Raw genomic sequence first — 263,604 nt, 5'->3', positions numbered from 1 at the left:
AAGTCAAATATTATAACCAGGTTTTATAAAGATCGAAAATAAAACATGGCCTCTAGTGTGTTAACGATGCTTTTCTCTAACTTCACCTAATGACATTTATTTTTGATTCCAGATAATCTAGTTTCAAATTTGATGTAGATTTTATTAAGACAAATATTATGAGCAGGTCTGATATAGATCCAGTAGAAAAAAAGGTAATCTAGAGTGATAAAAGGTATTTTTTAGGATCTGACCAAGTCACAAAATGATCCATTGTCAAACTCTGTCGAATTTTCTACACAACATTCTGACTAAGTTTCATTACGATTGAACTAGAATTGCAACATCTACAGTGTTAACAGTGAAAATGTGAACGACGAATGACGACGGACTAAGAAGAACAACGAATACGGCGCTACAACAACAGCTCACTTTGTGCTCAGATGTGCTAAAATCTTAGGTGAGCACCCTTATTGTTGAATAACATTCTCACACAATTTCTTGACGGTCGTGATAGCTATGTGATGCCTATTCGGCGGAAAGGTCGGATGATGTTCGTTACCGTGGAAATGCTCCTTCAGTTCTTTCCATGGAAAATGTCCATTTCTATACTTCCTTCGCAAAGTGGAAGTGGTCCTTTTTCAGAATGACAGACTTTAATTTTTGAACATTCACTCTACGTTAGATGATCTAGATGCATTCGTACTTCAAGCCATAGTTTCATTTTGTCTACGAATGTGTAAGTACTTTTGTTGCAATGAATTTCCATATAAGACCGAGAAGAACATGGAATCGCCAAAGGTATATGTATGTTTTTGCTCAAGTTCTCTGTGCTATTGGTATTTACATTCAAACGTAACGTGCACATTATATTGTGTTCTAGAAAAAAAATAATGAAACCTCGATTTTGTAATAAAAACTGAAAATCCGAAATTCACAGTCATCAGGTTATCACGAACAAATAGAATAGGAGTTGACGAATCATTATACACAACGCAGCAACTCTAAATCTTTATTACAGCACTGTGACATTTTGATTCAGCAAAAGCCAGGGAACACCTCTAAACTTTGAAATGACGTTGATTTTTAGATATTTGTGCTTTGTAGTTTTTCTACACACAGTTAGCAGCGAAGTGGTTGATGATGTGGTGTTTGACCTTGTCTCGCGTCGGCTAGATCATATTTCTGTAACATTATCTAGAATTGCAAGGAAACAAAAAGTTCTAGAAACACGCATTAATGACAGTGCTGCTGTCAGAAATGATGACTGTTGCAAGGAATCGCAAAAGGAAGAAGTAACTGATTTAGATTTCATAAAAGGCTGGCTGGGGGATTAGCTCGCTGCCATTAAACGGGCAATTTCATCCGAAAAAGAGTATGTCCGAAATTTAGAAATGAAAATTGAGACTAACGCTGCTGGTCAGACCACACCAATCGGTCTTAAAAGTAGAGTGGAAGTAGTGGAGAAGGAAGTAACCAACAAGGCGATGTCCAGCGCGTTGAAAAGCAAAATAGAATCGGTGGAAAAGGGCTTGCATTCAGTTGAAACAATGCCAAGCAGCCTACAGAACAGAGTTGACTCGCTGGAAAAGAAACTAGGTTCAGTAGAAACAACTTCAGATGATATCGAAAGCAGAGTGGATTCTATGGAATCAAGCATCTCCTCTTTGGTACTGGCATCAGGTATGTTCTTAACATGTTTTCTTTATTCTGTACAAAATACTTTACATCATTATTCCCATTCTATTCATGTATATATTGTATATTTTGTACAGTAATATGTTTTAATGCATGTTTAGTTAATCAAAAATTATAATGTTACATTCCGATATCCATAATAACGTAAAATAAGTTGATGAAACTGGAAATGTTTGCACCGTCCTAAAGATTAAATATAATAGCAATAATATTGAAAGTAAAGATAAGTCATTTTGCTTTTTTTTGTCTTTATTAATTTGCCTTTTTACAAATTAAAACCCTGAAAATATTTTTCTTTGTCCATGTACCTATGTAATGAAACATGTCTGAATTAACATTTTAAGAAAGTTCCATTAGTTCTACCATGTAGATATCTTTCTATATTACCTCCCCACAGAAAGTATTTGCGGCGGGCGAGATAAGTTTAAATGATGACTCTAATTTTATTATGCAAACGTTAGTCATATTTACATTTAAAATGAATTTAACAATGGCAGGTTCTGCATTTTCTTTAGAGAAAAAACCTATTTGAATGCTCTATTATGCCGCGTGTTTTGGTACTTATATAAGAGTACAATGTATGCATAAAATGTGCACAATAACTTCTGTTAGTCAGTTAGGAATATCTATTCTAAAATCTAACAAAATTATCTCTGAATCTGCAAAACTTTGATCAAGTATGAAACATTCAGTTGGGGTATGAATGATTTCTATTTTCAGCCAGGAAGGTCAGTTTTTCTGCGCAATTAAGACCAGAAGGAGCAAATGCCGTAGTCTTGATGAAAGAAAGAATTATAACCTGCAACCACGTGTTTTACAATGACGGCTCAGGATATAATGAAACAAGGGGTGTATTCACCGTTCCTGTATCTGGTGTCTACCAGTTTATCTTCTTCGTCGAGGGTGCGCAGAACGACGATGACTTCAGTTGTTCGACAGCAGCCGATGCATTATATGTTGACGGTAAGGCACAAACGGCTGCCGTTGCTGAACCAATGCATGTACAGCAAAACACGCAAGCTGGCAACGCTTATATCAGTTATTTCAGAAAAGGACAGAAAGTGGTGATAGGGACGGGAAGCAGTTGTGACAAGTACACTATCTTTGCTTACAGAACAACATTTAGTGGTGTTCTGCTGAACTAAAGTCTTAGATTCGGCTTACTAGTAAATCCACATTCTCTGAAAACTGATGTTGTTCACAGTTTCATCTTGTAGTGTAAATATAATGACTGTTGTTCATTGAATAAAGTGGTTTGCGTTTTTGCTTTATGTTTCGTATAATGCATAAACTTTTGTAAATGTTTTTCTATGGATGTTTGGCCAAATAACAGGACATTTCGGCGTCATATCGTTGTTGTATCTTAAAGATGATACAAAACACGTAATTTTTAGAGATTATAATTCATGAGAAAATTCAACATTGTAAAGGACCACGTCTCAAAATTAATTCCATACTTAGAAAAGGTCTTCTATTGCATTTTGATGTTGTATCAACGTGAGAATATAGCCGTAATCCACTATACTCCAAAGATACTGATTTATTTATTGCCATTACTGTCGGATTAAAACGTTTTTATCTGGTTGTTTAAATCTAGAAGTATGCATCTTTTCACATTTATTCTGACTGACAAATTAAGCACTAACCAGATTATTTTACGGTTCTAATATTGAAAGAAGCATTGTTGAAAAAAAACCTACGCATCGATCGGTTTAGCACAGTCTTCGGGTAATAAGTAATGGAATGCCTGCCTAGAATTATTACAATAAATACCTGATATCGACAGTTTACGTCTTAGGGTTTTATTGGGGTTATTTTTCTATTGTTTTCATTAGAATATAAAAAAGGGACCTCGCATGTTTTTGTTCAGCTCTTCGATATTTGGACGCTGTACGTACTGTATTCCTCTTCGATTTTATTTGAGGGGACATGCGGATCACTCCATCCTGTTGTTAAAGCCAATTGGGACTAAACTGCTTTGATATTTGTCTTGTTTCGTCGGACGCTTAATCACTGAGTACAGGTTTACGTAGTTTATTGGTCCCCACTTGTCTACGTATTTACATGACCTTTTTGTGTTTCTCATATTGTTTCATCTGTGATCATTGTGCATACAAAGCTTCCTCTACATTAGTCTAATGTTCTTGAATGTATTTTTAAGATAAGCTAAAGTTATGACTCGAACATGGATTTTTGAGGCTACGTGACCGAGTGTTTAAGAGGTTGACTTAGAATCATTTGCCCCTCGGCGATGTTGGTTCGAGCCTCACTCGGGTTGTTCAATTCTTCACGTGAAGTAACAGTCAGCTGACTTACGAAAAGTCGGTGGCTCTACCCAGAAGCCCGTCCGTGATAAAACAAATTGCACGGATGCGCACCTGGGGACTACCTCCACCATCAAATCTGGAAAGACGCCATATGACCTATAAATGTGTCGGTGCGACGTCAAACCAAACAAAAAATGTTTATGTGACATCAAGGCATAAATTTAGAATGCATGCGTATGTACATAGTTGTGTAATTGTTTTATTTCCTTTTCTCTGCAGTTGATGTTCCAAGATTATCCAGATGGGAAATAAAATTCATGCTTATGCATGTGCGTGTGTACTGTATTGGATTTTCCTTTCCTTTACATTTACACGAAATCATGCCTTCTGTTATATTAACCCCTATAAAACCTCGTCTGCATTATTTCTGATGTATTTGAATAAAGAGTTGTCTAGCAGTTCGGAGAATGAACTTAGGGGTTTCCCCTACTTTCATGAATGGGAAAGCGGTTTGTAAATTGAATAAACCAGAATCCTTCAAAAGGTTGAACATGATGTCATTGAATGAAGAACTGTATGTGTATGCAATTGCATCGTCAGGAGTGACAAGATAAAAAAAATGATTTTGTCCGGGAAAACTTCTTGGACGTAACTTTGTCCGGCAAAAAACATCTGTAAATGTATACTAAATTTAACCTAACATAAATTTGGTTGTACACACAATTTTGTTTATTTTGTGTTTACATAGATACCGTATAGCAATTTTTCGTTTTTATGCCCCACTTCGTCAGTCCGTCGGGCGGTAGAGTAAACAACTTGAGAACCACTTGACAAAGAACCTTTAAACTTAGTAGCATGATTGGGCTTATAAAGTAGATGACCCCTATTGTTTTGGAGTCAATAGGTCAAAGGTCACAGAGGCCTGAACCTTGAAAATGGTTTCCACCCAAAAACTTGAGAACCGTTCGACCCAGAACCTTTAAACTTGAAGGCATGGCTAGGCTTATAAAGTAGATGACTCTTATGTTATTGTTTGCGGGTTCAATTAGTGAAAAGTCAAGGTCATAGGGACATGAACACTAAAAACGATTTCCCCTCATTAACTTGAGAACCATTCGATCCTGAACTCTCAAACGTGGTAGCAAGATTGGGCATATGAAGCAGATAACCCCTATTGTTTGTTGGGGTAAATAAGTCAAAGGTCAAGGTCGCAGGAACCTGAACATTGAAAACTATTTCTGCATGGTAAACTTAAGAAATCACATGACCAGGACGCTTCAAACTTGATAGCATGACTGGGCTTAATGAAGTAGAAGACCCCTAATGTTTTTGAGACCAGTAATTCAAAGGTCAAGGTCACAGTGGCCTGAACCCTCAAAATGGTTTCTACTCAATAACTTTAGAAACACTTAATTTAGAAAGCCTGATTTGGATTATGAAGTAGATGATCCCAAATGTTTGTGTGTTCAATAGGTGAAAGGCCAATATCAGAGTGATCATGGGACTGAAAATGAGGTGCGTGAAATTAGCCAGAGCAGCCAGAGTAGCCAGGGTAGCCAGAGTTCAGCCAGAGTTCGGCCAGAGTTCAGCCAGAGTAGCCAGAGTTCAGCCAGAGTTCGGCCAGAGTTCAGCCAGAGTAGCCAGAGTTCAGCCAGAGTTTAGCCAGAGTAGCCAGAGAAGTCAAAACTCTGGTTACTCTGGCTAGCCAGAGTAGCCAGAGTTCAGCCAGAGAAGTCATAACTGTGGTTACTCTGGCTGGCCAGAGTAGCCAGAGTAGTCAGAACTCTAGTTACTCTGGCTGGCCAGAGTAGCCAGAGTTCAGCCAGAGTAGCCAGAACTCTAGTTACCCTGGCTGGCCAGAGTAGCCAGAGTTCAGCAAGAAAAGCCAGAGTTTGTAGGATGTTAAAATGTTCTGGCTACTCTGGTCAGCCATAGTATCCAGAATAGCCCGAGTCACCTGGATTTTATTTGCTTTGGTTAGTCTGGCCAGAGTAGCCAGAGTTTCTAGGATTTAAAGAGCAGGCAGAGTAACCTGGTTCACAAAACATTTTCCGTCTTAGCTGAATTTGATTATGAAACTTAATATGTAATTTCTATCTAAATGGCATGTTTAAACTGAATTTCAAGTTAATTACTATTTTTAAGTGGCTATTTAGAGTAGCCAGAGTAGCTAGAACTCTGGTTAATCTAGAGTAGCCAGAGTAACCAGAACCCTTGTTACTCAGGCTGGCCAGAGTAGCCAGAGTTCAGCCAAAGTTCAGCCATAGTAGGAAGAGTTTCTAGGATTTTAACATGTTCTGACTACTCTGGTCAGCCAGAGTATCCAGAGTAGCCCGAGTCACCAGGATTCCTTTTGCTCTGGTTACTTTGGCTGGCCAGAGAAGCCAGAGTTTGTAAGATTTTAACATGTTTTTGCAAATCTGGTCAGCCAGAGTAGCCAGAGTAACCAGGTCCCATGTTCACAAAAGTTTTTCAGTCTTAGCTGGATTTGATTATGAAATTTAATAATTGAGCCGTGCCATAAGAAAACAAACATAGTGGCTTTGGGACCAGCATGGATCCAGACCAGGCATGCGCATACGTGCAGTTTTGTCAGCTTCCATGTTGTTCGCTTTTAAAGCGTATTGGACTTTGAGAAACTGTTAGCGAACAGTATGGATCCTGACATACAGGCTGGTCTGGATCCATTATGGTCTCAAACCCACTATGTTGGTTTTCTCATGGCACGACTCATATGTCATTTCTATCTAAATAGCATGTTCAGAACTGAATTTTAAGTTAATAACTATCTTCAAGTGGCTATTTAGAGTAGCCAGAATAGCCAGGACTCTTGTCACTATGGCTGGCCAGAGTTCAGCCAGAGTAGCCAGAGTTCAGCCAGAGTAGCCAGTCCTGGTTACTCTGGCTGGCCAGAATATCCAGAGTTCAGCCAGAGTAGCCAGAAACCTGGTTGCTCTGGCTGGCCAGAGTAGCCGAGTAACCAGGATGTCAATTGCTCTGGCTACTTTGGTTAGGCAGAACAGCCAGAATTTCCGAAATGTCCATTGGTTCTAGCTACCTAGGCTAGCTCGAATAGCCAGAGAAAATACTGTAATACCTATTGCGAAATGACCCTTTTGGTTCTCTCAGGTTTGATTTTTGAGTGTTTTATATATATCAAGTGATTCATAAAACGGACTTCAAAGAATTGTCTTATATTTTAGACTGCAGCCAGAGTAGCCAGACGTTCTAGGATTTTAATATGTTCTAGCTAGTCTGGTCAGCCAGAGTAGTCAGAGTGACCATGATTTCATTTGGTCTGGCTACTCTGGCTAGCCAGAACAGCCAGAATTTTCGAGATGGCCATTGGTACAAGCTACCCTGTTAATCAGAAATAGCCAAAGAAAATACAGTAAAACCTGTTGCCAGAGTAGCCAGATTAATCAGAACTCTGGTTACTGTTGCTGACCAGGACAGTCTGTTTAATAATTTTCACATAGTCTGGCTACTCTGGCTGGCCAGAGTAACCAGGAATAACTGAAATGCGCACGGGTTCTGGTTACTCTGGCTGGCCAGAAAAGCCAGAGAAAAAAAATTCAGTGAATTCCATATAACTTTGAGTGTAAAAATAAAGAATATTTATTTGAAGGCTTCTTGTTCTGTATTTATTTAACTTCAGTGTTTGCCTTGAATTTGTACCAAATAAATTAGCTTGAAGACATAACGATAATATAAAGAAATTGGAGAATAAATCTTTCATACATGTTGACAACAACCAATTCCTGAAATTTGCATATTAAAGTTGTGGAAGTCGACGAAATGTTGACACGTGAACACATACACTTAAAGCGGCTTAATAACGGTATTTCATCTAAACCCTTGGAAAAAGGTAGGTACCTGTGGCATGAAATCAAAACGCAAAATGCCATTCAAAAATTGATTGTGGTCACCTTATGCCATCAGACAATCAACATTCCATGTTGTATTAACTCGGTATCACTTGTGTATGTGTATGAAACGATACTCACTGTGTTCGGATTAAACAGTTATAGGACTGCTAAATGATAAGACTATTCTTTGAAGTCCGTTTGATGAAACACTTGATACATGAAACACTAAAAAACCCTGAGGGTACAAAAAAGGGTCATTTCGCAACATGTTAAAGCCCTAGAAACTCTGCTACTCTGGCTACTCTGGCAGAAGTCCGTTTTATGAATCACTTGATACATAAAACACAAAAAAACCAACCCTGAGAGAACCCAAATAGTCAACAATCTTCTCACACCTTTCCAATATAGCTTCCGTTCCAAACATAGCTGTGAGGCTCACCTATTATCCTTTAAACAAGAAACTTCTGACAATTTCCAATCTGGAAACAAACAGGTCTCATTGTAATGGATTTCTAGAAAACTTTCGACAAGATTCTCTATAAAATCGTGAAACTTTGTGTCGATAGAATCTCTCTATCCTGGATTCAATTTCCTTAGTAACCGTTCTCAATCTGTAGTAATTGAAGGCTCACACACTTTACCAGTTCTTTCAGGGGATTCCTCAAGGTTCAGTGTTGGGTCCTTGTCTCTTTCTTTATTTTATCAATGACCTTCCTGACTCTGTTAAAGGCAGAATACGCTTATTTGCTGATGACACTATCATATACCTCAACATAGACTCGTTAATAGACTCTTACAAGGTTCAAGATGATTTGACAAAATTAGAATAATGGGAACGTAACTGGTCTATGGAATTCAATCCTGATAAATGCGAAGTAATAGGAATCTCAAAAAGATCTTACCATATATATTACTTAATCAAGACCCAAAAACTACAGAAAATGCTTCATATCTTAGTGATGTCTTAACTTTGAAACACTTACTGAAATATTACATCTTCAAAAGCTAGTAACACTCTCAGATTTATACAAAAATATGTACAATTTTATTACAATAATATTAAAGAAACTGCCTAAAAACATACGTTCGCCCACAATTAGAATACTGTAACACCATATTGCATCCATTGCAGAAAAAACTTAGTATATGAGATTATTATCATTATTATTATTATTATTATTATTATTATTATTATTATAATTACTAATCCAAATTTGTTGAGCGCCCATTTAATATAAAATATACGTTCAAGAGCGCTTAACAATTAAACATGTGACATATCGCAGATATGTAGGTAAATCATAAAAACATGGCATGTGCAATATTAAAACTGAAAGTGAATGATTTGATTAATGGTTATTTGTATAACATTAATCGGGATGCATGTATTCTTCTATGTTCTAGTGTCTGCCATTAAGTTTCAAACATTGATGTTACGCTGCTTTGGTATGAGTAGCCAGAACATGTTAAAATCCTAATAAAGTCGTGTTACTCTGGCTGAACTCTGGTTACTCTGGCCAGCCAGAGTAATCAGACTTCTGGCTACTCTGGCTGAACTCTGCCTACTCTTGCCAGCCAGAGTAACCAGAGTTCTGGCTTCTCTGGCTACTATAAATAGCCAACTGAAAATAGTTATTAACTTGAAATTCAGTTTTAAACATGCTATTTAGAAAGAAATAACATACTAAGTTTCAAGATCGAATTCAGCTAAGACTGAAAATGTTTTGCGAACACGGGACCTGATTACTCTGGCTACTCTTGCTGACCAGAGTAGCCAGAACATGTTAAAACCCTAGAAACTCTGGCTACTCTGGCCAGCCAGAGTAACCAGAGCTACTTTAATTAACCACTTGAAAATAGTTATTAACTTGAAATTCAGTTTTGAATATGCTATTTAGATAGAAATGACATATTAAGTTTCATAATTAAACTTAGCTAAGACTGAAAATACATGGTACCTGGTTACTCTGGCTACACTGGCTAGTCTGGCTGATCAGAGTAGCCAGAACATGTTAAAATCCTAGAAACTCTAGCTTCTCTGGCTGAACTCTGGCTACTCTGTTAGAAACAGCCAGAGTGACCAGAGCAAATGATATCCTGGTGACTCGGGCTACTAATGCTACTTTGGCTGAACAGAGTAGCCAGAACATGTTAAAAGTCTAGAAACTCTGCCTACTCTGGTTGAATTATGGCTACTCTGGCCAGCCAGAGTAACCAGAGTTCTGGATACTGGATGAACTCTTGCTTAACTCTGGCTACTCTGGCCAGCCAGAGTAACTAACCAGAGTTCTGGCTACTCCTGCTGAACTCTGGCTACTCTGGCTAGCCAGAGTAACCAGAATTATGGCTACTCTGACTGAACTCTGACTACTCTGGCCAGCCAGAGTAACCAGAGTTATGACTTCTCTGGATGAACTCTGGCTACTCTGGCCAGCCAGAGTAACCAGAGTTTTGACTTCTCTGGCTACTCTGGCTAAACTCTGTCTGAACTCTGGCTGAACTCTGGCTACTCTGGCTGAACTCTGGCTGAACTCTGGCTACTCTGGCTGCTCTGGCTAATTTCACGCACATCTGAAAATGAGACAACCGATTATGGGGGCATACGTGTTTTACAAAAGCTCTTGTTTAAATATAACTTCAGTTAGAATCATTTAAAATTGACGACAGGGTTCAAATATATATGTCACACCGTTTACTTCCCGAATGGAACAGAGGAGTTATGCATCACAGCCAATCAAATTGCAGCATCGATGTGAGATTGTGCCTATAAAGCTTCCGGCACGAAATGAAAAAAAAACAAAACAACATAACAAAACACTTTGATTCAAGTACTTCAAGTGTTCAGTTTACATCTATAGAAAGTAGAACATTGACATGATATACTTTAACATTTTGCGCGTGACAGTTTTTTTTGTTGTTGTTGTTGTTGTTTTTGTTATACGTTTAAGTAGATTGCGTTTTTTCCCAAAACATGTTTTAAATATTAAACGTATGTACAAAAACATTTTTATTAGAGTTCGTGTGTTACTAGCTGTTTCAATACCAACGTAGACATGTTTGTTTGTTTGTTTTGGGTTTAACGCCGTTTTTCAAGAGTATTTCAGTCATGTAATGGCGGGCAGTTAACCTAACCAGTGTTCTTGCATTCTGTACCAGTACAAACCTGTTCTCCGCAAGTAACTGTCAACTTCCCAACCTGAATCAGAGATGGAGGACTAATGATTTCAGAAACAATGTCGTTTATCAAATAGTCACGGAGAACATACGCCCCGCCCGAGGATCGAACTCACGGCCCCGCGATCCGTGGACGTAGACATATCGACATAGACAGTGGTACTTAAAGATTTACGACAAAAAGTAAATGACATGTGAGGAAGAGTGCCTTTAAGGTTACAACACACTAAATAGCTGTCCCTCTTTATTCTACATAAATTTGATATATTTCCAATGGCCGCAGCACACACCAGGACCCATTTTAAATGTCTGTAACTTATAGTTTCTTGAAGAATATTGTCAGTGCTGAATAAAAATCAAAAGGAAAATTGGGGCCATTTTTGATGCAAGAAAAAAATTTCAGTCAAACACACAAACTGCAAAATAAGCTAAACAATGAGACCCCAAATTGTAGTGGTGGTGTATGATCTAAGTTTCCATGAAAAATTCTGTCATGTTGTTATTTCATAACAAAATTGCTACCTACATGTCAAGCATAGATCTTTCATGTGATTTTAGCAAAATATTGCAAAGAAAATAAGGAAAATAGCTCCACAGAGGAAAAAAACAACAACAAACTGAGAACTATTTGTACCACTTTCCTATTTAGTGTCTGTATGCCTATAAGACAAACCTTTTTCTCTGACATTGTGCCAGTTTCTTTTGAAATGTACAAGCAACATAAATGCATGACAAAATACCGTCAACGTAAAATGTTTCCTATTTAGTGCCTGTATGCCTTAAGATATTTTTCCAGTTTACCTGATTTACAGTCGACGTATTTAATCACACGGCTACCAGGGTAAATTACACAGTGGCTACCTATAGATTTTCCTTTGATCAAAAGGTTAATACAGCATCTTGTATTATCGTGGACACCGTGCTTTCTGAATCCGTACCACTTTAGTCTGTCGGTTTGACTATTACTGTTGATAGTGCGACGGGAACCTGACTAAAAATCCCAAGAAGAAATTAAATCATGTTGCTTTTGGACGAGAGCGATACGTAAAGTTGCACCACCGACAAAGAGTAATCAAAAGAACAGTATAATCTCGGTGCCTTGTGTTTCAATTGTGTATTAAGAAAAGTTAAATCTTGCATGAATTAAGCATCACTTTAAGCTAGATTTGCTGACTCTATCATGTGCATCATTTGTTGTGTTAAGGAGACTTTACTTTTACTTTCGATGAAAGCGGAAGTAGCGGAAGATTTCTCCTTATAATATGTATGATCACACTAGAGATACATTTAGGAAGAAAAATTGAATATTTTACCATAATTTGCTATTTTACCATAAGATTTAAAGAAGCATGTTCGGCAATATCCGCAGAGATCTATTAACAAATTCGTGATGTAACGTAGGTATTAAGCAGCAAAAAAAAACAGGAAACACTCAATGTCAAAACTCAGCTAGTATCATTGTTGTATTGCAAAGAAATTTCAGCTGACCCATTTGCCTTATTTATTTCCTAGGAAGAGGTTTTAGCTTTATCACACAGTTATGTGTTCTTATTTCTCAAATTGTAGTTTTATCTACGAAAGTAAATTTTTCCCATAAAGAAAAAACAAACATTTCAAATACTAGGCTATCAGAATGTTGGATACAAAACCTAAATTCTTGTGCAAGAATTATTTTGTTTTAGTTATTTTCTACTTGTGTACATTCAGCTTTTACTTTCGAATATGAGATAATTTTCTGTACTGCATACTGTGTTTCCATAAGATATACATTTGATTAAAATGGGACGTTAATATAATTTGTCAGAAGATACTTCCAAATTATCGTATGCAGCCATAGAAAACAATATCAGATCTGTTGATGAGAAGTAATGAAACATAATGTACAACCCCACTCACACCCCTAGTGTAGTTTTAAGTGGAACTACTTTGTGGAAATACATTGAATGAACTCCACGATGCCACAGAACAAGAAAATAAATTAACACGAAGTCCAAGTATAAGGGAAGATTTTGCAAGAATATCATTGTGAGAGCTAATAAAACCTGTAAAAAAGATCCTTTGGAAACATAGAACACAGGAAACTTAAAGCAGACTCGTTTTGGTAGAGGTAGTAAGATGTGGCACACCTCTTACGTCCTCTCGCATCGGTTTTAGCGGAACTCTATTACATACCATATTGGTACATTGAATGGACTCAATAAGGTTAAACTAAAGAAAATGTAGTTATACGGCCGATTTTTTTTAATACTGTTTATGTGATAGCAAATTCAAGAAAATATATTAAAATATGCTTTGGAAGCAAAGAGACCACAGGTAAGAAAAAAAGTAAGTCGTGTTTTGACAAGAGTAAAATATCGATTATTTATTATTAATTTAAGTTCCATTTTTCAAAAATTAATGAAGATACTGAGTCAGTGTTTATTAATCAATTGTTAAGAGACATACAAGACAGTTGCTTTAAATTCGATCGTGATCTTAGTTATATAAATACGTTTTTGTAACATCGTGCCATTAGAAATAGTTAAGACAGTGAGTTTTTCTAAACATTACAATGGAGCTGATGATGAAATATTTGTGCTGTACATAATTTTTACATGCAGTTAGCAGTGAACTGGATGGCGACGTCGTATTTGACCTTGTCTCACGTCGGCTGGATCATATTTCTCTCACATTATCTAGAATTGCACGGAAACAAAAATTGATAGAACAACGCCTTAATGACCAAACTGTTGAAGGAAATGAACCACAGAGAAATTTAGGAACTAGTTCAGATTTCACAAAAGACTGGCTGGAGGATGAACTAGCGGCCATGAAGAAGGCGATTTCTTCGGAGAAAGAATTTGTTCGGAATTTGGTAGGGTCTTTAGAAATGAAAATGGAAACAAAAGCAGATACCCAAGCAACGTCAAACAGCCTTGAAAGTAGAGTGGAAGCGCTTGAGAATACAATAGCAGAACAGACAATTCCTAGACATTTGCAAAGTAGAATGGAGTCAATGGAAAAGAATTTAGATATTGTACAGACATTATCCGACGGCCTTGAAGACAGAATTGAGTCAGTGGAAAGGAAATTAGATTCCGTAGAAACAAATTCAGGTGGTATTGAAAACAGAATGGATTCTGTGGAGTCAGGCGTCTCGTCTTTGATATTAGCGTCAGGTAGGTTCTTGATGTGTTTTTATTTAGACTGATGAACATATTCTGTGATCCATTTCGTGCTAATTTGTATTGCCTAGAATAGAATATGGACTGAATATTTCTCTCAGTTTATACTATGTTATAGATCGGATGACGTCACACTGAGTTAAGAGGATTGACAACAATATTTCGGGTCTCAGGTTTTAACTTAAAAGTAAATAGAATTACAGGAACGATTATATCAGCTTATGTTGATTACTTTCTCATTTGCCATACTATCAAAGTAAATTGTATGAAATCAGGCTTCAGGAAAAAAAGAAATAAACCTTATGTTAGATTACAGTTATTATATTATCAGAATTTATTTAGGGCCTATTTAAAATGATTTCAGTTCAATTCAAAACTATTCTATTCTATTGTACGTGTACATCACGATGACATGGTGGTGGCAAATAAACGCGACAGCGGGCACAATGGTCAAGCACAATGAGTCATGAGTTCGATTCCCGGCTACTCCAACTAAAATAACTAACATTTGGATAAGAGCCACGTGTCTGGGAGCTTTACACCTGAAACGCCGGCTAAAGGACCAGGGAAGCCTGTCTAAAGCGTCCTCTGTATCTTGTATTATCCCCCAAATGAAATTGCTTGCAATCGTCTAGGATTCGCTTGTTTGGGTTTACTGGTGGCGACAATACATAACTTACAAACTTTCTATTTAGGGCAAGAATCCGAGGGTTATGAATCATTTCTATTTTCAGGCAGGAAGGTCAGTTTCTCTGTGCAGTACAGACCACCAAGTGGAACTGACGCCACTCGTTTAAAAAAACAAAGAATCATACGATTCAACCACGTGTTTTACAATGACGGTTCAGGATACAATGAAACAACTGGAATATTCAAAATGCCTGTTTCTGGTGTCTACCAGTTCATCTTCTTCGTCGAAGGCTGGCAGCTGAAAGACGATTTCATTTGTCAGGCTGCTATTGTGGCCTTGTACGTTGACGGTAGTTCGGCTGGAACAGCGGCCGTCGCTGACCCACGGCATAAAACACAACATATGCAAGCTGGTAACGCATACATCAATTACTTTAGAAAAGGCCAAAAGGTGCTGGTAGCGACAGCAAGCACCTGTGATGAGTACATTATCTTCGGTTACAGAACAACATTTAACGGCGTACTTCTTTATTGATGAAACCTTCTATAGCTAGCTGCACTTTATCTTTGCCATTCTTTAGTTCCACTTTGATGAAAAAGTTAATTACCAAAGTGCAAATAAAGGCAGAACATTCACAGACCGAACGAATCAAATTATAGGAAGGTAAAATCCTAAAATAAAAAATTGTTTTACAAAATGATGCATTGTGTGTTTGTTTGTTTGTTTGTGTATGAAGTAATAACATAAGAAAAAATTGTACGATATATATGGCTTAACTGCATTAAACATATTTTCCTTGTTATCTGTGCGTCATCATAGTATATATAGTACTTTTGATTTTGTAGAATGTTGTTTTATTTTACGCGAAATCAAAATCCGAGACGTGTGATTATTGTCAGAAACTGTTTTGTACTGAAAGTAGCTAACAGATTTGCGAAACATAAGAAAATATAAAATGGACTTTTACACAAGAAGAAAAGCAAAGAAAATCGTAATATATACGAAGCATACGAGTAGTGTCATATAAGTCATGTACACTGAAAGAGGAACAAAATTTTTCCTAGCTCAGAAATCAGCTGCAAGCACATATAATTTGATATTAGTGTTTGTGATTTCTGAACGATATTTCTGAACGATATTATTACAATAATTGTGAAACAATTAAGCTGGTGCGGTGTCCGCCTATGCAAATTATATTATTATTTCTTGTCTTTGATTTTAAAGTATGTGTTTTGCAATATAGAAGACTACAAAGTCAAGTCGAAAAATCGCCGTTATGCAAGCAAGATAATTTGTTTATGCATACAATTACATGATGTTATACTTACTCTCTCTTGTTTGTATAATAAGAACACCTAGAAAATAAAACTTACATTCAATTATTAGCATGATAACATGTTACCATTTTGCTTTTGTGTTTATAATTTCAGTTCTTAAAATATATGTATAAGTTTGAGTTTCCTTTGTAAACTTAGAGTTCATGTTGTTATACATGTATTGTAGATGTAACACATAGATAGTACATTTTTGTAGTATAAAATAAACATGCGATTATATCTTGTTTGTTTCATTAACAGTATATAAATACCAATACCAAAATTTGTAATTGTTCATTTTTAAGTATCAATATTCATTTCAGATATACGTTTTAAACGTGTCTTCTACTAATTATTATTTCACGTTTGCTTTGCTTCATTACAAACACAATGCATGTCTTATGTTGACTTCCTAGCTATATTGGTAGAGGAAGACCAGGTATTATTTCAGGCACAAGCATGCGCCTAGGTAGAAACACCGACCTTCCGCAGGACAACTAGATAGCTTCATGTCAAAGACGATGTGAACAGGACTCCAATCCACAAAGATGAGGGCAAATGAAGTCAGCGACCCTAACCACTCGACCACGGATTTTAAAATACAATCAATAGAAGCATTGAGCAGAGCAAGCGCACCAGCGCCGCAAACCGCAAAAAAAAAGAAAAACTGTGGAACAGTTGCACATACTGTGAATAAAACGTTTTCCTTTTGACAACACGCTCGCATTTACCTTAAATGTAAGAACGAAAGGCCTAACGCAGCTGCCAATTTAAACAATCTTCTTCCGCATGCCAGTGAATATTACGCTATTTCTGTCATTCTGTCATGTGTTAAATCTACAGTCTAAATTATTTTCCAGCCCTGCACAGATAAGTATGTCCGCCGAGCCCTACTTACTTCAAACAAGCAGCTTTCTTGCACTGCACAAATTGTATAATTTTACTCTGTTAATCGTATCATAAACATAAATACATATTCGTAACAACTTGGTTTCCAACTTAAGATTTCGTTCTACATCAGTTTTATAAGAAGCATGTGTTATCTATCAATTTGTGAGTAAACAAGAAGTAAAAATGTACACAGGAGAAACAAACCTACCCTGTTTGCCTTTTGATAGAAAGTAGTTTGTGCACGTTATCTCATTATCTTACGTATTTGTGTCAAATTATTTGAAAACCCTTCTAGGGGTAAAAATATAAAGAGTGGTCAAAATAATTCTTTTGACCACAGATCTCATCGTGAGAAACATGAACAAAAATTGCTTTCCTTGTGTTGTATTATTTCTGGAATTTTTTTGAAAATTTTCACGGAGAAAAAGGTACAGAGCGGTCACCTGACAGAAAGGAGGACAAATATACATCCTGTAGAACAACTATATCTTCTCCAGCAACCCACGGCCCTCATCCCACTGACGACAGAAATTTGAGGAGACATAAAAAATGAAATAAAATATTGAATCGAATCTTAACAAAATGTTTACAAATAATAAAACACAAACAGTACGAAGAAAAAGCCACACTTTCCTTAATCGTGACTCAGCTACATTAGAAAAAAGTGCACTTTAGACACAAGCAATAGCCGAATGTCTCACCCTCTGAAGATGTTTGCATTATAGCCACTATCCAGAAGATCAGCGTTATTGTGGTATTCAATTCACTGATACTTGATAATTTATGTAGTATACGGAATACTTAAGTCGTAGACAAAAATCTGCAAACAATTTTATTTTATTTTAACACTGAATGGCAATCAAACCGTTCATGAGACAAATAAACATCAAATGGTTCAAACACAGTGTACTTTGGAACGTGTTGAAAATGAGTCAAATAAAATTACAAGGAATTATATTCCTTATTATACTGGATAACTTCTAATTCAAGTAAATAAAAAAAATCGTGTAGATGTAATTTTCATCCAGCAAAATATAATACACGTGTACAGCCAATTTATCATCAAGACCCTAAGTTTCGGCAAAGAAAACAGATTTGAAAACACATATATGCTTTATGCAACCCATTTAAGTAAACAATGTTCACCGTATATAATTTCAAAGAATCAAGTGAACCATTACAAGGTTTTTACAACTGGTCCCTATCATAGATCTATTTTTATCAATTTGCAAAAATTAAAGATGTTTAAATAAATTTATGCATCCAAGAAAAAAAATGTTTAAAGGTGAAAACAGTAAGAAAAAAAATCTAAAAAATGTGATCCTAGTTGGGTTTGATCTCAGAACATGAAAAAGATCTTAACCAAAGGAATAATACACAAATTTCGGCCCAACCGTTATTGTTGGTCACAAAAGGATAAAGGTAGTTTAAACATATGTTGGCACGGACCTGATCGAAAGTTATTTTCGTTACATGATTTAAAATCATATATTAATGTATATTTGAAATCTGTTTTGTACTGAATCAACCGATGAAATGATGCCTGAGTCGCTACAAAAATTGACCATCGGCGAGATGGTTTTTCCTAGCAACATAAATAAAGCCACTGCATGATTAGCTAGATAATTCGAAGAACAGTCCTAGCTATTCTACTCGTCTTGGTGTCGGCGTCGGCGTCACACCTTGGTTAAAGTTTCGCATGCAAATTATCTCCAGATCTAATGCAGATATTGATTTGAAACTTCACATGTGTCTTCTTGGTTTTAAAACTAGGTTTTATCATCAAGTCACATAACTCTGACATGCATTTTATCCAAATTATGCCTCCTTTTGGACTTAGAAAATCCTTCAGAGCCTTCGAATAGTCGAGCATTAATTTTGGAGATAGTGATTTGCAAATATAAACAGCAAGTTACTTGTGGAGTTTTTCAAAGTAGCACACATGACCCTTCATCCCTCTGTCAGATATATCCTGGACCACTTGTATAGACGTTGAATGTATGGTCATTATGTATACAGATCGTAGTGTAATATTGTTTGCACCCAAAGACCTTGCGATTATTTCCGAGAAGCTTGATCATGGCTGAAAGATATCAAGTTATCTCACCATTTAGGTAAGACTAAATCAATTTTATTATCAAATAATTGAGCCGTGCCATGAGAAAACCAACATAGTGGCTTTGCGACCAGCATGGATCCAGACCAGCCTGCGCATCCGCGCAGTCTAGTCAGGATCCATGCTGTTCGCTTTCAAAGCCTATTGGAATTAGAGAAACTGTTAGCGAACAGGCTGGTCTGGATCCATGCTGGTCGCAAAGCCACTATGTTGGTTTTCTCATGGCGCGGCTCATATATCATAATCGTTCAAAATCCTCCTAAAATAACTAGATTCATACTGAAATATTTTGGAAAGGAAACTCAGTACTTCTCGGTAGCAGCAGAAAGATGATGTTAAGTATCTGGGTTCTGAAAGCTACTGAGACTTACTCAAAACAATTTGAAATTTGATAATTGACACTTGAATTATATGTCTGTTTATAGCCTAGTCTTTATTCAAAATGAAAAATAACTGCCATATAGGCATTATACGTTACCGAAAAGGCAAGATGGTATATATACCTACTTTACGCCTTACGAAAAATTAAAGCAAAGGAAAGTAGCGTTTCAATCTAAATATGATATCAATCTAGATACTGATAGGCACTTAATTTCTGAAATATATTACATATTGAGAAATTGTACTATATTTGTACCCATATGAAACGTTACCATAAACATCCTTCAGCATCTAATACCCACGCAGACTGAATTAAATCATTGCAGTCGAAACGTTCTGAAATGCATTAGGAGTACTATTTAAAATTCTAACATCTTCAGAAAATATTATATGCAGTAAATGCCACTCTTTTAAAAAAGACTGCTACATAAAATCATAATAACCTCCTTTCAGATATTAATTAAACATGTACTCAATTTATCTAAAAAATAAGTTGTATCACCTTCTACAGAAGTGTTAATGTAACGTAAAATCTTTCTTTTTAATATGAAATAATAAATTTGATAAAATTTGATAAAATTTGATTGATGTTCAGTAATTAAGGAAAAACTATAGTCTGTTAAATGAATGCACTCAACGTAAATGCTTCATACAAATTATTTCAGCAAGATTTTAAGACTCATAAACAATATACGTCTAACCCACTCTAAATCATTTTGTGGAAAATACATTTAATTATGTTCAGTTTCATTAAAAATGATTAATAATGATTTTCTATAATGTTTGAAATAAGTTAAATGTTACTATTTAGAAGTATAGTGACATAGTAGCGTAAATCACAATGGGATTTATTGTTCAGCTGGATCGCTCAAAGTATGATAATATGAAGTCAGCAAACAAGAAGATTCAAGCAAACTTAATTCAATATTGAATTATCAAAAAGATAAATACTATTACGTACATATGGACTATCATATAGAACTGTTCTCTGTTTAATTTTTGCATTTCAAGGGTAATGTTATTTTAAATCTCATATTCAAGAATGGGGTAAGGCGCTTGCATAGAAATGACAGCTGTTTATATCTAACATATCACCTTACTCACAAAAAAGTCACAAGATATAAAGTTTACAGTTAAAGTCATTAGAAAGGATAAAATGTGTTCCATAAATTTTAAAGAAGAATTTTTATAAATAGTTGATGTTTACGTATTATATCCGTAAGACCAATGATCAAATTACAAAAATCAGGAATATGATCTTGTATAAAAACTGAGATTCAAAAATTCCCTATGAAAGAGGAGAGTTTGTCTCTCTGGCCAAAAGTCTAATAAGCATTGCCTCATTATTAACCTGAAGTAAAGGTGTTCACGCCTTTCCACTGACAAACTGTGCGAAACCTGTAGTCGAACTGATATATTTGTGCTGTTTCACAACTAATATTATTCTGTTTATGGCTATAATTACCTTTACACACATTCTAGCTGCGATTAATTGCGATCATTTTAGTCGCGGGGCGTAAGGGATTTTGGTCCAGTTGTGTTTCTCTTTGCGATATAAGCCTAGCAGTCGTACAATAATACCTGTTCCCGACTAGTCTTAGACTATTATTACCTCATAAACCCAAGTTCTCACTTCAAAATCAAAGAAAGCTATATCTTAGTTTTGGTTTCATAGGAATTTCGCTTTAACTCCTGCAGACAAAGCTTCAAATTATAATACTATTATGATATGACTTTATTACATTATAAAATGAATTGAATCATACGAAAACGTATCAGTTTTCGCCACAAGATGAGTAATATTGAACAAAAATCTTGCAGATCAGTGTATTGAAAGATCAATACCGTCAAAAACGGGTAGCTTCTTTACAAGCAAGCCCAAAGCTTTTCAATTATTGTCAATTTAAAAGTACATTCAGACATGAATATTATCTATCAATTGTAATGGAGAGACAGTATAGACGAGCTCTTTCAATTTTAAGAATTTCTGCCCATGATCTTGAAACTGAAACGGGTAGATATCGGGAAGCACGTATTCTTAAGTTATGTAAAAAGGACGTAAAATCTGAATATCATTTTGTATTAATCTGTCCAAATCTTTTAGCTCTGAGAGAAAATCATATTCCTAGGAAGTTTTATACAGACACAAATTTACATAAATTCAATGTTTTAATGAGTTCAACATCATATACTATTATTCTTAAGTTAGCAAAATATGCATACTTTGCAATGAAAGAAAGGAAAAATATGTTAAATGCGTAACCCTTGGTTTCATGCACAACTCAATTTTATATACTGTACACTAGATACTGTTATTATGTCATATTCTGCATACCTGTCTTGAATTGTAAGGTATGCCCCATAGGTTTGTTTTGTTCTAAAATTGTATTAAAAGTGAGTTATACATAAACATTTCACGGAAAACTTTGTGTAATTTTTGTACAGGTCACTGTAATTATACCATAATGTCTTTTTGTATTATACCACACTTGACTGTAGTTTGAACTGATAGTTACTGTAGTGGTTTATTTGTAATACTACATTCAAACCATTGTTGGGTACCAGTTTTGTATTCATATCATACTTGCTGTATTTGTTTGATATGGGCCGGTGGCCATTGTCAAATAAAATAATTGTCATTTTCATTGTCGTATTGAGTTTAATGTAAGACTTGACGACAATCAGTTGAAGCTCACTCCTCTTTGAATCTCTAAACTACACGAAAACCCTATAAAGCTTGATTCGTTGCTAATTCAATCTTATGCGCTTCTTGTGTAACTGCAATAAAAGCCCATGTGCAGAACAATTACTCAAAGGTATATGAGAATTCGGGGTTAATCTGTTTTAGTCCGTCAAGAATTCTGGAGTCCATCAAGAATTTTGGAGATGTTATCAAAAAGCTATAAAACAATCTAATGTATATTTTTTCCACTCTTTATACTAATTCTCCGCATAATCTGATAAAAGAAAATCTGTTACCTTTAACTTAGAACACATTTGCAAGAGATTTTTTTTGGCATATAATGAAACAAGAGTATTTTTCTAACAGTAAATTCAATAAATGCACCCTGTTGAGTTATGATCAAGTTTGTGAAGCGCTATTCTATTAGTAATTTAGCGCGGTTTCTGTTAGGTAATTTAGCAATAAAACTTATAGACAAGTATTTACCACCCCTATGTTGACTAAGTGCGCCCCACTCATTTTTCGGACAATTAAATTGTAAATAGTAAGTTATAAACAAAAATATATGATAAAAAATGATTTGAATTTTTAAATTGCAAACTCCCCCCACCTGAGATTAGAGGGCACACCATAAATGTCGCTATCAGTCGTCCCTGGGCGGTGCCACACTGTGATTTGTCCCTGGGTGGTGCCCCATTGTGTGTTTTCCTTGTTTGTCTGTTTATTTGTTGTGTGTGTGTGTGTGTGTGTGTGTGTGTGTGTGTGTGTGCGTGTGTGTGTGTTCGTGTGCGTGTGTGAGTGCGCATGTGCGTGTGCTTCCGGGAAATCTATTCTTATTTTTTATTATTTTATTGAAAAACAAAGAATAATATCAAACAGGGAATGCCACATAGCCTCCACAAAACGAAACCCACAGCACGCAGATGTGCACACCACTCACTCGCACACAGGACAAAACGAACAACCAGTGGGGCACCGCCTTGGAACGGTCAGTGGCAAAACCACCACTGGAGAGCTTAAACTGGTTTATGGTGCGCACCCAACCTCACTCTTACCCCTACCATGTTCCAAAAATATGGGACAGTGTAAATAAAAGTCAGGTGAATATGAATCTCTAATACACGTAATGGAAACAAAATGGCATGGAATGTAAAATACATAACTGCTCGTGTATAAATATATAAAAAGCAAACCTTAAAAACCAAAGACGTATATACTCAATGTCTTTTCAGAAGACAGAGCAACAAGAGAAACACCCTTAAGGGTCCGATGAAACAGGCCAGAGGACAGATATCAAAACAGTTAAGTCCTGGTAGAATTTAAGAACTGCCTATCATAGAGTCTTCCCCCTCTTCCGTCAGACACAATCAAAGAGGGAAGCGTAGTGTCCAACTGTGAACGGTTTGAACCCTTAACATGAGACTGATAGTACGATTAATGAATTTGCCGTGCGATCAAATAGCAAGACTAGTCATGAGCGTCGAACGGCTTTTATGCCTATCAATATGGAGCCAATCAGCTACTCATGTGTCATGTGAATAATCGTGCAGGCGCACGATAGGTCTTGTAAATAATCGTGCATAGCCGTGCGTATGTTGGGCTACTGGAGAATCACAAGACTGTTGAAGACCTGCCTAAGACCAGTTACAAACAGTTTTGTCGCAGACAGATTTTTTGAACATGAAAACTTCCTCACGATCCTAATCGGTCGTGCGCTACACAAGTTAAGACCATACAAGACCAACAACTACTTGTGGAAGGACATTTATACGGTTCATTTTAATTTGCACTCGTGGTCGATCGTAACTGTAAGAACTGAACACTGAAACACAGATGAGGACGGATCAAGTTTGTTCGGACTACTTCTCCTATATTACTGCAGGGATTTCAAGATGATAATAATAATAATCTGTACCAAACTCAGTTTTCGCATATATTATTGGTTTTACGCTAGTATGATATTTTGGCGGAAATATAGACCTTTCAAAAATAAACTAAATAAAATTGACCTGCCTACTTTTCTAATACTCTCTGAAGCTATTGGTTGGAGTTAATCAAACTTTGTAAGGTGGTTCAGTATTAAAGACAGTTTTGCATCTTTTCGACGTTTTCCCAATGAATGATTTTGCAGCGGTTTTGGCCCATTGAAGGTCATTCCAATAAAGACTGGACTAAAATAAAATTCTACACCATAGGACATGATTTAGTTCGTTATGGAGTTATCGTTCCTGTTATGGCAGGTTGAAAATTTGTTGTGGTGGCACAAAACTTAACTTTTACTAGGAGTTATTGAAAGTGTTATTCCTTAGGTTGGTGTTGACCAGGTTTATTATTTTTATTGGAATTTTGAGCATTTTTCAATTTCGAGACTTTATCTGTCATTTACCTGCGTCACGCTCTGATGAACTTTACCAGTAGCAAACAGTATATAGTCAGTGCATATCAACCCATCCACCCACGCTGAAAAACTTTCTTGGTATACTGTTCGTAACAACAAACGTCGCACTATGAATCAAAGAGGAAATTATCATTTCCTAACGAGCAGAGCGATCTTAAAATGTCTAATGCCGAATCTACCATGGCGCGCATTGATAAGCACATAGAAAAACGCCGAACACATGTCTGATCAACCTATAAACAAGATTGTTCTAGGTGAGTCTCACTTAGTCCAGATCAGCAGAATGCTTGACGAATCGTTCACTCACACCTATGACAACTGACTTAGTGTTCTTGTTGCGCCTGTTGTACAGGAAGACATGTCACTATCACACCCAAACTTGAAAAACTAGAGTCAGAAAACTTGGCACTCAGAGCCAGGGTTGCTTCCATAGAACTTAAAGCCGACGTGGTTGAGCAATACAGCCGGCGTAACTGTTGGAGGTTGTCTGGCCTTCTGAAGAGCCTAAAGAGAATGCTGACCAGAAGATCCTTAAACTTGCAAAGGATCTAGGAGCAAACCTGTCCATTGACGAGATCGATATGACCCATCAACTAGGTAGACCTATAACCTCGTCAGCAGATATTAGGAGCAACCCCTCGTGCCCCAGAGATATTATTTTCAAATTCGAAACATACTAGGCCTGCCAGAAGATTTTAACAATGCAAAGAAAAACTGCAGTCATCTGATAATCTGGTCTCTTTTTCAACGAAGACCTAACTCGCGAGAGAAGTGCCAATTCGTCAAAGCAACAGTGCTTGGACATTAAAGACAACGACATAAAAACGCATCGCATTGAATCTAACGACGCCCTAGTCAAGGTCTAGAAATCTATAGGTATTCACAACTAACTGTGTGCAGTATACAAATCTTTTGCAACGTGTGTTTTGAAAAGTCCTCTCGGATCAACGGATATATTGTGCAGTGACATTCATTCAGTTTACATATATAGCAAGATAATTTACTAGTTCGACCGTGCTGTATAATAATTGCATGTATCCATTTAAAACATTAATGTAATACACAACTTGCGTTGCCTTTTGAATTTATTATATATATGTATAAATCTACTTCACAGTACTTCACTGATATGTAACGATATAAATGTATTATGTAGAATATGGTGCATCTCTTACAAGGTAATTAGTAATGACCTGATGATATTTGTCCGTCTGTCTGTCTGGCCGCATGTTAGACTGACACATACATAAATCTATTTAGCATGGCTCGCTGCATTTCTGTTCGTATCGAGTGTATTTCATTGACAGGTAATATTCTGACGACGTCTGACCTACCGTCTGCTGCTTTATAAAATTATATTGATATGTTTTTGTTTCATTATTCAGTTTTTTTATCAATAGGTGAATATCTAATCGTATTTGATTTTATCTGAAACTTGTATGGTTTTAGATTACTTACAGCTTTAAAATATGGACTTAGCACGTTGTCTTGTATATGTATGGCATGTACTTATTGTTTGAAAAGGAATTTGATTCACTGATATGTAATGATCTGCTTACGCTTGTCCGTCTGTCTGCATGTCTTCTGTGACAATTACCTATGTGTTTTCATCGCATTCTATGTTGAATTTACTAGCCTATATCTAAACCTATTTTGTATTACTATGTTGACATGAACATTATGGCCTATTTGTTGTTTTATATTGTTGTTAAATGAATCTTTTCGTGTTGTCTGTCCGTCTGTTTTTACGTCGGACGACGTCCTATTTGACATTTATCCTGTCGCTTGCCCATTTTGCTAGTTTTGTACTTTGACATTTACTTATGTTGCTTTCATTGCATACTGTATTTGATGTATTTTATATGAACCTAATTCGGATTACAGATCCAATGTTACAGTACATGTTCATTATGAAGCAAAATAAAGCCTTTATATTTGTGGCAGTCCGTCCGTCCGGCAGTCCGCATATCTCCTGTGAAATCTATCCATTTTTTCACGAGATGAAACGATAGATTTACTATAGATAAAATTATTTAACAAAACTATGTTGACATATAACCTTGGTGTATATTAACATGTCTGATGGCATCCGCCGCCTGACAGCCATTATGTCCTCTGTACGTTCGTTGAATATTGCGCTTGACCTTATATATAAATTATATGTATATATACGTGTATATATAATATTTAAATATTACGCACTACTTTGTTGACAAGAAACTTCAATGTATATATACAATCTGCCGCACATATTGTTTAATAGTGACAGAGAAGCTGTTTCATGAATTTATCTGATGTTGTCTGTTCGTCCGTCTAACTGTCCGCATGTTATATTTGTTTAGTATGTAACGTCTATTTTTCTCTGTTTTGTGCACATGTATTGTATATGTACAATTTATATTTTTTTATATTCATTTTTTTATAACTGCGAAGCAGTGACTGATACTAACTGTCTATCCGTCTGTCAATATGTATGATGTTAAAGCTTTAGCCCTCTGTGACATGTACCCAAGCACTTTCATTGTATGTAATGTCCGATGACCATGCCGGTAGACTTGACGGAGGTGTCGCGATATATGTACGTTCTGGGCTCTGTGCTACTCGACGACTGGACGTAAAAGTTTCTGGTTTAGACGCTTTATGGATATAAATCATTACGTCACAAAAACATTTGGTTGGATGCTACTATCGACCTCTCTGTTCCAACAACGAATATTGGACTCTCCTAGAAAAGAGCATTGATAGAGCTCATAATCATTCTAACAATGTCGCCATCACAGGTGACTTTAACACTAATATATTAAACGACCAGTCAAACAAGATATTAAGACTTATGACATCAAATAGCTCTGTACAACTAATTTCTGAGCCAACACGTTTTACTGAAAACTCTCAGTCTCTTATCTATCTTGTATTTGTAAACAATCCGCAACATGTCACATCAAGTTTCACCGCAGATCCTTTTAAACCTGATCTCACAAGATTTCATTGACCAACCGTTGTAGTATTTAAATTTTAGAAACCCAAAATCACCTCATTTAGAAGAAAGCTGTGGAAACATGACCAAGATTACTTTGATAGTTATCAAGAAGAACTTGATCTAGTCGAGATACCCTTTTAGATACCGATGACTTAGATTCTGTAGCCGACGACTTAAGCAACACTATACTTAATGTTGTCTCTAAAACAATTCCTTCTAAAAGTGTCACGATTCGTCCGGCAGATAAACCATGCTTTCATTCCGGAATTTAAAAACTAATAAGACTAAGAAACAGATTTTCGGAAAGGCAAAGTTGTGTTAAAGCAATACGCCTGGAATAAGATCAAACAAAAACGAAACGAAACAATACGAGAACTAAGAAAAGCCAAAAACGACTTAAAAAATAAAGTCATTGACAAAATTATCAAGACAATTTTGATGCTATAACATGGTTAAAACTTTCTAAGAAAATTACCAATAAATACAAGTCAACTGTTTGACCTATATTGCCTTATAATGGTAGGACAGCGTCTGAGGACATAGACGAGGCCAATATTCTTAATTCCTATTTCTGTGAACAATCCAACATTAACGACAGCAACCATTCACTACCTGATAACCCGGAGCAACGATTACATATTCTCTCATTTATTCAAACTTCACAATAAGACGTGACAGATGCGATATCTTCTATTAATCCATCTAAATCCAATGGTCCGGACATGGTCAGTCCACGGCTGCTTAAGGAGGGCTCCTCCGTCCTAGCTGTACTTTCCCTAAGTCTGGAAGATAGCAAATGTTACTCCAATTTACAAATAGTCTAATCCATCCGACTCTCAAAACTACCGCCAATATCTCTTCTTAACTGTATTGGGAAGCTTATGGAACGATGTATACCCAGAAATGTTTTCAATTTTCTTACACAAAATAACATACTTAGCAGTTATCAAACAGGATTTAAATGGTGACAGTTAATCAGCTTGTGTATATCTACAACGACATTTGTAAGGCTATGGATGACGGTAAAGAAGTTTTTGCGACATCTCCAAAGCCTTTGACCGAGTATGGCCTGAAGGTCTTCTTTTTAAGTTGTCCACAATTGGTATCTGTGATAACTTACTTCAGTGGTTCAAATCGTATCTCACTCTTCGAAAGCGAAGAGTAGTATTTGCCAATTCATCGTACGACTGGTCATCCATCTGTTCAAATCATTAAGAATAATTACGGGCGGAACTAAATATTGTAACTAGGATAAACTTTTACAACGAATCTAGCAATGAGACCAGAATTAAATGTATGGGGGTGCCGGACGCCAACCGAATGTTTTATTGACGGATGGTGGGGTCTATCGGAAAGTCATAATTATGGATGGCGAGTTCCATCAGAAAATCATAATTATGGGTGGTTGTCCTCACAAAAATCGTCTTTATGGGTGGTGGGTTGGTTGTAAAAGTATTAAAACTATGGTGAGGGGTGTTTGAATACCTCTTTTAATTACTTACAGACATTTTCCTTTCTTTTTAACTACTAGTCGCTTCTTTACTGACCGTGATACACGTAAAGGTCTTTAAATGAATATACGGGCAGTTTACCTACACTATACCGACATTTTGAATGGAAAAACATCGCAAAAAAACCCAACAAAAACAACTAATTCTTAGGGGTTTCTATAGCATAATCTCTTTGACATTCGAACAATTCGTCTGATTGGTTCAAATAAAAATAGATTTGCAAAAATTAAAATAAGCAATACTGGAAATCCAAAATATACAGAAGACGAATGTGAATGGGTCATCCTCAGATCTTCGTTCAGAAGATCAAGTACTTTTAGTCAGATTGACAAGCATCTTTTGACGATTGTTTCGCCAGTAATCGAACAGGTTTTACGGGTGAGCTTATAATAAATCAGGTGTTTGGGTTATATACATTTTTCTATTCTAACGGCGAATTTTCGAAGCAGAATAAAATATTTTGGTGACTCTTCAACGTTTTTGAGATATAGAAAGGGAAAACTAAATACTACCGCCATCGGTTATAACAACTGACCTCTCAATGTTTCGATTTTTGTACATTTAATAAGTATAGTTGGTGTGGGTTAGTGGAAAATTCATAATTATGGGTTGTGTGGTTGGATGAAAATTAAAAATCATGGGAAGTGATGTTGGATGAAAATAAAAAATATGGGTGTTGGGTGTTTTCAAAAAGTGCCTTCCGACCCTCCTATACAATTAATTCTGGAACTGCCCTTAGTTAAGAGACGTAGAAAACATAAACTTCCCTCCCATTTAAAATGAAAATTAAACTAGTACCCAACTACTAATGCAATTTAATTCTTCCTCTGGTTTATGATAGGTTTGAATTTAGACACCTCAAAGGTTATCATTGATACCGTATTAAACGGACTTCTATAGAACATCATTCTTACCCACTACAATACGGGAATGGAACAGTTTACCAGCTTCTATGACAGGCCAAATGACCATCCATTCTTTCAAAAATGCTTTAAACGCAAGAAATAATCAAAAGTCCAACGTCTTATTTAAAATCGGTCAGCTTAGGCCAACTAATTGACCCTCCATTGTATAGTTGTGGCTTAATTGAAACAAGTAGTCATTTCTATTTATTCTGTCCCAACTACACCAAGCAAAGACAAAATCTTTTGACTAACCTCCCTTGTCCCACTACATTTCACAACCTTCTGTTTTGCAACGAGCATCTGTGTTTCGAACAAAATCAGCATGTTATATTCAAAGCTCAGCAATTCATAGCAGCGACAGGTCGTTTTGATCCGAGTCAAAACGGTTGATGGGTGGGAGTCCCCGACTAGCTAAATATATTTTAACATCTAATTTATTTCCTTCATTTCTTTTGTGTTGTATTTTTCATACGTCTACATTAGGCAGATGAAGAAATACTCAGTTCTGCATTGTTTTGATCATTCAACAGTGCATATCTTATCGCAGCGTGCTATAACAATAAAAACCTAATTGTATGTACACAAAATGCTTAGGAATGGATTTCAGATAAGTTACCTTGTAACTTTTTTGTCATTCTATCTGTATTTGTTACAATGCTGTTTATGTTATGTTTACTTGATTGAAATAAATACTGTTTAAACGAATCGATAAACTTTTTTATGAAATACTTCCTGTTTCACAAAATAATTCAAGTATAACTCTTCGACATATGACATATGCGTCTTAAACGCGCACTCTTTAATTACCAGTAGTAAAGTTGTACACGTTATTGTAACTGAGTGCTATTTTCAAAACAACCATTGAAATTTTGAAAACAAATACGGCAATGGAGTTCTCTATAAGACATTTGTGTTTATTGACTCTTTTTCAAGTAATTTGCGTCAAAGTTGACAACAGTAAAGTTTCTGATACTCACTCAAGGAGACTTGACTACATTTCTTCAACACTGGCTAGAATTGCAAGGAAACAAAAAACGGTAGAAACACGTCTTAATGACATAACTGATGACACAAATAAGTTTTGTCCCAAAGAAGACAACCGGGGAAAAACTCTTACAGATTTAATTAATAGTGAAATTAAGGAAGAAACTGACAGTAGTCAGAAGACAATTGCACCAGGAAAAGAATATCTATATCTACAAAATCTCTAGGACTATATAGATGGTAAGATTCTTGCTTCACAAACAATGTCTTGTGAACTTGAAAGCAGAATAGATTCAATAGAGGAATATATAGCTGAATGAAAGGCATCATTTAGTGACAAAATACAATCAGTGTTGACGAAAATAGCTGCGATGGAAGCAACGGTAGATTTTCTCGAAGGCAAAATTAAGAGAATGAATGATAATACTGCCGTGGCAGTAACAACATCAGACGCTGTCGAATTCAAAATGAAATCAATACTGAAGAATATGGATGAAGCAGCTATGGCTACTGATGACCTGAAAACCAGAGTAACCCATATGGAAGGTAAAGGGAGCATCAGATATTTATATGATTCTATTAATGTCCTATCTCATATACATAAGTAATATATTTTCTGCTACAGCGCAACTTTTAACTATATCTGAGCTAGTTTCATTTTAGGCTTAAAGTATAATTTCAAATTACATTTTGACAAATAATGGCAAAAACTATACAGATGCCATTTAACACTAGTTCTTTTAAGCGTATCTATTGAAAAAATGCCTCAGCATAAATTCAGGAACATATTGTTTAAGGAGAAGCCACAGAAAATAAATGAACGTTGATTATGATTATACTATATGTTCCTTATCATATTTGTCGATTTTGTGATTTTTCCATAGACTCCCGTACTGAAATATTTTAGAGGTCCAATTTTTGCAAATCAGTCTGGCGAAGAAATAAAACCAACGACAATTTCTTTTTGTTTGCCGAATTCTATAATTGTATTTTAAAGGTTTGAAAAATCGGGGTTATATCAAATTATACATTGTAGATAAAATGTTTTATCCACAAATGCAGAACTACCATCACTGTAATGTTGATCTATGTTAGTACACTATGAAAATGATTCTAAGCTTTATCCATAAGCTGACAAAATTGAGTAATGTCCTAATACAAGTTTCAAATGATATCTTCTAAAATTCTGATTAAAACGAAGCAAGTGTACGTCATAATACAAATAAACGAAATAATGGCTTTTAAAATGTGAAAAATCACAGATCCCTATAAGTCAAGCGAAAAAATGTACAAAAGCTGTTGCCATCCCAAATTGGATATATTGTCGTTTTTGTACGTAAACAATATATTCAGTTGCAAGTGCGCTTAAACCAAATGTGAATGTCAAATATAAAAAAAAAATACCTTGTACTATAGCCGCCGCCGCTAATCTGTATGGACGAATACTCTTGTCAAGCGTTAACAGTTTTGGTAGGAAGATAGTGTAATATATAGTTGACGCCTAAGTTCAAGAAGCTAACTTTGTTCATTAATGTGTCAGATCAAAAGCCTACTTGGAGGAGCTGGAAATCGAAAAATAATGTTTTGTTTAGTCCAATTTATTTGAACTGTTGATCGAAGATAAATATATAAGAGCATTGGCATTGAAATTAAATTTACATGTGGCAGTTTTAAAATGCACAATAGACATTGTAATTTGACTGTTGTAGTTGATCCTGTTTGTATGATATCAGATGTAAGAAATCGGATAGAAATTTGCTTCCTAATCACATTAAATCTTTATGATGAAATAAGATACCATTTGATTGGTTTTGAGCGAAGGAGGTCATTCGCTCTCATATCTCCTCATGCACGTGACCATGAAATTTACCGTATGTTTGATTATCACACCCTATAAACGACTGTATTTCCCCTCTTCCTCTTGCGAGTGATCAAAACAATAAACTGACATCTAAACGTTGAAAAACAGCATTTTAAAGTGACTGATTTGCTTTAAAGGTATATATATTTACATTTTATTAGAACCTGAACATGACTTGTTTCTGTATATAATGTGCTAGTCTGATGACATGTAGAATTATAGCAAAAAACTCGATTGATCACTGATTTTGTCGAGAAATTATACATTGTCAGCGTCAAAAGTACTTATTTTCTTGCTTGAAGAATGACCTATATGTAAATTCCACTGTTTCATGGATAAAGAAACAAAACTAGTTTGGTAAAAGGAAATAAAACCATTGATAAATACTCGAATTTGTTTATAACCGTAAAGGAAAGAAAATTCAATGCTATTTCCTGACTGTATGCATGCTTGCTTAATTTCTGTACAAGTGTTTGTGAGTTTGGTATAAAGACTGTATGCCTGTTTGTGAGTGACTTCTTTAAAAAAATATCGGCGTTTCCTATGCTCCTGTAGTTTTTCTTCATATTTAGAACCCGCAAACAATGTTTGAAGGAGGGTGGTATAAAGCAGTCACCATGCGGTCTGTCTGTTCGATCTGTTTGTATATGTGTCCTCATATATTTAGTCGTGCAATTTCTTCAGTGCTATTGCATCTACCTCTCTCAAAGTTTTCATGCAAACATCGGCCATATGTAGTTAATGTCCATCTTATTACTTTCCTTTTTCTTTTTAAAGTTACACTTAAAGGTGAAACATGGTCTGTGTTTCGTATCAGTGCCATAACGTCTTTATGCATTAAGTGATTTTGAAATAACTTGACACAAATGTTCACCATCATGAGACCGTAATGCGACAATGTGTCTCATACAAGACTATATTTTCTAGAATTTCAAACCAACTAATATATAATCGGAGAAGCAATTAATAACATGCGAGAATATGAACAGTAAATGGGGTGAAGCGGCGCGAGATTAAATCTACTAATCCTTTGTGGATCGCTTTCTTGACAGCGTCGCACAGTAATCAGCTTTATTTTAGTTTTGTCTTTGTATTTGCCATAAACACATGAACTTTAACATGAACCTTGTCTTATTTTACTGAAAATACATTCTGCGAATGAAATAAGTCCCCATTTTACAAGCAGAAGTGCCATTAGAGGAAAAAATGAGGGTCTATTACCTCACCTGAGCAAGAAGTGCTCTAGAAGAGCTTTTGTGACTATCCTGTGTCCGTCGTCTGTCGTTGTCGGGTATTTTTCCCGATATCTGGAGTAATGGTGTTATTTACCTTTGTACAAGAATAAGGGTAGCATTAATAACCCTGACAATTACAGGGGCATAACTATATTAAGCTGTTTTGGAAAGTTGTTCACATCTTTATAAAACACTAGGTTAAACACTTTTGAGGTCAATATCATATTGTGTGAAGAACAGGCTGGATTTAGAAAACATTATAGCCCTGTTGATCATATATTTTCTTTAAAATTGTTTATAGATATGTATTTTGTCAATAATAAAAAACTGTACTGTGCTTTTGTGGATTAACCAAATTCCCTCAACTCAATCAATCGTATTGCTATGTGGCGAAAGATTCTAAGTTAAAATATTGATGGTAAATGTTTTAAAATTATTCTTAACATGTATGATAAAGCGAAGTCTTGTGTAAGATCAAACAATACTCTGTCTGATTTTTTTTGTGATACAGGAGATAGACAAGGTGAAAATCTCTTTCCTATTCTATTTTCTTTATTCTGGTATGATTAATAGCTTTTTGTCTAGTAAATTTCATGGTCTTCAGTTATTTTCTGATAATGCTAGTCATATATTTAGTGATAACGATTTTGAAGTTTTCTTCTTCAAGTTATATTTGCTATTATATGCTGATGACACAGTCACATTAGCAGAGACCCCTAATGACCTCCAGTCAGCTCTTAATGCTATGTCAGAGTATTGCACCTCATAGGGGCTAAAGTTGTCATATTTTGGAAAAATAATAGAGGCATACGTAATGCTTAAGTATTTCAATTTGAGAGTGGTAATATTTTAGACATTGTTGACTACTTCTCATACCTAGGTATTCAATTTTCATTCAATGGCAAGTTCGGTAGAACTGAGGCTCATTTAGTTGATCAAGCACGCAAAGCTATGTTTGCAGTTATTAGTAAATTCAGGAAGTTGTTTTTAACTATTTATTTGCAGTTGCACCTTTTCGATACCACGGTTACTCCTATTGTCTTGTACGGCTCAGAGGTATGGGGGAGGGGTTGAAAATTTAGATATTGTTGATATATTTCAGTTGAAATATATAAAACTTATTTTAAATTTGAAGCAGAGTACCCCTAATAACATGTTGTATGGTGATCTTAGTATTTTACCACTTTCGAGCCGTATTAAATGTAGAGTGTTAACTTTTTGGAGTAAGTTAATAAACTCTAAGGAAAATAAAATTTGTAATATTTTGTACAGAACTTCTCTCACTGTCTCACAGACGAAACAAGAAATTTAACTGGTTATGTTATTTTAAAGAAATTCTTGATTCTCTTGGTATATCTAATTAGTCGTAAGATCAGAAGATTCGCTCTTGTAACTCCTTCAAAAATGTTGTTAACACTTGAATTAAAAATCAGTTTATACAAAACTGGAACTATTCAGTTAATAACCCAAGCATATGTTTAAATTATAGAATGTATAAACACGAATTTGTATTTGTAAAATATTTCAAGCTTTTACCTTTTGACCTTAGCATTTCACTTTGTAAATTCAGATGCATGAATCATGTTGCCAATTGAAAAAGGTAGATTTGAAAACAATGCAGGAGAACAAAGTACTTGTCATTTGTGTAACAGTAACATATTTAGGAGATGAATTTCCTTTTTATTACAAAGATATATTTCAATGTTGATAACAAATGTAATATATTTTTTCTATCAATATAATATTCATCTATATATTTAATATATAGATGAATATTATTTTAAATATCCAGATACTCTCAAATTTTCTGACCTTATGAACAATTACAATAAGAATACTTTGTTAAAACTGGCTGTTTCGTGTAAGAAAATTATGTCTGCTTTTAGATAAATAGTTAGTTTTCGTCCTCCACATCATCAGTTACTTCTGCAACGAGGTTTTACATGTCAATCTGATTTTGTTACTATGACTTGTTATTGTTACAATTGTTGTCAGAGGCCCTTATGAGCATTGACTTGATTAATAAATTGTAAGCAATGGAAACGATCAAATTCGCAAGGACATATTCCTGGCGTGTGTGCGTTATCACTATCAAATGCAAACTATTTCTAACATGAGAAATAGCGGTAAATCTTGACAGTCAGTAAACATGACGGCTGTATTTGTAACGATAACATGTTTATTTTATTATTGAGAAACGGGGTTAAACCATTAGGCCATTCAGCTATTTTGTGCTGCTTTTGAATCTTGTTGACTGATTCACCATGAAGTTAACTCTGAATTACTAATAAGGACTTAATCGACTTTTCCGATAATCGATAATATATTCGTTATCCTTTTCTATTTATACGTTCATCCGCAGGATACTTGCGGGTGAAATACTTTTGTTTGTTGTTTTTAAATCAGAGGATCATTTTCCTGCAGACGGACAGACAGACGGGGGTCAACCTATAGTCCTCTCCTGTCTTATCTCACTGATATTTTGAAATCGTAAGGTAACATTACTTCGTGTGATTTCCATAGGGAATCGACGATTAATTTTTTGCAAGACATGGTAGGGACCTTGTGTATACATTCAGTTTCTAATTCGTATTTCATAATAGTATATGTGTGTAAAGCCAACTCTGAACACTTGCATGTAAACGATGCTGAAGCATTCAATGAATTATTTAATTAAGTAGGATAGCGAGTCACAGACACTCGAATCCAACCACCCCCAATGGATTAGTATAAGTATCGCATGGGGGTGGGGGTGTTGGGTTCGACATTTAATGACATTATAAACATGACGACTGATCAGAAGAAACAATTTTGTATGCATACTTTTTATTTCATTTACGCATTTTAAGGACATAAATCGCCTTTTGTAATCGCAAGATGGAATACAGTATCACTCGCAAATACGAATTCAGATCAAATATCAAAATTGGCAAGCCGGCATACAGTAAATGTTTTTTCACCGACTAGAGAAAAATTAATTTCATTCAAAAACGCAACAGAAACAAAACATTTTATTTACATACATTTATGGAGTATGCATACTTATTACAGAAAACATGATGGATAATTGGATTACAAATCAATCTGGCGTGATATTCATCAATTTCGTGACTTGGTCGAGAGAATTTTCATGCAATGGGTGTGATCAGTCAACATTTTTAAACATTACCTGTCAGTAGCATTTATTATATCATCATATTCACATATTTATGTTAGACTTATCGTTTAACTTAAATACACATACAGTGTAAAGTCAAATAATGAATTTAATGACGATTCTTACCTTTTCCGTGTCATTTTATTGTTTTGATCACTCGCAAGAGGAAACGGGGGATACAGTCGTTTATAGGGTGTGATTATGCATAAACTAAAATAACTGAATACCACTTTCGTTTGGTTTTATTATGCTAAAGTGTATGATACTGTCAAATCGAAAAGACTATTTTGCAAAAAATCTCTTACGTTACTTAAAATTGTTTCCCTGTGTGGCATTAACTTGCTGTTTTTTTTTTGCCTTTATGTGCATTATGTGTTTGATAAAAAATATAATTAATTCGACATTTTTGTCTTAAATTTCCCAGGAAAAGGTGTATTTGGCAGCATTATGAATATTCATATTTACAATACTTTTCAATGCAAGCACTCTGATTGGTTTATACGTTTTCACGTTATCATTTATGTATTCAAGCGCGTATTTCAGCGTTATATCACTGCCAATGAGACGTCAGTAACATTCGAAAGACCGCGGTTACGTTCTTTTTTTTAACGAAACGTAAGTATAAGCACCAATTTTCAGAGTTGGATTATATAATGTTTGGGTGCAAAATGTCATCAAAGCTTGTACGTAATTGTTGGCGCCGAGAGCAAAATCATTGAAAAATTAAAAGTCGGTGCCGAAATAGTTTTCATTTAAATATAAGGATTACATTAGTTAATGCATGTATAAACCTGCCTTACATAGAAAATCTTTCAACTTACTTATGTCAAGATAATAGAAGTTAATTCCATTTAATGTCTACAAATACACAACGTTAACAACACTTGATATCAAGTATCATGCACTCAACTATTCACTTGATGTTTCCACAACTGGTATGTTAGTAATACACCGTTTAGTAAGTTTCTTTTGATATATTGAAAATCTTTTGAAATAGTTTATACCCCATTCATCACTAAAACAGTGTTTCTCCTCTCTGTCAACATATTTTGGCACCGTAGAGCTTTACTAAAAGTGACTTAAGCATTTAATAGACAGAAAATAAAGACTAGCTGATATTTAGAAAGAGATTATACACTATAATTAGAACATTTAAGAGCCTACAGGTCTTTCTAGCAGACCTCTATAGCATCTTTTTTATCAGTTCTTGGCCACAGGGTCATAGATATATGGCTGCTGCTTCCATTATAGACAACAACAAAAAGATAAAAGGTAGGGTTAGAAAAGATAAAAGGTAGAGGTAGATTTCCCAGGAGTACAGAGCATCCCCAAACACAGCTACAGCAACATATGGAAAAATGATGCAACTGTAAATAAGAGAAATCATAATCTTGCAAAGAAAATCGAATAAATGACTGTTAATCATCTCTAGATTATTTTTGCAGAACTTAGACCATGAAAGCTTAGATACATATTTAAGGAAACATTTTTGCTATTAAGAATGCCTCTTAAACTGCTCTTGGAAAAATATTTTTGTTAAGCCCAAAATACCATACTGAAACAGTTAAAAACTGAAATATAATAAAATACAAACAACAAAAAGGAGATGATTCAGTTCCAAGATGTGCCACTGTTTCAATTCTGATAACACATTGGTTTAATGTTGACATTTTTTCCCGACAAACTGAGTAACAAACGTAAATACAAACCTTGTATCTGCTTTTATTTACTTTTTAATACTTTCAAACAATTATTTTGGGCCGCAAGCTGTTTTATTGTTCAACTTTCAATGTTATACCTGTTTCCAATTAAGCTTTTTAGCAACTGAATCTAAAATTCTTATCCGATATAAATGTATTAACCCTTATCAATAGTCACATAAAAGGAGAAATAAAATCGACAAAAAGGCGTCCCGCAGACTCTCATCGCTTTAAGGAAAAGAGAAAAAGTTTCCAAATATAATGTTGAACATTGTAAGAGCAAAATATAACTTATGCCTGTCTTAAAGTATATATTTTAGTGTCATACCTCGGCTATTCTTTAACAATAACCACTCTGGTAATGTCAGTGCATGGTTTTCCTACAGTCTTGCTAAAATAACCATTCATTCAACAACCAACCTCCTTCTGTAAATGCTAATTCTAAGCAGACACCAAACACTGCATGTATCACTTGGGTCACACGTTATTACCTGTTAGAAATAATAATAATGCAAAATTTGATTACCCATACACCTTATACGTACTGCAAATATCAACTTTTTTGTCTAAATTCATGTAATATACCATTTTTTTTTTATCAAATCAGCTTACTGGTATGCTTTATTGGATCTTAAGGGTTTCCCTTTTCTCAACAAATCCAAAGCCGCGTTTCAATAAAAACATTTGACCTTTACGAAAAATCAATATGGATTATCTGTTGCCATGGCTATATTCCCTCAGGCATATATATACCATATTAGCACGGCACGTGATCACATTGATTTAAGGACTATATTAGCTAAATGCAACATCATCTTTGGAGTCATCCTTGCTTGTCATTGAATCGAACCAGCTAAATTCAGACCAGCCCTATATATATTTAAAGCTGTTTGTTCTACATCCATTGCGGGGAAAATTCTCACAACATATGTAAACTTTGGCCGACAACAGCTCCATGAATGCTTTTTTGGATCGCTGAACAGTACTACTCAAACACTAATGATGGATTTTGCGGTAAGCGGGACATTTTTGCTCTACCCGAACCACCACCACGTGGAGAGCAATGCTCTACGCTCTACCTCTTTACCTGTATTTGTTTTGATCACCGTACGTTATTGCGCCTGGGCTTAAAATATGTTATATTGATCCCCTAAGCAATATATTATTAAAGAGGGAACATATCTAAATATGAAACGCGTAGAAAGCTGGCGACCACTTCAGAAGTTTTAGTTATATCAGGATTTAAGAGGACATTGCAAAATACAGAATGATGTTCCAATTAAAGACGTACTGCAAATATCAACTTTTTTGTCTAAATTCATGTAATATACCATTTTTTTTTATCGAATCAGTTTACTGGTATGCTTTATTGGATCTTAAGGGTTTCCCTTTTCTCAACAAATCCAAAGCCGCGTTTCAATAAAAACATTTGACCTTTACGAAAAATCAATATGGATTATCTGTTGCCATGGCTATATTCCCTCAGGCATATATATACCATATTAGCACGGCACGTGATCACATTGATTTAAGGACTATATTAGCTAAATGCAACATCATCTTTGGAGTCATCCTTGCTTGTCATTGAATCGAAACAGCTAAATTCAGACCAGCCCTATATATATTTAAAGCTGTTTGTTCTACATCCATTGCGGGGAAAATTCTCACAACATATGTAAACTTTGGCCGACAACAGCTCCATGAATGCTTTTTTGGATCGCTGAACAGTACTACCTACTCAAACACTAATGATGGATTTTGCGGTAAGCGGGACATTTTTGCTCTACCCGAACCACCACCACGTGGAGTCCAATGCTCTACGCTCTACCTCTTTACCTGTATTTGTTTTGATCACCGTACGTTATTGCGCCTGGGCTTAAAATATGTTATATTGATCCCCTAAGCAATATATTATTAAAGAGGGAACATATCTAAATATGAAACGCGTAGAAAGCTGGCGACCACTTCAGAAGTTTTAGTTATATCAGGATTTAAGAGGACATTGCAAAATACAGAATGATGTTCCAATTAAAGACCCTCCTCCCTCTCCATAACATACACAGAACCTCGTGTCAAAGTCACAGAATGACTGCTACTAACTTTAGTTTGGTGAAAGGAGACCCAAACTCATGACTCCTTATTTCGAAGTCAGGCGTGCCACTCGGTCCGCTCTAATAACACGTTATGTGTATCTGTTTCCCGACCGGTAAGTCCAGAAGAAAGTTAGTAATTTTTAGTGGGAAACTAGTGCAAGATACAGAAGATGCTCCAATCACAGAAAACTCCCTGGTTCTTTAACGAGCCTGGTATGAAGAAGCTATGCACGGAACTCTTATCCAAATACAAATTCATCTAGCTGAAAGAGCCTGGGGCTTGAATTCACGTCCCAAGTTTCGTAGCCCGGCGTCTAGCCACTGAACACTGTGTCCACCATTTACGCGTTTTAGAGAGAAATATAGCGAATGACAATACACGACAAGAGTATACTCAATTAGAACCAACTTTCTATAAATTTTATAACAAAGATGAGGAGTAAAGGTACTATTTAGAAAACAGTATTTCTTGGCAACAACTTTGATTCACTAGTTAGAAAGTTGTCATAACTGTCAGTAGATATAAATGATATCATAAAAAAATGAATATCTTTTGAGAAATAAAAAGTGAAAAATAATGTTAAAGGTAGCGTATAAAGAATTAATTGTTTGGTAATGAGTGTATAAAAATAGAAATGTAAACAAAATAAATTGATGAGGAAGTTTCGACATAGTAAAGATGCTAATGATTTGACTTCTTACATAGAATGTAAAAACGTATTTACAAAGTTTGTAAAGCAAAGAAGCATGCTTATTACATACCTAAAATTATTTACATTGAGTTTCAATGGGCCGCGATCGTGCAATATTTTTCCATATTGACGTGGAACACTTTAATATCGGACGTAAAATGTTTTCTTAACGTTGTAATGGAAAGAATCGCGTGACGTCCATGGCGTCCACGCGCACGTTGCGACAACAAATTGAGGTCATCTTCGCGGAAGATATTAATGCGCGTCAGTTTGATTTGCATATTACTTTTTCAGAAAAATTCTTTTTTTGTACTTTTCCTATCTTTCGTTACAGAACGATAATTTGGACATAAACTAATTATTTGATAGTGGGTATGTAATAAAAAGGTACTCAAATTTGTACCTATCTATCTACCGTTGACGTCAACCCCCTTGCGGAAACGTAGACGTTTTGCGCGTCAAAATCAAAAAGAGAAAGAATATAGTGATAAAAATTTAGAATGGAAGAAACTAAAAATCAGTTTGGTGACATAAAAAGGTTAAAACTTGAGTTTGCAGGATAACTAGGGCGAGACATGTTCAAGACTGCAAACTGCAGCAACTGAACTGCTCTAGGGTAGGGAGACGGGTAACCCATGTTTGAGGGGAGGGTGGGGGGTTGGTTTCAATGGTACACTGGTCTCGGAAATTAAGAAAACATGTAATAGTCAGTGGTTGCAGTAATTAACCTATAACTTAGAGAATGGCCATAGCGGCAAAACGGGTTGGGGTCAGGTAATCTACGATTAGGATTGCATCCAGATCGTGATGAATCTTATAGAAGAGTGATAACCTAGAATCTATACGCCTTAAATCCAGCCAACGAATGTTAAGGGAATGTAGCATATCTGTTACACTGGAAGTACGGCCGTAGTCGGCCTTGATCCAACGGGCGGCTCTCCTTTCATTTTGGTCCATTTGAGTTTGGGTATGGGGCGACCATATCTTGGAGGCATATTCGAGCTGGGGTCGGACGGTTGGGGTTTGGCCTTAATGTTTCTTCGTAAGAACCCTAGGGTTTGGTTAGCTTTCTTGGTTTACCTGTTTATGTGATTGTCCCATGATAGGTAATTTGAGATATCCACGCCTAGGTATTTAGCTGAGCTGACCGATTCAAGTTAGATTACATGTAGGTAATACTGGGTAGGGATAGGATGTTTCCTTCTAGTGGCGTGGATCAATTATAACTTGGAGGGGTTGAGCTCCATATCCCACTCCAACTCCCACTTTTCTAGATGTTTTAGGTCATTTTGGAGAGTGACAGATTTGTCTGCAGATCACAGAATTAGATATATGGCCGTGTCCTCTGCAAACAGACGGACTTTGGAACTGACGTTTTTTGGGAGGTCATTTAAACTAGGAAGATGTAAGATAGATGATACTGGGATGGCATCAGAGGTAGTGCCATTTAGGACTGCTGATTGTATTCTATTATTTAAGAAGCCTTTAACGACACGATACGACAAAACGCCGACACGACGAAAGCTCGACAAAATACATCGACACAAACATCGACAAACATCGACAAAACATCGACACATAATTTATTTACACCTTTTCTTCATTTTCAGGGGTTAAATTATCTTGAAAATTTTACACATATCTGAAAGGTTCGGTCTAAATCTTCAGACAGTCAATATTAGGACTCGAACATTTACGGTTAATGTTCAGTTAATGGGTGGTGGTATTAAAATGTGCAGTTGAGAAAATTGTTGCCAGGTACTGACCAAACTTACACAGCTGACAAAAAATTTAATACCAGTTCGATTAAGTGCAACACTGGCATCTTTTATGTGACAACTCAATTTTGGTGACAAAGAGCTTAGTTTGGACATACTAGACATGTTTCGTGTCAAATATCATTATATGTCAAAGACAACAGCTCATTTCTGCATTTCTGTATGTTCATATTCGTAAGATAATATCTGTAATTTAGTCAAAAATGAAAAAAAAGTCAGCAATATGGTTTAAATTCATTCAAATTAATTGAAGTATGACAAAAAATGATATACATTCCCTTACTCTGCAAAATTAAAGACATTATTTCGTTAAGGTTTAAGATATTGGCAAAAGAACAAAACGTCTATTTAGTGGATTATATATGGCAGTATCGACTTAAGTTGTGCGAATTCCTTTGATCATAGCAAACTTTATATATAAATAAATTGGTTTTCATTGTACCGTTAAAACCGATGTATTTGTCATTCATAAGTTGTTGAACTGTATACATTTAGTAATTATGAACAAAAGCATAAAACAATAAAATAGAGATAATTTGACAACTCTGTATACAATACTATCGCTTTTAACTATTTGATCGTTTAGAAGGAAATATTAGCCTAAGAGTTATTGTTATAAATCAACGCCATAACCTTTTTTTTACGAGTTGTCAAAAAATAACCACCGAATACTTACTGTAGTTAAATTCTAGAATTTCACTAACGCCGCGCCACATTGTCTCAAACGTCGTTTATTTTGATCATCATATCGTGATAGATAGATAGCCTACAAGTAACTTATAAGAAATGTGGACCTTGTCATGGCGTTATAACACCTGTTTTTATCTCCCAGGAAGGTATTCATTTCATAATAATCGACATAGTCTTTTTTCAAGTGCTGAACAAGCTATCAAAGAACAATAAGGGAAGGCAAAAAAAACAAACAAAAAAACTAAAAAGGTATTATATAATATTGTTCTTTGATAGCTTGTTTAGCGCAAAGTTTGCAATGTTTTTATTTCAGTCCACGAACACGAATCTCACAGGTACAAACTTTTAGCAGATGTAATTCAGTTAGTATACTTACTAAAATATTATGTTTTCAGAAAAGATCGTCCATGTATTTTGATGTTTATGATCAATTTAATCCAAACATATATTATACACATTTAAAAAGCTAATATTCGCTCATGTTCGGTTATTTATGGTGGTACAGGCCTGAAACAGATCGCGTGTAAAAAATACAATAATAACGTGCTTATTGCCATTATGATTTACTTCCAGAGTAAGTTCTTGCTTTCTGTTTCAGTTTGTTTATTAGATATTGGTAATTCCTTAGGCCTCTTAAGATGGTGTAGCGTTTTGTTCCGACGGTTAAGTTTATTTCCGAAAATCTTCGTGAATCTCCGTAAATCTCCGAGAGCCTAATCTCGGACAGCGCTAAAATAAGGAAATAGCGGTCTCGCGAGAGCGCTAATTCACGTCCACGCATTTATTAGATATTTCACCAAAAATTGCGTTTGCACTAAATTTTTGCCGCGCTAATAAATGTACGCATACAGTAACTAAGATACCCATTTTATCTGTCTCCATATCCAGGCTACCTAATGCTGCCTATATGTATAGCCAGGTTTTCCCTAGATGTTTGTATGTATAATCGAGAAGGGCCAGTCTGTATACACAGGATACCCAGAGTGGCATGTCTGTATACTCTCTATACCAATAGTGGCATCAATATTTTGCCCGGATGGCGTGAACAAATGATACCAAAAATGGCCTGGCTATATATCATTTATACACAGTTTGCCTGTCTGTATCCTAAAAATATCCATAGTGGCCTGTATGAGAAGCCAAGTTTGCCTGCCGATATACCAAAGATATCGATAGTAGCCTTCTCTATACCTCTAGATAAAACCTTTTGTACATCTCCAGTATATCAGAAAAAATGAACATACTGACTTCTTGAAGGCCATTGTGAAAAGCGGCTTATTGGTTGTCTGGGATGGTTTCAGTCACAATACCATACTAAACTACATAAAACAATGCATGCAAAGAAACCTTGAAATATTGAACTTTTGCAGTCATTTGAAAAATGAGCGCCATATTGGTTATCTGAGGTTGTACATGGCGTATGGTCTTATCATCAGTTGTATTTATCAATTTTAATACTGCAGTAAATTACATTAAAACATAATTATGTAAACCCTCATATATATGCATACTTTTGATCATACTTACCTTTGGTTGTCATCTTGGTTGCAATTTTGAAAAAATGGCAGCTATGTTGGCTGTATGACGTAGGTTCACATTTTGAAATAGCCTTGTTTTGCAAATACAAATACATAATTGTGCTAAAGATAACTGTTGGTCAGATATCAACTCATTCCACCCATTTCAAGCAGTATCTACACATAAAACATGAAACAGATATGATGGCGATACAAACAGTTGCGTTTACCAATAGATAAGTATCCCATATATCATTTGTTACCTTTCTGTTTCTCAAATCATGGAAATTATAAATAAAACAATAAATATTGAACAGCTGTATATACATGCCAATTTTATCGTAATTTTGTATGATTTTGCCGCTTTCATTAATATCAATTAATATGCAAACCAGCTAATTTGCATATACTGATTTTATTTCATAGTAATGCATTGGCTTAAATCAGATACCATTTTTTTCTCTAATTTCATCAAATGGCGAAGATATTATGCAATATAAGTGAAATTTGTATCTGCACTTATGACCTTTGACCGATTTTCTTAACCTTTATTTTACCTTAGGATTGTGACTACCGGCATCATTTAACTTCACATATAACAAACATCTTCACGAAATGCCTATACGTATTATCCAGTCACATATATAAATATAATTGGTAAACTATATTACATGAGTGTCTTTTCATATTGATGTTATTAAACGATTTGAATAAAATAATTAAATGCGAGGCTCTGCCGAGCTTTTCTTTCAATTCTATTCAACGAGACACTAATGTAATACTAGTATTCTTTTCATCCCATGTAAGCTTTTCCAGATGAAACATCAAAATTTCTTTTATCTCTACCTATTACAGACCTAGTAAATTCGCCAAACGTATCCAATAAATAAACGACGTCAGCGTCAATGCTTTATTACACTAGGGCATTATCAAACTTATGTATAACATATAATAATATTATTATTCTATTTATCAGACTAGGAAGCGGGTTCTTATAAAATGAATTTTCCGAGTAAATATATATGATATACTGTAACTCTTTTTGAGTATTTTTATTTAAAATTTCCTGTTTCCACCCTATTCGTCACATTGATGGTCACTGAAAGTCTGTTTAAAGATCGGCATGCAAAATGCATGTCATCAAAATTTCAAAGCTGTCTCTTAAAAACAAGAAAGTAGGTCAGTAGGTCACAATCAAAGTCACTGAAAATCAGTTTTAAGATCGGAGTGCAAAACTGTACATGTCATCCAAATTTCAAGGCTGTATCTTAAAACACAAGAAAGTAGGTCAGTAGGTCACACACATGGTCATTTAAAGTCAGTTTTAAGGTTGGTGTGCAAAACTTTACATGCCATCCAAATTCCAAGGCTCTATCTTAAAACAAACAAGAAAGTAGGTCAGTAGGTCAAGGTTTCAGTCAAATGACCCTTAATTACTTAGAGTCATACGACAATTATAATTAAACAGTCTAGGAAATATAATCAGATAATTTTAAAGTATTTTTTCCTATATAACTCATATAAAAACTCTGTGGCCCTCGGGGCGGGGCCTATTTTCTCCCCATGGGAATTATTTGCACAATCTTGTTAGAAAGCCACTAGGCAATATTACATACTGAATATCTAAAACGTAGGCCTTGAACTTTCAGTCAAGAAGATTTTTAAATGTTTTTTTTTTTTTTATTTAAGTCTATGTTAAGCTTTAGACCCCAAGGAAAGGGCCTCTTTTTACCACAGAAGCATAATTTGAACAATCTTGGTAAAGAACCACTAGGCCATGCAACATACCAAACATCAAAAGCCTAGGCCTTGCAGTTTCAGACAAGAAGATTTTAAAAATATTTTCCTATATAAGTATATGTAAAACTTGGGACCCCCGGGGCTGGGCCTCTTTGTACTCCAGGGGCATAATTTGAACAGTCTTGGTAGAGAACCACAAGACAATGCTACATACCAAACATCAAAGGCCTAGCTCTTGTGGTTTCAGACAAGAAGATCTTTTTTCGGCATGCCGTATTAAGCACGATTTTATGACCTCGTATGACCTTATGCCGCCTGAATAATGTACCAATCGGATTGCTTGGTAAGGTATTATCGTTACTTTCAGCCGTAATAGTAGATTTTGTAAGAGTGGCGCTGATTGGAGGAAAGGCTGGAAATGCTTCACTCTGAGTCATGTGTGACACTGAGTGAAATGACAACGCGTTCGTCATCTATAACCTCTATAAATACAGCACCATCGGGTTGTATGCGTACCACTTGAACAGGTGTGCGTAACCAAATATTCATCTGCTCATCGGGACATATTTCTGTTTTGTTAAGTTTTCTTGTTAAGTTATTTCTGTTTTGTTAAGTTTCCTTTCCTTTAGTTTTGTTTTTACAAAAAGGTTATTTGTTTTATACAGTCATTAACTCTTACCCTGCATTACAGCAACAATTTCTAACCAGCGCAAATCATTAATAACCTGCAACAACATGTCCGATACTGTTAAATTTTAGACTCTAAATTTTAAATTAATCTTTCCGGTGAAAACAGTATTGTACATATTCTGAATGATAGACAAATTTGATAATAAGCTGAAGTAGGGTAAGGGTTCATGTTGCTTCCAACAATTCCAGAAATAAAGTATAGAACGTATTTCAATATTGTTTGCTTACTGTTACCATCTTTTAAGAACCAAATGCTCAAAGTGAGCTTTTGTTATTGTTCTGTGTCGGTCGTGTGTCCCTCCACAATTTCTAAACACAGTCTTCTTCAGAACTACTGTCCTCATTTATACAAACTTCACAGAGGCCCCTTTCAACATTGCCAAAATATTAAAATGCAGGTTTCTGCCCATGTATAACTTGTGCTTCAGTTACATCACGCCGACCATCTTTTTTAAAGATATTTCTTGTTTTCTATGTAAGTCTGTGTAAAACTTGAGACCCCCATGGGGGGGGGGGGGCTCTTTTCACCCCAGGGGCATAGATTGAATAATTTTGGTACGGAACCAAAAAGCAATGCTACATACCAAATATCAAAGGCCTAAGTCTTTTGCTTACAGACAAGAAGATTTTTTTTAGTTTTTTCCTATATAAGTCAATGTAAACCATGTGACCCCCAGGGCGGGGCCACATTTAACCCTAGGGGAATAATTTGAACAACCTTAGTAGCGAATCGTCAGATGATGCTACATACCAAATATAAAATCCCTAGGATCTGTGGTTTTGGACAAGAATTTTTTAAGTTTTTCGTTTCGGTTGCCATGGCAACCAGAGTTCTATATGGAATTCAATTTTTTGAATGATTTTCAAAGAAGACCGTCCAAGAAACACCCTATGAAGTTTCATCAAAATTGACCTGATGGTTAAGTAGGAAATGTTGTTTAAAGGAAAGTGTGGACGGACGCCGGACGGTGAGCGATCACAATAGCTCACCCTGAGCCTTTGGTTCAGATGAGCTAAAAATGCCAGCATATTCTGCATATTGTCCATATTGCCTTTTTCAAATATATAATCAAACAAAAGGACCTCCGTCTTATTCAGTGTACTTCAGCGATAAAATATTTCAATCAATATTTCTTTTTATCAAACACTAAATAACGCCATGACTTTTTGTGTCTTCTTTCATGAGAGAAAATACTTTACTACCCGTCCCCGTTTGACGCACTTTGAATAACTTCAAACAAAAACTTTGTGTGTTTTAATAATAATATTAATAATTATAATAATTATGATAATAATATCTTTTTAAAGAAAGTATAGATCATTACAAAGTACAAATGATACACCTTAATTTTAAATGTGGCCTTCTGAACAACAAAAACAACAACCAAATATAAATACAATTTACACATAACCTAATTGATATCACATTCATTCTTCGCATACCCTCTAAAATAGATATTGCCTTTAAGTATCCATGTATACAATTTCCATTTAGGCAATCAATTACTGACATAATGTATTATACATGCATAATTATGTTATAATGGCATAGTTACAATTCAGCTGATATAAACAAGGAGATTCATTAAGCAGTCAACTGTAAGATATACTTGTTGATCATAACATTATATATACTTCATCTATGTGTTGGTTTCTTATTTAAGATATTAAAATTTTCAGCATTTCTATTAAGGACGTAGGTTACCTTAATACTTGTATGTGCGCATGTCCAACCTGAAGCTTACGTGATGATTTACGGCGACATTTACGACAAACTAAATGTGTGTGTATATCGATTCTTCTGTAAACAAATCATGAACCTGTCACTGAACTTGTTTTATAATATATCCTTAATGAACCGCAAAATGTAAAGAATGTTTAAATAATATTTTGATATAATTAAATACTAAAATTAGTTTTGTTTACCTGAGTGATATAATATTCACTTACAAATACAATCATCCTAATACCTACTCACTAATTAGTCCTATCATAATCCCATTTGTGAAATTCAGAAAGCTATAAAAATTCTCCCAGACTTAAATCCCCTCCACTGATAAAATGTTGACAAAATTATACAATGTTCTATAAACTTTCAAGAAGTATGTATTGCAAACAGGTTAAAATGGACACTGTTGTGCGAGCCATACCATATTTGTTTGATATTGCTATCTTATCTTTTGCCATAGATGGTACTATGAGGAAATCACTGACAAAAGGTGTAATCCTTTGTAGATAAAGAATTTATTTATTACTCGAATACTTTTTCTATAATCTACATAGTCTACAAGTTTATTTCTTTCTGTCCTTAACAATAGCCGATGTAGATAAATTCTTCTTCTTTTTTCAAATAAAATAAATCTCCAAAATTTCTTTTCTAATTGTCTGTACTGCATGGGGGCTTGCCTGTAAATCAGATACTGCTGATAAAATATATAACATACAAAAGAGGGCAATTCGTGTTATAACAAAAAATCGTATCGCAGGTAGCGTGTTTAAAAATCTGAATCTGCTCACTTTTGAAAACAGATGCAATTATCACATGGCTGTACTGGTGTTTAAATGTGACCATAACCTTGTACCAAAATATATGTCTGAAATTATTATCTTTTGCTCATAACGATAGACATAATCTTCGTTCCTCGACTCGTAAAGATCTTTCTTTGTTGAAGCCCCGAACAAACTACTTGAAACAAACATTCTCATACAAAGCCAGGCATTTATGGAATTCCATTCCATCAAACATCAAACTGCAAGATAATCTATTAACGTTTAAACGAAAAATTAAGGATTATTTATTACAAGAACAACGTTACTAATACTGAGATTTTTTAAATTTATTTATTTATTCATTTATTTTTTCTCAAATTTCATCAATTATCATGCATTTTATGTCGCATAGGGTAGCTTTTAAATTTTATGATATTGATGGATGAATGTACATGTATACAAAATGAATCACACTGATTTATTCTCCTGGTAAAATCATTTCAAATCGAGTTTGTTTTTAAAGTGATTGTCGTTAAAATTGTGCTACTGATACTCTTATTGTTGTAGATACTGTGTTTTAACATTTATGTAGAAGGCCATATTGGAAATAAGTTGTATGTATACTATGTACCTTCTTAAAATAAAGTTATTATTATTATTATTATTATTATTATTATTATTATTGCTTTCAAAGTTAATTAACAATATTTTTGCATTAATGCCACACAGAAAATAATTGTCAAATTACACGTTCTTCTTTAAGAATTATCAGAGTGTCAAAGCAAAAACTTATTCCGTTCCTATCTATGTGTTTATATAACCACGGCGGTCGCTCGCCGGACACTGAAGAAAGGCTTCAAGATTTTCAAGACAAGATTGACAGGCACTAAAATAGCCTGTTCAATGATATACCTTTAAATATCAGGTGACCTTTTTACAGATCCCTCTATGGTGGAAACTTTAAGATTTCCTGACAAGTCCGTAGTGTTGGATACACCCTAAACTTCAGATATGAAACAGCATAGCAATGAACCTAGTTATTAAATGTCACATGATGGCCCTAAAGACATCCTCACTTCAAAATAAGTGGTTGAACATTTCATGAACTGATCAATTATCCACCTAGCCTTTAAGGTAAATAATAATTACAGTAAGAATTTTGTTGAACGTTTTGTAACTAGTATAAGGAGTGGAAAATTTTGACCATTTTACATGATTTATTTGAGGGTATTCCCATAAAGTCATCTGGGTGAAAATAAAAAATATGAAGCTTTTTAAAGATTTCCATTTAATTGTTTACTGAATGAGAAACTGGTTCTTTTTTACTTCAGAAAATGTGGTTTACAGTGGTTAATCGTTATTTCAAGTTTCGTCGCATTACGAATGTCCATTAAAAGATAATGCAGAAAAAAACCTTCAAAAATGTCCCAAGTGTACTGGATTTAGCATGACATTTAACTGAAATCATGTTTTGAACTTTAAATAACTTTGTAATCACCTTAAAAGCTTATATATTGAAAATGGGTTTCTTAATGCTGAAGTGTAATGTGTTGGATATTGATTTAGCAAAAGTTTAGATAATATTAATGAATAATTATTCTTCATGGCTTCTGAGAAATGAAAAGGTGTCGAGTTGCTCTGAAAATGGCCAATTGATACTTTTCTACTAGCAGTATTCAGTATGTTCTCATGAAAACTTCTATATCTTTGACAAATTTTGGTCTATTGTTATGCAACTTAGCACAATTCATGCCGAAGTATAATTAATGTAGAAATTTACCACTCGAAATGACACTGTAACTGAGCTTATCAAACTGCAAGTATTACAAGTGTAAAAAGCTGACCCTTAAAAGTGTAAAAAGTTTGATTTTGACACATGTTTTATATTACTTTGACTGTTGACCGTTTAAATGTTGTTTATATATTGTATTTATAAATCTATTGAATTAAAACAGCTTTAGACCTGTTATATTTTAATAGTTTTTTTTAAATCATAGTATGGTACCCATTTTACGAAAAGTTCAATAATTAAAAAAAAATCATTAGTTTGCTATTTCTTCTTGTTTTTAATGCACTTGCCTTTTTGATATATTTTACTAGAACCTTCTTGCTATCTAACTCAATGTACAACTTACTCCTAGCATATGGTTTAAAATTTCCCCTTATTCACACTCGGGCTTCATTTTTATATTTTCACCCATTTCATAAGATAAACATGCGCTACCAGCATGTGTTACAATTAAATTTGACGTTGTTATAGTTAAAATGAAGATAATGTATTAATAATACATGCTTTTATGTCACTCAGATTCAAGAATCTAAAGCATAACTATTATCTTATCGAAAGGCTTTAATCTATTTGTAGGTAGGCATGTCAGCTTCTCTGTGCAGTACAGACGGAATGGTAACACTGAAAGTCTTAAGAAAGAAACTACCCTAAAATTCAACCACGTGTATTTCAATGGTGGTTCAGGATACGATACAACCACGGGAATTTTCACCGTGCCGGTATCTGGTGTCTACTATTTCATCTTCTTCATCGAGGGGTTGCAGAAGAAAGACGATTGTGTGTTAGCAGATGTTCATTTGTACGTTGACAGTTGGGTTGTAACAGTGGTCTACACTGGCCAACACCAAAACTGTAAACTTATGCAAGCTAGTAACGCATATATCAATAACTTAAGTAAAGGCCAAGAGGTGAGACTGATGACAGGAACCAGTTGTGACGAGTACACCATCGTATCCTACAGTACATCATTCAGCGGTTTTCTGCTTGATTGATATTAGCTTTATATATATTTTATACATTACGAACTTTTAGTAACATCGGCCTAACGGAAAATTGATAGATTTGTCTAAAACTTAAATGGAAAATGGCCTATTTGGAAATTCAAAAACTGGTACCCCACAAATTGAAGTTTTTCTTTTCTGGATCTTATTGATATATTTTTTTTTCAAATATTTTAATGTTTCTTTGGTCCTTTTTGTCTTTAAATAGACCCAGCTCAGTTCATATAGACTCTGTAGGAAGCGGGACAAAAAATTGACCTCTTCAAATATAACAGTTAAAATATTTTTTCCGTAAATAATAAAAAACGGTTCCCCCCAAAAAAGTAGATAAATTATTCATTTTTCATTATTTGTTTTAAAGATAATAATGCTTTGCTTGGTCCTTTTTGCATTTTACTGAGTATAGTGATGATTTCTTCCAAAACTCTGGCTATTTCCGCGGTTACTCGTAAATACTCGGACTCTGTTACGGAAAATATTGTCGTCTGCTAGCATCTGGTTTGCATGGACTTTATCGATACAAATTGTTATATCTCAAAGTCTATGGATTGTAGGAAATTTCACATTTACAAAAAATGAGATTGCAATTAGACCAATTAAAATAATTTTGCGTAAAAGCGTAAAATTTTAATGGTTTCAACACGGATTGGTACATATAACTCCATATATACACAGAATATACATATATCTTGACGATAAAAATGGACATATGACTGCTTTAATTTATCAACACCGAGAAAAATATTGAGAGGAGGTTCGGAAAAAAGAAACAGAATTAATTGTTCTTCAAGGCTATGTGCTTTATGGAAGATCAAATTTGTTTTTGTTTAACTTAAATGTATCTTGAAGTAAAAATGTAATAGTCCTTGTCCCTTTGTCTGTTTATTTCGTCTTTATACCTGGTTTGACTATATTTTTTAATTGTTCGTTTGTAAAATACGTTATCTATTTATCTATTATTCATTTTAGTCCCATGATTGCACACAATTATAATGTTCCTTTTTTAAACAAAATATAATAATTTAATCGTATCAAATGTTTAGTCACTCTTTAAATTTCATTGTGTATTGCCGTGGGGTAAGCAGTATCCGGCCAGTGTTGTTTCAAGCTGGGTCATTAAAGGTTATTTTACCCAAAGTGCTATAAAAATAAATAGATCGGCAACTAGAAAGGCATATAGAGCAAATCTCGCTAACATTCCGTGACAACTGAATGAGATCTCGTTTGTTTGTTTTTACTAAGATAACGCCGATTCACGCTCTGACACGAGATCACGCGAGATTACAGCCAGTTGCCAATCTGTGTGTATTTTATACTTCTTTGTTTTACCCCGCTTATTACCAATGATAAGTGTTTTATGATTTTATGGTTATTGCATTGTAATATATTTCACATTCATCGTTCTTTATATCGTTCTTTTTCTTTCTCTTGGGGATTTAGTTTGTATTATTTTTACACTTATTACATTAATACTATACCAGTAGGAAGAATCAATAAAAACTATTACCGAGCTTTAGAATTAACAGTGATAAATTATTATCATGGACTTGGCTATCTATAAATTTAGATTATACTATGCCAAAACATAGCTATAGATAGATTAAACTGGACCACAGGGAATTTAACATTTTTCTAACAAGTTAAAATCTTAATATGTCTAGTTTTAGTATTATGTACAAATTAGCTCAGAGGTAAAGCATACTGACCATGTTAAGCAGATCTTTCGACGTGTGAGGGTTTCGAAACTCAGCATCGACATTTAATTTAATTTTCAGTTTTGCATAAAAAATAGATTCCTTCATGTGATCTGTGAAAATACGTCAGAGAAATATTTAAAGCCGATATGGCAGATGGGAAAGGTTTAGCATCAAATCAAAGATGATATTTATTAAATGCTTGCACTTAAGCGAATAATGAACATAATATTATGTTATATAAATACAAACCATCAAAGAAAGAAACGAAAATATTGGAACCAAAATGAAAGCGAAGAAAACAAACAAAAAAAATCTGAAAAAAATCGCATGAGGATTCAAACTCGCAAAACGATTTGCTAATATTCAATTGTCATCTGCATTTTACCTGACTGAGCTATGTTGCAATATACTAACTGGATATTTAAAGTGAAACAAATACCAATATCTACTTGTCAAGTAATGTGCAAGCGTTATGAATTGTTGTCTCATCAGTTATCGTAAAAAGAGCTCGTCCTTGCGTTTAGACGGGAATCACGTTATCATTGGGAATTAGTATCATTAAAAGTTAATAAAGTTGTTCAGTGAATATTTACCGAGTGAATAGCGAATACTAGGTCTCAAAGCCATTACATTTCTCCGTCATGACTCGTGTTTTGTGTAAAACATTATTTCAGTGGTACTGTATAATATTGTAATTCCTGTTTTTAATGTTTATTTACAGGCACTGTTTCTTGTGCGTAAACATTTCTTTTGTTTACATAGATATATGTTCAGGATTACGGTTCATGTTTTACTAACAAGTGTTAAATTGTGCCGACTATATAGACAGTCCGCTTTGTGTAGGCTAAGGAATTAACTTATTTTTATTATAGCGTTGATAAATCTAAGCTATCATAATCTATTTTAGTATTCAGTAATTGTAGTATTCTAACTTAAAGCAAAAAATTATAAATTAGATGCGTAATATGTAACGACTTTCTTAATATTTTAGTTAACATGTTCATATTCTTAAAAGTTATTTTTATTTGACAATAAATCATTTATTTATATATATTTTCGACATGCTTCGCTTTTCACTTAGTGATTAAAATTTGACTCAATTACATCCCGCTTGTATATATTTAAATATGTCCAGTCAGATAATGACCAGAGCTGTTTATCGATTTTGTCGTTGTTTTACTGCAACAACAACAACGGAAATCGACGAATCCGTCTGGTAGCAGCAATATTGGATAACTGGTTTTATTGAGTTTTGTGATAGGTAAAGCTGTCCCGCTTTATCGGTTATGCCTTGATCACAAAACCTTACGATGTCCGTACGGTTTTAAAAAATCGTACGAGTCCACCAATTTTAGATTCCTAAACGTTTCTGTCTGGTCACAGTATCTACGGATCACGTACGATCTTTAAAGGCTGCAATCGTAGGATATCCGGACGGACATGGCAAACAAGTATTGCGGAGCTCGCAAGGAGCCCGGTCGTACCGCATACTGTGCTTGTGGGTTCGTATGGCGCTCGCACGGCACTCGTACGTTGTCCGCTCGGTGTACGCGCGAGAAGAATAAATCAGTTCGGCGACCACGCAACCCTGGTCACAAGAACTTTACGAGCTCCGTACGAACAGGTTTTCAGTCGAATTTTGGCATACTCGAACGGCGTCCGTACGAGCATCGTACGGCTTCTTTTTAAAATGTTTCACCGAGTTTCCGAGTTCTCTACGAGATCGTCGAGATTTTCGAAGTCGAGAGCAGCTCGCAAGAGCACCATACGGGAACCGCACGGGCCCCGGAAGAGCTCGTATGGGCATCGCTCGTATTTCCGTGCGGATTTCGAAACCTGCGAGGCTTGCCAAGGTTCGCACGATTATCGCAGGGGACACTCACAGTCTACCTACGATGTAAAGGACGTGCGGTTTCCACAGGGCGCTCGCAGCGCGTACGACTTCCATGGTGATTCAAGGATGTATAAAAACAGGAATGAATTTTTAGTTCCATTAAGTACTGTCGATGCGTGGTCGCCGTATTGATTTATTCTTGTCGCAAGGACATCGTGCGGACACCGTACGAATGCGGTACGCGGTACGGCCGGGCTCCATGCGAGCTCCACAAGACTTGCCTTCGATGTCTATACGTATATCCTACAATTGCAGCCTTTAAAAATCGTACGGGATCCGTAGATACTGTGACCAAGCGCTACGATTGTACAGAAACCGTAAAAGTCTAAAATTGGTTGAAATCGTACGATTTATTTAAAGCTACAATCACACTGCTCTGGATCGGCTTGCGGATGAGTTCCGGATAGCGTCCGTAACGCATTCGTAGAACTCCTAACTCATTCGTAAGTCATCCGGTGTATCCGTTCAGAAATCGGGGGCATCCAGGTGGTGGATCCGTCTTCTACAATTACAAAAAGTTTCATTCTATTGTGATGATGGCCCTTGCGGATGCCGACTTTAAATTCCTTTGGGTGGATGGAACCTGGGGGAGCATTAGACAGACAGATATGGAATGCGTGTGAACTAAAGCAGTGTGTTGAAGATGGATTGATGGACACTCCCTGCAGCACACCTTTCCCCAAAATGACAGGCCAATGCCGTACTGGTTCATTGGTGACAATGCGTTTGGAATGAAGCCCTGGCTCCTTAAACCATTCGCCAAGCGGGGAAGAGAAGATTTAATTTTCAACTACCACCTCTCCCGAGACAGAAGTGTTGTAGAGAATTCTCTTGGCATTCTTGTTCGGAGATTTGGATGTTTGCGCACCACTCTCCCACAACACCCTGGCACAGTGACCAAAATTTCAAGGCGTGCGTCTGTCTCCGCAACCGCATGAGAATCCGGTATCCAAGACACATTAACTATCTACTTGATGACGAAAATAATGAGCACAACATCGTCCCTGGAGCCCGGAAAAATAATGTAGACATAGAAGACCTGCAGCCAATTGGCGGGAATCTGAACACAAAGGAGGCAAAAGAGGTGAAACTCTACCTCAAGCACTACTTGAATGGACCTGTGGGTAAAGTACCTTAACAAGACCGGACGGTTGTATCAACTTTGGAACTTCAAAAATAAACAGGTCCTTCAATTGGCCATCCACATACACACAGAAGAATCTTGCAACTTATGTTGCCTATTATTATAATTGTGAGTAAATTAGGGGTAGTTAGAACTAAAAATTAAAAAGAAGTTTTTCTTAACACATCTGACGTTATTTATTTATATATCTAGCTCATCTGAGCTAAAGGCTCATGATGAGTTCTTTTTAGGGGTGGGGGTCTTCGTTTGTCTGTCCGATCACATTTATTTTGTTTCAAATCGAGGAGTGCATTTCCTGACTATTACTAATACAATGCAAGAGGTAATGAGATCATTTTAGTTTTCGCTTTCCAAAATAATTGTGGGGTCTGTGCGGTTACTTGGAACCTTTTCTTGTAAAACTGAAATGGGGATAGAATGTTTTTAATATTTGTGATATTTATACCCCAGCAAACGACGTTTGGCGGTGGTGTATAGGAGTGAGCTTGTCGATCGGTCGGCCGATCCGTTGGTTTTCATGGTTTCCGGACAGTAACTCATGACAGACTTGACAGATTTAAATAAATTTACGTACAAGTTGTAAAATCATAAAATACAGGTCAAGTTCGACTTTGCCTAAAAACCACCATTTCTTTTGATGTAGTTATGACCCTTTTCCAACTTAAAATTTGCCAAATGCATGGTTTCCGGACAATAACTTATAAAAGGCTTGCCAGAATTAAATAATGTTTGATACACAGGTGTATTTTGGAAGACATCTGGCTGAATGATGATGGGTACTGGAAGCTCCAGCGTTTCAAGTGGGTAATGGCCTAAAATGTTCAGCTGACGTCAGTTAAGGATATCAGAAGAACGTAACACAATAGTAAGAAATCTGAAGAAATTGTAGCGACCCGTAAGGATCCGCAGCGCATTTTAATTAACATCCGGCAGACAATGGAAAATCGCAACTAATTCTCATCAAATCTGTAGCTACTAGTATTGCAATTGTTACGACTCACAGTGGACAGCAACAAATCCTTAGACCAGCGTATACAATTAGCCTCACACGTCTTCTCAACTCTGTCATCCGTATCAGATCCTAAATCATCCTCAACAGACCGTAACAAATTCGCAAAACCCATTTCTTTCTTACACATTCGCGGATCAATCCGGGGACGGGAATCCGGATCTCATCCGCAAACCCATCCCGGGCAGTGTGATTCAAGCTTAATAAGTGGAACAAAAACTATATTCTTGTTTTTATACAACTTTGAATCAACAAGGAAGTCGTACGGAACGCGTAAGGCGATCGTAACGCGCTGCGATGTCACTGCGGACACCGCACTAGTTCCACACGGTGTCTTTGATATCGTGCGATGCCCGTATGAGCTCTCCCGGGGCCCACACGGTGCTCTTGCGAGCTGCTCCCGACTTCGAAAATCTCTACGAGCTAGTAGAAACATTTTCACAGCGTTTCTGAGTCCTTTACGAGTTCAAAAAGTCCGTAAGACGCTCGTACAAGTCAACGATGTCCGTGCGGAAGCCGTATGAATATGCCAAAATTCGACTGAAAACATATTCGTACGGAGCTCGTAGCGTTCTTGTAACCAGGGTATTAAGGGATGTCACTAAAAGTTAGTGATGAGGAAGCAGAGGGAAAAATATACAGTACAGAGAAACTCTTTACAAAAATGTTTGAGAGCGATAGGAATGAAAAGATATTTTGATAGAAAAATTTGACTTATTATTTTGTAGAATAACAGAATGCATTTATAAATGATGTTAATATTCTGAAACTGGGTACTGTGCGATTTTCATATCCAAATGAAAATGTTCATATCCCACCTGCAGTTTTTCTAGTAATCAATTGTATCGTAATTTTCACACATAAAATAAACAAGAGAGCCAAGATGGCCCTAGGCCGCTCACCTGAGAAACACACCATAACGGTGTACACATGTTTGACCTAGTGATTTCATGAAAACAAATATTCTGACCAATTTTCATTAAGATTGGACAACAATGTGGTCTCTTGAATGTAAGCAAGTATTTTCTTTGATTTGACCTAGTGGCCTAGTTTTTGGCCCAACGTAACTTAGATTTTATCAAGGCAGCCATTCTGACCTAATCTAATGAATATCCAGTGTAAACCGCAGCCCCTATTGCGTACAAAATGTTTTTCTTTGATTTGACCAGGTGACCCAGACAAACATTCTGATCATTTTTTATGATGATTAGGTGTAAAATGCAGTCCCTATTGCATACACAAGGTTTTTACTTTGATTTGCCTTAGTGACCTAGTTTTTGACCCAAGATAACCAATAGTCAATCTTGGCTTAGATTTGATCAAGGCAATTATTCTGACCAAGTTTCATGAAGATCAATTGAAAAATACAGCCTGAATCACATACACAATGTTTTTTCTTTGATTTGACCTAGTTTTATATCCCAGATGACCCATTTCACACTTGACCTAGATTACATCAAGGAAATCATTCTGACCACTTTTTATGAATAAAATATATCCAGTGCAAATTGCAGCCCCTATTGCAAACACAAGGTTTTTCTTTAATTTAACCGAATGACCTAGTTTCTGACTTTAGATACCTTATACCTAAATTCAACTTGATCTAGATTTCATCCAGACAAACACTGTGAAAAAATGTCATAAAGACCTGGTGTAAAATACAGTCCCTTATGCGTACATAAGAATGTTCTTTGATTTGACCTAGTAACCTACTTTTTGACCACAGATAACCATTATTCGATCTTGATTTAGATTTGATCTAGGCAATTATTCTGCTTAAATTTCATGAAGAGCAATTGAAAAATACAGCCTCTATCGCATACACAAGCTTTTTGTTTGATTTGACCAAGTGACCTAGATTTTAATCCTAGATAACCCATATTCAAATTTGACCTAGATTTCATACACATCAACATTCTGATCAAAATTCATGAAAATTTGATGTAAAATACAGTCCCTATTGAATACACAAGGTTTTTCTTTGATATATCCTAATAACCCACTTTTTGACATCAGCTAACCCATATTCAAGCTAGGCCTAGATTTCATTAAGGCAATCATTCTGATCAACTGAATAGTACAGCCTCTATCGCATACGCAGGTTTTTCTTTGATCTGACCTTGTGAACTAGTTTTTGATTCCAGATGACCCATTTTCAAACTTGGCCTTGATTTCATCAAGGCAGTCATTCTGACCATTTCATGAAGATCAATTGAAAAAAAAACCCGCCTCTATCGCATACACAAGCTAAATGTTGACAGACGACAGACAGACGAAAGACGACGGACGCCGGATATCGCGTGATCACAATAACTCACATTGCTCAGGTGAGCTAAAAAGAATAAATTCGAGATACCTGCTATATTTCTATTTCCATTTGATAATTCTTTTTAAAACTCTTAGTGTCGGCAACATTTGCCATTTTTGTGCACATGCCTTTACACATTAAAGTAGTCTGAAGTGCCTGATATGTGCCATCTCGTAAGTTCGTTCTGTATACTAAATTCTGTTATTTTCAAAATATTTTCGAGATAAACGTGTTTTATAACATCGTTGAATAACCAATACGCCACATATCAGAAACTCGTATCTGTATTAAAAACTTCGTTGATGCACCTATATATAACTGGGTATCTATTTTGCACCGAATGTGCATACTTAAAAGGAGGCACACCAGTATTTTTTAAATCGGATAGACACATTGACCAAGTATCAACTTAGCACAGTCACCTTATGTACATTTGGAGCTAAACCCGTATGATTTTGAAAAAGTCTCTCTCTTTATCTTTTATTATAGTAAATTTGAGATATCTAAAACATTTGTTTTAAACTGCAATCTTGAATATGACACGCGAGCAAATAATTCTGACATGACCTTTAAATGGATTAACTCATCCGAACACAGCAATTCTAGTTCATATTGCGCATAACATACATGTACATGTATATACATATACAAATTTTGCAAATTGCCTTATTGCGTTACACGTGATATCTAAATTTTCGATGCGTGATTTCATCAGAAAATGTGTTTGTCTACAAATAAAAATGTACAATGAAACTGGCAGAATTAAAGGAGATAAATTTAAAGATGAACATGGACCTTTACATAAAAAGAAATACTATGTAAATCATGATAACATAGTCGTTTACATTGAACTTCCAAGTACATAAGTAAACTACACGTGCATGTAATTCGACCTTAGTATTTGTGATTGTGGAAGGATTTTTAGCTTAATTAAGTTATGAGCGAATAATCCGCCTAAAAGTATGTAAAATAGATCCGGAGTTATTGTCTTTAGGTTTAATATAAATTTGTTGATATTTTCTACGTTCCACAGATGCAAGTCAACAAAAGTTGTTATGCAGACTGGATGAGTGTGTGAATATTCAATTTTGCATAATATTTCTATAAAGGTGCTTGTTTGTTATGTTTGATTTGATTTATTGAATTAGAAGACATAGATATATTAATTTCCTTTAATCTCCTTATATCGAACACGAGTTGACGTGTATTTGTACTTTCAATTCTTAAATATTTGTGTAAGAAAAACAAGTTTGAGCTTTTGAACAATATCATTTTCAGTAGGTGGCGAAATGTTCCCCTATGCAAATTAGACTTTTAGTTTAATTCATATTTGCGATATTTTCTTTGGTTCCAAAATTCAAGTTAACATTAGATATAAAGTTATCTGAATAACTTGATACATATTTTGTTTTAAATATCACTATATCTAATCCTGTACGCCGATGATACAGTCATTTTGTCGGATTCTATTGAAGGCTCACACGCATCGATTAATAACCTACAGCGTTATTGAGAAAAGTGGAATTTAACTGTAAATGTTGAAAAAAACTAGTCACGGTCTTCAGAAAAGGGGGCCCTTTAGCTGCAAATGAAAAATGGTACTACTACAATGAAGAGATAGCAGTTTCAACTACTCGTGCTTAATCGCTACGATGACATTAGCGGGAAAAAGACTCAAAGCAATTGGGTCGCTACCCTCTTTAGTTAAAAACATATAAGTGCCAACTAATATTATGCTTTACCTTTTCGATTTGTTTGTTTGTTAGCTTAGTCCTTTCGTACGCAAGCGAAGTATGTGGACTATCGAGTGCAGAATGGATAGGGAAGGTACAAAGAAAATTTATAAAATGGACCTTTGGTGTTAAAATGTCTACTAGCAATGAATGAGTATATGGAGATTTCCATTGATAATTGACAGGAAAGTAAGAATTATTTAGTATTTTATAAAATTAAGTAACAGAAGGGACAACTGTATATTAAACTCGATATTTGACAAATTGATAAGATTAACAGGAAATGACCTCGACAATTGGCAGTTACATGCAAAAAATTATTGAGTGTGATAGGATTTGGAGAATTAGGGACTTTCCTATCGTCAGTTAGTATAATGAAAGTTTCACAGCTTTTCTAAAGCAGAGATTAAAGGATATGTACATTACAAACTGGCGCACAAGTATCAATGTGTATCCATCATTGTATCTATATAAGGAAATTAAACAGACTTTCGACATACCAGAGTATCTGTACTAGTGAATAATTTAAATTATAGACGTGCTGTTGCAAAAATACGTATGGGGTCACATGACTTAATGATAGAAAAAGCAGGACATTACGAAAATGAATTCCCAGGAGAATAATGCAAATTTGTTCTCTGTGATATGGATGACATTGAGAATGAATTTCATTTCGTTGCGAAATGCAAGTTATATACGATTATAAGGAAAATAGTATACAAGTAACTACTATTGTAAATATCCAAGTGTGTATTTATCCATTCAACGTTTAAATTCGACAAATAAAAACGCACTTATTAAATAAGCAGTGTATATCGCTGAGACAACCTTTTTTCAGAAACTTAACTTTATAAATATACCAAATGTAAACGCCATATACACTTTTGTAACATGTTTGTCTATTCTCGCCGTGTGATATCTATTATTTTGTTTCCTGATTTCTAATCTATATTTCATGTTTTTTATATATATTATTGTTGAGTAATTCAAATCTCACGTTGCGCGTTGTAACATAGCGTGGCCATTTAATACAACAAAACATAACCTTTTAATCAGTTTTATTTAACATAGCAACAGTCTTTTTTACTTTAGACATAGCATTTTTACGTAAATATTATCTAGTCAATGTGACCTTATCAGTCTAGCATTTCTACCCCTTCTCTCTAACTCTAGATAATTATGTTTCATCATATATATATCCAACAAGCAGTCTAGCCACTGTGTAAAATTACGCAATTCATCGTGCCTTTTTCCTTAAACATAATTGCTTTGATCCCGGTAGTATATGATATAAACAACTAAGTATACCTGTTTAACGCTTGGGCTGCATGTTTTGTGACAGGTTTGATAATTCAGCAAGCTTCCAATATTTTCAATTTATAGATCAGAAAAGAATAGAATATTCATTTAGATTCAAGCATTACGGCTTATCATCTTTCTTCATAACATATTAAACAATGATTTATAGAATATACAATATTTCGAACCTTTCAGTGTGCCAGATATGTGTATAAAAATTATGTCGATGAGCTGTAATATGCTTAAAACTAATAAAAGATATACTAATAAAATCCACTAAAGCTGGTTATTATGCATATATTTCTGTAATGGTGTTAGTTTACTATGGTTGAATTATTGAATAAACATAGAAATAGACATAATTTCCATTTAATTATCAGCGTGATGGCATATTATCGTGCCTGAGTGGAAGTCAACGTAGTCAATGCATTTGCATTGTTTATCACCTCTTTTACCACGGTCGGGAGTATAGATGTGTAAGAACTGAACCACGAAGGCCTCATCCTGCATGAGTAGAAAAATACCCCCAGCACCTGATGTATGAAGAGAGGTGAAGAAGAAGATAAACCTCAAATACGCCTTATTTTCATTTTAGCATGTTCAATGAAATATTATCATAAATATTATTTTGAAGTTCATACATCCGACTGTAATGAATAGGAACGTCACGTGGCAAATTAATGTCATAATTGATGCCATATTGTTCTCTAACCGGTCCGAGCGTCAAGTTGTTTTTGTCGTAGCATATCACAAAGCCCGATTTTTTCTTTTATACAAAGAAGACAAAATCCCTGTCTGTGCGTCATAGTCATTACTTCATTCATAGTGGCGCGCTGGAAAAGAAAACCACATAAATAAGGCAAACATTTGGCGGATGTCAGCAAGGATGTAGATTTTAATTCATCCTTGCTATCGAGTTGGAATCAAAATAATATATCTCAAACAGTGATTTTCTCTTGAACAAAATCATTGTTAATCGTTAAGATGCGTATAAATACATCATTCGGACTTACAACTCGTGATCTAGTTCCTCTTGAATGTTTTCATTTACAACAGTAACAAGGGTTCGAACCCATTTCCTGCCACATGACAAAAGATAAAACTAAAGCTATTTTAAACATATTTGAAGGTTTTGTTTTATTCTACACTGAGTTTAATGAATTCAATTCGGAAAAACACAGATGTATATTTTTCAGATGTGATCTTTTCCTGTCCTCGTGAAATTACGTTCGACGTATATATCCACTCATCATGTATAGTGTTAAAACATGGTTTTGCTATAAACTATTTCTTACTTAACTGCTAAAACTGATTTCATTATAAATGTACCTGGTAAGTCTCCAACCACTGCTGTTTCTGCTATAGCTATGCAATAGTGGTAACCATAGTAGTACCGTTGTCACTGCTACAACTTTTCAACAATAGCATCAGTTAAGTCTCAGCAGTAACACAGTATTACTGCTGTTACTGCTTTGACGGGTACTGCTGTGCTAATTTCAACATGTTCCAAAGACTTTGTACCTGCCTGGTGATTCACTTGTACACGCTGTTGCAAAAAAAAAAAAACCCGACTAAATGTGAACACAAAATACTCATGAACCAAACACGTATCTACTAAATGGCCTGGCAGAAGGCTAGGCAACAACAGAAAAATGAAAGGACACAATTCGGACACGACTTGGGTGAAAAGTGTAATCGCATTGAAACAACATGGAGTGTTTGGTTCATAATGCGTGCTGTGTTATGTTAACCTGATGCCCTGAAAAGCAGGCCTCAAGTAAGTCCAACTCGTGACGTAATACCCGTTTTCAATTAATTTCAGTCTGATATTGGACGGGCCGTCAGGAGAGGTATCTAGATTCACGGATTTGGACTAGCCTAAAGTAAGATGCAAATTATATGCCTTGATGTGGAAGATAAACTTGAATCTTGAAGCAAACTAGTATTTGAGACAAATTTGAATCGCTGCTTCATCCTTATGTATAACTTTTCATTCACTTCACCTTTAAGTGTTGATTGCTATAATTGTCTGCTATTGCTTTTGGATGCCAAGTGGTTCTGATATTAGCACTACAAACAAGTGTGCGCATATTTTATTATCTATATTTCAAGCGATTTCATGCCCATGAACACACATTTATTTTTGCAATTTGTAATTGAGACTTCCTAAGCTCTAAGTAAAACGCGTGACTGTCACTGGTTGAAATCACACATACTAGTTAGCAGAAAGAAGCCATGAAATCTATATGGTATAATAACGAAGCTATTCGTTGGACAGTTTATCCAATATAAAAATACATATTCCCTCACACATTTTAGTATCTCGAACCTGTACACAAATATTATATAATAAGAACTAGACGCACCTAATTAGTACAAATATTTATAACCAAAATGCGTTTCCTTGATGGTAAGATGGTAAATACATAAAGTTCTGTATCAAATAGGGAGCCCCTTGAAGCACTACGTTGCGATTTTGTAATTGAAGTGCTTCGTGAAAATGGTGCAGATACAGAAAACTAACCCAACATTACCAAAAGCAACTCTCATTCGTCAGTATGTCATAAAACAAAATGAAACTTACATTGTAACATGTATTTTTTCTTCTTTTAACAGAGGACTGAGTTTAACAAAAACAAATACAACCTTGAAGCTAGTCTAGCAGTCTTCACTGCGCTTTTCTAATTATTTTTGTTTTAGAAAATTCAAAACCAGATCCTTCAGACTTATATTTGAAGCTGCATAATCAACTAGGCAAAAGTTGATCTACCAAATTTCATAACCATTGAAAATGACTTTGACCTTAAAGCAAAGCCGTTTTTACATCTATGTATATGCATATAATACCAATCATTCTGAAGGTCAGTGCCATTAAATTAAACAGTGTGTGTTTGTGTGTGCGTGTGTGCGTGCGTGTGTGCGTGTTCAGGTTTAACGTCTTTTTCAACAATTTTAAGTCATATAAACGACGGTGTCTACTTGCAGCAGTGAGCACAATGCCCAACTTTATAGTGCTGCCTCACCGGAATATCACGCCGTAGACACGTGGCACGATACCCCACCCAGTCACATTATACTGACACCGGGCTGACCAGTCCTAACACTATCCCCTTAATGCTGAGCGCCAAGCGAGGAAGCTGCTAGTATCATTTTTTAGGTCTTTGGTATGACGCGAAGTGGACGCTCTACCACTAGGCTACGGAGGCGGTGACAGAAGTATGTAATATCTCTAAAAACAAGTAATAGTAATAACTGCTAAAATGTAAAATTTAAAGAAAGAAAAATTGTCTTAATTCGAAATATACATCAAAAGTCTATTTTATAAGTATAATTCAGCGTGTAGGGTAAAGAAAATATACCTCCAGTTATCATTTTCAGACAATTTAAAACATCAAATATGATGAAAAATATATATATTAGATCACGACTTATCATAATAATTTCCGAAACATCATAATAATACCACAGTTTTACAAATAAAGGCGTTGAATAAAAATATAGATACATTATTGCCACGATAGTGCTTTTATTCATGACGCCATTAAATTTTCCAGACGCGATCCTCAAATAGAGATACATGGGATTTTATATAATTATAACATACATTTTTATTTGGTATATATTAACTTAAGGAACAATTATGTTCGAGATGCATTTAGTTCCAGTATATACTAATACCATAAACTAAAAAAAAACTGGTTTGTAACAAAATAAACAAGAGCTGTCACAAGAGACAGTGCACTTGACTATTTCGATACTAGATAGTGAAACTGGGCACATCTGAGGAAGGTGGAGCTCTCACTGTAGTGTTTATTTACTTCAATGTGGATCCATTCAAATAGTTCTCCTCATTACAAGCCACATGGCATGACACAAGTGTCATGGTGCATTGATTTGAGGAGAACTATTTGAAGTTTAAATCAAATAAGTGAGATAGAGAAGAAGTGCATCACAACTTGAACCTGAAATTCTAGTAAAAAGGGGCATAACTCGTATCATTTTGGTGCCAGCATCATGAACATTGTGACATATGATGTGGGTGACCATGTGAAAAAAAACATTTTAAGTTTGAATAAAATCCATTTAATAAAAAAGAAAAAGTGAAAGTGCACCAAAATTAACCTGAAATTCGAAGTAAAAAAGTGGCATAATTCATGAAATATTGGTGCAAGAGTTTTGACCCTTGTTTCATATGATGTGGGTGATGAATAACTATTTTAATTTTGAATCAAATCCGTTTGGTAATCACAGATATAGAGTGAAAGTGCATCAAAACTTTAACCTGAAATTGTATGTAAAAAGGGGATATAATTCATGAAATATTGCTGCCAGAGTTATGACCCCTGTGTCATATGATGTGGATGATTTGAATCAAATTCCTTCTGATATAACAGAGGCTTAGTGAAAATGCATCAAAATTAACCTAAAATTCTAAGTGAAAAGGGGGCATGAAAAATTGGTGCCAGAGTGATGGATCGTGTGTCATATGATGTGGGTGATGATATGGTCAATTCCATTTAGCAACAACTGAGATAGAGTAAAAGTGCACCAAAACCTTAACCTGAAATTGGAAGTAAAGAGGGGGATAATTTACAAAATATTGGTGCAAGAGTTATGGCTCTTATGCCAGATGATGTGGGTGATAATGAGGGATAACTATTTCAGGTTTAAAACAAATCCATAAAGTAAATAAGGAGACAAAATGAAAAAAGAGAAAGTGCTTCAAAACTTTAACCAAGGTGTGGATGCGGAAGGACGCCGGCGCCGAGGCCAAGGTGAGTAAGATAGTTCTCCATATACTTCAAATAGTCGAGCTAAACATGTACAGAAAATATTTTAACTCACTTAAACACAAAAACTGACATAACATGATATAACTGTTAAGAGGTCAACAGATAATCTGATTGTAAAATCAAAATCATTGCTTCAAAGGGTAGATAATTGTTATCGTTATTTCGTATAAAATTTGCTGAGCTGTCATATTGCCGTGTCTTCACCACGTCATTTCGACAGAACGATACACCATAAATTTGTCGAGTTCTCGTGCTGTCGTATTTGGGGCAAGACATGACGATAACACTGCTTGTCAGATTATGCACAAACTTACGATGAATTAAGATCGACAACTCAACTGAGCAATCTTGTGCGCACCTATCTTCCGAACCCTTGCATACAATTTAATGAAACTTCACATAGGTAATCAGTACCAACCCTAGTTGTGCATGGTGCATGTTACGTTCTTTTAGATATATTTGGTTGGGTTTTCGCGAGGCAGGTATAAAATGCTGCTCTGACGCCTTTTGTTTGTCAAACTGTTGTGTTGGCAAGACCGGAGTGTGTTCGAAACGCCAACACGAACACACGGCAATGCGATAGCTCGACAGATTTTACACAAAACAATAACAATTAAAGGCCGCAAACTCCACAGGAATTTTTTGTAGAACTTCCGTGTGTCGGGTATAAAATGTTGTTCTGAGGCCCAGTATTTGTAAAGCTTTCGCATAGTCTTGTCTTCGCCCAGCCTCCACGACAGCATGACACTTCTTGCATTTATCCTGTTGTCATGTTATGCTATCCTGTTGTCGTGTCTTCATCCTGCCAAGACGACAGTCCGACTTGACATTAACCAGCCACCATAGTTTACGAATATGGAATAGAACTGTTTGTACGGAATGTTTTTTATATAACTGTCCTCTTGTGCATGGTGCATGTTAGGTTCTTCTAGAAAAACACATGCAGAGTTATGGGACTTTGATTTTTGTTATTATACTTTATACAAAGAGTCTGCATAGGCAATCTTGTGCGCGCCTAATCTCCTGAACCCATGCACACAATTTCATGAAACTTAATACAAGTGATCAGTAGTAACCCTAATTGTACATGGTGCATGTTAGGCTCTTTCAGAAAAACATTCTGCACAGTTATAGGACTTTGTGTTTTGTTAATATACTATAGACATACAATCTGCATATGCAATCTTGTGCGCGCCTAATCTTCCGAACACTTGCACACATGTTACGTTATTTTAGATAAATATTCTGCAGAATTATGGGACTTTGTTTTTGTTACTATATTATATACATAGAGTCATTATACATACAGTCGATATGATTATGCAATCTTCTGTGCGTCAAATTGTAATGTACTGTCTCAGTGAGTGCGGGGAACATTCATCATCTTTAGTGATAGCTCTAGTCTTAAGATTTGTAAACGCCTGTCTTAATTGTTTGGACAAACTCGTAAAAATGCAGAACAATTTCTTGTTCAAGTACTTCAATACTTTTCCTCGAAAAAGTAATGAAAATAACCCCACATGATTCATGTCCTTTCCTACTTGAACTACTTTAAGGTTTTATACAGCGATTTCAAAGGACACATTGGCATGATAAGGACCCTTGAGGACCTACATCTGGTGTTCGTGAGTGAAAGGTAATTTTACGTGTAAACAAACTTATTTTTACTTAATGTTTTTTTTCCTCTCAATAGTTTTAACTTACTTTATCCATTTTGTAGTTCCGCTAAAACTGAATTTGATAATTTTCACTGTTATTTTAGCTGGTATCTTTCAAAACTAATAGTGCAATATTTCACTGAAAAACATGAAACAACACTGTGTAATCATACGACGTCCGCCATTTGTTCACCAGTCAACGATTTCGAAAAGAAACATCTTAAATCCCCAGTCACACTGAGAGATACGACAAATTACGACACGTTACAACCGACTACGGCTGGAAATCACAAGGAATCGTATTACCAGGCTAGAGCATGGTTCCCGCACTTGTTCCTATAGTTACTGTCAGGTCTCAGGGACCGAGGGAAATGTTCCTTACAGTTTGATATGGAAGCTGCTTTGTACGAATTCTACATTGAACCTTAGAGTGAAGGCAGTCAGTTGAATTTAGGTTGGAACATCTTTATTTTAAACTTGTTGACTCTGACATCTATGTCAACCAGATTCGCAATATTTTGAGTACAATCTAGAATTTAGAATTTGACTTGAGGTGAAAGGATGTAGTCCCTCTAAACGAATAGTTGTCGCTGTACTTTTAATATAATGCCGCTCTCAATGTCGACAATACGGGAGGAAGCAGTCTCATGGTAGAAGCCTGAAGTTGCTGTGTTTGTTGTTGTTTTTTTTCAAGATATTACATCTGATCCATTTCTGCATTCTTCAAGAAGTTGGTCGAAACAAATATATTTGCCCGATGTTGATTAATTTATTAATAATCCTGAAGAACCTTAATTATTCTCACACAATCTCCAATAAAAGATTCTTATTGCAGATTTATGGCCTGATGTCAGTACGCAGTTTTCTGGAAGAGATGCAATTTTCTGGAAGAGATGACAAAAGATTTTTCTAGGCATAACCATAAAAATGAATTCAACAATCATTTATGTATTTCAAAGGAAGAACCTCGGCAAGATATGTTGTAACGCGTTGCCCTCAAATCATGACCCCATCTTGTTAAGCTTTACAGCGAAACCTCTTCAGATTCAAGTTGTGTTTATTATAAAATAAACAATGGTTTAATTGAGACAGGAGAATTCTAATTCTGCGTTTTTAAGGACCACTTGAGGTTGTTTCATCTTGATTAAAAAAAAAATTGTATATATATATAACTACGTTTAATTGCAGAATTAAAGAAGTATTTTCAGCAATATGCGCTTTTAAAATGTAAAGTATTTTTTCCAGAAATGGTGATGGATAATGTACAACATATGGACATTACCATATATGGTAAATCAGTGAATAACGACTAAGAGAAACTTATTTTGTAGGTCATAATAAAACATAAAGCATAGTAGAGTTTGTGATTAAAAAAGTGTATACCGAAACTTTAAGACTCAGTTTACTTGTATTTAACATAATTTTGCCACAAAATACTATATCTGGTTATGCTTATATAAGAAAAGAACGATAACGTCACTTTGTTCAAAATGGCCTCCCTTTCATTGATTTGTTAATATCTAAACTGTCATATATTTTTATCATATTTCTTTCGCCAGTTTATGTATTTCATTCAGTTCTTTCTAAGCATTTACTGCAAAAATTACTCCTTATCATTAATAAAATTACATAGAGGATAGTGTTTTGTTTCATATTAAGGGAATAATTTAAATTAATGTAATACACAAAAAGTGCATTTATTTATTTTACTCAGTTCTATTCAAGACATACATATCGAAACAAATGTATGCAGATGCTGAAGTACAAAGTCTCTCTCTCCAAAAGATGGTCCACAGTTCATAATGCTAAGTTTTGTATTACATTAAAATCGCAGTTGAATAAATTTTAAAACATGCTCCAGATTTATCATGTACCTTTTATAATATATCCTTTCATGAGCAAATACAGTAACTGTTCCAAAAACATTGTCAAGAATCTTTAATGGAACACAAAATTTAGCAAAATCTAGTAGGACCATATTTGTGAAAGATCTGACATTGTAGTCCAACAGTTGCATACATTTCAAATACCATACCTTACTTTAGCAACTAATGCATATACATGTATTACAAAGTGCATTGAAATGTGAGAAATATATAACACATCTCCTTTAGCGCATTCTCACTCGAAGCTTGATATAATTTATGAAGCAGTAACACTGAGCCATTTTACAAGAGCTCGGGACAGTTAACCGACCTTTGAAAAATTCATAAAAATGATACTGGTATGGAGGTATTTGTGCTTTATCATATTTTTGCAATCAGTGAGCTGCAACACAGACAATGATATCATATTAGACGTGATCTCCAGTAGGCTGGACCACATTTCTATATCATTAGCTAGAATCGCCAGGAAACAGCGAGTGATGGAAACACGCATTGATTCAATAACTGATAATATGAAGGGCCGCGATCTTACTGACGGAAAAAAGGAAGATGTTGTGTCGGATTATTCAGATGGAGCAGCGAAAGAAGAACTTTTAATTATGAAGAGAGCAATTTCCTCTGAAAAAGAGTATGTTCGAAATTTAGTGGAGTCTATATCTGTCGACATTAGCGGTAGAATCGCTGCTGTTAAAACACCTTCAGATGACCTCGATAGTAGAATCGCTGCTGTTGAAGCAACTTCAGATGACCTCGATAGTAGAATCACTGCTGTTGGAGATAAAATTGCTGCTGTTAAAGCAACTTCATCCAACCTCGGCAACAGAATACAATCGATGGAAAAGGGCATGAATACTGTAAAAGCAACTTCAGGTGGCCTAAGAACTAGAGTGGATTCTATGGAATCAAGCATTACTTCGTTAGTGTCAGCAGCAGGTACACTGGTTCTTGATTCGTTTTTGGTTTGTTCTATGGCAAATATAAAAAATATTTTTCGTTAGTTCACAATGATGTAATTGCCAACTTCTTTTTATTCGTGATATGTAGAATATCAAATAGTTTTCATCTATCCTTATTAGTAAGTCACGTCATAAAAAACTCCTCCATGTTTATGATAGATTAATTATACTTACCTTCAAACAAAGAGTGAAAATTTAATGTAGGGATAACGCATGTTTTCATGTTATAGCACGAAACAAACATATACCATAAAACCTGTATATTGTGTTTCAATTATGCGCGAAAGGGCTGAAATATGCATGCGCTTTTCCATGAATCGGGTGTTACCCCATGTTAACATACAAATACTCTGTTATTAAAGCATTTTAATAGCAGTTGTATGCTGAAACGCATAATTAGGTTACAACTCGGTTATAATCGAATCACAACTATTAAAAAAAACAGTTGAGAACCCATTTGAGACTTACTCAGATATGAAATGGACGTTACTTTATATTAACTCATTTATGTCATAATCCCCTCTGTGATTTTAACAGGGCTACCATAACCCACTTCATAAAAATAGCAGGGCTTTCTTAATCCCTTTCATTAACTTTTCAGGACTATCAAAATTTCTTTTTCTAATGAAAAAAATATGAATAATGTCTCAGTTTCCAGACAGAGATAATTAAAATTGGCTGCTAGAAGAGCATAATGATGCTTCTAGTTGGTGTTTACAAACAATTACAGTTTGACTTATTGTACTGAATGCTTTCAAACTCTTCATAAGGCTTCGGCATCGTAAAATGACCATTCTGAGCCAGATTTCATATCTTTCACTTAGAATTTAAATTAGTTTGCTTCTTTTTCAACATGGAAAATTGCTAAAACTTTTGTATGTTAGCTAATATTAGGCGCAAGGACTTCAAATAGACGAGCGTGCTGTCATTAGACATTTCTTGTTCTGATTTTATTTTCAGTTTATAAGTTCAGTCAGAACACTGGGTTTGTGGCGTTTGGGCTCGAATGTCATGGGTCAAATGGGTTTCTGATAATGAACTTACGACCATCATTATATTTTTAATTTGCGAATTCGTTTTAGCTAGGTTAAAATACGTGTTAGAATATTGCGGTATTTGATCGCTGGTTTACCTTCTCATATCCTTCAGGTCAGGTCAAGGCCGGAGTCATAAGGGTCTGACTGCGTAATATTTTGGATACAAAATTCTGATTTACAAGAATATTCATGTCAACATTGCATTTGGTATTTCTTATCAAATGTCCTCTTAAATTAAATATTAATATTATGGAGGTTAAAAACGATCCTAATTTATGCACTTTCTGGTTGCGTCTTTACTTCATTACTTTTATTTCAGCGTTATTCAAATTTTCCAGAAATATTTGTCACAACATTTAATGTTCAAGAGTTAAAATGGACACTGTTGTTCGAGCATACCACGTTGTTCTTTTGCCATAGATAGTTCTATGGTAATACCACTAGCAATATATCTATGCAGCTAGACAAAAAAAAACATTAGAATTTAGAATGTTTAATTTGGCGTTGTTTTAGTTATTGTGATGAAATACGTTTATAATCTATTAGAAGTATAACTAATTCTCTTATCAAAATGATTTTTTCTATTTATAGAAAGGCGTGTAAGCTTCTCTGTGCAGAACAGACCAAGAGGTAACTTGGCAATTCTTAAGGGAGAAACTACCGTAAAATTCAACCATGTGTTTTACAATGATGGTTCAGGATACGATAAAACAACGGGAATATTCACCGTGCCTGTATCTGGTGTCTACCAGTTCATCTTCTTCGTCGAGGGCTGGCAGAGTAAAGACGAGTTCATTTGTCAAGCTGCTATTCTGATGTTGTACGTTGACGGTAGTTCGGCTGAAACAGTGGCCATCGCTGACCCACGGCATAAAAATCAAATTATACAAGCTGGTAACACATACATCAATTACTTCAGTAAAGGCCAAGAAGTGAAGCTGAGTACAGCAGACTATTGTGACGAGTACAGCATCTTTGATTTCGGAACAACATTTAGCGGTGTTCTGCTTTATTGATATTAGCTTTGTATATTTGATAGGAAATCAGAATAGACAACATTCAGTACTGAGTAACTCTTTTAAAAAGAGTTTGGGAGGGATATAATTGGAAAAAGATATTTTGATGGAATTATTTGGCTTATTATTTTGTAGAATAACAGAGTGCATTTATAAATGATGTAATAATTCTGAAACGGTACTGTGTTATTATACTTTTCAGTTTTTCCAGTAATTATGGTATCGGATTTTTCACACATAAAATAAAAAAAGAAGAAAATCGAGTTATCCTGCTACATTTTTGTATCGAATTTAGTCCCTGCGGCAAAACGTAATTAAATCCTTACATCCTTGTGGAGATATGATGTTAAGGGCAATGCCGTTTTGAAATATATAAATCAGGTGGGTTAGTCGCTGTAAATTTAGTCCATTATGACAATACGTTAATCTAACTTTAATTAAAAAGTACGCTGTATCATCAGAGACATAAATGCGAAAAACTATGTTGATGTCTTTACAACATACATAATAAAGCTGAAATATTCGTGTATGTATGCTAAGCGTTACTTGATATTTCTCTAAAAACACATTACAACTACCCATGTGTCTACAAAATTTGCCATCTTTGTAAACATGCCTTTACACATTAAAGTAGTCCGAACTATTGGTTTGGTGTACAAGAAGTATGGTGCTTGATTTGTGCTATTTTGTTATTTCGTTCAGTCGCAGTAACAGAACGGCAAACGTCGTTAAGGCTCCCCGCCAAACGTCGCCCCGCCGAACGCCACCACGTCGAATGTCGCCCCTCCGAACGTCGCCCGCCAAATGTTGCCACGACAAACGTCGCTCCGCCGAACGTAGCCCTGCCAAACGTTGTTCTTTCGCTATTCGAAATGAAATGAAATGATAGTATTTATCAAATATGAGGATTCTTATAGTTATGATATATATTTGTTAGTCTCTAATGCAGTGTTATCAGAGGAAATTCCTCACTCTTGCACTGCCCCCATCCCCTCCACCCCTCCCCTCAATTTTCTTCAATCCATCAGTGACACGATGTATACCTTTTAAGTTACAAGATTATTTTCATGACATATAGATATATAGAGGAAAATGTCACAAATCAGCCACAATAGGAATTAAAAACAATTTCTGTACGAGTGTTCACTACGGAAGTAACTGCTTAATAAGAACTGACATGAGCCTCGCCCAACCCTCTCAGCAATGAGTGGCACTGACCTTTCAAATAGGGATCCGGTGTTTGCCCAAGACTATCCGGCATAGAGTATTTTCCCAATGTATGACAAAGTTATAATTTGGACAATAATTAGAAGGACGGTCCGGCGGGCGAGAGGACGGACGGACGGACGGACACACGCACGCACGCATATAGCCCTCAAGCTATCCATATTTGCTGAAAAAAAATCTTTTATCTTAAAGTTACACATCGAGTTACTGATGAATGCACTGTTGAACTGAAAGTCGAAGGGGAAAGGGAACGGAGGAATAGAGGTAAGACTGAGCAATTTCCTCTGGTAACACTTCATAAGGGACTAACAAATATATCATAACAATTAAAATCTTACTGCATTTTGTCTCAGACTTTATCAATATTACTAGTATCATGTCATTCCGGAAGACACAAAGACGACGTTTGGTGAGGCGATGTTTTGCGGGGCGACGTTCGGCGAGGCGACATTCGCCGCTTAAACAAATAATTGAAATATCAAAAATTAAATGTTAAAATTCATTAATTCGTAGTTCAACTTATAGCTACAGTGGACCCCTTAACAAACTTCCCTTTTTGCAAAATGCAACGCTATTCCGGTGAGGAGGTAACATAATTAAAGAAGAAAAAGTGAACACTCCACAGGTCTTGAAGTACTGAAGTATAGAACTTGTATTATTCATTGCAAGATATGTAATCTTATTCTTTTAGTTAATCCCGTATGGGTGTTTTACCAGGGGATATATGCATATGGATTTCGTCTGTCAGTCAGTTATTTAAAAGTACATGGTATAATTCCGTGAAACTTGGATCAAGGATAGAAGGCAATTGCATTAATATGCTATATGTACTAAAAAACCATAATCGATCAAGTAATGAGATTTAAACGGTTGATGGGTGCACACAAGTTCGAAACTGGTTACATGTGACTCTGGGTTAAAAATCACAGTAAAACTTTAAATTTGTCTACAGCTTTCTTGGTTTCTGAATGATTCTAAGAGTGTTTCAAGCTTACAAAATATGATAATAAATAATCGAATTTGTGTTAAGAAATGACAAATAGCCTAGTTGTTAACAGTTAGCATTCAATATGAAGTGTGAACAGTGCAGTTAAAAGCGTGCAAAAAGAGTACTATATCCGGTTATTTTCAACATATTTTGCGGGATAAATGAGCTCTGTAATAGCATTGATGACCAATAGGCTGTTTATCAGAAACTCGCAAATGTATTAAGAAGTTCGTCGATGCACCTGTACATAACTGGGTATATTTTGCACTGAATGCACATACAGTCAAACCTGTGTTAAAGACCACCTCTGAACAGAGACCACCTGGCTCTAAAGACCACATGTGCGGTTTCATATTTTAACATTTACAGTGTGTTTTAACCTGTGAATAAAGACCACCTCCCAATAAAGACCACATTTTGGCTCTCCAAAGGGTGGTCTTTATAGACAGGGTTGACTGTACTTACAACGAGGCACACATATTTTTTTTTTTAATCGGTTAGACACATTGACCAGGTTTCATCTTAGCACACCTTATGTATATACGGAGTTAACTCCCTATGATTTTGAAAAAGTCTCTTAATTTTTAATTATGGTAAATTGGAGTTTGTTTTAAACTGCAATCTTGAACATGACACGCGAGATGAGGCTTAATATAGAATGAGAATGATTTTATTGAAATTTCTCTGTGGCATTATGTGATTTGTGTAACGTTTAAAATACTGGCAAAAAGCAAAGCGATGCATGGAGTATATTAATATATAAGGGAAATCACACCTGTTTTTCATTCGTGTACAATTGGCTGTATTATCCTTCTTTGATATATAACTTAAATTAAACAGTATTCCTATTAGATAATTGAATGTCACTTGTTGTGTCTGTTGTTCATTCTGTGATAGAGTACTCTACATGTCATTCTAACCCTAACGCCTCTAAATTTCTATAATGAACTTGTCCGTCTTCCAAGTTGGAACTGTTAAAAGGGATGTTCACCAAAACGATACTGACTGAATGACGAACAGTGCAGATCTTGATCAGACTGCATGGATGTGCAGGCTGATCATGATCACGCTACACTGGTCGCAAAGGCAGAATCAATCCTGTCCAGCATGTAAAGGATTAAAGCATTCACTGTAGCAACGTAAATTACTTGTCCAGTTGCCGTGTTTCCGTCATTAGACATGCGCACAACTATTGTACATTACACTGAATTTACATGATTTATCGAACTTTTACAGATTTTAAACTGTGATAATCATTGCTAGACGTGTTTCTATTTCAAATATCTTGATATAATTATGATATAAAAAACTCAATCACAATATGAACCTGTTCAGTATATTCAAATTATTTTGGGAAATGAAGGATTGTGAATTTGGCTTGGCATTCTGCGAATCATAAAATGTATCATCATTTGCCAGTGATGAAAATATTTTTTTCTCATAATCAAGGGCTGAAAGACATTTTTATACTCGCCCCACGAAAACTCGACGAAAAGAGGTGGAGTTTGTGAGCTTTATTTGTCGTTATTTCGTGTAATTTCTGTTGAGCTGTCGTACTGCTACCCTACGATAAGGGTGTACAATGTATTAAGACATTTTGATGTAAAAGACTGATTTTTTTAAACGAATACATTTAGTTTAACCAAGCCTAATATAACCAAATTGTCACTGTGGTGCTCATACTTCAACGAGACCTAGGCTGCATTGCCCCTAAGGTGAAATGATGATTTCCATAGAAACAAACCTGAACTATTGATGGAAGTAATTCTCAGTAAACATCTCAAACTTGTATAGATGATACTTTGACATCTATGTCAACAATACTTTCAAACTTACCCGAGAATGCCGTTATAAGGTTGCTCAGTCAAATATTTAGAAAGATTTTAATTTGTTGACCAGTTCTTGGTTATATCTATTTTCGCTTATCTTTGAAAACACTGTTCATAATGTATAGTAATATTCTACACATACAATCTTAATCATCTAAATACTTTGAAATGAATATATAAATCTTTAATACAATCTAGAAATTGGCTTTGGCTCAAGGGGTATAACCTCTCTAAAGTACCAGTTATCCCTGTACTCGTAGTTCAGTGCGGCTCTACCACAATACATATGAGCCGTGCCATGAGAAAACCAACATAGTGGGTTTGCGACCAGCATGGATCCAGACCAGCATGCGCATCCGCGCAGTCTGGTCAGGATCCATGCTGTTCGCTTTTAAAGCCTATTGGAATTGGAGAAACTGTTAGCGAACAGCATGGATCCTGACCAGACTGCGCGGATGCGCAGGCTGGTCTGGATCCATGCTGGTCGCAAAGCCACTATGTTGGTTTTCTCATAGCACTGCTCATATGAAAACAGTCTCAAGGGAAGTGTTGGAAGTACATTTTTACAAAACAATCATCTGATCTTTTCCCAATATTTTTGTCTACTTTAACGAAGAGAGTTATTTGCCAGAGACTGATAAATTCATAATATAATCCCGAAAAAGCTTATCTTTTTTCACAGCTAAGTTGTTTACTGCAGCCTGTTGTCATTATGAAATTTTCGGACACTTTTGAGGAGTAAGATTCTCCAAAAGATTTGTCTTGGTATAAAAATACAAACAACAACAACAAAAAAAAAAAACAACAACGGAATATGAAACAACATTGTTCGATATTCAACTTAAATCCTAGATGGATCAACTTAAATCCTAGATGGATCAACTTAAATCCTAAATGGATTTCAAAAGAAGAACCTCGGCAAGATAAATTGTGTCTATGTCCCTGATCCATGTTCCCATCTTGTTAATATACAGCTTTTGCAGCGAAACCTCTTGAGTCTCAAGTTGTTTTTATTATGTATAAGTAATGGTTTAATTGAGAGTGGAGAATTCTTTTTCTGCCTCTTTAAGGACCACTTGAAGTTGTATATGTATAACTACAGTATTTGTAGAATTAAAGAAGTAGTTTTAGCAATATGCGCTCTTTTAAAAATGTGATGGAGAATGTGCAACACTTGGCAACATTTCTTATTAGAAAGATTTATAATGACAAAAACGTTATGAAAATCTTACTACAAACAAAAAAGTGAGCCCTTGAATAAAATATCTGCAAAGAAACGGCAGCTATTTTGGGCACAGTTTTCATCATTCTTTCCTTATATGTACATTACCAAATATTATAGATCAGTGCATTTAGCCATTTGAATTTAATATCTGTAATGTAACGGCAGCTACTTTGGTCTCAGTGATGTAATCATTCTTTCCTTATATGGACATTGCCAGCTATTTTGGGCAAAGTAATGTCATTATTCTTTCCTTATATGGACACTACCAAATATGGTAAATCAGTGAATAACCAGTACGGGAAACTTATTATGTAGGTCATGATATAATATGATCCATAGTAAAGTTGGCGTAAAAATATGTATACCGTAAAGGGTTTAAGACTAAGTTTGATTGTATTTAACATAATTTTGTCATAAATACCATACTTGAAAAAGCTTATTTAAGGAAAGAACGTTGACGTCAATGTGCAGATTCCCCTTTAAGTACAGAACAGTATTTATTGCAAAAATAAATAAAAGTGTTTTGTTTGCTTGTAAAGGAATAATTGAAATTAATGTAATACACAAAATGTACATTTATTGATTTTACTCGGTTCTTTTCAAGCTTAACATAACGAAACAAATGTATAGATATGTTGAAGTGCAAAGTCTCTCTCCATAACATGATCCACGGTTCATAATGTTAGATTTTGTGTTACTTAAAAATCGCAATTGAATAAATTTGAAAACCTGCATAAAATTTATCATGCACATTTAATAGTATATCCTTAACGAGCCAATACAGTTCCAAAACATCGCGAATTTTTATTGGAACACAAAATCTAGCATTGTAAAGAACTGAAGACCATTTTTGTGAGAGATCTGATTTTGTAGTCTAATATGTGCATACATTTCAAATACGATAACTTTCTCGAGCAAATAATGCATTTACATGTATTACAATGTGCATAGAAATGTGAGAAATATATAACACATCTCCTTTAGCGCACTCACACTTGAAGCCTAATTGATATGATTTATGTAGTAGTAAAGCTGAGATATTTTGCATGAGCTCGGGAAAGTTAACCGACCTTTGAAAAACTAAAAAAATGGAGCTGGTATTGAGATATTTGTGCTTAATTATACTGTTGCAATCAGTGACCTGTGAACTAGACAATGACATCATTTTAGATGTGATCTCCAGTAGGCTGGCCCACATTTCTATATCATTAGCTAGAATCGCCAGGAAACAGCGAGTGATGGAAACACGCCTTGATTCAATAACTGCTAATATGAAGGACCACGATCTTACAGACGGAAAACAGGAAGATGTCGAGTCAGATTATTCAGATGAAGAAGCGAAAGAAGAACTTTTAATTATGAAGAGGGCAATATCCTCTGAAAAAGAGTATGTTCGAAATTTAGTGGAGTCTATATCTGTTGACACTGGCGACAGAATCGCGTCTGTTAAAGCAACCTCAGATGACCTCGCCGGTAGAATCACTGCTGTTGAAGCAACTTCAGACAACCTCGGCGGAAGAGTCACTGCTGTTGAAGTAGCTTCAGATGACTTCGGCGGAAGAATCACTGCTGTTGAAGCCACTTCAGACGACCTCGGCAGAAGAATCGCTGCTGATAAAGCAACTTCAGATGACCTTGGCAAAAGAATCGCTGCTGTTGAAGCAACTGCAGACGATCTCAGTGGTAGAATCGCTGCTGTGAAAGGATCTTCAGTCGACCTCAGCCGCAGAATACAATCGATGGAAAAGGGCATGGCTATTGTAGAAGCAACTTCAGGCGGTCTCGGAACCAGAGTGGATTCTATGGAATCAAGCATTGCTTCTTTAGTGTCAGCAGCAGGTACATTGGCTCTTGATTCTTTTCTGTTTTGTTCTGTTTATGACAAATTTGAAATTTCCTTTTGTGTACGTCCGCAATTGCCAATTTTTTTATTAGTAATTTGTAGAATATCAAATTATGTTTAATTTCTTTGCTGGCGCAATTATCTTCATTAGGATCAATGTCTAAAAAAGTCACGTCGTAAAAACCCCTATGTTATTCTGAAAAGTTAATTATACTTACTTTAAAGCAATGAGTACAAATTTAATGTACGAATGTTATCATGTTATAACAGGAAACAAACATCCGTAAACGCTGTTGTACCATAAAATTTGTAAAACCTAAATTATGAATTTTGTTTTAATTATGCGTGATAGGGCCGAAATAGGCTCGCGCTTTGCCATGGATCGGGCATATATGAAAGTTGTGTTGTGTTAACACCTCCTTGTTAGTGCTATTGAAACTCTATGCTGAAAGGTATCATTAGGTTATATACTCAAAACTTGGTAATAATCGAATCACAATTGATTAAAAAAGCATATTGTCATGACGCACGTTTACAGTTTACTATTTAAGGTTCGAAGCTCCTGGTTCCTTAAGCCGGTGCATTATTTCTCATTAACAGACTTAATCCAACCGAATCTGCTATTTATTTGCTTGGTAGCATTCTTGGCTATCAGAAGATCTTCTTGAAGATGTAAGCAGCTCTCATGTGCCGTTCAGAAGGCACTAAATATCTTCCCAGAAGTTTTGAGTAGTATTAAGTATTTGATTTCTTAACAAATTTGGTTTTCATCCACTTGATATTGTTCACATTCTTGACAGCTTTTTGCAAATTCATAAGTTTAAATCTAAAGATTACTTAAATTAGCTATATATTCCATATTGTTTTTTAGTTCTTGTTCAGTGCCGCTTTTCAACAGTGAATATTGCATTAAAGAGAGCATAAGTATCTCACTATAATGCATGTTTTCCTGATATTCAAAAACAAACTGCTTTATTTCTCACGTAAATGACTGCATAGATACACTTCACGATCACACAAAACAAAGATAACTGATAAAATATCCATTAAGAAAACAAATGTTCATGAATGCAGCCCGAAATCGTAACCCTATATCAGTGTATGGATGTTTGCAGGGAATTTGTACATAATTAATATGATACAGAATATATACATAAAAATACATATTCGATGTAAAACGTAATTACTGACAACAATAATGAAACCATCAAATAAAAGAACAATATAAATAAGAAACTGATATTAGTATAAATTAAACTGATAGATACATTAGCTCAGAATGAAAAGGGAACATTGAATGTGGAATGAATGTTTCCGGTTATTTCTTGGTTGACAAAAGAAAAGAAAAAATACATTACGTACGTGTCGAATACATCGCAGTTTTAACTTTTGAGAAAACAAAATCGACACTGTGAAAGAATCAAACGCATTTTCCATGACACTTAGGAAAACACAGCACAGTTTTGTTTCATATATAGCCCCTTTTCAAGTCGCAAAATTGCACAGATTTATTGATACTAAAATGTTGACAATAGTATACTTCATTTAGCAACTGCAGGTTTGTCTTTTACGAGTTTTCTGCTACCTGGGATTTTTTTATCTCCGTTGTTCTTTTAGACAGAGATAATATTCCTGTATCTAAAGCACAGCTGAATAGTTTCACGTAAAGTTGCATTTAAGTAATGCATAAGCGGAATATGGAAAATTAAAATCATTTCAATTATTGTTTTTAGTATTTCACTGGCATGCTTATAGTTGAATTATATCAATAATCGCTTACTTTGACGACACCAGTGCGCACTTTTGCTAGCCTGTCATACGTCAGCTAGGTTAGGAAAATGCATAGAAATTCTATAAAATGTCATATTTCATATTTCGTTTTTCAGCAGGTTCTCTGACTTGGCCAAATACTTACAATCTCCATACATGTCTTTGGCACTCTAAGATAACCTCACAGGATCAGTTACATAAGTTTAGCGTTTATTGAGTCAAAAATCATACCCTTTTTAACATAGAATTTTATGTTAAAGTTATACATGTAAGCATGTTTCTCTGAAATAGCGAAGCCAAAGGCTTTCAAACTCTGTGATACATTTGATTTAAAGGTTTAATATGTAACTTATTCTTAAAACAAATACATGACTTTCTGTGTCATGCCGCCAATAACAGGGACCACAATGGAAATAAGGGGAACTTTTGTTTCTCTTTTTGTGTTATCCCTGGTATTGGTGTGCATTTCATGGTTTAGAATATATGTATGATTGTATTAGTCTGCTTGCCACCATATTGTTGTTATATATCATGCATCTGTTTTATTGCCATGTTTTATAATTGATATATGTACACTTTTACTAAATAAAATCAATCAATCAATCAATCAAACTCCACACAAATCTTTGACATTATAAGATGATCTCACAGGGGCAAGTTATATAACATTTTTATTGAAATTGTATCTCTCGTTAACATAGAAACTTTGTGTCTTGCATGTAAGCGTTTTTCTCAGAAACTACATGACCAGGACTGGTGTTTTCAAATTCTAAAATTCTACGCACATCTTTGGCACAATAAGATGATTTTAAAATTCTAGATTTCGTTTTGTCAAAACAATGCACCTTTTTCATATAGAAATTTTGGTGAATGTTTTGCATGTAAAGCTGGTATCTCAGGAATTATTGTATTGAATGCTTTTAAAATCTTCATAAGACTTCGGCATCATAAAATGACCATTCTGAGCCTGATTAGTTTGCTCCTTTCTCAACAGAGAAAAAAATGTTAAAGCTTTTGTATGTAAGCTAATATTAGGCACAAGGACTTCAAATAGACGAGCAAACTGTCATTAGACATTTTTTAGTTCTGATTTAATTTTCAGTTTAGAAGTTTCAGTCAAAACAGTCAAAACACTGGAACCCGCCCGCTTAGCTCAGTAGGTAGAGCGTCGGTCTACGGATCGCGGGGTCGTGAGTTCGATCCTCGGGCGGGGCGTATGTTCTCCGTGACTATTTGATAAACGACATTGTGTGTGAAATCATTAGTCCTCCACCTCTAATTCACTTGGGGAAGTTGGCAGTTACTTGCGGAGAACAGGTTTGTACTGGTACAGAATCCAGGAACACTGGTTAGGTTAACTGCCCGCCGTTACATGACTGAAATACTGTTGAAAAACGGCGTTAAACCCAAAACAAACAAACAAAACACTAGGTTTGTGGTGTTTGGACTCGAATGTCATTATGGGTCAAATGGGTTTCCGATAATGAACTTATGGACACTATTATATTTTTAATTTGCGAAGTCATTTTAGCTAGGCTAAAATACGTTATAATATTTTTGTGGTATTTGATCGCTAGGTTACCTACACATATCCTTAAGGTCAATAGATCATAATGGTCTGACTGAGTAATTCCTTTAATACCAGTATTCTGATTTGCAGGAATATTCATGTCTTTACTATATTACTTTCAATGCATTGTTTTTAAAACTTTCCAGAGGTATTTATGACGACATATAATGTTCAAGCGTCAAAATGGACACTGCTGCTCGAGCCATACCACTTTGTGTTTGGTATTGATATCTTATCTTTTGCCATAGATAGTTGTATGATGATATCACAGGCAATACATATATGCTGCTAGACCCCGAAATTTTAATTTGGCATTTTTCTAGTTATTTTAAAATAAAATATGTTTCTGATATATACTTTTATATCATCTCGAAGCATCAGTATTCTCTTATCGAAAAACTTTAATCTATTTATAGAAAGGCATGTCAGCTTCTCTGTGCAGTACAGACCAGAAGGTAACCATGCAATCCTTAAGAAAGGAACTACCATTAAATTCAACCACGTGTTTTACAATGATGGTTCAGGATACGATAAAACCACGGGAATATTCACCGTGCCTGTATCAGGTGTCTACCAATTCATCTTCTTCATCGAGGGCTGGCAGAAGAAAGACGAGTTCATTTGTCAGGCTGCTACTGTGGTATTGTACGTTGACGGTAGTGCGGCTGGGACAGCGGCTATCGCTGACCCACGGGATCACAATCAAATTGTGCAAGCTGGTAACGCATACATCAATTACTTAAGTAAAGGCCAAGTAGTGAAATTGAGAACAGGAACCAGCTGTGACGAGCATATCATCTATTCTCATAGAACAACATTTAGCGGTGTTCTACTTTATTGATATCAGCTTTGTATATATATTTTATAGGAAAACAGAAGGGAAACATTCAGTACAGAGTAAGTCTTTTTCAAAAGAGTTTGGATGCGATATAATTGGGAAAAATATTTCAATGGAAGTATTTGGCTTATTATTCTGTAGAATAACAGAATGCATTTGTAAGTGATGTAACAATTCTGAAACAGTACTGCGCGATTTTCGTGTCCAACCTCCAGTTTTTCCAGTAATCTATGGTATCGGATTTTTCACACATCAAATAAAAAAGAATAAATTCGAGTCATAGTACCTGCTATACTTTTTCTATTTCTATTTCCACATTTAAGTGATATGTGCCATTTCGTTATTTCGTTCTGGCGTAGTGTACTAAATTCGGTTATTTTCGACATTTTTTTCGGGATAAATGTTTACAATATCGTTGAATAACCGATGGACCGTATGTCAGAAACTCGTATATGTATTAAGAACTTTGTTGATGCACCTATACATAACTGGGTATCTATTTTGCACTGAATGCACATACTTACAACGAGGCACACATACATTTTTAAAAAAAAAATCGGTTAGACATATTGACCAGGTCCCAGCTTAGCACACCTTATATATATATATATATATATACGGAGTTCACCCCCTATGATTTTGAAAAAGTCTCTCAGTTTTTAATTATGGTAAACTGGATATATTTAAAACATTGGTTTTAAACTGCAATGTTGAATATGACACGCGAGCTAATTATTCTGACATGACGTTTTGCGAGTTGACCTTGTTAACGTCAAAATATTTCTTAATTGACAAGTATTTAAAAATCAAATTAACTTGTCTAGAAATTCAAAATGGAATGTAGGCTTACAATGAGTCCAAATATAAGATGGTTAAAATCCTTTTTATTGAATGTTCTATGTGACATTATGCGACTTGTGTAACGTTTAAAATACTGGCAAAAAGCTAACCTCATGAAATATATAAGGGAAAGCACACCTGCTTTTCATTCGTGTACAACTGACTGAATTATCCTTCTTTGATATATATATAGCTTAAATTAAACAGTATTCCAGCCAGAAAATCTTAGATAATTGAATGCCACTGTCTTTTGTGCCTGTTGTTCATTCTGACATGTCATTCTAACCCTAACGCTGCTAAATTTATATAATGGACTTGTCCATCTTCCAGTTTGGACAGTTTCAGTAACTGTTAAAAAGCAAAACAGTTACAGTATTATTATTAATAAACTGTTAAAAGGTTAAACTGCCAAAACGATACTGACTGGATGGCGAACAGTGCAGATCTTAATCAGACAGCACTGCACGGATGTGCAAGCTAACCATGGTCACGCTTGACTGGTCGCAAAAGCAGAATTAATCCTGTCCAGGATGTTAAGCGTTAAATCATCCACTCTGCACTGTAGCAATGCTAGCAGATCCGATTTAAATTGAACTGTTCGTGTGATATTATGAAAAGTACAAAATCCATCATATCCTCGGGTGCCGGCTTTGAAATGCATCTGTCAATATTTTGCCCGCCCGGGGGAGCGGCGGGCATACACGGGACTTTAGACAGAAGACCATTCCCGACAGGTGTCACACGACACTTGTAGGCTGATACTGTGATACTGAAAAAATCTACAAGACCAATGGGAGCATATAATGGAAAATAATAGCAGACTCGATTTGATGTGTAGTGAGATGTGCAACAACCCCATGCCTATTAACACCGGCTTTACCGGAAGTGTGATAGAAGAACATTGAATGAACTCCGTGATCCTCAGACCAGAAATAATGAACAAACCTAAGTCCAAGTAATGGGCGACTTTTCAAAGCCACCAATGTGCGACTTTCAAAGCCGCCATACGGCACTTAAAGAATGTTGTTGCAATGGTTAATCAAATCTGTCAGATCATCGAATGCAACCAAGCAATATTATAGCAGACTCGCTGTTCACGAGAGGTAATGAAAAATGTAACATCCCTAACGCCCACTAGATCCTGCTTAACCGGAAACCTTTCATAAAATAACACTTCCGTCTACTTTGGAGAAAATCGTGACAGCGTGTACTTGAAACAGGTGAGATTATTTAGCCCTTCATAGATTACAGAGGACGGGGGAATTTGGAACGTTTGACAAACACATTTTTATCAGTCAGTAATAAAGTCAGAAAATTGAGTTTGTTTCAGAACGCAACATCAACATTTGTCAATTTAGACTGTGCTTAAACAGCCAATCAAATGCTAAAGGTTAACGACTAGATTCAATTCTAAAATTTTTGGTTCCTCGTGAAAGTTATAGCTTCCTTAATTCTGTTTTTTTTTCTTGTGGTTGAAGAAATATCTCCTACATTTAACCATAGCTCAACTTACTTTTCGTACACCCTTCAAAGTGTTCCCCTTTCAGTTTGAGTGATGTGGAGCGGAACCATTTGAGGCATATACAAGTAAGACCTTTTTTTATCTACCCTTTGCTTGAAAACGCTTTATGCTATGACTCCACAGACATTTGAACTAATCTAAGAGAGGTTGATGCATGGAAGCTACGTTCTGTTAAGAAAGATTCACCAAACAGTTAACAAATTGCAGAGGAACTATTTGTATGACGTTTTAGAAAGGCACATGCAGGGGTGCGGCAGACCATCAAATATCTGGTTCAAACCTATTTGATGACTGGTTTCCGGATGTTTAAACAGTTCTTTCGCCTTTGTAACTAAGAGATTGTGCCGACAGCGGTCAAGTCCTCTCCCGTCGTGGTTCGAATGGGCCACAACTCCTTATATGGGCATGGTCTAACCTAAATACTCCAAAAAGCATTAGCCTTTGTTTACTGACCAGATATAAACATTCTATAAAGGGCGGCAACCAGTATGTCCAAGCGTTCTCTACCATTCATGTACATCCTGAAAACAGGCCACTGTGACCTTGAATTTTATCCTCTAAAATAAAAGGGGTCATAGACAATCGTGCTATAAAGTATGATAGTTCGAGGCCCAAACATTATCCGGCTATTAATGAAAATAATAGTCCAACTGTCACTTTGAACATGACTTTTACTTACTGATCCCCAAAACAGTAAGATATATCATTTGTCATTTTGTATGAATATTATAGGTGGCTCGGTGGTCTAATGGTAACACACAACTGACAAACCAGAGGTCCGGAGTTCGAACCCCGGTCCAAGCAGGGACATTTCGGAGATGCTCTTGAGTGTCTCCCACGCAACTGACCATATGCAGTCATCTTATGAAGCTTTAACTACTGTAGGGCAAAGCATGCTCTATTTATTGATCGAAAGCCAAAGTGTCCGACCGACCTGCAATGAGCCAAAATGGCAACAACGTCGAGCCCTTTCACTTGCTGAAATATTTCATCGACACTTTCATTTCTTTTGATTACAACAAAGTACTTGATGCAGTCAAACTTACAGACTAGAGAAAATCAGCCATGACCTTTGGACACCAAACGACGGTGCCTACTTGTTGCAGTGAGCGAAATGCCCAAATTTATAGTGCTACCTCACTAGAACATTACGCCGTATGCTATTTTGGCATAACCTTGAACTTGTAAATAGGGACCCAGGTCTAGTGCGTGTCACGATGTCACATTAATGCCAACAATTTCTTCCAAAGATTATCAAAAGATATGGCCTGTACAAGCTCTGATATACATTGAACCACAAGTGTGAGGTTGATCTCCGAGATAGGGACCTGGGTCTTGCACTTGTCTCAACGAGGCAAACATTTGTTGTTAAACAAGCATTCGCTACGATGGCCAATAGGAAGCATGTACTTTTCAATCTGAAATTTGCTTTGACCTTGACCTTTAATCTAATGACCCCAAAATTTATAGAAGACATCAGGTCCACTGACCACAGGCAATCATCGTGTGAAGATTGAAGGCCATATGCTTAAGTGCTTTCTTCCATTATTACCGATTGAAACTCCTTTTTGGGTTCTAATCCCCAAAACAAAAAGAGCTGGCAATCATCCTATGAAGTACTTTGGCAGCAAGTCCAAGAGCACTCCAGACATTGTATCGGAAAACAGTTTGTTTCTATTTTTAGCAAAGGCGACCTCTACAATGTAAGTGCGGTCAAGTGAAACCATTTGTAACAGAGGCAGCGCACTTGACTATTTCGATACTGGACAGTAAAATTGGGTATATCTGTGAAAACTAGAGTTATCTTTAGTCGTTAATACCCTAGCAGAGGCAACAAAACATTTCATTTGTGACATGTCTGAATTGACAACTGAATTTAATGCTCCAAATCATTGTCCGTGCAGGTGATGATGTTGAACTACCGTGTACAATTTTAAGTTTTAATAAAATACGTTCAGAAATAATCGAGAGAGAGAGAGAGTGAATTAACAAGAAAATTCAAGTATAAAAAGGTCATAATTAGCAGAAATTTTTCCTTGTGTCATATAATGTGAATGATGGTGTGGAACAACTATTTTAGGTCTGGAAAAATCCACTAAGTATTGTTTTGATTGGATAAAACGTGGTCACGTGGTGACCTCCTATATTTCTATGGAGGGTCAGTAGATTTTCATGTCATTCTAGGCTAAAAAATGTGGTTGTTAAAACAAATCAGTTATTGGGTTTGTCAGTGGCCCTCCATGGAAATATGTGGGGTCAGTATGATAAATAGGGGGACTCGGGCAACACCTTATACTAACCCCATATATCTCCATGCAGGGTCACTATCGAACTCAATAATTAATAATATCAGAGATAGGTTGAAAGTGCATCAAAACTTTAACCTGAAAATCTAGGTAAAAAGGGGCATAATTCGTGATATATCCAAAATGTATTGATTGGCAATACGGATATTCAATAGTGGGAAAAAAAGGATTTTTGTCCAGAACTAAATGCATAATAACACATTAATAAATACATAGTGACGTCCCTTGAAAAAAATCCAAAGAGTAATGTCCCTTATTACAACAAGAGATCACAGAGTGATCTTGGCGCCCACCAATGTGCCATTTTTGAGAATTCCAAAATTTTAAAACTTATTGACTAGCTCAAGGTCAAATTTCATTTCCGTACAAAACACTGTGCATGTGGTCAAAATTCGAAACCTGTAGCTTGAGAAATGTGAAAGTAGGTCACTATATCAAGTTCAAGGACGAAGTTCTTTGTACACAAAACTGTGCATGTGCATCAAGTTTGAAGGCTGTAATTTGAAAAATTAGGTCACTAGGTCAATCTTAAGGTCAAAGTTTATTTTGGTACACAAAACTATGCAAGTGGTCCAAATTTGAAGGCTGTAGCTTTAGAAATGTGAAAGTAGGTCACTAGGTCAAAATCAAGGTCAAATTACACTTCAGAATACAAATCTATACATGTGGTCCAGATTTAAAGCCTGTATATTCAAAAATGTGAAAGTAGGTCACTAGGTCAATGTCAAGGTCAAAGTTTGCTTCAGTACACAATCCTATGCATGTACATCTAAATTTGAAGCCTGTACCTACAGAAATGTGAAAGTAGGTCACTAGGTCAATCTTAAGGTCAAAGTTCATTTCGGTACAAAAACTATGCAAGAGGTCCAAATTTGATGGCTGTAGCTCGAGAAATGTGAAAGTAGGTAACTAGGTCAAAATCAAGGTCAAATTTTAGTTTGGAACACAGAACTATGCATGTGGTCCAAATTTGATGCCTGTACCTTCAATAATGTGAAAGTAGGTCACTAGGTCAATGTAAAGGTCAAAGTTTGTTTCGGTACTCAAAATTATGCATGTGGTCCAAATTTGAAGGCTGTAGCTTGAGAAATGTGAAAGTAGGTCACTAGGTCAAAATGAAGGTCAAATTTCATTTCGGAACACAAAACTATGCATGTGGTCCAAATTTGAAGGCTGTAGCTCGAGAAATGTGAAAGTAGGTCACTAGGTCAAATTTTATTTCGGAACACAGAACTATGCATGTGGTCCAAATTTGATGCCTGTACCTTCAATAATGTGAAAGTAGGTCACTAGGTCAATGTAAAGGTCAAAGTTTGTTTCGGTACTCAAAATTATGCATGTGGTCCAAATTTGAAGGCTGTAGCTTCAAAAATGTGAAAGTAGGTCACTAGGTCAATATCAAGGTCAAAGTTTTTTTCAGTGCACAAAACTATGCATGTGGTCCAAATTTGAAGGCTGTAGCTACAGAAATGTGAAAGTAGGTCACTAGGTCAAAATCAAGGTCAACTCATGTCAAGGTTCATCTTGCCACTCAAAACCATACAGGTGGTCCAAACTTGAATATTGTAGGTTATTGACAATAAGATTTTAAAAGCTTTTCCCTATATAAGTCTATATGAACCATGTGACCCCCAGGGCGGGGCCATAATTGACCCTAGGGGATAATTTGAACAAACTTGGTAGGGAACCACTAGATGATGCTACATTACAAATGCCAAAGCCCTAGGCTTTGTGGTTTGGACAAGAAGATTTTCAAAGTTTTTCCCTATATAAGTCTATGTAAACAATGTGACCCCCGGGGCGGGGCCATATTTGACCCTAGGGGAATAATTTGAACAATCTTAGTTGAAGACCACTAGATAATGTCGCATACAAAATATCAAAGCCCTAGGCCCTGTGTTTTTGAATAAGAGGTTTTTCAAAGTTTTTCCCTATATAAGTCTATATAAACCATGTGACCCCCGGGGTGGGGCCATATTAGACCCCAGGGAAAAAATTTGAATCATTTTGGTAGAGGACCACTAGATGATGCTTCATACCAAATATCAAAGCTCTAGGCTCTGTGGTTTTGGACAAGAAGATTTTCAAGTTTTTCCCTATATAAATCTATGTAAATTATAGAAATAAACAAAGGGCCATAACTCACTAAAGAATTGTTGAACCAGTCTGATTTTCAGGGGGACACAACTAGGGTACCAATACATCATTCTGACAAAGTTTGGTCAAAATCCCCCTGGTAGTTTCTGAGGAGATGCGATAACGAGAAATTGTTAACGGAAGGACGGACGTCGGACCACGGACGCAGAGTGATTTGAATAGCCCACCATCTGATGATGGTGGGCTAATAAAATGACGTCGTTTCCAAGTGACGTTACTAACGTCAACAGTACAGTATTACTCCTGAAGATCCCGTAAACGTGTGAAACCGGTTGAGTTACATTATTTTATACTACTTAATTGGAATAGAATTATTAAATACATGTATGTAAAAAATTAAAGGCATCTTGATTCATCTTTTTTTTCCGCTATATATAATTATGTCGAACAACTATTTTAAGTTCAGGTAATAAGACTTAGAGATAAAAGCAATGAGCATCAAAACTTTAACCAATATGTGGATTGGGACACAGGATTGAGTAGGACAGCTCCCCATACACTTTGTATAGTCAAGCAACAAATTTATGAAAGGTCCATAGAAGAACGTTTCTGACCAAAGTTGGTGAAAATCAATCATACAGTTCATGAGCAGTGGCTGTTTCAAGTGTTGATCTATTTGGTCAAAAAAAAAAAAACAACACTTGAACAAAACAGACCCTGTAAACCTTTGACCTCTCATGTGTGACCTTGACCTTGGAGCAAGGGGTCTAGGTCTTGCGCACGACACGTCATCTCATTATGGTGAGCATTTATGCCAAGTTATTCCAAAATCCCTATATCGATGACAGAGTTACAGCCCGGACAAGAATTTACACGATGCATGCACGGACGGACAGTGCGATTGTATGTCAACCTTTGGAGGCATAAAAAGACCATAATTCTGAAAAAGTGCAGGTTAGAGTTCTTGGTCTGCTTACTCATCTAATGATGATAAAAAAAGTGTGCAAAGTTGCAAAGCTGTAGCTCTTAGTGTTTGAAAAAAGGCGGACCTAAACAAAAATTTTAACCAAGAAAAAAATAATCAAATTTTCTAAGTACAAAAAGGGCCATAATTCTGACAAAATGCTAATTAGAGTTATGGTTCTTAGCCTACATAGTCATCTAATGATGATAAACAAGTGTGCAAAGTTTCAAAGCTGTAGCTCCAACAGTTTTTGAGAAAAGGTGAACCTAAACAAAACTTTTAACCAAGTCCGACACCGACAATCAAGCGACAATACCTTGTAGATTTTTTTCAACAAGAGGGCCATGATGGCCCTAGTTTCGCTCACCAGAGTAACACAACATAACAGACATATCTGACCTAGTGATGCAGTTCTTGAAACCACATGACACAGTTTCAAACTCGTCTGAGTTTTCAAGGAGATAAACATTCTGACCAAGTTTCATGAAGATTGGAGCAAAAATGTGGCCTCTAGTGTTTTTTTTCTTCGATTTGGCCTAATAACATAGTTTTTTACCCTACTGGAGCTAATTTTTAACCTGTCTGAAATTTCATGGAGACAAATATTCTGCCCAATTTTCATTAAGACTGGAGCAAAAAATGTGGCCACACAAAAGCATTTTCTTTCATTTGACTAGTGACCTAGTTTTTGACCCCACATGATTCAGATTAAAACTCGTTCATGATTTCACGAAAACAAACATTCTGACAAAGTTTCGTGAAGATTGGAGCAAAAAAAGTGGCCTCTAGAGTATAAACAAGCTTTTCCTTTGATTTTACCAAGTGACCTAGTTTTTGACCATACATGACCCAGAGTCGAAATCATACAAGCCTTCATCATACCAAACATTCTGAATAAGTTATGACGATTGAATCAAAAATGTGGCCCCTAGAGTGTTAACAAGCTTTTCCTTTGGTTTGACCGGGTGACCTAGTTTTTTTTACCCCATATGACCCAGATTCGAACTTAGCCTAGTGGTCATCAAGATAAACATTCTGACCAATTCTCATGAGTTTCAAACTTAAAATGTGGTCTTGAGTGTTTACAAGGTTTTCCTTTGATCTGGCCTAATGACCTAGTTTTTGACCTGACATGACCCAGATTCGAACTTGGCCTAAATATCATCAAGATAAACATACTGACCAAGTTTCATGACATTAGGGTAATAAATGTGATCTCTAGAGTATTAACAAGATTTTCCTTTGATCTGGCCTAGTGACCTTGTTTTTGACCCGACATGACCCAGATTCGAACTGCCTAGAGGTCATCAAGGCAAACATTCTAATTCTCATGAGTTTCAAACTTAAAATGTGGTCTCTAGAGTGTTAACAATATTTTCCTTTGATCTGACCTAGTGACCTAGTTTTTGAACCAACATGATCCAGATTCAAACTTGGTCTAGGAATCATCAAGATAAACACTGACCAAGTTTCATGAAGATAGGGTCATAAATGTGGCCTCTAGAGTGTTAACAAGACTTCCCTTTGATTTGACCTTGTGACCTAGCTTTTGACCAAACATGACCCAGATTCGAACTTGGCCTAGAGGTCATCAAGGTAAACATTCTGACTAAGTTTCACGAAGATAGGGTAAAAAATGTGGCCTCTCGAGTGTTAACAAGCTTTTCCTTTGAATTGACCTGGTGATCTAGTTTTTGATCCTAGATGACCCAATATTGAACTTGTCCAAGATTTTATTGAGGGTAACATTCTGACCAAGTTTCATTAAGATTGGGACAAAATTGTAACCTCTAGAGTGTTAAAAGTCAAATTGTTGACGATGATGGACAACGAACACAGGGCGATCATAAAAGCTCACCTTCAGCACTTTGTGCTCTGGTGAGCTAAAAATAAGAGGAGCTAATAAAAGCCAGAATTATGTATCTTGTCTCCGTGTGGTCATGCTAAGAGTATCATATATATAAATCAAAATATTGCATACAAGTTACAAGAATGAAATATCTGCCATAAATAGATGATGTGGAGTTTTTACTCTTGATTGATCATTCACACTGCCTTGACACAGGAAGCAAGTTCTAGATTCAAGGATTGTATGTCCACCTGTTTTAACAAAGTTTGATTCTTTGACGTTAATACCTAGGCAAGCATTTTTTCAAGCATTGCTTAAAGTCCATGCAAGTAAACAAACCAAGTATCTGAAAATATTCAAATCTGTTTAATATGAAACATTCATTTCATAATTCAAAACAGTGTATGAGAACATAATTAAATTGACAATAATATGACGAACATGTTGAAAGAGGAAACAAATAAAGAATAATGAATATTCATAGCACAAGTATGTAAATAGCTACCGTAAAAAATGGTTACAATACTATATGTGTCATTTCATATATTCTGTATGTCACATTCACTCCCATCTGCACCAAATATTCATGCATAAATACAGCAAAATCTGTTTGTTAAATATTTGTATTAAAATAAGTTGAGTGGGTTCCTATATTTGTTCCTTTGAACAAAAGAAAGCAATTAACATGGTTTTCAGAAGTAATTGTAGTAAAATTGAATTACATAATGCACAACATGTACATGTTAAACATTTTAATGAGAATGCTGAATTAGAATTTTTTTTTGGAGGGAGGGTGGGGGAAAAACTACTTCTGAAAACATATACAACATATATTTAGCTAGGTATTGTGATTTTGAACCTGTTCTCAGTTGTACTCTAATGTATTAAAGTCTTTTTCAGTCTACATCTACTTTTATCTGTACTGATTACAGATCAAAAATAAATTCTTCCTGTTATTTGATACCTGGGCCCAACAGAATTTCAAGTCTGAAATTAAGACTCAGATTTTAAAATGCTAGGGATGTAGCTGACAACAATCTGCGTAACGATTAAGATATATGTACAATATGGATACTTTTTCCTTTAAAAACAGCTCATCAGGTTAACAGTAAAACATCACTTGGTAAAGCACTGATGGCTCGCTAGCCCCAAGAACCGCAAACACTTAAAGGGATCCATGTAGTTTAGGGCCTCTTTTCTGATAATCTCTATGTTTGGATACCTCAAAACTCTGTACAAAATTTTGCCCACCCCACTGAGACTTTGCGTGTTAAATGTTTTAATGTATTACTGGATGTCTCCCAATCTAGTTATACCATACTAAATGGCTGTGGTCAGTCATATATATTTAACATGAATAAGAAGTACATGTATTCTGACAGCAATAGATATAAAATTCTGCACTAAGGATATCCAGTAATTATTTATTTTCTGGTTCAGTCCAGCATTTGTTCTAGTGTCAAAGTGTGAATCATTGTCTGGTAAATCATCATTAAATATTTCAAAATGGCATTATCATAGTTATATTGTTAATGTACTGATATTGTCAGAATCAATTACATCGCTATAATAGGCTAAAACTTGTTTTTGCTCTCTTATTTTTTTATTAGCACATATTTAGGCCAAAAAAAGTTCTGTTTCTGGTGGCATAGATTATAATAGCACTATATCGCTCACCTGACTCAAATGGGTACATGTTGCTTTTAGTCTAAATGGTGGTGTTGACATGTAATACAAGGAGGGAACATTCCGGAGTTCATGCATTCCAGGGTGTAACAGCATACAACAAAATTTAATGATCATATTTACTTTACCAATGTTGGGTGAAAATATTATAACATACATGTTATATGGTAGATATTTTACAGCTGGTAAGGAGAAGGGAAGTGAGAAAATAAAACTGCATAAAGCTAATTAAAACTTATAGAAATCTGAGAAAGTTATCACACAAATTGTACCAGTTTTTCATATATGAGCCGTGCCATGGGAAAACCAACATAGTGGCTTTGTGACCAGCATGGATCCAGACCAGCCTGCGCATCCGCGCAGTCTGGTCAGGATGCATACTTTTCGCTTTCAAAGCCTATAGCAATTAGAGAAACCGTTAGCGAACAGCATGGATCCTGACCAGACTGCGTGGATGCGCAGGCTGGTCTGGATCCATGCTGGTCGCAAAGCCACTGTGTTGGTTTTCCCATGGCATGGCTCATATAAACAAGTGATATCTCGTTTTATCATCGGCTTGTTAAAAGTTCTTCATAAGTAAGCTGACAAAAAATATGTAGCAGTTTTAAAAGGTAAAACAAACACATATGAATATATCCTAAACGTTTTTGTTGTCCAAAAAGTTAAAACCATTTTTCATTTTCCACTCAATTGTGCAAGGGAAGTAAACTTATAGATATATCTGCATGTAGGTACTGGACTAAGGCAAGAGTTGTCATTCTTTACAGATCACAACTTTTAATTAAATATCAAAACTTCTGTAATTGATATACTGTGAAATCATTTAATTTCGTGGGCATGAATTTTCGTGGTTTTGACCAAAATGGCTATTTCTTGTGGATGTGAATAAGATAAAATGAATGGGAATTTTATTTGCTCGTTGGGACTTAATTTCGTGGATTGACGCAACAACGAAATCCAAGAAAATTAGTCCCCCATGAAAATTAATGATTTCACAGTAATCAAAGCTATAATAAATTTCACATTTGTGAAAGCATTTTAGTTCTTTGAAGGACTTAAAAATCAATGTCTAGACTTTATCTAATGTATTTCTATCTTTGAAATATTAGGGTTTATCTCTAAATTATGATAGAGGACAACTACACAATGCTTCATGCAAGTTATCTAAACTCTAGGCCTTGAGATCTTTAAGATTTGAACAACTTAAGTTGAAGACTATCCAAGGAACTTACAGGCCAAGTTCCATCGATTTGCATCAAGCGCTTTCAGAAAAGATGTTGTTTGTAGAAAAGTGTGGACTGACGGACAGACGACGGACGGTGAGTAATCACGATAGCTTATCTCCTGAGCCCTTCAAGCTAAGGTGAGCTAAAAATATGGTCTATAGGTAAATTTTTGTTGTTGTTGAAAGTACACATCAGTAATTCAAACATTTCTGTAAATACATTATATGTGCTAATAACCTGAAAAGATTTAACACTGTACAATGAATAAGTGTCATAGGCCATCCATTGAAATTTTCAAAGAAAAGGTAAATGGTCAAAATATACAGTTGGTCGAGGCACCAGAAACATACCTATTTGTATTTTACGCATTATAATTGAACTTCTCACAACAGTTAATCTGTAGCTACAGATGGCTCAACAAAATTGAATCAGTATTGATAATAATGCTATAAACAGCTTTTAGACAGACTGAATCTACGCATTTTTAACTGAAAGTGTTCCTCTTAGTTTCAGACTTTAACCCATGAACACAGGCCTGGTAGTACAATTACATTTTCATGCCACTTCTTGGCAAAGACTTGTAATGTTTCTAATACATTTCCTCATATCTTTTTTTTCCATAAAAATATTTATGAAGAACTATCCTTTTCATTTAAACTTTGCTTAGAACTATCCTCTGCATCCTTTTCCAATAAGGGTACATCACCTGTGTCCATCTCAGACACAGAAACATCTTTACTATCCTTTGTTGAGGACACATCATTTTGGCCAGATTCGGATAAACTAAGAGATATCTCTTTTTTGGTAATTTTAGGTTCGGTCTGGATTTCTGCTGAGTCACAATCCATAACTGACACATTCTCGTTGCTATCTTTTGACAATTCCTTGCCAAGATTATTATCTGACATGGACCTAAAATCTGCATAACTATCAGACTGAATATTTTCATTAGTGATATCGCCAACACTGGACTGCTGTGTCGGAACAGGTACGTGATCACTGTCATTTGGTGATGACTGCTGCAACATTCTTATGTCAGCACTGTCATTCGTTGATGGCTGCTGCGACGACCCGGCTCTGTCAACACTGTCCTTTGTTAAAGAATGTTGCGACAAGACCGGTACATCTATGTCTTCCCCTGTTAACAACTGTTGCGACAAGACAGGTACATCAATGTGTTCACTTGCCGATGACTGCTGCGAGACGGATGAGCAAGAACAGCAACTATCCTCAGAGATCTGACTTAAATGACTTCCAAATACTGCTGGATGGCTACTTCTTAATGGTGTTGCATTTCCAACTTCTGACCACGGACTGTTTTGAACTGTGTCTGATTTGGTAAATACAATGATTGGACGACGGAAGCCTGAAAGAACAAATTACAATAAAATTATTAAAACAGGTAAAATTTGAGGACAATGTATACAGTATTATTTACAAGCTATATAAGAACCATGTTGGGGTAAATTACTGATCACTTGTTGAAGAGGACGTAGTCAAACCCCACCTCATTTTGCCAAATGTTCACTAAACAATGACTGTCTACCATATCATCTAAAGGACAATTATTTTATGCAAGAGAAAATCAGTGTGTAAGGAATAATATTTCAGTTCTAACATGGTACATGTATCAAGGCTTACTATGTTAAGACTTGACACCATCCACCAAATATTTGCCTGTCCTTGTGTGTTTTTTTTCCAGCATGCTGCTATGATGTCTGGCTTAATAACTGTGACATAAGAACAGTGATTTTGTTGAATAATAACCTCGGTTCCAATCGTCTAACAGGAAAACAGAACAGGCTGTGTTACAACGTTTGTTTCAAAAACGTTTACCCAGGAAATTTAATGATTTCACAGTATGTCTTACAATAGTAATGTATACAAGGCAGTCTGAAAGACAGCTAAATCCCCCGCCACTGCTATGGATAATGAAAGGGTAAACCTTTGACCTTTAGCTGTGACCTTGACCTTGAACTGACATGGCTGACTCATGAACTCTGCACAATGTCTTGATGAGGTGATCATTTGACCCAAGTTTCATAAATCCTTCAAGGGGTTTAGGAGATACAGAGCTCAAACCTTTGACCTTGAGTTGTGACCTTGACCTTGAGTTGACATGGCTGACTCATGAGTTCTTGATGAGGTGATCATTTGATCCAAGTTTGATGAAAATCCTTCAAGGGGTTTACGAGATACAGAGTGGACAAAAAATGGAAGGCTCAAACCTTTGACCCTAAGTTGTGACCTTGACCTTGAGCCAGCATGGCTTACTCATAAGTTCGGCATATCGTTTTGATGAGGTGATCAATCGACCTAAGTTTTATAAAATTCCTTCAAAGGGTTTAGGAGATACAGAGCGGACACAAAATGGAAGGCTCAAACCTTTGACCTTGAGTTGTGACCTTGACCTTGAGCCGGCATGGCTGACTCATGGGTTCTGCACATCGTCTTGATGAGGTGATCATTTGACCCAAGTTTCAAGATTATCCTTCAAGGGGTTTAGGAGATACTGAGCAGACAAAAATTGGAAGGCTCAAACCTTTGACCTTCAGTTGTGACCTTGACCTTGAACCGACATGGTTGACTCATGGGTTTTGCACATCGTCTTGATGAGGTGATCATTTGACCCAAGTTTCATGATCATCCTTCAAGGGGTTTAGGAGATATAGAGCGGACACAAAATGGAAGGCTCAAACCTTTCACCCTAAGTTGTGACCTTGACTTTGAGCTGGCATGGCTGACTCATGGGTTCTGCACATCGTCTTAATGAGGTGATCATTTGACCCAAGTTTTATAAAATTCCTTCAAGGGGTTAAGGAGATACAGAGCGGACACAAAATGGAAGGCTCAAACCTTTGACCTTAAGTTGTGACCTTGACCTTGAGCCGACAAGGCTGACTCATGGGTTCTGCACAATGTCTTGATGAGGTGATCATTTGACCCAAGTTTCATGAAAATCCTTCAAGGGGTTTAGGAGATATGGAGCGGACATGAAAGCATTACGGACAGACGGAAGGACGGGCGGACGGAGACCATTCCAATAACCTCCCACCATTTGTTTTTGCACATCGTCTTGATGAGATGATCATTTGACCCAAGTTTCATGATCATCCTTCAATGGGTTTAGGAGATATAGAGCGGACACAAAATGGAAGGGTTAAACCTTTCACCCTAAATTGTGACCTTGACCTTGAGCTGGCATGGCTGACTCATGGGTTCTGCACATCGTCTTAATGAGGTGATCATCTGACCCAAGTTTTATAAAATTCCTTCAAGGGGTTAAGGAGATACAGAGCGGACACAAAATGGAAGGCTCAAACCTTTGACCTTGAGTTGTGACCTTGACCATGAGCCGACAAGGCTGACTCATGGGTTCTGCACATCGTCTTGATGAGGTGATCATTTGACCCAAGTTTCATGAAAATCCTTCAAGGGGTTTAGGAGATATGGAGCGGACACGAAAGCGTTACGACGGACGGAAGGACGGAGACCATTCCTATAACCCCGCACCATTTGTGGCGGGGGATTAAACAAGAGCTGTCTGATGACAGCGCGCTTGACTATTCAAAGATTTGATTGAAGAATGGGGTCAAAATATTTCCACGGATATTCAGACAAAAAAAATAAATAGATTAGACAAACAATGTTCCTGTATTACTTTGATTTCGATAAGTCTTGCACTAAATGGCAATATATGAGCCAATTTCAAAGTCCAAAAAAGGGCCATAATTCAGTCAAAATAGTTATGTACTCTTGCCTACAGATAGAAATCATAATGATAAACAAGTGTTCAAAGTTTAAAAGCCATATGTCAAATAGTTTTGACAAAACATGGACTTGTATGAAAACAGAACCAATTTCAAAGTCCAAAAAGGACCATAATTCAGCCAAACTAGATGACAGAGTTATGTTCTCTTTCCTACAGATAGAGACTATTATACTAAACAAGTGATAAAAGTTTCAAAGCCATATGTCAAACACTTTACAAAAAATATGAACTGGTACGAAAAACTTAACCAAGATTTCTAAGTCAAAAGGGGCCATAATTCAGCCAAAATCCTTGATGGAGTTATGTACTCTTGCCTATAACTGGACATTGAGATGGTAAACAGGTGTTGAAAGTTTCAAAGCTTTATCTCAAAAGACTTTGTCAAAATATGAACTGGTACGAAAAACTTAACCATGATTTCTAAGTCAAAAGGGGCCATAATTCAGCCAAAATCCTTGATGGAGTTATGTGCTCTTGCCTATAACTGGCCATGATGATGGTAAACAAGTGTTGAAAGTTTCAAAGCTTTATCTCAAAAGACTTTGTCAAAAAATGAACTGGTACGAAAAACTTAACCATGATTTCTAAGTCAAAAGGGGCCATAATTCAGCCAAAATCCTTGATGGAGTTATGTGCTCTTGCCTATAACTGGCCATGATGATGGTAAACAAGTGTTGAAAGTTTCAAAGCTTTATCTCAAAAAACTTTGTCAAAATGTGGGCTGGTACGAACAACTTAACCCAAGGTGTGACGCCGACGCCAACGCCATGGTGAGTAGGATAGCTCTACTTATTCTTCGAATAGTAGAGCTAAAAACCAGCCTGGTCATGGACCTTCGATCTCTTGTCCCCACAAAGATTGGAGTCATCTAGTAACCACAGGAATGTAGAAGATGCTTTTGTAGAAAAGTGCATTACTTTAAACATTCTGCGCCTAGTGGTTCTCAAGTTATGAATTGTAAACGGTTTTCTGATGATCTTCAGGCTCCTGTGACCTTGACCTTTGATTGAGTTACCCTAAAATCAATAGGGGTCATCTACTGTGCATGTCCAGTCTATCCTATTAAGTTTAAACATTCTGGGTCAAGTGGTTCTCAAGTTATTGAATGGAAAGTTTTGTATGTTCAGCCCCGTGACCTTGAACTTTAAAGGAGTGACGTAAAAACAAAATGGGTCATCTACTTTGTAAGTCCTATCACCCTATGAAGTTTGAAGGTTCTAGGTCAAATGGTTCTCAAGTTATTGACCGGAAATGGATTTCCATGTTCTGTCTGCTGCGACCTTGACCTTAAATAGAGTGACCCCAAAACCAAAACGGGACATCTACTCTGCATGTCCAATCACCCTATGATGTTTCAACATTCTGGGTCAAGTGGTTCTCAAATTATTGAGTGGAAAGAGTTTTCCATGTTTAGGCCCCTGTGACCTTGACCTTTGATGGAGTGACCCCAAAAACAATAGGGGTCATCTACTTTGTAAGTACTATCACCCTATAAAGGTTAAAGGTTTTAGGTCAAATGGCTCTTAAGTTAAATAGGGGTCATTTACTCTGCATGACCAATCATCCTACGGAGTTTCAACATTCTGGGTCAATGGTTGTCAATTTACTAATTGGAAAGAGATTTCTATGTTCAGCCCCCTGTGACCTTGACCTTTGGTGGAGTGACCCCAAAAACAACAGGGGTCATCTACTCTGCATGTCCAATCATCCTACGAAGTTTCAACATTCTGGGTCAAGTGGTTCTCAAGTTACTGACCAGAAATGGTTTTCAATGTTCAGGCCCCTGTGACCTTCACCTTTAATAGAGTGACCCCAAAGTCAATAAAGGTCATCTACTCTGCATGTACAATCATCCTATGCAGTTTCAATATTCTGGGTCAAGTGGTTCTGAAGTTACTGATCAGAAATGGTTTTCCATGTTTAGGCCCCTATGACCTTGGTCGTTGATGTAGTGACCCCAAAAACTATAGGGGTCGTCTACTCCATAAGCCCTGCCACCCTGCGAAGTTTGAAGGTTCTAGGTCAAATGGTTCTCCAGTTATTGATCAAAATGAATTGTGACGGACGGACAGACAGGGCAAAAAAAATATGTCTCCCCCAGTGAGTTGGCAGGGGGGGGGGGGGGGGGGGCGCGCGGGGGGTGTGACGAAGTAATCATTACATGATATCTGATAGTCCTAGACCAAAGCACTCTCCAGCTGTTTTCAGTCTCAAGGTCACACCGACCTTTGACATGATAACCCCTGAAGCAATAGATCCAGTCGGAACTCTGCATCCCCAGCATTTACCAGTGTTGTTGATAGGAAACAGTTTTCAGTGTCGATGTCTCTGTGACCTTGACCTTTGACAACCAAAACAACAGGGGTCATCTAATAACCACTGGCAACCATCCCATGAAGTTTGAATAGTTACTGATAGAAAAAGAGAATGTCTACCAACCGACTGACTGACCGACAGAAATGAGCAAAACAATACACCCTCTTCTTTAGAGGTGGCATACAAATTTATTTGCTTTTGATGTACGTATTTCGACTGTATATTTATTTAAAACTGAAAGCGTGTTTGATGACTATCACAAATATTTTTGCAAAATACTTAATTAAGTTCCTCGCCACTGTTCAGATAATATTAATCTAAGACAGCATTCAAAGCATGGTTAAAATATATTTTATGAGAAATAATTTTTCTTTTGTGATAGTCAGCTAAATAAGACAAACATAGACAAAGAAACAACAGACCTTTAGAAGCATTATATGGCACATCAACAGTATTACATGTAGAAAATCCTATCTCCTTGGACAGCAGGTAGTCTGTAAACTGGTCAGGACGCAGGTGGATGTTCTGGAAATTCTGAAATATCTCCTCCTAAAAGAAAACATACAACTTGTTACAAGTTAAGATACCAGTAGCTACACATTTCATGAAAAACACAAGCTGCAAAAAGAACAGTACTGTGGAAATGTTAATTAACAAAATTTTATGAGCATTTCTTTAACAACATTATTAATAAGATAATGCTAAACTAGAGCTATCACTAAAGGTGATGAATGTACCCCCTGCATGCACTGACACAGTACATTGCAATTTGATGCACACAAGATTGCATAATTATGTTTGACTGTATGTATATAGACTATATGTATACAGTATAGTAACAAAAAACAAAGTCCCATAACTATGCAGAATATTTATCTAAAAGAACGTAACATGCACCATGCACAACTAGGGTTGGTACTGATCACTTGTGTGAAGTTTCATTTAATTGTGTGCAAGAGTTCGGAAGGTTAGGCGCACACAAGATTGCATATGCAGACTGTATGTACATAGTATGTTAACAAGAAACAAAGTAACATAACTCTGCAATTTTTGTTATTGAAAGAACCTAACATGCCCCATGCACAACTACTGTTGTTACTGACCACTTGTGTAAAATTTCATTAAATTGTGTCAAGGGGATGAGGAGAGATGGTGCGCACAAGATTGTGTCTATGTATATAGTATAGTAACAAAAAACAAAGTCCCGTAACTCTGCAAATTTTTTTTTCTGAAAGAACCTAACATGCCCCATGCACAACTACTGTTGTTACTGATCACTTGTGTGAAGTTTCATTAAATTGTGTCAAGGGGATGAGGAGAGATGGTGCGCACAAGATTTACGGACGGACTGACCGACAGACAACCTGAAACCAGTATACCCGCGTTACAACTTTGTTGTCCGAGGGTACAAATATAAAAGAAAATAAAGAGTTCAAAGATATTTGTTTGTTTCAGTGTATGATTGAAATATCTTATACAATCCAACACCAGATGCAATTGTAATATTTTCACGAATGGCATAGCAACTAGGACCGGTATGATTACCCGGTTAATCGGATCCGATCTGATTACTAGGTGAAACTGGTTTCGATTTTGCAAAACCGCTAATCGCTCTCAAATAATAAACATCCTACAATCCAATAAGATGTATATTACTGCATGTATACATTACATCCTTGACAGCAACACGCCTGAATGTGTTTCTTGATCGATAAACAGGTAGAATCGTGGGCTGTAAAGGGGCCCATTTTCTTCTGCTATTTTCAATCTTAATGATGTCACGAATTATACTTTATCTTTATACATTTCTTTGACCAGCACATAGACCCGCAGTAAATTTACAAAATGTACGCTAAAACACTGATCAGCATAATCAATAGTCTCTGATTTGCCTGTCGTGATATATCTAAAATAAAATACACCAAAATATGATTTATTAATTATCACACTGCTTGCAAATGAAGTCAGGAAGTCAGGTGCTGAAAGTACCTTGAGACAGTCATCAGAAAAGAAAACAGCATTTTCAATATGACGGACGATTAACCATTTCGATTCGATTTCATATAAACAATTAACCGGTTTCAAAATTTTGAAATTGTCCCAGCCCTAATAGCAACCAACTGAAAATGTAAGATATGGTGTTCGTCAGAGTGAAAGATATTTTGACCTTACAGTACAGCTAGCGCGGCACCTTCAAAAACCCTTCGACCCTCGCGCGTAAAAATTTTTTCGGGTGTTCAGTTGCGATGGCCGGACACCCGTCGGCCCTCGCGGTCATGAACACAGCGGTTCGCGGTGGACGGCCGCGAGGATTCGCAGTGTTCACGCGCGAGGGACCATCGCGGTCAACGTTTTATTTTAACATTAATTTTTCAACAGTATATAGAAGCATTTAATTGTTAAATTTATCATCTACAATGTATTTATTATAAATACACAATGTATATCATTTATTCAATTTACTCGTCTACCTTTATCAGACCTTGTTATCTACGCCCGAAAAATTTTAATGTTTTGATTTTAGTTTATTGCCATTGACGATTATATCTTTTTCAATAAATTATATCCAAATTGTAAACAATTGTGTGAAGGGATGTTTTACACACACATTGTATCAAATTGCGACACGTTGATTACATTCACAAGATTTTTTCATATAATTGTCTGAACACATGTCAAATTTTGACACGTTATCGGCGTATTTTAAATAGAAAGAGCTCGCACATAATCGTAAGTGTTAAAAACAAAATAAACAAAATAACATAGCCGATAGTTGTTTCTTTTTTCTGAGTGAATATAGTTTTGTTTTCTGTTTTGTTTTCTCAACTGTTAACTAAAATCTAGAGGCAGCAAGACCACCATATGCATGTAAGAAATAATTAATCCGCCGATCAGACTGTACCAAGTAAGATGTACTATCTCAAAAGCGAATCTCAGAGAACTTTAGAACTCCTAATGTTATGAACATGTTTTTATTTTTTAATTTATATTAGCTTCGGGATTTGAGCAATTGTTTCAGTATTATTACATACTGATTTTATTTATTTTGCAGGTACAGCCGTTGTCAAGAAACGTATACTTTTGTACTTTGTTATATTTATTTTCGTTCCAATCTAGTGTTTTTATACTAACAATACCTAACAGTTATATTGTTTAGCACTAAACGGTTTATCTTTATTATGAATTTGGCATAAAATTAAAAGATTATAATAGAGGTAAGTTGCTAGGTTTCTTTTTCTAATGAATTTATTTGCATTAACGACTAAAAGTTATTTTACAATTAAAAAACGTTCTGTTTTGTAACGAATTTTTATTGCTTTTATTGCTAGTAACAACGTTCTATTTGGTTCGAAAACGTCTGCATGATAGTTTTTAAAAGTGCACAACTTTTCCAAGTGAATCTGAACAGAAACAGTGTACATAGGTTCTCTTTGAATGTTTTTACAACTAAAGGCCCAGTGCTAAAGGTTCAATGATCAATAATCATTTTAATATATTTGTGTGACTTACAAGCTGATAAAATTTCAGTAATTTATTATATTACGGAATTAATGTAAAATGCTGTTTGGTGAAAAGTATAGTGGTCTTCGAAAGTATTGAGCACACATTCTGAATGTTTTTTTTTTTTTTGTCTTTTTCAGGCGGAGACTATGCAAGATTAGTGTCTTATTAATTTTCCTGCAATATTTTGCACAAGGAGTTTTTAACATTTTTCTTTTAATACATATCTACCTAACGTGTTCCCGTCATTGTTCTGTCCTTACCATATTTGGCACATTTTTATTACGCAGTATTAGTACTACAAGTATGTGGGCCTCTGACGAACTGGGAGATGAGACGCAAATGACGAACTGAGAAAAAAACGGAGACATCTGGACACATAATTAATTTTATTACCATTAAAATTATGAGCTATATATGGCAAGGCCAGAACAAGTAATGACCGACGGAACGACAACTGGATGCACCACGACTAGTAACAGCGCCGACAGGACATAATTGCGTCGAAAAAGCATAACGTCGTAGATACATTATTACGTCGGAGATATATAGCATCAGAGACAAATAACGTCGGATACATATAACGTCAGAGATAAGTAACGTCAAAGATATACAACTACGATTTAGAAATATTGCCTAATGCTGCTACATATACTACTAGCTTGTACCGGTCTTCCTTTGAAATTTTTGGTGCTTACGTGACATCCAAAAGACCTCATTCAGATTGATATTTATGTTTCATCAAGTAGCAAAGGTCATTTGTAATGATATGAATGTATGAATATTAATTATCATCAATTTATTAGTATCGTTAGTTTTTTGTGTTTTGTTTTTATATAATGGTTATTTTACAGATGTTTGAATCTTCTTACAGTGTAACTACTCATGTTAAATGTTATTAAATGACAGGCTTTGTAAAAGTTAATAAAGATAATAGGTATGAGTAGATTTCTTGGAAGCACAGAGCACAAAAAGCAGATTCAGAGCCCGCATTTGCAAAGTAGAACCATAGCAAAAATAAAACCTTTTAAGTACACTGAACTCTAACATGTAAACTAATAAAAACTCGAGGGGTAATGAAATGTGCAGCATCCTCCACCAACCATCACCACCCCATCAAAACCTACCATATGACGGAACTTCACTTCACAGTACAGTATGTATAGACAAGTGGATCGACTCGAGCATCCCGAAAGATCAGAGAAAAAATAAACACAACAGAGATGACTCCAGCAACCCGAAGGTCCAGAGAAAAACAACAACACTGAGACCACATAAAGAGAGTCTTTTTTTCGGTCACCATATGGCATTTATGACTGTTAAGTTAATAAATGAGCAAGAGGGTGTAAAATAACAGACTATGTCTATTTGTATTTGAACAAAAACTTCATATTCATCTTCTTCTCAAACACCAAATTCGCCGCTCGCTTACGTTTACCTGTAATTAAAAAATGCAACTGTTTCTATTGTTTACAGAAAAAGTACATGTAAATATTACAACAATATGCGGAATTCCGAAAACAAAAGGTATGTACCTAAGTCTCATATATCATAAAAGTGTGTATTAAATATTCATCTAATCAGTAATGAAAATAATAAATCAAAGACTCGAGTAAAAGTTTTGAAATACTATTAAATATATTCATCTTATCACAGATTGTCAACAAATATGATAGTAATTATATTATTAAACATATTACGAACAAATAACAATAATTATTTGATGAGTAGCAATCATAGAACAGTGTAAAGAAACTTACCAATAATTTCTAAACAACTGAAAAATGACAAACAAGCGAAACAAAAGAGCGTATTAGGTACCGTAATAAATAAAACAGAGTAAGAAACAGCTGTTAGTAAAACATAATTTGTAAGGTATTTGTTAGATGAGGTGCGAATAGCATAAAATTAACTCAACAATCGATTTAGAAATGAACAATAGGATCAAAGGTTTATACGCTTGCAGTGACCTGAAAATAGAAATAAAACTGTTAGAACGAAACAAAGAATATGCAACTCTATTTAGATTTTACAGAAAATACATAACAATGTGATAATTACTGTTACATATCATAACATCGCGACTGATTACGAGTATACGGACGAGGTATACATCCTAAATAATTAGTTTGTATATGCATAGACAATTTAAGCATTTATATTTATAAATTATGAGATGAATAATTCTTTCAAAAAGTATTGAATGAACACCAGGTTTCCTCGCGGCCGACCACCACGGACCATCGCGTCCGTCCATCGCAACGCGCGGTGTTCGCTGCCTCCGGCAATGACCATTCCTGAACACCCGAAATATCCGATATGACACCCGTCGCGGCGGACAGTAAAAACGAACACGCGAATTGGAATTGCGGCGACGGGTGTTCAAATGAAGGTTCCGCGCTAGCTGTACTGTACATGTAAAACAAACAAATTTTCTTTCTATTTCATGTTTTGACTATATTTACCCATTCACTGCAAAAAAAAAAGCTTATACATTTTACTCTAATATTTCCAAAATTCACTGATAAAAATTGTAATAAACTATTGTAACATACAGTTAATTTCTTCTTTTTCTTGTAAGATGACCATGGTTGTGGCTCCAGGATAAACCTCCCTCCTGGCTTCAACTGCCGAAACACTCTCTTGAAGAAACGTTTCAGCCCATCATCACCCCAGTTAAAGTGTATCCATTTTGTCACGCTAAGGGCCAAGATGACATCATACTCTTCTTTCTGAAGGTCAAGCAGCTCATCAGACTCCAGCACAAAGTTACCCTGAAATTAATTATATTAATGCAATCAGTCTATAAAAGTATGATCGAAATATGTTTAACATCAGTCCTGAAATATGGCAACAAAACCAACAAAATTCCATCAGCCAGAAAAAGGGGTGGATAATTTCAATACACACTTGATCATAAACAAGAGCTGTCACAGGAGACAGCGCGCTCGACTATTTCGATGCTGGGTAGTGAAACTGGGCACATCTGAGGAAGCTGGAGCTGTCACTAGAGTGTTTAATGACTTGAATAAGGATGAAGATATTGGACAATAGCTTGAGTTTTTGTCAAAAGTATTAAGTAATAAGAGAGATAAAGAACATTAAGTTAGTATAATTCTAAGCAAAAAGGGGGATAATTCATGAAATATTGGTGCAAGAGTGATTTTTGCACATTGTGTCATATGATGTGGAATAACAACTTCAGGTTTGAATCAAATCCATTTAGTAATAACTGAGATATAGTGAAAATGCATCAAAATTAACTCGAATGTCTTAAGAAAAAGTGGGGCATAATTAATGAAATATTGGTACCAGAGTTATGAAACTTGTGTCATATGATGTGGGTGATAAGGTGGAACAACTATTTTAAGTTTGAATCAAATCCATTTAGTAATAACTTAGATGGAGTGAAAGTGCATCAAAACTTAAACCTGAAATTCTAAGTAAAAGGGGGGATAATTCATGAAATATTGGTGGAAGAGTTATGGCCCTTGTGTCATATGATGTGAGTGATGATGTTGAATAACTATTTTAAGTTTGAATCAAATCCATTTAGTAATAACTGAGATAGAGTGAAAGTGCATCAAAATTTTAACCTGAAATTCTAAGTAAAAGGGGGGCATAATTTATGAAATATTGGCACCAGAGTTATGGACCTTGAGCTATATGATGTGGCTGATAAGGTGGAGCAACTATTTTAAGTTTAAATCAAATCCATATAGTAATAACAGTGCATCAAAACTTTAACCTGAAATTCTAAGTAAAAAGGGGGATAATTCATGAAATATTGGTGTGATAGTTATGGCCCTTGTGCCATATGATGTGGGTGATGATGAGGAATAACTACTTTAAGTTTGAAACAAATCCATCAAGTAATTACTGAGATAAAGTGAAAGTGCATCAAAACCTTAACCAAAGTGCGGATGCGGAAGGACGCTGATGCCGGGTCGAGTAGGACAGCTCTCCATACTTCATATAGTCCAGCTAAAAAGTAACTAATATTTGTGTAGACCTGCAGAGTTTCAACACAAACTAGAAATCACCTAGAAAATAAACAGAATTTTAAATGCTATGAAACTGTGCGAGATTCATGCATGCTACTGTTCCTTTACAGAGAAAAGTTTTCAATAAAAAGCAAGTCATGATGTTTGTTAAAGCAGGACTTCAAGCAGGAACAAAAATCTCACAATGTGTTTTTTTCATGCACACAGCAGACAATAGAAAACCTGTTCTGGAGCCATATTCTTCAACAGCTCACCTTATCTTCAGTGATTCTGAGGTGCATCAGTTTTCAGGGCACACGTTTAACCATTTTTGGCGTCTAATATGGGCCCCATTCCCCCTCTTAAAATATTATGTATTTTTCCCCTTTCTCAGAAGAAAATTCCCTTGATAATTGGTTGTTTGACACAACTAGATATGAATTATAGTGCCTGTAAGGAAGGTTACTGCTGCAATATAGTTACATTAGTTAGCAATGATTGAAATTAGTATTAATAAGCGTGAAAAGTAGTAACATATACATGTATATGGCTAAAAACTTTCCCTTTTTGTCTTAAAACGACGAAAAATTCCCCTTACTGTGGGTATGGGTACCTGTCCCCAAAAGTTGTCTAGTGCCTTGGTTTGTTTAACTTTAGATTATGTAGTATAGAATTGTTCACAATATATACAGAGCCTGAAGTACGTGCACCCGGTAACTAAACTTTGGTCGCAGTCCATATTAATTACTAATTTGTCCTGATGCACGAGTCGGGGCTTCATCAATGTTGAAAATTTTGTCACAATTTAATTTGCGTCATCAATGACTTGTCACGGCACTAGACAACTTTTGGGGACAGGTACCCATACCCTCAGGGAGGAGAATTTTTCGTCGTTTTAAGACAAAAATGGGAAGTTATTAGCCATATATACGTTACTACTTTTCACACTTATTAATACAGTTTTCAATCATTTCTAACTAATGTAACTATATTGCAGCAGTAACCTTCCTTAGAGGAACTATAATATAACTTGAAAGAGAGTTCATATCTAGTTGTGTCAAAGAACCTATTACTGTAATATCATTTAATTTCATGGGCATGAAATTTTGTGGTTTTGGTGAAAACGGCAATTTCTTTGGGATATGAATTCGTGGATTTCAACTTTTGAACATAAAATGAATGGGAATTTTACTTGTTCGCTGGGATTAAATTTCGTGGACTGACTCAACCACGAAAATTAGTCTCCCACGAATATTAATGATTTCACAGTATCAGGGGAATTTTCTTCTGAGAAAGGGGAAAAAAACATACTATTTTATGAGAGGGGAATGGGGCCCATAGTCGGCCCCAAAAATGGCCAAAAGAGTGCCCTGCTTGTTTAGAATCATATAGGGGGAATGATGTGCTTAAGCTCGCTAAAATTTGAGTGTAACGCTATATCGAAGTTTAGTTACTGTATCAGTCATTCACGATACATTAGTCGTACTATACGCCTATCGAATCATAGGCCTGTTTCACGATATAGAAACGCTATGTAAAAAATAGAAACATTAAATGAAAACCTTCGTACAATCAGTGTTAAAGAATCTGATAGTAACTAAACAATTCAGGGTTTTTTCTAGCTAATTTGGGAACATAGCCTATACCCCCAAAATTGGGAATTTTGACGTGTAAATGTTCCAAATTGGGAAATGTTTAGTCCCATAGGATAAAGTAAAGATGTGTTTAAGCACTTTCTCATACACTTGTTTCACATTCATTGTACAACCTCTTAAACATACTGCCATCACAAAATTGTCCATAATTTGGTCAATGTTTGTGCAATTTTGATGAAATTTTTTTCAGAATGTAGATTGGGAATTTTTGCACTCATTTTGGAAAAAAAACATATTTTTTGGCATTGGGAATATAGCCGAATAATGGCTATAAAAACGGCCAAAAAAAACCCCTGCAAATATATCATTTATGAAAAACTAGAAGCCCACGGGCAACATGTTGAGCCCGCCAGTTTTCAAAAGGACTAGGAGTTGCACATGACACCCTGTCTCATTGAGGCAAATATTTATGCCAAATAAAAAATGATTGCAAAAAGTTACAATGTAAGTTATTTATAGTAACAACAAAGGGAAGTAAATCTAAAATCTAAGTCCACAAAAAAATCCTTACCAGTAGAGATAGGTCAAAATACACCTCAAAATTGGATGCAACATGCATATTGTACTACCGAAAAGTGGTCTTGATTTTTCCCTATGACTAGTAATAAAAAAGTTACAATATAAGCTATTTATAGTAAAAACAAAGGGAAGCAATTCTAGGTTCTTGCACATGACACTCCAATTGTGCCAAGTTACATTAAAATCCCTTTGTGCATGAAAAAGAAATGCTCCGGACAAAGTCATTCTTGTCTCGGACCTTTGACCTCTAAGTGTGACCTTGACCTTAGACCTAGTAGGGCTGTAACGAGTATCCGAGTACTCGGATATCCACGAGTTTGACCAAAAGTTCGAGTACGGATATTCGTCATTGTCAAGATCGTTGGATCGCGATCTTTTTCATAAATACATGCAATTTGTAAAATTCTATCAATAAAACTAAATTAAAGCCACATTAAACGTCTTCAATGAATTTTCTTGCACATCTAAGACGATTACACGTTTTTAGATTCTAAACCGGATGTAAACAAATGTCTTAGGTAGAGTTAGCATCGGTCCTATTTTCGAACTAAAATTAATATGGAATCTGTCAAAACAGTGAATAAACATTTAAATTTTATCATTTAAGTAATTAAATTCAATAAAAAGTTAGATACAAAATTTCTGTCCAACAAATGAAATTTTCTTATAAAAAAAAGCGGAACTGTTAGATCTACTAAATATTGTGATATTAATGACCCACGTCATATGTTCATCTGCAAGAATGGCCGAACATTACAGAAGTCCACCCGCGAAACCTGACTTTAATTAATGAGCAAAACATTAAACATAGGTCAAAACTATTAAACTGAGCACTATGAGAACTGCAAAGCTTAGATTCCATAAAGAAAACAGTACAAAAATAACAGGCTTGCATTTTTGTATCATTATGAGTTGTTGCTGGTGATCCGTGGTTCGATCTGTGAATCGTCAGCCCCGACTCGCGGATCGGATCGCCACTTGTCTGACGATCCACAGCCCTAAAACCTAGGGTCCTGGTTCTTGCGCATGACACTCCATCACATGGTTGTGAACATTTGTGCCAAGTTACATCAAAATCCCTCCATGCATGAAGAAGAAATGCTCTGGACAAAGTCATTATTGAATTTAACCTTTGACCTCCAAGTGTGACCTTAACCTTTGAGATAGGAACCTGCGGTTTGCGCATGACACTCCATCTTTGAAGTTAACATTCATGCCAAATATAAATGAGATTGCTCCATGCATGTCAAAGAAACATTGATTTTTTTTTCATTTTGTCACGTCAGACTGCTGACTTATATTTTATAATACCTGATTTGTATCGCGATATGTACTGCATTGTTACATCTGTATCCCGATATATATTGTATCAGGAGACTAACGTATTGTTACATCTCAAAAATGTGCATCAATGAAACCCCTCTTTAGTTTTATTAGTTTTACTTATCTCACTAACAATAATATTATGCACCTTGCCAATAATACTCATGAGAGGTATGAGGCTGTATGATGCTGTATGAACAGATTATGAGATACTGTACCAACATTAAATTTTGCTGGATGACAAAAACTATCATACTTTCAAGTTTCAACCTTCCTTTATCAATGACCTGAAGAAAATCAAAATAGTGAATGTAGAAAATATCTATATGATTTTACCAACCTGCATAAACAAAACATTGTGTGGGAAATTTGCCTGTTTGTTTGATTCTTTTTGCGAGACAGGTGGCGCAATAATAGGACCATAGTTGAGAACATTTGAGATCGGGAATTTTGTTGTATCTGTAACATTGGATGACATGAACAGCCGTATGTTTTTCCTGGCAAGAGCAACCAGCTTTGGATCAATATCTATTCCAACAATTTTTGATGGATGATAATCTTTTGCTAATGATAATGTTAAATTTCCTACATTGCAACCAATGTCAAGAACACGTTTTCCATCAAACCACTCCTTCTTAAAACAATTCAAACGTTTGTCCTCCATGCTTGAAGGAGTTCGATACCCATAATATCTGTTGTAATTGCCATAAATAAACTTTGCTGGAGCTTTATCACCCTTTTGCACCGATGAACTTGCTTTTGCTTGTGATGGTTTAGGTTGCTTAAAGCGTTTAGGTGGTGTTTTCTTATCTGGTTTCAATGACGGACTGATGGTTGATGTAGGTAGAGATCTCGAAACAGAGGGTGATGGATCTGGTTTGCCACCACTATCTGTTCTTCGCCTTTTCTTACTTTTCGGTGAAGTTTGCGGAATAACTGGTGACACGATCTTGTCACAAACAGGCCTTGGTTTTGTAAATTCTTTCACACCCGATAGATCTGGAATTGCTTTTTCTGGTTCAATGTCAATTTTAAGAGCTTCCATGAGATTCTTGTCTTTGTTTAAGTGTTTTGGGGGACTGAAGAGTAATGAATCATCTTTTTTCTTATGCCGATTTCTTTGTTTCTTTTTTCTCAACTTTTTTTCCAAGTCTGCTTCTTCGTCACTGTCATTTAGATTTAAAGGATCTGTGATATTAAATGGAATTCTGACTTCTACAGATTGTCTTCTAACTGGTGCAGGTAATGGAGATGACTGTGGCGTTACTGAATTGAGCTCTTTTCCAAGCTCTGAAGAATCTAATCCATTCAAGTTGAGGGGATCATCTATGCTTCCACCATTCAAGAAACGGCTAGGAAGAGGTCCAATATAAGGTGTTGACCGCAGCCTTTTTCTCCTAGCTGCCCCTTCTTCTCTACGGTAGCTTTGACTGTATCTTCTTTTCCTACCCCATGGTTGGGAAAACCTAGTTTCATTTTTAATGCTTAAATCATCTTTTGATTTCCTATAACTTTCTGGAGAAGAAAAGCTTTTTTCTCCACACTGTATTTCCGTCCGACAATCAAATCGAGTTTTGGTTGGTGTCTTCACTTGGACACTCATTGTGACTTTTTCAAATCATAAATTTCTGTCAACTGAAGAAAGTTGCTGAGCTGACAAATCTTAAACGTACATAAATCGTTCCGCATGTATTTGTTTACATTTTCAACTTCCGGTAAGCGCCATCTAGTGTTGTCCCATGGACAACAAAAATCAGTCAGCCCACAGAACAAAAAAATGCACACTATATCCAACAAAATAGCACTGATACACGTAGCAGGTACTGTTGAGCGACAGCTACAAGTATGGTCATCAATAAAAATACATTTTGAAATCAGCACATTCGTGGCATAGCATAAAATTGTCAGTATTCGTTGAACCCTCTCAATGTCCAGCAAGGCAAATTCATTTATGTATGCGCATGCGTAAATGCTATCAGAATGCTGGGATAGGAAGTTGCGGAAGTGAACTTGTGTCGTCTGTCGAAAGAAAGTATATAAACATTTGTTTTTTCATCATGTAGATTCTATGTAAGAACTTCCAAAATTGAAAAAAGTAAATTTGTGCAGAACCTGATATGCATAAATTATGGTTTCGAAATCGAATGAAGGTCCACAAAAAATTTATTGCCATGGGACTTGAAAAATTCAGCAAAATAATTCAGCACAGTCGATTAATCAGTTCCGCATCACTAACGGCTATTCGTTATTGAGCTTCGAAAATTTGTTATTCACTTTGCATTTTCACACCAAATGTGATTTAAACAGCTAAAGGGTTTTCCCTTCTCCCTGACCTGGCCTGTGCAAAAAATGAAAAGTGTGTTTTAACCTTAACAGGGTTTTTCATCAGGAAATTGGGAAGAAGCCTTAGCCTTTCAAATTTGGAAATTTATGCACGATAATTGTCCAGTTTGGGGAAAATAATCAACCGGAAGTAAACACCGAAAGACAAATTAAATTTATCTCTGCTGAAACATGGGAGTAAAATCCAGGCCATGGAACATAACGGATTATACTTGTAATGTATTACACATGGTTCTGTGCACTGTTCGGATGTAGTGCAACAAAAAATCTGTACCAGACAAACCCTTCCTCTGGAAATATTAAATGTATATTGAACTCAATATTATTGGCGTAATCCTTTCGCGGAATTTCCCAACTTTTGCGGCCCCTATTGGTGAGTACCGTCAGGGCTCCAGATAAGATCATATTAGCGTAAATTACGCTTAGAAATAATGCATAATTATACGCATGTCTGATAATTTTTAAGCGTCTAAAAACGTATATGAAATTACAGAAATGCACACAATTACTTTTTACAAGCGTAAATAAAATCTGATTCGTCTGGATGCTTTATGTAACAGAGCAAGCTAGGCATTCTCCCACATTGAACGTACACACGCATTGAACGGTACTCGATAGACCTAGGTTAAACTTTATTATACACTGAATGCGTGCGTAAATCAAATAGTTGGGAATTAATATTGACGGTACGGTAGTGTATTTTAAAGCGGCGTCAATTTAAAATATCAACTTCCACTGCGGAGTTAAAACAACAAAAATGTCTTTTTCTAAGAATGGAATTCTTTAAACCAACAAAAATGATCCCAAAAATATAACTAAAGGTAGATCTATATTGAATATTGAACTTCCATATTTTTTGGTGAATGAAGCCATTTATAAAAATTAAAGCAAGCCAAGGGAGAAAAAAAGAAGCAAAAACTTGAATATTGAATTGCAGGGCTTTCCCTCAGAAATTTTGATAGGGGGTCATTATGACTCCTTTATGTTTGACTTTGGGGGTCATTTTCAATTTCAAGGGGGCGATCATTTTTTAAGTTTCAAAAAAAGAATAAAATGGTAATGAAAAAAATCCAATAGAAAACAGTGTTTTTAGCTCACCTGAGCAGGAAGTGCTCAAAGGTGAGCTTTTGTGATCGCCCTGTGTCCGTCGTCGTCTTCCTCGTCAACAATTTGACTGTTAACACTCTAGAAGTCACAAATTTGAGCCAATGTTAATAAAACTTGGTCAGAATGTTACCCTCAATCAATTCTTGGACGTGTTTGATATTGGGTCATCTGAGGTCAAAAACTAGGTCACCAGGTCAAATCAAAGGAAAAGTTTGTTAACACACTAGAGGTCACAATTTTGGCCCAATCTTAATGAAACTTGGTCAGAATGTTACCCTCATTCAAATCTTGGACGAGTTCGATATTGGGTCATCTGGGTCAAAAACAAGGTCACCAGGTCAAATCAAAGGAGAGCTTGTTAACACTCTAGAGGTTACATTTTTGGCCCAATTGTAATGAAACTTGGTCAGAATGTAACCCTCAATAAAATCTTGGACGTGTTTGATATTGGGTTATCTGGGATCAAAAACTAGGTCACAGGTCAAATCAAAGGAAAAGCTTGTTAACACTCTAGAGGTCACAGTTTGGGGCCAATTTTAATGAAACTTGGTCAGAATGTTACCCTCAATGAAGTCTTGGATGAGTTTGATATTGGGTCACCTGGGGTCAAAAACTAGGTCACCAGGTCAAATCAAAGGAAAAGCTAGTTTACACTGTAGAGGCCACATTTGTGACCATATCTTAATGAAACTTGGTCAGAATGGTAATCTTGAGGCTCTATAGGTCTAGTTCGAATCTGGGTCAGGTGGGGTCAAAAACTAGGTCACTAGGTCAAATCAAGGGAAAAGCTTGTTGACACTCTAGAGGCCACATTTATGACTGTATCTTCATGAAACTTAGTCAGAATGTTAATCTTGATGATCTTCAGGTCAAGTTCGAACCTGGGTTATGTCAGGTCAAAAACTAAGTCACCAGGTCAAATCAAAGGTAAAGCTTGTTAACACTGTAGATTTATGATGTATCTTCATGAAACTTGGTCAGAATGGAAATCTTGATGATCTCAAGGTCCAGTTTGAATCTGAGTCATGTGGGATCAAAAACTAGGTCACCAAGTGAAATCAAAGGAGAAGCTAGTTTACACTGTAGAGGCCATATTTATGACCATATCTTAATGAAACTTGGTCAGAATGTTAATCTTGATGATCTTTAGGTCAAGTTCAAACCTGGGTCAGGTGGGGTCAAAAACTAGGTCACTAGGTCAAATCAAAGGAAAAGCTTGTTAACACAATAGAGGCCACATTTATGACTGTATCTTCATGAAACTTGGTCAGATTATGGCAATCTTAATGATCTCAAGGTCCAGTTGGAATCTGGATCATATCGGGTCAAAAACTAGGTCACTAGGTCAAATTAAAAGAAAAGCTAGTTTACACTTTAGAGGCCACATTTATGACCATATCTTAACTTGGTCAGAATGTTAATCTTGATGATCTTTAGGTCAATAGGTCAGGTGAGCGATACAGGGCCCGGCCCTCTTGTTATTTTAAATTAACTTGCAATTTACTGTTTAGAAAAAAAAAGAAATACATGTACATCTACAAATTAACTTTTTACACTTTTTTGAAATCAGACAGTAATTGCAACCTTTTGAATGCATCTGCGTGACTGAGGGAACTTGCGTGACAAGTAAGTGTAGTGTTGCAAGAATTTTCGCAGCTCAACTATTACGAAAGGATTGTTTTGATACAGGCCTGGCATTTCATTTTGCCATTTTTAACAAGTAGCCAGTTATTTTTCACAGAACCCTCTCGGTGTGCAGACTTTTATATGAATGTTTGCATTTTCCAGTTTCAACAGGGTTTTCACCGTGTGCAGATGACAAGAAAAACGTCTTATTTTGTTGATGCACCATTTTTGTTGAATGGTTTACTGTATAAAGAGACGTCGATATCGAGCCGATAATTAAACCTAGGACGCAGTCTACCTTTACTACTTCATACCTATGCGCAATTCGGTACTTAGGCGTAAAAAAAAAAATTGTTTGTTTCCGGTGGCCCGACCTACCCTATTTTTTTGCCGCCGACCCTAAACTTTTTTAGCGGGAAAATCAGGCCGTGTATGTTCAACTTTATCTGCACACTGAACATCAAATATAACAATATAACAGGCCTTGACCTTAGCGGTGGACCGTTGGACCGATGCAACCAAAATATCAGCAGGTTCACTATCAAAAGTTGGCTAGACTGACGGTCAACCAGTTTTCAGACACGGTCTGCAAATAAAATAAACCCCTTAAAAGTGAAAAATGTGGGGGGGGGGGGGGGGGGGAATCATACCCATATCAGCGAATTCACAAAATGAAAGTTGATTTTGCGGCATTCTACAGTTACAAGCATTGGCGACTTAAAAGTCAGGATAGCACGAATGGACTACTCCACCAATCGGGCGAGTGGTTTTTACGTGGTAACTTTACCAAATTGAGAAATTACATCAGGCAAAATTACCTGGATCTGGGAAGAAGATAGATATTTATATCATTGCTCCAGCCTGGATTGACTGGAATTTACCCGCGAATCGTAAAAATATCAAAACGTCATGCTGGTAATTTTCCATTCCACAAGCACGTGCGCCTTATCGTAATATCTAATTTACATCGCGGTTACTTTTGACACAAAAAACACGCATAGTGCATTCATTTTATAATATAATCGCTTCAAATTTTCAACACCGCTTGAGAACTAATACAGTTTGAATTCTGTAAAAAATTTAATAAGATATCGACAGGAATGTAGGCAAAATTCTTTAAAAATGACCAAATTTTCATATAATGTTTTGTAAAATTTCAAACAGCGCGATCTTGATTATTTATTTCTTTCTTAAAGGAAATAAACGGTACATACTATGGTAATAAAATGCAGACTTTTGACCAGAAAGTACAAAAAACACAATTAAAAAATCTTAAATAATGAAAAAGCGTCAGCAATTTAAATACATGGAGTAAAACGATTTTTGGCAAACAGATTTCTGTTAGCGCGGCAGAATAGGTTACGTGACCTCGTGAGCGTAAAAAGAAATGTATTTTTAAAATAAAGCAGTATGATGTCGTTACGGTTTTTAATAAGTTTTAAATGATTCTTTGTACATGTACTTTTTGACACAGCACTTTGTTAGATATTCTTCTCGAACAATAATGTAAATTTCTTGAGGGCAAATAGGTCACAGAGGTAGGATATCCAATATCATCGTTCACAGTTTGACACATTTACATGTTAGTTTATTCGGGATTTGCACATTCGCTTTTAAAAAACTAAAGAAAAAAACTTTTTTATTGATTTCTTTTCAATTTAAGGAATCAAGAAAGTATGATCAGACAGTGATGTTTCACATGGCGCGAAAACATGACGTAATGCCATGGCGATCTCGGGCAACTATACCGCTTTGATCTCCACTTCAGATGCCATAATAACCGACACACTTCTTTTAGCTCTTTGAGGGGGTGTTAATTGACGATGACAACAAGGCCAATTACTTAGTTTATCATCAGAATAATTACCGATAATTGTTAATGTTTTTTTTCTTTCACTTTCAACATGGGTCGGGTGGATGATGAATATTCATATGTGTCCATACTTTGGGACACTTTTCAAAATAATTATTTTTCGGGATAACAGATTGCTACAGTCTTCCATTTTTAATTATTTTAGAAATAAGTCCTGTTTCTTTGAGTCATATGAAGTTATGACGTCTACAACATCACAATTTATGTGATAGAATTGGAGGTCCACTAAAGTCTGAGCAGGTCTACTAGATTTTAGCAGTTGGTGCCGACCTGCTGGTAACTGCTGAAAAAAGTTAAGGTCGAGGCCTGCAGTCATGAAAAGTCAGTTTTTAGATGGGATTTGTTGTAGAAAGACGTTGAACAACCACTTGCAGCTTTAATAATTCACAATTTGGGCATACTATAGTCAAAACTCCATTGTCTGGCATTTCCAGTTAATCCAGAATTTTAGATTGGGGTAAGGGGGTGATGGTATTAATCTCAATGCAGCTCAAAGATGCAAATCATATTCCTGTCCAGTGGGATTTAGTTTGAAATATAAATGTTGGTTGTTGAATAATATTCAACATTCAATGTATTATTTAAAGAGAGAATCCGCAGCAAGATTTCATTCAAGTTTCATGTTTAATCAAATATAAACCCTGTTCTCCGCAAGTAATTGCCAACTTCTCCACATGAATTAGCGTTGGAGAATGAATGTTATAGGACACAACGATCTTATGACCAATTCGTAGATCGACTGCTGACCTACTGAGCTATTCCGATTAGCCTAATCGGACGGGCTAACCTGGAAATAAAAACAACAACAACAAAACGCAAACATGTACAGCAAGTATTTATTTCGTGATATTTAAATACACAATCAAATGGCATTTTATATTGCTAAAACATCATCAAAGTCATTGTACATTCAGGTGTAAATCAAACATAACAATAGGATGCAAGTTTACAAGGGTTATAATCTCCCTGTTTGAAACTACGATAGTGTTAGGTTAAAAAAGAAAAAAAAATCCTACCTACCTACCCTATTTTTTGGCCATATGTCACTGGAAACAAACAATTTTTTTTTTAGGCCTTACTTACAATATTGGGTATGAAAATTTGTGTTGCCATAATTTCGGCCGGTAGTTGAGTTGCGCCACCAGTGACGCGTTCAGAATTATTTTGAAGGTCATTTTGAAAATCAGTGTGTTAAAAAGCACAAAAATGTGCGTCAGGGAAAATCCTGATCTTTTAAATGATTGTTTCTTCCAGATTCTGACGCTTCATTCAGACTGAGACTATACCAGTATATGTTAGATGAAGGATGCAGGCAGTACCGAAAAATGCAAAGAAACCTGCCTTCAAATGCCCCAAATTTTCTGGTGAGTTTAATCCTGATTAAAATTTGTGCCAATTACATTTTGAAACAACATGAGCAGATAGTCAAAATATCGATCAAAATAGGTAATTTGTTCAAAGTAAAATAAATGCAATTTCAGTTAGAGAACTGCTTTAAATGGATATTTCCACCCTAAACCAAGAAACATTTTACGTTTCCATGAGCAACTGCCCTCTAGTTGAACATTTTCAAAAGACCATTATTATATTATTTAATAGTCCATTCTTATACACAGGTAAGTCTTGGCTGAAAAAATGCTTTGGGAAATTTAGCTTTAGAATTTGGAGAAAATAGACCATTTGCCATTGGGATTTGGCCCAAATTCGCACCCCTACACACCAAAATCCCTCACTACACTGAACAGACATCAACACAAAAGGCTTAAGCATGTTAATTATCACTATTGATTAACTAATTAGCTTACTAAGTCTTGCAAATGTCAGCTTTATTCTTTGTTATAGCCTTAGATTAATAGCTTATTTGTATTAAACATTTACTGGAACTGAATATTTTGAACAGATACCTTTCCCATTACTGGTTTATACTAATACTTTGAAATTAAAAAATGAAAATAAACAAGAGCTGTCTGACGACTATTCGAAGAATTGATTGAAGAATGGGGTCAAAATATTTCCATGGATATTCAGACAAAAGAAATAAATAGATTAGACAAACAATGTTCCTGTATTACTTTGATTTCGATAAGTCTTGCATGCACTAAATGGCAATATATGAGCCAATTTCAAAGTCCAAAAAGGGCCATAATTCAGTCAAAATAGTTATGTACTCTTGCCTACAGATGGAAATCATAATGATAAACAAGTGTTCAAAGTTTAAAAGCCATATGTCAAATAGTTTTGACTTGTATGAAAACAGAACCAATTTCAAAGTCCAAAAAGGGCCATAATTCAGCCAAAATAGATGACAGAGTTATGTTCTCTTTCCTACAGATAGAGACTATTATACTAAACAAGTGATAAAAGTTTCAAAGCCATATGTCACACACTTTTCAAAAAATATGAACTGGTACGAAAAACTTAACCAAGATTTCTAAGTCAAAAGGGGCCATAATTCAGCCAAAATCCTTGATGGAGTTATGTACTCTTGCCTATAACTGGACATGGTGATGGTAAACAGGTGTTGAAAGTTTCAAAGCTTTATCTCAAAAGACTTTGTCAAAATATGAACTGGTACGAAACATTAACCCAGATTTCTAAGTCAAAAGGGCCATAATTCAGCCAAAATCCTTGATGGAGTTGTGTGCTCTTGCCTATAACTGGACATGGTGATGGTAAACAAGTGTTGAAAGTTTCAAAGCTTTATCTCAAAATACTTTGTCTAAATATGAACTGGTACGAAAAACTTAACCAAGATTTCTAAGTCGAAAGGGGCCATAATTCAGCCAAAATCCCTGATGGAGTTATGTACTCTTGCCTATAACTGGCCATGGTGATGGTAAACAAGTGTTGAAAGTTTCAAAGCTTTGTCTTAAAAGACTTTGTCAAAATATGAACTGGTACGAAAAACTTAACCATGATTTCTAAGTCGAAAGGGGCCATAATTCAGCCAAAATGCTTGATGGAGTTATGTGCTCTTGCCTATAACTGGCCATGATGATGGTAAACAAGTGTTGAAAGTTTCAAAGCTTTATCTCAAAAGACTTTGTCAAAATGTGGACTGGTGCGAAAAACTTAACCAAGGTGTGACGCCTACGCCGTGGTGAGTAGGATAGCTCTACTTATTCTTCGAATAGTCAAGCTAAAAAACAAAAAACTAGCAATGTTCATAATGTGTGGCGCCCTTTTAAAACTACAGAAGTCTTATCTCCAAGCTATATGTTTTTCAGTGCCAGCCAGACCACAAAGTGAAACAGAGAACAAAACTAAGCAGGTAATACTGTATAATATAATTATATGACTACTGTCATAACTATGTAATAAATTACTTGCAGAATTCAGATATATTAACCTTTAATATTTTATTAGCTCACCTGTCACATAGTGACAAGGTGAGCTTTTGTGATCACCCTTCGTCCGTCGTCAGTCTGTCCGTGCGTCCGTCCGTGCGTGCATCAACAATTTCTTGTCTGCGCGATAGTGGTTTCATTTATGATCTTATTTTAACCAAACTTGCACACAACTTGTATCACCATAAGGTCTCGGTTCCTTTCTTCAACTGGCCAGATCCCATTATGGGTCCCAGAGTTATGGCCCCTGAAAGGGCCAAAATTAGCTATTTTGAACTTGTCTGCACAATAGCAGCTTTATTTATAATTTGATTTTTACCAAACTGGCACACAACTTGTATCACCATAAGATCTTGGTTCCTTTCTTGAACTGGCCAGATTCCACTATGGGTTCCAGAGTTATGGCCCTTGAAAGGGCCAGAATTAGCTATTTTGACCTTGTCTGCACAATAGCAGCTTCATTTATGATTTTATTTTAACCAAACTTGCACACAACTTGTATCACCATAAGATCTTGGTTCCTTTCTTCAACAGGCAAGATTCCTTTATGGGTTCCAGAGTTATGGCCCCTGAAAGGGCCAGAATTAGCTATTTTGACCTTGTCTGCACAATAGCAGCTTCATTTATGATTTGAATTTAATAAAACTTGCAGAAAACTTGTGTCACCATAAGATCTTGGTTCCTTTTTTAAACCGGCCAGATCCCTTAATGGGTTCCAGAGTTATGGCCCCTGAAAGGGCCAAAATTAGCTATTTTGACCTTGTCTGCACAATAGCAGCTTCATTTATGATTTGATTTTAACCACACTTGCACACAACTTGTAGTACCACAAGATCTTGGTTCCTTTCTTGACCTGGCCAGATTGCATCATGGGTTCCAGAGTTATGGCCCCTTAAAGGTCCAAAATTTGCTATTTTGGCTTTTGCAGCCATATAGAGACTTCATTTATGGTTTTATTTGATACAAACTTCCAAAATATCTTCAACAACAATAAATCTTGGATTCCATGACAAATCAGATCCAATCGTAGGTTCCATCTAGTTATTTTATATCTGATTACCTCCCCTGATTGTAATCAAAATGGATTTATATCAGTAAGTACTTAAAGGACTTATTTGAAATTTCATTATTGTCACAAGTTGGACTGAGCCAATCAGGGTAGATAACTATGGACTGATTTTATGTCAAATTACCTCCCTTTATTTCAAATTAAAATGGGTATATCTCCGTAACTAATGAAGATACTGATCTGAAATTTCATTTATGTCAACATATTTATTTGGCAGATCCTTCTTTTGTTCACTTACAATAGTTTTTTTTTTAATTACTTCCCTTTTACGTTACTATAAATAGCTTATTTAAATTAACTTTTTTATTATTGGCCGTAGGGAAAAACCGAGACCACTTTTCTGGGGTACAACCTGGAAGGTACCTCCAATTTTTAGGTGTATTTTGACATATCTGTACCTTGTAAGAATTTTTTTTTCTTTTTGGTTAAATTTCTTCCCTTTGTTGTTCCTGTCCTTTGGACTTAGATATTTTTTCTGAGGACCTTCTTGTCCTCAAGTGCAATGATAACAGGTGAGCGATATAGGGCCATCATGGCCCTCTTGTATAAATTTTCATTTGTTATCATTTGAAGACTTTTATGTACTTTTTAGCTCACCTGAGCACAAAGTGCTCAGGGTGAGCTATTGTGATCGCTCACCGTTCGTCCGTCTATCCGTCCACACTTTCCTTTAAACAACATCTCCTCTGAAACTGTATGGTGGAAGCTGATGTAACTTGGCCTGGATGTTCCTTGGGTGGTCCCCTTCCAAAGTTGTTCAAAGAATTGAATTCCACACAGAACTCTGGTTGCCATGGCAACCGAAAGGAATAAATTTAAAAATCTTCTTGACCAAAACCGCAAGGCATAGAGCTGCAGTATTTGGCGTGTGACATTATTTGATGATCCTCTATGAAGTTTGTTCAAATTATGCCCCTGGGGTGAAAAGAGGCCCCGCCCCCGGGTTCCCAAGTTTTACATAGACTTATATAGGAAAAAACTTTAAAAATCTTCTTATCTGAAACCACAAGAGCTAGGCCTTTGGTATTTAGTATGTAGTATTGCCTTGTGGTCCTCTGCCAAGGGTGTTCAAATTATTACCCTGGGGTGAAAAGAGGCTCTGTCCCGGGGGTCCCAAGTTTTACATAGACTTATATAAGTAAAAACTTTAGGAATCTTCTTGTCTGAAACCGCAACGCATAGGCTTTTGATATTTGGTACTTGTTGCATTGCCTAATGGTCCTCTATAAAGATTGTTCAGATTATCCCCTGAGTTGAAAAGAAGCCCCGGCCAGTGGGTCCCAAGTTTTACATAGACTTATATAGGAAAAATCCTTACAAATCTTCTTGTCTGAAATCACAAGACCTAGGCCTTTGATATTTAGTATGTAGCATTGCCTTGTGGTCCTCTACCAAGATTTTTCAAATTATGCCCCTGGGGTGAAAAGAGGCCCTGCCCTGGGAGTCCAAAGTTTTACGTAGACATATGGGATTTAAAAAAAAAAATCTTCCTGTCTGAAAGTTCAAGGCCTAGGCCTTTGATATTTGGTTTGTAGCATTGCCTAGTGGATCTCTAACAAGAATGTTCAAATTATGCACCCAAATTATGCCCCTAGGGTGAAAAAAGGCCCTGCCTCGGGGTCACTTGAGTTGTATAGGAAAAATACTTAAAAAATTATCAGATCATAATTGTGTCACGCCACGACATTTTGGGGCTTGTTGAATTTATGAGAACGTGATGAAAACATGACGTGCTGAATTAATTGGCGCTAATTGATGACAATGTTCATTTTTTAAATCTTATGCTCGTAATGATGCCGTTTACATGCTCGAGACAGTACCTTATTATTTCTTCTTTCAGTCTTTGACAGACACCGATACAATTCCCGTCATTATTTAAGTAAAAAAAGTCAGCAACTATTTAACATGAAAAATCGATAATTCTGGCCCTGCTTATTGCTTGATAGTTCCCCTTTTCTGCTGTATACAACTTTCACAAAAGAACAATTACACGCTTGACACCGTTGCCATGGATTCCGGAAGCTGTAATGTTTACTTAAAGATGTAAAGTTGTTTATCCAAAATATCTAAGATGAGTCAGTTAAGTACGTGCTCTATACGGTCTTCGATACCAGAAAGCTTGGTTGTCGACCAAGATGTAGAATTTATTTGTGAACTTGAGCAAGTCAATGATTTATACTTTTCAAATGTTCAGTCTTCAGACGAACCACAATTTGGAGAAAATGTTGTTTTTGATGACAGTGATGAAGAGAATTATGATTCTGACTTGAATGATAGTAGTGATATTGAGTTACCGGAAGTGGATATTTGTGAACGTGATATTGACATTAAGGAAAATAATGCAGTTAGTGAGTTTCAGGGAAAAGGCTGTGGATGTCATAATATTCATGGAAAACCTTGTAGTCAGGTAATTAACATTGATCAGGTTATTGAATATAGAATGCAGTGTAAGGAAATGACATCTGATGAACTTGATTTAACAGTTAAAGTGCAGCTGTCTGCCCACAGGAGAGATCTTACTCACTGGTGATCTGCTAGGAACAAGAAACAGCAATTAAAGGACAGAGAAAGGGTATCACAAGAATATTTTGTGTTTGGTGTAAAAGTGTGCAGAGAAACCTTCATGTTTTGTCATGGTATAAGTAAGAATAAGCTGGCAAACATAGCTTCCTCACTTGATAAAAATGGACTTAAACCTAGGACTCATGGAAATACAGGTAAAATGCCCAAGCATGCTTTGTCAATGACTGACATTGAACAGATTGTAAGTTTTTTGTCCAGCTATGCAAATGCTAATGGTTTGCCATTACCAGGTAGATTGCCAAATTACAGACAGCAAAGTGTTATACTGTTACCATCTGATCAGAGTAAAGCTGACATACATGCTCTTTATAATGAAGCAACTCAGCAAAATAGTTTCAGGGCAGTCAGCCTATCTGAATACAAGAAAATATGGTTGCAACAATGTCCACACATAGTTATTTGTAAACCAGCTACAGATCTTTGTGCTAAATGCCAAAAATATGCACATGAAATCTCTAACAGTGGAAACTTAAATGAGGAAGACAAAGAAAAACTTTAGAGAATTACAGAACACACCTGAGTAAAGCCAAATGTCAGAGAGATTACTACAGGGAAAAATGTGAGGCTGCTAAATTGAGATATTCAGTGATGACTCCAGAACAGAAACTGAGAGGTTTGTTTATTTATAATTTAATTAGATCTTTTATTGAATTAAATAATTTAAAAAAATCAAACTTATCATGTTGACTTTTGATTAAGACATGTAATGAGATCACCAATCTTTCTAAATATCCTCTTTGTTTTGTGATTTGCAACAAAACTGAGAAAAATTACAGAAAACTAGCTAGAAAATTGGCTTTTCAGTAAATTAATTGTAAAACAGTATGCCATGGTTTGTATACTGTTGATTTATAAGTAAAAATTTATATAATAAATGGTAAATACAACCAAGTTTTATACCACAAATTTCCTGCAATGATGTTCACATTTTGTACACCAGTGTGTAAAAGTGTAGGACATTGGTGTACAAAATTTAAAAAGTCAATGCAGGTAATTGATGTAAAAACCCAGGCATGTAATAGTGTGCCCCTCAAACTACCTTTAGGCTTTATATCTTTAAGAAACATTATAACAATGAAATCTAGGCTTGTAATTAGTCAGTACTACCCATATTTTTTCCAATTCATGCACATGCTACATGAGTTACTTCAATTTCTTGTACAATAAAATATACAATACATGTAACAAGTGAAGATGAATATAAATATAGGTAAATTTGATTCAATTTTAATGTTTTATTAATAAAGGTCAGCCACCATGTTCATTGCCTGGAACACAGCAATACTCATTTGACTTTGCCCAGCAGCTATTTTATCCACACCATGCACAACAACTTGGACCTCTATTTCAAAACTCCCAGGAAGTGCCAGTGCTTTGGAGTGTGCTCAGAAGGAGCAGGTAATTCATAATATTATTTGCTCATATCACACTGGTGATTAATGTGTACTCTCTCTAGATTTCCATGTTACACAATTAATCACATGACATACATAAAATTTATGTATGATTCTAGATATCAGAGATATATATTGTCATTCTGTAAAGTATACAAGATTGTAAGTAACATTCACCTAGTATCATATTATAACATGAATGGCACAGTTATATTATGACCAAGTAGTATAATATTATTATGTTATTATGAAGCTTTACTTGTCATTGTCTTCAAGTTTTTGGCATACTTTACACCAGGTACACAGGTATTCTATCTCATTGATGAAGCAGACTGCACTGGTAAAGGAGCTAACTGTGTGACCAGCTTACTGCACCATCATTTTCAGCACCATGGGTTTGGAGAGGAGCATGTGCAGTTGCAAATGGACAATTGTTCTGGACAAAACAAAAACAACACTGTATTGTGGTATGCAACTTTATTCATTGTTCATACATAAGATGAAATCAAATAACTCAGCTAGGGTCTAAAAAGTTCTCCTATTTGGGAAGTGATTAATTTTAGAATATACATTTTATCAGGGTAGACAGTGGACACCGATTTCATCACAGAATAATTGATCTTGTCATATCTGAGATGTATTAATTTTTCCTTTACCATATATTCTGAAAATAAAGAAATGTACTATGCTGGCATATTTATGTTATTTTCAAAATTACATTTCATTTAGGTATGGGCTATGGAGAACTATGACTGGGCTTCACAAGACTGTTGAGTTCTCACTCTAGGAAGTTGGCCATACAAAGTTTAGTCCAGATCGGCACTTTGGAGTATTCAAGTCTAAATGGCGACACTGTACAGTTGAGACCCTAGACCAGATTGCTACATGTGTTCTTCTGTCTTCAAAAAACAGGCACAATATACCTCAGCTTGCAAATGATAGTGAGAGACCAGTGTTGTTTTATGACTGGTCTGTATATCTTGGTCAGTTTTTCAAATGCATTCCTTCTCTGAAAAAGTACCATCACTTCAGCATGACAAGTGAAAAGCCTGGTGTAGTATTGGTTAAGGAATATGCAGGTGACAATGGACAGGAAATTAATGTCTTTAAGAAAAATCCTCCAGTCCCAAGTGATAGTCAGTTACCTTCTGTAATTGTGCCTAAAGGTTTAGATCCATCTAGGCAGTGGTATCTGTTTAATGAAATTAGGCAGTATTGTCTTAAAGAAAAAAGCTCATGCCCTAAGCCATTGGTTCCAAAACCTGAAGCTATAACTGTTAAGAGTGATAGTGAAAAAAGGAAGAAGTGTTCATACAAACAGTAAGCCAGATTAAGAGTTTGTCTTGCCTCTGTACAAAAGACTGAGAGATTTGGATTCTGACTTACTATTACAATGAACATCAAGATACTCCTTTGATGTCAATATTCCTTATGTCAGAATCAACTGGTGACTTTAACAGTATTTTATAAACATGTGTTCAGCAAAATTGATTTCAGAGACACATTTAATAAAATAAATATTGAAAGGAACATGTCATGTATATACTTCACTAGCTTTTAATTGTTATTTCCTAGTTATTTGAAATACATTCTCAGTTGTACTTTACTACAAATATTCCTTTTTGTTATGTTTCATACAGCATTTGTGAAACTGCTGTGATGCATATGGCACTGAAATTGAAACCCATACTTGAAATCACATACTGGAAACTATTAAATTACAAAAATGATATTCTGATCATTGCATAAATAGACTATGGTAAAGTAATTGAATACATGTGTATCATACACAGTGTATGTATTATTTAATTCTACATACTGCTTAACTACTGACAACAATGTAAATTTTTATTTATTTTTTAGTATATTATAAGTATTTTTGGACATTATATACAGATCTTAGTGATTTCAAGATTAATGTTCTTAATAAATTTTGATATATATGTTTCAAGTTTGGCTCTGGTTTGTAGTATAGTGTATATACTTTAAATCTTGTACCTCATATAATTGCATTGGCATGGTTGCTATGGTAACTGAATTTGACTATTAAAACCTGCCACTCAATTTAAGTGATAAAAATGATAAAAACATGATTTGATAATGATATGAGTGAATTCTAAAGCTATCCTGTTTATTTTTAAGTTGTTATCCTAGTTTTTTTTTTATTAAAAAAATATGTATCACATTTTCATTGTTGCTATGGTAACAAAATTATGTTGAGAATTTTAGACTGGAGATATGTTCATTCTTTAGTGACAAACTATTGCAGGTATGAAATAAACCTACTGAATTCAAGTTATGAAGATCATTTTCTTTTTTTGTGTTTTCAATTTTATTTTTCTAGTAATATTAGTTGTACACAAAAAATGCACATGGAAACAAACATCATATGTTTTTAAAAGAGAAGTTACTTCCAATGTTAACTGCCAGTAGGATAAAAGGTATACTTTGTTATTTCTCATGTAATAATAGGTAGAAATATCACAATGTCTACATTTTATGCTGATAGCATAAAAAAAACCTTTAAGCTTATATTTTTATGATTTTAACTCGGTTACCATGGCAACCATTATGTTAATATATATCTGCTAGTTCTAATTATTGAGCGGTTACCTTCCCATACCACTTTGTCATATTATGTACCATGTAAATGACTAGCACACAAGTACAAGGTGAATAAAATGTGTTGTTTCATTATAGTAATTGGTTTGTTTAAATACTTGCAAGATAACAGAAAAACTGGAAAACGGTGGTATTGTAAAAAATACCATATTTCCTTAAATATCACTGAAACAGCTCTAATATTTTTCTTGCATAACAGGGAGACATTGATTACTAAAAAAACATCAAAAACTAAATTTCGACAAAAATCTTCAATAAGCTCCTTTTTCCCATGCCTTGTCACATATTTCCTAGACTGTTTAATTATAATTACCTGATGACCCCAAGAAATTAGGGGTCACCTGACTGTGACCTTGACCTACTGACATACTTTCTTGTTTTTTAAGATACAGCCTTGAAATTTGGATGACATGTACTGTTTTGCACACCGATCTTAAAACTGACTTTCAGTGACAATGAATGTGACCTACTGACCCACTTTCTTAATATTTTAGCATCAGTTTGACATTTGAAACATGTAGCTCATATTACACAGGTGAGCGATCCAGGTTCATTATGACCCTATTGTATAAATTTTGCTCTTCTCTTTATACATACATGTTACCAATTGTTACCTTCTATTATACTGTTTATCATGCAACACTTGGAAGAAAAAGGGGTTCATTAGTTCCCTACAGGTGTTTCACTGGAAGGGTTCATTATTCCCCAGAGGGTGTTTCAGCAAGAGTGTTCAATAGTCCCCAACCGGTATTTCACGACAGGGGTTCATTAGTCGCCAAAGGTGTTTCGAGGGATATGGCACGCCAATTGTTCAATAATTACGTGAACTAAGGTTCACGGTCGAAAAACTAGGATTAACGATTGATAAAGCTTTTCGAACGTAAAACCAGGTTTTTCGATTACTAACCTATAATTTCGCGTGTGAACCCAGGTTCACATTCGATAAACTAGGTGTCTCGAAGAAAACTATGATTTTCGGTCGTTATCCTAAGTTCACGAGCGTGAACCTATATTTACGGGTGTGAACCTATGTTAATGACCGTGAACTTGGCTCGTGAACATAGGATAATGACCGAAAATCATAGTTTTGTTTGAGAAACCTAGGTTCACGTTTGTAAACTATGGTTCACGGTCATAAACAAGAATTCACGGTCGTAAACATAGGTTCACGTCTATAAACTATGGTTCACGGCAAGCCAGTTATCAAATAATTACGTTCTTGGTCGAAAAACTAGGATTATCGAATACTAACCTATATTTTCGAGTGAAAACATAGGATAGCGGGCGTAAACTAAGCTTGAACCCATGTTTACTTTCAATAAACTCAGGCCTTCCAGCGTTCCTACTTTTTCCTACTTTTTGATGAAAACCTCCTACTTCTACTTTTTTGTTTGACATAAAAAGAAAAAACAATAAACAGCCTTTTCAGTAGTTATGTTTGCAAATGATGGACTCTTGATGTGTTGCTGGCAGTTTCTGGAGCCATTTGATGCCTCCTGCAATACATTGCCTCATATCAAGGTCCCTATAATCCTACCAAGTCATATGTGCACACTTATTCAAGCACAGAAATTGTCAGTCAAGACATCTGGGATCATCATTTGGTTACCTGAGTGTACAGGCTCATATCCAGGGCTGGGCCAGGGGGACTTGTGCCCCCTCCAGTTGGCTAAGAAGTGACCGATACTCATCAAAGATGCACCTTACTATTTTGGCAAAGGAATAATTTTTTCTCAAAATTTAGACCCAGAAATGCACCAGAGGCCACCATTTCATACCTGTATTTCAAAATTTTCCAGGGGGAAACCTTAATAACCTCCTACTTTTCTTACTTTTTTGTCCGCAGACTTCCTGTTTTTTCCAACTTTTTTGTGTAGGGGACCACCTCCTACTTTTCTCCTACTTTTTTGCAAGGCCATGCTGGAAGGCCTGTAAACTAGGTTTTTCGATTGAACAAGAACCTGTGTTTACGGGCGTGAACCATAGTTTACATACGTGAACCTATGTTTACGACCGAAAATTGTAAAGTTAGGGGAATTAACTCCTGATTTTATTATGATAATTGATAAGTCAACCAATAATTCCATTTTACTATCTTCCTTTTATTTCTATGGTTCTAAGATATATATGTAATGTTCATGTTCATCATAATTAATAACAAAATATATTTCCAAAACCTTATTTAAATCTTTCACTTCATTATCTCATTAATAATATTTTCTTCATAATTTCTTAATTTCTGATCTAACTCCAAATTTTGACCTAAATAGTTCTAAACCTAAAAGTATTCTGACCTAAACAGTTCTTAGTCTTAAAATCTTCTGCCCACAACAATTTACAAACTTGAGCAGCTTCTGAACGTAGCCACACCTACAGGTATCATATTTCACAGGGCTGACCCTTTCTTAACCAATCAGTGCCTTTGTAAAAGAATAGATAACTTGTCAATATTCATTAATTAGGTTACTAATGATGATTCCATCTTTTCCCACCAAAACTAAAGATCAAAGGCACTTTCACCTATGTGTGACTTTTAACAAGTAATACCATACCAAATTGCAGTATGTAGATCATGCTGCTTTCTAGACAAAACCAGCATGGACATTATGTTATATCAAAGACAAGCTATGTACACTTAATTAGCTCACACCTTGCCTAATATCAATACTTAATTCTGTCCAGACCATAATAAATATGCAGCTGCTGTGCATTCATGATTTGACCTAACAATTACTTAAAAACTTATCAAATATTAATAATGCATAATATCAAATTCATCAAAAATAATATTCATAATCATAACTCTGTGACAAAATCATAGTTTTGTTCAGGAAACCTAGTTTATCGAACGTAAACCTAGGTTCACGCTCGTATACACAAGTTCACGGTCGTAAACATAGGTTCACGGCCGTAAACCCATGTTCACGCCCGAAATTCTTAGTTGATTTTATCATCCTAATGTATCAACCGTAAACCATGGTTTACGTTTGATAAACTAGGCTTCTCGATTGAACAACGAATTTCAGTTGTTATCCTACTTTTACGGTCGTTATCCTATGTTTATGCTCGTAAACCATAGTTTACCAACGTGGACCTATGTTTACGACCATGAACTTGGGTTTACAAGCGTGAACCTACGATTACGAACGTAAACTATGGTTTACGGTGTTATCCTGTGTTTTTGCTCGAAAATATAGGTTAATATTCGAGAATCCTGGTTTTACATTCGAAAAAACCTGGTTTATTGATCGTTAATCTTAGTTTTTTGACCGTGAACCTGGGTTGGTTCATGTAATTATTGGACAATTGGTGTGCCATAGACGGAGGGCTCATTTAAGGATGACTACCCGTAATAGGCCTAAATTTCACCAAAAGCGTACATACAACTTGATAGTGTAAACTTTGAAAATGTCAAACGATAGAAATAGGTGCATATTGACAAGTTATATAGTGACAGAAGTTCTCAAAAATATTCTTTAGATAACCTCCCCTGGTAATTTTGGTTTTTCTTGATTTATCTCCCCTGAAAACTAGAAAAAAAATAATTTTCTCCTTTTCCCTACAGGGAATTTTAGATTTCTTTTTGATATTTGTATTAGAATCATATAATGCAGCTTTCTACCGCGTAATTTTCTCAAAACTCAAGCTCAGATTCTCATAATCAAAGAAATTATATATTTCCCATAGGCATCAATGTTAACTTCAATACCGATTATCTCCCCTAAAAATGATAAAATTCGAAAAATCTCTCGGTGAAACGTTTTTAATTTTGAATGTCTTTAAAGTGACCAAAATTCATATAAATATTACCATTCAGTTACAAATTATGAAATATGGCTTTAAGACCATGTTTTCCATAAGGACTATGTTATTTTGACAATGAAAAATTCCTGTGTAAAACTGAGATTGTCGTTACAACACAACAAATGCGGGGGATCAAAGAGAAACTAACAACAATGAAAAAATGTATCTCAGAGTAAATTATAAAGTATCAATGACACTCAAAAGCATGTCCCAACAGTGTACTGGAAGAAAATGCATAGAAATTTTCGGGGTAGGTTTTTGATACCGTAAGTCTCTCTTATGTATACAATACATATATTCATCAATCAAGGATATGTCGGTGTAAATGAGCTGAGCATTAGTTTTCTATGAAAACGTCGTTAAACTGTGTTACACAAATCACACATGCACCGATTTTTTACAAAAATATGTCCGCCATGTTTCCTTCGGTGAACGAAATAAAAAGAATTTTACCTCAGAATTCCTTATTGTATAGTGCGATTCACTCTCTACTCTAAAGAAAGCATCACTTTTTTTATAACATCCCGCTGTCCGATCTTAAGATCACTTAACGATCACTCACAATTACAAAATAAAACCAATGTGTCATCAAAATTATCACTTTACACGGCTTCATGGAGATCACGGCCTACTAACATTAAATTTGTAACCACATGTCAACCAAACAAATTATGAAAGATCGGGACTTTTTCAAAGATATGTTTTATTTCCAGTAATTTTCTGATATTCTAACGTTAAAGCAACCGAATTGTATGCATAGAAATAACGATGAAGTTATGCAATATAACTTTTAGTTTAAATTTTGGACCTATCTTTTTCCAGCCCAACAACTTACGTATGTGCCACAAATCTGGCTTATCCTCGAAATCAGTGTCAAAGGTTACCAGAACATAAATACAATAAATAAACAATCGCTTACTATGTTCCTGTAAGTCCCATAAGATGAAACGGCTCGTGTTTATACATTCATATATATTCCATATCGGGAACATTGACAATCACAGTTCGATCTTTTCCGTGAGCATGTAAACATTTACTTTTATTCCTTTATTTGTAACATTTCAAGCATGACGATTCATATACGTTCAAGAACATATATTTCGTGCTTTCCGACCCTCATGGTGTGTAAACTTTTGTAGTTAGAAGTATGGTGTATTCGACAAACCATTTGTAATTTATGACAGTAAATATCATTGAGAGTATTATTTATGTTATCGAAATTTAATTGAATATATAAGTTTAATTAATACTTGCAAAAGAAAAACATAGACATATGTTCAATTCAAAGGATATGAAAATCAGCATGAATATTTCATAATGTTAAATATTTCAAACGTTACTTCTATAGGTGCCTCCGTGACCGGATGGCCAAGGTCGCTGACTTCGAATTCTTTGCCACCAACGTGGGATCGAAACCTTTATTTTAGGTGTAAAATTCTTCACGTAAGGAAGCCACCAGCTGACTTATCGAAGGTTGGTGTCTCTATCTAAGTACTCGCCTGAGCCCGAAAAAGAAAATGTATGGAGGGGCACCTGGAGTCTTTCCCTACCAACAAAACCTGGGAAAAGTTAGTTGTGTCGTTTCGATGTTACTCTATACCCAACAGAATAAAATAGATAAACATTATTCCGGTTTTTATTTGTTTGTTTGTATGTCTGTTTATATTTTTATATAAATGGATATGGATATTATGTCAAAATATAATATTACAATTATACATCAACAGTAAACGCCTCATACATAATATTTTCATGAGGGGTTAATGCTTTGATGTTACATGTAAAACAAACATATCCCTTCTGTATAAAGGTCTTGTATATTATAGTGTCACCGCTATTGAAAGGGCCAGCCAATTTGGTTTTATTATGAGACACCTTTATTGTGTTTGTCAATTACATTCCAACTCCTACCACTATGCCAGGCGCCATGCGGATAGAAGTCTGTAACCATTCATTTAACTAGCTCGCGGCTGACGAACCGGCCTTTTCGGAACGAGTCCCATGACCCCAGTGCAAAATCATCCATGCTAATAATACATGCAGTATGTTTGCTTTCTCACTCTCTAACAGTTCCGAAACGATCTTTTCGATTTTTATCATAGAGTTCTAGTTTATTTTTCACCTTTAATTAAAGCAAAAGTCTTTAATGTAATTTTAAACTTAAACTTCAAAAAGTTTCTAAAAATAAACCAGAAGGCCTAGAGCTTAGATATTTGACGTGTAGCATTGCCTAGTGGACCTCTACAAAATTTGTTCAAATCATGACCCCCAGGTCAAAATTGACCCCGCCCCAGGGGTTACTTGATGTTACATAGGAAAATCTTCAAAAAATTTCTAAAAATAAACCAGAAGGCCTAGATCTTAGATATTTGACGTGTAGCATTGCCTAGTAGACTTCTACAAAATTTATTCAAATCATGACCCCCGGGGTCGAATTGACCCCTCCCCATGGGGTTACTTGATTGTACATAGAAAAATCTTCAAAATTTTCTAAAAGTAAACCAGAAGGCCTAGATCTTAGATATTTGACATGTAGCATTGCCTAGTGGACCTCTACAAAATTTGTTCAAATCTTGACCCACGGGGTCACTTGATTTTACATAGGAAAATCTTCAAAAAATTTCTAAAAATTAATCAGAAGGCCTAGAGCTTAGATATTTGTCATGTAGCATTGCCTAGTGGACCTCTACAAAATTTGTTTAAATCATGACCCCCGGGGTCAAAATTGACCCCGCCCAAGGTGTCACTTGATTTTACATAGCAAAATCTTCAAAAAATAAACCAGAAGGCCTAGATCTTAGATATTTGACATGTAGCATTGCCTAGTAGACTTCTACAAAAAATTTTCAAATCATGACCCCCGGGATCAATTTGACCCCGCCCCAGGGGTTACTTGATTGTACATAGGGAAATCTTCATAAATTTGCTTAAAATAAAGCAGAAGGCCTAGATCTTAGATATTTGATATGTAACATTTCCTAGTAGACTAAATTCTACAAACTTTGTTCAAATCATGACCCCCGGGGTAAAATTAGCCCCGCCCCAGGGGTTTCTTGATTGTACATAGGAAAATCTTCCAAAAATTTTCTAAAAATCATCAGTTTGACATTTGAAGCATGTAGCTCATATTACTCTAGTGAGCGATCTAGGGTCATCATGACCCTCTTGTTTAAAGCCCTGCTCCCGTCCTACCTTTTAACATTGAATTGTCACTTAATCAAAAAGCATGAAAATCCTGACTATAAACAGTGACGCCTGTCAAAATAGAGCCTATTCTTTATAAAATTCTATCAGAAATACCTGTGAATTTGCGTACTTAAGTGTGGCACGCGGCCTAACTGTTACCTATTGTAATCATGGGTTGCATACACACAAAAGAATTTGAATAGCCGCGGAGCAGGGCTTTAATGTGTATAAAGGCATGTGCACAAAAATGACAAATTTTACCGACACCTGGTTAATTGTAATGTGTTTTTTAGAATAGTAATAAATGGAAATAGAAAAATAGCTCTGAGCACATTTATACGGATAGTTCAGCTTTATCATGTATGTTATACTTTTTCGTATTTATGCTTGATGATATAGAATACTGACCCCGAAAATTGTGACCCGAACATACTGATAACTTTTCCCACTCTAGTCTTTTAATTAAAGTACTAGTAAGAGTTCAGCTCTGTATGGTTTTAATGTATTGTCACATTGGAATAAAATTTGTTTTACAGTAATTTCGAAATAACTCAGAAATAATATCATGTACCCCACCCACCTAATTCAGAATTTCATCCAATCATTTACCCATCTTTCAGTCAGACAAAGTTAGATTCTGAAATAACTTAAAAGTACTTGGTATTTTTTTCATGAAACTTGAAACAAAGATAGATAGCTGACACTGTCCTATGGCAGCAAATATGACAAATAACATTGTGACCTTTCTTTTAGGGGGGAATAGTCTTTTTCTTTTGCCCATATGACTGACAGCCCATCAGAAGACCATTTAGTTTCTGGTCATTAACTAGGGAAATGCTTGAACTAGGGAATGCTTGAGCATACAGTAGTTTATTGCCTATGGTGGGTAGATAATATCTGTTGTTTCTGGGGTCAGTAGGTCAAATTTCCCAGTCACACTGACCTTGAGATTGAGGACAGTTTCCGCTCAATAATTGAAAAACTCTTCAACTAACAGTTGTCTAGGATGATTGCTTGTGGCTAGTAGATAATCCCTAATGGTCAGTACTATAGTTAGTCAAATGTCAAGGTTAAGCCTAAATGTTTTTTATCAATAACTTAAGAATGCTAAGGCCTACTGTCACCAGACTTTAAAGCATGATTGTCTATGATCAATAGAGGATTCCTGGTGCTGCATTTAGTTCATTAGGGCAAAGGTCACAGCATACTTGAGGCCAAAAATTACTCGCCCAGTTACCTCTGATAGGCAGCCATCATAGAGGGAATATGATTATCATCAACAGCTCTCGTCTTGATGCTTGCCTTAAAATGTTTATAATAATTTATATAAATTTAAAACTGAAACTTAAGTGAATAGATTTTAAATACACAGAAGAGCTTATTACAACACTTGCTGACTTTTTTATATATATATGTTTTAAACAGAAAAAGCCAGAGGCAGAAAATAAACAGTTGCTCAAACAAGTCACATCAGGTGGAGATAGCAAGGAAAACAGCAAAGAACAGTCGCCCAAACAAGTTAACACAGGTGGAGAGAACAAGAAAAGCAGTGCAGAACATTTGCATAAACAAAACAAGTTAGATGGAGCTAACAAAGAAAATAGCACAAAACAGTCACCTAAACAAGCTAAACCAAGCGGAGACAATGAGATAGATAATAATGGACAGACAGTTAGTTTCTCAGTCTTGGCAGATATTTCAGCGACTGGAGACGATGTTCACTCAGGAGCCAGCAGTTCGAAGGTAAATTTTGCAGACAGAGCCTCAACAGCTGAATATGTTTAGAAATTTTACAAAACTGAAGTATCAATATATATCACGTACACTACAAAAAAAAATAGGGTTTATAGGTGTTGTATAGATCTGGAAAATGCATAAAGTTTATTTAAAATATATAGATTTACATCTTTTAGATCACCTTGCAGTGATTTTTTTTGCGTATTTTTACTGCCTAATTTTGGCACTTTCCCCTTGCCAAAATTGGCCATTTTTCCAAAAAAATCTTCAATTTTTTCCCCCCAAAAGAGATGTTTTTTCCCCTTAATTATAAGATTTTATTTCCAAAATGTAACAGTTTATATTCGACCGTGAGATCCACGATATCTAACATGAAATTGGCAGAAATGACATCAAAAACGTCCTTTTTATGATCAAAATCGCATCAAGATTACTGTCGCGAAAACACGTGACAAACAAATTATTGGCATAATATAATTATGGACTTCAATCGGTATAAATATGTTCCACTATGCCAGTTAATCGTTTATGGTAATGACAATATCACTCCTAGTTTTTGAAAAATTAGAGATCAAAATCGGCGCAATTGTACCGATTTTGGGATAGTCAAAATTTCGGACGTATCAAATTTCAAGGGCATGAAGTGAAAATTGAAAAATACAATTCTTACAAGTTGTGTGCCTGTCTTCATTAATTTGTCACTCAAAAATTTCACAATTTTAAATCCAAAAGTGGTTTTGAAAAAATGTTTTACAAGCTCTTCAATAGGAAATGTACAGATTTATCTCACTTAATATGGAAATAAAACATATTTCTGTTTTTCCCAATTTTGGGAATTATCGCGCTTATTTTTCCCAGTTCAGCGGGCATAGGCACCCTTATTTTTTTCCCAAAAAAGTCACTGCCTTGACTGAAATGGAACAGAACAATAAATGTCAAGTTCAGAAATGGTTTAAATGATTTTACAAGAACTTGTCTTTGTAGCAGCATAAGTCAGTTATAGGTTTAGCAGTATATCACAAAACAACAGAAATTATAAGTAAAAGAACATCTTGACAAACAACTTATCTGTCCAATACATGTTTTTCCCAAAACATGTTTACAGATGAAATGAAATTCAAATGTCACATATTTTCGTGACCCAATTTTTTCTCCCAAACACACACTCAACTTTTTGGATAGTTCAGAACAACATCTTGTCAAACAACTCATTTGTCCAATACATGTTTTACTCTTTTGTCCCATAGCGGGTTGGCAAGGCTTTTTAGCTCACCTGAGCCAAAGGCACATGGTGAGCTTTTGTGACCGCTCAATGTCCTTCGTGCGGTATGCGTTGTCAGTCGTCCGTCCGTCAACAATTTCTAAAAAAAATCTTCTTCAAAACCACTGGGCAGAATTACACAAAACTTCATAGGAATGATCCTTGGGTGACCCCCTTTCAAAATTTTTCAAAGAATTGAATTCCATACAGAACTCTGGTTGCCATTGCAACTGAAAGGAAAAACTTAAAAAATCTTCTTGTCCAAAACCACGGGTCATAGGGCTTTGATATTTGGTATGTAGCATTTTCTAGTGGTCCTCTACCAAGATTGTTCAAATTATCCCCCTGGGGGTCACGTGGTTAACATAGACTTATATAGGGATAATTTTGAAAATCTTCTTGTCCAAATTTAGATTTTTCAAATTATGCCCTTTGGGTGAAAAGAGGCCCTGCCCCGGGGGTTCCAAGTTTTACATAAACTTATATAGTGGAAAACAAATCTTCTTGTCTGAAAACACAAGACCTAGGCCTTTGATATTTGGTATGTAGCATTGCCTTGTGGTCCTCTACCAAAATTGTTCAAATTATGCCCCTTGGGTAAAAAGAGGCCCTGCCCCGGGGTCCCAAGTCTTACATAGACTTATATAGGAAAACAACTTAAAATCTTCTTGTCTGAAAGTTCAAGGCCTAGGCCTTTGATATTTGTTCTGTAGCATTGCCTAGTGGTCCTCTGCCAAGATTGTTCAAATTATGCCCCTAGGGTGAAAAGAGGCCCCGCCTGGGGTCACTTGTTATATAGGAAAAAATACTTGAAAAATTGTGTGATCATATTTCCTAGACTGTTCAATTATAATTACCTGATGACCCAAAGTAGGGGTCATTTGACTTTGACCTTGACCTACTGACCTACTTTCTTGTTTTTTAAGATACAGCCTTGAAATTTGGATGACATATACAGTTTTGCACACCAATCTTAAAACAGACTTTCAGTGACCATGAATGTGACCTACTGACCTACTTTCTAATATTTTAGCATCAGTTTGACATTTGAAACATGTAGCTCATATTACTCAGGTGAGCGATCCAGGGTCATCATTACCCTCTTGTTCCATCTGTTCCATAGGGCTGAATATCGGGGCCCCATTCACAAATCTGGAGCAAAAAAATTTCAGTCAAATGAAAAAAACTAATTGACAGTAATATTTGATTATTCAAAGAAAATTCTTACATTGTAAGCTTTGTTAGCTAGAGAAATCACATAAATTGTTCGAAAAACCATCCCTTTAATATTTTTAGTAACATGGCTGTCTGCGCCTTGGCAAAAATTAAATATATAATTCTGCGAATACATTGAATGTTTTAGAAGTAAAAACCTTTCAACACACATAGATACATTAATATTCATTGAATAAAGTACCCAAAACATGTTTACAGATAGTTTTTATACCATGAAATTCAAATTTCACATATTTTCTTGACCCGATTTTTTCTCCCAAACACACACTCAGCTTTTTGGACAGTTCAGTTATACCTGTGTTGAAAACTTATCAAGTGTAAATTAAAGTTTAAACATGACAAATGAAGTGTTATTCAATTCCTACAAGGTCTGTCAAGGATCAGGAACTTAAAAGTTAATTAATTTGAATGTCTACCAGTAAAGTTTTAAACTAATAAAAGATTATAATTAAATGTTAAAACTTCACAATTTAATTGATCTGTTGCTACTTCTTTCCCAATTTTGACAATTTACTGCATAAAAAAGTTCCCAATTTGACCAGGCGCTTTTTTTCCAAAAACTAGAAAAAGCCCAGGTCAGTTTTTACTTAACTGCCAAAGGGTTTTTTACAACACAGTTTTCTTACGCATCTGTTCATTTTTTCATCTATCTATAATGTAATTGTATTTGTTTACTCTTAACGACATGTTTTAGGACCATATTTGTTTACATTTGGTAAACTTGCTGCTCTCATTCTACCTTGGATAATCTAGATACCGATATGGGTTTTGTGGGTAACTCCCATCTTTATAAAGGAATGAGTAAAGCTTAAAATTATTATCAAAAATTTACTGTGGCTGATGGTTCAAGGGCAGATTGCTTGGTTAAAGTATAAAATGAAATAGAGATTTAAAAAAAATAATGGCTTCTAATTCTGGCACTTTAGGGTATGAAATGGTCCCAAGATTTTGCAGTTGGCTTAAGTCATGGCTAAAAGTGTGAAAGAGCCAGGGGAGGCCTTGATCTTACTCAATCTGTGTTGTTGTTATTTTTATATATATATATAAAAAAATTCCCAATTTGGTATTTTACGACGCAAATTTCCCCTTCTGAAAGGACCCGCCAAACTTCCCCAAAACCATAAAAAAAGGGCTGGGCTCAGTGGTTACATGCTGAACTGTAGACATAGGGATTCTTGTATGTGCTTTTCCTTGCACGTTAAAAAATATGGGTATCTTCTGGAATTGAAACGTGTTCTTTATCTTGGAAAAAATGTTAAAGCTGACATAATCAATTTACTTAATTTAGAATCAGACTAATGGAGACAAAATTGAAAAACAAGTTGAGGATGCAGAGCACAGAGATGTGAAAGAATTACCATCTGCCAAATCAGCAAAAAAGGTACCATAAATTTTATGATTTTCTGCTGTACGAAACAATTAAGATTGTTCAGTGTCACATTTAGCTCATGAGATGAGCTGTTACTTCCCCCTTGGTACATTTCCAAAGATGGATGTAATCAAATTAAATCAATAAATGGCATTTACAAATTTTCAGTTTTCAATCACTCTTTAAAAGCATTTTTGAGACTTGGCAGTTTGGCTCTAAATTCTTATTTATGGTAACCTTATTACACTGAATCTAAATGCGAAACATTTTTAAGTTTTCCAACTATTTTGCAGTAATTGTAATTGGTCATTTTACAATTTTACGTCTCTTCTGTCCTGTAATTATATAGGTTGTTAAAAAGAAGAAAAATACAGATTTCAAAGTTAAACCTGCAGCAGATGATCAGACAGATTGTCCGAGCAACAAGGTACGCATAATTGAAATAAATCCTTTAATATGCTGTTGCATATTATTTTCTGAATTATATTGATTGAAGAGAACAGAATTTAGGAAATGAATATTTATTACACCTTAAACAAGATGTTCTTTGTTCATCCTCCCTGTCTATTTACCCACAAATGGCTTCTGTGGCCGAGTAGTTAAGGTCGCTGACTTCAGATCTCTTGCCCCTCATTGATGTGGGTTCGAGCCTCTCTCGGGGCATTGAATTCTTCATGTGAGGAAGCCATCCAGCTGGCTTACGGAAGGTCGGTGGTTCTACCCAGGTGCCTGCTCGTTATGAAATAATGCATGGAGGGGCACCTGTTATGAACACTGTCAAACTTCATAGAGTTCTTGCCTGTGGTCAGTTAATTAATGACCCATAATATTTAGAGGTCAGAAAGTCTGATGTCACACTGACTTTGAGACTGGAAACAGTTCCCAGTTAATTACTGAAGAAAGCTGGGTCTATGGCTTATATTTCCAGGATAATTACCTATGGTCACTTAATGACTGCCTTTCATTTTTGAGACCTGAAAGTGAAAGTGACATTGAGATTAAAGATCGACAGTTTCTGGTGGATAACTGGTGAACTTTTTGGTCTACATTCAGAAAAATAAGAAAATTTGTTTTTCAGCACTTTTGGTCAAGGGTTTTCCTTGAGGCTGAAAATCAAGTTTCCTATCATAAACTGGGGAATGCTTAAGACATTCATAAGAAGATTTCCTATGAATAAGAAGATGACACCTTTCACTCTTTTTGTTCGAGTTATAGATCAAAATGACAACATACTTGGGCAATCTTGAAGCAATTTGTTTATTATTATCCCCCGCCGATGAAATCGGGAGGGGGGTATTGAAATGGCGTTGTCCGTCCGTCACATCCGTGCGTGCGTGTGTCCGTCCGCAGCCATTTCTCAGTAACTAGCAGGTAGAATTTCATTAAACTTGAAATAAACATGAACCAACATACTGCGATGATGCCCGTCAAGTTTTTATTTGGATTGGTCGATTTCCCTTAGAGTTATTGCCCTTGATTTAATGAAAAATGCCCAAAAATGTCCGTCCGCAGCCATTTCTCAGTAACTAGCAGGTGGAATTTCATGAAACTTGAAATAAATATGAACCAACATACTGCAGTGATGTCCATCAAGTTTTTTTTTGGATTGGTCAATTTCCCTTAGAGTTATTGCCCTTTATTTACTGAAAAATCCATGTCTGCAGCCATTTCTCAGTAACAAGCTGGTAGAATTTCATGAAACTTGAAATAAATATGAATCAACATACTTTGATGATGTATGTCATTTTTTTTTTTCAATTGGTCAATTTTCCTAAGAGTTATTGCCCTTTAATTATTTGAAAATCTACAGATTTGTACATAACAAACCAACCAATTGGTAGAATTTCATAAAACTTCTTTCATTCTTTTCCGTGAACATTTATTATAAACATGTGAAGTTGTGTACCCACACCTGGTCACCACCTTGCTTTCGTCACACCCCCTCCCCCGACCAACCTCCCCCCTCCCGCCCAAAAAAATTTTTTTCCTTTTTACTATTACTTTTTTCAGACTTTCATGAATATTTATCAACATACAAAGTTGTACTGTTCCCCCACCTCACTCCTCCACCCAGTCATCCCCCTCCTCCCCACATTTTTATTTTTTTTTCATTTTTAATTTTCCATCCATATTTCAATATTTATAATCAACATCGATGATCAATGACAATAATCGATGTTTTGTACCCTCACCCAGTCACCCCCGCTGCCCCTCCTCCCCCAACCAAAAAATAGCATTCATTTTCTGTTAAATTGATTTTGACAAATGAAATTATTTGCTTCTTTTGCTTCTTAGTAACATCCTTAACTTTTTGCCGGATATATTTTTTTGCCATTCCTGACCACAAACCCTTTCGGCGGGGGATACCAATTCATCGAATTTGCTTGTTACAAACAGCTCTTGATTATAGTTTTTTTTATTTTAATACAATATATTTTGTAAGAAAGACATTTTTTTGTTGCAGTCTTATCAGTCACAATGTCATGTATATGGCTATATAATTCAAGTAAATCATGTTAAAACTTCAGCTTGTTAAAAGAGGGTCAAACATAGAACAAAACTTAGACTTCTCGAGATAGTTTTTTAATTAAAACAAAAATGACTGCATTTTTGCAATATTTACATTTCCAGTACAGTGCTTTTATAAACTTCTTCAAAATATTTAGAGGGATTATGAATTTATTTGAAAATTTGGGTTCAGCATGATCTAATCCATGTCTGCTTTTAAAAATACGTTTTTATAAATTATATAATAAAATTTGGATATTGTACATTAACTTACAGAATGGTGAAAAAGAAAAGATCAGACAGCAGAAGGAAGGTGATGTCCCTAAACAGAAAAGACCAAAAGAAAAGGTGCCAAAAGAGAAAAAAGATGTGAAAAGCAAAGAACCCAAAATGGTACAAAATATTTCTCTCAGTTGGGTTATATTCATTCAGTGAAATACTTGTGTCTCTTTGGTTAAATCTTCTCATCATTAGCTCGACTGTTCATAGAAAAGTAGAGCTATCGGACTCGCCCATGCGTCCGCGTCCGCCTTTGGTTAAGTTTTGTATGTAAGCTGGTATCTCAGCAACCACTTGTGGGAATGGATTGAAACTTCACACACTTATTCACTGTGATAAACTGACTTACACTGCAACAGGTTCCATAACTCTGTTTTGCTTTTTTACAAAATTATGCCCCTTTTTTGACTTAGAAATTTTTGGTTAAGGTTTTGTATGTAAGCTGGTATCTCAGTAACCACTTGTGGGAATGGATTGAAACTTCACACACTTATTTACTGTGATAAAATGACTTACATTGCACAGGTTCCATAACTCTATTTTGCTCTTTTACAAAATTATGCCCCTTTTTCGACTTAGAATTTTTTGGTTAAGGTTTTGTATGTAAGCTGGTATCTCAGTACTCACTAATGGGAATGGATTGAAACTTCACACACTTGTTCACTGTCATGATCTGACATGCACAAAGCAGGTCCCATAACTTTATTTTGCTTTTTTACAAAATTATGCCCCTTTTTCAACATAGAAATTTTTGGTTAAGTTTTTGTATGTAAGCTGGTATCTCAGTATCCACTAATGGGAAAGGATTGAAACTTCACACACTAGTTCACTGTCATGATATGACATGCAGTGCAAAAGGGCAATAACTCAACTTCTCATTTTACAAAATTATGCCCCTTTTTCAACTTAGGAGTTTTCGGTTAAATTCTTATATGTAAGCTGGTAACTCAGTACCCACTAATGGGAATGAATTTAAACTTCATACACTTATCCACTGTCATGAGCTGATACGCACTATGCAGGTTCCATAACTCTGTTTTACTTTTTTACTAAATTATGCCCCTTTTTCGACTTTCGTATTCATTCAAGTGACAAGGCTGTTGAATAGTCGAGCGTTGCTGTCCTCCGACAGCTCTTGTTTTGCATTCACTGTTAGGTGAAATATCTGATTTTGAGGTAGGGCTTTTTAGCTCACCTAAGCCAAAGGCTCGAGGTGAGCTTTTGTGACCGCTCGATATCTGTCATGTGTCAACAATTTTTAAAAAAATCTTCTTCAAAACCACTGGGTAGATTTACACCAAACTATTCAGGAATAATCCTTAGGTGGCTCCCTTTAAAAATTGCCCAAAGAATTGAAATCCATGCAGAACCCTGGTTGCCATGGCAACCAAACGGAATAACTTAAAAAATCTTCTCGTCTAAAATCGCAAGGGATAGAGCTTGATATTTAGCATGTGACATCATCTAATGGCCCTCTATGAAAGGTGCCCAAATTAGGAACCTAGGTTGAAAATAGGCCCCGCCTTTGGGGTCCCAAGTTTTACATAGACTTATATAGGAAAAAACTTTAAAAATCTTCTTGTCTGAAACCACAAGACCTAGGCCATTGATATTTGATATGCAGCCATGTAGTCCTCTACCAAGATTGTTCAAATTATTACCCTGGGGTGAAAAGAGGACCCTACCCGGGGGTCCCAAGTTTTACATAGACTTATATAGGAAAAAAACTTTAAAAATCTTCTTGTCTGAAACTGCAAGGCCTAGGCTTTTGATGTTTTTGTTATGTTGCATTGCCTAGTGGTCCTCCACCAAGGTAATTCAAATTATGCCCCTGGGGTGAAAAGAGGCCCTACCCTGGGGGTCCCAAGTTTAACATAGACTTATATATAGGAAAAAATTTTAAAATCTTTTTGACTGAAAGTTTAAGGCATAGGCCTTTGATATTTGGTATGAAGCATTATGTAGTGGACTTCTAACAAGATTGTCCAAATAATTCCCCTGGGGTGAAAAGAGGCCCCACCCCGGGGGTCACTTGTTATATAGAAATAGAAAAAGTACTTCAGATATTATCAGATCACATTTCCTAGACTGTTTAATTATAATTACCTGATGACCCCAAGTGATTAGGGGTCACTTAACTGTGACATTGACCTACTGACCTACTTTCTTGGTTTTTAGCACATGGTGAGCTTTTGTGACCGCTCAATGTCCGTGGTGCGTCGTGTGTCCGTCAACATTTTCTAAAAAAATCTTTGTCTTGAAAACCACAGGGCAGAATTACACCAAACTTCACAGGAATGATCCTTGGGTGGCCCCCTTTCAAAATTATTCAAAGAATTGAATTCCATGCAGAACCCTGGTTGCCATGGCAACCGAAAGGAAACACTTTAAAAGTCTTCTTGTCCGAAACCACAGGGCCTAGGGCTTTGATATCTGGTGTGTAGCATCATCTAGTGGTCCTCTACCAAAATTGTTCTAATTATCCCCCTAGTGTCAAATATGGCCCCGCCCATGGGGTCACATGGTTTATATAGACTTATATAGGGAAAACTTTGAAAATTTTCTTATACAAAACCACACGGCTTAGGGCTTTGATATTTGGTATGTATCATCATTTAGTGGTCCTCTACAAAGACTGTTCAAATTATCCCTCTAGGGTCAAATATGGCCCCGCCCCGGGGGTCCCAAGTTTTACATAGACATATAGGAAAAAAAAGTTTAAAAGTCTTCTTGTCAAAAACCATAACACTTAGACCTATGATATTTGGTTTGTAGCATTGTCTTATGGTCCTCAACCAAAATTGTTCAAATTGTACCCCTGGGGTGAAAAGAGGCCCTGCCCTGGGGGTCCAAAGTTTTATATAGACTTATATAGGAAAAAAACTTATTTTCTGAACCATACAACCTAGGCTTTTGATATTTAGTATGATGCATTGTCTAGTAATCCTCTAACAAAATTGGTCAAATTATGCCCCTGGGGTTAAAAGAAGCCCCGCCTTGGGGTCACTTAGTTATTATGTGAGTTATGTAGGAAAAAAAAACAAATCATTTGATCCTGTTTCAAAGACTGTTTAATTATAATTACCTGATGACCCCAAGAAATATGATGTCACTTGACTGTGACCTTGACCTACTGACCTACTTTCTTGTTTTTTAGCTCACCTGTCACAAAGTGATAAGGTGAGCTATTGTGACCGCTTGATGTCCGTCGTCCATCGTCCGTCAACAATTTGTAAAAAAATCTTCTTCTTGAAAACCACTGGGCAGAACTACACCAAACTTCACAGGAATGATCCTTGGTTGGCCCCCTTTCAAAATTATTTAAAGAATTGAATTCCATGCAGAACTCTGGTTGCCATGGCAATCAAAAGGAAAAACTTTAAAAATCTTCTCAAAAACCAGAAGCCCTAGAGCTTAGATATTTGGGTTGAAGCATTGCCTAGTGGACCTCTACCAAATTTATTCAAATCATGACCACGGGGTCAAAATTGACCTCGCCCCAGGGGTCACTTGATTTTACATAAGAAAATCTTAAAAAATCTTCTTCTCAAAAACCAGAAGCCCTTGAGCTTAGATATTTGACATGTAGCCTTGCCGACCCCGCCCCAGGGGTCACTTGATTTTATATAGGAAAATCTTCAAAAAATTTCTCAAAATAAACCAGAAGGCCTAGAGCTTAGATATTTGACCTGTAGCATTGCCTAGTGGACCTCTACAAAATTTGTTCAAATCATGACCCCCTGGGTCAAAACTGACCCCGCTCCAGGGGTCACTTTATTTTACATAGGAAAATCTTCAAAACTTTTCTAAAAATAAACCAGAAGGCCTAGAGCCTTGATATTTCACTTGTAGCATTGCCTAGTGGACCTCTACAAAATTTGTTCAAATCATGACCCCCGGGGTCAAAATTGATCCCGCCCCAGGGGTCTCTTGATTTTACATAGGAAAATCTTAAAAAAATTCCAAAAATAAACCAGAAGGCCTAGATCTTAGATATTTGACATGTAGCATTGCCTAGTAGACTTCTACAAAATTTGTTCAAATCATCACCCCCGTGGTCAAATTGACCCCGCCCCATGGGGTTACTTGATTGTACATAGAAAAATCTTCAAAATTTTCTAAAAATAAACCAGAAGGCCTAGAGCTTAGATATTTGACATGTAGTATTGCCTAGTGGACTTCTACAAAAAAAATTCAAATTTTGACCCCCCAGGGACAAATTGACCCAGCCCCAGGGGTTACTTGATTGTACATAGAGAAATCTTCATAAATTTGCTAAAAGTAAACCAGAAGGCCTAGATCTTAGATATTTGATATGTAATATTGCCTAGTAGACTTTTACTAACTTTGTTTAAATCATGACCTTCCCCCCCCCCCCCCCCCCCCCCCCCCCCCCAGTGGTTACTTGATTGTACATAGGAAAATCTTCTAAAAAAATTCTAAAAATCATCAGTTTGACATTTGAAACATGTAGCTCATATTACTCAGGTTAGCGATCCAGGGTCGTCATGACCCTCTTATTTAAGATAAAGCCTTGAAATTTTGATGACATACACAGTTTTGCACGTTAAACTGAATTTCGTTGACCATGAATATGACCTACTGACATTCTTAATATTTTATCATCAGTTTGACATTTGAAACATGTAGCTCACATTACTCAGGTGAGTGATCCAGGGTCATCATGACCTTCTTGTTTTACCTTCTGTATGTTTTCAGGTGACTTGTCCAAAGAAAATTTCTTTAACTTCGTACATTTTCCCTTAAAGTTACTTAAATCTAAATATTTAATCCCCTTTCCCCAGATGCTAAGCTGGCAACAATCACATGCTCCTCAGTTCCGCCTCTTTATGGAAAGAATGCTGTGAGGATACATAGACTTTCATCATAGCTCAGCTTCATTTGCATAAATATTGTATCTGTAGGAATCAACACAAAATTCTAAATATTCCCAGAAGTGAGAAACCAACATTTTTAAGCTTTGCATCGTATACAAGGTTGAATATTCAGAATTTTGCATCACAAAGTTATTTAATTGTAGACACTACCAGTGAGGTCCTTGACAGATGAGGAATACAGTTCCATATTTGAAGCTGCTATAGAAAATGCAATGAATCTGAATATTGATGGTAATTCTTCAAAGTTTAGATTTGATGTAGACTTAGTAATGTTGCCATGGTTTTATTTTCACATAGCTAAATCTGTGCTCAGAAAAACAGAAATTTCATTAATTTGTGAATAAAGTCTACCTGCAAATAAAGATCACTTTATATACAGCAGTTTAATGTATTTTCTGTCATGCTGTATAGTCCTTATTAAGAGATCACATGTGATATTAGTAGAACTCTGTATTAAATTTAATAAATTATCAAGCTTACAAGAAATTACACTCAGTCACTTTTGGGATGGATAAAGCAGCCCGTGTAGACACGTGTACTACCTACACCCGTATTGCTTACATTTTTACCTTATTTAGCATATTCAGGATTAAAACCCCAAAATATGGAGTGTCTTCAATATGCATAGAATCATTGTATTTTAGATGTAGAAATAACACCTGTAGCTTATTCATTTCAGAATGGGTACCAAAGGTAACATCCCCAGTTAAGGTAAAGGAACCCACCAAGAAGAAATACGGTATAACAGTTGGCAAAAAAGTGAGCAAGTCCACAGATCAGAAGATTCCACAGCACTGTCAGGAGTCTTGTCCTAAGCAAGATGTACAGATAGTTGGAAGTACTGAAGGTAATACTATAATATCTATTAGCACCAGAGTTATTGCTCTTGAATCTCTGCTCCATCGGTCAGTATTCACAATCTGAAATGTTAGCAACCCAGTGTGATATACTGTGTCAGGCAAATGGCTCCTGGAGTATAAAGGGTAATATTTATGTAGCCTATTTTTCAGTGTCCAGTTGTGTACTTTGAATGGAGAACTTCAATGAACATGAATGCTAAAGCTTCCATATGTTGAAACTGTTCATGCTCAGTCTGTTGTTTTTTTCTGTTTATATATTAAGCAAAGCTGTTGTGGAGTCATTTAATTCCATGGGTACAAAATTTCATGGTTTTTGTCCAGAAGGGTTATTTTATTGAGATATTAACTTGAATGAATTTTACATTGCTATGAAACTAAAAACTGAAGTTGAATCTGTGACTTTACAGAAGACAAGGAACATGAAGTTTCTATTGGTCTGGACAACAGTGAAGATGGAGGTGAACATAAAACAAGTGATCAGTCAGAAGAGAAGCAAGAACAAGAGGTGGCAAAAGATAAGGAAAGCAAAGAGATGACACAGTTGCTGAAGTTGAAGAAATAGATAAACATGGACATGGGAAAAGTGGGGATGTTGAAGAACACATTGATGAAAACAACCTTGCTCCAGAAGAGGAGGGGGAAATAGATGAAGCTGACGAAGAGATTGTTGTTGGTGATATAGATGAAGTTGAACCTGTTCAAGAAAGGTAACTTAGAACTTGTAATTACATTTCTTTTTAATCCTTACAGTATCATGCATTATAGTTATAATTTGTTGCTGAACTTTGATTCATTTTCTCTAATAACTAAGAAGAATAGGTTCTGAATTTAGTCAGGTTCAAGATTGTACTCCAGTAACTAGTCCTATCAGCTCTTGTGTGTCATGTATAAATAGATTGCTAAGTGAGCAGAGTTATGTTCATATATTAATCAAAGAAATAAATTTGGATTTTCAATTTTGTACTTTTATTGTAAATAGAGGTGCGCGGTATTACCGGTATACCGGTAACCGTGGTACCATCTTCCCGTGGTACGATACCGCAGTACTATCGGGGAATACCGGTATTTTATCAACATTATCGCTACCTCTGTTTATTTTTAATTTACATTGTCTATGTAGCCTTCCGTAACAGCATTTGACACCATGCATGATTTTCCGATTTATATCTCCGGAATTCCCATGCTACTATTATTAGTTTCCAAAAATAACCACCCAATGGTGCAATTGAACATGTATGATCGACCGCGTGATCCCCAATCAAAACCTTCGAAAACCTCCAGATTATTCCGTATAGATGGATGACGTTATGGGCACACTTGTTTTTACTTCGAGTCTGATAAGGCCTAAGAAAATGTTGTGGTTCTGGTAACATTGCCAAAATTGCTAGGTAGGGTAGGTCGGTTTTTAATTTTTTTTTTTAATTTTTAAATTATTTTTTTTAGGTAAAGTGATTCATTTCTGAAAACCATTATATCTTGTAGTTTTTACTCAGTTTCAACTTAAATCCTAAGGTTCACAATGTATATTTGCTTTAAATGTTGTTGTGTCTTCTTCATTAGTCATTAGTTTAAATGAAACACTGACACTCCTGTGCGACAGTGTTGCATATTATAAAAAATACACTGACCTTTGACAAAAATAATAACTCCATGTATAAACATCGGACATTGAATAAAAATCAATTGCAAACAAAGCTATCCGTCAAAAAATGTTTACCCCACCCACTTGAAACAAACCTGCGTTTGTAGACATGCCTGACCGAACTACAAAAATTTGCCGGACCGAACATTAAATATGAAATAAACAGGAATCTTGATTCCTATTATCAGTATGCAGCTGTTGATAGATTTTTCTTGTATCCAGTCTATTCTACATTGCTTTGGATTAAAAAATCCCGAAAAATAATTATTTTGAAAAGTGTCCCAAAAATATGGAAACAATATTCATCATTCAACCCACCTGTGTTTAAAGCGAAAAAAAAAACATTAACAATTATCGGTAATTATTCTGTTGATAAACTAAGTAATTGGCCTTGTTTTCTCATCATCAATTAAAACCCCCTCAAAGAGCCAAAAGTGTGGTGGAATCATTGCATCTGAAGTGGAGATCAAAGCGGTATAGTTGCCCGAGATTGTCATGACATTACGTCATGTTTTCGCGCCATGTGACACATCACTGTCTGATCGTACCGCCTCGGTTCTTTAAATTGCTGAGAAGAAATCAATAAAAAAAAGTTCCTTCTTTATTTTTTTTTTTTTGAAAGCGAATGTGCAATATCCCATATTAACTGACAGGTAAATGTGTCAAAAGATAATAGTAGAAATCCTACCTCTGTGACTATTTTGCCCTCAAGGAATTTACATTATTGTCAGAAGAATATCTTACATAGTGTCGTGTCAAAAAATAAGTGTACAAAGATTCATTTAATTCTTATTAAAAACCACGACATCATACTGCTTTATTTTAAAACCACATTTCTATCTACGTCCACGAGGTCACGTAACCTATTCTTACGGAAATCTGTTTGCCAAAGATCGTTTTACTCCAGGTATTTAAATTGCTGCCGCTTTTTCATTATTTAAGATTTTTTAATTCTGTTTTTTTTGTACTTTCTGGTCAAAAGACTGAATTGTATGACCATAGTATGTATTATTTATTTACTTTTAGAAATAAAGAAATAATTAAGATCGCGCTGTTTGAAATTTTACAAATAATTATATGAAAATTCGATGGTTTTTATAGAATTTTGCCTACATTTCTGTCGATATCTTATTAAAATCGTTATAGAATTCAAACTGTATTACTTCTCAAGCGGTGATGAAAATTTGAAGCGATTATATTAAAGAATGAATGCACTACGCGCATTTTTCGTGTACGTGTCGATATTTAAAACAAAAGTAACGGCGATGTAAATGAGATATTACGATAGGTCGCACGTGCTCGTGGAATGGAAAATTACCAGCATGACCGTATTGATATCTTTACGATTCGCGGGTAAATTCCACGAAATCCAGGTTATTTTTCTGGATGTAATTTCTGAATTTGGTAAGTTACGACGTAAAAACCACTCGCTCGATCGGCCGAGTATGCCGGACGGTCGGACCAGCCTCGACTCGTAGAACGGCGGTCCGCGCAAAAATCTTCCGGTCTTGTCCGTCGGACCGACGAATTTCACGATGTCTGGCGTCGAAAAAAACAGCAAGGTCGGAGCCTTTTGCTAGGTAGGGTCGGATGACCCGAACAACAACATTTTTTAGGCCTAAATTCGGTGAGTCCCGACTTCTTGTTTAAATGATGATAGTTTAAAATATCCCAGTATGTATTTGCATGTATTAAAAAAGGAATAAATAGTATGGAAAATGTTCAGTCGAAATTTATTATTTTTTGTTTGAAAACGATCTGATGAAGCCTTCATAAACGTTACTGGTTTATCAAACGGGTGCATGAATCGAACTTCAGACAAGCGCGACCTATATATGTGACCCAGTGCTTCCCTAGAGACAATATGGCGTCTTCCGACGAATACACGCTGGTAAAAAATACTAAGGGTCATTAATCTAACTAGTCATTAGTCAAGTTAATATTACAGTGTATTTTTTTTTCTTTAATTCTAGTCAAGTAACTAGTCTTCGTTGTTGCTCATAATAAATGAAGTATTTCTGAGAGTTTTTCAATATTTTTATGACCACTACCATAGCTGTAAGTCGTACGATAAATATGGTGGTATACCGTGGAATATACCGCGGTAATTAGGAAAAAACCGTGGTATACCGCGGTATTTTTTTCAAGGCGGTACCCAGCACTAATTGTAAATTTGAAAAAGCAAATGTTATAAAAACTTGATGAGACTAACTTAAATGGATAAATTTAATCACTTGAAATTTCATGGCAATCAGTGCACAACAAGAGAATGAGACAACACCTGTTGGAAGCGAGGTAGATGTAGGTGAAAAGCAACCATGTGTCACAACACCTATAAAAAAGAAGAAATTGCCAAAGGTCAACAAAAACCCAAAACTTGAACCAAAGCAGCTTCCTTTTGAAGGAAAATCCAGTGAGTGAACAGTTTTACTTTTATAATTGTTTTTGAAAGTGGAATGCAGAAAAAATGGAAAATATGTATTTATAGCGAGTAAATTCAAGAGGAGCCATAACTGTCAGACTGTATTGGTGTACATTAGTGTAACTGCAGTTCAGAATGTGTGGGGATGTCGTGGGTGGTGTATATAGCTAGTTTCATTGAAATTGAAATTCATTGGCTGCATATAGCTAAATATAAGGAAATGTGTGTTCTTTGTAAATATCCATTTATGTAAACATGTTTAAAAATGCTTCACTGAATAAATTCTGAAAATGTAAACAAACAAACCAGTCAACATTCACAGATCCAGATGTTAAAATTGAAAGTACTTGTATAGCAAAAGAACATGCTGGGACTCAGTCATGGTTCAAATCCTTGTCCGGGCCTTCTTAAAAAAAAGACATTTAGATGCCATAAGGTCAAGGTCAAACTAATGACTTGAGTCAGGAATGACATACAACTATGTTTGCTGTATCTGTACATTTGAATAGCATGATTGGATGCTGTCAGATATGTATAACATGTTAGTGTGACTATGCAAAGTTTGAAAACCGGGTTTTCATAGAATTTCCATGTTTACTTGTTTTTATGTCTCCCACCACAAGGCAGTTGAGGTCTGTGCATGGTTGACACATTACTACTATTCAGATGATTAGGCAGTTGTGGGAGACATGCAATTTTCTCAAAAGCAGCTCTAGTTTGTGTTTAATATGGCTCTTTTTGGACTTAACAATACCAGCCTGTACGTTGTGTGTTCAAAGTCTGCAGGTCATATATGTCAACTGTGACATAAACTGTTCTTCATTCCAGAAATATCTATGGTCGATAAAGTCAAACAAATGAAAAAAATAAAGAAAGATAAACAAGAAGTCCGTACCAAGAAAAGAAAACTGGACCATGAAATGAAAAAACATACTTCAGAGAAGGTGGAAAGAAAACAGTTTATCTCATTGGAGGATGGGAAGAGAAAAAAGCCATCAGAGAAAAAAATCAACAAGAGACAGAAAATGCAGGACAGAGAGCTAGAAACGAATGGTATAGGTTTTGTTGTTTGCATTCAGGTTTTTAATCAAAAGTTTTATGGGTAGTTGACCTGAAAGTGTATAACTGAACATGCAAAATTGAAAATCAAATAAGCTAATACTTTGCTTTTTTGCATTTTTCCTTTGTAAAAGTTAGGTACAGTTGGAACACATTGTCTCGAATTCCAAGGGATTGAGCATTCACTATAATCTATTATTTCAAGACTGTTATTCTGTTATTTCAAGGTTCAAATCTTTTATTTCAAGGCACATGGGTGCAGTGTTGCAACTGTACCTGCATGAAATGGAGATACCTGCCCGACATCAGTGATCCAACATTAATACCTGAAAGATGGACCTGCAGTATGAATCTGAGTATGATATTAAATCTATACATGATCAAGTATTCATTTTAGTATTTTGAAGAAAATGTTTGTTTCTAGGCAGAAAATTGATTTCTTTGATGTGCAAGTTTTTTTTGTCTTACTGATGTAGTTGAAGTTATATGGTGACCTTTTGGCTTTTGATGGTGGAGGAAGACCCTGCATGTTGGGATATTATTTTATCATAGGCAAGCACCTAGGAAGAACCACCTTTCATAAGCCACCTGGACGGCTTTCTCACACGAAAGAATTCTACATCACAATGAAGGTCTCGAATCTACAACAGTTATTGACAAATAATTCAAAGCCAGCGACTTGAACCATTTGGCCACAGAGTTTCCTAGACTTTGTGAACAGATCATAAATTTATGCATATACATAATAAACATATTTATTTTGTAACAGAGTTTTATTATATTTTTCTGAGGGGAGAAAGATAGTATATATGTTACTATTTTAGCAATGAATTAAGTGAAACAAGTTGTGATATTTTTATTAATTGGGTTGATTCAACAGTTGAACACGTGCACAAAATCATAGAACAGTTGGCTTTATACTGATATGATGAAGAATGGAATTCTTTTTATGTGAATGTTTGAAAAGTGTTGGGTTTTGTCTTTGTGTGTAAAATAAACTATTAAAGGTACATGCCTCTAGGAGAACATCACAGATAAAACAGATTAACAATATCTATTAAATGTCAAGAAGAATTAATTAGTTACTGTTTTGATCCACTTTTTCTGTAGCAAGGTTTTTCTTTATAAAACAGTACCGTTGATATTATACATCATTTTACATATACATCATTGCGGGTTGTTATCTATAGAAAGTTTTTAAATTTTCAAAATATCTTTATTATTTTTTAAACAATTTTATTGGGGTATTTTCCATTGTAAATTTCAGCCATTTTTGACACAGATTTTTTTAAAGTTAAATTTTGACTATTTGTGAATGGATAGTTACAAAACTCTCAGGACGTCTTAGTTAGCTAAAAAGCAACATTTCTATTTGAATGTTTTCTAAAATTGTTTTAAAAAAAAATTATTTGGCCCGATTGCTACAATGGGAAAAGTACATTTTGGGCCATAAATTGGCATTATTAAAGATATTTTGAAAATTTCCAATGAAAACATACTACCTGACTATTGGAAACATTTAGAATGATATATAGTGTATATGATATACAGTGCAACCTCTGTAGAGCAACACCCTTTCGGAGATACAAATATTGACTGTTATGTAGAGGTTGTTCTGGAGAGGTAAATTTGATAGTGAAATTTTGTTAATGTTATAGAGGGGCTATTGCTTAAGAGAGGGCAGCTCTGGAGAGGTTGTACTGTATAGTGTATAATATCTGGAATTTGCAAAACAAAGCTACAATTCACGAAAAACCGTGTTATGTATGAGGGTGGATAAAACTAGTATTATTTAAGATGATATTTTGGGAGTGTGATATAAACTTATAGGTAGCTTAACATAATATCTTTAATGTGTGACTAACTCAATAGATAGCATTACAACATACTAACAGCCATTGTACAAACGTACAGTATAAAACTAAACAATTCCTTTTGTTTTTAATTTTTACAGATAAAATTAATTTCTCAGTTTTGCAAGATAAATGACATAAACATGGAGGCACGTCCCTTTAAGGTAGCTAAAACATCAGTCTTAATCTTGATATATCTTTGATGTTACAATATAGACAAGGAATGCAACAGTTGTGACAAGGCAGAAGAGGTGTATGATGAGAGTGAACATATCTACACCAAGTTTGCTGAGGGTTCTGTTGTCTGGGCTAAGATGACTGGATATCCTTGGTAAATATTAGGGCTTTCCATGTTAATTAAGCCATTGATGTACACTCTTAATTTAGGAAAGTCAGTGATAAATTGAAACAATATTTCAGAATGTTGCTACATCTGTGACAAAATGAAGAAAATTATGTTTACTGAATTCAAAAAGAAAAAACTATTCAAGAAAATTTTCTCTGTGTTATTACCAGTACTAATAGTATGCATACTGTCTAATGTATATATCATTTGAGATTATCGGTGCAAAAAAGTTCTACCCTTGAAATGTAATTGTTATGGCCCCCTTTAATGGAAGCAGAGGCATTGATTTGCTCATGTCCATTATGTCGACCAGTCTGTCTTACGATACTACGGATAGAGTGAATGGTTTCTACTCAATTACTTAAGAACCACTTGACCCAAAATATTCAAATTTGGTAGCATGATTGGGCTTACAAAGTAAATGACCCCAGTTGTTTTAATGATCAAAGGCCAAGGTCACAGTGACTTGAACCTTGAATATGGTTTCAGCTTAATAACTTGAGAATTACCTGACCCGGAACCTTCAAACTTAATAGCATGATGACCTCCAAACTTAATAGCATGATTGGGCTTATGAAGTAGATGGCCCATCTTTTTAGGGTCAGTAGGTCAAAGGTCAAGGCCACAGAGGCCTAAACCTTGAAAACATTTTCTGCATGGTAACTTGAGAACCACTTGACCCAGTATCTTCAAGTTTGATAGCATGATTGGGCTTATGAAGTAAATGACGCCTATTGTTTTTGGGGTCAAACGTCAACATCACTGAGGATTACTTGGTGTGCCTTCGTCAACCCCATGACTGACTGGCCAAGAAGGCAGCATGGCTACATTTACCTATATCTGTCAGTCAGTTTATCACGGTAGTGTCCATATCTGTCTGGATACTATAAATAAACATTTTCAAGTGACTGCTATGATAGATATATAATAGATATTTTTACAGTCCAGAAGCAATTTAAGATATGCAAATTCAATGTCAGTTTTGATTATATTTTTGTTAAATATATGTGGCTCATAAATTGCAATCTTTTCTGTACATGATAGTGAGATTTCCATTGGATTTTTCTTACTTTCTAAAAGTTTCAGATAGGAGGAGTGGGTGGGAGGGCCTGTTAAATGTGCCCGAAATACCATTTGAAAATTAATTTTTCATGCAAATATGGCCAAACTATGCAAGATATAGAGGATAATTGTTGGTTTCGGTGTAATATCACGTTATAATTTCACCGAGTGGGCACCAAAAGTGATATTTTCACGAGTGGCACAGCCACGAGTGAAAATAACAACTTTTGGTGTTCACGAGTGAAATTACCGTGATATTACATCGATACCAACAATTTTTCTGTTTATTTTATGTCTAAAACTCTACTTTTGTTGTGTTTATTTCAATAAAATGTCGAAATTTGCGGGAAATTTTATCAGGAAGCATCGCAAAGATGACGTCATTTTAACGACATCATCGTCATATTGTTTCCGGCTTTCAGTACGCTCGGTAAACTTTTTGACGTTAATCAGTAGGGGAAACTTCCCGTTTGGGAAATCATTTATGGGTTTTTCCCTACTTCCTGAACGGGAAACTTGTTACTTTTTATAGTAACATGCTTCCCGTTCGGGAAGCAATATCGCAAGTTTTAGACCCATTTCATTTAAAATAGCCGGTGCATAAGAATATACACAAGATCTGCAAATTAAATATGCCACATTAAACTTGAATGATATATCTAAATTTCTACCGTTCACATTTTTTTTAAATGTCTTATTGAATTTTTTATTTGACAGTGAAATTGACCATTTTCTTCAGAAATTGCTTAAAATCAGAGTTTCCCGAATTGGAAACCTAACTTCCTGATCGGGAAACCTAGCCTTTAAGTTACTTCACAATCAGGAAATTGAAAGCAGACATTCAGAAAATTTATTCTTTTATTTTGTTATAAAAAGCAATTATTTCAAATTTCAAGTTTTCAGGGAGTTGTGATCCCGTAATTTGATGTGTCTAGTGACCCAGGATTTTAACAGACTCATATGAGTTTGAGTTCAAAGGCAGTGGATCAATTATTTGAATATTTACTTTAGACACATTCCAAGATCTTGTGTTGTGTGACTCCAGCATAATTTCTGATGTAAATGTATTTTTTTCTCCTTTTAGTTCGTCTGTTTTTTTGTTGTTTTTGTTTTTTTTAATCTATGAGGTATTGTCGTCACTTGATCGTTGGCATTGGTGTCTGCATTTGTTAAAGAATTTGTTTAGGTCCACATTTTTCTCAAACATTGTAAGGGTTACAGCTTTAAAACTTTGCACATTAGGGGACTATGTATGCCTAGAACCACAACTCTGATATGCATTTTGATAAAATAATTGCCCTTTATTGTACTTGGAAAATTTTAGTTTCTTGGTTAAATTTTTTGTTTAGGTCAAAAACTATAAGAGCTACAGTTTTGAAACTTTGCACACTTGTTTATCATCGATCATTAGGGACTATAAAGTATAATAAAGAACCATAACTCTAACCTGCATTTTGTTAGAATTATGGCCATTTTTGTAGTTTTAGAAAATCCCAACTATATCTTTTTAAGATCTCTTGTATGTGTTACTACATAATACACATGTTATTTCTTTACTTTTCTGTTGTTCAGTTTTTATCATTTTCAGTACTATCAGAGAAATTGCATTCAACAAATGCGGATCTCTGCTCTTCAAAAATAATCTTCTTTGCTGAAAACAATGTACAAATATTCATAATGTGGGTCATAAATTGAATCATAATACTGGCCTGTTTTGTTCTTTACACCTTGTTTTTCACTACATACTGATGTCCTGAATTCAAACCTACTGATTTTCTGAATTCAAATCTACTGCACAAAATGATGTTACAACTTATGTATTAACTTTGGTATCAGTTTTAATTGACCATGTTTTTCCAACTATTTGATCATTGTCAAAGGCTCCTATACAGTTAGACAGAAGAAATTTCAGTTGCTAAGTTCCCTGTGATGTCAGCCACTTCATTAAGGTAAGATAGCAACCAGATGAATTACATGAGCTGTCCATAAGACAGCATGCTCAACTTTTGTCAGTGCTTGACTCTGAATTAGAGTCTTGCAAGTACAAATTTTAACAGTCAAAATTCAAATCAGAGTTATAAGGATTGTTTTTCCTAGTGATGACTTTGATAGTAAAAAACTATTTTAATTTTCAAGTCAAAATCTTTGATAGTAACAGAGATATTTGACTTCATCAACAACTTTTACCAAAAAAAAAAAAAGTCTAAGTTAAAAAGGGGCATAACTCTATCAAAATTCAAATCAGTGTTATGGGGATTGTTTCTCCTGGTGTAGACTTTAATAGCAAAAAACTAGTTTAATCTTTGATAGTAACAGAGATATCTGACTTTATCAAAAACTTTTACACAACAAAATCAAAGATAAAAAGAGGCCTAACTCTGGCAAATTTCAAGTTATGAGGATTGTTTCCTGGTGTAGACTTTGACAGTAAATACATGTTGTAAGTTTCAAGTCAAAACCTTACAGAGATATTTGACTTTATCAAAAACTTTAAAGTTAACAAGGAGAATAACTATATCATAAGTCAAATCAGAGTTATGTGGATTGGTGTAGACTTTGATAGTAAATAACTTTTTGAAAACTGATGTCATATTTTTTTACTTCTCTTTTTAGGTTTAAAACAGTCTGAAAGAGCATTTGTCGCCTTTGCTTTTGGGTGTGCAAAAAAGGAAGATATATTAAAGAGAATTCCTATAGTTTTTTTACTTTCATAGAATTTTTTTAAATTCACATATATGATAGGAAATTTTTTGCTGAAAACAATGAACAAACAAAAACAATAGGTCACCAGGCTTGTTTTTGTGAAAAATTGTTTTGAACACACCCACTGTTGCTAAAACTGCCAGCGATTTTTCAACATTTTCATAATTTTCTGCTTTTTTATAAATACCAACCAAAATATACATCCAGGCAGCACAATACGTTTTTTTTTTCTTTTTACAGATTTTATTATATACATATTTGATATCATAGTCATATTTGTAATACTCTATCCTTACAATAATGGGTACAAATGAAAAAACATCTTCTTTCATATTTACTTTTGTGAACTTTTTTCAATGAAAAATACCCATAGTGAAGAATATCTTTTTTTAATTTTGAAAAAAACTCTTTCATAGAATTTTTTCTTTTTCTTCTTGTGTATAGATAATTGTATTGTGAGCATAAAAATGGCTAAAAATGTATGGGTCACCAGGCTAAATTTTATGTTAAGACCGCTAGAATACAACACCTGTTCGGACGGAAATGGTGCGAACCTGGCCAAATTGATTACATGTATGTCTGCTAAAAGTTAAAAAAAAGTTTTAAAAATTCTTAATTCTTTCTATAATTGAATACTAAATAATCTGAAAGGTGATATTGTCTTATCAGTACTAAGTCAATTATCTTACATTATATGAACAACACTGTCTTTGTACTAAAATGCGATGTGAAAAACACAACCACAAAATAGCAAGATACCTGTCAGGCATGATACTTGTCAATACAACATAAACCAGTATCAACATTTGATTACTAGTTTACCTTATCAAAAATGTCATTTCATTCAAAATTCCTCATATTTAAGATTGTCTGTAATATGTTTCAACAAATGTTGACTTCATTTCAGTTTTCCATATAAAGTGTCGACTGCGCAGAAAGATGCGCATAAAAAACTATAGGAATTCCCTTTAAGAGATTATAATTCTATATCAGTTATTAATAGAGACACAGAATCCTTGATTAACTTGGATTTTGATAAAAATAAAAGTGAAAGAAACAAAGTAGTTATATCTTTTCTTGAAGGTATCACATCTGACACAGTCAAAACACAAAATACTGTAAGAGCATGTGCTGCATTTAAACAGATTTTCAGTTTCAGGTAGATGCATCTTATGGCCCTATTTTCTTTATGTTTAATGTTTTACAATATCAAGCACCACAAGGTTAATTGTCTGTCAGTATTGGTTCTAATCTTAAGCTCGATTTTTAAAAGAAAAAGGTAGAGCTGGCGATGGTATCACCCTTGATTAAAGTTTTTTTAAAAGTCAAATATCTCTGTTCCTATCAAAGCATAAACTAGTATTCCAAACCATGAGCTTATAGGGACTTGTCACTGCTATATTTCTATGTCATTATAAGTAAACCCCTTTCATATTTTATCGTTATGTTTTGTAATACAAGTACATGTATTGTTATATTATCATGTATAATAAGTAAGCTAAAGAACAGACTTTAATTTAATAATATTTTTGGTTCTAGCATATGACAGTATACTAGTATGTCATACTGTTTCCTTGTCAGTTGCCTTAAAGCTACTTTTTCGAATATCTTAAGTTTGTTCAAAAATTTTCAATTTGAAAAATACATTTTGTATCACCTTGACAATTGATTTTTTTTTTTTTGTAAAATATTCATGTGAAGAATACAAACAATCTGGAAAAGCATTATGTATCCCTCGTGAACAAAATCAGAATTTTACATTGAAAAACATCTCGCATCGAATATCGTCCTGCTTTTGGTATTTCAAATACACATGTATCATTTTGTATCAAACTAGATACTGTGAATTTATTACTGAAAGAAAAATTTGGCATCAATTAAGGTAAAAAATGTACCTGTACACGTACATGTGTTCAATAGTATCGGTCTGTGTTGCTTGATCTACTTTCTTTGCATTCTGTATAATAGTTTTAAAGTTTTCAATGTAGGAGACACAGCCTTTGCAATATGACACTAGTTTTGTGATTTTCTATTTTATGTAGTTTATCAAGTGTTTTCAGATCTCCCTTTGACATGTTTCTTCTGGTTCTTATGACTTCGTCTGTGTTGATATTCCATTTAGTATGATAAAAAGATGTACCACGCAAATAAGAAGAATTTCCTGATCGGGAAGTTTGGTTTCCAAATCGGGAAACTCTGCTTTTTTGCAGTTCATTAGGAAAAAGGGCAGATTCAATGTGAAATTAAAAAAATACTAGGACATTTAAAAAAATTCTGAACGGTAGAAATCTAGATATGTCTTTTAAGTTCAATATGGCATATTCAATTTCGAGATCTCATGTATAGTCTTATGCACCGGGCATTTTTAATGAACCTACCTAAAATATAGTGGTTTTACTTCCCAAACGGGAAGCATGTTACTATAATAAGTAACAAGTTTCCTGTTCGGGAAGTAGGGAAAAACCCATAAATAATTTCCCGATCGGGAAGTTGCCCCTACTGTTAATCCGGGTATCAGATTTGATAATTTTCACTGAGTGGCCAGTGAGTTTATCAGGATATAATTCACTGTTATATTTCGATAAACCACCGAAAAACATAAAATAAATTGTGGTATTTTCTTGAACTTGCCTGGTTTTGGCAGACATGGTTTTATTAACAGCAGTCTCAAGTTTTAATTATTTTTCAGGTGGCCGGCTATGGTAGAGATTGACCCAGATGCAGAGACCTTCTTTAGTATTGACTCGGATGATTCTATGATTCCAGTAAGTTTTTTGTGGTGAATAGTACTTAATGTTTGTAGTGGGAAATTGTTTGAATTCTGTCAAAGGAATATGATTGTAAATTCTCAGAAGTAATGTAGTGGGAACATTCAGATGTATATGTTTTTCACAGCTAGTATGAAACTAGCTAATGGTTTTAGGTAATTGTACAATTGGCAAGGCTGTTGAGAAGTAAGTTTATGGAGATATTTGAGTTTCCTGTTTTTAAAAAGTCAGTTTCAAAGAGGCATGCCTCCAGATGAACTTAAAAAATTTGAAACAGCTACATAAAATTGAATGAAACTATTATTGCAGTGGATGAAAAGTGAAGGCTAATTTCTTTCTACTTTATGGCTGAGTTCTACTGCATGAATAATGCTGGATTTGTAGGGACGTTGAGAAATCTTGGAGTACTTTTTGTTCTGAAAAAATAATGGAATTGGGAAACTTTCATGGAAAGGTTAGGGAAATTCTCCAAAAAAAACCCAAAAAACAACAACATGGAATCCGGGTAGGAAATCAACAATTCTTTTCTCCAGGGAAAAGATAAGCTACACATGTGCATTTTGACATCAAATTATGACATCATAGTGTATGAGTGATTTTTAAATTGATGGTATCTTTGGAAACATTGCAGTTATATTAGTGTTAGGCAAGAAAAATGATTTAACGTGTCTGCCTGCAAAAGGCAAGTGTTTTCCCAACTCTAAGGACAGCTTGGACAATAAACCTAATGCTAACGTTCAGTTTTAATTCAGCACTGTCGCTTGAATAGAGAAAACCATAATACACAGACAGGCATGTGAGATCCTCATATAGAAAACTGAACAAAGTTGTGGAAATTTGTCAGCTTATAGTCTGTATGAGCCATGTATTTCTTTAAATAACTTTTTAAGCAACTAAGATCACATTTTGTCCATTCTGTACAAGTCATCAGTATGTAAGGCACTTCTTTAAAAATCTCTGTGAAATTACAGCACTAATCTTATAAAGCATTGCAGCAATGTTCCATGGGTCCTCTGACAGATTACTTGAAATGAATCAGATAATTGGTGAACAGTGTTTACCATAGCAACAGAATGAAAAGGCCAAAAAAAGCATGCTTACTATGGGTTAGGTCTTGAATTTACAATTCTTATAAAGAAAAAAAATAAATCATTTAGAATGGATGCTCAGACTTCAAGTTTATTTCAGAGAATGATTATTTCAAACGAACCTGAATGTTGAAATTAAATTTATGTCTGAAAACAAACATACCTGCCATGGATAAGGCTTGATTTCTACATATAGTAGAAACTTACACAATCTATGCAAAATAAAGGCCAATTTGCCAAAACAGCTTCACTACATTGAAGCATTCTCAAGTTTTGTCATTAATCTGTACTGTTCTATGGTAAGGTACGAAAACATAAAATTGCATTTCTGTGCCATTGGTTAATACTATCTAGCAGCACATTTGACTTCATTGCTGATGTAATTAGAATTACTTGTTTTAACAGGAAGTGTTTTATATTTCACAGACCCATTATCATGTTGTCTTCTTCGATGAGCATGTTTCCAGAACCTGGGTGAAAGCTGACCATGTGAAAATGTTCACTGGCAGTGAAGAGAATGATGGTATATTATATCAGGTAATTACCAAATTGCATCCTTGTATCATTCAATACTTTGTATCTATCTGGCTTCATTGATGCATTAAACAGTACCTTTAGAATCTGTGTATGTGTCCCACAAATGTTTTGGAGGATGCTAAATACATTTACCTTTGTTTGTATGTCCATTGTGCATATCTCAAAAAAGTATTTATGAAGTCATAAAACTTTATAAGAATGTTATTCAGCATGTGAAGTTGTGCACCTGGGAATGAGTTTGGGATTTCATTGAGCAGGACCAGAGTTGTGGCCCTAGACTTAGTCAAAGATATTATAAAGGGCCTAAAAGTTACTGTTGCATGTATCTCGAGAAGTATTTGACCCAGAGTCTTGAAACCATAGAGGATTACTATTTAGCATGTGAAGTTGTGCATCTGGGGTTTTGTTTGGAATTTCACATTGCAAGTCATAGATATGCTGTTGACTTATAGTCAAAAATATGCATTACAGGCTGAATAGTATGTGCTGCATGTATCTTGAAAAGTATGTGATCTCTGGAGTCATTTAACTTTATAGGAATGTTGTTCTGTGCCTGGGTTTTTGTTTGGGATTTTACCCTCACCTTTCCTACCCTTCACCTTCCTACCCTTCAGAAAAAAAATACTGTTTTTTCTTTTATCTTGTGTTTCTTGATGCCAGTGTAATATTTTGGTCCATGATTTTATGACAGTAATTTTGTATATTTAGGTTTCAAAGAAAAGATCATCATATAAAAAAGACATAACAGTAGCAAAGAAAAATGCTCTCAGGGCTTTGAGCTGTACAATTAAGGTGGGTTGAGTATCTATATATTTTGAAAAAAAAATCTATTTTTTGCAGTAAATAAGAGTGATTTTGTGTATTTACTTAAAATGATGAGTTTTGAAGCAGTATCTCTTCAAAAAACCAAATAAAAATACTGGTACTACATTAACATTTCACAAACATACAGATCACTTTTCAGAATTTAGAAAACGTTTTATTTGCTAGTAATTGTGATAAAAACAGATCAATTGAGTCCTAGGCATAATTTATTTATAAAACACTGGTGTAGACTGTAAAATAATAGAAAAGTTACAAAAGCAACCCTTACAGAAGAAAAAGGCCTGCTGTGTACATACAGCATATATTATGAGTACATGATGTGTACTGAAATCAAGGGCTTTAAATAGTATGCAGGATATACACCGCACATACACAGATAGTACGTTTGTAGTACACTTTTGACATGCAAATGAGCTCTGCCGCGTACTACTTGCTGCGTACATGCTGTGGACTACATAGTACACAGGGTGTACGCTGAAGGAATTTAGTATGCGGGAAATAGTACGCAGCATGTACGCGGCACATACACTTTTCACATGCAAATGAGCCTGCGGCGTACATGCTGTGTACTCCTGGCCCCAAGTCCTGCAGCATACATGCTGTGTACTCCTGCTGCATACATGCTGTGTACTCTTGTGGCGAAACTGCGGTGATAATGTAAATTCCTTACCCCACCAACTTTCGTATGCAAATGCTGATCATATGGACAGAAAGAAAACAGAAAAAAGATAAGTGACATGCATCAATAAGTATTTACCCTTACCAAAATAATGTAGATTGATGTTATCAAATAAATTAGTATGCTTTTCTTCATCCACTTTTCAGTGAAATAAATCAATTTTTTTAGCATGTAATTTGGTAAACATTTGAAGAAAATGGCGTAACTGCATCAAGGGGAAACAACTTTAATGCAACTAAATATAAGTGTTACAATTTATTATAGACGATGTGTGCGTAGTATGTATTTATTTTGATTAAAATCCATCTGAGAACAATCTAGGACTGGAATTATATAAGCATTTATACACTTTTACATCCGTAAAAAGTAGCGCACCAAAAAATTATGGACTGATTTTTTCTAATGGGGCGAGCGCAATTAGCCAAAAACGTTCTGAAAATATACGAGCGGCAAATCCGATTAACAACTTTTTAATTTGGTGAGGCCTTAATGAGTTAACATAATGAGCATTAAAGCCTTTATAAAACATGATAGAATGGTGTTTTGCTTAAGGGTATTCAAATAACAGTGAGAGCTATTAATTCTTCTCATTCGGGCGCTGTTGAGGCATTATCTTGGTAATTATTTCATGTATTACAAAATGTAATGCAACGAAGTTCAAATAAGGCTTTTCAATTATCCAAGTTAGAAAGCTCCAGGATTAATTCAAAATGAAAAAGAATATATTTTTACACTGCATGCAAGGTGCAGCTCAGAAATCACTAAGATGTAAGCTTCACAAATGAACATTGCAGATAGTTTGGCAAATTTTCATTGTTCAGAATACCGGTAATCTGAACTGTTCTATGCTATTAAGATAAAAGTTACTCGGAAATCAAGTTCTTGCTTCCAAAAAAAAAAAAAAAAAAATGTACAAATCCTTCCTGCATGAAGTGTACTTCAGACTTTTACCTAAAAAAATTCAAAGTATAAACACCAAAAGAAAATGAACAAGTCCCTCCCGCATATATGAAGTTTACTTCAGACTTTAACTTATAAAAAAAAAAGCTAAGTATAAATGCCAAAAGAAATTGTACAAGTCTTTCCCGCGTATATGAAGTGTACTGCACAAATTTCAAAGTATCTGTGGTGTACATGCAGTGTACTATTTTAGACTAGTTACGCACACGGTGTCAATGCCTCGTATTATCTCGGAAAAACATCGAAATTTAAACAAATTAACAATCACACATAACACTGAATAACTGTCTTCATTGTATGGTAACGCGCGGTGACTGGTAACTCAGTTTTAATGCATGATATGCTTATTTCTTTACCCTATCACGTTTTACAAAATACAGTATGTAATATTGGGAATGCGGTGGGTGAGGTAGCGCCGATGTTAGGATTTTCGTTTCAGACCGATTGAGTTATCAAAATTTTCGGAGCCCTGACTAGCAGTACATTGTTGAAGTATTTTCTTCAAATATAAACGAAGTAAAATGCAATCAGAAAAAAATGTTTGAAATAAAAGGTGTGTGAATTTGAATCCCTGATAATTTCTCAAGGTGTGATATGAACAATGCACCCTTTTTGGTAATTAGAAGCATTCTACATTTTTATCTGCTTGGAAATTGTCGTTTTTGTCTGCTTAGTAAGTTGGTAGAGAAGGCAAGGTTATCTGGGTAGGAAACCATCATTTCTTTTCTCCAGGGAAAAGATAAGCTACACATGTGCATTTTGACATCAAATTGTGACATCGTAGTGTCAGTGGTTTTTAAGTTTAAGGTATCGTATGCAAATGCTGATCATATGGACAGAAAAAAACAGAAAAAAGATAAGTGACATGCATCAATAAGTATTTACCCTTACCAAAATAATGTAGATTGATGTTATCAAATAAATTAGTATGCTTTTCTTCATCCACTTTTCAATGAAATAAATCAATTTTTGTAGCATGCAATTTGGTAAACATTTGAAGAAAATGGCGTAACTGCATCAAGGGGAAACAACTTTAATGCAACTAAATATAAGTGTTACGATTTATTATAGACGATGTGTGCGTAGTATGTATTTATTTTGATTAAAATCCATCTGAGAACAATCTAGGACTGGAATTATATAAGCATTTATACACTTTTACGTCCGTAAAAAGTAGCGCACCAAAAAATTATGGATTGATTTTTTCCAATGGGGCGAGCGCAATTAGCCAAAAACGTTCTGAAAATATACGAGCGGCAAATCCGATTAACAACTTTTTAATTTGGTGAGGCCTTAATGAGTTAACATAATGAGCATTAAAGCCTTTATAAAACATGATAGAATGGTGTTTTGCTTAAGGGTATTCAAATAACAGTGAGAGCTATTACATCTGCGGTGTACATGCAGTGTACTATTTTCTTGTACAAGTCCCTCCTGCGTACATGTAGTGTACTCCTTAAATTTTCAGAGTCTGTGCTGCGTACTTGAAGTGTACTAGTGACCTCCTGCATATATGCTGTGTACTCGTCGAAATAGTACGCGGCATGTACACGGCATGCGGTGTACGTAAAATGTACTCCTCTGGCGTACTACTGTGTTCGCGGCATATACACTGCAAATACGCATCATGTACGCCACAGAGGCTTGCTTCTGTAAGGGAATAGTCATGTAATTGTGATGTAAAATACTAAATATTACCACTTGAGTAAACAAGGGGATGAGCAAACTGCTCAAGGTATCCAGGGTTTTGAGCAATCCAAACTATAAGGAAGTCTGCTGGTGGCCACATGAATTGTTTAAGTCAGTCCTGGTACTTCAGCCTTTGACACTCAAGTGTTTCACTGTAGATGCTATTCTTTAAATTATAAATTATTTGTAAAAAAATATAACTTTGTTTCAATGATCTATGATGTTTTTTATATTGAATATTAAACTTGCTGTAGACTTGTAACTCAGACTGCCACTTTTCATAATATACTGTGTCATAATATACTGAAGTTCTTTCATATTTCCATTAGTTTTTGTCTACCCCAGTAAGTTTTTGTCAATTTCATTCCAGGAGAGGATAGAACTGTTTGGATTTGCTGCGAGGTATAAGGGGCCATGGAGTTCAAAATGTAAAGGTATATTTATATCAAACCTGCATTAAGCAGCCAGCAAAAAGAGTAACATAGTCTGGCTGCCTTAGACAAGTTTAAATAAGCTTAAAGAACAAAAAGTCAGTTTGGGAAGTTAGCTAACTGACTGCTTAACACACATGGCCACTAAGGCAGTTACAGTTATTTGGAAACATGCATTTTTCTTGTGAGAATTCTTTGATATGATCAACAAGTATAATTAATAATAATGGATTAGGTTGAACTATCAGACTAATTACCATGTTGGTAAAAATATTATATTGGTTAAATGTCTACCTTTTATGTCCGAGTTACTCAGTAGTTGAGGGTGTTGAAATTTTCTTCTTAAATTGTGCATATTAATGTGAGCTAGGACATTAAACAACTTTTTTTATTCAAAGCGAACTGAATAATACACATGCTGTTTTCCATTGAAGAATTACATAACATTGTGTGCATAGGAACATTTACAGATAAAATGCTCTTAAAAATGTTTTTGCATTTTGATTTATTTTTTTATAACAAAGCAGATAAACATAAGAATTCAAAACACACACCCAGACAGAAGTCCACAGATGTACAGGAAGCTTATCTAGATGATAGTACGATGGATGAGGTACTAGAAAACACAGAGGCTCTACTTGATAATGTAGAGGAAATGCTAGATTCCCTCAACAGTCAGATTGATGATTCAGATGCCGGTATTATTTTAGATTATATTAACTTGTATGAGCTGAGCGCCATAAATTTTTGATTTTGACTTCTTCCAGGAGAATGAGTGAATGAAGTATGGATATGAGAAAACATTGGCAATATAGAGGATGATTGTCTCAGTGTAATATCCAAATATCTTCTGAAGTCTTGAGTGAACATTAGATGCAGTATTTTTACAGAAATTATTAGATCTGGTGTACACAAATGAGAGATATATGTATTTCATCTTTCATTTAGAGCAAAACATTTTCATTTTATTTAATGTCCTCCACCTCTAATAATTCATGTGGGGAAGTTGGCAATTACTTGCAGAGAACAGGTTTGTACTGGTACAGAATCCAGGAACACTGGTTAGTTAACTGCCCGCCGTTACATGACTGAAATACTGTTGAAAAACGGCGTTAAACCCAAAACAAACAAACAAATGAATGTTTTTCATCCATTTTAAAGAAATTTTACATTTTTCAGATAAATTTCACTTAGTTCACTGAAAAACATGTAATAGATATATATATATATCCTCTCTATGATAAGCTGCTTTTCTGCTCTTATATGATATGCATTCATTTTTCAATAGTTTTAGGATAGTCGGATATCTGTTTTCCGTCCTTTGTCATTCATTGTCCACAATTTCTTTAAAGAACATTTCTTAAACCACCAGGTCAGTTTCACCAAACTTCACTGAAATGATCCATGAGTGATTCCCTTACAGATTCCTTCAAATCTAGGTCATCCATACAAAATTCTTGTTGCCAACCAAAAAACTTAGAAAATATCCTCAGAAACTGCTAGCCCAATTTTGAAATACTGTAAAAATCATTTAATTTTGTGGGCATAAAGTTTCATGGTTTTGGTCAAAACGGCAATTTCGTGGGAATATGAATTGATGGATTTCAACTTCTGAACATAAAATGAATGGGAATTTTACTTGTTCGTTGGGATTAAATTTCGTGGATTGATTCAACCACGAAATCCACAAAAATTAATCCCCCACGAATATTAATGATTTTACAGTAATTTCACAGCAGTGCTTCTAAGGTGACCTGCTACCAAGTTCCATGAAATCATTATGCTTCATTAAAATGCATGACTGCCAGGAGGCGGAGCTAGTTTTTTCCATAATGGTTATATATGAAACTTTGAAATTCTTTGCCCCTGAAACAGCTGCCAAATTTCTTCAAGTCATTGATTTGTAAAAAACAGTGCAGGGCTAGTTTTCTCTGTACAGGGTAATGGGGGGAAAAACAATTTCGTCAATAATTGCTAAACCATTTCTGAAATTATTTCACACAAATTTTCAGTTGGTGGTCTACCAATTCCTTTGCTATGTGAAAAACATGATTGCCAGAGAGTTGGGTACTGATTTTCCTGATGTGGCAATAGCAAACACTTTGAGAATCTTCTGGTCAGATACTACCTGCTTGATTTTAAAACATTCTCAGAGGAATTTTCCTTGATTTATTGTCTACCAATATGGTTAAATTTGTTCAAATTCATTTGAAAACATGGCCTTTTGAAAGAGAAAAAGTTTCAAACAACATATTTAAAGGCACATCTGACAGTTTCCTTCAGATAGACACAGTTTTCAGTATTTTTTGGCCATTTGTTGACTTAGATGTGCATTGAATGAATTAAAAATAGCCTATAAAAATATAAGTCCTGGTTTTCTTTTTGAATATATTGCATGCTTTAGCTTTTTATGCCCCCGAAGGGAGGCATATAGTTTTTGAACCGTCTGTCGGTCTGTCGGTCTGTCCGCAATTTTCGTGTCCGGTCCATATCTTTGTCATCGATGGATGGATTTTCAAATAACTTGGCATGAATGTGTAACACAGTAAGACGACGTGCAGTGCGCAAGACCCAGGTCCGTAGCTCAAAGGTCAAGGTCACACTTAGACGTTAAAGGATAGTGCATTGATGGGCGTGTCCGGTCCATATCTTTGTCATCGATGGATGGATTTTCAAATAACTTGGCATGAATGTGTATCACAGTAAGAAGACGTGCAGTGCGCAAGACCCAGGTCCGTAGCTCAAAGTTCAAGGTCACACTTAGACGTTAAAGGATAGTGCATTGATGGGCGTGTCCGGTCCATATCTTTGTCATCGATGGATGGATTTTCAAATAACTTGGCATGAATGTGTACCACAGTAAGACGACGTGCAGTGCGCAAGACCCAGGTCCGTAGCTCAAAGGTCAAGGTCACACTTAGACGTTAAAGATCATTTTTCATGATAGTGCATTGATGGGCATGTCCGGTCCATATCTTTGTCATTCATGCATGGATTTTAAAATAACTATGCATGAATGTGTGACACAGTAAGACGATGTGTCGCACGCAAGACCCAGCTCCGTAGGTCAAAGGTCCTAAACTCTAACATCGGCCATAACTATTCATTCAAAGTGCCATCGGGGGCATGTGTCATCCTACGGAGACAGCTCTTGTTACAAATGCAAAACTGCCAATATATACAAAAGTGTCCTAAAAATAATTTTAAATCTTGTCTTAAAATTTAATAGTTCCTTTCTAGAAGTTACTAACAGAGTTTATGTCAATACTAAAGCACAATTGACAAGAATTAGAAACATTAAGAGGTCAAAAAATAAGCTGAAATATGTTCTTTATTGAAAAGTTCTCAATTTTACATATAAAAATTATTTTTTAAAGAAATGTGTAGACAGCTTTTATTCTAGATATATTCCTAGATTATGAACATTGCAATCTTGTAAAATGTATAAAAATAATGATAGGTCAAGGTGCTCCTTATGGAAGAAAAAAGTGATTTTTGGATTGAATTTCAGCTGAAATTGCAAAAAAAAAAAAAAAAAAAAACCACAAAAATATGGTTTTTCTGACCTTCAAATTTTGACAAAAACTATTTTTTACAGTGCTATCTTGATGTAAATTTTGGTCTATTATAAAACGTTTATCTAAAAACAAATTTTCGGCTTAAACACAAAGGTCAAGGTTGTACTAAGTGAGTAAAAGGTCATTTTTTTAGATAATTTTTGGACCAGTTATGTCCAAGATCATTGACTGTAGCTCTCAGAGGTCAAGGTCCCTTTCTGGGTCAAAGCCACAAATGTCAAATTGCATGTCCAGTCTGTAATGCATTGAGGAACTTTGAAAGAGCTTTGAACAAATTATTAGTATTTATATAAGCTAGATTTTGATGTGTTGGACTCAAGAAGCAGTCCCCAAGTTCCAACTAACTCTTGTCATACATAAACAGGTCTGCAAATAATGAGCCATAAACATTCATCCTGACTGTAAGATATTACATAAAACTCAAGGTCTTTGCTCCTAGTCCCAAGGTCAAGCTCAAGCAAATATGTCTTGTAGCCTGTTGAATAATTGTTTTAGAACTGTAGGGGTGTAACGATACATCGAAATATCAATGCATTGCGATACTGAGTGTCCCGATAGTATGCATCGATAGAAAAGTCACGATCCAATAACAATCGCTGAAAGTTCCTTCAACAGTCGATAGTAAATACAGAAATAATTTATAAATCAAGAAACAGAGCCAGCTTTCATTTACGCCTCTGAAAATGTTTACGTCTCCATTACAATAATTACCCTGACGGAATTAAACTACCATAAAGGACTGGGAAGTCTGGGAGATAATTAATAAATTTAGTTTCTTAGAAACCTTGATTAAATATGTTTAAATAACCTGTTAATCTTAGGTGAGAAAATGAACTATGGACATGGAGAAAGTAGGCTACTTGTATGATATAGCAAACTGTTAGGTAGGGCCCTTCATTTAGTGCTGGTATACCTTAGTCCAATCCGTCAATTTTCGTCTTTTTCGATGCTTTGGGTTATTAAACATGTTGACATTCGCAACAAATTGGCCGATTTGTTTGAATATACCTTGCATAGGTTTATTGTTTTACTTATTGTTTCAAAGCCAAGGAAGGCCAGAAATAGGAAAAATGTTAAAAATATTTAATGTTAGATTTATTTCTGTCCATTTCAGTTATACAAACATCTCAATGTGTATTAACAGTAATTATAAACAGGGCTGTGTCTTACACTGTGTAACAATGCCAGTTGGTAGTTTTACTGTATAAAACATGGTGGCCGATAACTATTGCAATAGTATAGCAATAGTAACCTGCAATAGAATAGTAGAGCAATAATTTTTCAGCAATATCAATAGTATTGCAATAGTCAAAATTGGCCTCAATAGTCACCCCCATAGACCTGTCTAGAACTCTTTAATGTATGGAGGAATCTTAAAAGATATCCAGTATTGATCTTTCACTAAAATTGTTTATATCTAGGTACATTGTTACTATTGTACTGATTTTAAACATAGATAATCCTCATCAAATGAATCTATCTTGACTAAAAAATATATAAACTAACTGTGTTTGTAGAGTTACACTCGCAATTTGATGTTGTGTATAATAGTCATTTGTTAAAACATAAATCCAGTTTTTGTCGAGCCCGCTTGCAGAAGCGAAGACATAGTTGTCCAAATGGCTGTTGGGTGCATGTGCATGCGTCTGTGTGGATTTGTTTGTCCAGACCATAACTTTGACATGCATGGAGCAATCTTGTTTATATTTGGCATGAATGTTAACCTTAGTGAGACGGAGTGTCATGCAAAACTTCTATGTTTCTATCTCAAAGGTCAAGGTCACAGTTTGAGGTCAAAGGTCATGTCAGGTCTTCTCCGGCCCATAACTTTGAAATGCATTAAGGAGTCTTGTTTATATTTGGCATGAATATTAACCTCAGTGAGACAGAGTGTCAAGCCCAAACCCCAGGTTCTTACCTTAAAGGTCAAGGTCACAGTTGGAGGTCAGAGGTCATGTTGGATTTTTTCTGACCCATAACTTTGACATGCATTGAGGAATCTTGTTTATATTTGGCTATCTCATAGGTCAAGGTCACAGTTAGGGGTCAAAGGGTGGGTGCGACATGTTGCCCGTGGGCATCTAGTTTGGTGGTAGTACACATTTATACATTGAATACACTTTACATATATTAGGTGTGTACTGTTTTTAACCTAACACACAGTACTGTTTATACACACATACCGGTATGTTATTTTTATTTTTATAAAGATACTAACAGGTAATTGTTCACATTTTCAAATATGAATTTGGGTCTAATATATCTTCAAAACAGCTTTGTAAGAAAATGATAGATACACCAGTCCTGCTTTGAGGGGTTAATAGGTCAAAGTTCAAGGTAACAGTGACAATTACACAGAACATTTTGTCCACCTCCTTCAAACTTTATAGGATGACTGCCTCATTTTTTTTTTTTTTTTTTTTTTTTTTTTATGCCATATTGACCTTGAAACTGAAAGTGAATTCGACCAATAGGTCCTATGACTGCCAAACTTCATGTGATGATTGCATGTTTAGTTAGATTAGATGAACCATGATTACTTTGGGGTTATTGTTTCAAAATGACATGGTCATATGACTTTGAAACTGAAAATGTCTTCTGATTAATGTTCTTAGCCCACCTGGGCTAACAGCTATAAAACTTCATTGGGTGATTATTGTGTGTATCCAGTAGATGACTCCTTGTTTTGGGGGATCAATATGTCAAAATTCTATGCCACAGTGATTTGGTGGCAGTCAGAAAGAATTATTTCTGATCAATAATTGTTAAACCCTTTGGCCTGTGGCCTTCAGACTTTGTGGATTGATTGCCTGGGGTCAGTATGTGACTGCTAGTATTGTTTTCAGATGCAATGCTTGGGTTGAAGGTCACAGCATACTTTAGACTGAAAATCACATACCCAGTTACCTGGGACAGGTCGTCATGGGGAACATACGTGTTTTACAAAGGGCTGTTTTTAATATATAAACACACTGATCATTTTCAAAAACATTTGCTACATTATATGATGGATTATAAATATAGATCCTTGGTGTATAGGAATAAACACAGGCAAGTATTGCCTAACAAAACTCAGTATGGTTCTCTTTCAACCTTATGTTTTGCAGTCAGAAATATGTTGCTTCAGTTCTAATATTTGTCTATTGTTTTAGATTCTGACTTTGTGCCTGATGAATTAGTTATTGTTGAAACAAAAAGAAAAGACACGGGTAAGTTGTAAATAATATTTCAAATATTATGTCCCTGTTTTAACAGGACAAGACATTGCATATCCAAATATATATTCAACAAATAAAGCACGCTATTGTTTGTATGGCTTGCAACGACTGCATTAGGCAACTAAGTAAGGTACAACAAACAAGATGCTGTAAGATTTTTGTCCCCTTGATATTCAGAAAAGATTATTCTGAATTCCAGGAATTGAAAAAGTAGTTTTATGTCGTAAATTCATTTTTGCAATTCATTATAGGTCACAGGAACTTACTATTACAAAACTTGCCTATTAAAGTGAACATTAATGGCACCCTTACTTTAAAACTGCTTTGAAAAGTTAGAAAAACAAACAATATATTATGTACTAGTGAAAAATTTATGTAAACAGAAGGGAACAGAAATGGCTGAATGTATGTCACTTAAATTGTGTTGTTTGTCTTCTGGACCTGTCTATAAATTAGAAAGTTTCTTTATAAACAAAGTGTGTCTGCTTCTATTTTTAGCTCACCTGTCACATAATGACAAGGTGAGCTTTTGTGATCACCCTTCGTCCGTCGTCCGTCCGTCAACAATTTCTTGTCTGCATGATAGTGGTTTCATTTATGATTTTATTTTAACCAAACTTGCACACAACTTGTATCACCATAAGATCTCGGTTCCTTTCTTGAACTGGCCAGATCCCAGTATGGGTTCCAGAGTTATGGCCCCTGAAAGGGCCAAAATTAGCTATTTTGGCCTTGTCTGCACAATAGCAGCTTTATTTATGATTTGATTTTTACCAAACTGGCACACAACTTGTATCACCATAAGATCTTGGTTCCTTTCTTGAACTGGCGAGATTTCTATATGGGTTCCAGAGTTATGGCCCCTGAAAGGGCCAGAATTAGCTATTTTGACCTTGTCTGCACAATAGCAGCTTCATTTATGATTTTATTTTAACCAAACTTGCACACAACTTGTATCACTATAAGATCTTAGTTCCTTTCTTGAACTGGCGAGATCCCATTATGGGTTCAAGAGTTATGGCCCCTGAAAGGGCCAGAATTAGCTATTTTGATCTTGTCTGCACAATAGCAGCTTCATTTATGATTTGAATTTAATCAGACTTGCACAAAACTTGTGTCGCCATAAGATCTCAGTTCCTTTATTGAACCGGCCAGATCCCATAATGGGTTTCAGAGTTATGGCCCCTGAAAGGGCAAAAATTAGCTATTTTGACCTTGTCTGCACAATAGCAGCTTCATTTATTATTTGACTTTAACCAAACTTGCACACAACTTGTATCACCACAAGATCTTGGTGTCTTTATTGAACTGGCCAGATTCCATCATGGGTTCCAGAGTTATGGCCCCCTAAAGGTCCAAAATTGGCTATTTTGGTTTTTGCAGCCATATAGAGACGTCATTTATGGTTTGATTTGATACAAACTTCACAAATATCTTCAACAACAATAAATCTTGGATTCCATGACAAATCAGATCCAATCGTAGGTTCCAGAGTTATTTTATATCTGATTACCTGCCCTGATTGTAATTAAAATGAATTTATATCAGTTAGTCCTTATAGGACTTATTTGAAATTTCATTATTGTCATTAGTTGGACTGAGCCCATCAGGGTAGATAACTGTGGACTGATTTTATGTCAAATTACCTCCCTTTATTTCAAATTTAAATGGGTATATCTCCATAACAAATGAAGATACTGATCTGAAATTTCATTAATGTCAACAGATTTATTTGGCAGATCCTTCTTTTGTTCACTTACAATAATTTTCTTTTTAATTACTTCCCTTTTACGTTACTATAAATAGCTTATTTTTAGTAACTTTTTTATTACTGGCTGTAGAGAAAAACCGAGACCACTTTTCTGTGGTACAACATGGATGGTACCTCCAATTTTTAGGTGTTTTTTGACATATCTGTACCTTTTAAAAAAAAAAATTCTTTTTGGTTTAATTTCTTCCCTTTGTTTTTCCTGTCCTTTGGACTTAGATATTTTTTCTGAGGACCTTCTTGTCCTCAAGTGCAATGATAACAGGTGAGCGATTTAGGGCCATCATGGCCCTCTTGTCTTGTTAATAATATTTTTTATCACATCAAGTCATATGACTCTTAATTCATGTTTATTTTTAGCCAGAAAATCTTCAGTTGGCAGTCCAGGAACAAGTGAGTCAGGGAGAAAGAAGGTGAAATTTTCTAAGTTGAATTCAGAAACAGACATTGCAACTTCTGATAATACAACAAGAAAGGAGAAGCAAGAGCAAAGAAAAACAAACAAAAATATTAAGTCTGAAGTTTCCAAAGAGGGAAGTACAGTAACAGTTGCCAAAATGAGTTTGAAATTGGATAGTGATATTTTTACCATGGAGATGAACAGTCAGGATGACAACTTTATTGAAAGACATGATGCTGGTAAAGATAGTGCAAACGAAATCAATAAAAAATCTGCAAACAATATTACAAATAAGGTGGAAAAGAAGGAAGAAAATGAATACCTTGAACATGTTCCAAAGTCAAGAGCAAATACCAAAAAGAGGAAGGAAAAGGGACAGTCAGAGTGTGATCAGCCAAAAGTTAAAGTGAAGAAGCAGAAAAAGATAAAAGGTGAAGAAGTGGGGAAGCCAGTTGCAGGGACAGTAAATGACTTGGATAAAGATGCTGTAGACAATCTTCATAATTTGTTGAAGCACAAAGTTTCAAATGAAAATGATATAAATAATAACAAACAAAAATTTGAAGGGCAAAATCTAGAATCTAATAACCATGATAATTCTATGAAACAAGTAGTTGTTGAGGAAGATGTTCTTAATCAGAATGAAAGGAAAGTTAATGAACAAGAAGATTCAAAATCTCATGCAGCTAATTCAGTGGAGGAATTTTACAATAATACTGATAAAGGTGAAAATGAAAAAGTTAAAGATTGTGATGGAAACAAATGTGATATTGAAGCACATTACAAAGATATAGATGCAAAGGAGTTTTGTAGTCAATCAAAAAAGGAGACCGGCAGTGATACTGAAGCTGAAGTAGATTTAATTGAAAAGGATGACAAAAACAATGAAAGTAACACTATAGAAGAAAAAGGAGAAAAATCAGCACATATGGACCATGTCAGCCATTATGTTGGTTTAGATGATGAAATTGATCTGAATGAAATTGAAAATGATGCTGTTCCAGATTTAGATAGGATAGAAGCTAATGTAGGATATGAAAGAAATCCTGGACAGAGTCTGGAAGATGCATCTGATAGTGAATTTGATCTGGAAGAACATTACATGTATGAAACAGTTACAGATGGGTCTGATAAAGTTAGAGAGAGGGGGGCTTTAAATGCTCAATCAAATGTAGCAGAAATTGATGAAGACAGTGATCCATTTGATCTGATGGAAGAATAATGTTGGAGTTCATGTCACTAGTCTTGTCTTAGTTATTTTTATCTGTAAAGGTAATGATGAAGCATGTGCCATATATATGCTTTTTTATGTGCCATTTTTAATGCACATGGATCCAAGATATTTTTCAATATTCATTTGATGTACATGAAAACTGAAGTTATGTAGTACCTAGACAAGCAATATAGAGCCGTTGTGTTCCTCTTGTAAAATGATACAGAGGATGAAATAGCAATATGCAGGTTTATGGCAATAACCACACAACACAGTAAAATATACATGATATTACAACATATGTACAGGACTTTTCATTGGGCAATTTGGAAATGGCATTGTCTTTCAAATTAGGAAATTCACATGCAATAACTGCCTGTTTCTGGGGGAAAAATCCATTTTATAGAAAGAGAATAGTGTACCGATTTAAACAGTATTTTCAACTATGTAATTAAATACTTTGTTTTCAAGACGGTTACAAATACATTTACAGCTTCATGTCCTGTTTTTACTCATTATTTAGCTAGCCAATAAATAATTTTCAGCCTCAAGTACTTAACATTTCTTTACAGTACAATGAAACAATGTTTCTTTTATATTTTTCTTTTTAAACAGGCAGATGTTTAATCAACTTACTTTTATAATTTTTCATTCATTTGACTATTTTAAAGCAAATTCATCCTAATTCAACTTCAAAAGTCATCACCAAAAACAAATATTGTAAAAACAGAATGAAAATGATCTCCCTTAAAAGCAGAGGCTAAAACCTAAACCATGAAGCATAAGGGGTTAGACTGACTTACGCAACTCGTGCGTGGTTGTGCTTGAAGAAAAAACGAGTCAAAACCATCTTTTAAAGAGGAAATGTTAAGATGTAAAACAACCTGTTAAATATTTTGGGAAACATTAATAGATTTTTTTTGGAAGTTTCTCTGCCACAAATACAAAAAGTAAACTTTTTTTCAATTTTAAAGTATCCAAACATTGGCTCTGTTATATGTATGGATAAAAAGTGCTGATCAATATATGTTATCAAATTAAAATTGGTCATCCCACAGATAGACACTTTTATTAGACAGTAATTTTTCCACACAGAAGTGCTGTCCATGGCTAGTAATGAATCCTGTATTAAAAATCCATACATGTATGTAATTTCTTAAACAGGAAGTGCTATATAATTCAACACTAAAAGAAAAGATTTTTAGATGATCCATAAATTTTATCATGCACCCTCATAGTTTTTTTTATACATATATAGTAAAAGTGTCTTTGTTTTGTATTTATGGAACTATTATAATGCAAAGAATTTTATTTTTTCTGTTTTCCATGTGAATGATGACCTCTGTCCAGTGTCCAGAGACTCAAAGGGCATTTAGCATCTTACTTTATTTAAATGTTTGCAACTTTTGTTGTTTCATGAACTGTGATAAAAGTTTGATTACTGAAGAATATTGTTGTTTGAATGTGATATGCTTTTTTGTTGTTTGCTGTATTTTTTTTTAAATATTTGAAAATAGATGTTTTTCTATCTAGGTATCTTCGATTAAGCTTTTAGAAATCTGAAATGTAAATGCAACTGCTTTTTATATGCAATTCTTTTGACCTCTTGATATAGAAATAAGAGGAAAATAGGAATAAACTATCAATAATAATTATAGTGCATTTCAAGCTACATGCCCACAGTTTGGGTGAAAATTTTCAACATGTTCATTTTCATCTGGTTTGGCGTAGAATGTATATATGACATTGAAAAAATCTTGCATCAATAAGTTTGCACTACTAGTAACTTTCAGAATACTCACTTTTTATGGATTTTTGTGAGAAATTATTTTTCGCCTAAAATGTGTGGGTTAGTCCCTTTAATACTTTAATATCAAAGGTTTGAAAGAAAAAATAATCATGTTTTGAAGAATATCTAATACAATACTGATTTTATGCATATCAAAGCCAAATTCATTTAATCGGCTTTCTTATTCAAAAGTTTTGGTGCATAAAAAATGAAGAAATATTGCTTTCAAAGTTTTACATTTTTTGTAGGTAGAGGAGGCTGTTGCTAAGTGAGATATTGTGAAAAGTTTTAAAACAATCCATGAAGAAATAAATCCAATATTTGAATTTTAAAACTTGCTGGTGTCCGAAATGGCTTGAATTTACAACGAAAAATACCCTTTTTGAAGATAAAGTCAAAACCATTTGATTTTTTGGAAAAATTGAAAAGTACATGTTATCGTCTTTGCAGTTCTTTACAGTGTTTCATAATATGAATTGTATTGTCAAGGAAAACTGATGTTGTGGAAAAAAACATAAATATTTGTATACATTTACATAATACAAGTATTATTACCATATGATCTTCATAGCTATGAAAGTTATTAAAGAGCTGAACACCTGATGGACAGAGAAAATTATGTAAAACAGATATCTCTAATTTGTTTGTGCTTGCATTTTATACATTTTCATAACATGCTGACAGATTATTTTTTGTTAGAGAACAAATGCACATAGAACCAAATGAGTACTTATACACGGATACAGTATCTGATGTTTTGGAAGAATTTATGGCCATCAAACATCTGTGACATTAATATAATCTTTGATGAGATTTACATGAACACACTCAGTTTGTTGTTAAGTATTTTATGAACTGATAATATGTTGTTGTTCAGTTAAATATTTACTATTAAATTATATTGTTAAGTTCATTATATGTTTGTTATTGTATTATATGGGGAAAAACAATGTTTTGTTAAAGTACATGTATAACAAATGAAAGAAGTTAACTTGAATTTTCTCTTACTATACCAAGTTAACCAACACTTTGTTATACCGAGTCGGTGTTACTGTTGGTTAGTCGACCATTTGGTTTCGGATCAGTAGTAGAGTCAAACGCCATAGGAAAATCGCATGTGGTCAGAGTTAATGACTTTAATGTTTTGGGATCGCTATGCCAAAAGTCAACAGTGAGCTCCAGACTGAAAATGTTTTTCAGTCAGTAACAAGAATGCTTGAGCCTACAGATGTCTGCCATCATGGGATGATTGCTTATGGTTGATAGGTGAATCATGATTTTATATGGTTCTGTAGGAGTCTAGGAGATACTGTTTTGCTCAAGTTGGTCTGTCGGTATTAAAGTGATCTTGAGGCTGAAAAATTGTTCCTGGTCAATAAATAGAGAACGTTTGGGCCTTTTGTTGTCTGACTACAAGATGATTGCCTATGGTCAGCAGATGACACATATTGCTTAATGAGTCGTTAGTTCAAAGTTTGAGGTCACAGTGACCTGTAGACAGAAAACGGTTAACAGCATTGGGCCTTAACCATCAAGCATAAGATGCTTGCCTGTGGTCTGTAGAGGACCCACAGGTTTTTGGGATCAGCAGGTCAAAGAATTGTCACAATGACAATGAGATTCAAAATGGTTTCAGATTGGTAACTTGAGGATGCTTTGTCTAAAACTGTCAAAGAATGATTCTCTGGTTAGTAGATAGCACAAATTGATATGAAAGTCAGAAGGTTAAAGGTCTAGGTCACAGTGACTGAAACTGAAAGTGGTTCAAGGTCGATTGTTGCAGGACACTTTGGCATACAAGGTCAGACAAAATACATAGCATTTGTGTCTTTGGTCAGTAGATGATTCCTATATTTGAGGTCAAAGGTCTAGTTTTACTCCCAGCATACCAAAGCGTTGGAATATGTGTTTTCAAACATTTTCAGCTCACCTGAACCATAGATTCAGAAGTATAGCCGGATTGTCTGGCATCCATCTACTATCAACATCACTAGTCCACAATTTCTCTGTCGATACAGTTGAGGTCACTTTTTGGCCAAATCTTAATGAGACAAGGTCAGAATATTTGCCCCATCAAAATCTCAGAGATATTCGAAACCTGATCATCTTGGGCCGAAAAAGGCAACTAGGTTAAATCATACAGAAACTTTGTTAACAGTAAAGAGGCAACATATTAATACATTCTGAACACTACTTGTACATTTCTACCTAACTACATGGAGTTTGTCTTTTTTATACGCCAGTCTCTGAAAGTATGCGAACAGTCGGCATTCAAAGCATGTCCGCTCTCTAAGTCAAACAGTTTTCATCCGATCTTCACCAAACTTGCTGATAATGTTTGCGGGCATAATATCTCGGCCAAGTTCGATAACCAGCCAAATCGCCACAGGCACTCTTGGATTATGGCCCTTGAATTACTCGAAAAACAGCGAATTTAGCCTTGACCGCTCTCTAAGTCAAACAGTTTTCATCCGATCTTCACCAACTAGTACTTGCTGACAATGTTTGTGGGCATAATATTGGTCAGGTTCGATAACCAGCCAAATCGCCCCAGGCACTCTTGGATTATGGCCCTTCATTTACTCGAAAAACAGCGAGTTTAGCCTTGACCGCTCTCTAAGTCAACAGTTTACATCCGATCCTCACCAAACTTACCGACAATGTTTGTGGGCATACTATCTCGGTCAGGTTCGATAACCAGCCAAATCGCCCCAGGCACTCTTGAGTTATGGCCCTTGAATTACTCGAAAAACTGCGAATTTAGCCTTGTCCGCTTTCTCTTAAGTCGAACAGTTTTCATTGGATCTTCAACAACCTTGCTAACAATGTTTGTGGGCATAATATCTCGGCCAAGTTCGATAACCTGCCAAATCGCCCTAGGTACTCGTGGATTATGGCCCTTGAATTACTAAAACAACTGAATTTAGCCTTGCCCGCACTCTTAAGTCGAACAGTTTTCATCCGATCTTCACCAAACTTCCTGATAATGTTTGTGGTCAGAGACCACCAATTTAAAAAAGTACAGGGAACTTACTGGGAATGAGGTAAGTGTATATCTGGGAATAAGGTAACGTCTGTTCGTTCTGATTGGTCAGTCATGTAAACAAACCCAGGAAGTGATTATTTTTTCACTGCATTTACGGTATTTTATTAGGAAGTGGCTATTCCTTTGGTCCCGTAAGAATAGCCTCACAGGCTATTCCTACGGCTCTCCCGTAAAAGTAATTAATCGAGTAATCTGACATTGTAAGCCCGTCAGAGAGGAGCAATCAGCACGCAGCGAGAGTCATAAAGCACAGTTTTCCTAGGTGTCACTTTAGCAATTCATTGTTACAATCTTAATTTATTAACATGGATGTTTTAAAGGTAATTGTTACTAAATGTTTTCACTATTCACATCGAGCTTTAAAGAAGTGATTCCATATTGGTTAGGAATCAGTGTAACATTTACAAATTATCTGTAAATTTACAAATCTAAAATTTAAAATTTTTCGATCTGTAATAATGAATTGATGTGGTATGAAAATTGATTGAAATTAATTAATAAAACCGTGTTGAAATCAATGGTTATATTACAGTATGAAATTAACATGATTTGTGTGAGTTTCGACATTCTCATTTTGACTTTGAATTTTTGGCATTTTCAAAAAATAAAAGTCAAAAGAAATGACTGAAAGTTACAATTGACCTTTATTTATCCGTACCATAAGTATATAAGTAGGCGTAAATCAATTAATTTCAAGCTGCAATTTTGAGTCCAAGTATGATTTTAGAAGTTTCGAAAAATCTGTAAAATTATAGATTATCTGTAAATTTACATGTAATCTGTAAATATGCCACTTTCCAAGACCTGATAATGGAAAAGGCTGTTCGAAAATATACCAGTTGAATTAATTCAGTACAATGCAATACAAGATGGACTTACAAAACTGTCTTTAGAACCGTAGGAATAGCCACCTGCGGGCTATTTCACTTTTCTTACAGGAGAGCCGTAGGAATAGCCACTTCCATTTTATTATACATTTTGACAAAATTTGCTACATTTTATTTGTATTGAAAAAAAGTTTTATTAAACGAATTTCTCCCGCCATGTCAGTAATGTAAACAGGGGGTCATCTCATTCACACGAAAATTACTTAAATAAAGTATCACTATCCATATGTTTTTCGTCCGATATTTTGGTAGAACTAAGATAGTTCTTGAAAAACTTGTAATTAGATATACCTGTTTCGATGTATGGAAGGCCGTACACGCCATAATGTTACAATGTAAGTCTATGGGAAAACAATTGTGGTCTCTAACCTTGTGGGCATAATATCTCGGCCAAGTACGATAACCACGAATCGCCCCAGGCACTCTTGGATTATGCCCCTTGAATTAGGCCAAGTTCGAGAACGGGCGTATTTTGTGACACTCACGGTCTGGCACTCTTGTTTAAATTCAAATATGATTAGAAGTGGGTTATCTAATGTTCTTCTGAGTGTACATGAAACTTGGTCAGAGGTTTTTTCTTGGTGAAATCAATATATTAAGTTTGAAACAAGTTTAACTAGAGACTGTCAAAACTATGTCAATAGATCAAATCCTAGAAAAATCTAACGAACGCTCTAGAGGCAATATTTCTACCCGACAGGCACTTAGTTTATACTAATTTATTTTAGCTCGATGTGCAGCTTTATTGGAAAAACCAGTACTCGAACCCACGACCTTGGGGTTGAGCGGCGACCACTATCCAGCGGACCACATCTCCCACATATTACAATGTCAACAAGTTACATAAAACAGAACATTGACATTAAATGGTAGAACCTGTGATCTATGAACACCAATCATTTAGTTATAAATTTCAAGGTAATTTCAAACTAGAAAAATCTTTAAAGCTGCAGCAATGCCATTGATGCAAACGTGTTCACAATACCGGTAAAGGTCACAATAGCCTAAATAGTTTTCCCTATATATTCTATATAAAACTGACCTTTTTCAAAGAGCTACCAAACATAGCTAGACCCATTTCAGAGAACAAATCCTTACTTCATTTTAAAGAGTTATGATAAAACTGATATAAAATGAAGAGAAAAGTAGGGGTCATGTATCTTCTAAGAGAGATTTCTCTGGTCACATTTACTTACTGTAAACTGACATCAAAATCACACTGCTGTGACCTGGAAGTACTACTCATACTAAAATTGAGCTTGACTTCACTAAATACAACCTGCTCTCCCATTTTTCCTACCAAAATGTCAACAATACATCCACAATGAAATTTAAACAAAAACTAGCCTCAATTTAGACCTCTGTTGCCATGCCAAGTGAAAAATTAGTGTTCAAATACCTTGCAGCCATTACGCGACTAGACCAGATGGCTCCCATGCTTGTTCCTTTAGTTTAGTTAGGCCTATAAGAAAAACTGTTTTTCTGTAATAGTCTCAATTTCATTTGTATAGTACCAGTAACACATCTGCATGAAAAATACCAAGTTTCAGCTTGATTAAATCAGTTTTCCAGGTTTTATGGCATTTTCAGTAACGCGGGTCCCTGCGCCAATTTTCCTTCAAAACTGATGTCGCGACATAATTTTTAACCAGTTCTTCTAGCCAGAGCTGGTTTTTGCACTATTTCATAAATTTTCACCATAACTTGCAAGCAAATTACACATTAACACTTTGAAATATACCAAATGTCCCCTCTGAAAAGTATAGATGGGCATAATTTAGAGTCCAAATTGCATTTTTTTTTAAAATACCCCCAAATCAGTGAAAATGTTTTTTTTGGGGTTTTTTATCAATTTTTGCAGCAAAATTTCAATGAAATGCTCATTTTTTACCAAAATCTGACCAAACTAGTTCATTTATATCAATATCTGGACAATTCTCAATTTTTGCCCACATTTTCTTATATATGCCTTCCGGTGGCTAAGTTTCATGATACCACAACAAATGGGAGGCGTGCTGTTTCTGGACGGTATTGATGTCGTGATTACGCAGTATGCTTTAGCGACGTTATACCGATGAGACGTCAACAACGCCCTTCTACACCTGTCTCCTGTCCAGACAATGGCACAGCTATCTCGTCGACTTGTTGCACTAGGTCTACCCGACCTAGGAAGAACCTAGAAACATAACTCGATCGTCAGACATCACTTTCCAGTCGTAAGTTCATAAATTTAACTATGGGCACAACCGAATGTCCTACCGACGCCAACGACAGAGATGGCTCTCTGGTAAGGAATAGTGGAAACTTTGTATACAATGTATTTCACTTGTTAAAGTAGTTCTGCACGTCCGTCGCGGATCACTTATTTCTACAATGTATACACTTTGACTATACAAACATTTTCAAAACTTAATAATATACTTGGAAAATGGAATTCAGCAAATAAAAAGAAAAGTGTCTTGTACTTGATTATTTTTCTTCAGACTGATCTGAAAGGTGTGGACACCAAGCAAATTTTTATAATGGGAGTCTACCTGAAAATCACAACCTTGATGGAATTTTCGCAAATATTAATTTTCTACAATGCAGATTTTACAGAAACTTACCACAGTTGTAAATAAACGTATAAGCATCCTCTAGATTTTCGTGCAAAACAAATTTAAAGCAATATCTGTAAATACATAGTTTTCAAGTACGTATAGTCATGTGATAGGCAATACTCGTACTAGAATTACGTTGATAACATCTCTCCCTCGTGTAGAAAGTTAGTGTTGTCAAGCTGTCTGTCACAAAGTTATGGCCCTTGATTTGTTAAAAGTTTATAATGTTTTGGCCACTTTTCTAACATTATTGGGTGGATTTCCACTAAGCCTTACAGAAGTGATCAATGCCAGACTTCATTGTGCAGATTATTCGAGGTTTTTACTAGCCCGTGTCACACAATACGAATAATTCTCAAATGCGTTGCATGGAAGCAAATTCATAGCTGAAAACACGATAATATGATTTATATGAGTGTCATTATTAGTGAATACATTTCCTAAGTTGGATATTTAATGAAAGGACAACCTTAACAACTTTTCTTTGTTGGAGTTCTTTAATGGAAGCACATTGTAATGAAGGGACAGAGTTATGACTTGCTTGACTCCAACTGACTGTTGAAGTTCTTTCCCTTCGCCTACTTTTCATAGCATGACTGGCCTACCGTTTGTTATGAGAATAAAGAATAATAGAATCGTCTTTCGTGCTAGTGTTATGAATATCATCCCAAAATTGGTCCATTTTAGAAAAATAAGATTATTCCATTCTATTCGCATACATGCCTCATGGAATTCACGAGCCTAATACAACATCCATATCAAACTATTGATATAATAACCATATCAAATTGACATGAACTTTTTATATGACTTGATGATTTCTTTTCGTGAGTATGTAAATTTGTACACATTTTTTTTAACGGACATATACGGTGTTCCGTTTGGACAACGTGACTTTTTATTGAATCATAAACCGCGATGGTATGATGGTGAGATGTCGATCTAATATCGTGTTTTCATCATCGTACTAACGTACCATCGCATTCCATCATTGTACCATCGTGCCATCGCATTTTTAAAATCGTACCATCGCGTTTTCACCATCGTGCCATCGCATTTCACCATTGTACCATCGCTTTCCGGTGGTCATGCACTATGTGACAGTGGTAAAGTATTACTAACAGGAGGGTGTCGTCCGACTCTGATATGGAAGATATTTAAAAAAATCTGTAAATGTATACTAATTTGGTCTGGTCATGAATATATAAGGATTACAAAATGCTATTTTAATATGTTTATACGGGTATTAACCACACTGGGACTTACTGCATATCACGAATCGCGCTAGCTAGTCTTGGACGATTTGCAAGAACTCCCAATGTGGCGTATGCCCGTATCTTTTTACAGATTATTATGCCCGTATAAACACACAAAATAGCATTCAGTTCTTATATTTACATTTCTACGGTAGCTTGCTACAACAATAAGTGGTTTGCTTTCTATCAAAATATATGTCTGAATATCGATCTTTTAGATATCAAAATAGAACAGCTTAAAAGACCCGACCGCGTTCAGTTGTACTAATTCGCCCAGGCCTTCCATGGAAGGTTTACTTACAATATCATTAAATCCAGTAAAAAAATGCATGCAGTCTTGTCGGTTTAATTTTGATCTTTTTCTTTATGTTATTACTTTTTATTCTACACACAAGCACATAGATTTTCGTCATATAATCTATTTCCATGACAAACATATGGGATATATCCAACTCCACGGAGATGATCAAGGAAAAATTGTGGTCCTAATTCCGGAAGCACTCTTCGTACATTCTGTCAAATGAAAACAAATGAATATGCAGCTGTTTTTTACTTTCACATATCTACATTCAATATATTTAATTTTGATCTTTGTCGTTGAAAAAAAATAGTTTCAGCTATAATTTAATACTGTTCTTTTTGAAAGTTTGGCGTGAGATTTTGAAAGAATGTCCATGTTTTTTGTTTTTTTGTTTTTTTGTTAATGACGTCAGATAGCGCGGGCAATCTCACAGATGTCGTTACACCAATGTTGTTAATACGAGAATAATTAAATATTGGATGGAATATTGTGTTACACCCAATATTCCCAGTGAATTCTACTTTAGATTAATTATTGTGTATTCACAAATCTGCATTTAAAGTTTGTCTAATTAGTCTGAAATTTTCCTTGCAGATGTCATTTAATAACATTTAAGAAATATGAAATTCTGTGCCATATTAATGTAGGAATTTTGAATTGAATATTTAAGTGCTTATATCAGGTTCATTTAAATAGAAAATAAAATGGCACCAGGACTTTGTGTGTTTATGAAATCAACAAATTTTAGAGAGTGATTGTGTTTAAGGTTTAGGAATATATAGGACTAAAAAAGTGCATAATTTCTAGGACTGAGTTAGTGTTATTGTTTTACGTACAGTCCATTGCAAAACTATAATCCACTATGGAAATTCTTTTCAAAGTGTATTTCTTGAATCATTGCAAACATGTGTATTGTTTTCATTGATATAAGTAATAATGGACTTTTTAATGTAATGTTTTTGCATGCTGTAAGTATAAATATACATGTGTATATCGTATTCATATTTCATTCAGCACATTCAGCTTGATTTTGGTCCGATATCCTGTTAATGTAAATTTCATTATATCCAGTTTTTTGAGCGGAGAGTATTTGTTGACGTCATTGGTGGAATTTTTAGTAGCATATTATATTGTTTCTTAATGGGGACCATTAATTAAGCCAAGGGGAGGGGTGTGTTGTTATTTTGCTGGGGTCAGCTAGGGTCCGTGTGTATATTTCAACATGTAGCTCCATAAATTTCTAGGGTCTTGGCTATCTAGCTGACAGGGCTAATACTATAATTTATGAGATAGCATTCATATTTGGGAGATAGCTTGTAGCTGGTATACTAGCGGTTGTTTTCATGTTTTCTGGGCTTTTTAGACTGGTTTCAGGGCAGATTGGAGATTATCGAGGTTAAGAAGAGAGAAAGAGAACTTACCGTTTTGAAACAATTGCTGTACATATTCGTTATAAAATGACTTTAGTTTAGTTTAGATTAATCATGAAATCGGAGTTAAACTGTGTGTGTTGTATATATACACAAATTTACTTCTATGGTGACTGATTTCTGCCATTTCATGTTGGCGTGTTGGCGGGGCGAAAACACGGCAAATTTTGGCAGAGCACAACCTTATCATAGAATACTTCTTCGCTGGGTATACATACAATAAATTGATTGTAATTATGTATTATCGTCGTGGAATTAATATCAGGTATATCAAATATTTATCCTGCAATTTTATGATAATGATAACTCTACTCAGTATTACAGCGAAGATATTGCGAGTATGAAAGTGGCGGGTTAGCTATTAGCTATTAGCAAATATATACACATATGGAGGATATCAACAAACAAAACAAAAACAAAATTTTAAAAAAATAACTTGTCGAGTTTTCGTGTTATCGCGTCGGCATGGCGAAAACAAGAAAACACGACAGCACGACAAATAAAGGGCGCCAATACGACATATTCATACCCGCCAACACGAAAACTCAACAAATAAATGTGTCGTGTCGGCGCCCTCTAAACGTCGTCTTTTCGTATAAAATTTGTCGTGTTTTCGTGCTTTCGTGTTGTCCAAAGGAAGGCCTATATTTTATTCAATGGACTACTACATTTTAGGGTCCTGTCCACAGGCTGTTACAATTCACAACCAAATTGGAAAGCATAGAATAGCGGAATTTCGACGAGTATTTCTAAACTAGAATAACCTAATCAAGAATAACATTTCACACCAGCAATTGTAACATAAAAGATTAACTCACCATTATATTAATTATTAAAATCATATGAACTGTTACAGTGCCAACCATTTCAAAAAATAATGTAATCGCATCGGTTTAATGTGCGGGACCATAAACACGTTTTGACCTTTGCGATTCGATCAGTGCCTAACGAGAGAACTTACTCTGGTATGTTTCAGCAGTGACTTTTTTATGACGTCATAGCACAAGTTATGATCATAGCACTCCGGGATCAGATAACAAAATATTAAGGACATTTTATCGTGGAATAAAACAGTCTGTTTACATTTGCGATGGATCGTGTTGGAACATTTAATTGTTACTTTTTTTAACAAAATATGATAAAAAATATAAGGCCGGACTTTACGAATAAGCAATTACAAAAAACTGTTATAGAGGAATGCGATCGAAGTCCTGTTTAAAGTGGAATATGCGCATTTTTCAAGTAAAAATCTAGCTGAAATAGATGCGTTTGTAAAAAGGGTGGAGGGAATTATAGCTTTTAGTCCAATATACCAAACTCTTCCTGTTACCAGTACGAAATGATAACTTTCAAAATATGGCTTTTTTATTTTGTCTGGGACAGTCTTTTTAAGAAAAGCTAAAACGCAGGAGTTGCTTCCCTTCAACTTCAGAAATCTCTACTTATAGGTAAGGGAGATCACTGCGTAGGATATTGAAAAAAAGGACTATTATTTTATTAGTCCGATTTCCTTATTTCTAAATATTTATTTTACACATTTAAATGCACAGCAACCGAAAATTGCTTTTATAAAACATTCAACAAAAACACACTATGTGCAGTAAGATGCGCATAATACCACTTTAATCCCTAGGCGTTGATCAGAGATGCATTGTCAGTAGACATATGCTTAACATTTTCTTTTTATGTGTGCAGTGTGTAACAAATCTTGTACTAGAAGAAAGTCAGGTATTTTAAAAATTTCTAAGATAGCATAAATCTCATAATATCTGAACATGTGGTGTAATTAGACTGGGAATGCAAATAAATTTGTCAAATTAATCTTCTGACTTGGAATGAACAACTTAGCACCTGTTTGCATGCTTCATGTGCAGAATTATACTTAGATTAATGTTCGCAGGATTTTATGGTATTTTATTTAAAAGGCTGCCAGCCGAATGGAATAAATTAAACTAAATAAAACCCGAAAGAGTGATATAACATTTATTTATAGTGTGTTGTGTTAGCCCTACTACTATCAACAGGGGGCGTAAGGTCGCTGACTCTGTCGAATCAATTGCTCTTCGCCGATGTGGGTTCGAGCCTCATTCGGGACGTTGAATTCTTCATTTGAGGAAGCCATTCAGCTGGCTTACGAAATGTCGGTGGTTCTACAGAGATGCCCGCCTATTATAAAATAGTGCACGGATTGGCACATTCGGTCTTCCTCCGCTATCGAAGCTGGAAAGTCGCTATATGACCTATAATTGTGTCGGTGCGGCGTTAAGAGTTCAATAAAAAACAAAACAAAAATGTCAGCAGTAGTGATTATCTCTCAAGGACGAGTCTACAATAGTTCCTGCAATGACCCAGTATACTGGGCTGTCATGTGTCACAACTTTTCTAACGCTATCACAGGCAGTAGCCTTTTCGCTATAACTTTAAAACTACCGAAGATAATTCCGTGTATTTTTCAGGACAGTGAAAGAAATATCAGACAATGTTTGATGAAAAACTAACAACAAACATTTCCGTAATTTGAAGATTTTCTATTTTATTTGATGTAGCCCTGATAATTTACAAAGTCGCAAAATTTATCCAATAAATACAATTAACAATGACATGAAAATCAATGTTCCCAATCTTGAAAAATTCCATTATTCTATTAATAAACTTTAATAATGTGACAGTTGACCTCCATACAATGGACACTGTTTATTTTTCAATACAGGTAAATCAACAAGGGAACTAATGATTACACCTTGCAATATAGACCAAAGATAATTTTATTTCCGTCCGCCCGATGTGCCATGTGTAAAGGTTTTGCTGCATAACACATGCAAAGTGAAATCTACGAAAGAAAGGCCCCTTAATTGCTTAATATATTTTGTTGAACTCACATGATTTGCTTTTTTAGCTCACCAGAACACAAAGTGCTCGGGGTGAGCTAATGTGATCGCTCACCGTCCGGCGTCCGTCCGTCATCCGTCCGTCCGTCCGTCGTCCGTCCGTCCACACTTTCCTTTAAACAACATCTCCTCCTAAACCAACAGGCCAATTTTGATAAACTTCACAGGGATGTTCCTTGGATGGTCTTCTTTAAAAATAATTCAAAGAATTGAATTCCATGCAGAACTCTGGTTGCCAAGGCAACAGAAAGGAAAAACTTTAAAAATCTTCTTCTCAAAAACCAGAAGCCCTAGAGCTTAGATATTTGGTGTGAAGCATTGCCTAGTGGACCTCTACCAAATTTGTTCAAATCATGACCCCGGGGTCAAAACTGACCCCACCCTAGGGGTCACTTGATTTTACATAGGAAAATCTTAAAAAATCTTCTTCTCAAAAACCAGAAGACCTAGAGCTTAGATATTTGACATGTAGCATTGCCTGGAGGAACTCTACTGAAGTTGTTCAAATCGTGACCCCGGGGTCAAAATGGACCCCGCCCCGGGGGTCACTTGATTTTACATAGGAAAATCTTCAAAAATTTTCTAAAAATAAACAGAAGGCCCAGAGCTTAGATATTTCACGTGTAGCGTTGCCTAGTGGACCTCTACAAAATTTTTTCAAATCATGACCCCCGGGGTCAAAATTGACCCCGCCCCAGAGGTCACTTGATTTTACATAGGAAAATCTTCAAAAATTTTCTAAAAATAAACCAGAAGGCCTAGATCTTAGATATTTAACGTGTAGCATTGCCTAGTAGATTTCTACAAAATTTGTTCAAATCATGACCCCCCCCCCCCGGGATCAAATTGACCCCGCCCAATGGGGTCACTTGATTGTACATAGAAAAATCTTCAACTTTTTCTAAAAATAAACCTGAAGGCCTACAGCTTAGATATTTGACATGTAGCATTGCCTAGTGGACCTTTACAAAATTTGTTCAAATCATGACCCCCCGGGTCAAAATTGACCCCGGCCCAGGGGTCACTTGATTTTACATAGGAAAATCTTCAAAAATTTTCTTAGAATAAACCAGAAGGCCTACAGCTTAGATATTTCACGTGTAGCATTGCCTGGTGGACCTCTACAAAATCCGTTCAAATCATGACCCCCGGGGTCAAAATTGATGCCGTCCCAGGGGTCTCTTGATTTTACATAGGAAAATCTTCAAAAATTTTCTAAAAATAAACCAGAAGGCCTAGTTCTTAGATATTTGACATGTAGCACTGCCTAGTAGACTTCTACAAAATATTTCAAATCATGACCCCCGGGGTCAAATTGACCCCGCCCCATGGGGTCACTTGAGTTTACATAGGAAAATCTTCAAAATATTTCTAAAAATAAACCAGAAGGCCTAGATCTTAGATATTTGACGTGTAGCATTGCCTAGTAGACTTCTAAAAAAAAATTTCAAATCTGCACCCCCCAGTGTCAAATTTACCCAGCCCCAGGGGTTACTTGATTGTCTATAGGGAAATCTTCATACATTTGCTAAAAATAAACCAGAAGGCCTAGATCTTAGATATTTGATATGTTACATTGCCTAGTAGACTTCTACAAACTTTGTTCCATTCATGACCCCCGGGGTAAACTTGGCCCTGCCCCAGGGGTTACTTGATTGTACATCAGAAAATCTTCCAAAGCATTTCTAAAAATCATCAGTTTGACATTTGAAACATGTAGCTCATATAACTCTGGTGAGCGATCCAGGGTCATCATGACCCTCTTGTTTATATTTGTTTGTTCTTTAAAAAAGATATATTGCATAAAATGTGTGTGTCTACATGTAATATTTTGCCATATCTAGTATGGCATAGATAAATACAGTCACTCAGAACAGTGATCCAATCGAAAACTACAGTATTAACTGTAAAATTCTATTTAATTTCTTGATTCCTTGGAACAAAATTTCGACGTTTTGGTCAAAAATTTATTTCATGGTGATATGAAATCATGGATTTCAACTTCAAAATGTAGAATGAATGAGAATTTTAACTGCTTCTTTTGGATCTTATGTTACGGATCTGCTAAACCACGGAATCAGTTATTAAATAATATTTATTCTCCAAAAGAATTCCCCACAGTATATAACATACCTCTTAAACAACTAAAAGGAATCAGACATACGCGACTTATGAAAATTACTCAGGACCACAGCTACAAAGTAAATACAGCCTGTAAATCCCGCTTGTTTGTATTCCTGCAGTTATCACAAAAAATGTACTTCAATTGCATAAAACATTATATAAATTTAAAACTATTGCATGCAGAGAGGTTAACCTTTACCCTGCTAAATTTCTAAAACGGAATGGTCCATCATTCAATCTGGTCAATACCAGTTATTAATCGAAGGGGTGTTCACTGAAAAATTATTGACTGAAAAGCGAACAGTGCAGGCCATGATCACAGCTGATCTTGTTCTGTACTGGTCGCAAAGGCATATTCACTTGTCGCCAGCAGGCTATAGGTTAACCCAAACATGAGTCTGCCAATTTCTCCAAATCTATTGAAATATTGCCTACAAATTATCTTTGGCGGTCGTTATAAAAAAAGTATTTTATTATTTTATCCTGGAAACAACTATTGGAGCGAGAGGAACGCTGAAAAATAGAATAAATACCTGGTATAAACATATAATGATCATAATCATTAATTTTCATCAAAGAGGATTCTTTCGAAATATTTTGATGCAGATAGCTAATAGTCTGAAGATAGTTCTTGAAAATAAAATGATAACACATATATCGATATTCATTTAAATTACGTTTTAATCGACTTTTACATTGTATTTTCTATTTATAAATTTTCAGTATTCGAAACAGTCGTTCTCTGAATTGTGAAGTAAAAATTGTTTTCATTACTTTTCAACTTGTTAGTCATAAGTCAGCCAGAACTTCTGGAGACAAGTGATAAAGCCGGTTTTTATGTGTATCTATTCTGATGTGCTGTGAGAGGGAAAGGAAAATATTTAACATTTATTGTAAAAATCAAAATACTTTTAACAGAATTGTGTCTCCATGCTAATATTTTCCCTTTTCACTATCATTTTTTTCTCTCAACTAATTAGATGTAATGGCCACGTTAAGGTCTTACTCCGCTTATAAAGGGTGGAAGCAAAATGCTATATTTACTGATATGCAAAAGATGATTAGAAAGGTCCAAAATTTTCATCTCTAGTCATGTTAATAAGTGTTGTTACACTGAAAGATCAGAGAATGTATTGTATCATGTGAAAAGTTAGTGAACAGTAGCAATTTTCACTATATTTCATGGGAGTAGGTTACTTGCAGACTTATCAGCACAAATGTGTCGCAAAATATTTACGTGTTTACCTTCACAATAGAAACAAATTTTGGTAATATGCGGGTAAAAAGATAACTGTTATTCATTGTATTTCTTTCCGTTTTGAACGGTTAGGATGCTTTGAATACAAGCAGACCAAGGCATTGTCCAATATAATTAATTTTGTTACGTAAAATAACTATGTACCATAACAAGAGGATGTGTCAAACATAAATGAACTTTTGAAACTAACACTGACAACATGTTACCTTCGAAGACAAATACAGCCGACATGTGCATGTTTCAAAGTAATGTTCGTCAATATGTTGGCCAAAATGTAACCTCTGTAAAAACGCACCGAAGAGCCTAACTTATATCTAACCTTAGACTTACAAAGTCCGTTGATATCAAGTATTGTATGTTAGGTTATTAATTGTTCTGTACATACGAGATATATTTGGACGAGACCAGCTGAGAAAACCATATTGGAACGCCGTAGGCGAGTTCAATATGGTTTTCTCAGCTGGGTACGAGTCCAAATATATCTCGTATTGTACAGTACAATGTTAAATAACCTTTTTATTCTATATCTATTTTATCTTACTAAAATAATAGTTTAAATTAAGAATATTTCACTGAATAGTGTATTCCTGCCTTTTCTAGATTTTCCCAGCTTGGTAGGAGTGCAAATATATATTATACAGAACAATGTTAGACCTTAAATAATCTTTTTATTCTATATTTATTTCACTTCATACATAATATACGTAATTTATTGAATGTTGTTTTTTCTGCGTATCGTCATTAAAAAAAGTATATAGTGCAACCTCCCTACAACAGCCATTTGGCGATTTGGGTGGTAATAATACTTGGCTGAGATATTATGCCCACAAACATTGTCAGCAAGTTTGGTGAAGATCGGATGAAAACTGTTCGACTTAAAAGAGCGGACAAAGCTAAATTCCCCGTTTTTCGAGTAATTCAAGGACTATAATCAAAGAGTGTCTGGTACAATTTGGCTGGTTATCGAAATTGGCCGAGATGTAATGCCCACAAACATTGTCAGCAAGTTTTGTGAAGATCCGACGAAAACTGAATTATAGAGCAGACATATGTTTTGGATGCTGACCGCCCGTCCGCTGCCATTCATAATCTTCTCCATTTTGTTTCTTAACCGTTAAATAAAAACTGCTAAGTTAGCTATTCAGACAGTCAGGGCTGATACCAATTTCTAGGTTTCGTTCGGAACGGCTTTTTTTAGCGACTTTTCAAATATTCCAACATCTGATGATCCATTTTACTGTATTTTTAAGTTTTTGATTATTAACGAACGTTTTAATATCTAAATCAGATAGCATTGTTATCCCTTGAATCGTTTTTGTGTATTGTAAACAAAAAAAACTCAATTTAAATCCAGATTTCAAGACACATAATCAAACTCTGTACATAGAGCGCCAACTTCATCCAATTTACATTCGGAACATTTTCACGCGTTTCGGGCTTTATCGTATGTTTAACATGGGACTGTTGAACCGTCCTAATACAGAAAATACAGGATTTTTTGTACGCGCGTGCGTCCAAATACAGAAAATACAGGATTTTTGTACGCACGTGCATCCAAATACCGTAATATATTGTACGGTCACGTGTTGCAAATGAACGTTCGCGATTTGATAGATAAAATAGGTATAGAATAAAGTTTATTTCTTTCTTCATACTGACACTGCTATTTTCTCAGAAAACCCTATTCTTTCTAGAATCAGAGATAAGAGCTATTGTAATTTTTTTCCAAAAAGTGCTATTTAAGAGGATTTATGGTAGAGATATTTATTTTAAGGACTCTAACGACTGTTGTCAGTCCAATCACACCTTTTTAAACTTATTATTTTTATTTTTGCACTTCACACAAGGCCAGAAAATGTACACCACATAAACTCACTTAAACTATTTTAGGAATAGAATATTGCTTTTCAAATTAACACACTTAATGCTAAGTTATCTACAACATAAAACAAACAAGTGTGAAGTACTTTTGAATTTGTTATGAAAAAGTTGGTGGTTTGACAAGATTTTAGCATTCTAACAAATAATCCAGACAAATGAAGTAGCTAGTGTAAACGTGTGTTACAACGTGCACGCCGACTGTTGTTTTCATTCTAAGTTTATGATCTCTTATTGCAACAATGTTAAGTGTGCAGTAAAACAAACACACATCTTGCATTTAGAATGTTCTTGACGTTAAATGCATAAACTAAATGGGTTTCCTTCTTTTTGCACGCAACTAATAGTTTAGAGAAAATAGATGAAAAGAAATTTAAGCCGATAATTTTTTTATGTTTTATTGTTCAGCATTGTAGAAACAGTGTTTTCCACTTCCAGGTTTAATGCATTCATTATAAAAGCATTAACTAGAAGTCTTCCATTATGATGCTCACATACTAGATAAAAGGTTTAAATTCAGATAAACTGCTATTATTTATAACTTCTATACTGTATACAGAAATTATATAAATCAATCTTAGTACACAGTTTTGTCAGAAAATTATATGTTTTATTGTTCTGCACTATCACATTCTGGATGTAAGGCTAAGGAAATCCAGGAAAACTTTAAGCTGAATATCTTATACATTAAATTTTCTACAACATTCATTAAATGAGCCGCACCATGAGAAAACCACCATAGTGCGTTTGCGACCAGCGTGGATCCAGACCAGCCTGCGCATCCGCGCAGACTGGTCAGGATCCATGCTGTTAGCCTTCAAAGCCTATTGCAATTAGAGAAACCGTTAGCGAACAGCGTGGATCCTGACCAGACTGCGCGGTGCGCAGGCTGGTCTGGATCCATGCTGTTCGCAAATACACTATGTTGGTTTTCTCATGGTGCGGCTCAAACATAATGTAAAACTAATTCAGTGGTAAATCGAACTAATCCTACTTACATCATATAGTTTGAAAATAAATAGGTCACATTTTTAATGTTCTCGTTCAACTCATCTGAACGATTATTGTGTATCTATTAAATTAGTTTCTGATATTCTTGTTAATGTTGCAATATTTTGCTTAATGCCAGCAAAGCTGCATTTTACCTGACCTTAAGACAAGATGTGAGCTTTTGATCATTTTACATTTTTGCGCGATCCAATCAAAATTCTTTCAGTCAGTACATTGACATTGACAGTTCACACATTTATATCCTTTAAAGGCCAATATTTCCTAAGTTTATAATATGGCGGTCGCATTTGCTGTTGCCATAAAAAATATATATATTTTATTTCAATTTCAGATATTTTGTGTTCTTTAAATTTGTGAAATGTTTAAGTACTGACTAACTTAGAAGAAAATTGTATTGATTCCATTGTTTTTATTTTCTCATCGAATGACTCTCACTTAAGATCGCGCGCTAAACTCAATAGAGAGTGCGCAAATCTACAGATCACGGAGTCGCGAGTGCGATCCCCGGGTGGGGCGTATATATGAATCCCACTTCCTACGCATAAAATGTAAAAAGTCCCCTTAGCTTGGCGGTTACTGCAAAATAAAGCGGACTTTCGTGGGTTTAATCCTCAACAGAGGCTAGACGCTTCACATGAAATAACTAAAAGTCCTTCCGAGGCGACGCTGAAGAGAAAAGGTAAAGTTCTTAAATTGGAGAATCCTCTTATTTTGCATTATCCTCCAAAAACATAAAACTACTAACATGTTTTCTGAAGGATTCGTACATATAGACACTCGATGACGGCTTTACACAAACAAACATGAACACTTAAAATATCGTAAGGAAACAAGATGCACATAACGCACAGAAGTGAAGTGTAGACGTTATTTGATATATGTGTATTTCGCTGTGAATATTAGGTTGTTTCCGGAATATCAATTTTAGACATCAAGATTTAAGACCCTAATCTCTATTTTCCGCGCTATCTATGTAATATCAGGAGGAAGAACGGTATTTAGTGACGATTATATCTCGTTAAGATAACATTTTATTTCAGTGGAACATGGGTGGGTTCCTCTTTAAATCATTCTGCCAGATAATTTACTCAGCATGTTGCTCCGCGTTATAGTCGCAGAATAAGATTATATAATATGACGGTGACACATTTTTATCACTACTCCGTCGTAAGGTACTATTTTCTACATTTATAAAATATGTTTAAAGCATACACAGTGCACTTATCGTCTGTACTTTCAAGTTGATTAGTTCCTTCCTGAAGAAGCCTGATAATTGATCTTCGGTCGGTTCACTGGTCAACCGTGCAATGCCTGAAGATTAAGAAGAACCTGCATAATGAACCAACTCACTGTCTTTCAGTGCCGTGTGTTTCCTTTGGCTCAGTGTTTTTAGCATTTTTGGTCCTTTCGGATCATTAACTTAAAGTCCATTTAATGTTACACTCTGACAGTCTCGCTTAAGCTAGTGTTGAGTCGTTATTTTCATCGCTTCTCAAAAACAAACTCCATCAAACCATTGCTTGATTGCTGTCCTGGCTTCAAAGAATCAATTTATATAGTATTTTTTTTTTTTTGAAGTTACAATTGCTTCTTACTTTTCTGTTAGAAAATGTATAATGCTATTTAAGAATAAAGGTAGCAATTTATTATAATCTAATATCATTTTGTAATTAGGGGAGCGTTGGTCTAGTGGATAAGGTGTCGGCCGCTGAATCCAGGGGTCATGGGTTCGAGCCCCACTGGGGTCTCGACTATGACTTCTCATATGACACAGGTACTGGTTTTTCCAGGAAGCTGACTCGAGAGTGGTTCCAATAAGCTTGAAGCTTTCATCACAGTCGAGCTAAAACAAATTAGTATAAACTAAGACTAATTCTCTTCTATGTTACAATCTAAAGAAGTGGTTCTTATATCTCTTTAAAACAAAACTCTCTGATCAGCAAGGCGGTCTATAATCTACTAGGAAATCTTCGCATACCAACATTGACCTATTCACCTGTGTATTTACTACTGTAATCTTAGATAAATTAGTCGCATTAACCCGCAACAGGTTTACTCTTTGATTAAACATAATTTTATCATCTTTATTTTCAACATAGCTCCAACAAGGCATTCTGATGAAGATAAAATATATTATTAAAATACGCACAAAATGAATAATTAAGTATTTCTGATTAGCCTTTGTAACGTGATTTAAGAAATAAAATATCTCTTTTAGTGATTTGTCGCTGAATAAATCATTGCTTGGAGTTCCGATGCGAAGGAATTATATCACGAGGGCGCATGTTTTGCCATGACAAAAGATATTATAAGCGTCAATGAAGGGTGCATGTAAAGCTATGATATCGATTGTTTGCAACTTTCCAAGTTTATTAGCAGAATATATAAATATATGTTAAAACATGAAAAAATAGAGAGTTATTATGATAGAAAATATACATCTACCATTTTTCTAGCCTTTTTTTCAAATGAACAAATCATAACGCGACATAATGATGTAAAATTGAATATACTAGAAAAGTAACAGTTTTAAGAGCTACTGTTGCAGTATCAAGATTCACTCACTGAAGACACCTGTTTTTAAAAGAAATAGGATTTATTAAACGATTATACGACATCTGAGACATTCTAAATACTAGTCAGTCGCATCTAAGGTAAGATAAAATCCATCGGTTTTAACTATTGGTCGGTTGCAGCTGCGGTGAGGTAAAAACGTGCAAAATTCTCTAGATATACTAAAATATCGCTTTGCGATCATTACAAAAAAGTTAGTTTACCTATTGGAACAAGCAATATGAAAACTAATGGGACTTTTTAATTGTATAAACACCTGGTATAAAACATAAAAAATCGAAAACATTCGATCAAAGAGAAACTTTTCGCACAATTTTGATGAGAATAGGTAATGATCTAGAGACATTTCTTGCAAATAAAACGATAACCTATCCGCATTATCAAATGTCATGTTCTATATCGACTATGAAACTCCTTGTTCTAAAAATCTAACATTTTATGTACTCCATTGTAAAGTGAATATTATTTGCATTTCTGTTCATTGGTCAGTTGTCCAATCACTATGGACTTTGGACCAAATCGTAAAATTTGATATTTACCGAGAATGGAATATGCTCGGCAGAGATTTAGGAATGATAGTTATTACCTTACAAAATGTTCAGATAAAGAAATATGAAGTGGTACATTTTTGTAAAAGTACGTACATTTAACCGTTTTTAATTCAAGCAAACTTTGTTTAAGAACATCGCACAGTCACTGAAAGGCATGTTTCATTAACAAGATTACTGCCAAATTATGCTCAAGTTTAAGCGGGTGCAAACTACTTTAAAAGTTTGCTAATGTTAATTCGTAATTTGGCAAAGTTTCTACTACAAAAACTTTGTTATGCGGAAAGTCGATTTGTTAATGTTTGTCTATCATATAGAAGACAGCAGGTGTTCGTTTTAAGTGAAAACAGTGCGTTTTGCTGATGAAGTACCTTTGTAAGTAAAAAAAAAATAATGAGAAATATTGGATTTATTCGATTTTAGCGCACTGTGAATATCCTATTTGGATTTTCTTAAGCTAAAAGTGTGTTAATTCTTTGACAAGTAAAGCTCGAGTTAACAAGCAATTTTATCATCCAGACAAAGCGAATTAGATTAACGACACTCCATGCAGTAGATAAACATATATTACAAACAGATTTGTAGGTTGATTATAGCTTGTTACATTTAATTTACAGTATTTGCCAGTGACTAGGATGGTTTCGATGTAATATCTTATTATTTGAAAATTGCTGTTTAATGACTGAATATTAAATATCAACTGGCAAAGACTTGCGTTCGTACCGTGCCACATATTTAGACTGTCAGTTATAAGTTCTGCTTAAGCATAATGGAATGTTTACATTTTTGTTAACTGACACATAATTATACAAATATTAAAAGGACATTGAATTAAATTTTTTTATTATAATATCATATTGTTACTAGTACACTTTTACAAACACGACTGGTCCAGTTTTCCGAAAAATTATAAGAAACAGAGGATTTTTGTTTATTTCAATTCTTTAACGAGTGAACACTAGATGCACTAGTTTCACGGGTGGCATAGCCGCGAGTGAAAATGTAAGATATGGTGTTCATGAGTGTAAGATATTTTTCTCTTACGTGAAAAAACAAATTTTCATTTTTGATCTTACATGTAAAACAAACAAATTTTTATTTTATTTCATGTTTTGACTAAGTTTACAGATTTTGTATTTTCTTACCAGTAAAAAAATACATTTTATATTTTTCACGGTGAAAGTACCTGTTAGAACAAGACCTGAAACAAAGACCAAAAAACAACAACAACAACAACAACAACAAAACAACAAAACAACAACAACAACAACAACAACAAAACAACAAACAGCAGTTTTATGCAAGAATTAGTGGTATTATTTCCTTTCTGGCGATAGTTACATAATTGACAATACTACTATAAAGTTCTATTGGTTAAGTTTTAAACCATTATGTATAATTATGAGATCACTAGGTAAGACATTTGGAGATGCACATCTAAACCCCATCTTTCTTATTCAAAACTGAGTATTCTACTGTATACCATGTGCCGTCTGAATATTGTGTTGGGTATAATAACATTTAATCTGTTAATTAAGTTTTAATAAGAAAAATCTTCACAATTTACCGATCAAAACTTTAATGGCAGATTTATGATATTTACGATGCAAACATTGCTATGGCAGAAACCAGAACGTGTAAGAAAATGAATCATGTGGCATACAGTCTTATATAAGCTCTATATTTAAAAAAAAAAGGTAAAAAAGAAAATAAAAAATATGATTAGCGGCGTTATTTGCTTTACAGTTCAAGTGTTATCGAATTTATTTTCGAAGAAAAAAAAGCATGTTATTCCTGTTGTTATATATAATTATTTCTTTTCTATTTATTTCTGTATAACTATAACCGGTATGATGATATATTAAAGTATACCTTCTAGATAGACATTTGCTCGAATCTTCTTGTCAGTTTGAAGATATTTTATAAGTTTGTATCTTGTTACTTGTTATTCAAAACATGTCGTCTACAATACCACTCCAGTGTAGGCGGTTTGGTTTACTTGTACTTTCCGTGGCCGAGTGGATAAGGACGCTGACTTCAAATCACTTGCCCCTCATCGATATGGGTTCGAGCCTCACTCGGGGGGTTGAATTCTTTATGTGAGGAAGCCATCCAGCTTGCTTACGGAAAGTCTGTGGTTCTACCAAGGTGCCCGCTCGTGATGAAATAATGCACGGAGGGGCACCTGGGGTCTTCCTAAAAAGTCGCCATATGACCTAAAATTGTGTCGGTGCGACGTGAAACCCAACAAAACAAAATAAATAAATGTACTTTACTTTTTATTTGTAGCATGGCAACCAACACAATATTAGACTAAGGGATAGTAGCAAAACAGTAAGAAATATTTTTAGAACTTTTAAATTAAATATGATTTTATTTTAAAAATAAAGACATTTTCACAATTTCTACAGGAATTTAATGAAAATCAGTGATTATTAAAGGTTTATAAGATCCAAATTTCATATTAAAAAAAAATGAACAGTTACTTCTTATAGTATATGTAAACATAAAATATACAAGTTTATGTAGATTTACAGTAATATGCATTGAGTTTTAAATAGTACGCACTGTATACATGTATTATAGATAAACACAGTATAAATGTGTACCACTGCTAAACACTGTCTGTTTTTTAACAATCTAATATTACTGCATTACATTTTATCAGGAATGTAGCTTTATATGCAAACTTAATTTGTTTAGTAAAGCTATATACAGATACATTTCATGAGGATTTTATACATTTGAAGTAAATATCTGAAGATGATATATCTTAGTGAAAGATGCCAATTGGATATCTTTAAATGAATTTATAATTAATAGAGACGGCTATTACCTTTTTTCTTATCGTTTGTCAAACTGACTAGTTTATTTTCTGAAGTGTAACAAAATGACTTCGTTTGAGATGCAGACGACTAATACTGATATGTATTGTTTTAAATCCACTAACTTTCTTTCTAAACTTAAAGTATCTAATTATTTTAAACATAAAATCAAAGGTGTTACGTTATCATGTATTACATCGAATACCACCGTCACAAGCAACTGTCATTGAAACATCAAATTACAAGGATCAGTTGAATCACTTGAAGAATTGGTCAAAGCAAACGTAAAGCTACACCTCAGAAAGCATGACACTCACATACAGACACTGTACATAGTGGAAAGACATTACAGAAGAAGTGCTCCAAGTACCCATCAACAGGATCCATAATAACGGAACTAATATAAAAATGAGTACGAAGAGGGAGGGGAACGAATGGGAGTGAGAAAGGTAGCACAACATGTTGAATATAGGGATACTGCTTTGGAACAGTCAAACAAACAATATTTAAGTAGTTACATGTATTGAAAGACTGATTATAGATAAATTTTTAAATTATGAATTACAATAACACGCTGTACTTTTATAATTTTCGGAAGAATAATATTCATACAACAGTTAACATACACTTGGTAGATGTCCTGTAATTTCGGTCCTAATAAAAATATTTTGAATGATATGGTGTATAATAAAGCGCTACGAAATGTTGGGGTATAACTCTTACAAGAGAACTATTTTTAAAATCTAATGAATAAGCACTCTTTAATATCTTTAATCTGCGTCAAATATAGTATATGTTAAATATGTTTTCGTTGAGAAAGCCGTTTTTTGTGATTATTTTTTTAAGAATGAAAAATGTTAAACAAGAGTACTTATTACAATACAGTTATGACAATGATAATATCAGGAAATGAACCAATTTTATTTTTTTTGAACAAAAAGGTGACCAAATTCAAGCATGGAAAATATAACGGTGTTTGGTCCTTTTTTTGGTAGATATCCAGTTTCACAACTTGACATGCAGACAAAATAATACTACGATTCAGAGTCCAATAAAAAAGAAACAGTTAGTTCAAACAAAACGATTTATTTTCTATTAGACCAAGAATGTTTCTTTATTCACACATCAAAGGGTGACAATACAAGACGTGTATGCGTACGTGTAGAAAACCACTTAGGGTTTGTTGATCATTGACAGACTTCTTGACTACGAAGACCTCCCAGCCCCTGTGCTACGAACGTGCACAGCTAAACTTTAAAGTAATGTTTTGAAATATTGTGCAGCTCAGAAGAACTGAATGAAGACGATAAATTGACTTTCAAAGTACATTAAGTGCAAACTAATACAAAAATCTAGCACAACAGTTCAACGGGAAAATCCACATTTAAAGGACGTAACTACCCACACAACCGTCGCAAATGAGAGATAACAGAAAAAAGATAAATAAAAACACGTTTAAAACTGTTATGTTATATACACGTACATGACTTTGAAAAGAATATTTACCAATGCTTATCTCCAAGCGGTACTTTTGCACTATCTAGTAATACTATATTTTCCACCATACAGATTTTTCTTTTGGTAATGTTGATGCAGTTACTAGTTCCGCTTCAGCCGTAGAATCTATGCAATAAACAAAATGCTGGTAATAATAACTTGACAAATTCTTCTACAAAGAAAATTGAATATGATAAGTTTCATACCTTGAACATATTAGACGCTTAGGCAGTCAAAACCTCTTTAGAGGTAGTGAGTAATGTTGATAAATATTTATAAATTCAATACTTAGTAATACAAACACGTTAATTACCGTTTATAAATTCAATTAATAAAACACATATCTATGCAAGACTGATGCAACCTTTAAAGTGTAAATTTAAATGTGAGTATTTTAGCAATAAAAACATATACATCTTTCTCTAGTATATTTGACACAATATCCTCTTTTATTCCTTGTTTTTTGTTCTCCGCATCAGTCACGTGACAAAAGTATCCATAGGAACAGAGCAGAGGATCTTCATTTCACTCTACAAGACCGGTACTGCATGCTTCCACTGCATGTTCTAGTATAAACATGTGTTCTTCTTGTCCAAGATTTGTTTTAAAATCCAAACGTACGGTGACCTGACGGCTAACGGTTCTGAGCTTCAAGATAAATTACAATCACTTAATAAGATTTTTGTTCAGACACAATTTCATTGAAAGTAAAACAAGCCTAACCAATATTATAATTATCTGCACCTTATAAGGTCGATATAAAAATGTAAAAATAAAGTATTTGTTTATTAAAGTGTCACACCTACAGAAAGGGCCATGATGGCTTAGAAGACACCTATAAACACTATAAACATTGCACAATATTATTTCCCGAGTCCTTATTCTTTTATGCCAGGCAGCAGACAGGTAGGCAATGGGTAACCATTATTTAACAAGTGGACGGTAGCAGGACCTGCCTCGGGCAGGACTCGAACCTTTGACCTCCCGATTTGCGTGGCAGATGCCTTACCTATCAGGCCACCGCAGCTCGGTACGTACTTAAATGCGTCCCGTGATGGATTTTCGTAAATTGTTTTGCCGTGAATGCAACAGTGCGCACTATAGATAAATACCGAACACAATACATTACAGAGCTTGATCGGGAGAACCCAAGAGTCATTGTAAAACTTTAACGTAAACAAAATAATGAAGTATCGGGTGACATGCTAAAGCTTAATGACATATAAAATTGCAATTATATTACTGGTGTTTGCCTAAAATACTTATACTTTAGTTTAGAAAATCTTAAAACAGTTTCACATTTACTTACAATGTAAAGATATAATAAAACTTTCCCTTTTTGCCAGACATCGCATTTTCCCTTCTGAACATTAATAATTATGTAAAAAAGTGTCATAAATCAGAGAGGCAGACTCTTTCCTATAAAATGAAAATTCTCATAATTATACTACATACATGTAATTCTTACAATGAGAACGTTTTTATATCTAATACTATTTAAAGCAATATACACTTTTATTGATTTTAAAGATAATCAAAACAAAGCTCTGAGGATATCTGAAATCCGCAAATTAAAATATACGCATGATATTTTATAAATAAAATAAAGACAAATACATGTCATCTTAGCAATAACTATAGTAATGTAAAAAAAATCACTGTAAATAGGTAACATCGTGTTCCTGTCATTGACATAATCTTAACATGTATTAGAAAGTTTTGAATAACAGTCTACTAATTATTGAACAAACCCCTGTACTGCGTCCGCACGAAATGTTTAGTTTGGGTCGGTGACAGACCTATACAGCTAAAACTTCTGTTGTCTTCTTTAAAAAAGTACTCTTCTTGGTTAAAGTATTTTCCCACGTTTCCTAAAAGCAAACTGTAATACACTAGGACAGTGATGTAAAGCACACCAGTAGTTTTGTTTTTTCCTGTTTCCGAAGAAAACTTCTTTTGCGCTATAGCTTAAAGCGTCCATTACCAACATCAAAGGTTACCACCAGGCAGAAAGGCAAGCTGTGTAATTGTTGGAGACGTAGACATGATTATTCAATTCAATTATATGTGATATTTTCTGCATATTGTTAAGGTTATCACGTGCCTTTTTTCAAACAGAACTCTTCTCAATATTTTCCGAAACAGCTGCACTATGTTTTTTTTTTCAACAACATAATGCAGACTGTTTGTGTTTGGATTTAACAGTCTACCAACTGATAGATAATTGATCATGGTTAAAATTCATTACCGAGTACTGTGTACAGAAATTTTAGTTTTTCATTTGTTTGAAGTAGCAGAAAATAATTGCGAGATATGACTGAATAGCTCATTTGTTTTCAGTAAACTTCACCTGGTATCTAGAGTGTTCAGTATTTGCACGAGCTACAAATTTTTACTTTCAGATATTTCAAGGCTATCTTTAATGCTATACTATATAAGTATGACGTGTGTATGCAAGGCTTTTTTCTTGATTGTTAGGTTGTAAAGTATTTAAAACTGGTAGTAGAAAGTTGTATCTCGGTAATTACTAATAGTATTAAACAATGTTTAGTACAAGTTAAAGCATACCAAAAGTTCCTTCTAGGGCACATCTATATAAATATAAAATGACCATCTTGTAAAATTTTGGTTGCAATGTCTGTTTTATACTGCCAAAAATATCAGGTAAGTATTTACGCTAGTTATTTAACATAAATTGTTAAATCCAACAACAAATTAAATCTGTTCCCTCTTTCAGTAGAGTAAATACGGCAATAAGACATTGACCTGGTCAATCTATTATGATTCGATGTGTGAATTATGAGCACATTTTCAGATTACAGGTATCACTACGTCACACTCAATGCGGTCATCCCTATTATTAGTAACAAACACACGTGGCAGAGAGATTTTCGGACAGTAGAATTCTATAGCACATAGAGTTAATTTACTGTAAGGATTGCATTTGCACATTTTAATCTCACAGAAAATGATGTACCTGGCCAGTGTTGCAAAATTTGTTTATATTTAAGGCACTAGTATGCATATTAACTGAGATGGTTGAATATTTGATGCATTTTGTTCATACCTGAATTATTATTTGTTATAACTAATGTCATAGCTCTCAGTATAGTCAATCTAATAAAATTTCAACACTAATAAGATATACTGGTAATCTAATTTGGTGTGAAAACAGTTTACTGCATGTTATAATAACATCAGGTAAAGCAAATGTTTCTGAATCCATTTAAGTTCTTAAACAGAAAAAAATAATGTGTAAAACAATATTCAACCATCACATAACATTCATTGAGTCTATATAAATAGCACACATCTCTCTGAATGTTTGTCCGAATCATAAAACCACAAACCTGGGTTTTATCAGGTCATTCTAAAAATAGACACAGGGGCTGATTAGAGAATGTGCTAGCACATAATTAGAGGGTCACAATGGGGTTTGTTTTCACATATTAACCATGCATTTGAAGGTAACAATAATATTTGGTTGTTTACATTTAAATTTGCTGATATATGTCTATCTGGTGAATGTACATATGTTATGTTCAGGAGGAAATAAAAGAATTAATTAATCATCATCGGGTTTAGTACTGTGTAATCTATGGAGTGGCCTCAATTGAGAAAGAATAGTTTAACGTCAGAGGTTATTTCTAAGGTCACGGAGTTTAATTGGCCAGCTTGTGATTACAACAGCTTTCGTCATCAGTAGCTCAGTCAAGTTTGACTTATGGAATTAAGATATTCCTTCTCAAGAGAAGGAATAACAAATCGGGTGTGTATATAAAGCAGTATCGAAACTAATCTTACTGGTCTTTAAATAGTTTACAACCTTACAATCAAGACAGAACCCTTGAACTGGCACAATACCTACTCGAAGATGGGATGGCGCAACTTTATAATATTGTATTAAATAAAATCATCAATTCATTAACATGTTTTTTTTTAAATATCTAAATTAGCGCGAAAGATACAGCAGTTACCTTCTGATGAGGATTCAACCAACTGTTGACGATTCGCTTACTCAACCATGATATACCTGAAATATGTCAAAACATAAAATGATTTTTTTCTGTTTAAATTTCTTTAAAATTGAAGTATTGACTCAACAATAATGAATACAATTAAAAAGTATTTTTGAATTTTGTATAAACTGACAAACGAATGAGTACATTCATTTTTGCTGTGATAGAATTCTGCTTAAGCCGGTGCTAGAGGGCGTGAGGGGTGATGCACATTTCATTACCTGTCATGAACACACTCAGTCCGACCGAGTCTGCTATTATGTTGCTTGTTTGCGTTCTATGCTAACCAAAAATTAAGTATACTTTTTTCGTAAAACACGTATCATGATTACGAACTCAATAATGCAAAAAAAAAAGCTTTTTTTGTCAGATCTTGATCTTCTGGGCTCTTTTCGCCAGTCGACAAATGTAAAAAGAAAATACAATACTGAACATTTCTCCATTTTTCCTATACAAGACACTAAAAAGTCGTTGGTTCGAATACCCAGGGGCGTAGGGACGATTTTAGCATTAGGGCGGCGGAGGGGGTGGGGTTTGGGAGGCGGGTATTCCCCATCAACGGGGTCCGGGGTGTCCCCTGGAAAATTTTGCTTATAGCTAGAATAAATGGTGCAATCTGGCGACTTCTTGGACTGCTCAGTAGTTGTTTTTTAATATGAATGGATTCCGTAATTTAAAACATTTAACACATAAAACATTACACATAAGCATCCTGACAGATCCCAAATGCACAGGAGACCTAATATAATCGTATATTTTACAATAGATATTCACCTCATAATAGTGAATCCATGGAAATACGCTGAACCATTGAGGGTTAAATAAACGGAGTTAAGGGTTCTTTTTACCGAATGATCGCTTTCAAAACGCGAAATTGTGAGGCTGATTGGGCTTTTCCATTTTTATGTAGAAGCTGTAATACATGTTTAATGTTATTAATGTTTCTAGATCTGTAAAATCTATGAGGATTTTTCTACATTTGATGCGTTGAATTTAATCATTATGATTGGTTTCTTTGATATTTCAAACAATATGTTTATGTGTCAAAAAGATTTAATTGAAAAGACATCTAAAGATGCCGATTTACGTTTGTGTTATACTTTGTCAGCAGAAATTGAGACACAACATTAATTGCAAGTGTCTATAATCTTTTCGGTAGTAAGCAATTAAATACGATTAACTTTCATTAATTAATGTATCGCCTATAATCCGAGTCTGCGGGGCGTGAAAATACAGCGACATTGGTCGTTGCGGATTATCGTCTTTGTACAATACCCTGTCACCAAGGTGATCTAGCAAGGTTTCAGCAATATGACAAGATTCTGTGTGCATGTCAGTCGCCTATGCACTTCATGATAAATTGGCAAGGGAAGACCGCTGTATTTATTCTCAATTATATTTTCTAGCCTTTTCAAAAATTTACGAGTTCGGCATTTCGCCGCTCCTCGAAACATTGGGGCGGCAGGTGCCGCCCCAGCACCTACGCCCTTGCATTACCAATGGGGTCATGACAATATTCTCATATTTATGATACAGTATCGGTTTTTCTAGAAAACTTTCAACTTTCACCACGATCAAGCAACGATTATTTAGCATTAACTCAGTGAAATATTGAAAAAATGAAGGCAGGAAGGTATATGTATATTTTCTTGATTAAGCGGATCGCTTTGAAATTTAACATTGCATCTGCTCAATTAATGCATGGTTACCTGGCTGGAAACAATGATTTACATTACACAGAAGTCATAAACAGTTTTTGTTTTAAATATTTGTATTTGACTAAAGCCGAAAGTGTCATTCAAACATTTAAAAAATACACGGATGTCACGTGATCTTTTACGCCAATAAACCTGATTTGAATAATGCATTTTTAAAGTGGTGATAAGCAATGTTAATTTTTGTGACATAATTCAAAGATAGAACTTCACAAGCGATTAAAACAACTAAAATGTGGCAAAGTTGTACGTGCGGCTGGTTTGATATCAGGAAAGCTAGTAAAAATCCGGTAAAACAACATATGAATCCATCCGAACAATCAGTATCTTGTTGACAAGAACTCTGTGCGCATGCGTCGTCTGTTATAACATATGGAATAGCCTCGGGGGACACACGTCAAGTGATGCAATTGTGTTTGCTGGTGAATAAGACTGATAATCTTGGTAAAATATCTGCAGACAAATTGATGACTTTTAATTTGTGCGCAAAGAGTTAAATAGTAGTGTGTTGAATATTTATATCGTCAACAAATGATTACGTGATCGTCAATGCAAATCTGAATTGGTCACAGACCTATACATTTTAAATGCACCATATTATATGTTAGTTTACAGTCGTGAGAAGCTATATTAAAATCTACACTGTACAAAAAATTTTCTTCGCGAAAGTGTCATTAAAATTTGAATTCTCTCTGGAACTTGTGTTGGGTCCAATTTTGTCAAATCAGTCTAGCATAAAATCAAGACCACGACCCATCTTTTTATTTGCCTGATTTTCTAATTACATTTTGAAGTTTTTAAAAGATCAGGATTTAATCAAATTCTACAATGTAGAAAAAAATCATTAATTTATTCAACAGTAGAATAAACGTATCAGGGACGAAGAAGACGCATGCACTTCATGATCTAGGACATTTCTTCTAGATGATGGAGATTAGAAAATGAAATCTGAAAGCAACAGATATAAAAGGTAGGAATTCTTACAATTGCTCCGCCAGCAAAATAAAGATTAAAATAGTTCTCTGTTCAACATTTCTTTCAAGTGTGTTTGAAAATATTTATGAAATGAACGAGTTGTGGAAGCTTGTGGAGTATTTTGCTTTCATCTCGGTGTGGCTAAAATTAAAACAGAGTGCAGACGTTTTGTTCTAGTTGGCAATGCCCCACCAGACAGTTGTCAATAAACATTCCTATCTCATGCATCAGCATCAAACGAATGACTCGGTTCATACCTATTATTTCCCTGTCTTATCTTACACAATCTTATCAAAATATCTAAACTGTAAACATATGAGAAAAGAAACACTTGCTGAAATGCAGACACAAATTTCTTCTTCTTTCAAGTTTCACACTTTGTTGGCAGTCATATTTTTTTGAGATTACTTTTGCACATACATGTGATCATTTAAACTGTTTGAGTATTTAATCGGAGATATTATGTCTTACTTCCATCGTTTCTCAGATGTTGTACGACCGCAGGCCTTTAAAGTCTCGAAACAGTTGCTGGGTCAGTCGCACAAATCGTCTATAGAATTCACACTGGTCACTGGAAAAGTGGGGGAACCAGTAAAACTGTTGTAGTTTCTCAGATTGATATTTCTATGGTTTCTACAGAAATGTAGCCACTTTGAGAAATTTCGCAGATAATGTTGAATATTTGAATCGTTCCTTATATAGAGAAGAACTGTTTTTGCAAGGACGTTAAGCTGTGTTACACAATTTAAGAATGTGTGTAGTGTAAATGGTCATGGTGTGCAAGGTTTTTGTGCTTGCACTAAATGACTTTAAACCGTAGGATTTGGTTAAATGTTCATTTCAGACTTTTTAGTTTTAGTAAGCTCACATAAAACTATGTGACTTTTCAGAGCCGTCTGGCTCATTTGTACTTGGGGTAGCCATATATGAATGACCATTGAAAAATACATGACACATATTTATGTACAAAAGCTATTCATTCTTATATTTGCCACTAGACAACAGCAGCATTTTCTTTCTCGGTATACATTTTAGTAAATTATGTGAGCAGACGACATGTTTCTGTGTTGTTTTTTTTTTTTTCAAATATAGATATTTTTCATAAAATGTCAACTGTGACATAGTAATCATATTTGCAGTAGCTCTAAATTTTTATACATGTGTAGTAAGCAAACAAGTCATGCTGCTCCTTTTTTTCGGATAAAAGATCTTCAAACAAAAAAGTTATAAAATGTTGCGTAATTTCCCTCTGAAAAGTCGGCGAATAGTTTGTCGCTCAGATTTGACCGCCACCATGTGTTAAACTGAAAGCTCTTGTGCATAAATCAATAAACATGAAACTTTCAGTTTTTATTTGTTATACATCTGACATTGTGCTAGTACAATATTTTTCATTTTGAAGAGAAAAATAGGCCAAATTGGAACAAGAGCACATTTATTTGCACTTCGCTGTCCACATTAAGGAAGAAAGTACGCGGAAAATATCTCCACCGTTTGATAGTGAATATTGCTGTAATTTTATAAAGAATCAATTTGGCTTTTTTTTCTTTCCTTTAGAGAATTTCATAGCAGAGAATCTCTCTGTTCACTATTCACCTGAAAGTATGGCAAAACTCCAGCAGCATGATTATAATATATCTGCTGTTTTTACATGACTTAAGTCTGACAACAAGAGATCATTAAGGGACATTTTTGCAGGTTATTAACCTGCAATGAGAAATATGTGGTTACATTAGGACTTACTACAATTTTGAGACAGCGTGTAACTTAAAAGATTTGTGACACCTATTCATGATGACTTTGTTCAATTAGTGGTACCAAGAGTTTAAGGAGCGAATATTTTCTAACGTTAAAACTTTTTTTCATACTCTGTGAGCTTGAAGAACATTTGTTTCCAAGACAAACAAGAGAAGAAAAAACATAGGTCACCGAACTCGTTTTAATTTTATAGGGCATTTTCTTCACCCACTGCTTAAGCATTTCTGAAATTTTGTAAAATTAGAAAAATGGTGGTACTTTATAAAACATATAATATCCCACTTAATGTTATAGGGATTTCAGGTGTTACAGGTTAATATGAGTACAAGGTGAAGCCAGTATTATATAAGCATAAATGTCACTTACAATTCTCGTTCATTTTTACATATTGACATAATTACCCCACCCACTTTATTGTCAATGGCAAAAACGTATTAAGATCTACAAAAAAAAATTCTGACGTTAAGATTTTCAAAATATTTTGCAGCCTTAATGACCCACAAAATGCTTCAAAATGGAAAGAAAAAAAGTTGGGGTCACCGTGCATCTAAGAGATTTATTAAGAAAAAAAAAACTGTTAAAAATTGGTGAATATTAATATTTTTTGTTGTTTTAGTTTTAATATATGTTTTCTAGATAATATTAAGTGCTATCTTGAAAACTTTTATTTCAATTATAGCTTATCATTATATGTATCAGTCAGGAAAATTTCAAAACCAAACCGGATCTACTTTAGTAGATATTTGACATTACCTACCCCTACCCTATTGTAAATCGTACGTCAATTTTAGACAAATACCAGCAAAAAATAAGGGTGAAATTTTTTTTTCGCAGAAAGTAGAATCTATTTGATTAAATGATACATTTTTAGCCATATTTTAATCCTCTATCATTAATTTTTGGCAAAACTTTTGTTAGAAAGCAATATTCGGAGAAACATTTTTCAAAATGGCGGATATCCTGAAAAAAAAAACGCTCTTACATCCATAAAGAAAGAAGATTTTACATTCAGTTCATGACTCGAATACTGGTGCTCACTTAGGAGTGGACAAGTGTTATCCATGGCTGAGGCAGAAATATACGAGGTACAAAATGAAAGACAGTGTAAAAAGCCATATCAAGACTTGTACAAAGTGTGGATTACGTAAGCATCCTGTTTCCGGAAAGGTCCTTACTTAGTTACCAGAAAATTTAGTGACTTCGTATTTGAAATTTTCTCAGAATGCGAAAACGAGGATTACACATCATGACGGGTTAAAAGATTATACTGTGGGAACTTTGTGCCATATTTGTGCATGAAGGACAGAGTTATCATGTAAAAGTCTACAGGATCCGTTACAAATAAACAGACACACACATATTTAGACAATAAAATTGTGCCCCTTAGGAGTTTAAGAAGAGGATTCAACATAAACCATTCCAGTAATAGCACTTGGAAAACGTTTGACAGATAACTGCATTCATTTACAGTAGTAAAAGAAAGGGAACTCAAAGCATTGTAAATACTGGAGGACGGATTGTCTTGAAATGTATTGATTCTGTCAGGTCCGAGATCAGCAATGTCCCTTTTCTGTTGGGAGTGTTAAACTGTGAATTTAATGACTAAATATGCAGACTATCATTATCAGACTGCACAGATGTGCATGTAGACACATACACACGATTACAAAACTATAATACATTTTGTAATAACTATTGGGCAATTATACATCAAACTATGATAACATAGGGAACAGATCTGAAATACATTTTTTAAGGTCACTAATTATAGCAGGGACGATCAGACTTTTAAGGAATACACATATAACTGATTACCGTGTTGCAAATTAAAATAGACTGTAATAGCCAAATCATTTAAGCATGAAATATTTTTATTTTGCTCTAGAATAGTAATAACTTTTACAGATTTACCGAGAGCTAAGTAATATTGTATTCGGCAATATAATAGATTCCTTTCTCAATAAATTTCCAAGTATCATAACTCATTGGAAAAGTCTTTTACTTCTTTTGATTATCAAAAAATTCTATCAAAATTCTGTTATTCTATTTCACTTCTTTGTGGTGATTAAAAATAACAAATATCCGAGCTTTTACTTCCCCTAAATTCTGAATTTTCAGTACAGCTAATTTATTTGTGAATTCCATTGATGTAAAATCTTCATTGAAAAATCCGTCATCCAGCGATAAGAACACTGTCTCGTATATAAAGCGTGCTTAGTTTATTGGTCAGCGGGCACATCATCTGCTCGAGTTTATACTACACTAATCCTCTGCATTCAATTAAAGCGCGCAGTGAAGCGTGGTGATTTCAGTTGTTCTATGTGCTGCCATTTGAGAACTATTTTCTTTCGGCGGAGTGAGAAATATTTGGTGGTTATCAAAAAATCGATTAAGACGAAATCCGTCCAAAAATGGTGTATATGAAAATCAAACGAAAGAACGTTCAGTGAAATAGGAATTTAACTCAGTTAAAGAAGCAATAAAAGCCTAAAATATATAATTGCAGTTATTGAGCAATATAGTAAACTAAGATACTTTAAATGATATGGAACATTGATAAAAATGATGATACATTTGATAATGATAATAATATCAGAATTTATTCTGTTTATTGTTTTCTTCATTAATAGCAGCCGCATATCAGGGATACATTTCTACGTATATAAAACCAAAAATGCATATTTGTAATCACAGTTAAATTGGAAAAGGTTAGGTAGTGTATTTGTGATTCCATATTTGTTTCGCGGTAACACTTTAAAATAGCCCAAACTATTTTGTTTAGAAAAGGTGGTATAAATGACTAAGTATAATTCAAAGTTCACAGTTAAAAGAGAGTTTTATTGTTGTTTAAAATTATTTCCGTACGAAAACCATGTTTGATATGTTTCAGCTTGGATAAGAATACTTTGTACAGCTTCTAACATCCGTATCATTACATAGTGGGTTTTTACTGAAAATAAGAACGAAATTTTAAGTTTATCCCTTGTCTGCATTCATTCAATTGTTTTTACTGCAGAGATATGTTGATATGCTGCTGTGAGATAAGATAATATGAGCCGCGCCATGAGAAAACCAACATAGTGGGTTTGCGACCAGCAAGGATCAAGACCAGCCTGCGCATCCGCGCAGTCTGGTCAGGATCCATGCTGTTCGCTTTTATAGCCTACTGCAATTAGAGAAACCTTTAGTGAACAGCATGGATCCTGACCAGACTGCGCGGATGCGCAGGCTGGTCTGGATCCATGCTGGTCACAAAGCCACTATGTTGGTTTTCTCATGGCACGGCTCATATAATGCTCATGACCCGGGTCAATCACTCGTATGATTACAGACAACTGTCTGATTGGGACCATGCCAACTAGAACATAACGTCATTATTACCAGGATAAAAGACGTATGATCATCAAGCAACCGAAACAATTATTGTGTTCAGATTTGAATTAAGTATTACACTATGTGCCGTCAGAAAATATTAAAGTCCGTGCTTCGATCATGTGATCAGTAAATAATATAGTACAAGTAAATGTTTAACTGATCTGCGGTACATAGTTATTTCTTATAAAAGGTAAAAAGAAGAACAGTTTGATAATCATTATAAAATTTATATTTTTCGTACTGATTTTATAAGTAGCATGGTCATTTTAAATGAACATTTTATGAACGCGAAACATTCAAACCAATTATCCAAAGCAGATATGTAGATATTTTTCAATATCGTTTAAATTCCTTTTGATTATATTATGTGTCGGCAAGCCATTTTTTCTTTGTATAGGAGTCTCTGTTTGAACAGCAACTTTCATGAACGCCTCATGGTCATCTGATATAAAATTATTAGTTAAACAAATAAACTTCAATCTTCAATCTTTAAACGAGAAATACATCAAGCAATAAAAGGATTAAGATATAATATTCCAGCTTTTAAAAAAAGTTTGATATACCAGAATTGCTTTCGCATTTAAACGTTTTGTAGCATAATACACGACGCTTAAAATTTCATATTCATCGCCGTTCATTGTCGGTCAGTGGCAGCAGTCGTAAGGTTTTAAATACAAAGATAAGAAATTCATAAATTATAATCATTTGTTAAACGTATCATGAATAATTGACTGTAGAAAAATTAGCCTACAGTACAAACCGACTTTTGAATCAGACCGTTAGATACAAATAAAAGGTGTGTACTTTTAACAACAAAAATCATTTTCTTTACAAATTCTTGGTTAGAAATTAAATCTGTTTGAAGTGTATTTTTTTTGTATGTGTATGCAATCTGAAAAGCAGATTTGAGTGGATTTGTGTTTCGGAAATTGCACTTTTAATTGCTTCTTTAGATATTAATTGAAAACGCAGACAAACAAAGTGTTCTACTTTACTAACACAAATCACGTTCATTTATGTCCAAGCTTTGGATCGTCCATATCTTACATGTATGGCATGTGTGGAGATTACCTGTCTGACTTTTCAGCAGACAATATGGCGTCCTTTGATGTTCGTCAAACGATACCATATGCAAAAGACGCATGGACACACAAATCCTGCGAAAAGGGATGCAACCTGTACCTGCATGCATTCCTGAAATCCAACAAGCCACAAATAAAGTAGTAATTATGAGTTGTTAACTTAACATCAGTTGCATGGTCTTCTCGTGCTACTTGGACAAAACCTAACAAGAACATGACTTATTCAACTTTTCATGCAATAAAAAAATCCCTAAAAGATCTATAGGTATTTGAGTGATATTCTGAATGTTTAGGATATTTTTGTGACAGTGGAAGCATTGTCCCTTTTATCTGGTCATTAGTGTTCTTTTTTGGGTATATGTTTTTAGCTCGATGTCTATCATCAGCTTCTGTAATATAGCAAAATATATTTTAGTATGTCATTTTATCAGAGCACGTACAATAGAGTATCGAGTTTCAGCATTGCTTTTTATTATTTTTACCCTATAAGTGGTTTTAAGTCTGATACCTTGACAGTTGTTTTGGAAATATGTTGATAGATATAACGGTTTGAAAATATCTAGTCTGATAAAAAGGAAGTCATTACTTCGTTTAGAAAATAATTGTCTATCATATTTCCTTTAATTTAATGTTTCAAATATATGCCTAAACTTGAAGCTACACTTTTATCATACATCTGTCTAAAACAATGCTACCTGTTCATCACGTAGAGAAAGATATCTAATATAATTGGTAGGACGGTACTTTGAAAACAATAGAACGCAATCACGCAAAATAACAAAAATTATTCGACAGTCTGTTCATGAGACGTTAAGAAATATGCAATACTCTCCTAGCACGTTCTTATGCTGAACTCTTATATTCAGAAACATTGAATGGGTTCCATGATAAAAAAAGGCCCGACATAACAACAATGATATAAACCTTTAACTAACTAAAAAGTTTCAAAGTGTTTGAAGTTTCACGGGCCATAAAGTTCCCATTATATATAAAGTGATTGTAATAAAAAATTGTTGCTATAATAAACTAAATATGATCTTTGCATAGTCCCCTTCTTATTTTGAATCAAACTTCTTTTACGTTATTTCATAACTTTCTTGAAAAGTTGCCTACTATGGAACAACTAGATCTTTCGTTAACGGGACAATAAGCATTCCAGACGCTCGGTCAATTATAATATTGTTAGCGTATTCATATTGTTAATTTTTAATGTCGGTTATGCTCACTTGCCCCTCATCGATGTGGGTTCGAGCCTCACTCGGGGCGTTGAATCCTTCATGGCTTCCATACAGCTGACTTACGGAAGGTCGGTGGTTCTACCCAGGTGCCCGCTCGTGATGAAATAATGCACGGAGGGGCATCTGGGGTCTTGCTCCACCATCAAAGCTGGAAAGTTGCCATATGTCCTAAAATTGTGTCGGTGCGACGTTAAACCCAACCAAAAAAAAAAGAATGATAATAATGTCCGTTATGCAAAATTAAAACAAAAATAAAAAAGCAACGTTTACCAATAAAGAATGCAGTAAAATATGAAGGGTGTGTGTATGGTTCATGCCTATTTACTTCTTATTCGTCATAAGACAGTTATGATCTACCAATAAAATTTAACATTCATAGAGTAATTTGTAATCTTGTGGTATTACAACTTCGTTAAATCGAGTGATATTCAAATTTAATTGTTTTTAATCACATCGCGTGGTTAACAAAAAACTTCATGGGAATACTTTGTTTTAAATATCAAAATACATAACAAGAACTTTTTGACTCATAAAACACAGACAGCAGACCCGGTTTTACTGAACTGATCGTGTGAGAGAATGAATTTTGCAACATCTTTCGCGCCGCCTAGAACTGCCTGAAACTGTTTTATCAATCCTAATTAACCTATTTACATATTATTCTACAAGTCAATGAAATGCTAATTATTCCAGGAACGCGGTTCTGTAAAAATCAAAAGATGCTTGATATAGGTTAAATGCGATGTTATCAATCAATTATACACAAAAAGACAAGCGAGGAGTTACAGTATTTCCATTAGTGTACTTATATGATAATATAAATCCCCTAATAATTTATCATGTGGCGTAATTAGATGGGAAGTGCACATAAACTTGTTAATATTATCTTCTAGCATATAATGAGCAACACAGCACCTGCCTGCATGCTTAATGTGCAGAATTATACTTAGATAAATGTTCTAAGGAGTATCTAATGAAACAACTGCTTAGAATTTGACAAGCTTGATTATGATGAACGTTTTGGTTTTGGTATAAAAAGTAGATATTGATTGTTCTGTCGCTGGTTGTACACATGTGCGGGATTCTAATACCATAGCCACCAAGTATGGTTCAGCGAGTTGAATTAAAACAGTTTCCATAATCATACATGCATACAAAATTTTATAATAATAATGTATTAAACTTTGATATCTGACCCCTCGCGTGAACAACGTTCGATAGCGCGGTACAAAAGAATAACACGTTTTGTTAAGGAAAGTCCAAAAGCTATATGTACTTCAATACACTAGTATCTAATCCCATAAACTATGTACTTATTGAATATATATTTTGCGCATTTTTCACATTAGATATCAAAATATAAATATCCTCATCAATAGTACTTAACCTTGCTAACGATGAATGTAGAGCTACTTTTCACAATAAAATATCATTTAGTAGCAGTCCTTAATTTGAACGTACCTCTGATTCATGTGGGGAAGTTGGCAGTTACTTGCGGAGAACAGGTTTGTACTGGTACAGAATCCAGGAATACTGGTTAGGTTAACTGCCCGCCGTTACATGAGTGAAATACTGTTGAAAAACGGCGTTAAACCCAAAACAAACAAATTAGTTTGAACATAACTGTCAGTTTCTAGTAGTAGTGCATCTTTATACTATGGTTAGTCATAAATTTATACACACAGACCTCTTCAGTTTGTGCTAACAAAGATACTTTGTACATGAAATTGTCCGTTTTGGGGCTTAAAATTCTAATGTAATAAGGAGCGATCGGCGCTTATATTTAAGATATATTTCCGTTTTAAATACCCAGCAGGTACATCGATAATGAGTCTTAAACTGACTGAAATATTTACAATGTATGTATGTGGACATTTCGTCTAGACATTTGACCTATATCACATTATCAGCCACCACACCGACGAATAGTTTATCAATCCTTAAGACCTTTTTGATTCACAAAGCGAGAAATAGCCTATAATAATATTTGTTACGCACACTTAAGATGAAATGCGCCTATGATGAAGTTTATAGGGTTTCGTTTCGACAATTTTATGAACATTTATTTTTCAGCATATTCCTGATTTATGGAAGGTAGACAGAACTCTTGTTTGATAATTTAAAATACTGACAAGCATCGTTGGTTTTTCAACAGCTGAGTCATTGTGGAACATAGACATGAATCTTCTTCCATAAATTTACTTGCTCATCCTACCAAGGGAAGTTAAATTTTCGTTTGACTGCATGGCCTCATTGCTTTGCCAACATTCAGTATATTATTACAAAAATATTGAAAGTGTTTTAACAGTGTATCACATTTGTATAAACGATTAATTTTTAACATTTACTTTTTTCGCTGTGAAGTTACCGGTCCTAAAAAGTGGATGTGGTGTACAATTTATTTTAAGATATACAGGGGTATATTTCAGAAATAATAAGTTCCCAAGCGTGGTTTATTGTAGAATACCCCGTGTTTTGAGTTCTTGTGCGTAAGAATATATCACGAAGGCCGTAGGCCTGAGTGATAACCCGTGTTTTGAGTTCTTGTGCATAAGAATATATCACGAAGGCCGTAGGCCTGAGAGATATATTGTTTCGCATGAGAACGACAAACTCGGGTTATTCTACGATTAATCACACTTGGGAACTTGCTATTTCGATTCTAACACGACATACTAATATCATCAGTGTTAGAAAAAATCTAACTACTTTTTACGACGTGCTACGCACCTGGATCATTCTCTACATAGAGGATGACGTCACTACTTTGCAAGCGCATGGGTCATTGCAAAATAACCGTTGAATGATTTTCTCCTGTGTGTATGTAGGTTATTTGCTGGTCGTGTTAGACTAATTAATAAGTTCACATAGCTGTCAGAAATTCATTCATTGAAATAGATAAATTTTTTAAAATACATTTTTATTTGCAGTTCTTTGCATTTAAAGGATGTAAGAAGTGGATTCGTTCTAGCTCCGTTAATTAAAGAATTTTATCTACATGGGGCGTAACGTTAAGCAAAGCTCTTTAGGAAAAATCAGTTTTATATTAGTGATATTTTCTTTTAATATTGCAAGGGATATTGACATCAAAATGTGTGTGTGTGTGTGTGTGTGTGTGTGTGTGTGTGTGTGTTCGGGTTTAACGTCTTTTTCAACAATTTTTCAGTAATATAAACGACGGACATCAAAATGTAGAATAGATAAAGAACTAAATGTTTAAAGTGAAATAAAAAATCTGAAATGCAATTAGAATTGAACTAAGTCTTCTGGTTACTTTATGTTTTCAATGTTTGAATTTAAAGTATGTTTTGTACTAATCTTATTGCTATTGAAAAAATGTGCAGTTTTCCTTTGTTGAATTCAGCGTGTCTGCTCAGAGACACAAGAAATAGCAACATGATTGACCAGATAAAAAATAAATAATATCAATGATAATAATGATAAAGCAATAATAATAATAAAATAATAATAATAGTAATAATAAAGTAAAAATAATAATAAAATTAATAGCATTAATTATTAGAAAATTTTGTTATGACAGTAATAATTCTTTAGAATAATTCACACGTGAACTCGACAAAATACTTGCCTTCAATCTTGACATCGAAAAGTGACAAAGACATAAATGCGTAAGAAGCAAAACAATATGGTTACATTATGTAAATATATCATAACAGTTCTAAGAGTCATATAAGCAATGGCATTTGATCACTTTCTCAAATCCTTCTTTTAAGAATTTAGAAATTTAATGCCTGAGAGCTACGTTTACAGTGATAGACTAAAATAACATCCACTAGATTAACAAAATATAAAGCTAAAAACGATCGTGGTCCTAGTGCTTCTAGATACGCATTTAAAATCACCTATTCTGCCCCCATACTAGTTTGATATCATAATCAGGGAGCCCTTGTTATGTCTAGATTGTCGTCAATGATATCAAAAATAAAAATAAAGCGAATTTTCACTTTCTTATGATTAAGTAAAAACTCCTAATGTAGACAAATTAGCTTTCAGCATAACTCTTCGTAAAACACCATCTGATATTAGTAACAGGTGTTTATCCCATGTATTACTACTACAATTTACCTCTAACGGATAGATGCTTTAACGATTACTTCTATAGATAATTTGAACTTAACATAATCATTGTTATCTGGAAATTAGAAAACGGAATCAGAACACGAGGTATTTCACAACTCCGTAACTGTTATTTAATTGTTTTTCATAGGCTGCTTATCTGAATTACAGGCATTACAAGTCAATCAGCTACTCAAATTCGTGGTTTTTGATAGAGCGCTTCGATCATTTGTCTATAAATACCATATGAAGATTCAAGCTACATTGTGGCATCATTTGATGTCTTTTCCCCTATACAATGTATCATGGTAGATGACACATACGTAAACAGTTCTTGTCAAAAATACAAGTTGTTTCTTTACATGCCTTACTGAGCCACAATCAGTCACAGGTAAATCATTTCTATGTTATGCGCAAAAGATCGGTACATTAAGTTTTAATTTCGGCTGAAATTTGAACATAGACTATATGCCTGTTTCAATATTTAAGTTTAAAACACTAATGTTCTGTTTATTCTGATATTCTGGTAATCAAAAGAAAACACTCTATAGCGTTACTGTGACGATAAAATAATTATGTTACTTTTTTCCCTGTATTCCCATTAAAGAACTTTTTTTTTTAAAAATCTGTCACTCAGCAAGATAGCAGTGACAATGACATGTCATTTTTCTTAACTCCGTGACGTCACTGTCACATTTACCTACAAAGAAAGTACGACAGAAGAAGTAAAATAACACATTTGACTTAAAAAAAATAAGATACTTACCAATTATGTGTGATTAAAGTATTGAAATATTTGCCTGCTCTCACACCTCTTGTTAACGGTTTTCCTTTAAAGACTGAGTATACTTTTTTTACAAACAAGAGCTACACTAATCTTACATTTCCTCCGGCAGATATTCAAAGTAATATATTAAATTTTGAAATGTTTCCTTGTACTCAAAAGCGCGGAATAAGGCTCCTTAAATTTTCATCCCATTTTAATTCATTGTCAACAAAGCCAATCTTCAACAGAAAAGTGGAAAGTAGTTTTAATAGCAGCAAACTGAATAGATTTTGAAATGTATTCATGATAAGTACTTACCACTGTGCAGATAATCTTTTTTGTGTGTGATTAATTCTAAGTATTAGGGTCGATTATACTTCAGTTAAGGAACTTCTCTATCTTCAATTTAAGTTCTGTGTGTATTTACAAAATGCCATCTGTGTTCCAGGGCTCCAGATATTTTTTTTGGCCTATGAGTATTTACTCATCATATTTTTTGTGAGAGTAAATTGGTACAATATGAAATTGATTAGGAGTATTTTTACTCCTGAAAATTTATGAATATTAAGAACTGATTTCGTATTTACTATAAATTATATATGTAAACAATTCTTGTTTCACTGGAAGTGGGAATATCTTAAGAATCGTGTCCATACCGCTGTCATGCCCCAATCTTGAGAAAGCTGGACAAAAATGAGACACGTACGGGGCTAATAAACAGAATGGAACACTGTCATATTAAAAAGTGGTTGTCATTGTTAACAAATTCTGCTTGAACGACTTGCTATAATGTAGTATGATATATTGCCAACCGATAATACAAAGCAGTTTTGCAGATACAATTATATTAGAAACATGCAAAATATAATTATTAGCAACATAACGTTTTAAGACAAAGGACATATTAAACAGTTCAAAGGTAAGTGTCCAAGGTTTGCAATATTCCCTTTGTCAGATGAAGGGTTCATAATTCTATTGTCTTCTGGAAAGATATCTACAGGTAAATTAATTTCTTATTTGTATACAGGGCATGCATTTTGGCAAAAATGTTATTTACAAACAAGTGTATACATTTAATGTTATTCAGTTATGTTTGTATTAGTAATGTAAAATGTCAGGTATCAAATATTCATAAATTATAGCATTATATCATGCTTCACTAAGAAGAAATAACTACAGTTGTGTTATTTGACCGTTAAACAATGAAAAATGGATTAAAACATGAAAAAGCATTAAACTGTTTCATTGTTGTGGACCTGAAAACACTTCACGTTCTGTTCTTTTGCCAATTACCGATTTTATGTTTCACCAATATATCAATATTTCGATCACATCATGGTTATCATTTCACTAAATTAAATGTTGTATTTACATTTAACAGATTATATATACAGTTTACATGTACATTTAACCACACACAAGTAGATTGTTTGTAATATTGTTATAACTTCATAAAGATTTTAAATGTTGTTGTATTTTCTTTCCCTGCAGAGAATCTACTTTCTGCAGAATACTGGGGTCAGCTAGGGTCAGTGTGTATTTCAGTATGTAGCTCAATAAATCTCTAGGGTCTGGGCTACCTAGCTGGCAAGGTTAATGCTATAATTTATGAGATAGCATTCTATATTTGGAGGATAGCTTTCAATGTTTTGTAGCTGGTATAAAAGGGGTTGTTTTCATGTTTTCTGGGCTGAATGGACTGTTTTCTGAGGTGAAGAAGTCGCAAATATGTGGGAGGAAGAGAACTTGTCATTTTGAAACAATTGCTGTATATATTCATAATAAAATGACTTTAGTGTAGTTAGAGTTATGATTTGTGTTTTGTATATCTACAAACTTATAAGTAAAATTCCCCCACCCACCAAATTTTCGTACAATGTATATTCTATCTATGGAATGGGTAACAGTCAGACTCAGTTTAAGTAGAGTTTCTGTGTAAGTCGTCTAAAAGAGAAATTCCAGGTAGAGTCAAACAAATCAATGTTAAAGAGAAAATGTAAATGTTTCAACGGAGGCATCTAACTAGAGTGTTTGGATACCATTTGAGATTTTAGTTAAAGCAATTATGGAATAAGCTCAATACAGTGCTTAGACAATTCCAGTAAGTATATACACAATTTGCAACTAATCATACAGAGCTATTGCTGGTATACACAACATCAATAGTTTAAAACATAAAAAACAAAAATACCTGCATATTCTCCTCCATAGTGATCGCCATCTATTTTCAAGATTTCATGAATAAATCTCTTTTACTTCTATAGTAAGATCTATATTGGCAGATGAAAAGCAAACAAATGGAAGAAAAGAAGAAGCAAATTCTCTATTAGTCTACTACACATGTACAAACTTACACGGACACTTCAGTAAGACTTCAGTTTACAATTTATCGCTGGACCTACTGATCCGTTGTGACAAACTGACTGAGTGGTGCACGAACATACAGACATACTGCTGGCCAGGAGAAAAATGATGTTTATGTTTTGATAATTCATTCTGTCTACGAACAAATGTTCATGAAAAAGAGGACTTGTAACTGTAAAAGTTATGTCAACGTCCATCTTTTGTAACTCACGACAGGACAGACGGACAAACAAGCAATAAATGATAGAAAATACTTTGTATACTGTCTATATATCCTCTATATTGTATACTGTTTATGAACCATGTTTCATGATTGAATATCTTGTGCTACGATAGTTTCAAAAGAATTTCTTTGGTATATTTTCACACTTGTTGCTATAGTAACCAAATTGTTTGATGTAGCAACAAAATAAAAGGACATGCCAAATCTCATATCCGTTTAGATACCTTGTAGGCTTTACAAGTTACTATAGGACCAAGATAGGGTGAACTGACGCCAGAAATACATGCAGAGATGGGCTGAGGGCAAATCTGCAATGCCACTTAGTGTAATGTTATACATTTAAATGTAAGAGTTAGAGAATGTTAGAGTTAATACCCATTAATTTTCATAAGATAGACAAAACAGGCCAAATTTCAGACTTCGTGCAAAATTTCTTGCCTAATACTCGGTACATTTTGCTAGCATTCAAATAGTTTACACTGCATTCGCATAATATCAACAAGTTTTGCAATAAATTTGCTCGGTGAGAAATTCAATCATACAATTTATTACAACAGCGAAATTGATTACTTGCCTAAGGACACTACCACCAAGGCAGTGGTCGGGATCGAACCCGGGACCCTTCGATCTCAAGACGGACGCGCTACGGCGGCTCCACAACTTGTTAGATCACGAAAGACTGTCTGTCCAGTAGCAATTGTTTGTAACCTCGCTGCTATCCAGTCCTCTTTGATAGAGCTTTCCGCATTCTGTAATAATATCTATTATGTTTCATTATATTGAGATGAACCTAGTGTGTCAGACAGTAATGAAGACATAGATAAGTACTACGGTAGACGTTTTGTTTTGATTTTAAGATATTGTGTAATATCATGTCTCGATTTCTGAATAAACCTCTGGAACAGACACAAGTACATGTCAACATGATTGAATCTCCTCAAAGTTCTGAGTTATTTGACAACTGACAGTGTAAAGGGATGTAAACAGTATCAACTTCAAAGTTGAGAGAAAAATGTTAACTTTTTATCGAATATTGATTATCATTAATGGTAGACCAAAACAAAAATAGTTCAGCTATAATGTAAAAGAATACCAATATCTAGGTTATCTTTCTGATTTCAAGAAACATTCAAGCTTAATACCTATCTGCATCAAAATAACGCGAAAAAAATCTCTTTGATCAAATGATTGCGTTTATTTATGTTTATACCAGATGCTTATTCTACGGAAAATTCTATTACCTTTCATATCTTTCGATAAGCTTTTTTCCGAGGACAAAACAAATAATTAGAGGTTAATACACGACAGAGCCAGGCCGGGAAGTGGTAATCGGCCCGAAAAATGAATAATGGCCTGAGGGCGTGTATTAATGTTTTTAATACATATGTTTGGTTGCATTACTCAAAGGGAGTAATTACAACTCCTGACGCTAGTTTTCAATGGTTAAATAGTCTGGGGGTACATTTGTCTCAAAATTCGTATGTACCTATCGAACTCATCAAATGGTTCGCCATTCTAAAAATGTGGAACAGCAAATAATTTGAGCCTAATTTGAGCCATTCCATGAAAAACAAAATCAGTTTTCTTAGCTGAAGATCTAAGTTTAGGGAAAGCAGTCATATTATTTTCACTGAGAAGAAACCTGCAACTTCGTCGAAATTTTGAAATTGTGTGGTGCGAATCATGCTGTTTTACACAACATACCCGAACACTTTTGAAACTCGGAATGCTAGCTCCAATGTAAATATGTGCATGTTCTGTTTTATTACTGAAAAGCAAGCATTGTAATTTTGCGATAAACAACAGTTTAACGTGTAGACCAGTGACAGACCATTGTCACGTCCAATAACGTCTCCGACGTCCGCTCGGCCGCTCGGCCGCCATGTTGAAAGCGCACTGACCATGATGACGTTTTGTGTAGCCATTGGTTTCACGCGCACGTGTTCACCGGGCGGATTATGATTATGAGTTTTCGGCCAGGGCCGATAAGTGATAATCAGTGCGTGAAAGCAATAATCTGCTGAAAACACATTCATTTTTGATACTGTATATAATATCATATGTATTAACACGCTTTAATAATTGATTATCAAAGATAACTTCAACCGGCGTTTAAATATGTTTGTAAGAATAAACAGCCCGTTTAAATGTTTTGTTCTTTAATTAGTCTGATGATTTCTTATAATGCACTGCAGTGTGTTTGCGGGTTTAGATTCGGACATTTTGTATGATAATGGTATGGTCACACTAATCGATTGTTGGAGTCAGAAGTCTACTATCGAGCTCAGGACATCCAAAAAGACCAAAAATGAAAGAAACACGTTGTAAGAACGTCGCTCCATCAATACGAAACCCATCACGAGTGCGTGTATGGATGTACAGATAATGGATTCTTACACTAAAAGCCGTCCTAGGTATATGTCTTCAGAATATTGAAATAAACAGTATATTTGAAGAATGTCAAAATGACTTTTTCGCATTACGATTGTTGTAAAATGTCTAATGCTTAATTAAAATTATTGTAATGTATGTACTGTTACTGTAGTACACGTGTAAGCATTGAAAATGTTTTCAGTAAATAGGACTGTAATGTAAATTTTGCTAGTGAGTTTTGCCATTATTTCTTAGACTGTTAAGCCGAAATTATTACGCGGAGCTATACATTGGAAAATTGTATCTGGCAGAAACAAGAGCCCACCTATGTTCCACTGATATAAAAGATCATTAAAAAGAGAACTGTTCGTCACTAATAGACGTCTTTCAGAGGTTACGTTACCTGGAAATGGAGGTCTTCTGCCGGAAATAACATACTAATCAGAAAGATAATACATTTATCAAAATCACTGTCTTCTTGCGATAAGATTTATTGAAAACTTGACTCAGCTTACTGTATATCGGCGTATTGTATAACCACTTTGACAACTCCTCGATAACATTTGTCTGATATCTTTTGTTATCACTCTATTGACATGATTACAAATCTTGGCCCCAATTCGTATAGACGAACCAACAAAACGTAAGTCTTTAATTCCAGCAGCAGTGACATATCTCCATTTGGAACGGTACACTGACGGTTTTTAAAGTGTAAGTGACCAGTTCGTCATTATAATAAACAAACAAACTGGTAGCGTGTCTTATAATGTAATTAGAAACGGAGCTTCCTTACGTGAAGGATTCAGATATTGGAATTTGTCTGTTCAAAGCATTAGTTATGGACGAATTGTTTTAAAATTAAGATAATCAAGTCAGAAAGGATTATTAAACGTAGACAGAGAGAGAGCGTATTTTTGTTTTCTGCACCAGATGCTTTATACTTGGCTTATTAACGTTAGACTTTTTCAGATAGTCTTTTGAAAGAAATTTTATGTGAAAGTTAACAAAAAAGGGACAATGTTTTCTATGTGGACGGATACAAAATCAAAAAGTATTTATCAAGAATGAAATACAAAACAAATATGTTACATGAATTGCAGGAAAAAAGAATAACAGACTATTGTTTTTATTATATATTTTAGCAAGTTTCAAGGATTAGCGGAGGGGCATCGGCAAAGCTCGCCTCTTCCAGCTAACATCGATCTGGTCTGATAAGTTATTTATGTTTATTTTGTTGTTTCACTTGTATATAGGTAACCCCCTTCCCCTAGACCATTGGTGAAGTGGTAAAAATCAGTTGGGTGCCAAAAGACCCACTTTTCCACTATATATAAGCAACAGGAAAATAAAATAGACATTCTGAGGCAGGTCGGTACAATTCATTTTCATCCGATCACAAAATATAGTACACAAACTTGCCATTTCAGTCGAAGAATGAACACATAACAACGCGTTCTTCAAACTATTCAGTAATTACTTTTTAAGATGCTCTATCAACAACCAAAGATGTGAGAAATAGTTTTCCGATGTAAAGTGTAAATATATTCTGTTGCTAGACAACCCTCTTCAATCTTATTTTCTATTCTTTCTTTTCCACCCGTCTACTCATTGTTGAAATACATCAGGTAAATATTGAGCAATTTGTATGTCTGACTGTCACAGGTTATTTACCTTTACAAAATCTACAACTTACCAGACATAACTGAATTATCATGTCTATGTCGTTCTCTAATAAACAGGTTTCTGCAAAAATCAAAACATCAGAATGTAAATAGGAAACGAGAATAGACAACCGGTTACAGCTTTCACTCAGCACTGACTTCGTAATGTTGGTTTTCTTTGCAGTCTGTCGCTTTATAACAGACGGTATTAATTTCATCTGAATCATTGTAATTTATTGATGTTGTTGTTCCGTCACACAAGCGAAATTAAACTTATGCAAATACAGGACAAGAAAAACATTTTTTGATGTGTAGGACTCCTAACGAGGGTAAAAATCAGGCACACGTCATAATATCAAGCATTTCAGAGGAACCAGAATCGCCTATATAATATGACACTGTAACATAAAAAATATTAAAGTTGCCATCTGGTGTGTAAAAGGTATATGGTACTTTCTTCATTTCAAAAAGAATTGTCACAGTTCTGGCGGCAATCCCTCTCAACGTTAGTAGTTGTTTGTTGTGTAATATCAATATAATTTTGGCATGCATTCTAGCGCTGCACTTACCATAAATTTACTGTATTTATCAACTAATGCAAATTAAATAAAGGCTACCAAAACTGATGAATGTGATGATAAAATATTATGATAGAAATATTTGTTATTCAGAATATTACTGAAAATAACCACCACACCACCGAAACTAAGAGGCAAACATCAATCAACGACCGTCTTGAAAATGTCTTCAAGTAAAAGTATGAAACTACTATAGGACTTCCTTCATGAATGATGTAAACCTAAACACGCTAAGTTTTTGTTTTACCACCAGTTCTTTATTCCCTCATATAACATCCATTATTTAACAATGGGTTGATACGTTGATCATATCATGGATGCCATTTCGCTGATTAATATTGTAACGGAAATTTAACAGGATATAAATCAAGGTTTTGCACTTCCTACAAAAATATACGTAAACATATGTTTTATCTACCGAAGAGAGTTCAGCTAATCTGAAGATGCAAATGCTATAAATTAATATTGTTTGAAAAAGTATCCAAAAGAGATATCATGATTTTGGCCATAATTTGCATCAGACTTGAGCTAATCTTATCATAAGATAAGCGCAATGTAGCGATACCCTTTAACCCTAGCCTGCTGGTGGCAATTGATTCTGCCTTTGCGACCAGTGCAGACCAAGATCAGCCTGCACATCCGTCATTCAGTCAGTATTTTTTTGGTAAGCACCCCTTTTAACAGTTAATAATGGTACTGTCCAAATTGAAAGATGGACCAGTCCATTTTAGAAATTTAGCAGGCTAAGGGTTAATACAGTCGGGAAAACCAAAACATTGGTATATTTATAGCGTGATAAAAAAATAAATAAAATGATATAACAAATACCTCAAACATACCCTTATCTTGAGGTGTAACTTTAATGAAACTGAATATACAAAGTATACATTCAAACTACATTGTATATATATCTTACAATTATTTCATCAAATGAAATTTAACTTAGGCCTAAAAAAATTCTTTGTTTACGGTAACATGCTCCAAAAAAATTAGGGTAGGTAGGTCGGAAAAAAATTATTTTTTAGATTTTTCTTTATTTAGGGAGACTTTTCAGAAATTAATTTTGTGTCAAAAAATGAATACAAACAAGGGGGTTATGCCTTTAGAGCAGCAGTAAGTTGATTTCTAACATCTCTGAGCATGTTTAAAGCATAAAAAGTGCAGTTTTGCAATTTTTTGTCAAAAAGCTGAAAAAAATATTCTCCAAGGCCATAAAAACATTTAGGGTCGGGCCAAAAATTTAGGGTAGGTCGGGATACCGTAAACGAACAATTCTTTATTACGCCTTATGGATATAGACACATTTTATTACTTTTCTGTATTTATTATATTCAATATTACCGCTTTAACTTTAATAGAGACCACAGTTGGAGAATCAATCTCATCCTGGTGGAATTATTAAGCCCTTGAACTACAACTGGCGGTACGAATTGGCTGCTTAGACAAGCCTAGAATATGTACATGTTTCGCGATATTACGCCGTAATGTCGCCAATTTCTTCAAGTGAAACAAAGCAATAGTGCCCACAGATTCACCGTTTTTTTTTTTTGTATAATACTTACGCTGATCGACTATTAATTATGACAATTAGTATTACGCGTAGATATGCTATACGGATAGCATCCGTATCGCATCCGTAGAACTCCTAACTCATTCGTAAGTCATCCGGTATATCCGTTCAGAAATACAGATTTTAAAAGATCGTAACAGTCCGGAAGACAATCATTGTGGTAAAAAAAAACACGAGCTATTACGGTTTTATTCCGGTACTAGTAAGGTAAATTAAGGTTCTGTTACGATTGCATTAGAGATTTAAAACGTAACAAATTCTCAAAACCCATTTTTTCATACGCTTCCGGAGCAATCCAGGGATGGGAATCCGGAACTCATCCGCAAGCCCATCCAGGGCAGTGCGATTTAAGCCTAATGAAGCCGAGTCAAACCTATGAAGAAGTTAAATCAAAATTATTTATAGATGTTGAGCTGAGCCATTATAAAATTTGTAATGATTTTTCACGAGTTCTAGGTTGAGTCCACCAAAATAAAACACAAGCATGCTATCTGTGTACGTGTTGCAGACTGTAAGAATGCAGGTCAAAATAATTACATTGCTAAATGTTTATTAACCAAAATAAAATATGGGCAAATATACCGTTTAAAACAACATTGAAAATATATTAAATAAAATAAAATGTTAAAATAAATTTGGCTGCCGGAATCCTTATGCAGTGCCCGATTGTTGTTTTTCCCTGCTTATGTGTGTGCGTGTGTATGTGCTTGTGCCTCTGTGTGTCTTGGGCGGTACTCGACAGTGTTGTTAATCTTACTTGTCTGTTTGTTTATCAATGTAAGTTAGTTATGTGCGCGCGCGCGCGTGTGTTTGTCTTTTGTACCTGAGTGTCTGCGCTGCTGTAGTTTACGTTGTAGGGTAACTGTGATTAGGAACTTAGCATTCCCTTTTGAATATTCATCCCCTTCACCCCCGCCCTTTCTACTGCTTACCCAATCCTCATCCTTTTTCTATATTTTGAATAAAGTTTAGATGTAATTGGATTTTTGAAGCAACCCGTCTATAATATTTTTCCGTTACAGCTTCATTTTGCTGTGGGCCTACTTTGCAAATGCGAGGCTCTGTGGCTGTGTTTGTGGTGCCGACCGAGACCTGTACAGTGTTTCAAGCAATGTTTTTATATAATTCTCAGCAGTCTCCAGACAATATTAGAATTCGCCCAACCCTTTAAAAGACATGGAACGAAATTTTAGAAAGTTCTTACACAACGTGGTTTGAAGTCAATACTTCAACTAAACAGCTACCAAAAGTAGGCAGATTTAAGAAAGTGTATATTCTATTTTCACAAATAGTTCACTAGTTTACAGCCATGCTAATGTGGAATTTAGTCTTTAAAATGAAAGGGATGATGACCGCTTTATTGTGCTAAATAGTAACTTCTTTTTTACCGAAAAACGGTCAATTAAATGCAAATTAATTAATCAAATCTATAAGACGATCCTTTACACGCACAGTACGCAACTAAGCAAAGTAATTAACAACCATACTATTATCTCCGCACCTGTAACGTAATAAAACGTATTAGCGTATGATGGTCTTTTCACGCTTCCGTAGAAACAATATTTATCACAGGAAATTCATTTTGAAAATATTTCTGAAATGTCTAGGTCTGCAGCTCTCAAATATCTGACATCCAAAGCATAAACTGACACTTTTAGACAACATTTAAAAGGACCTTTTGAATGACTTGACGAAGTTCCAAAATTCTTGATATACCCTTGCCCCGTTACGGATTTGTTTTTTCCGAGTGCTAATATCGTTTCGGAGATGAAAAACTGACATATCGTGCTAAAGCCTAGGTATTTTCAAATAAAAAAGTGGAAAACCACAGGTCGCCCAACACGACATAAACGAATATTTTGCAGGCTCGGTTTGATTGAGCCTGTTCATGAACGGTTGTGGAAATGCAAGCTACCGTCCACGCCCTCTATACCCAGTTTGAGCAGAACTCAGCATTTACGCATGTTACACGAGTAAGTTCCAGAATACAGTTTAGAGACATACGCAAAAGTATTCATACGGCGGTGCATATGGAACTTTCAATGATGTGCAATTCCATGAAAAGCAGCATAATTAACCGTACGAAAGTGCTCAAAATTGACTCCCCATAAGCCAAATAAAAAAGAAGTCCACGCGCATGCATTTAGATGGGGTAACCCCTGTGTATGAACCCTGACTATTTACCAATGCAAATGCGACTTTCGTTTTCAAATTTAGCCTTTGTACTTTCATTTTCCTTACCTCCAGGAAAAGCTGAAGGTCGTCTGACGTAATTTTCTGTGTGGTCAAAAACATACGTATGCCTGGTGAGATTGTATAAAAATGTGCCAGTGTAATGAAGTATTTCGACCCCCATAGAATAACGACCCCTCGGTCGTTATTCTATAGAAAATGTGACTCCTTTCCTGTAAAATATTGTCTCCCCTTATAAAAAACTGACTCCCTTTGAAAACTCTATAGAATAACGACCCCCCGGTCATTATTCTATAGAAAAACTGACCCCCTCCAAGTAAAATACTGACTCCCTAAAGATGACTCCCTTCGAATCTCATAGAATAACGACCCCGGTTATTATTCTATAGAAAAAGTGACTCCTTCCATGTAAAATACTCACTGCCGAAATTACTACATTCGAACTCTCATACAATATCGATTCCCGGACATTATTCTATTTAAAAAAGTTACTCTTTCTGTGTAAAACACTGGCTCCTAAAAAGACTTTCGACGATAATATCTATTAAAAAGTGATCCCCACCAAACCTAACGGACAATTTTACTAGATCTACAACTCTAATACCCTCCATTGCCAATAGTTAACATTTTGATTGTACTACTACTACTGGTGCCGCTACTTCTATTGCTATTACTACATGTACTTCTTCTTCTTCTACTACTACTACTACTACTACTACTTCTACTACTACTACTACAACTGCTACTACTGATACTACTATACCTGCTTCCACTAATACGTCTTGTACATCTACCTCTTCTTCTCCTGCTGCTGTTGTTGCTGTCACTTATTCCTCTGCTGCTGCTGTTGCTGCTGCTGCTACTGCAACTGCCACTACCACTGCCACTACTACTACTACTTTCTATTGTTGCCGCTACCGTACTTTACTGCCACTGCTAAGTATTGCAACTTCTATTAATACTAAGTTCTATGCTAGCAGTTTCTTGTGCAGTTTTCTTCTGAATATTTACTTCATACCGAAGTTTGCAGGGATTATTGACACTGGTGTGTTTTGTGAACGTATTGTGAATTGTTATTTTCCTGAAAAAAATGTATACACCAAGTCTAGAAATAGAATCCCTTTTCCCGTTGCGGAATGCTCTGATTTCTGTGTCAAGTGATGGTATCTGGGGCTAATGGTCAAACGGAAGGACGGACGGACGGACGGACAAGGGCAAATCTATATGCCCCCCTCCCCCGAGTGGGGACATAAAATGCAGCAATTAGGCCTTAGATACATGAGTTATCACAAAATTTGACCAAATGACCGAGGGTCGTTTTTTTTATGGGAGTCAATATTCTTCGTGAGGTTCAGTTTACTTCACGTAGGGGAGTCATAGTACTATGATCTGGAGGTCATAATACTATGACCGGGGGTCACTTTTCTGTAGAATAATGACCGTGGGGTCATTATTCTATGAGGGTCGAAATACTTCATTACACCGGCCGTCCTAAAAGGATCTTCTGTGCAATCATTTCTTCAGACACTAATTTGTTCTAATACTGTAAACATTTTTATATAAGTATATTAAGTATAATTCTGCACATGAAACATGCAGACAGGTGCTTAGCCTTTTATTATATGCTGGAAGATAATATTGACAAATTTATTTGCATTTTCCGTTTAATTGCACCACACGTTAAGATATCATAAGATTTATGTTGCCCTATATAAACTAATGGAAATTGTTTAACTTCCAAATTGTTTTATAGTACACAATAGATGTATTACGTTGCGTTTATGTATGTCTAGTAATCAGATCAGTTAACGTTGGGGTTTCTAATCGGATTTGGATCCTATTTCTATGTAGGGATAACGCATGTTTTTTCGTGTTATAATGTAGGGATAACGCATGTTTTTTCGTGTTATAACATCTGCAGAATCCCAAGGGATTTGTTGGCACCCGAGCCCGTTAGGGCGAGGGTACCAACGATTCCGATTGATTCTGAAGATGTTATAACACGAAAAGAACATGCGCTAACGCTATTCTAGCATAAAACGCGTTAAAACAGGAAAATAAATATATTGTCCCTCAACGTCATTGAATTTCCATGAAATGCGCGGTAAAGTCTACGTTGTTTTGTCACGTTGACGTCATTTCATTTTTAATTATCCGTTTTGGGGCCGTAATGCGTTTACACTCTGCCATAGAACGTGCACATTTAACAAGGCAGTCTGAAAGACAGCTAAATCCCCCGCCACTGCTATGGATAGTAAAGGGTAAACCTTTGATTTTAGCTGTGACATTGACCTTGAACTGACATGGCTGACTCATGAATTCTGCACAACGTCTTGATGAGGTGATCATTTGACCCAAGTTTCATGAAAATCCTTCAAGGGGTTTAGGAGATACAGAGCTGAAACCTTTGACCTTCAGTTGTGACCTTGACCTTGAGTTGACATGGCTGACTCATGAGTTCTTGATGAGGTGATCATTTGACCCAAGTTTGATGAAAATCCTTCAAGGAGTTTAGAAGATATAGAGCGGACACAAAATGGAAGGCTCAAAACCTTTGACCCTAAGTTGTGACCTTGACCTTGAGCCGGCATGGCTGACTCATGGGTTCTGCACATCGTCTTGATGAGGTGATCATTTGACCCAAGTTTTATAAAATTCCTTCAAGGGGTTTATGAGATATAGAGCGGACACAAAATGGCAGGCTCAAACCTTTGACCTTGAGTTGTGACCTTGACCTTGAACCGACAAGGCTGACTCATGGGTTCTGCATATCGTCTTGATGAGGTGATCATTTGACCCAAGTTTCATGAAAATCCTTCAAGGGGTTTAGGAGATATGGACCGGACACGATTTTGTTACGGACGGAAGGACGGACGGACGGAAGGACGGAAGGACGGAAGGACGGACGGACGCAGACATTTCCTATAATCCCTCCGCCACGGCGGGGGATTAAAAAGGTGTTATAACAGCACGTGAGCGCGAGAATCTCTCTGTTAACACACGTTTTCTCTCCTGTTAAAACACCCCCGAAAAGTGACAATAACAGCAGTTTTATGCTAGAATATCTGCAGAATCCCGAAAGATTGGTTGGTGCCCGAGCCCGTTAGGGCGAGGATATCAACGTATCCCGAGGGATTCTGCAAATGTTATAACACGAAATGAACATGCGCTAACGCTATTCTAGCATAAAACGCGTAAAAACTGATAAATAAATACAATGTCACTCAAGGTCATTAAATTTCCACGAAATGCGCGGGAATGTCTGAGTTTTTTTTTTTGACGTTGACGTCATTTTGTTTTGAATTATTCGTTTTGGGGCCGAACGACGTTTACGCTTTGCAGAGAACAAGCATATACAAATGGTGTTATAACAGCACGCGAGCGCGAGAATCACTCTGTTAACACGCGTTTTCTCTCCTGTTAACCCCCCCCCCCACCAAAAAAAAGTTGCAAGAACAGCAGTTTTATGCTAGAATAATGATTAATATTTCAGTGCAAAAAGTGCAAAAATATAGAAAGGGTTATTGGGCTTTATATCAGAGTTCTACCTCTACCGATGTAGGCAAGAGAAGGGAAGTAGTAGGATGTTGCACATTTCATTACAACTCACGAACGGTATAAATTAGATCTAGTTTATGCGTCCAATAGATCTTGTTGTAAATGCTAAAATACATGTATTTATAAATTTGGAACATTGTTTAGACAATTCATCCATATAAAAAACGCTCTACCTAATTTAAATTATAACCTATAAGAGCGAATGACCTATCGAAATGTGGATACAAGCAAATGGACGGTTCATGGATGGATAAAACCTATTGACCGTTAAAGATTTAATGTATGCGTGCTCAATTACGCTAAATTCTACCATTTCTTTTACTAATAAATATTTCTTCGATAGTTCGTTTGAGGAGTATTCTCAGTATAGTACCTCTGAACGCCATGCTAACTTTTTCTAACTATACCTATAGGCAACTTCACAGTTTACATTCTTTCACAATACATATAACTTGATATCAAAGAAAACGCATACCTGGTCTTTATATTAGAAATGCTAGATGTCATAAAGCATGAGTTGAAGAAATTGCAAGGATTAGTATTTGCAAATACGACAACTGTTCTGTGTTAAACAACACGCCTTATCACAAAAGCTTTCGTCAAACAAGAAACTTTATATCTCCATAAAATATCAACGTTCCACATACTGGCTATACCTGAATGTGTATGTTGTCAGTAATCCAAGTATAACAACTTTTAATAAAAATAATGATTAATTAGTTAATACTATCATGCTTGTATTTAAGATAAGCATGCAATCAGTAATCATTAAAAATGTGATTATTAAGCGTTTAAACTAATCCATTCAAATCTGCTTTTCAAATTCCAGACTAATAATTAATTCCAACGCACTTGGATGGGAAATGATTTCCAACAAAGATTATGTAATGATGCAATTTTTGTTGCTAAACTTGTCTGTTGAAGTGATCAACCAGAAGTTAATTGTTGGATAGACACCTGTTATTTGTATCAAACGGTGAAGTACAAAGAGAAAACTTCACCAATCCTATATGTACTGAAAACCAATTTGTCTATGGTAAACTATTCGTGATTCTAACGTTTTCTTTTTAGGTTCATTAATGATTGTCACTGAGCAATATAGTATGTACGCGAGAATAAATAATAATGTAATAATTGTATGGCATGTATGGGTAATACAAGACGTTAAAATTGGTACTGAATTTCTTTTAAATTGTTTAAGATGTCAATACATTGATTTAAGTTATTTACATAAGTACTTAGCAAATATATTATGTAAGAGGTTAAAACATTAGGCAACATTCAAACATTACCAGATGGGTTGAAAGGACTTCATTTGGCCTAAGCAAATACAACGAAAGAGTCATTATAAGGAAATTTATTATGTCTAAAATTATGAAAATGTCTATAAAATCAACGTATCACAAACTTGTTTTCCAAGAGACAATACTTCGTCTCTCATGACTGAATGATACGGTACCATATATTATGCCATGGCCTGTGTCGGAATAACACGACTGATCTCTGACTTCTGCTCTACTGCACATTAAAAAAGAGGTATGACTATATACTAGTAATATGCTACAAAAATCTTCAATAGCAAATATTTTACTAAGTCTAAAGCCTTTTTCTTAATCAAACACAATTTCTATCTGCTTTTATGATAAAGGATACAACGCTATTTCCAGTCTTAAGTTGTTCCGAACATACATGTCCAGTTTCAAAATTTAAAATTTATTTGCTTTGATTTGTTTATAAATTAAAATAATAATGAAACTAATACGTTCTTCAAAGTTGCTGCCTAAACCGCATACATCCATTCGATTTATACACCTAAACTGTTCGGTCAACGCATACATGTACTATAATCTGTAGTTATTTTGAATGTTTAACTTTTACCGTATTTTCATATACTGGAATGTTTATGTTTTTTTTACAAAACGAAAAGGATACATAATAATCAAACGGTCCTTACTTAACTTATAAAATTGATAATAAACAAATCTATAAGTATGTACTACAAATGAGTTAAACAAGTGTTTTATATACTTATCCAATAATCAAATATGGTCTTCACCGCCGGCTTCTTTACGTGATATCTAACGGCAATCCTGAACACAATTATTGCTTCGTGTGCTTGAAGATGTTTGCACTCACCCTGGTTATACCGGTAATAACAACATACTACAGACGGTCTGATCTAGTTGGCAATGCCCCTACCAGACAATTATCTATACATATTCCTAATTCAAGGATCAACATACGAAAAGCAATTGACCCGGGTCATAAGAATTATACGTTGCAATTTCTCACAGCAGCACATCATCACAAAGCATTTGTTGCAATTTAGAGAAAAGCTAAATCAAAAGTTCATTTTTATTCTACAAAATAACTACTTTATGCCGAAAAAAAAATTAAATCTGTAGATATTATTAGTTGAAAAAATTTATTCACCGTAAAAGTTCACAAGAGAGTTTCCGTAGGAAAAATGTATTGCACAGCATGAATCTAAATCACGTACATCTGTGATATGAATTATTTTTGTTCGTTTTACATCTTTACTTTTAAACAAATAAATAATATCAACAAGCAGCCTGACGTTTTATAATTTAACTTTTAAATCTATGTACTAGTATACTAGTAATTATTTACACGCATTTTGACTATTTCTTATACATGCCGATATGTACCATTGGCATGCCACTATTTAAATGTAAACATGGACTCATGCGCATGAGAGTATATACCAGATCTTAAGATTTTTAAACTTATTTTATCATTGAAATACACTAACTATATAACGAGGATAAACCGGGTAGGAGTAAATTGATGTTCTGAAATTTCGTCCAACACAAACTATTATAAGCACTGTCATATGGCAAATATTTTAAATATGAAAAATCCATGCACATATCTGTTAAAACACGGCGATACGTGGACATATTATTTGTCACCATACAGTCACAGAGAAAGAGTGCTACCTTTTTATATATAAGACGCTTCAAAATCGCAATGTCGTAAAACGGTGTTACGCTTAATGTGTCGGATATTATGTACGTAAAATGACTCGCTAAATATGTACGCTCTAAGTCATTCCGTGGGACGTGTTACTTCCCGTGTTTCAACATTTTTAAACACGGTTACTCTATGACGTCACGTCGACATACTGTATTTGCTTTCCTTTTCATCTACTTGTTTATTAAAAAAAGAAATATTTGAATTGAAATAATATATAGTAGAACCATGTTTTGAAATATCTAAACGATATGAATCTGTTATGCGACGTATAATTCACTCTGGCTGTGCGCTAGTGACATTATTCTGCTGGTGTATAACTTCTTCGTCTTGTTTTGATACATTCAAGAATTGTTGTTCTATATATTATTTCTTAGATCTGTCACATAAAATTTCGCTAGTGAACGCTGAAATTTCTGATGAGAAGCGTTTATTGTCAACGTCTCACATAAAACTCAAATGATTCTGAAGGTTTCTGTTTATGCATTATGATAGAAACAAACTATCGATAATTGTCGATTCACAGCACTTGTTGACTGGAAAAGAATCCAGAAGATGAAGTCTCTTAAATAATTTGATATTTTAATTACTAATTAAGATGTGTGTTTTGTATGAAGGAATGTAAATTGTGAAGATAATTATAGTTAGTATTAATTTTTGACGGTCAGGAATTTAAGAAAATGATAGATTTTCACGAAGTGATCCTTTAAGTTCATAAGATGTTCATCATCCACCACGGGAGTTATACTTGGACGCGTTGCATATGGCTATAATGCCACTTCTGGTTACGGGTAAAGTCAGATCATTGCTATGTTTGATTATTCTAGCACCTTCATTTCTTCATCCATCTTCATCATATTTAGAAAGAGTGTATATGGCTTTTACACCTCTGTAAAATTTCATGTTAAGTTAACCTAGTAGGCCGGTAGATATGTATAATTTGATGCCATATTTCAATTTGTTTATTTTTTGGCGCTTTCATTTATTCATTAGTCACAGTGTCTGCAGTTTTAGCTGTGAGTTCCAAATTAATATAAATGGTGTTACAGACACTCCAAGATACCTAGTTTATGCAGTCAAAGCGTTTCATAATTTTTCTAAATCTGGAACAAATCCGACGTTAGATTACATAAAATTATTTTTACGTTACCCCGGGCACCGATAATACTGACGTACCTGTATCGAGCTAAATGTATAAATTATAATGCGTTAAATGTTTTCGTATGTATTACAATGTAAAGAAACAAATATTCCATAAATTATAACGTAATTATAACGATATGGTTTGCTAAATTAACATGAATATTTAATAACAAAGAATGCAATAAAACATGAAGGCTCGATACCTGATGTAATCGCGAAAACATTTAGTGCTCCCTCTTTGCCAAATTATAGCTTATTTCTTCATTAAATAACACTTATCTACCAAATTTAATATAATATGATATAGCACATCATAAGTATTTCGGAAAATGTAGTAATGGCATCTCAACAATTCAAGCATTCCGATATAATTGTTTTTAAATAAAATATAACTGAAACTTACATGTTACATTTTGCAAACAATGTTTAAACAAATTAAGATAATTTTCGATTCAAAAGTCTCAGGATAACTGTATAATGTTTCTGTACGGAAAAGCCTAACCTCTTTACTAATGCAATCCAAGTGCGACTGAAATCAGTAACGTTGATAGACAAAACATTCACTAGACGTCTTTTCACTAAATAAAAGGTGCACACCGTTTTGTTAACGTGATACAATAAACCAATTGTGGATACATTTCAACCAATTTATTTTTAAAAATAAATCTCATAATAGACTACTATGGTGTAATTTAGACTGTCATAATCTGTCTCTGAGGAAATATATACATTAGCCGCATAAAGTAGCGTATTTAAACGAAGCACGGTACATTAACGTTTGTAAAGAGTAATTACGTTTCAAAGACTAACAACAATAAATTCCGGTTTCGTTTAATCATTTGTCACACGACATTTTCTGCATTGAGTTATATACTACAAGGAACAAAAGGCTATTCCGATTTCTTTTTACATAAATGGCATGTTATCAGTGCACGAATCCTTCGGCAAACACAATTTTAACAAAATATGTTTTCATATCAAGTGGAGATTGCCGAAATCGCGTACAGAGAATCCGTAATCGGCCAGGAAAAGTCGGTTGTCATCACAGGTCCACTACCTTTTAAATTTTATTGGTATTAACAGTGGGTTTCAATATTTCTTTCGCTCAAATGATAAAACTCCAAAATGTGAACCAGCCGTTGATATAATACTTGCGTAACTGATTAGTACTAGAAGTTGTGCCAAAGGATATAGCATCTGCCTATTTAGAGAATTATGGTTTACTAGTCTTATGGGACATCTTTCTAATGACAATGATGCTACATATGAGACTTTAAGTAATGTAATTAAATTATATAAAATTTCTTTGTTTTTGAAGAACTTTCAATAAAAATGAAATAAACTGTATTACTAGGAGCCACCCTTGCCAACCGAGTGTTTTGAGGTCGCTGATTTCAAACCACTTGCCCCTCACCGCCATTTGGCTGAATCCTCACTTCACGTATAGAACTATTTCATCTGAAGAAGCCACCCAGCTGGCTTACGGACTGTCGTTATTTTTTTCCTGATGCACGCCCATGCACAGTACTCGGTGACTGCCTCCACCATTAAAAATTGTAAGTCGCCATATGACATATTATTGTATTGGTATGACGAAAATCCACACAAAATATTGCATTTTTATTATATATTAATTACACTGACATATCTGTAAGATTTTAGATTCGAAGAAAGTTGCATTGTTAATCCAAATAGAAATTCTATTTGAATTAACACAATAGCGTTGTATTTGTCAATAAGTAGTTGTACTGATTCCTCAATTTTGTTGGATGGGTTTTCTTATGCTATGTTTCTACACGGACTCGTGCTCTATGCATATACGTTCCTAGTATAAATAATTGAAGTTTTTACATTTTTTTGACATTATAATGGAAACATTTTTTTTTTGTTTGTTTTGGGTTTAACGCCGTTTTTTCAACAGTATTTCAGTTATGTAACGGCGGGCAGTTAACCTAACCAGTGTTCCTTGATTCTGTACCAGTACAAACCTGTTCTCCGCAAGTAACTGCCAACTTCCCCACATGAATCAGAGGTGGAGGACTAATGATTTCAGACACAATGTCGTTTATCAAATAGTCACGGAGAACACATGCCCCGCACGAGGATCGAACTCGCGACCCCGCGATTCGTAGACCGGCGCTCTACCTACTGAGCTAAGCGGGCGGGTTTGAAAACATTTTGTATAACATTTTTGAAGAAGTCAGCATTGATTCGTTAATGTACTTTGTTTATATATTTTTCAAGACGTTCCAAAACACAATATTAACAATATTAAATTAAGAATATTGTTGCAATTGTTCTACAAATTAAGATGTTAGACTTTTAACTGGATTACCCGTGCAATCCAGGTAACAAAACCACTGGAAAAACAGCTATTAATGACAATTGTATCTCGTTACGATAATTCGTGATGTCAGTGGAACATGGGTGAGCACTTGTCATGTATGTTCCTAGTAAATCATTCTGTCAGATGATACCTTTGATGATAATGTCGACATAATACTTGCAGATAATGTCGATGATAACGTGCGAATGTGTTCGGTTTTAGTGACTTTTAACAATTTTTCAGTTATATAAACGATAGCGGCTAATTGTAGCAGGAAGCACAATGCTCAATTTATAGTGCTGTCTCACTGGATCTCATACCGTAGACATGTGACATGATACCCACACAGTCACATTATACTGACACAGAGCTAACCAGTCCTAGAACTCTCCGCTAAATTCAGAGCGACTAGAGACGAAGATTCTAGTACAACTTACCGCGTCTTTGGTATGACGCGGCCAGAGAGCAAGCAACCTTCCGAACTCGAAGCGGGCGCTCTACCACTGGGCTACGGAGGCGGTTTATGCCGATGATAGAATTATGCAATTATACCAGCAAGTATTACCTTAATGTGATATTTCTGTACAAGTTCTCACCACTTACGTTGGTTTCAATTGGCCTTCCTATTGTCAAAAGCTTTCATCTTTTGGGCGTAGAAATCCGAACATAATTTTATTGCATTGTACAGTTGTATAAATTTGAAAATTTGCTCGAGTTTTAGATTTTTCATTTAGTGCATCATACTCTAAATACATACAAAATATTGACTTTTGGTTCTTGTATGACATTGAGAATATTTTAGTCAAATCTTTACACGATCATTAGCATATTGTACAGCTTGTAAACAAAGATAGAATCTGCAAAACGAAAAAACAGTTGACATATACAGTTGCCGTTTGCATTGATAATGCTTGACGAGGACCCTATCTGTTTAGATGTCTGACATAAGAAAAACAGACTAAATTCAGTTAATGCGAAACAGAAAGATTTTTTTCCATATAATAAACAACAGTTAGACGTATAAAATAGCCAGTATAACACAATTTACATAAAAATAGTCACCTTCTTTAAAAGACAGGCTTCAGCATTCAGAAACAGAAATATTATGCTGTCACTGAATTCATATTTAAAAGCTTAGTACCAAATCATAATCAAGTTTAAACGAGTAAAAATACTTGAACAATAATGATCAACTACTTTTTGGTTTACCAAGATCTTTGCTGTAACATTTGCATAATTATGCTTTATCAAGTAAACAAACAAATTTTATTATTACTCTGCGATATGATATCTTACAATGGGATTTATCGACATTTCAAAACCGTATGTAATCCGACAGAGCTCCTAAACATAAACTGAAGATAAACAACAATTATTTTAATAGTTCTACATGTATTTCTGAAGCAACGTCAGTCGTTGTCTTCAAATGACGACACCGTACCATATAAGGTGATCAATCAATAATTACTGAGATTATCAAGTTAAATAACAATGTTATTCACTTAATTCTTAATTAAAATAGATTAAATTGAACTGGCAACAAGGGACATCCTTGTTAACTCAAATGCCTAATATACTCTGATTCTTTCTACAGTATTTGTCATGATGTTGGTTAGATGACCCAGGGAAGTGCCTACACATGTATTATCTTGAACAGTGAAATGGGACCAGTCGCTAAGGTGACTATGCCTTAGACTAGCTGACAAACTACATTAATGTCCTTTGTTAAAAGGCAGAGCTGGTGAAACCTATTTATCCCATATAAAGTTTTTCTCTGACTACTTAATAGCCTTAATGATTAGCATACCAATAGTTTTCAAATGATTTTGTGAGCGCAATCAATCAATATTTCGAGCACACACAAGTGGTAAATGATGTTCAGATTAACCATCCATAGGTTGGAACTATTACACTTGACTGACCTTTTTGTGGAAGTTCCTGTCAGACGATGCCTTTGAATCTCCTGTCGTATGGGTTTTCAGCCTAAGTCTACTTTATAAGAGCTGCAACTTATATATTTGCACTGATTCATCGATACTGAGCTCAATTTTCTATCACTTATAGCATTCAACTACCCTGGAAGTATACCCACGATGCCTTAGCTGTACTTCGCCCATAACGCTGAACATATACTTAGACTGTATCTTACATCTTGATGTCTATAGTCTATTGTATAGCCCTGTTTACTTTGAGAGTGGTTCGCGGATGAGGTGATAAATACTTCTAGTCATGCTACCTGTACTTTAGTTCAATATTGCAACGAAACGTAATAAGGTTTATTTGTTAAACGGTGAGGAACTTTTACAAATTATTAACATAAACTATTGTTTCAGTTTAAAATTCTAAATACATTTTATTACTTTAAAACTACCAGAACTGGTCACTGTTGATTTCCTTTCCATTTTTCGACTTACATTTCTCTTATTGAATATGACAAAACGACTGCATTTGAGATACAAACGGATAATGCTGGTAATACATGGTGTCCACGAACATTATCACACGTCTTATTAATATTTTATTAGATAAGGTAAGAAGTTCAGATCAAAGAAATTGAAATTAATAATTCCGTAACATGCAACTGTCATCGCCCGTAATCAGAAAATATCAAATTCAAATGATAAGTAGAATTTTTTGAAGCATTGGGCGGAGCAGGCATAATCATAGCCACACCCCGCAAAGCAGACCACACTCATATAGTCACTGCTGTGGAAGGACTATTTCATGAATTGCTTCAAAGATCCATCAATAACTTTTAGTAAAGGTATTTTTATAATGAAATTAAAATAACACTTGGGCGAATGGATGAGGGAGTGGAAAGGTAATACCATCAACATACAAAACATAAAAAACGGTACGAACGAACGAAAAGTGATTTGAAAATAGGGATACCGGCTAGAAACTGTCAGTGAAACATTATTTCAGCTATTCTATTTATTGATAACAATTTATTTAAATCATGAATAACTATTCGACAGAAGAATGAAATCAATGTATTTTTACAGTTTGTAAAGAATAAGCATTATGCAATATTAACCATATATTTCGGTTGACGAATTGTCAAGTCAGTCCTACTGAAAATAGTTTTGGCGGCTTGTTACATGAGGAAGTCTTGAAATAAGCATAAGTAACACTATACTACATGTATCATTTATTAATAAATAGAAATAAACAATGTATTGGAATTATTACCTTCAATTTTGCATCAAATACAGTCTTATATTTGAGTAGAAAAGCTACATTTTGCATCACGTATCATTACCGTTAGTTCCGATTTCAACCATCTTCTTTATAGAAGAACAGCTTTACTTGTTTACGTAGTTTAATTATTATTCAGAATCGCTTTACATCTTCAGTTATGAAATATATGAACTAGTGAACAGGCTGGTATCTTCACTGATTTCTTAACCAGTTTCCATTGTCTGTTTGATATTCTGAGTCGTTTAACCCCTTATCTTTTGTTCTGAAATATGTGTTGTTGACTTTAATGAGGCGGTAGATGATCTATGTTTCGATTTTAGTGTAATAACCGTTTGTTTTTACCTGGAAATAAACAAAGTAAATATTGACTGTCTTTAAATACATGTAGGGTTGTAATACGTTTTGGTTTCGTAAAAAGTATTAATTGGTCATTTCTTAAGTAAAATAAATCTTAAAGGATACACTGAAATAAGATATTTGATAAATATAAGTAATATATTAATTTTTCTATACGGAAAAGCAATAAAATCGAGTGAAATGCTTGAAGCATAATATTGAAATTATTACCTTTTACTCGTTTGTTTTTCTTATTTTTCTCACGTTGTTTGGTTTTATTCTTAACGCCTTTGGATTTTTTGTTGACTCTAGTTTTCTTTAATCTTTTTTTGCAAGAAAGATATCCCTTTTTGCAACGACTGAAAATGTAGAAAATGTAGAAAAAAGTTATTTCAAAATGAATAAGTAACAGATTATAACAGATAACAGGTAATAACTTACAAGAATTCAGACGGAACGACTGAAAAAGAAACACTTTTGAATTACACAAGGTATAAATAAATGCTCTTTAAATCAAGATGAAATGTCAAGACGTGAGCGTTTACATCATTTAAGAAAGAAAAAAACTACACAAATTGATTTTAACAGGCATTTATAATTAGCAGACAAAATAATAAAATACATCTGTCTATAACTTTTAAACATCAATAATTTAATGTTTAAAAGATTGTAAGAGTGCTTACCGGTAATTGTTCTGTATTTTGACAGGCGTTGCATTAATAAGATGAAGGAGAACCCCACAAACAACGAGGTAGAGAGAATAAAAGAAATCGATTAATAAAACAAAACGTTTGAAAATGTTATGATATATACACACCAATGCTTATTTCCGAGTTGTATTTTTGCACCATCTAATAGTACTATATTGTCCGCCTTGCACGTTTTCCTTTCTGTCAACGCCGATGCAATTACTAGTTCTTCTTCAGCTGGGGAGTCTATTAAATAAAGAATTGAATAGTTTCGTTATATAAGGTTGATAAAGATAAGAAGGGAATCTAATTCATAATACCCGGTAAAGCAATCGAAAGCTCTATAGAAACAGTAACTATAACTGATATGGATCACCTAATAAATGTCAAATACAAACATGTATCTATGCAATGACTGGCATCCCCTTTGCGATACGCGGTAACGGTAACTGCAACGTAACTGCCGGTGCACTAACCCTACCTTGCCGTGAATTATGACGGTGACTACTATATGACCGTCTGTACTGACAAAGAGAAAGTTACTCACATAGGTAATCTTTTTAGTCATATACTCTTAACAGTTCTTACATTTTTCTCCAGTATGTTTGACACAATATCCACTATTAGGTATTCCTTCTTTTGGATTTCCCGGATCAGTCACGTGACAAAAATATCCATGGGGACAGAGCAGAGGATCTTCATCCGACTCCACAGGATTAGTACTGCATGCTTCCACTGCAATTTTGATTTTAAAAATTAATCCATTCTGCCCGGCATTAACTTCAGTATTCCAATTTGGAACGCTTTAGACATACTGCAGCCTAATTTAAAAAATCTATATATTGTCCTAGTACATACTGTTTTATTATTTTCCGCTTTGATAAAATTCTATACAGAAAATCTCTGCGGCTTTATAAAGTTCTGGGGTCATTTAGGGGCAGTGTGCATTTCAACAGTAAGCTCAGTGAATATCTATGGTTTAGGTTACATGTACTTAGCTGGGAGGGCTTATGCTATTATTTCTTTTAATGAGCACACCATATTCGGAGTTAAGATTTCAATAGTTTCATGCCAGCACAAAAGGGTTACATTTTAATATTTAATGCTAATATAAAAGGGTTGCATTTCAATATTTTAATGCAGGTCTAACATTGTTTCATTTCAATGTTTAATTGTATGCCAGTATAGAAGGGTTGTATTTCAATGTTTTTATGCCAGTATAAAAGGCTTTCATTTCAATGTTTTCATGCCAGTATAAAAGGGTTGCATTTAGCTGTGTTTATACCAGTACAGAAGGGCTGCATTCTTATGTTCCGGGAGGAGAGTATTAAGAACAATGTAGCTTTTAATATAAATTTATAAGTTTATACCGCATAAGAAATGGCAAAAATGTGAGAAAGGAATAACTGTTCTCTATATAATTTTATTTTAATTTCTGTAAGTATTCCTTATAACGTAACTTTAATGTAGGTTGAAATGTAGAAATTTGTTTAAGCTTAATGGTTGTGTTTTATTTCAAACATATATGGAAATTCAAAATTATTGCACCGCAAAAGCTGTAAAAATATACTTTGATGAACTGAATGTTAATAGTTCGAAATAACCGTATATTTAAAATCTTCGTTGCATCAAAACATGTGAACTGTAGGTAATTCCTATGATGATATAGTGTAGGAGCGTGGGAAGTCAATGTTAAACTTAAATTAAAACAAATATATAGACATTAAACCGAACACACAGAAGTATCGGATGACTTGTAAAAGCTTAATGACATATTTTATACATGACTTGCATATCTTTCATTTTTCTCACGATTCAGTTGCACTTGTGTTATTGGGACTCGTTTCAAAATACGTTAATCAATTACTTACAGTTCAAAGATGTTTTTAAAATCCTCCAACTGTCAGTCAATCAAAACAAGGATTTTTCTCTTTTAAGTTACAATTATTGACATAAAAATTTATGCCTTTTCGCTTTTATTGAATAGTGTTATGAATCAGGAAGTGACCCTTTAATTTGAAAACATACATATTTTATATTTGTATCCAATTTGCAATTTGATAAACGATGTGAAAATATCGTACCGATTACAGAGAAACATCATTACTGAATTTGTTTAAAGAAAATCAAGTAAATACATGTATCAAGCTTTTATCAACCAAATTATCCGAAATTTTAAATCATTGCCGACATATAACAAAAAAAAAAAAAAAAAAAAAAAAAAAAAAAAAAAAAAAAAAAAAAAATCAACACATGCCATCCTTGAAGGAAAATAGTAATAAACACAAGGGTAGCTTTTTTTAACAAAGTAAGAATTCGGCTTGCTTGGTTCTTCTTTTTTGGAGATGACAGACAGAAATATATCAAGTAAGAAAAGATTTATTTTTGAGTCGGCGAGACATTTACAAATAACATTAGATCTGAAGAGGTTTTTAACCGACTTATGCCAACTCGTTCCATTTCGACTCACTGAATACTTTTGTTTTAATAGTGAAGTAGTTCAAAATGGGATTCAATGCTGTTGATGAAATCTGTTAATACTAAAACGAGTCAGTTATTTTTTGGGGTTAGTTTTATTGCTAAATGTATTGAGAAAAGACCTATTTTTTTAAGATTCATTTTAATTGTGAATTTCCAAGTTTTAGTTTTATTCATTGAGAAAATGTCTACATACGCATATTTGCTACACGGCTATTTTCATGGGAGCATTTTCAGCGGGTGATGTTTTTCAGAACAGAATTTTTTATATGTAACATAAAAACACATGTTATACTAAATAACCAGAATATGGTTTTCATATCACTGAAATGCTTTATGCACTGAAAATGAGGTCTAAATATTTCGTTGTTTATATGAAATAAAGAAGGATCTGAATTGGTGTAGCGGAACCTTAAACATTGTTTTGTCATTAGTAATGGCGGTAATCTGGTTCCCTGTCCCATTCAAAATGGAGATTTATGGAAGCAATTATCTGTTTTTAGAGACGCGTTTAGGTCTTTTTCAATAAGCCAACGTCGCCTTTTGTGGTGTATCGTGTTTCACTGTCGCTGGCTTTATTTTTGAAATGAAGGGAAAATAGGAAGCCATGCATTTCCTGCTTTTTTCCGAATGTTCGTAGTCTTTTAAGACCAGTTTTCATAGAAAATTCCTATCGTAATAGGCGATCCGGCAAAACCACTCCGAAAACTTACGCGCTCTGACATTGATGTAGCTATTACAAAGAACATTATTTGTGTAACATTCTGCAGCCATTAAAGTCGGACACTATAATGTACCACATGTACTAACATTTTCGAACAACAATCTGCTAATTATTGAAATAATTATATACTGTGGCGTCGGACGTGCAAAATGTTTAATTTGGTTTGGCGAAAAAAAAAACAGCAATCTTTTGCAGTGTAATAATATCAATACTATCTCACATTTCATCAAAGCAAATCTGGTGATGAATTAGGACAGTGAAGTAAGGAACATAAATAGTTTTGTTGTGATTAGTGCTGTAGACATCATCCTATGTGTTTATTAACTAACAGAATAACTTAAAGCTTCCATTACCAACATCAAAGGTTACCCCACGTGGCAGAAAGACAAGCTGTGTAATTGTTGAAGACGTAGACATAGTAATTCAATTATGTGTTACATTGTCTGGACATTGTCAAGGTAATTACGCGCACACCTACCAGTTCTCATTTTCAATAACAGAGGATGTATTTTTCTCTTCAATTAAAAACAGACTGCTCGTCTTTCTAACACATAAACAAAAATGCATATTTACCTTCAATTTGACAATCGATTTCTTTACACCTTTATTAAACATCAATTACCACTTTTAGTACTAAATATTTATTATATTATTTTATATTTTTAAAAATTATTTATATTATTATTATATGCCACGTTCCAAAAACGCAGCCTCCCCAAAACGAAGCTCACAGCCCTCAGATGTACACACTGCCAACACATGGTTTGGTTCTTTAAATGTATAAAAGCTGAAAAAATGATTGTGAACAATTATGGTTATTGGATAAGGTTTTACTTTTCGTATGAAAGAGGAACAGTTACCTTCTGATGAGGATCCAACTGCTCTAGGTTTGCTAATCAACCATGATATTCCTGAAATAACTTAAATTATTATATTGACAATAAACAGAAACTAATTATTGTGCATAAATGAACATAATGTTTATGTAAAAACCAAGGAAGGAACTTTGTAACTAAAATCTGCGAAAAGATCCTTTGGAAACATATAGAACGCAGTCAAGCAACAAAATAGCAGACTCGGTTTGCACGTCCCTGATCAACAGCATATGCGGAATTCTATTACAGTAAATACGAATGTACTCCACGATCTAAAAGGACCGGGAAATATAACAACAATAAAACTATAAACATTTGACTTTTAAATGATAGAATCTAGTATTGCTGATAGGCATACAAACACAAACGCAGAATGAGATGGATAGATCACGTCCTCAGAATGGACCAGTCCCGACCACCCAAAATAGCACTGAAATGGACACCACCTAGAAGAAGGAAACAAAGACGTCCCAAAAGAACACGGAGATGCACCATAACACAAGAACAGAAAGAGATGGGGCCCTTGTATGGCGAGGCAGAACACGCTGCCAACAACAGAGACAGGTGGAGATGTACTGTTGGCGCCTTTTGTCCCATTCGGGACGAAGAAGATTAAGTGGATTAAGTAAGTAAGTATACAAACACAACAATCACAACAAACCTACGAGTAACATTATTCCTTTACGTTTTTCTAAAAGCACACATTATGATTGTAAATATATCGCAATAAAGCATCAAAACGTTCATTTACCAGATCTTGATCTTCTTGGTTCTTTTCGCCAGTCCACAACTATAAAATGAAACAAAAATAAGTCATATTTTCTTCTGTGATATCGAGAAAGTCTAAAATGCAAGAAGATGCAAAACAAAATAGTTTTACGCTGTTGCCGTTTACACTAAGTTCGTATTACTCGTCATTCAGTGATTTAGCATAGGCATAGTAATAGAGATACTAATAACAACAGCTTTATCAACGCATGGTGTTATGAAATACCTCTATTCAAACTATTCAAAATTGAAACAAAGTACTTGTATCTGCAATGGAAAAAAATGTACCATCGTATTTTCTATCAAATATTATGTGAGGACCATACGTACGGAAACTATGTATGTGACACGGCAAATTATTCTGAAATAAGTTTAATTGTTTTATCTATGTTGACTAAGGGGTCGATAATCATAAAAGTAAATTTCTTTCAAGAAATATGTCACCATTGTGACAAAAAATAGGTGGGAAAAAAATATACATGATATATTCGATCAGTTTTCATTTTTACATGCTTCGATGGTCTGACTTATTTTGAACTCTATTGTTGTTGACATTAGTCAATTCGTGAATTCCTGTTGTCATATTTCGATAGGGCTTACATGACATTACTCGGCTATTTTCACTTCAGAC

At 34.9% G+C, this 263,604-nt stretch overlaps 8 protein-coding genes and 1 pseudogene across 8 annotated transcripts in view; 7 read left to right on the top strand and 2 right to left on the bottom strand.

Annotated features, from left to right (window-relative positions):
• Positions 1–1,058: 1,058 nt before the first annotated feature.
• On the top strand, positions 1,059–2,822 carry LOC123526474 (uncharacterized). The gene is made up of 2 exons (XM_045305639.2): positions 1,059–1,662; positions 2,398–2,822. The coding sequence occupies exons 1-2, from the start codon at positions 1,374–1,376 to the stop codon at positions 2,820–2,822; spliced, it is 714 nt and encodes a 237-aa protein (XP_045161574.2). The 5' UTR covers positions 1,059–1,373.
• A 10,644-nt stretch (positions 2,823–13,466) lies between these two features.
• Positions 13,467–16,338, top strand: LOC123526472 (uncharacterized). Its single transcript, XM_045305637.2, has 2 exons — positions 13,467–14,145; positions 14,886–16,338. Exons 1-2 carry the CDS (start codon positions 13,797–13,799, stop codon positions 15,314–15,316), a joined length of 780 nt encoding a protein of 259 aa, XP_045161572.2. The 5' UTR covers positions 13,467–13,796; the 3' UTR covers positions 15,317–16,338.
• A 14,349-nt stretch (positions 16,339–30,687) lies between these two features.
• Positions 30,688–56,124, top strand: LOC123528016 (collagen alpha-2(VIII) chain-like). The gene is made up of 2 exons (XM_045307761.2): positions 30,688–31,493; positions 52,956–56,124. Exons 1-2 carry the CDS (start codon positions 31,319–31,321, stop codon positions 53,369–53,371), a joined length of 591 nt encoding a protein of 196 aa, XP_045163696.2. The 5' UTR covers positions 30,688–31,318; the 3' UTR covers positions 53,372–56,124.
• Positions 56,125–73,048: 16,924 nt separating this feature from the next.
• LOC123526475 (uncharacterized) lies at positions 73,049–76,073 on the top strand. The gene is made up of 2 exons (XM_045305641.2): positions 73,049–73,734; positions 75,386–76,073. The coding sequence occupies exons 1-2, from the start codon at positions 73,131–73,133 to the stop codon at positions 75,808–75,810; spliced, it is 1,029 nt and encodes a 342-aa protein (XP_045161576.2). The 5' UTR covers positions 73,049–73,130; the 3' UTR covers positions 75,811–76,073.
• A 6,022-nt stretch (positions 76,074–82,095) lies between these two features.
• On the top strand, positions 82,096–87,385 carry LOC123526476 (uncharacterized). Its single transcript, XM_045305642.2, has 2 exons — positions 82,096–82,918; positions 86,679–87,385. The coding sequence occupies exons 1-2, from the start codon at positions 82,168–82,170 to the stop codon at positions 87,101–87,103; spliced, it is 1,176 nt and encodes a 391-aa protein (XP_045161577.2). The 5' UTR covers positions 82,096–82,167; the 3' UTR covers positions 87,104–87,385.
• A 9,640-nt stretch (positions 87,386–97,025) lies between these two features.
• On the bottom strand, positions 97,026–118,630 carry LOC123526478 (7SK snRNA methylphosphate capping enzyme-like). Its single transcript, XM_045305647.2, has 4 exons — positions 117,000–118,630; positions 111,735–111,953; positions 106,101–106,227; positions 97,026–100,956 (listed from the first exon to the last, which is right to left on the bottom strand). Exons 1-4 carry the CDS (start codon positions 118,260–118,262, stop codon positions 100,220–100,222), a joined length of 2,346 nt encoding a protein of 781 aa, XP_045161582.2. The 5' UTR covers positions 118,263–118,630; the 3' UTR covers positions 97,026–100,219.
• LOC123524749 (uncharacterized) lies at positions 118,396–134,700 on the top strand (annotated as a pseudogene).
• Positions 134,701–142,650: 7,950 nt separating this feature from the next.
• LOC123526477 (uncharacterized) lies at positions 142,651–188,707 on the top strand. Its single transcript, XM_053522532.1, has 19 exons — positions 142,651–142,665; positions 143,039–143,356; positions 147,136–147,228; positions 147,566–147,643; positions 150,001–150,117; positions 155,045–155,132; positions 155,581–155,748; positions 156,312–156,468; positions 159,659–159,816; positions 160,654–160,878; positions 161,133–161,240; positions 162,954–163,068; positions 169,538–169,613; positions 171,131–171,241; positions 171,950–172,033; positions 175,765–175,828; positions 176,350–176,523; positions 182,556–182,612; positions 184,750–188,707. The coding sequence occupies exons 1-19, from the start codon at positions 142,651–142,653 to the stop codon at positions 186,009–186,011; spliced, it is 3,468 nt and encodes a 1,155-aa protein (XP_053378507.1). The 3' UTR covers positions 186,012–188,707.
• Positions 188,708–257,040: 68,333 nt separating this feature from the next.
• Positions 257,041–263,604, bottom strand: part of LOC123526482 (uncharacterized) — a 13,364-nt gene continuing 6,800 nt past the window's right edge. Inside the window, exons 3-8 of the mRNA XM_045305649.2 lie at positions 262,957–262,995; positions 262,191–262,241; positions 258,717–258,863; positions 258,257–258,374; positions 257,671–257,798; positions 257,041–257,445 (exon numbers count right to left, since the gene is read on the bottom strand). Coding sequence (XP_045161584.2) covers positions 257,420–257,445; positions 257,671–257,798; positions 258,257–258,374; positions 258,717–258,863; positions 262,191–262,241; positions 262,957–262,995 — 509 coding nt within the window. The 3' untranslated portion in view covers positions 257,041–257,419. The remainder of the gene's footprint in view (positions 257,446–257,670; positions 257,799–258,256; positions 258,375–258,716; positions 258,864–262,190; positions 262,242–262,956; positions 262,996–263,604) is intronic.

Source organism: Mercenaria mercenaria, chromosome 14, assembly GCF_021730395.1.
Source record: "Mercenaria mercenaria strain notata chromosome 14, MADL_Memer_1, whole genome shotgun sequence".
Taxonomy (NCBI): domain Eukaryota; kingdom Metazoa; phylum Mollusca; class Bivalvia; order Venerida; family Veneridae; genus Mercenaria; species Mercenaria mercenaria.
Note: the sequence above shows the minus strand (reverse complement) of the source record. Positions and strands in the feature narration are given on the sequence as shown.

Excerpts from the sequence above, each read along its gene's own strand:
- LOC123526475 (XM_045305641.2), top strand. The coding sequence starts at position 73,131 with ATGATACTGGTATGGAGGTATTTGTGCTTTATCATATTTTTGCAATCA. Across the intron at positions 73,735-75,385 it reads TTCGTTAGTGTCAGCAGCAG|AAAGGCGTGTAAGCTTCTCT; the intron begins GTACACTGGTTC and ends TTCTATTTATAG.
- LOC123526477 (XM_053522532.1), top strand. Across the intron at positions 143,357-147,135 it reads CAGGAGCCAGCAGTTCGAAG|AATCAGACTAATGGAGACAA; the intron begins GTAAATTTTGCA and ends TACTTAATTTAG. Across the intron at positions 171,242-171,949 it reads ATGATGGTATATTATATCAG|GTTTCAAAGAAAAGATCATC; the intron begins GTAATTACCAAA and ends TTGTATATTTAG.
- LOC123526474 (XM_045305639.2), top strand. The coding sequence starts at position 1,374 with ATGAAAATTGAGACTAACGCTGCTGGTCAGACCACACCAATCGGTCTT. Across the intron at positions 1,663-2,397 it reads CTCTTTGGTACTGGCATCAG|CCAGGAAGGTCAGTTTTTCT; the intron begins GTATGTTCTTAA and ends TTCTATTTTCAG.
- LOC123526478 (XM_045305647.2), bottom strand. The coding sequence starts at position 118,262 with ATGAGTGTCCAAGTGAAGACACCAACCAAAACTCGATTTGATTGTCGG. Across the intron at positions 111,954-116,999 it reads ACAATGTTTTGTTTATGCAG|GGTAACTTTGTGCTGGAGTC; the intron begins GTTGGTAAAATC and ends AATTAATTTCAG. Across the intron at positions 106,228-111,734 it reads AGAAAAAGAAGAAATTAACT|GAGGAGATATTTCAGAATTT; the intron begins GTATGTTACAAT and ends GTTTTCTTTTAG.
- LOC123526472 (XM_045305637.2), top strand. The coding sequence starts at position 13,797 with ATGAAGAAGGCGATTTCTTCGGAGAAAGAATTTGTTCGGAATTTGGTA. Across the intron at positions 14,146-14,885 it reads GTCTTTGATATTAGCGTCAG|GCAGGAAGGTCAGTTTCTCT; the intron begins GTAGGTTCTTGA and ends TTCTATTTTCAG.
- LOC123528016 (XM_045307761.2), top strand. The coding sequence starts at position 31,319 with ATGGAAGCAACGGTAGATTTTCTCGAAGGCAAAATTAAGAGAATGAAT. Across the intron at positions 31,494-52,955 it reads CAGAGTAACCCATATGGAAG|GTAGGCATGTCAGCTTCTCT; the intron begins GTAAAGGGAGCA and ends ATCTATTTGTAG.
- LOC123526476 (XM_045305642.2), top strand. The coding sequence starts at position 82,168 with ATGGAGCTGGTATTGAGATATTTGTGCTTAATTATACTGTTGCAATCA. Across the intron at positions 82,919-86,678 it reads TTCTTTAGTGTCAGCAGCAG|AAAGGCATGTCAGCTTCTCT; the intron begins GTACATTGGCTC and ends ATCTATTTATAG.